Source organism: Giraffa tippelskirchi, chromosome 4 (genome assembly GCF_054371585.1).
Source record: "Giraffa tippelskirchi isolate mGirTip1 chromosome 4, T2T-mGirTip1v1.2.pri, whole genome shotgun sequence".
Classification (NCBI taxonomy): Eukaryota; Metazoa; Chordata; class Mammalia; order Artiodactyla; family Giraffidae; genus Giraffa; species Giraffa tippelskirchi.
The window spans coordinates 122,432,221-122,709,350 of record NC_137278.1 but is presented as its reverse complement, the minus strand read 5'-3'; the positions used below and the strand labels follow the sequence as shown (position 1 = coordinate 122,709,350).

The following is a 277,130-nucleotide window of genomic DNA, read 5'->3' as shown; positions in this document are numbered from 1 at the left end:
ACATCTAATCTCTTGAGAATGTTTTTTGCTTGAAAAAACTCTTGTGATTAGGTTGAGCACACTCAGATAATCCAAGACAATCTCCCGATTTTAAGGTCAAGGTCTATAACTATAATTGCAATCACAAAGTCCCCTTTGCAATTTAACATAACATATTTGCAGGCTCCAGGAATTAGGGTTTAGATATCTTTAGGGGTTCATTCTACCTTTCACATTTGTCTGGTTCCTATATATGAACCAGTTTTCAGACCCAATCTTATTGATCTTTCCCTGCAGGAAACATCTTGCAATACTTTGACAAATGGACATGGTAATGATTTTCCCCACTTATTCCTAGGGGTAACTATGGTCATTTACTCTGGTAACTGCACTGGCGAGAGGGTGATGCTTGTGCATTCGGAGGACTATAGAACTTACTAATCATGGCCCTCCTGTTAGAGTGTGGACATATGGGACCAGGTAATAAACAGAGTTCTGGCCAAGATCAAGCCCACATGGGATCCACTGAGTTTACAGACACAGATGGTGGTTATTTTATCACTGTATGAATGTATAATTGGAGCAGGCATACTTAGTAATTGAGATAACTCTCATATCAAGTCCTGCTCCTATGAGGTAAGAGCTCTTATAATAGGGAAAGCCAAGAAGAACCCTCTGAAATTCTCCCTTCTCCAAGATAGTAAAAAGGTAATATATTCCAGCAGATGGTGGCTACAGAGCTCATCAAACATTTGATAAGCCATGTCATTAAATCAGATGAGAATAATATACTTTACACTAAAGAAGAATCAGGAGTAGGCTTAGGACTATGGGAACCACTAGTTACAGTACAGACGAGACCACTCAGAAACTGCAACTTGACAGAGCCTTGGCAAACCAATGAAAGGTACAACTGAAGCTCCAGCTTCTCTCAGTGTAGAGCCCATGGGGTGGCCTAACGATCATGCATGTGTGCTAAGTGTTTGACACTTTGCGACCCCATGGACTGTAACTTGCCAGGCTCCTCTGTCCATGGAATTCTCCAGGCAAGAATACTGGAGTGGGTATCCCCTTCTTCAGGGGATCTTCCTGACCCAGGGATTGAACCTGTGGCTCCTGCATTGCAGGTAGATTCTTTACTGCTGAGCCACTGGGGCAACCAATATTCATCTTGCACCCTAAGTCTATCTTAGTGTCTGTCTCTCAGACAAATCAATCTGCTTCATGTATACTAGCTGCTCCACCAATGTTGGTTGAGATGCACATAACTAAAGTTTCTTCATAAGCTGATGCTCATATACTCTGCAGTAGACATTGTGCTCAAATCCTCAATATGCATTCCTTCCAGATCAGTTTAAACAATGAACGGTAGCCTACTCAGCTGGCTAGGGCCATTTGTTTCACTGGCTTCACAACATACACTCAGTCCAACCACTTCTAATCTTCACTGCTAGCATCCTTCTCCAAGCCACAAAGTTCTTTTCACCCATACCCCTGTTCTAGTCTCCTATGTCTGATTCTGCACTTGCCGCCCTACAGTAGATTCTCTGTAGGCAGAGTGATCCTTTTCAAAATGTAAAACAGATCACACTACTCTTTTCTTCAAAATCCTTTGATACCTGCCTATCTCCCTTAGGGGCTTCCCTGGTGGTTCAGATGGTAAAGCATCTGCCTGCAATGCAGGAGACCCAGGTTTGATCCCTGAGTCGGGAAGATCCCCTGAAGAAGGAAATGGCAGCCCACTCCAGTACTCTTGCCTGGAAAAGTCCATGGATGGAGCAGCCTTGTAGGCTACAGTCCATGGGTTCACAAAGAGTTGGACATGACTGAGCGACTTCACTTTCTTTTTCTTTATCCCCCTTAGAAAAAAATCCAGCATACTTCCCAAGGCCTAGAACACATCATGATCTTCCCCCATTGCTAACTTTCTGACCTCAGCTCCTTACATATTCTAGGTTTCTTACTCTCTTCTAGCCACTTTGCCTTCCATGGTGTTTCTTAGCTCAAGGCTCTGGACTTGCTATTCTCTCTGTATAGAAACAGCTTTTCTCAGATAGTCACATGGCTCCCTCCTTCAGTTCACTCAGGTCTCTTCTTAAAGTCACTTCCTCAGAGACTCTTTCTCTGCCCACGTGGCCCAAGATTCCTTCATTGTAATATATCTATTCTTTGTCTCTTGCACTACTGTGTTCTTGGTTCACAGAATTTATAATCTGAGATTCTTCCCTGTGATATATCTATTCTTTGTCTCTTGCATTACTGTATTTTTTGCTCACAGAATTTATAATCTGAGATTGTATGTTTTGTTAATTTGTATCATTTCAGCTTCTCCAACAAGATTATAAACTCCATGGAGGCAAGAATTCTTTTGTTTTAATTTCTAGAGTATTTAAAAATGCCTAGGACAGTGCTTGTTGACAGTTGATGGGCTCACTAAATATTTGTAAATTGAGGAAGCTACTCAGAAATAGATATGTGGTACCCCTCGGGTTCATGACATGTGAGGGAAAGTGTGTTAAGTGTCCTCTGATATAGGTTCATTATTTTTAAGCTAGACCCACAGTAAGAGACAAGAATCTCTCTTCTTCCTCTGGATGTGTTTATGTTGAAAATGTGAAGCCTGGAACTGAAGGGGTCATTTTGGAATCAACCTGAGGAGGAAACCTGTGCAATGATCGAAGGGAATGGAGAGATGGAAAGAACCCAGGTCCTTGATTTCACTGAACTACCGACTCATCTTAATCTGAGGTATCCCTATGAGGGGTTTACAGTTGTGAAAGGGAGTAAATGCCTAACTGATTATGCCAGTGTTCTTAAGGATATAATTTCATTCATGGTTTTGGTCCTCACAGCCAAGAACAATCTGGCTGATGCATGTAAATTTTCTAGCTCTTCTCACTACACAATTCCATACACCTGATTTTCTAAATACATCAAAACTCCAGATGTCCAGCTAACTGTTCATCTGTGGTTTTGCTTAATCTTTTGCTTCTACACACATAAAATTTTACTCGTTTCTAACACTTCCTCCTTTGTGGACCAGCTCAGAAGTTTCCTTCTCTGTTCTGTCTTCCCAACAATTCACTGCTGTATTATAATCACGTTTTTTCTGCTGTGGCCCCATCGCTTATAGCTTATCTTTTTTCTATTTGTTGTTTAGTTGCTAAGTCGTGTCCAACTCTTTTGTGACCTCATGGACTATAGCCGTCTAGGCTCGTCTGTCCATGAAATTTCCCAGGCAAGATACTGGAGTGGGTTGCCATTTGCTTCTCCAGCGGATCTTCCTGACTCAGGGATTGAATCTACATCTCCTGCTTTGCCAGGCAGATTCTTTACACTGAGCCACCAGGGAGGCCCATTCTTTTCCTGGTTCCTACTAATTCAGGTTTCATGTTACAGTGATCTCCCCCCATTCTCATCTTTATTCATTCACGTAATCCTTTATTCATTCACTCACCAGTATTCACTGAATATTTATTGCCAGGCTTTGCACACATATCAGTAAACAAAACATAAAAATTTCTGCTACAGTAGAGTTTATATTCTTGTTGATGGGGTGGAGGGTGTCCATTCAATATACTAATTAATTAAATAGTATATCAGGGGATAAATGGTACAAAGAAAAATATTGCAACAGAAGGATGAGTAAGGAATACCAGGGTATGTGTGAGAAGATTGCAGTTTTATAAAGGGGTGGTTCAGCGAGGCAGTTTACCTCATATAGAAGGTGACACACAAGCAAAGACTTGAATAACATGAAACAGCAAGCCATCTATCTGGAGCAGAGTGTTTCAGGTAAAGGCAATAGGCCCTAGGGCAGGAATGCCCTCATGACTTTGAGGAACAGCCAAAAACCTTTATGCCCAGAGCAGAATGAGTAGAGTAGAGAAGAAAGAACACATCTTCAACACCTTCCTCCATCCCAGGGACCAGCACAGTCATTCAACCACTGAACCTTTGCTAAGTGATTGTTTAAAGGTTTTGCCTTTTTTTTATCAAGTAGTTGTTTCTATTGGCTGAATTTATGATTATGTGCATCGTTCAAAATAGTCCTAATTAAATTTTTTAGTAGAATGTATTATGAACCAGATTTGTTTTCTACTATACAGGCAACTTTCCTAAGATAATTTCAAGTCCCAACATTCATACTCACATTTGAGTCTTAATTTCTCCCACTTCAAGATTAACTTCAGATTTCAGATTTATTGACCTGCATCAAGCAGATATCACGCTCATACCTAGAGGTAAAATAAGCCACAATTGCAAGATGGACTATCTAAAGCGTATTCCACTTGCTAACTCTTTGACCTGTTCTCTCTCTCTCTCTCTGTTTTTTTTTTTGGTGTGGACCATTTTTAAAGTCTTTATTGAATTTGTTACAATACTGCATCTGTGTTATGCTTTGGACATTTGGCCACAGGCATGTGGCATCTTAGCTCCCAGACCTGGGCTTGAACTCACACCCCCAGGATTGGAAGGTGAAGTCCCAACCACTGGACCACCAGGGAAGTCCCTGGAGGTGGCTTTTGAGAGACAGTTTTAAAGCTCTCGTTTCGGGGTGTGATGGAGTGTGTGAAGGCAGATTAATCCAGGAAGTGGGTCAGCCAGCTCCACCAGCCCTTTGCTTGGTTTTGGGTCTGCCCTGCTCCCAGATCTCAGCGAGGACATGTCTCACTTCCAGAAACAAGCAATGGCCAGGCTAAGGGAGCAGGCAGAGCCAGGGGTAGATGCCAAGGTTCCCTGGATAGCACCCAGGGGATGCTGGGTGACAGAGGGGCCCCTGGGGCTACAGGGGGGAATCACAGCTGAGAGGGGCACTGCAGTTTCAGAGACAGTGGAGAGAAAGATTCAGCAGGGACAAAGTTAGTGAGCACCACCCTCGCCAGACCACAAGTGGCTCCATGACCTCTTCTCTTGCCTGTGTGACACACTGCTGCTCCTATTAAAGATTCCATCTTGGCTCCACTGTTCCAGGCCATGGTAGCCTAGTCATCAGGTGTGGCCCTTGATGGAAGGCCATCTCAGCTTCTGTTGAGTCACCACACCCCAGTCATCACTCCTGCCACTCTGTTCCAGTAGCATCACTTCAGACATCTGGTCAAGAACTGGGTTATCTTCACTTTGGTCTTAAGGAGCACTATGTCATTCCCATGTCCTACTGGGAAGACTAGGGCAGAGCTGCCCATCAGGAAACTTTTCCAGGACTCTCCCACTCCATTCAAGATAATCCAGGCCTTGGTGATTAAGTCTGCATCATAAATCTAGTCATCTGTGCTCTCAGGAGAATTTTGGACATCCTTTCCTATAGGTCAGCGTCATTTCAGAATACCATTGTGCCACAGAGTGTTTGAATCTCATGGTGTGCCATGGTTCCCTATACACATGTACACAATTTTGTCAAGTATTCATTGCATTTTTCTTCAGGTAAAATAGCTGCCTAATTGCTTTACATCCTCATCACTAAGATATCAATAAAGAATTCTTCTCAAAACCAAGGTGTTGCTGTCACCAAGGTATATTGAGAAGTCAACCACCTTAAATCATTCTCAGGTTAAATCACATATACACACTAAAATGGTGCATGTGTGTGCTTTATTTTTTCTTTAAATTTTCTCATTATTATATATATATGTATTTCCTTTATTTTTCTCATTATCATATATATATATTTTAAATTATATATTTATTTATTTAATTATATATTTTAATTAGAAGCTTTTAAAAGCAAATTTATAGAAAGCATCTTTAGATTACTATAACTGGTAAGCTTGTCAAAAGGAAAATTGAAAAATGTAAGAAGTTGTATGAATGATTGCATTTATAAAAAGTTCTATACATTATTTTGAGGTTTATGCATCATAATCTAATTTAAAATTGTTATTTATATGAAATTAATTTCTGATATACTACTTGTGATTGCCAGGGCCCAGAGATAGGAGTAACCAATAAATTTTCATGTTAAAGTCACTCTATCTGCACAAATATACTGGTTTTATCACCAGATACATTATGCTGGCTAGAAGTTGTGGCAGGAGAGTTTATTACAATGAGATAGAAATTCTATAGTTTATTTTCATTAATATTTTAGCAAACCTTTCTAAATAAAGATGATCGGTAGACAAATCTGCATATAGATATTGATATAGATGATATGTGCAGATAATGTATGCACATATATATGTATATTTTCTATGAAAATTTATGGAGTACTTAGTAGATGTAGTACATACTTAGTACTATATAAGATGCTGCTCTAAGTATGGGGAACATGGTGATGAACAAGACAAAGGTCATTCTCTCATGGAGCTTCTATTCTACTCAGGAAGAAAGACGATAAATGTACGAACAAATTTAACATAGTGCCAAAAGAATGATGAATGGAAAAAATGTTACTGTATCTCATGCCATCAAAGCACTATAGTGAGTTAACTTTTGAATTCAGACTTAAATGTTGACAAGCGTTCAGTCATGTGGATGGTTCTAAGAAGAATGATTCCCAAAAAGGGAAGATGCACAATACAGACTGCAGTTACAGATATCATTGTGCTGAGGAAGTTTCAATTATCAAATGCTTTCAAGTTCTTTAGGCAAATATATAGAATCAAATTTAACTTTACTAATACCTTCCAAGAAAAACATATCCTCAAGTTATGATTATCAAATTCTTAGTAAGATCGATTGCTGTCATTTTCCACTGTGGTTGTGTAGCAGGCACTGTTTTGGATATTTGGGTGATCCAACTCCTACCTCCCATGGCCTCCTTCCTGGAGGTGACTATTTGACACAGCTCTGGCCAATAAAATATCAAAGGGAGCAAATTAAATCGGGTTCCCTAGGAGCTTTTCACCTTTCTGATGAAATAGCTTTTACTCATTTGTTCTGCACTCTTTTAGACAGATAACTAAAGCCTCTAGTTCTTTGAGATGAGCAGCACAGGGAAAAGCAAAGAAAATCATGGAGATTCTGGATATTGCTGAGCTGAGGAACCATTGTCAATAGTTGTCAACCTTCAGATTCCATATTAAGTGTAAACAAATAAATCTTTACTTAAAGTATTACTATTTAAATATTTTGTCACTAGCAGCTGAAATATTGCTAGCTGATATAAACATATGTATTCTTTTGGCCACTTTATTTTGCTTCTATTCATTTCTCCTTAGTTATACCCTAACTCCCATCAAACAATTTTATTTTTTTTTTCCTTCAGTGACAGGGAACTAAAGCTTAGGGGAAAATATTTAGTTCTATGCTTTTCATGCAGACTCAGAGTTTGTGATTAATACAGTTTCTTTATGAATAACTTTAACATTGTCCTTGTTAAAATGTTTCCTTCATGTCTGTAAAATGTTTCCTTCATGTCCGTTATTTCTATAAGGCCAAAAGATAAGATTCATGCTTATTTTAGATATTTCCCCATAACTGTAGTATTGATTAGCTCTTAGAACTGAAACATACAACTTTATCATCTTTCAAAATTTTATAGATTATAAAATTCCAGCTGAGAAACAAACTTTTGTAGAATTCATGAAATAACACTTCAGTTTGTGTTTCTCATCTTACTTGCGATGAATCTGCATTCACAGAAATTGTTCAAGAAGGATGACTGGGTGTAGAAAGGAACTAGGGAGGTGAGTCATTTTTTCTATTCCTACACAGAATATATAAGTCACTGAAATAAGTATCTCGATTCGATTTAAAGCATCAATTTTCTTAGATTTCTCATATTTAAATTTGAAAATAAAGCCAAAAAAACCAGTTATATTAAGAAATTTCTTCACTTTTTCTGGTACATTATTTTAAAATAATTCAAAAATTTCACTTTTTAAATACTTCTTCTATATGGAGATAATTGTTATCAGTTCAGTCGCTCAGTTGTGTCCGACTCTTTGCGACCCCAGGAATTGCAGCATGCCAGGCCTCTGTGTCCATCACCAGCTCCCAGAGTTTACCCAAACTCATGTCCATTGAGTCGGTGATGCCATCCAACCATCTCGTCCTCTGTTGTCCCCTTCTCCTCCTGCCCTCAATCTTTCCCAGCATCAGGGTCTTTTCCAATGAGTCAGCTCTTCGCATTAGGTGGCCAAAGTATTGGAGTTTCAGCTTCAACATCAGTCCTTCCAATGAACACCCAGGACTGATCTTTAGGATGGACTGGTTGGGTCTCCTTGCAGTCCAAGGGACTCTCAAGAGTCTTCTCCAACACCACAGCTCAAAAGCATCAATTCTGCGGTGCTCAGCTTTCTTTATAGTCCAACTCTTACATCCATACATGACTACTGGAAAAACCATAGCCTTGACTAGATGGACCTTTGTTGGCAAAGTAATGTCTCTGCTTTTTAATATGCTGTCGAGGCTGGTTATAAGTTTCCTTCCAAGGAGAAAGCGTCTTTTAATTTCATGGCTGCAATCACCATCTTCAGTGATTTTGGAGCCCAGAAAAATAAAGCCAGCCACTGTTTCCACTGTTTCTCCATCTATTTGCATCGAAGTGATGGGACTGGATGCCATGATCTCAGTTTTCTGAATGTTGAGCTTTAAGCCAACTTTTTCACTCTCCTCTTTCACCTTCATCAAGAGGCTCTTTAGTTCTTCTTCACTTTCTGCCATAAGGGTGGTGTCATCAGCATATCTGATGTTATTGATATATCTCCCAGAAATCTTGATTCCAGCTTGCGCTTCATCCAGTCCAGCGTTTCTTGTGATGTACTCTGCATATAAGTTAAATAAGCAGGGTGACAATATACAGCCTTGACATACTCCTTTTCCAATTTGGAACCAGTCTGTTGTTCCATGTCCAGTTCTAACTGTTGCTTCCTGACCTGCACACAGGTTTCTCAAGAGGCACCTCAGGTGGTCTGTTATTCCCATCTCTTGAAGAATTTTCCACAGTTTATTGTGATTCACACAGTCAAAGGCTTTGGCATAGTTAATAAAGCAGAGCTAGATGTTTTTCTGGAACTCTCTTACTTTTTTGATGATCCAGAGGATGTTGGCAATTTGATTTCTGGTTCCTCTGCCTTTTCTAAAACCAGCTTGAACATCTGGAAGTTCACGGTTCAGGTATTGCTGAAGCCTGGCTTGGAGAATTTTGAGCATTCCTTTACTAGCATGTTAGATGAGGGCAATTGTGCGGTAGTTTGAATATTCTTTGACATTGCCTTTCTTTGGGATTGGAATGAAAACTGACCTTTTCCAATCCTGTGGCCACTGCTGAGTTTTCCAAATTTGCTGACATATTGAGTGCAGCACTTTCATAGCATAATCTTTTAGGATTTGAAATAGCTGAACTGGAATTCCATCACCTCCTCTAGCTTTGTTTGTAGTGATGCTTTCTAAGGCCCACTTGACTTCACATTCTAGGACATCTGGCTCTAGGTGAGTAATCACACCATCGTGATTATCTGGTTTGTGAAGATATTTTTTGTACAGTTCCTCTGTGTATTCTTGCCACCTTTTCTTAATATCTTCTGCTTCTGTTGGGTCCATACCACTTCTGTCCTTTATAGAGCCCATCTTTTCATGAAATGTTCCCTTGGTATCTCTAATTTTCTTGAAGAGATCTCTAGTCTTTCCCATTCTATTGTTTTCCTCTATTTCTTTGCATTGATCACTGAGGAAGACTTTCTTATCTCTCCTTGCTATTCTTTGGAACTCTGCATTCAGATGGATACATGTTTCCTTTTCTCCTTTGCTTTTCGCTTCTCTTCTTTTCCCAGCTATTTGTAAGGCCTCCTCAGACAGCCATTTTACTTTTTTGCATTCCTTTTCCATGGGAATGGTGTTGCTCCCTGTCTCTTGTACAATGTCACAAACCTCTGTCATTAGTTCATCAGACATTCTGTCTATTAGATCTAGTCCCATAAATCTATTTTTCACTTTCACTGTATAATCATGAGGGATTTGACTTAGGTCATACCTGAATGGGCTAGTGGTTAATAAAGGTAACCAAATGTTTTGAACATATTTCTGTATTATCTATTTGTTGTATAAAGTAAGAGGAGACCCAGTGGTAAGAGAGAAATACTTTGGTGATTCAGAAATCTGAAGATTAGCCTCTTTCTGCTTTTGTTGTTGTTAAATATCCTCAGACAAATGGTTTCACCCTCTGTTATCTTGTTTTAAACATGGTCATTTGATTTGTCTTCTACCATATGTACTTATTCAATGACTTATTTATTTTGAACCTAGAAAAATGTCATGTCAGTCTTTGTAGAAGAAAATTATATATATATATATACATATATATATATATATATATATACATATATATATATATATATATACACACTGCTAAGTCGCTTCAGTCATGTCTGACTCTGTGCGACCCCATAGACAGCAGCCCACCAGGCTCCTCTGTCCCTGGGATTTCCAGGCAAGAACACTGGAGTTGGTTGCCATTTCCTTCTTCAATGCATGCATGCATGCTAAGTTGCCTCAGTCGTGTCCGACTCTGTACGACCCCATGGACAGCAGCCCACCAGGCTCCTCCATCCACAGGATTCTCTAGGCACGAATACTGGAATGGGTTGCCATTTCCTTCTCATATATATATATATATATGAATTGAGAAATATTTCATAGAGGGGATACATTTTGAGTTCTGACCTTAATATTTTTGGATTCATTAAGAGCATGGATTCTAGAGTAAGATTAAGTCTGTTAAACTTTAGTTGATCTGGAATGTGTGCCTAGTTATCTATTGACCTATTTTATAGACTGATGAAAGAGTTAAAGAATTTAATATATGGAAAATCTTGAAATTATGTCTCTTATATTTTGAGAGCTTAAAAATGCTCCCTATCATTTCAGTAGGTGGAAAGGTATGGTGAGCATCAGGGAAAACCACAGAAACAGACTTCTTCAAGAAGGCTTGTTTTAACACACTGAGTCGGATTTCTAGGACTGCCATAACTCAGTGCCACAAGCTTGGTATCTTAAAACAAGTGACATGCATTCTCTCCCAGCTCTAGAGGCCATGAGTCTGAAATCAAGGTGTCAGCAGGGCAGCATTCCCTGGGAAGGACTGAGGAGAGAATCCTTCCTTACTTCTTCCAGCCTCTGATGACTCCTGGTGTTTCTTGGCTTAGGTGACTTCAGTCTCTCCCTCCATCTTCACACGACCTTCTCCTCTGTGTCTTCTCTTGTAAGGAAGGACACATGCCGCTGAATTGAGGGCCCACCCTAATCTAGGATGACCTCATCTCAAGATCCGTGACTTAATTATATCTGCAAAGACTTTTGTTTCCAAATAAGATCACATTTACAGGTTTCAGATAAACATTCTTTTAGGGGGTTATCATTTTAGCTAATACAACTATTTATAGAAATTAAAAGTACATCAGTTCAGTTCAGTTCAGTGGCTCAGTCGTGTCTGACTCTTTGCGACCCCATGAATCGCAGCACGCCAGGCCTCTCTGTCCATCACCAACTCCCGGAGTCTACCCAAACCCATGTCCATCGAGTTGGGGATGCCATCCAACCATCTCATCCTCTGTCGTAAAGGGAACTTTATGTACTTTTCTTTTTTTTTTTAATGGACTTTTCTTTATAATAGAAAAATAAGTGGCTTTCAATACATGGGCACAAGGTTAATCATTTATTTTATACATATTGGTAAAACCTTGAAAATTTAAATCACAAGATGAGACCTATGATTTAGAAATACTAATCTGGTGGCAGAGGCCAGACTGGCTGAATAAGGAAGATAGTTGGGAAAAAATAAAATGACAAACAAGCAAACAAACTAGAAAAACCCAAAGTAGTTAGAAGTTATGTGTGAAAGCTCCAAGTGAAGTTAAAACTTGATCAAAGGCCATAATGCTGAAAATCAGAAAAATATTTTAAGGCGAAAGTTCAAAGAACTGGATGAAAGATTGGTTCTGAGATATGGAACAGGTTAAGGGCAACTCTCAGATTTTAAACATTAGTTATGTAGAGAATGCTAGTTGCATTTTAAAAAGTAGAATTAACTCTGCCAAGGGAGCTATTATGATGAGATGATAATTATTTTTTTTGTGGGACGTATTGAATTTGTATTGGGAATTCAAGACTATATCCTAAAAAAAATAAAGAACTGGAGATATAGATTTGAGAGACATTTTTATAATTGTGGTACATGAAAAAATTGAGATTAGGTAATGTTCCTGAGAGTTTATAGCCAAAGGCTTTGAGAGAGACTGTTCAGAGATTATCTTTAAATGCCTTATATGGTAATGTTGTTATTTGGGAACCTGGATAACAAAAGAGAGTAACTATAATTTAACTCTAATTCAATCCTTCTGCCAAAACTGATCCATATAAGATAAAAAAAATATAACAATTTGCCTCCCTTTCCACCTTGATTAGGCAAATTACTTAAATTCAATTGGCTTTCTTTCTCAGTTGTAATTACTTCAGCAACCGTGGTATCTGGTCATCTCAACATAAGCAGTCTGTCAACATTTTGGGTCATTTCAACCCATCATCTTGATAAAGGTCAAGCCTGACCTTCATCCCTCCCCTAAAATTGTTTTTCTCTTCTCTTGGCCAGCATACTTGCTTTCTGTTTATTTGCAGATCAAAAATATCGATTTGCCATCCTAATATGACATGTCATATCAACTTTAGAACCCCTCTCAGTATTAATAGCCTGGGTATACACTTTTCCAAAAGAGTAATACTTCTTTTAATAAAGAAAATCTACTCTCCTGTCTACTACATTGTTGTCAAGAGTTGTATCATCAGAGACAGAAAAAAAAAATGTCATCTATAGAGCAGAAAGACACAAATAACAATTTACAAATAAAAGACAAATTACTAACTAAACAATGTCAATGGGTTGGTGAGAGAGGGGAAAGGAAAGTGGGTGGAAATTTAGCAAAAAGATGGAGAGATGCAGAGGAATCTGCGTGGAACATACTTTTCAGGAGTTGCAATCAGAAAGGACCCTCTCCAAGTTAGTGTTTCTCAAAGTATAATTCTTGTTGTCATCACTACAAAAATGAACTTAAAGGATTGATAAAAAGGCAGGTATCTGGATTCTAACTTTAGGAATTTTTTTCCTTGGAGATTTCTATTTGCTCTGCAACTATAGAAATATGACTCTAGAGCCCTTTGGAAGAAGCCAGTGAATAAAGAACCCCAGCCAGCAGATAGCCAGCAGTGGCCCGAAGCCAGGCAGTTAGAGCAGTTGCCACCTCTCCTGCCCTCATGTCATCCTCCTCTGAAAAGCCAGTCAGTCTTGTGGGAAGCAGGATACCCCCCTCCCGCCTTTCAGTCTGCAGCACCCTCAAAAAAGTTTAAGCGAGGTCCATATAGTCAAAGCAATGGTTTTTCCAGAAGTCATGTATGGGTGTGAGAGTTGGACCATAAAGAAGGCTGAGCACTGAAGAACTGATGCTTTAGAACTGTGGAGCTGGAGAAGACTCTTGAGAGTCCCTTGGACAGCAAGGAGATCAAAGCAGTCGATCCTAAAGTAAATCAACCCTGAATATTCATTGGAAGGACTGATGCTGAATCTGAAACTCCAATACTTTGGCCACCTGATGCGCAGAACTGACTCATTTGAAAAGACCCTGATGCTGGGAAAGATTGAAGGCAGGAGGAGAAGGGGATGACGGAGGATGAGCTGGTTGGATGGCATTACCAACTCAATAGACATGAGTTTGAGCAAATTCCGGGAGATAGTGAAGGACAAGGAAACCTGGTGTGGCATGTTGCAATCCTTGGGGTCACAGAGTTGGACATGACTGAGTGAACAACAACCTTCAAAGCCAGTCAGCTTATCCTACTAGGGCTTTCCAACCCTCCATAGCTCATCTATAGTCTGAAGTTTGTTTTCAGTAAATTGGAATTTTTGAACTTTTTCAGATCATAAGATAGGACCTATTTAAAATAAATATGTCTTGTTTAAGGCAACCAACTGTTGTGAAGTCATTTTAGTCAAAGTATGAACCAGATTGTGTGAAATAAAAAGAAATAGGCTTATGTTTTAATGGCAGCAGGAGCCATAAAGAAACCTGGAAGGCAATAGATACTAACATGATGTAGGGGGAGAAAATGGACAAAAGGATGAGACATGGATTCAACTCTGGAATAATCTTACGATGTAGAAAAGATGTTGATTCTTTTGGACCCTCAGTTTCCCAACCTATGAAATGGAGATTGTTATCGCCAGCACAAACGTTGCCGCACGGATTAAAAGTGACAGTATTCTCCTGGTGCACTCTAGGTGCTCAATGAAAAAAATTTCTCTTTTCTTTCCTGGATTTGAGGAATGCCTTATCCTCAAGAGAAGACAAATGGCTCATAAAGTAGAGAAGAATAAGATGTAATCATTCCTTAAAGTCTTCACATTTTGCTCAAGATATGCCATGCAACAGCAATGTGGGAAATGGTAAGTGGAGATGATATGAAGGACACTTTAAATAGAACCTACTCCCAGGCATTAGAATCATGACCTGGTTCTCACGTGTTACCCAGAAGGAAACATCAGATAGCCAATTTTAGGACAAAGGTCCTGACTCAGGCATTTTTAAACTCTAGTCTTAACCTTTTTTTTTTACTCCTGTCCCACTTCCCTTTTGATTCCTTGACTTGCATGCTTCTTATCTAGAATATCAGCTAGATGACTTTTCCTGTACCCAAATCCACTGAAAATTTTGTCCCTTTCCCTTGGTTTTAATAACTATTCAGCTTTAGTCCACAGTCTCCTCCATAAGTAGGGGAGGTATATTGGTATTAAATAAAGTATGAATCAAATGTCCTACAATTCTATCAACAAACAGAATCTTGGCAATGAATAAGTTGGTTTTTCTTAGATTTTTAAAGCCTAAGATATATTTCTCAGATGCTTAATGATTTATTTTTAACAAGGCTGGTTTTATGGAGAGAAAATCTGGATCCAGAAATGTCTTTGTAAACTAACTGAAATGCCAGCTTTTCATCTTGGTCCTAGTCAAATGTAGGTGAAATAAAATGTTTTAACCAGTGGAACTCATTAAATCAAATAAAAGTTTTAAAAGCGTTTAGTTGATTGTGCATATAATACATAAAAATGTCCAAAATATATTTACGGGTGGCTTCTCATGCTGTTCTTGTATGTGGTTAGGCCATAATTTTAAAAGTATTTAATGGTCAATTACTGGAAATTTAGCTATGAAAGAAAAAGCACAGTGGTAAGAAAGTTTGTACTAGGGAATGCTGATTTACTTCTGGAAGTCACACAAACCTTCTCAAGGAATTGTTGATTGAATGGAAAAATGAAGTATGACTTAACTCAGATACAGAAATGGGGACATTCTGTAGAGAGAAAGTAGCATGTACATGGCCCCGACATGGGAAAGGGCATCAGTCACTTCAGTCGCTCAGTCGTGTCTGATTCTTTGCGACCCCACGGACTACAGCACGTCAAGCTTCCTTGTCCATCACCAACTCTTGGAGCTTGCTCAAACTCATGACCATTGAGTCAGTGATGCCATCCAACCAGCTCATCCTCTGTTGTCCCCTTCTCCTCCTGCCTTCAATCTTTCCCAGCATCATGGTCTTTTCCAGTGAGTCAGTTCTTTGCATCAGGTGGCCAAAGTATTGGAGTTTCAGCTTCAGCGTCAGTCCTTCCAATGAATATTCAGGACTGATTTCCTTTAGGATAGACTGGTTGGATCTTCTTGCAGCCCAAGGGATGCTCAAGAGTCTTCTCCAACACCACAGTTCAAACGTATCAATTCTTTGGTGCTCAATTTTCTTTATAATCCAACTCTCACATCCATACATGATTACTGGAAAAACCATAAGTTTGACTAGATGGACCTTTGTTGGCAAAGTAATGCCTCTGCTTTTTAATATGCTGTCTAGGTTGGTCATAACTTTTCTTCCAAGGAGCAAGTGTCTTTTAATTTCATGGCTGCAGTCACCATCTGCAGTGATTTTGGAGCCCCCAAAATAAAGTCTGTCACTGTTTCCATTGTTTCCCCATCTATTTGTCATGAAGTGATGGGACCAGGTGCCATGATCTTAACTTTCTGAATATTGAGTTTTAAGCCAACTTTTTCACTCTCCTCTTTCACTTTCATCAAGAGGTTCTTTAGTTCTTCTTTGATTTCTGCCATAAGGGTGGTGTCATGTGCGTATCTGAGGTTATTGATATTTCTCCTGGCAATCTTGATTCCAGCCTGTGCTTCCTCCAATCCAGCATTTCACATAATGTACTCTGCATTTAAGTTAAATAATCAGGGTGACAATATACAGCCTTGACATACTTCTTTCCCATGGTACACACCAAATGAAAGAAATTGGGCAGAAAAGTAATAACAGTATCAACATTGGAAAGATAGGCAAGAAGAAACAGCATATGCAACCTTGCAAGTCATATCATAGATCTTGGTTCTCCTCTTAAGAGCAAGAAAAGTTTACTGAAAAGTTTTGAGCAAGAAATTGACATGATCCAACTAGTATTTTAAAAAATACTACTCTAGGCTACTATGATTAGAAAGGCAAAAGTAGAGAAGGACACCAGGGATGGAATCCTTGCATGATGCATGAGTAAGAAGCTGGCATCAAGAGCAGAGATAAAGGTTGTCCTACAAGCATTTATAGGGGTAGTGGTAAGAATTGTGCCTCAAATGCAGAGAAGCAAGTGACTTTAGAAGCATTTATAATATAATATATGTGTGTGCTCATTCACTCAGTCAAGTCTAACTCTGCAACCACATGGACTGTAGCCAGTCTGGCTCCTCTGTTCATGGAATTTTCCAGGCAAGAATAACAAAGTGAGTTGCCGTTTCCTACTCCAGGGGATCTTCCCGACCCAAGGATTGAACCCACATCTCTTGTGCTCCTGTATTAGCAGGCAGATTTTTTACCATTGCATCACCTGGGGAGCTCCCATAATATAGTGACTCAATCATTAATTACTTTGGAAGAGTGAGAGAAAAATACAGATTTCAATAACACTCAAATTTTCTCTTCTAGCTTGCTCATCTGATGGATGGATGGATAAGGCTTTGTCTATGGTATACACACACAAGAATATACAGATAAGTGCTGGATAAGTAGATAGGTTTTACATTCTGTGCAGTGTTACTACAAACATGCTAACAGAAAAGGACATAGTATGAGCTTATTTAGGCAGACTTTGGTCACCCTAGGATCAGGAATCTTCCTTTCTGGTCATGGAAAGCTGATATTTCTTTCAACAATCCTAGAAACTATAAAAATTATAGCATTGTCAAATCACACGTTGCTGTCCATGGTGGTTCTTACCAAACGCATATGTATATGAGTAGTTGTGCTTTTTACCAATACATTTTGACCAAATACATTCATAGCTCAAAGCAACAGTGTGTCAATGAGGCAGTGTAAGAAAATAATTAGCATAGGGATTTTAGGACACATATCATTGATGCACAAATTCATGTTTAGATATTATGATCTTGAATAATTTACATACTCTTTGTATGTTACTTTTCTATAAAACCTGTTTAAAATGTGATAAAATTTATTTCATAGAGTTGTGAGAAGTAACTGAGTTAATACATGTAAAGTGCTCAGGAGAATACCTTATGTTAGAACTACTGATCCCTACTTATCTATTCAGTGTTATGGTGACTGTAGTAAGAGTCTTGTAGAAGCCACTAGATTTTGGAAAAGTCTGAATCAAAGATCTTCTTACAATACATTCCAACTAAACTGACTGTGGCTCAGATCATTAACTCCTTATTGCCAAATTACACTTAAACTGAAGAAAGTAGGGGAAATCACTAGACCATTCAGGTATGACCTAAATCAAATCCCTTATGATTATACAGTGGAAGTGAGAAATAGATTCAAGGGATTGGATCTGATAGACAAGAGTGCCTGAAGAACTATGAACAGTGCCTGACATTGTTCAAGAGGCAAGCAACAAGACCATCCCCAAGAAAAAGAAATGCAAAAAGACAAAATGGTTGTTTTAGGAGGCCTTACAAATAGCTGAGAAAAGAAGAGAAGCTGAAGGCAAAGAAGAAAAGAAAAGATATACCCATTTGAATGCAGAGTTCCAAAGAATAGCAAGGAGAGATAAGAAAGCCTGCCTCAGTGATCAGTGCAAAGAAATAGAGGAAAACAACAGAATTGGAAAGATGAGAGATCTCTTCAAGAAAATTAGAAATACCAAGGGAATATTTCATGCAAAGATGGGCAAAATAAAGGACAGATATGGTATGGACCTAACAGAAGCATAAGATATTAAGAAGGAGTGGCAAGAATACACAGAAGAATTATACAAAAAAGATCTTCATGACCCAGACAATCACGATGGTGTGATCACTCACATAGAGCCAGACATCCTGGAATGTAAAGTCAAGTGGGCCTTAGGAAGAATTACTATGAATAAAGCTAGTGGAGGTGATGGAATTCCAGTTGAGCTATTTCAAATCCTAAAATGTTCCTTTGATAGCTCTAATTTTCTTGAAGAGATCTCTCGTCTTTCCCATTCTATTGTTTTCGTCTATTTCTTTGCACTGATAACTGATGAAGGCTTTCTTATTTCTTCTTGCTATTCCTTGGAACTCTGCATTCAAATGGGTGCTGCACTCAATATGTCAGCAAACTTGAAAAACTCAGCAGTGGCCACAGGATTGGAAAAGGTCAGTTTTCATTCCAATCCCAAAGAAAGGCAATGCCAAAGAATGCTCAAACTACTGCACAATTTCACTCATCTCACACGTTAGCAAAGTAATGTTCAAAATTCTCCAAGCCAGGCTTTAACAGTATGTGAACCATGAACTTTCAGACGTTCAAGTCGGATTTAGAAAAGGCAGAGGAACCAAAGATCAAATCGCCAACATCTGCTGGATCATCGAAAAAGCAAGAGAGTTCCAGAAAAACATCTACTTCTGCTTTATTAACTATGCCAAAGTCTTTGATTGTGTAGATCACAACAAACTGTGGAAAATTCTTCAAGAGATGGGCATAAAGGACAACCTGATCTGCCTCCTGAGAAATCTGTATGCAGGTCAGGAAGCAACAGTCAGAACTGGCCATTGAACAACAGACTGGTTCCAAATAGGAAAACGAGTACATCAAGGCTGTATATTGTCACCCTGCTTTTTTAACTTATATGCAGAGTACATCATGAGAAATGCTGGGCTGGATGAAGCACAAGCTGGAATCAAGATTGCCAGGAGAAATATCAATAACATCAGATATGCAGATGACACCACCCTTATGGCAGAAAGCAAAGAAGAACTAAAGAGCCTCTTGATGAAAGTGAAAGAGGAGAGTGAAATAATTGGCTTAAAACTCAACATTCAGAAAGCTAAGATCATTTTATCCAGAGGTTCCATCACTTCATGGAAAATAGATGGAGAAACAGTGGAAATAGTGACAGACTTTTTTTGGGGGGCTCAAAAATCACTGCAGATGGTGACTGCAGCCATGAAATTAAAAGACACTTGCTCCTTGGAAGGAAAGTTATGACCAACCTAGACAGCTTATTAAAAAGCAGAGACATTACCTTGTCAACAAAGTTTGACATCTAGTCAAAGCTATGGTTTTTCCAGTAGTCATATATGGATGTGAGAGTTGCACCATAAAGAAAGCTGAGCGCTGAAGAATTGATGCTTTTGAACAGTAGTGTTGGAGAAGACTCTTGAAGAGTCCCTTGGACAGCAAGGAGATCCAATCAGTCCATCCTAAAGGAAATCAGTCCTGAATATTCATTGGAAGGACTAATGCTGAAGCTGAAACTCCAATACTTTGGCCACCTGATGGGATGAACTGACTCATTTGATAAAACCCTGATGCTGGGACAGATTGAAGGCAGGAGGAGAAGGGGACAACAGAGGATGAGATGGTTGGATGGCCTCACCGATGTGATGGACATGAATTTCAGTAAGCTCCGGGAGTTGGTGATGGACAGGGAAGCCTGTGCGGCAGTCCATGAGGTCTCAAATATTTGGACACGACTGAGCCACTGAACTGCACGAACTGATACTAAGAGGTAAAGGAGGATAAAATTTCAGCATGGAAATCATGACTTTCATTTTTGGGGTGCTTTTTTCTACCTGACTATGAGGTATTAAAGTGAACATTTTGAGACATCTATGAGATATATTGCCTAGCTTTTGGAGGACACCTGGGGTAGAGATAGAAATTATTGATTGTTACCATATAGTGGGGATAGGAACTATTGCTGTAGATGAAATCACCTATGGAGAGCGTATACAGTAATGTTTTACTTGAACTTCCCAAGAAACTAACTCTGTGATGTTAATAAGCATGTAGGCAGTTTATAGGGGAGCATACTTAAGGTAAAAAAATATTAGAAAGAAAAAAAAAGAGGATTGGGCAGTGGGAGAAGTTGCAGTATGATGAAATATAAAAGGCCTCATGGAAGCTGAAACCAAAACAGAATTTCAAATTTTCCAAAGTTAAGGGAAGGGTTCAGGCCTTTATAGTCCTATGTTGACCAGTCATTGAATGAAGCCTCTTACAACAGATAAGGGTTTTCTGCCAGCTCTTCCTAGAAAATGGGTCTTACCATGCTGGGTTTGAGAAGCAAGTGACAGCATCTACCATAAGTGAAAGAAAAGATGTTAAGACCAACCCTTGAAGAATTCCATCTCTTAAAGTTCCAGGATGTGAGGATAAGCCAGAAAAATTGAATTAGAAGGGGAGGAGAGGTCAGAGAAGTAAAAACATAAATGATACCTTGGGGAGGAGATATTAGGAAAGAGAGTATGCTATGAAGGATGGGATGTAACACAGTGTCAAATGTTGCTAAGTTTGGAATTTAAAATCAATTGTAGAAATCAAACTAAACCCCAAAGAAGAAAACAGAAGAAAGTATTAAAGGTTAAGTGTAGAGATAACGAAAATGCAGAAGAGAAAATCTACTAAATTAAATGTATTTCTTTGAAAAACAATCAATGGTGTTGACAAATTTTTAGTGATACTGATGAGTAAAAAAACAGAGAAGACTCAAATAAGTCAAACCAAGAAGGAAAAGGAGCCATTACTACTGATCTTATGGAAATAAAAAGGCTTATAAAGTAATACTGTGAACACTTGAGAAATTAGTTGATGCAGATGAATTGAGCAAATTTCTAGAAGGACACAAACTACCATAACTAGCTCAAGAATACACAGAATGTCTAAAGGGAACAATAATAAATAAATATGTTGAATTAGTAATTTAAAAATTTTCCCACAAAGAAAAGCTCAGGACCTGATAACAGTGAATTCTACCAAATGTTTAAAGAGAAATTAATATCAATCCTTCTCAAACTCTTTTAAAACATGGAAAAGAAGTTAGATCATTCTATTAATCTGACACTAAAACCAGAAAATTACATGATGAGAAAAGAAAATTATAATCAATATTCCTTATTAATATAGATACAAATATCCTCAACAAAATACTAGCAAACTAAATCATTAATATATAACAATGTTTTTATACAATGACCAAGTGGGATTTTTCTGAGGCATATAAAGTTGATTCAACATTCTAGAATCAATTAATGTTATAATATTAATATAATAAAGAAAACTTCATGATTATTTTAAAAGATTCAAAAAGGACATTTGATAAAATTGGTGATGAAAACACTCAACACATTAGGAACAAAAAGGATTTCCTTAGCCTGAGTTTTCTTAACCTGATGAAGAGCATTTATGAAAATGTGGTGAGATCTTAATTCATTTTGAGCATGTTGGTGTGTTGGGCAAGGGGGAGGGGTATAACTGGTGCATTTAATTAAAAGTATGCAGATTATAACTTGTTAAGTGAGTAGGCATAAATCACTCACACAGCATTGGCAGATAGTTCCCTCAACTTCTGAGTTCCATCTCTGGGGAAGTAAAAACCCTTGGGTCATTTTGATTGAAGGGGCAATTACATCCACACAAAGGAAGTAAAATCACCAGATTTCTTACTTATAGATTCTAGAAATGAGGGTGAGGGATCCAATCAGCTAGTGGAAGGGCAGTCTTCCATCCCAGGTCATGAGCAAGCAGGAGAGAGAGAGAGCAGGTTAGCAAGAACCTATTACTTTTAAGATCTGGGTAGAGATCACTAACTTCTTGTGGACACAACTTTTAAGAGATTATTTTAAATGGTACCTCAGGAAAAGCAAAAAGGAACTGGTGGTGGGAATCATAAGCTCAGGTCCTTATTTAAATGTCCAAATTCTGGGTGAAGTAGGGTTGTCATATTGTAAAATATCATACTTTAAAATGCCTAGGCAGCAACTCAAAACAGCTGTTTTCTCATCACATGTCTTGGACATTCAAATAGAGATATTTATTGCCAAGGCAGTTAGATTACTAGTTTGGAGTTCAGGAGAAACATGAGAGGTGGAAGTGTACATTTCCCAGTTATTAGCATACAGATGATATTTAAAGCCAGGGGGCTGGATGTAATGTAAATTGAACATTATAGAATTTACAGAAATGATATACTTGACAGATGCCTTACTGGATATGTTGTGATTTCAAAGATGGGCAAGGTTTGAAATATAAGTAGGTTGTGATTATAATAAAACTAAGAAGAAACACTGAATTATGTAGGAGGGCACATTTGAAGGATGATTGATGACTTTGGTTTTAGCTAGTTGAATTTTACAAGATATAAAATAAATCTTGTAGCAATGTCTGTGTAGGCATTTGGAGTAGAGAGCAGAATTTGGAAGAGAGAAAAGGGGAAAATATAAAGATGTTGGTGCTCTCAACCAAGAAATGATATCTGAAGTTAAGAGATGGATTATAATGTCATGATATCAACAAGACAGACTATGGAGGGAATTTCAGATTCATAACTGATTGTGACTGAATAATAGCATTCAAAATGTATTTGTGTCCTAAGCTCTGGGACCTGTGAATGTTACCTCATAAGGCAAAACAATTTCGTAGATATAATTAAGTTAAGCATTTCAAGATGGAGAAGTTATCCTGGCCTACATGTTGGACCACACATATCCTCAAAAGAAAAGAAAGTAACCTAAAATATGGATTCCTTGAACAGCAATTTTTATATTTAGATTCCTATTAAATATTCTTATTTTTATTTAAATGTATGTATGTGACAATTTATTTCAATCAGTTATCAATAGTGCCATGAACGTTTTGGGGAAAAAAGTTAAAATTTGATATACATGAGCATTATAGAGATGTTCCTGAAATGAATATCCACACAGGAAAAGAAAACAATAGGAAAACTATAACAGAAGCTGATCACAGGAAAGTAGTTCTATATTTTTATCTTAAACAGAGATGTAATTGAAATGTATTTACTAATGACAAATTAAATCAATGGTCAGCAGATATTATGTTTACTGGTTGCCTAATACATACTTGGCTTCCCAGGTGGCTCAGTGGTAAAGAAGCCACCTGCCAATAAAAAAGATGTAAGTTCAGCCCCTAGGTCGGCAAGATTCCCTGGAGAAGGAAATGGCAATCCGGTCCAGTATTCCTGCCTGGGAAATTCCATTGACAGAGTAACCTGGCAGACTATGATCCACAGGGTTGAAAAGAGTTAGATATGACTTAGCAACTAAATAACAGCTACAAAAATACATAATTACACCTGATGCCTAGAGCTACACCAATGAACAAGACTACTTCTACCATGAAAAAATATCACACACTAGAGCAGTCTTCCTCCAAATGTGGCTATGGACCAGAAAAATCAAAATCATCAGTAGTCTGCTTTAGCGCTCTTATATAAGAATCTTTTCAAGCAGGTCTCAGAAATCTACTTTTTTCCCCTAGAAATAGACTTTATCTTTTAATAATTGATTCAGGTGTACAGAATAGTAAGGAAAATAGTACAGAAAGTCCCTGTATATGCCTCACTTTTTCCCCCATTATGAACATCTTACATTAGTATGGTATGTTGTTACAACTAACAAACCAGTATTGATGCACTGTTAACTTAATTCCATACTTTATTTAGATTTCTTTTAGTTTTTTTTCTCATGTCCTACATCTGTTCCAGGATTCTATTAGCACTTAATAGTCACATCTTCTTAGGCTCCTCTTGTTTATGAATGTTCTTAGATTTTCTTTATTTTTGATGACCTTCATAATTTTGAGGCACACTGGTACAGTATTATGTACAGTGTATCAACAATGATAGTTTTGGAATTTATTTGATGTTATTCCATAAGTAGATTAAGGTTAAGGGTTTGGGGGGAATAAAATAGAAGAGAGAAATTTTCATTTACATCACAGATCAAGGGTACATGCTATCAATATGCTTTATGATTGTTGGTATTAACCTTGAGCACCTGGCTGGGGTAGTGTTTATCTGGTTTCTTCACTATTAAGTTATTCTTTTTCCCCTTTTCCATACTGCACTTTTTGGAAATAATTTTCTGTATTCACACAACACTTAAGCCCATAATTCCCTTTAGGGCAGAGTATCTACGTAAATTATTTGGAATTGTTATACATGGGGGATTTGTCCATTCTCTCCCATTTTAATACTTTGTGTGCATGTGTTTTGAGGGTTTCCCTGGAAGCTCTGAAAGTAAAGAATCTGCCTGTAATGTGTGTGCTTAGTTGCTAAGTCATGTCCAGCTCTTTGCAACCCCATAGATTGTAGCCTGCCAGACTCCTCTATCCCAGGGATTTTGCAAGTAAGAACACTGGAGTGGGTTGCCATTTCCTTCTCCAGGTTTTAATACTTCATTGAACCATTTATTTATATCAGTATGCATTCATGAATATTGGGCTATAATCTTATATGACATTATTCTGTTTGATCAAATTATTCCAGCTTTGGCCACTCGGGGCTCTTTCAGTTGTCCTCTATACCCCTTTGAATATTCTTTAGTAAGATGAATTTGGTTTTAGCACCTTTTTACTCTCTGTCACTGTGAGATGCTCTGGGCTCACCTTTCCTGCACTAAGGGTAGAATTAGCCATTTCTCTGAGGTGCCTTGTTTTCTATCGTTGTAGAATGGCTTCATACACCAAGGTCACTGTGCTAGGTGTGCCCATTACATCTGAGGTTCCATTTTTTTGTAAGTACTTTCAGCTGACAGAACAAGAAAATGTATATGTTTATGTTGATCTGTGTATATACACATATCTATAAGTAATTTAGTATGTAACCATCTGTGTTGAGGCTATTAAGCTAAATATATTAAGCTAAACATGAGCTTTTCCTGATGTATTCAACTCTATTCCATCACTACATGAGTCATTCTAGCCTTTCTCCTTGCTTTATCTGTAAATTCTCACTCTGACAGTAAGAAACCTGGATCCTACTATCCACCATCCATTTGTTTAATTGTTCATTCACAGTATTCATTTATAGCAGTATCAAGATTGTTAACTCGTACTCCCACTTTCTACATTTTCTCAGCAAGCTTCTAAGTACTTATACATATCAAAGTGATGATGGGTTAACCACATTGAATAAATAATTTCTGAATCTAATTATATATACGTTTTTCTTCCTTTATAAGATTAAAAAGTCTGTCTTCTTAAAAGTAACATAATTTTGCCTTTTATTTGTATTTTAAATATTTAATGCTAATAATAAAATTAAATAGAGTTTATATTAACTTTAATTTTGAAATTAATCAGTAATGAAAGGGAAGTAAAAAGTCATAGCAACAAACAATAATTTTTTGCTTGCTGCATTTCATCTGTTTGTTAATAACAGGTAATAGATGTCTCACTCTGAATGCAATTAGGTGATATTGTCTGCTTCTGCATACTCTACTTATTAGTAGAAGTAATGTAATTCACTAGGAAATGTAAAAATGTGAGCAGTTCACTGCCTACCAGAAGAAATACTTGAGTTAAGCTTTAGGATTTAGCTATCAGTGACCTATATATACCAGCTTATGGGAAGAAAAGGAAGAAGTGGTTTAGATTCGGGCTGCCTCATGGGAACTCGAGGGAGGAAGTCAGGCAAGCCTCAGAAACATGCTGAAACAAGGGACGGCCATGCTGTCTTGACTTTTGTTTTCACATCTCTTTTCTTCTCTGTGTAGCTTCTTTATTTTTCCGTCTTGGCCTCTCTAGTTCCTATGTCTGATAAAAGATGGTTATTCTACGCTTCAGTACTTGTGCTTTATTGTGTTAATTACCCATAAAGACCTCTTCTACGTACATATTCTCAGTCAGATTCTGAGGGGGGGGGGTGTCTCTGTTTTAATCAACAAGATTATAAACATATGGAATGTACTGATTTAAATGGCTGCCAATGTTGGTCATTGTGGAGGAAACAGGATGAAGAAATTGTGGTTGTAACTGAACACTATTTCCTAAAGTGTCTGCTATAAAGCTTAATAAGACATGGGACATGTTTACCAATAAGGTAGCATTTCTGCCTGAGTCAAAATGATGGGTTGATTTCTACCTTCTGAAGGTTAGTAGATATATTGCTTGAACTGTTTCTCTAGTGTATTATTTTTTTTTCAATATCTTTTTGTTTAATATCTGTAACATTCATTCTTGCTAATGAATGAATATTCATTCATTCTTGATTTGTCATATCCAGGGCCACCTTCTCCACATTCACAGATTCACTACTTCCAAAAATCCACCTGGTTATGAGAATTGTCCCTCTTAGAGTTCTCATAGACTAAAAAATTGCCCAGTGTGAGTCTTCATGATGCTCCTTATCTGAAAGGATAAACATCTCTGCCTTTCCATACTTCTCAAAACTCAGATGTTCTACTTCTGGATCATTAAATTGCTATTATTCTATTACCTTGGAGAGAGCTCAGTTAAACTCAATGAATATCTAAAATGAACAAATTAAAGGTCACCACAAACACAGCACAATACCTATGTAAATACACCTTTAGAATTCTTTGTCTCACCTGAGGCTATGTTTTGTGATTGAATCCCTCAGGTGAGAGCAGATTTAGCCTGCACAGTTTACAAGTTAAAGAACACATTTCAGGAGTTAATGAAATGTGAGAAACACATACTTTTCCACAGGGTGGGTAAAAAAAAACAACTACATTGTTCTGGCCCATCAAAAGATAATGGAAACTTACCTTCCTATCTCCCACTTGACTTAAAAATATAGAGGTTATGTACTGTGTTCTTAGATGCATAAAAAGGATCTCACTTTTCACATCTTTTCTTTAATTTCTAGAGTTTACCCAGTTAAATCAAGTAAGATGGTATACTTACTAGCAGACAACAGAGCTGCACTGTTAAATCACGCACATTTCTTGATATCAGACATAGAGTCACAGTAATACATTCATAAAGAGCACCTTGGCTTTAAAAGGTTTGGTCATTAAGACTTCCCAAGTTACTACCATTCCTTTTGAGCCCTTGGCTCGACGGCTCTGAAGGGTCATCAAGACTCATCCATTTAATGTCAAGCTAATTTATTAATTTTACAATTCATACTTAAGGACAGGACTCCCTAAGGATGATGCTCTTTTGAAATTAATATTAAACTACTAGATAAACATACGGTCATCAAAACTGAAGCAATTTCAAATCAACCAGGAACTTCCTGCAGAGAGAAAGAAAGGGAGAGAGGGAGAGAAGTGAAGTGAGGGGGACTAGATAGTTTCCTTTCTGAAATAACGGAGTTAAAAAATCTGTATCGATGCACATGGAATATATTGCTTACATCCATGTTTAAGTCTGAGTACAGTGACTCAAACGGATGGACAACTTTGCTGCTAGCAAATATAGAGAGGCCTTAAGTCAACAAGTATATGTTAAACATTAGGTCCTAGGGAAACACTGTAATAGTTACATATGGCCACCAGCCTTAAGAATGTTACAATGATGCCAAAAGCAATGTCAATTTTTAATATTAATACAAGTGAAATTGAATATAGTTTACAAAATATTTTTTTAATGTGAGAGCCAAAATATTATGTATTCATGATACTGACAACCATGACAAGAGAAAATTTTAAAAGAAGCATACTAACAAACAGAAATAAAGATGAAAATGTATTTCTAACTGTGTTTATAGGGTTCCTGAACATTAAAGAAAGGGAAGGTGATGAAAAGGGGGGAAATCTCTATTTTAGGCACATATGAGTACATTATGTAACTACTGCGTGTTGAAATTTTTAAAATTTGCATATAGTGTCACTTGCCAGAAGCAGATATTTTATGCATAACCACAGATGGAAGCTGTTAGCTGGGATTTTGTCTTTAGTTTATCATTGTCATCAGATATTAATTGGAATGGATTGATACCTACCTTCAGGCTTTCATAACAAAATGAAAAGGACAAAGTTGAACAGTTTGCACATCAGTTCAACTGGGTTTGAGAACATCAAACATTTTTGATGGGAAATATTTGGCATATATTTTTTCCATTTAAATTGGTCATACTACTTTATTGCTGTGTTAAAAAGAAAATCTGATACTCCAAGAAGCCAAGGTCAGAAATGTGGGAGAGATGAGAGTTCACCATGCTCTCCTACCAGTTCTGGGAAAATCCCCATGGAAATCACTTACCAAATGGAGGCAAAAGCAGAAACTTATTTCAAAAAAATAAGTTCCTTCCCTCTATATTTTGCCTGTCTCAGAAATGTTTGTATTAATGTAATTCACAAATATCCTTTATTAAGGTATTGTTCATATTACAATATACATGTCTATTAACATTTTTCGCATAATGGAAGACATAATGCTTTGCCTAAAAAAAGACAGCTCTATGCCTCAGCTTTTATCTTCACAGTGTTTATTGTCTTCTATTTATTACTTAAGGCTTCCCTGGTGGCTCAGTGGTAAAGCATCTGCCTGCAATGCAGGAGACATGGGTTCGATTCCTGGGTTGGGAAGATCCCCTGGAGGAGGGCACGGCAACCCACTCCAGTATGTATGTCTAGAGAATCCCATGGACATGACTGAAGTGACTGAGCATGCACGCAGACATTTATTACTTAATATTCAAATAACCTCAGTGTAGTACAAAGGAAATTTAAGGACAAACATGAAAAATGAAGAAAATTAGGAAACAGTAGGTAGAGAAGGAGGATATGTTATTATTATTTGCCTTCTGGTTTTATAGCTTGAAGGAATTTGCTTCAGAAAGTCTGGATTCTGACCCCAATTCCATCACTTTCATTCACCTCAGTGCTTAAGTTCTTCACTCTGCACCATTTAGATGCTTAATTCTATTCTCCACAGGATGAGATGGTTGGATGGCATCACTGACTTAATGGACATGAGTTTGAGCACGCTCTGGGAGTTGGTGATGGGCAGGGAAGCCTGGTGTGCTGCTGTCCGTAGGGTTGCAAAGAGTCAGACACAACTGAGCAACTGAACTGAAATGATTCTCCACAAGATTCTTAGATGGATCGAATGAGACTATAACTCTGAAGTGCCATTCAGACTGCACATGCAAAGTCATTTCTTGAGGCTTAAGCTCAAATAGAGGAGAGAGAGGAGAGAGAGACATATTCAGAACTAGGAGAACTGTTGCAGAGCAATTGGGTGGGGTGGGGGGTGGGGGCGGTGGCAGGAAGTGGTGTAAGAGAGATGACATAATGAAAACTCTTTCCATTTGTTATCAAAGTGCCATTTTCCCAACTGGTTTCTTCTTTCTTCTTGTGGCAAGGGTTGGCACTGATAGTTCAAACTTTGTTTAATCATTTGCAGGAATGTAGGTGTGGGTAAATGTAGTTCCTATAGATTGAGGGTACAGAAGCACGATGGGCATACGTAGGAAGTTTCTCTGGTCAAGTCTTGCCTGAGTCCTGTTCCAGCTGATCCAGGGGTACCCAAGGGATGAATGGCATCGGCGAAAAGAAAGAAAGGAAAGAAAGAAAGGAAGACACAGAGTCCCTTGAAGGTTCAGAGATGAATGATTCTTTATTGCTCTAAGTTTCTACTTATATAGCACATGTTTTAGGTCAGTAACCTTTGTAATGATTTTCTTGCAATATTTTCCTATTCAGATGATTTATCTCTTGATTCTAAGATGTAAAGTTTCTTTCCTGGTCTTTTGTTACATTTCGGTTACATTTTTACCCTGGAATCTATTCTTATTTTACTAAAAACATGATCCATGATGTCATAAATCATATTGTTCTATCTACTTCAGCGAACACAGAATCTTGCTTCAGGGAATAAGCAGTATAGCGGGATCTAAGGTCAAGAGTCTCTCACAGTACAGCCATTGTCTGTGGGGGTCTGTTTACCATCTACTCACATATCACAAGACTATTTGTGGCAAAAACAAATCTTTTACAGTCTACCCTGAAACCACCTGCAATATGACTCACATATTTCCTTTTGTCTGTGTTCAGGTTTTGGGGGGCACAAATATCTCTAGCATCCCAATCTTTATGAGAAAAGACAATTAGCTTAGTTTCTGTAATTTTTCTTAATACATGATCCAAGTTTTCAGTCATCAATAATAATCTCATCATGAGACCAGGTCACAATAGGCTTAGGGCTTGTTTTCCAAATGATCATGGCCTTATTCCCTGGCTGAGTGTTAGGGACTCACCAGCCAGGGGCCTCAGTAGGTTTAATCATTTTGGGAATATTTCTTTGGGACAGAGGATCATTTTTCTTTTCCCTAAATTCTCGTGAAATCACTACAGAAGCCCCTTTAAATCCTGCCAACAAACAAAGAAACACAGCTAGCCACAACAAAGGCATAGAAACAGGAAGGAGTGAAGGTTCCGATCCTGGAGAGAAACCGCTTTGCAGTTTCTTCTTGAGTTGTGCCGTGACTTTGTCATCCGGCAGTAGTTCCAGAAGGGCTCCCAACAAAGTCTGTCAGCCAGGTGAAAGCAATGGAATGTTCTGACAGTTCTATACATCTCTCAAATATCAGTTCTTTGCGGTCGAAACTTTTTCAATGAACTTCGTGATGAAAGCAGTAAAGCACTGGATTCCTTTCATACAATGATAGTAATAATCATCACCTAATTGTTTCCGAATCTTTAGTTTCTAAACATTGGCTTTATTAAAGGAATCAGACAGTATCAAGGGTATTCTTGGTATTACTAATTAGTAGCTGAGAGAGAGACTGAATGAGGTTAAGTACAGCCTCTCCTTGAAATATGCGCAATCTTTTTTTAGGAAATAAAAGCCAAATATACAAGCAATAAACAAAATGAAAGTGATACAAAGTTTATATATATATATATATAATAAAATAATAATATATATATTATTTCCCAAGCACCAAATTATATGATAGTGAGTCAAAATGGTGTAGGAAATCCGAAAAGAAAGGATAAGGTAAGGCAAAAGCTCTGTGGGCCACACGGTTTTTAAACCGGAAAGGAACTTAGAAGTCGTCTACATAAATCTTTGTGTTACACATAAAGAGAGTCCAAGCCCATAATATGGCCTTAAGTTAGAAGAGACCCAAATACTGCAATTTTTCAATATCCTAGCAGCTAAATGAAACTGACCATGGTAGTGAAGGATAGGCAGGATTTAGATAACAATGGGAACGAGTCTCTTAGGCAGGCAGTGGGGTCAACTGTCAACAGAAGAATCCCAGGGACCGTGCCTGCAAGTGCGTTCAGTTGCTCCGTCGCGTCTGATACTTTGTGACCCCACGGTTATGCCGTATTACATCAAAGGACTTACTATGCAAGTAGTTTTTACTAATATTAATAAATATTTGATGGCTTACAACATGAAGGTAATTTGACCATGCAAAGAAATCTATTTTGTGCTTTCATCTTTTACAAGCCTATAAGAGAAGACGGCAGAAACGTCAGTAGCCTTACCATCAATATTTTTGACTGAGAAAGAATGATTGTGAATTGTATGTTTCGAGACTAAATTTCCAACCCTCAGTCTACCACAAATGCAGCTGTACAGGCTTAATATTATCATCTGAAATGGAGGGGTAGGTAGTCTCAGATTTCCTTCCTGAGTCATCATTCAGACTTTATGAATGAAAATTTGTTTGGGTGATGGAGAAACATTATTTGTGAGGTAATACTTGAAGAAAGAAAATGCAGTAAAAATTCTAAATTCTTACTTTATACTCTTCAGATTGTATTTTCTTTGATTTCTAATTGTTTAAAATTCTGATTGTAATTTTGATCCTGCCTTCATTGATTTTCTATTATTTCAGGAAATCTTTAGCACATACTCTACATCAAACATTGTACTAGATACTGAAAATATGGAGCGGAAAGGCAGTTGCTTCCCTAAATAAAGAGATAATTAAGGTACAAAAAAATAAGGCAATTCTTAGGATCTATTATACCCAAGATACCTTAGGTGTTATTTAAATTCTCATAAAAATCTGTAAATTATTATCCGTTTATAGGAGAAGAACTGAAATAACACCTAGCATAGACTCAAACACATAAAATTAGAAAATAATCTTACCCCATACAGAAAAAATGATTTTATATTTTTTAAAAAGTCTTTGAAAAAGTAACCATAATTTTCTCATGTTTTGTTGAATTTAAACCTATAAAATTTACAAACGCAATTTAAACTTTTCAAAAATTCACTAAATGGTTCACACACTGAAACATTTACATTTAAATGAATTATCTGAACATAAGTGTCTTTTACTTCTTCCAATTGCTTTTGGAGAGACTTCTGCTTAGGGAAATGAGTAAGCATTTACAATAAGTGAATAAATGGAAACTATTCTTTAATATATTTAAAATATACACAAAGAAAAATAGAATAGTGACTGCAAGTTCAATTAGCACACAAGCTGTTTAACCTTTGGTTTTGTCAGCTACAAATTGGCACTTACCAAGAGCATTGCCAATGACTGAACAACAAAGGCGTTTGCCATCTGCCTCTACAGAGATCGAAGCCCATGCTGCTATAGCTGTTGACCTTCAACAACCCCTGAGGGAATTCAGGGTGGAGTGAGGGACTCTGTGCTCCAGGGAATCTGGTGGGACAGGTCTTTAGATAGTTGGATGTTTTTAGGAACAGATTTTATGATCTCAGTCCTTGCATCTCCTCATATCTAGAGAAGCACTAAATCCCTTCATGGTGACATCAGACCCTCAGTTCAGTTCAGTTCAGTCTCTCAGTCGTGTCCGACTCTTTGTGACCCCATGAACGGCAGCACGCCAGGCCTCCCTGTCCATCACCAACTCCCAGAGTCCACCCAAACCCATGTCCATCGAGTCGGTGATGCCATCCAACCATCTCATCCTCTGTCATCCCATTCTCCTCCTGTTCCCAATCTTTCCCAGCATCAGGGTCTTTTCCAGTGAGTCAGCTCTTCGCATGAGGTGGCCAAAGTATTGGAGTTTCAGCTTCAACATCAGTCCTTCCAATGAACACTCAGGACTGATCTCCTTTAGGATGGACTGGTTGGATCTCCTTGCAGTCCAAGGGACTCTCAAGAGTCTTCTCCAACACCACAGTTCAAAAGCATCAAATCTTCGGCGCTCAGCTTTCTTTATAGTGCAACTCTTACATCCATACATGACCACTGGAATAACCATAGCCTTGACTAGACGGGCCTTTGTTGGCAAAGTAATGTCTCTGCTTTTTAATATGCTGTCTAGTTTGGTCATAACTGTCCTTCCAAGGAGTAAGTGTCTTTTTATTTCATGACTGCAATCACCATCTGCAGTGATTTTGGAGCCCCAAAAAATAAAGTCTGACACTGTTTCCACTGTTTCCCCATCTATTTCCCATGAAGTGATGGGACCAGATGCCATGATCTTAGTTTTCTGAATGTTGAGCTTTAAGCCAACTTTTTCACTCTCCTCTTTCACTTTCATCAAGAGGCTCTTTAGTTCTTCTTCACTTTCTGCCAATCCATGCCATTTCTGTCCTTTATTGAGCCTATCTTTGCATGAAATGTTCCCTTGGTATCTCTAATTTTCTTGAAGATATCTCTAGTCTTTCCTATTCTATTGTTTTCCTCTATTTCTTTGCACTGATCACTGAGGAAGGCTTTCTTATCTCTCCTTGCTACTCTTTGGAACTCTGCATTCAAATGGGTATATATTTCCTTTCTTCCTTTTCTTTTTTCTTCTCTTCTTTTCACAGCTATTCGTAAGGCCTCCTCAGACAGTCATTTTGCTTTTTTGCGTTTCTTTTTCTTGGGAATGCTCTTGCTCCCTGTCTCCTGTACAATGTCACGAACTTCTGTTCATAGTTCATCAGGCAGTCTGTCTATCAGATCTAGTCCCTTAAATCTATTTCTCACTTCCACTGTATACTCATAAGGGATTTGATTTCGGTCATATCTGAATGGTCTAGTGGTTTTCCCCACTTTCTTCAATTTAAGTCTGAATTTGGCAATAAGGAGTTCATGATCTGAGCCACAGTCAGCTCCTGGTCTTGTTTTTGCTGACTGTATAGAGCTTCTCCATCTTCGGCTGCAAAGAATATAATCAATCTGATTTCGGTGTTGACCATCTGGTGATGTCCATGTGTAGTCTTCTCTTGTGTTGTTGGAAGAAGGTGTTTGCTATGACCAGTGCGTTCTCTTGGCAGAACTCTATTAGCCTTTGCCCTGCTTCATTCTGTACTCCAATGCCAAATTTACCTGTTACTCCAGGTATTTCTTGACTTTCTACCTTTGCATTCCAGCCGCTTATAATGAAAAGGACATCTTTTTTGGGTATTAATTCTAGAAGGTCTTGTAGATCTTCATAGAACCTTTCAATTTCAGCTTCTTCAGCGTTACTGGTTGGGGCATAGACTTGGATTACCATGATAGTGAATGGTTTGCCTTGGAGACCAACAGAGATCATTCTGTCGTTTTTGATACTGCATCCAAGTACTGCATTTTGGACTATTTTGTTGACTATGATGGCTACTCTATTTCTTCTAAGGGATTCTTGCCCACAGTAGTAGATATAATGTTCATCTGAGTTAAATTCACACATTCCAGTCCATTTTAGTTCACTGATTCCTAAAATGTCAACATTCACTCTTGCAATCTCCTCTTTGACACCAGACCCTCATGATTAACAAAAAATCTTTTGTAAATTGACTGCTGCATGGTATTGAACTCCCCCTTCACAAAACCTTATAAATTGACTTTCCCTGACTGTCACTTTGGAGCAGTCTCTCAGAACTATCTGAGATGCTGCCTCCTGGGCTGCAGTCCTCATTTTGCCCCAAATAAAACTTAACTCACAACTCTCAAGTTGTACATCTTTTTTTAGTCGACACTTACATTCTCTCACAAACTCTTAGTCAGCCTTAAAGGCCCATCTCAAATGCCCCTCCTATTCAACACATTTTATTTTGAGTCGTATTGCTGTGTTGGGGCTTCCCTGGTGGCTCAGTGGTAAAGAACCAGCCTGCCAGTGCAGGAGACACAGGAGACGAAGGTTTGATCTCTGTTTTGGGAAGATCCCCGAGAGGAGGAAATGGCAACCCATACCAGTATTCTTGCCTGGAAAATCCCACGGACAGAAGAGCCTAGTGGACTATAATCCATGGGGTTGGAAAAGAGTCAGACATGACAGTGACTAAACAACAACAACAATTGCTTTGTTAGATGTTGAAAAAAATAAGATGAAAAGGTAAGTTCCTTGACCTCAAGATGCTTTGTTCTATTAAAGAGACAGATATCAAGGAAATAATTAAAATATAATGCAAAAATTACTTGAGGTTTATGTGTCAGGGGAAGAAAACCACTTTTAGTTACCCAAATATGAGCATTTCATATAAGGCAATAGAAGCTTAAAAAGTTATTGGGAGGTGTGGCAGACATTGTCCTTCAAAGAAGTTCTGCAGATACTTGGGTGGACAAACAGCTTCAGGCTGTCAACTCTTTAAGGGCATTTTCAGTTTCAAGCCCTACCCCCACTCCCATCAGAGGTCATGCCATTCCTGGAACAATCACCTCTGGTGATCAACCAAGAGCGGTTATAAAGCTGAACTATTTTAACCCAATGTAGAACAATTCTAATATTCAACAATCCCTCCAGATATCACTATCAGATTGGTTAAAATTATTTCAGGTCTGAATTGCAATTTGACCTCTTTTATTTTTTGCTACATTGTTTCTTCCTACTTCCTTGCATAGTGGATCTGTGACACGCTTGTTATTTGTGGTTTGGTTGCTAGGTTGTATCTGACTTTCTTGTGACCCCATAGACTGTAGCCTGCCAGGCTCCTCTGTCCATGGGATTTCCCAGGCAAGAATACTGGAGTGGGTTGCCATTTCTTCCTTCAGGGGATCTTCCTAACCCAGGGATCGAACATGCATCTCCTGCATTGGCAAGCTGATTCTTTACCTCTGAGCCACCAGAGCAGCTCTGCAGCTCACTCTTAAATAAGGTCTCAGCTTGATTCTGAAAATTCCCTACCTGGATGGAAGGACTAGGGGATATGAAGTCAGGAAATTTACCACAGAGGATGTCAGTGGGCAACACCAAAACCTGCTTTTCTGTCCTCATCTCCTCATTGACACTGTTCTGATAAAAGTTATTGATGATGTCCATGTTCTAAAATCAATAAGATTCTTTCAGTCCTGTATTTAGCCTGCTGACCATTCTCTTTTCTCAAAACTGTCTTTTCCCTATCAGAGTGGCTGATTATAAACTCAGATCAAGTCCCATCTCTACTACTAATTAATTGTGAGACCTCAGGCACTTAACTGAGTCTGTGCGTCCGTTTCCAGCTTGTTAAATGGTGATAATTATTGAAAGCTACTGTGAAGATTAAATGTTTAGAATAGTGCCTGTCACATAATTTTCACTATGTAGCTGCCTTTTATTTATATACTGTTATACAAGTTTATCTGTTTCTCTTTCCTCTCTGACAGATCCTTCTAAATCTATTATCTTTTTCTTTGTGTCCCAATTATCTTAAGTCTTGACGTCATCTTTCTTCAACTTTCTTATCTTTTTCTAAACAATCTGACAAATGTTTATTTTAAATCCAGTCTTCTAAGTAGCAGATCCATATTTTCAACTCTGCTGAATAGCTACATCTTAATGTCTATAGGCATTTAGACTAAACATAACATTTTATGAATTAATTTCTCCTCTGCTTGCCCCTCAAAACAAAACAAAACAAAAAACCTCACAAAACAAAACACAGTGGCACCACTGAAGGTGTGTATACTCACATGCCCAAGTCAAAAGTGTAGAAATAATTTCTGACATTTTCTCACCCATATTTGTCTTTCCCACATAAAGATGTATATGTGTTATATATATATTTATCCTTAACATCTTTTGAATTTCTTCCCTCTTCTCTACATCCATTGCCATTACTATTTTTTGTTCATTTGTTTGTTTATGCAGTATTACCAACATCATCAGCTCCTAAGATCATCCTTAGTTTAATCAATCACTTTCTCTAATCCATTCCCCATACTTCAGTCTGCATGACTTTTTGAAATGAACATCTCATCTTGTTACTCTCTTGCTTAGAACTCTCTTTTTGTTCACCTATATCCTTGAGGATGGATACTTAAATCTGTTATGTGGCATACAATGCCCTTCCTAATCTACCCCATATTAAAGTTTCCATAATTTCAGTTAAGTTTCCAACTGTAGTTAAGCTCTAATTAATTTAAAGAACTTACAGTTCTCCAAGTGCCCCTCAGTCCTTTACACATGCTCTTTCATGCATCTGAAATGCCACCTCTAACACCAACCTTCTTGTATTAGCTTGCTTCGCTATTTATTGGACAATCAAAAAATCTGAGTGGTATTTATTTACACATCAGAGTTTCAGCTATGAGTTAGCTAATTTAAGCTTGGCTTTTCCCCCTGCGTCTCTCTTCCTCCTCCTGGGCATATGGGCTATCCTGCAGGCTTGTTTTTTTTTCCATAGTGATGGGAGAGGTATAAGAGGAAATATGGAAGCACATAAGACCCTTTATAGCACAGCCTCAAAACTAACAAAAATTCTGCCTCATAATTGATGAAAGCAAATTATATGTAGGTATCCAAAGTTAAGAAGAGTGCAAATACACTTTGTCTCTTTTGTGGGAGGAATGACAGTCATATTGCAAAAGGTGTGAGTATAGGGAGCAGTGCTGTGGCCAGTAATATGATCTACAGTACATTAATCCTTGCCTTGCTTGGTGGTTCTATAGGTTTTGTTTCAGCCATGGCATCTTCCAGATAGTCTCACCTGACTCTGAGTTGGCTTTTGGTGCTCCAAAGAGCTTCCCTAGTTGCTTATGCATACCTATATTTGCCATAAGGGGCAACTTTAGAATTGCAATTTCTAGTATAGACTTTGTTTTCTTTCCATCATAATGATGATTCCTTGAGAGTAACAATTGTGTTTTGATTTTCACTCACATACCTAGAACATATGATATATATTCAATAATGATCTGTGGTATTGATCGAATACCTGAATGAAAGAAGAGTAAATGAATGAATATTGCAAGGAAAAGGTGATAACGGCTTGAACCAGAGCAGTGTCAGTGAGAATAGAGAGGAGGTAATTAATATAAGCCTTGTTTAGGAGGTAGAATTGCCATGCCTTGGTGATTTTAGGGAGAAGGGTAGTAAAATTTAAGCAAGACATTTAGGATATCTCCTAGGTTTACGGTTAGCGCATTGGGATAATTAAGGGTCATTCATCTGTATTAAAAAAAAAACAAACAAGTAAAGCAAAGATAAATATTTAAATATAAGGCATGCCCTTTTATTTCAAAATATATGGACCTTGCAATTAAACAAGGAGGTACTCCAAATGCACATTAGAAGAAAAAGTTGACCACATAGTATAGTGTTGTATATGGGGATATACAGTTCAGAAGAGACTTATGCACAGAGAAAGAGGAAAGACAATTCAGCTTAGCATTCTAAGACTTCAAAACTAGCACCTATCCTGAGTGTCATGGGATGTTGGACAACTCTGAGTATCACTGCAACTACAGTTTCCAAATATGTGAAATATGTGAAATAGGTACAAAAATATCTCTGATCTGTTGCCAGTGGAAATAAGACGGTGAATTAGAAAATACATAGTCTAGTGTGTAACAAATGGCACATAAGAATTTTATAACATTCTATCACGGTTTCTCAACCTCAGTTAATATTATGAGCCAGATGATTGTTGGAGGTGGGAAGGGCTGTCTCCTGCATTTTTGCATATTTAATAGCATCTCTGACCTTTATCCACTAGATGGCAGTAGTTCTCCCGTGTGTTCCAATGGAAAATGTCTCCAGACATTAGCAGATGTCCCTCAGGGAGAGAGGGTATGCCCAGTCATCCCCAACTGAGAACCATCATTATATCTGAACATATACACAGGAGGTAGATGGCGGTGTAATCCATTTTAGGTGGAAAGGGAATATCGAAACATAGAGAGGAACATTTTTTTGTGGGTAGTCCACAGAGGTGAACTGAAAAAACTGATCTACATTTCAAAAGCATACAGTAGGTAGGCTTTCGTCTTCCCTCCTTGCTGTTTTTCATGTCATATCCTAACATGAATTCAGTAATTACCATCCACAAGTTCCATGTCTCTGGTGACTCTTTAAGGCTAAAATATTCATTTCAGGGCTTCCATGAGACATTTTACCCTCCATCCCCTCCCCAGAATCAGAAATAGCTCAGTTCTCAAACTAGTCAAGCCTAAAAGCTATTCTCCACTACCATCTTCCAAGAAATTAATCTGTTACATATTTCCTGCTATGCGTAAGTCTGTACAGTTGCTAGAGATTACCAATATCTCTAACTGGTTTGTGTGATTGATGACCTTTCTAATGTAACCACTGAAATGGCTTTCTTCTGTGGCTTTAAAGATTTAAGAAGTCAGGGGGCCTCTTTAAAATGGAGGGTAGAGGGAGGATTCTAAGAGATAAGGAATTAGAAGAATTTGACATTAATGAATTTTTCCAAATGAGAATGTGTTTCTTTTGGAAATTCAGAGACATGAAAAATGAAAAACATGCTTAAAGCACAGTGGGTCATGATAATATATATTCTTTAGATAGTTATTTTTGTCAAAATATTTTGTGGATTTCAGGTAAATAGCATGATCTTGTCACATAAATATATTTTTACTTTAAATTACCTTGTCACTCTAAGTGAAACAAAGTGATTGAGCCTTGGTTGTGTGCTGTGCTCAGTCATGTCAGACTCTTTGCAACCCCATGGACTGTAGCACATCAGGCTCCTATGTCCATGGGGATTCTCCAAGCAAGAATACTGGAGTGGGTTGCCATGCACTTCTCCAGGGGATTTTCCCAACCCAGGGATCAAACCCAGGTCTCCTGCATTGCAGGTGGATTCTTTACTGTCTGAGCCACCAGGGAAGCCTGATTGAGCCATTAGTATATTGATTTTCATCCCTTAGACTGGATCTTAGGTGCAAATAAGTCCATGAAAAATAAGCTTCTTCTTATTTGGAAAAATATCTTCCAAGCACAGGGTTTTCTTGAGAGACAAGTTTCCAAAAAAAAAAAAAAAGCCAGATGTATTCTGATGGACAGAAACTGGAGTCAGGCAGTGTGGGAGTATCCAAAAGAACACTGAGACCCAGACAGTGGGTAGGGAGGATACAGTGGATGGCTTTCTTCATTAGATCATGCTTTGAAATCAAATCTACTACTCAGCACTCCTTTTTTTCTATCAGAGCAAACCCAAAATAAAATTGGATCCCCAAACATCCAAGTCCTGGAATAAGAAAGTCATAGCCAGCCGTGTTTTGCCCAGACTGTCCACTGACTCAAGACTGAGTATTAATGCCCAGATAGGGAAAATCTTCCACTTGAAACCATGGATGGTAACTGTGGATATCTCAAGTGTTTGATGGCATACTATGAATATTTTCCAACTATTTTGTTACACCCAATGAATAAGCCCTCTCGTCTAGTGTAGAAAAACATTTTAATAATTTGAGTTTTGTCTGTGAGACACCTAGATGGAGATGTGAGTACATAGTTAAATATATGGATCTTGAATTCAGGAGAGTTTGATGAAAAAACAAATATTTGGAAGCACCGAATCAATAGGTAGTAGCTATAATACCAGTTTTACTACTTTTCTCTCCCCGATTTTTGTTTGCCCATATACAAATAATAAAACAAATAGAGCAAAATTTCTGTTTACAGATGACATAGTTTGTGCTTTTCTTATTCTGACATAGTCCTTCATTGTATCTGAGTAAAAAAAATATAGGATTAGATGAATTTAAATTATGGTTAGAGGAAAAGGTAATAAATAGACTTAGAAAACAACATTTTCACAGAAACTCAATAAATTAAAAGAAAAAGAAACTTACTAAACCCTTAAAAGCAACATTCATTTGCAAAATTTCATCTAGTATTTATAACACAAAACTTGTGAATAAGCCATCCATTAGTGCTATTACACTAATATATATACAATATATATTTGAAACAATATATTTGAATATAATTTAATCCTTAGAAAATCACTACCGGGTTAATCTCTGCATAATTATTTCAGTGAAAAGCAGTGTTTCAAACATTCACTTCATGTGACTTTTGATCTTTAAGTTGTGATTCAAACTTTGAAATTTCTTTCTTCCTCCCAAACTTGATGATCCTCCAAAACTTAAGGTTTTGCTTTCAATATGCAACACAGGGTAAAACATTCAGGGTAAAACATTATCAGCTTGAAACTCATTTTATGACTATTGAATATTTTATTTCTCAGCTTAGACTGGAGTCTTCCATTTAATTTTTGAATTTCAGTTGATTGTCAAAATGATGTAGAAGCAAGGAGAGGGAATTGTGGACAATCCTTGAGTTGTAGGATTTTAAGTTTCTGCTAGACTGCTTTCCTATGTTTAATGAAATCAGCTTGCAGTGCTGCTCATTTTTGGATGCTGCTGATCTATGAAGTGGAGAAATTCAAAGATATTTAGAAATCAATTCTACTTTGTGTACTGAAAAACAGCTGATAGTGCTAAAGGGATGCAGTAGCAGGCAGATAACTGAGCCTTTTCATCTTTTGTATCATTTTGGCTGAATCATTCTAGAACCAAATGTTTGCTTCACTCCAGAAGCTGATAATTATAATCTATTTTGCACGCATACACATAACACTTGAATTTACTAATGAATGTAGTACATTACATTTCAAGTCAGATTCCATATCTCTATTGTTGGAGTGCATAAGAATGCAAACAATTTTTGGATGTCCTATCGATCATTTTACCTACATTTATACCTATCTCACCATAAAATCTTTTAAGAATAAACAGTCCATGAACAAAACAAAAATCACAGAGGCTGTGATCAAAAATATTAAATGAAATAAAGAGCTGAGAATTTATTCAGTGAATTCATCCCCCCAAATATACCATTTCTTCACAAGAAAGATAGTCATACTTCACTCTTTTCCCATGATCTTCCATCTTTCTCCCCCTTCCTTGCACTAATTTATCTTATTGCCATACTCATTCTTCTCTTTTAATAATGATGATAATATATCACCATCTACCAAGCACTTATAATGTAAAATCCTCTGTGCAAAAGCACTTGGCACTTTGCAGCTGACAAGGAATTAATCTCCAAAACATACAAATAGCTCATACAGTTCAATATCAAAAAGAAGGAAAAAAAAAAAAACCCAATCAGAAAATGAGCAGAAGATCTAAGTAGAAGTTTCTCCAAAGAAGACACATAGATGGCCAGCAAGCACATGAAAATATTCTCAGCACTGCTGATGATTAGAGAAATGCAAATTAAAACTACAATGAGGTACCACCTCACACTGGTCAGAATGTCCATCATCTTAAAGTCTACAAATAATAAATGCTGGAGAGGGTGTGGAGAAAAGAGAACTCTCCTACACTGTTGGTGTAATGTAAATTGGTGCAGCCAGTATAAAGAACAGTAAAGAGGTTCCTAAAAAAACTAAAAAGAGAGCTACCATATGATCCAGCAATCCCACTCCTGGGCTTATATCTGGAAAAGATAAAAACACTAATTTGAAAGATACATACACCCAAATGTTCATAGCAGTACTATATACAAGAGAAAAGACAAGGAAGCGACCTATGTTTTCACTGACAGATGAATGAATAAAGAAGACATTTTATACATACATATATATGTATGTGCATACATATACACATGGAATGTTACTCAGCCATAAAAATGCCATTTGTAGAAACATGGATGAGCCTACAGGTTACCATACTAAGTGAAGTAAGAGAAAGACAAACATATGATATCACTTCTATGTGGAATCTAAAAAAAGATGACACAAATGAACTTATTTACAAAACAGAAATAGACTCACAGAAATAGAAAACAAACTTATGGTTACTGAAAGGGAAAAAGAGGGGAGGGATAAACTGGGAATTTAGAATTAACAATAAATACTATTATATATAAAATAAATAAATAGCAAGGGCACACTGGATGGCACAGGGTACTATATTCATATCTTATAATAACTTATAATGGAAAAGAATCTGAAAGAGTATGTATTTATTATATACATACAATATATGTATGTGTAACTGAATCACACTGCTATAAAACTGAAACACTGAAGTCAACTATCAGTTCAGTTCAGTTCAGTTCAGTCACTCAGTCGTGTCCGACTCTCTGCGACACCATGAATTGCAGCACGCCAGGCCTCTCTGTCCATCACCAACTCCCGGAGTCTACCCAACCCATGTTCATCGAGTCAGTGATGCCATCCAACCATCTCATCCTCTGTCGTCCCATTCTCCTCCCGCCCCCAATCCTACCAAGCATTAGGGTCTTTTCCAATGAGTCAACCCTTCGCATGAGGTGGCCAAAGTATTGGAGCTTCAGCTTCAACATCAGACCTTCCAATGAACACCCAGGATTGATCTCTTTTAGGAGGGATTGATTGGATCTCCTTGCAGTCCAAGGGACTCTCAAGAGTCTTCTCCAACACCACAGTTCAAAAGCATCAATTCTGCGGCGCTCAGCTTTCTTCACCGTCCAACTCTCACATCCATACATGACCACTGGAAAAACCATAGCCTTGACTAGACGGACTTTTGTTGGCAAAGTAATGTCTCTGCTTTTAAACATGCTATCTAGGTTGGCCATAACCTTCCTTCCAAGGAGTAATCGTCTTTTAATTTCATGGCTGCAGTCACCATCAGCAGTGATTCTGGAGCCCAAAAAAGTAAAGTCTGACATTGTTTCCACTGTTTCCCCATCTATTTCCCATGGAGTGATGGGACCAGATGCCATGATCTTAGTTTTCTGAACGTTGAGCTTTAAGCCAACTTTTTCACTCTCCTCCTTCACCTTCATCAAGAGGCTCCTTAGTTCTTCTTCACTTTCTGCCATAAGGGTGGTGTCATCTGCATATCTGAGGTTATTGATATTTCTCCCGGCAATCTTGAGTCCAGCTTGTGTTTCTTCCAGCCCAGGGTTTCTCATGATGTACTCTGCATATAAGTTAAATAAGCAGGGTGACAATATACAGACTTGACGTACTCCTTTTCCTATTCGGAACCAGTCTGTTGTTGCATGTCCAGTTCTAACTGTTGCTTCCTGACCTGCATACAGGTTTCTCAAGAGGCAGGTCAGGTGGTCTGGTATTCCCATCTCTTTCAGAATTTTCCACAGTTTATTGTGATCCACACAGTCAAAGGCTTTGGCATAGTCAATAAAGCAGAAATAGATGTTTTTCTGGAACTCTCTTGCTTTGTCGATGATCCAGCGGATATTGGCAATTTGATCTCTGGTTCCTCTGCCTTTTCTAAAACCAGCTTGAACGTCTGGAAGTTCACGGTTCACGTATTGCTGAAGCCTGGCTTGGAGAATTTTGAGCATTACTTTACTAGCATGTGAGATGAGTGCAATTGTGCAGTAGTTTGAGCATTCTTTGGCATTGCCTTTCTTTGGGATTGGAATGAGAACTGACCTTTTCCAGTCCTGTGGCCACTGCTGAGTTTTCCAAATTTGCTGGCATATCGAGTGCAGCACTTTCACAGCATCACCTTTGAGGATTTGAAATAGCTCAACTGGAATTCCATCACTTCCACTAGCTTTGATCGTAGTGATGCTTTCTAAGGCCCACTTGACTTCACATTCCAGGATGTCTGGCTCTAGGTGAGTGATCACACCATCGTGATTATCTGGGTCATGAAGATCTTTTTTGTACAGTTCTTCTGTGTATTCTTGCCACCTCTTCTTAATATCTTCTGCTTCTGTTAGGTCCATACCATTTCTGTCCTTTATCGAGCCTATCTTTGCATGAAATGTTCCTTTGGTATCTCTAATTTTCTTGAAGAGGTCTCTAGTCTTTCCCAATCTGTTGTTTTCCTCTATTTGTTTGCTCTGATCGCTGAGGAAGGCTTTCTTATCTCTCCTTGCTATTCTTTGGAACTCTGCATTCAGATGAGAATATCTTTCCTTTTCTCCTTTGCTTTTCGCTTCTCTTCTCTTCCCAGCTATCTGTAAGGCCTCCTCAGACAGCCATTTTGCTTTTTTGCATTTCTTTTCCATGGGCATTTTCTTGATCCCTGTCTCCTGTACAATGTCACGAACCTCTGTCCATAGTTCATCAGGCACTCTGTCTATGAGGTCTAGTCCCTTAAATCTATTTGCCACTTCCACTGTATACTCATAAGGGATTTGATCTAGGTCATACCTGAATGGTCTAGTGGTTTTCCCTACTTTCTTCAATTTAAGTCTGAATTTGGCAATAAGCAGTTCATGATCTGAGCCACAGTCTGCTCCTGGTCTTGTTTTTGCTGACTGTATAGAGCTTCTCCGTCTTTGGCTGCAAAGAATATAATCAATCTGATTTCGGTGTTGACCATCTGGTGATGTCCATATGTAGAGTCTTCTCTTGTGTTGTTGGAAGAGGGTGTTTGCTATGACCAGTGCGTTCTCTTGGCAAAACTCTATTAGCCTTTACCCTGCTTCATTCTGTACTCCAAGGCCAAACTTGCCTGTTACACCAGGTGTTTCTTGACTTCCTACTTTTGCATTCCAGTCCCCTATAATGAAAAGGACATCTTTTTTGGGTGTTAGTTCTAGAAGGTCTTGTAGGTCTTCATAGAACCGTTCAACTTCAGCTTCTTCGGCGTTACTGGTCGGGGCATAGACTTGGATTACCGTGATATTGAATGGTTTGCCTTGGAAACGAACAGAGATCATTCTGTCGTTTTTGAGATTGCATCCAAGTACTGCATTTTGGACTCTTTTGTTGACCATGATGGCTACTCCATTTCTTCTAAGGGATTCTTGCCCACAGTAGTAGATATAATGGTCATCTGAGTTAAATTCACCCATTCCAGTCCATCTTAGTTCACTGATTCCTAGAATGTCAACGTTCACTCTTGACATCTCCTGTTTGACCACTTCCAGTTTGCCTTGATTCATGGACCTAACATTCCAGGTTCCTATGCAATATTGCTCTTTACAGCATCGGACTTTGCATCTATCACCAGTCACATCCACAGTTTGGTATCGTTTTTGCTTTGGCTCCATCCCATCATTCTTTCTGGAGTTATTTCTCCACTGATCTCCATTAGCATATTGGGCACCTACTGACCTGGGGAGTTCATCTTTCAGTGTCCTATCCTTTTGCCTTTTCATACTGTTCATGGGGTTCTCAAGGCAAGAATACTGAAGTCAACTATACTGCAATTTAAAAAACAAAGCACTTGGCATATTTTTTCTCTTTTAATCTTTGAATAACCCTGAAGTTAGGCAGTATTTCACAATTAGGAGAACAGCTTCAGACACTGAAAATAACTGAATTAAAAGTACATGTAATAAATAGCAGAGCTAGAAATTCAGCTTAGGTGGGTCTGTCCGCTTCATCTTCCATGGGGTTAACCACCAATCTGTAAAGCGTCTCTGAAGACTCAGGACTCAAATGACCTAAAGAATTAGACAAAATATTCAAATTAAATTTCACAGTCTAAAAGAATGCATCAGTTCAGTTCAGTTCAGTTCAGTTCAGTTCAGTCTCTCAGTCTTGTCCAACTCTTTGCAACCCCATGAATCGCAGCACACCAGGCTTCCCTGTCCATCACCAACTCCCGGAGTCCAACCAAACCCATGCCCATCGAGTCGGTGATGCCATCCAGCTATCTCATGCTCTGTCGTCCCCTTCTCCTGCCCCCAAATCCTTCCCAGCATTAGGGTCTTTTCCAATGAGTCAAATCTTTGCATGAGGTGGTCAAAGTATTGGAGTTTCAGCTTCAACATCAGTCCTTCCAATGAACACTCAGGACTGATCTCCTTTAGGATGGACTGGTTGGATCTCCTTGCAGTCCAAGGGACTCTCAAGAGTCTTCTCCAACACCACAGTTCAAAAGCATCAATTCTTTGGCATTCAGCTTTCTTCACAGTCCAGCTCTCACATCCATACATGACTACTGGAAAAACCATAGCCTTGACTAGACGGACCTTTGTTGGCAAAGTACTGTCTCTGCTTTTAAATATGCTATCTAGGTTGATCATAACTTTCCTTCCAAGGAGTAAGCCTCTTTTAATTTCATGGCTGCAAGCACCATCAGCAGTGATTTTGGAGCCTCCAAAAGTAAAGTCTGACACTGTTTCCACTGTTTCCCCATCTATTTGCCATGAAGTGATGGGACTGGATGCCATGATCTTAGTTTTCTGAATGTTGAGCTTTAAGCCAACTTTTTCACTCTCCTCTTTCACTTTCATCGAGAGGCTCTTTAGTTCTTCTTCGCTTTCTGCCATAAGGGTGATGTCATCTGCATATCTGAGGTTATTGGTATTTCTCCCAGCAATCTTGACTCCAGCTTGTGCTTAGTTTTCTTTTATTCAAAGCATTTTTGTGTATTAATCTGAGTGTGGTTAAATGTAGCTCTATTCATATGCATGATATTGATCATTTTACCAAATATTTTTAAGTATGAAAATAATCTTATTGTACAATTATGTGAAAGACAGAAAGAAAAATTTTTATTAGTTAGCTTTGGGAGCAGTTTGGTTCAGTCGCTCAGACATGTCTAACTCTTTGTGACCCCATGGACTGCGGCATGCCAGGCTTCCCTGTCCTCCACCAACCCCCCTGGGCTTGTTCAAACTCATGTCTATCTAGTCGGTAATGCCATCTAACCATCTTATCCTCTGTCATCCCCTTCTCCCCCTGCCTTCAATCTTTTTCAGCATCCATCAGGGTCTTTTCCAATGAGTCATTTCTTCGCATCAGGTGGCCAAAGTATTGGAGTTTCAGCTTCAGCGTCAGTCCTTCCAATGAATATTCAGGACTGATTTCCTTTAGGATGGACTGGTTTGATCTCCTTGCAGTCCAAGGGACTCTCAAGAGTCTTCTCCAACACCACAGTTCAAAAGCATCAGTTATTTAGTGCTCAGTTTTCTTTATAGTCCAACTCTCACATCCATACATGACTACTGGAAAAACCATAGCTTTGACTAGATGGACCATTGTCTGCAAAGTAATGTCTCTGCTTTGTCATATACTGTCTAAGTTTGTCATAGCTTTTCTTCCAAGGGGCAAGCATTTTTTAATTTCATGGCTGCAGTCACCAGTGATTTTGGAGCCCCCCAAAATAAAGTCTGTCACTGTTTCCATTGTTTCCCATTTATTTGCCATGAAGTAATGGAACCGGATACCATGATCTTAGTTTTTTGAATGCTCAGTATTATTCCAACTTTTTCACTCTCCTCTTTCACTTTCATCAAGAGGCTCTTTAGTTCCTCTTCTCTTTCTGCCATAAATGTGGTGTCATCTGTGCATATGAGGTTATTGATATTTCTCCCGGCAATGTTGATTCCAGCTTGTGCTTCATCCAGCCCAGCATTTTGCATGATATTTGTGATAGTGTTCATTTTCTCCCTTTCAAGTTTCCCTCTTCAAACTTCATCACATTTCTAAGATATATAGCAAAGTTTATATTGAGAAAAATCTTAAATATCTCAGGTGTGGCCAAGATTCATGTTTGCATATGCATATGTGTATATATACTTTCAGATATACATATTGCAAGCTTATATTTAAATAATGTATATACACATTTACAAACCTATCTGTTGCCTATATGTGGTATCATATTTTCTTTAAGGAACATCTTTTAAATGAAAAATAAACATTATAAAAATTAAAAAATTAGAAAATTAAAATTCCTTGCACAGTCCTAGTTGTTAAAATAGAGTAAAATAAATTCTAAAATATGAAATTGAAAGACAGACTCTAGAACCATGAATTTGAAGTGAATATAATTTGTTTCTAATTGCTGATATCAAGTGATATTTGTTTTTACAGTAAAGCAGAGTAATTATCACAACTCTTTTAAGTACATACAGTAAAGGAAATTTTGGTTGTAAAAAAATCACCTGACTTTAGATTTGACTTTGCAGTCTCATGGCATTTTAATTTTGATTGTTGATCTGGATTTTCACTTTAAAAAAGAAAAGAAGGGAAAAGAAAACATCTTAGCATCTCAGAGTCAAGTACTGGAAAATCACTCGCTGCTTTTTATTGGCCTTGAAGAAGTACTGTGCTCTAAAAGGATTTTGTGTAAACCAGACCAATTGACTCTTTTCTCCCTCCATCCCTCTCTCTAGTTATCCTCTCATTCCCCCTTCCTTCCAATATTACTAACTTGTTTATTGTGAACCAACAATGTCTACACTAACTGCCATGGTTTGTGCAGTTGGAAGTTGTGACGTGAATAAGAACATATTATGTCCAACTTTCCACTCATCAATATTATTGATTTCAGAGCTCTGGGACCATCTTTTAGCTGGAAGCTAAGTTGATTTAAATATCGATCATAGATTTGTTCTGCTGCAGCAAAGATGTTTGCTTGTCTTTGTTTTTATTTCTTAAGACATATGAGAGTAAAACTTCTAAATGCTATGATTCGTGTTTGACATTTAGGCATTAACTTGTAAAACTAAGTTCATCAAACCTTTTCATTAGTGCCAAAGGAGCTGCAACATCTTTGCCCTTAAAGACCACAGCTTGTGATGGCGCAAGAACCAAATAGTGCTCTGTAGACAACATAAAATGTATTCGTTGTAATACAATCAGTGTTGGGAGGGCTTCCTCAGGAGCAATTCTGTCAAGAAAACTCCGGAAGATTTTTGCTAGGAGGAAGGCAGTGCAGGAGGTGACTGCACTTGCTTTTTGGTCTGAAACTTCAGAGTCACTTTTGTATATCTTAGAAATATTAAGACAATTGTCAGTACTTTTGAGAAAATGTGAGGGCTCCAGTAAGAGCAGCCTTGCTGAGAAGAATCGAGGTGCAATAGAGAGAGAGGCGGCGGCTCTTGCAGAACTTTGTGCTGTGACTCATGAGCAACCTTTCGCAAAATTTAATGTGGCAAAAGTACTGCATTATTATGATGTACCATGTGGTACCCTGATTTGTCATCTTCACTTGACATATCTTGTATGGAGGGGTACAAGAAGAAACCCCACACTGGCAGAGGAAAATTTTTCTACTTACATCCCACACAGAGATTTAAAAATATATTCCTAGAATTTGGCATTTACAGGAATATGTTTCACTTTAATAGTTCTGGAAGAGGAGAGGTTTTTACCCCTTGAGTGTAAGAATCTATAACCCTAATATATCACCACTAGAGGGCCTTTGCCGCGCACCTTAGCTTGGTAAATGGTGGTGGTCGAGGAACAGTGAACAAATACTTGAATTTACTTTGCATCTTCTTTATTTTTTTTTATTTTTAATAGATCACCAGCTTACTATTCAAGGATACAACTCAAGAGCAGCCAGATGGAAGAGAAGCAAAGGGTAAGGTGTGGGGATAGGGCACAGAGCTACTCTCTCTCTCTCTGTATCATTATCTTTTTACATTTGACTGGTTTATTATTTTAAATTACACTTTAAATGTTTTGCCTTGTCATTTCATTTATTGAATTGAACAATATGTTCATTTTTTTTCATGACTGAGTCAGGTCTAATTTAAAAAATTTTCTTCCACAGCAAAATTATTGCATTGGAAGAGTATTCCATCTCAAACCCCATAATTTTCCCATATAGTTATTTAAAGTATTATACAACATAGTTGTTACAGTGGCACTTGATGTCTGAAGTTAAAGAGAAAAAAATAGTAAAATCTACTTAGTCTAACAGTGATTGGAAAAATGCATCACATTCTTTGCATTGTAAGCAATGGAGTAATTTTCATGGTACAACTTTATGGATGAGAATGCCTTATAATAAAGCTCTTTTGACATATTCAGAAATTAAAATTTATAGAGACAAATATAACATATCTCAAACAAAATGCTATTTCAAGCACTCAGTAGAAGCTGTTCTCATACATTTATTACTATATTCTGTCTAATTCTAGCTATGAGTCAATTTAAAAACTTAAGAAAATGAAATTCTTGCTTTCATGGACTAATTCTTATTACTAATACTGTATAGAGATAAGATGAATAATGGTTCATTCTCTCATATAAACTTTGTAGTTAAAATCAGTGTTTTAACATTAAGGAATACTACTCATCTTTCTAGGTGTAATAAATATGTCAGAGATGACCTCAATATGAAAGACCCAGATTAATTTCTGGGTTGAATAAAATTTTACTTGGTTTGATTTCTAACTAAACACTTGAGTCAAATAAAGCAATTATTACATATATTTTGTAATATACATTATGTATGTATTGTAGGTACATAATATAAAATATTTATTACACAGATAATACATAATAGGTGGCACTAAGTGGTAAAGAACCTGGCTGCCAACGCAGGAGATGCAGGAAAAGTGGGTTCGATCTCTAGGTGGAGAAGATCCCCTGGAGGAGGAAATGGCGACCTGCTCCAGTATTCTTGTCTGGAAAATTCCCATGGACAGATGAACCTGGTAGGTTACAGTCCATGCGGCTGCAGAGAATTGGAGAAGACTCAGTGACTGAACACATACACACACACACACACACACAATAATTTTACTTGACAATGTGATGGCCTAACTTGCAAGCATGCTTAAAGTGAAAAAATAAACAAACAATGCACCTTTCACTATAATATTTTCCTTTCAGTTTTTCTTCTTTGATTTCTGGAAGAGTTAATGAATTAGGTACTGTCTCAGCATCCTTTATACCTACTTTAATGTAATTGTTACATTGCCTTAGGTTGTTTATATGATGGTTTCCCCTGTGGATCCATGAGCTTCTTGAGGGAGGAGTCAGTATATTCTTAATCTCTGAATCACCATAGTAATTTGTGGTGTGGCTCTGTTGATGGACATGACCCATAACAAATCTACAATTACAGTAGAAGAGAAATTCATTTTAGCCAAATTAATGAGGACTATGGCCTGGGAGACAGCCTCTCAGCTCTGAGGAATTGTACCAAAGAAACACAGTTTTTAGCACTGTTATATCTTGTCAGGACAAAGAACATCGGACATGACAGGCGTATATTCCTTTAAGGTTTACAAAAAGGCAGGTCAGTATGTATGAAGAGAGTTAGTTTGGCCACCCACTTGGGCATCTGGGAAGGGAGACTTATCTTCAAGGGAATAATAGCATTTATATCCCAGGAAGGGAGAAATTTATCTCTATCTTCAAAATGAACATTTTTTACTTCTGGAAAATACACCCTTTTCTTTAATGGTCAAAAGCAGGTGTACAATGTGTGCTTAATAGGCTACAAAACAGGCTGTTTTAATTAGCATAAAGTTTAAGTTAAATCATATGTAAGAGAGATTGACTTCTACATATCTCAATAAGTGAGAATGTCTTCCATTGGCCCTTAGTAAAGTTAATTAGACTGGTTTCAAAAATGGTAAATTTGAGACTAGTGGTATAGACTTAATTTTTTTTTCCCTCAGTCTCCTAATAGGATGCCTGTTTTCAGGTCACCTAGAAAGTCACACTCTCAGATGGAAAACAGGTCATTTAGCCATCATATGTTGGCAATGTGCTCCAGTAATGGCACATCAGGGCTGCTTTCCACTGAACAGCATGTCTTTCCTGACGTTTCTTCAGCCTACTTACTAAAGAAAGCTTAAAGGGCCTTACTTTATACTCAGGAGCTTCCACTTGCATATAGATGTTTATTGTTCTTATAAAAATTGTTATGCTTATAAACATTATTATCTTATTATTCTTCTATCTATGTTTTGATTTTTCTTCCCTACTTTGTAGTAACAGTGATGTTAGTAAGAGCTAACACTTCCTGGAGATATACTGCATTTAAGGAGCTCTTGGAAACACCTTCTTTATGCTTTAATTCATTTAATGCCTTGTTAAAATTGGCCAAAATGCCCATTCTTTACTTGTAAACTTGAGGTTTGTGAATGTCCCTTTCTGGTGTTAATGACATACTGAATATAAATATGTCACAATTAGATTTCCTACTGATAATAGTTTCCCTGCCCTCTTTCCATTGATAACTCTTCATGGATCCATCATCCATTGGTCTACCACTGCTTGGGAACTTGCACTGAGCCAGGAATTCCACTAGATGTTTGATGTAACTCATCTCATTTTTACAATAACTATAGGTGGTTGCTAGCATTTCCCCTACTTAATATTCTAGGAAAATGAGGCTGAGACAGATTATGTAACTTGCCTGTTAAAAATAATCATGTTGGGGACTTAGCTGGCAGTCCACTGGTTAAGACTCTGTGATTTCACTGCTTGGGGCATGGGTTTGATCCTGTCTAGGGAACTAAGATCTCATATGCCACATGGCCAAAAATAAATAATAATTTTAAAAAAGCAAATAATCATGTTGGGACTCAAGCAGAGTATAAGTGTCTGATTCTGAAGGTGGGTGTGTACCTAATCGCTATACTGTTTTCGAAATCCATAAATACACAGCTTATCACTGATTAAATCTTCTCATTTTTATAATATTTCAATAAATAACTTTCAACCAGCTTTATAGATTGATAAGTTTTTACTTAGAGTATACTATTATTTGTCATTGAATCATTATTTGTCACTGTTCTTTGGCAATACATAAGAATTACTACTTTCTTTCATATGAGATTGGTAGACTGAGAATCACTTGGGTTATTAATTAGAAGGGCATGGACAAATTAAATTTCCTCCCTCTGCCTCGGTTTCTCCATCTGTCATGTGTAGTTGATCATATTCTCTCTTCTCATAGAACTGTGAGAATAAAATAGGAAAAATTGAGAAGATAAGAAAATAACTTCAAATAATTATGATTATTTATATTAGATTAAAAATGAAGAGATTTAGAATATCTTTAAATCTTGGTTCACTGAAAAGTTCCACAGTCTTATACTGGGTTAGGTCACAATATTTCTAATGTAGGGTTGCTATCTTAATATGACAGCAACAAAAAAACCCTGTTAAAGGTCTAAGAGTTAAATAGATTTCATATGATGATACTTTTTTGTTGAGAAAGTTTACTTGGTTGAATTAGTAATACTTGTATGAACTTTGTTGCGTTTTAAGCAGTTCGTTTAAAAACATGGTCTTTTCCTGAATCATTCATACATGAGTAATCATTATAAGACATTGCACACAATTTAAATTAAAATAGCTACTTAGTTTATAAAACAATTTACTTTTGCATGCATGTTTGTTATGGTCATAATCATTATTTATGTAACTTTGAACATTGGTCTTTACTATGTTAGGTAAAATAATTTGTAGGGAAGTAGAGATAAGAACATTTACTTTGTGTTTTCAGTTTTCATTATCTTGGAATGTTACAAGATTATTTTGTGAAGTATAATTTGGGTAATGATAGGCACAAGCCTGCTTAGTTGTGGACCACATAAAGTCAGAAAAAAGTAAAAGCAATGAAGCTTCATGGTTCAGGGTTATTAAAAATAAAGCTGCTATAAACATTTGTAGACAGGTTTTTGTATGAATATAAGTTTTCATTTCTCTGGAATAAATGCCCAGAATTCAAAGAATTCAATATCTATATCGTATGGCACTTGCTTATTTAATTTTCAAAAAAGAAATTGTCAAACCATTTTCCAGACGGGCCATTACATTTCCATTAGCAATGTATAAGTGATTCACCTTTTTACTATCTTCACCAGCATTTAGTGTTTTCACTATTTTTTGTTGTTGTTTTGTTTTGTAATTCTGATATGTAAGTCAAAGTATCACATTCGATTTTAATTTACATTTCCCTGATGGTTAATAATGTTGAACATTATTTATTTTATTTGCCATCCATATTTGCCGACAAAGGTCCATCTAGTCAAAACTATGGTTTTTCCAGTAGTCGTGTATGGATGTGAAACTTGGGCCATAAAGAAAGCTGAACGCCAGAGAATTGATGCTTTTGAACTGTGGTGTTGTGTGAGAAGACTCTTGAGAGTCCCTTGGACTGCAAAGAGATCAAACCAGTCAATCGTAAAGGAAATCAGTCCTGAATATTCATTGGAAGGACTGATGCTGAAGCTGAAACTCCAATACTTTGGCTTCCTGATGCGAAAAACTGACTCATTAGAAAAGACCCTGATGCTGGGAAGAAGGGGATGACTGAGGATGAAATGGTTGGATGGCATCACTGACTCGATGGGCATGAGTTTGAGCAAGCTCCGGAAATTGGTGATGGGCAGGGAAGCCTGGTGTGCTGCAGTCCATGGGGTCGCAAAGAGTCAGACACAACTGAGCAACTGAACTGACTGACTGATATATTATTTGGTGAAATGTCTCTTAATATCTTTGCCTATTTTCTAATTGGATTGTTTGCTTTTTTACTGTTGAGTTTTGAGATTCTTTATATTTTTTAAAATACTAGTTCTTTGTCATATACATGGTTGGCAAATATGTTTTCCATCTTTTCATACTTTTAACAGGCTGTTTCACTTACCAAACCTTTTAATTGAGGTGAGGTCCAATTTATGAATTTTGCTAAGAGTCATGCTTTTTAGTGTCATGTCTAATAACTCTTTGTCTAGTCCCACATTGCAAAGATTTTTACTCATGTTTAAAAGTTTTATACTTTTACATTTTATACTTAAGTTCATAATCCATTTTGAGATCCATATTTTTTTTGTTCTTTCTTTTTTTAACTTCCCTTGAAATTTCCTCTTTAAAGATTATTTAGGAATGTGTTGCTTAGTTTCAAAGAATTTAGAGATTTAAAAATTTTCTTTTTGTTATTAATTTCAATTTGATTCCATGTGCTTAGAAGACACACTCTGTGAGACTTCAAAATTTTTATTTGTTGAAGACTATTCTATGTCCCAGATAATGGTCTATCTTGGTGTATCACACAAGCATTTGGAGATACTGGCTCCCAAGTTTCCTACTCTGTCTTTTGTATGTCCAACTCTGGACATAATGAATACAAACATAAATATTTTATCAAAATGTCTCAGTTTATTTCTTCTTGTTTTGGTGGTTTTATGGCAGGGAAAGAATTAATTAAAAATCCCAATGTTGTTGTTAGTTAAGATATTCAAGTCACAAACTCACTTTATTTACTCATTCAACAACTATTTGTAAAGTGTCTACTACAAAGCTTCGAGGATACCAGTGTGAGCCAAAATCTATCACTTTGGTAAATGGGACAGGCATAAATCAAAGGTCAGGGTGGGGAATATAAAAACCTGAGGCATCTCCTCAGATGGACAAGAACTTAGTTTCAAGAGAGCTTAGAACATAGAGGAAAGTTCTGCTGAGCAATGTCTGAAGAATAAGCAGGAGATATTAATACATTCTGGTATAAATAAATTTATGAGTAGAAATTTGCAGTGTTTCTCACTATGGGTGTAAGACGGTAAGTTATCATCTGGGATGATAAGGTGACTTTGATGGAATATGAAGAGACCATTTTGATAACACAGTATCAAATGTCTCATTGGGGTTTGTTTCAGCTGTTTCTGGCTAGATTTCCTCACACAAATCTCAGATAAGCACTTCCTGTTTCTCCCATTTGGCCAAGAGGTAGCTCACATCCTTATGAAGTGTTTGTTTGTTTGTTTGTTTCCTGTAGAAATCTCTTCAGAATGTTTATATTCTCATGAATATTTTCTCTATATTCCATCCTTTCATCAGTTCCTTCCTTCTCAAATAATAATAATAATAAAAAGGTAGAGTGTTTCTAAAGAATCTATCCAATTTTTTCCCCTGGTTTTCTGCATGTGTGTACAACAGAGTGATACTTACCATACAAGACAAAACAACCTTACTGCATGTGATAGGTCTATTGGAAGGGGATAGGAAATATGATGGGAAGTTATAATCAGAAGAGAAGAAAAAATAAGCACAAGTGCAGATCATTAAATTCAATCTCTTCTATTTCTTTTTTCACAATATGTTCTCACAATCTTTTCTTGCCAAGGATATATTAGATATATTCATAAGTCTTCCTCAAGCAGTGTTTTCCTGAAATGTTCTTCCTTTCAAAAACCAAAAAGATTTATTTTGGTTTAGGACCTTTGATGTCAAATTGCAGAAGCTTTCCTTTAAAGGTGAAAGGAATTTTCATTTCAGCTTCCATTTTTTTCTTGTTTGCAGCATACTAGCAAATTTCTTTGGGTTTGAAACTTTACAGCCTTAGTCTTGTGAGAGATGTTATTTTTTATTTCTTCCACTTTCTATCTCTATCATTTCTCCCCCAACACCCCCACTTTAGAAAGAGTAATTAAATTAGCTCAGTTATTTTTGAGCTATGAGATGGCAAAAAATATTTTGTTCTTCCTCTTAAAAATTGCTTGAAGCTTTTATTTGGAAATGGCAGCCCACTCCAGTACTCCTGCCTGGAAAATCCCATGGACGGAGAAGCCTGGTACGCTACTGTCCATGGGGTCGCGAAGAGTTGGACATGACTGAAAGACTTCCTTTTATTTGTACTAGTTTAACACAAAAGTAGATTTAAACTTCACATTTGGCAGTATTGTAAGAGGGAAAAAATGTAGCCAAATTTTTTAAAAGTTTATATAATATAAAGGTTGAAACATAAGTAGTTTATCCTCAATTTTTGTTTTCCAAATATATTATGCAAAAGTCTATAAGCACAAAGAAAATATCATAAGTTTGTTTACCTTAGTTAAATAAAGTAATCACTGACTACCTGCTCTACAGAAAGGGCCCAAAACCAGGAGCAAAAAAAAATAGAGATGAGTAAGATTTCCTCCCTGTGACCAAAAGAGTCTAAAATTGACGTACAGGATTATTATAGCACAAGGAAGGGGTATAAACAAAATTTTATGAGTTCAGAGAAGAAATAGATCTCAAGCAGCCTGAAATTCTACCACAACCATCCTATTCCAAGTAGCTATCATTTAGCGTTTGGACCAAAGCAATAGCCTCCTGACTCATCACTCTGATTTCACTCCTAATTTTCTTTAATCCATTCTTTCCAAGTGCTCAGACTGACATTTTTAAAATTTAAATCCGATTATATCATTATATCAATCTTTGCTTAAAACTCTCTCTTTGTTTCTCATTGCACTTAAAATGTGGTCCAAATTCCTCACTCTATCCCACAGGCTTCTACTTAAGTCAGCTCTACATCCTGACCTTCTCTTTCAGTTCCATAAACATGCTAAGTTCCTTTCTGCCTTTGACTATTTGCCGTTGCTGTTCCCTGAGTTTGTCTTTTCTCTAAAATCTTGCCCTAATTTGATCTTTCACATACTTCATGTCACAGACAAATTATGCATATAAAGTATTGAAAATAGTACCTGGTACGTAGTAAGCTTTGTAAAAGTGCTCGCTAATTTCACATAATATTTGCACCAATATTTTTAAATAGGACATTACTTCATGTTATTGTCCCAAAGCTTCACAATATATAACTCATGGGTTTTAAAAGTATTATTATTAATTTCTCTGCTGGTTTATTGGGCTTCCCTGGTAGCTCAGACAGTAAACACAGTAGATCCAGGTTTGATCCCTGGGTTGGGAAGATCCCCCAGAGAGGGAAGTTGCTCCTCACTCCAGTATTCTTTTCTGGAGAGTCCCTTGGACAGAGGAGCTGGTTTATTATCTATCTCTGCTTTGTTGCTGTTGTTCTTATCAAGAAACTTTGTAAGTTTACTTATATCTCTCCTGGGTTGCTGTCACTCAGTTGTGTCTGACTCTTTGCGACCCCATGAACTGCAGCACACCAGGCTTCCCTGTCCTTCACCATCTCCTGGAGCTTGCTCAAATGCATGTCCATTGAGTTGGTGATGCCATCCAACCATCCATCCATCCTCCATCATCCCCTTCTCCTGCCTTCAATCTTTCTCAGCATCAGGGTCTTTTCCAATGAGTCAGCTCTTCATATCAGGTGGTCAAAGTATTGGAGCTTCAACTTCAGCATCAGTCCTTCCAAAGAATATTCAGGACTGATTTGCTTTAGGATTGACTGGTTTGACCTCCTTGCAGTCTCAGGGACTCTCAAGAATCTTGTCCAACACTATTGCTCAAAAGCATCATTTCTTCAATGCTCAGCATTTTTTATAGTCTTAACTCTCACATCCATACATGACTACTGGAAAAACCATAGGTTTGACTATAGCGGCCTTTGTCAAATATGGACCTATCTCTCCTTACTAGTTTCTAAGCTACACCGGTCAACAATTTGGTCAGTTTTGCCTTCAGTTGGATTTCCAGGACCTAGAACAGTGTCTGGAGTACTCTGCTCACTTAATTAAAACATGCCACATTAAATTTTTCAATAAAATATGAATAAAAGTTTGATTATATCATCTTATTTTAAAATGAGAAGTCCTCTTTAGACAAAGAGCTGTGTACCTATTTACCTGTTTTGACTGAAAAACTGTGTATGTGTTAGGACCGAGAATGGATGGTAGAGATTTATTTTAGGATATAGATGATGCAATGATCACTGTGAAGATCTCCCCTGACATAATTTTCCATCATAATGCTCCATTCCCTCTCCCACAATTGATAGCTTCCGGTGAAGGATGTCAGATTTGTGATCTTCGAAGAAGATTTAGCTTCGGGACCAGGGACCAGGGACCAGGCTTAATCACTCAAGAGCTTTTGTGTAGGAGAGTTTTATTAAAGTGAAAAAAGGACAGAGAAAGCTTCTGACATAGACATCAGAAGGGAGATGGAGAGGGTCCCCCTTGCTAGTCTTTAGAAGGGAATTCTATACTTCTTTAATTAGTTATTACAATAAATCAAAAGAATGTCTCAAGGTTGTAAAAATTTTACCAGACCCACTCCCACAATATACATTCTAAGATATCAGGATTAGTCAGAAGGTTTTCAGGAAGGAGAAGCTGTCCTCAAGCAGGATACACTGTTGTTATATAATCTTTAGTACAGAGTTTAAACTGAGTTGTTTGTTGCATGATCATCAGTTTTGGGCTTAAAGAAAAAAAAAAAACACGTTTCATGTGACTAAGACTAAGGAATGTAGAGAAAAAATAAAGGTGTTTGTCCTTTCCTCCTCCTTGAGAGTTCCAGACCTCAACCTCCTCCTTGAGAGCCCCAGACCCCTTTCTACTCCTCGGGGACCCTGAACTTTTTATCAACCTGCCTAGGAATTGACTCTCTCAAAATCTACTAGTAGAATTGTCTCTGAGACCTGAGGTTTGGGGAGGGTTTAGATTTTAATTTTTCCGTCTCATCATCCCAGGTTTATTGAAGAATGAGAGATACATAAAAATTGTATATATTTAAGGTGTACAGTGTTTCAATATCAGTATACACTGTAATGATTACCACAACCAATCTAATTAACATATTCTAATACTTCATCTTTTTTTTTTAGCTGAGAACACTTATAATCGACTTTCTTAGCAAATTTCAAGTATACAATGCATTTTACTATAATTACACATCTATACATATGTACATTTGATCTCTAGGCTTATTCATCTTGTACCTGAGAGTTTAGGCCTTTTGACCACATCTTCCCAATTTTCTCACTCTCCAGCCCCTAGCAACTACTCTTCAACTTTTTACCTAAGTTCAACTTTTTTAGATTTTACATATAAGTGATATTATGCCATATTTGTCTTTCTGTGTCTGGCTTATTCACTCAGTACAATGTCCTCTAATGTCACAGATGTCAGAATTTCCTTCTTTTTTTTTTTAAGGCTATAAAATTCCATTGTATACCTATACATATATGGATATATCATCCTTTTTTATCTGTTCATCCACTGATGGACCCTGAGCTTGTTTCCATATATTGGCTATTGTGAAAAATGATATAGTGAACACAGGAATGCAGAGATCTCTTTGAGATAGATATCATTCTTTTGTATATATACTCAGAAATGACATTGCTGAGTCATATGGTAGTTATATTTTTAAGTTTTAGGAAACTTCTTCCTGTTTTCCCTGATGGCTGTGGTAATTTATATCCCATCCAGCAGTGCATGAGGGTTCCATTTTCTCCACATCTTCACCAACACTTGTTAATCTTTTGTCTTTTTAATAATAGTCATTCTAACAGGTGTGAGATAGATATCTCTTTGTGGTTTCTATTTGTATTTCTTTGATCATTAGTGATGACCTTTTCATATAACTTTTGACCATCTGTATGTCTTCTTTTGAAAGATGTTTATTTGCTTCTGTTCTCATTTTTAAATTGGATCATTTGCTTTTTTGCTATTGACTTATTTCAGCTCTTATATACTTTGGAAATTAATTATCAGATACATGGCTTGCAAATATTTTCTCTCATTCTCTAGAGTTTTCTAGAGAAATATTTTTCTAAATATTTCTCCCATTTTCTAGATTTTCTCCCATTTTATTGATTGTTTATTTTGCTCTGCAGAAGCTTTTATATAGTACCACTTGTTGATGATTTCTTTCATCACTTGTGTATTTTTGTGGCTTTTGGTCCAAAAAAATCTTTTCCAATACCAATATCAAAGAACTTATCCTCTATATGTTCCCCTAGAAGTTTTACAGTTTCAGGTCTAACACTTATATTTTTAACTCAGTTTAGTTGACTTTGGGGTGAAAGAGAAGGGGCCAACTTCTTTCTTTGGCATATGGATATCCAGTTTCCCCAACACCATTTGTTGAAAATACTACCCTTTCTCCAGTGTATATTCTTGGCACCATTGCCAGAGATTAATTGAACATGTATGAGGCGGTTGTTTCTGGGTTGCCTATTCTGTTCCATTGGTTTATTAGTCAATTTTTATGGCAGTACCATATTGTTTTGATTACATATCTTCTTGATATAGTTTAAAATCAAGAAGTTTGATGCCACCAGCTTTATTATTCTTTCTCAAGATTGCTTTGGCCACTCAAGGTCTTTTGTGTTTCCATATTTTTCTATTTCTGTAAAAAATGCCATTGGAATTTTGATAGAAATTGTATTGTCTTGCTGTGGTTGTATGCACATTTTAACAAAATTGGCTCTTCCAATCTATGAACATGGAATATCATTCCATTTATTTATTTCTTCTGTGATATTTTTCATCACTGTCTTACAGTTTTCAGGGTAAGGATCTTCCATCTCCTTGGTCTAACTTATTCCTAGGAATTTTATTATTTTTATGCTATTGTAAGTTGGATTGTTTTCTTAATTTCCCTTTCTAATACTTAGGGTAAAGGAACAACTGATTCCTGCATGTTCATTATGTATCCTGAAACTTTACTAAATTTGTTTATCAGCTGAAATCATTTTTTGATAGAGTTGTTAGGATTTTTCTGAATATAAGATTATGTAGTCTGCAAATAGAGACAATTTAAATTCTTGATAGCAGATATCTGTTGTGTGCTGACGAGGTGTGTCTTCTTTAGTTTCATATGTTGAAGTCCTAATCCCTAGTACTTCAGAATGGGACTGTACTTGGAGTTTAGTACTTTAAAGAGGTAATGAAGAAAAATGAAGTCATATAGATGAGACCTAATTCAACGTGACTGGTGCCTGTGTAAGAGGAGATTAGGACATAGCGCATAGACTGAGGAATGACTATGCTGTGAGGTCACAGTGAGAAGCAGCCATCTGCAAGCCAGGGAGAGGGACCTCAGAATTCTCCAAATCTGCCTATTCTCAATCTTGAACTTTAAGCCTGCAGAACTGTGAGATAACACATTTCTATTGTTTAAGCCACCAGCCACAATGGGTTTGTTATGGCAGCCCAAGCTGATTAGACAATACCATGAATTCTAAACCCAATCACAGGGTATATTCTAGTTTACTCTGTATCTACACTTGTAACTTTGTTCTCTGACCATAAGTAACATGACTGTCATTCTTAATATATCTATTTATTTGATCAATCTGTCTCTGCGGAATTTTCATTTCTGCTTGCACTCTCTCTCTCACATGGATGACTTCCTCTCTCAGGTTGAGCTCTGTCATCTTGCTCTGACCCACAATCCCAGGTGGACACAGTTACCACCTGTTCAGACCACGACTCTCCACTCCACATGGATACCTCCTCACTGTGCACAGACTCACCCTCCACGTCAAGTAGCCGTCCTACATGGAAGCATCCTCAAGTCACCTGGGCTCTGACACCCCACTCAAGAGTAGTATGACTGTCCCCACCACACTCCTTCCATCACCAGCTTGGACACCTTCTTTGCTATGCCCTACCTAATGTCTGCAGCCATGATTTTTTCCTGGATGAAAACAGAATAACAGTGTAGCAAAAGAAAAGAAGGAAATTGACACATTTTCTTTGAGATTATAGTCAACTGAACTGCTTTTCATTAGCATTTACAGAAAACTTTAATATTTACTACAGAAAAAAGTAGCCTGTAATTCTGTGATGAACAGAAAACGTAGTTTTAGTAAATCAAAATGAAACAACTTAAGGCAATCCAATAAAATATTACTAAGTAAATGGCAGTCAGGTTTTATAAAATAACATTCAGAGTTATACTTTTCAGATTATAGAAGGGGTTGTGTACAAATTTTCAGGTAGTATCTTGGAATAGTGATGCTTAGCTTTAATTCATTTTCTTATATAAAACTATTCCCTTATTCAGTCAGAAATATCTGCATTGCCTGGAATACTAGAATTATTATAGTAGAACTGAAAAGATAAAGAAACAGTCAATACTCTTTGGTGTCTATAATAGGCTTTTGAGACTCAAAAGAAATGGCTTGAGAAAAAAAGAGAATAAATTTTACTGGATAAATAAATTATAACTGGATGCACATGAGATAGAAGCTGTAAGTACCTCAGTTCTTACTCCTGGAAGATGGCGACCAGGGCTAGAGAGCTGGGGACTGGAGCGGGCAACAGGAATGAGACAGAATGTTGGACAAGGTCAGAGCAGGCGACCAGGGAGACAGGAGCCAAATTAACATCAGTGACTGCTCAGCATTGTGGGTGGCTTAGCCAGCAAACTCCAAAGAGCTAAGCCAGTGCCTGCAGATAATTTGTTACCAACTCAGGGGCAAGAAAAAGTCATCTGGGCTGTTGGGATCCTCATGTCTTTTCTCTAGACAAGGGTCTTCTACCGAAAGCTGTCTTGGGGACTGTTCTCCAGATGGATACCTCCCAGTGCCCTGAGACTTGTCAGACCTCTTCTAACTTCCCCGCTCCAGTATTCTTGCCTGGAGAATCCATAGAGGAGTATGGTGGGCTACAGTCCACAGGGCCACAGAGTCAGACATGACTGAAGTGACTGAGCATGCATGCACTACATTTTCAATGACTAAAGGCACTCAAAAGGCTCTAGAATCAATGGTGTTTGGGTTATTGATGCAGAGACCTGTTGGAGATATAGAAAGTAAAGCTTCTAGAATTTGCACTTACTTTGGTCCATAAAATGTTTAAAACTCACTTTTAATGCACCCTCATTATCTTATATCCAGAGAGAAGTCCAGGATCTGTTATTTTGAATAGCTCTATCTACCTTTAAATAAGCCACTTTAAGCTTCCTGAGTCAGTTTTCTTGTTTATAAAACAAAGGTAATAGTACCTACCTACCATGGTCATTGTTAGAAACAAGTGAGATGGCCCTTTGAGAAGGCCCCTGGCATATAGTAGAGCCTTAATAAATGTTACTGATTGAATTATGAACAACAAAAAGTAATTGCTTCATTCTGTCTCAAAAGTGACTGCTCAAATAATAATCAACAACTAGTAGAATACTTTTCACTACTATTGCTAAAATATTTACATTGAATTCATTCATTCATCAGAAATGTATTATTGCTATATGTCACATATCTTAATAAGTAGCCTGGGAAGTTCCTCTGTCCATGGGAATTCTCCAGGAGTGGGTTGCCATGCCCTCCTCCAGTGGATCTTCCCAACACAGGAATTGAATCCAGGTCTCCTACACTGCAGACTATGAACCACCAGGGAAGCCCATGAATACTGGAGTGGGTAATCAATCCCTTCTCCAGGGGATCTTCCCAACCCAGGAATTGAACTGGGGTCTCCTGCATTGCAGGCGGAGTCTTTACCAGTTGAGCTACAAGGGAAGTCCCAATTGTTAAAACATTTACATTGAATTCCTTCATTCATTTATTCAGTCATCAGAAATGTATTATTGCTCTATGCCACATATGGCAATAAGTACTTAGGACACAGAAGAATCAAGTCAAACATGATCCTTGTTCTATGGACTTTACAATACAGCAGGAGGACAAATATTAAATAATTAATCAGCAATCATTTAATTACAGTTGTTAGAAGTGTTGCCAATAGACAAGAATTTGAGCCTCCTACATAGGGCCCTTGGAATATTCATCTGGGAGCCTTTAACTTCCCCAGAAGATGTCTGACTCTCTGATTGGGGAATTCAAATGGAGAGATTCTGAGACCACATGGAAAGACAGAAGGACCCAACTGACCCAGCTTTCTGTTTGTCTCCAGCAGGATATCAGGCATTTCAGTAAAAGCATCATGCACCCTGCAGACCAGACCACACATTCACTGCATACATATCTTCGATCAATACCATGAGGCATCAAATCACCCAGTCAGGTCTAATCTAATTCTGCATCCAAGATAGTAATATCTGATATAATGGGGTTGTTGGTTGTTTTGCCACTAAAATCTGGACTAGCGTGTTATGCAAAAAAAAAAAAAAAAAAAATGTGACAGACTCTGAATTCTATTAAGGGTAAGAATTATGTTCAATTTATAAAAATTTTAAATTATAGGCCATAAATATAGACATGATAAGAAAAATAAATAAATACATACATGAAACAATTTATAGTAGTCAGAGCTTCGCTTTATTGGAAAGAGTTGAGGAAGTACTGTCGGTGTGGGACCGAGACCACTGTTGAAATTTTTTTGAGATGAGTCAAATGTTGTATTTCCCATCATTGAACAAGGCCTGTTGCATGTCTGGCAGAGGTCACTTTCAAGTAAATACCATCAAATGGAAAGTCTAGGGAACAGGCTTGTTGAGACAGGACAGATTTTCTCCCACTGGCTCTGTGCAGTGCTAAACTGCTGACTTCAGATAACATTCTTGCTGATAGGGGTGTCAAAGAACCCAAGGAACTGTATTATAAAACACAAGAACAGTCAATAGCCATACTATGCAACAGTTATGCAACCAAATTCTAATCTTTAAAACTTGGTTGTGGATTCTCTGTTGATCACAGGGCTCCACGTTCAGACAGTATATCTACATTGGTAGGTTTCATAGAAGGGGACTCAGCACAGTAAGCAAAGAAACAAGGACATTGGGATCAGAAGAACTAAATCTGTTATACAGCTCTGCTACTCACTAACTGTGTGGCTTTGGCAAAGTGACTGTAACTCAACTCTATCTATGGGTAATAGGCATTTTCTTTTTCAATATCCCAAAGCTTTTTCCCTTCAGTCTTATCTATGAGCTTTCAGAAAGTCAGTCTAAAATATAATTGTCTGTTTTAATAAATAGCAATTTTGTAATAATGTTTCTCTTTGCTTCTGAATGCTCATCTTGAGGGTTTCACTTGCTTTTTAATTGTATGAGTATCTGTTAAAGTGAAGGAAGATCATTTTGCTTTTAAAAATAAAGAGCCTCAGTATTTTTTTCCCTGAAAGCTATTCAACAGTTTAAAAAACCATTTAAATATTCACTAAGTAAAATAAGAAGAATCAAATGTTCATGGCACCTCATGAAGGTACAGTAGTCCCACATTATCTGTGGTTTAACTTCCCATGGCTTCAGTTACCAGCAGTCAACCATGGTCCAAAAATATTAAGTGGAAAATTCCAGAGACACGTGTAAGTTTAAAATTGCACATTGTTCTCAGCAGAATGATAACATCTCATGCTGTCTGGTTCCATCTTGCCTGGAATGCGAACCACCCTTTCGTCCAGCATATCCTATCTGATAGTCACTTAGGCATCTCAGTTATCCTATCTCCTGTAATGGTATGGCAGTCTTGTGTTCAAATGCCCTTATTTTATTTAATAACTTCCCCAACCACAAGAGAAGTGAGACTAACAACTTGCATATGCCAAAGAGAAGCTGTAAACATCTTCCTTTAAGTGAAAAGGTAAAAGTTCTGGACTTAATAATGAAAGAAAACAATCATATGCTGAGGATGCTAAGATTTATGGCAAGAACAAATCCTTTATCCATGAAATTGTGAAGAAACAAGAAGAAATCCATGCTGCTTTGGCCTTAGTACTTCAAACTGCAAAAGTTAAAACTATGGTGTATAAAAAGTGCTTATTTAAGATGGAAAAGACATTACTTTGTACAAGATATTTTGTGAGAGAAAGAAAAGACATTTATATAACTTATTATAGTATATTATTATAATTACAATGTATATACACACATATACACTATATAACAATTATTATAATTGTTTGATTTTATTAATGTTGTTAATCTCTCCCTATGCTTAATTCATAAATTAAACTTAAACATTATATATAAAATAATGTTTGTATATTAAGCAGTACTATCCATTGTTTTAGGTACCCACTGGGGGTCCTGGAACATATCTCCCACAGATGTGGGGGCAGGGAAAAATTACTATACTTTTTAATTACTACACTTTTCAAATTAAGCTCACAGAATCATAGATGGTTCATAGCCATTTTTGCACTGAAGCTTTAATAAGATTTTAGATTCTAAATGGCAGAAAAATTGACAGCTCAGGGAAGTATAATCATTTATTTCTAGCAGAAAATTTGGATTATTTATCTATAAAATGCAGAGCATGAACTACTTAGATTACTGCTACCTTAAAATGAAATCTTCAATGTGTAATAATTTCATAAGACTTTAAAAAGCTGAAATTATACAGCTCACTTTCTTAAACTATCATATTTATCAAGTAAAGTCTTGTGGTGAAACTTCACTATGATTTGAATTAAAGTCTCAATGATTTTACCAGTCCTGGGTTAAGGTAATTTTTTAAAAGATAGTAATTCAATTATTTGCAGATTATTTTTAATATAGTTTAAAAAATAAAGTGTCTGAATCTAGAATGGCTATCATCCAAAACTCCATAAACAATAAATGCTAAAGTGGGTGTGGAGAGAAGGGAACTCTGCTACATTGTTGGTGGAAATGTAAGTTAGTACAGCTGCTATGAAGAACAATATGGAAGTTCCTTAAAAAACTAAAAATGTAGCTACTATATGGCCCTGCAATAAGCTTCTCCAGTGGCTCAGTGATAAAGAATCTGCCTGCCAAGGCAGGAGACATAAGAGATGTGGGTTCAATCCCTGGGTCAGGAAGATCCCTTGGATGAGGGCATGGTAACCCACTCTAGTATTCTTGCCTGGAGAATCCCATGGACAAAGGAACCTGGTGAGTTACAGTCCATAGGGTCACACAGAGTCAGACATGCCTGAAGCAACTTAGCATGCATGCGTGCACATGGCCCTGCAATCCCACTCCTGAGCATATATCCAGAGAAAAACATGGTCAAAGAGGTTACATGCACCCCAACGTTCATTGCAGCACTGTTTACAATATCCAAGACATGGAAGCAACCTAAATGTCCATCAACAGAGTGGATTAAGAAGATGTGGCACATTTATACAATGGAATATTAATCATCCATTAAAAAGAATGAAATAAATGCCATTTGCAATAACATGGATGGACCTAGAGAGTGTCATACTGAGTGAAGTAAGTCAGACAGAAAAGGAGAAATACTGTATGACATCCCTTATGTGTGGAATCTAAAAAGAAATGACACAAATGAACTCACTTACAAAGCAGAAAGAGGCTCATAGACTTATAAAAATGAATTTATGGTTGCCGGGGGGGATGGTCATGTACACACTGCTATATTTAAAATGGATAACCAACAAGGACCTACTGTATAGTAGATGGAACTCTGCTCAATGTTATGTGGCAGCCTGAATGGGAGGGAAGTTTGCAGGAGAATGTACATATGTATCTGTATGATTGAGTCCCTTCGCTGTTCACCTGAAACTACCACAACATTGTTAATCAGCTATATCTCAACACAAAATAAAAAGTTCAAAAGAAAAAAAATTAAAGAAATAAGGTGTCTGGTAATTGATATTAATACTTATTTATTGTACTCTGCAAAAAGAAATATAACTGTTCCTTCAAATAATATATTTCATATCTCCAAAATGTAGTATTTAAGTAGCATTTATAAGCAATAAATAACAAAGTGTTCTTACAAATGCAGGAATAATAATGATCGCTTGATGTTATATTCAAGTTCTTTTGATCGTGGGAAAAATAAAATGTCAATAAGACTTTGATATATGCCATTTAAATGTTAAAGAAAAGAGAATAAAAACGCAAATGTCAAAATACTCCAGATGTTCAGATAAGATTTATAAAATGATCAAATCTGTTTGCAAAAGGCTCTTATTAATATTTGCCTTGTGCCATGATAAGGGAACAGGGCACTCTGACATACAATTGTTAAATCATTCTGGGAATATTTACATTAATAATTGTACACATTTTGTCCATTTATTGTGTGTGCTCATTGAATACTTATTATGTTCCTTGGGTAGGCGAGGTTAAGAGGGTAGAGTTCCAAAAGTTTTGAATTAGAAGTAATCCAGCGGCTAAAGTTGGGACAAAAAGTTTCTTGGGACATTAGGAAAAATCATTACGATAAATAAATTATCTCTGACTTGCATATCAAGTTCAATTCCTGTAATGAAACAAATGATTTTTCCAATTTGCTACATTCTTCTTCCCTCTTACTTCTTTTTGGCTCCAAGAATGTATTTGATTTGTGGAGAATCTAGTGGCAAAGATATCTATACGAAATTGCTTGTAGTATCTTAGTTGTTGAAAGGTCTGATAGGAATCATTTGGTTAGAGAAGAAAACAATCCCCAAATAATTTTGTTCTTGCTTCCATCTCCAACTTCTTTGGACTGTATAAAGTATTCAAAAAGAACATGAAAAAAAAAGACAACTCTACATGGCAGATACCACAATATACTTTATATTTCATTTCAACTTAAATCTATAGTCTAATATGTGGATTTTCTTATACCTCATATTCCCCCTTGAACATAAAATATTGTCATATCAAGATTAAGAATAGAGAATATTGGGCTCTTGTCGTAAAACTATTTACTTGCTTCTACACAGTTAAATATAAATTTTAATATGGCCTCTTTTATGGCTCAAATAATTAAAAAAAATCAATTTCTAAAAAATTATTGAGTACCTATGCTTTAAAAGACACAGTAATTTTGTTAACAAAGTATGATGACTTTAAAAGGAAAATGTATTTTCCCCAGGAAGCATGAATCTATTCAAGAAGACTAGACATGAATACAAACAGAACTTAAAATAATACAATAGACAAAACATATATAGCAATAAGTAGTGTGTGATTGAATTGGTAATTGCTCTGACTCCAATGAACAGCCCTGGACTTCTATGTATTTCCATCAAGTTTAAGTGTTTAACCCTGTCTACAGAACAAAACTAAGTGCCTCCATCACATTCCTATTTATTGTAGTCAAAACAAGAGATCCTCACCATCTTAACTCCGTACTCTGACATAGCTCTTCTGATCTGAACTCAACCTCTCAAAAAGAAAAGGAAAAGTCCTTCTCTTAAAACCCTAAAAACTCTACTACTTTGTCTTCTTGAACCCTAAATCCATAATCAGTGATTTTATTTAAATTCTTTGTCTCTTCTCTGATTGTTCCCTTCACATCTGTGTTTTTATTGAAACAGCTGTCCCCTAAAGAAACTGGTTCTCTTCAAATGGAATCAAAGCTGTTTTTCTTTTCTCTCTCGTATCACATTCCTCAGGGCCGAGAGGAGATGTGAACATCTTCCTTGCTCTGCAATGATGGTTTCCAAACATAACAACCTCTTCCTTCTGCCAACATCTTGTTCATCTGAAGCATGTGCTATCAAGTTATAACCTCCACTCCCTCACTTCATTGCTTTACCCACCAGTCTCTTGTTAAGACCTCCATTCTTTCAAAGTTTTAGTACTGCTTTATTTTGCTTGAGTCCTTAGAATGATTATTATTTGTTCTTACCAAAATCTCCAATCCACTACTTTCTTATCACTTACCATTTCTCACCTGTCTTCACTCTCTGCATTGTCTAGCAGAGATGCTATAATCCATGGTAAGTAATATGATGGTAACAAAAGTTAATGTTTATTGAGTATTTTCTGAGTGCCAGGCACATTATTCAGTGTTTTACACATTTTACATTTAACTCACCACAGCCTTATGAGACACAATCTATTATTATTCCCATTTCACAAATGAGGAAACTCAAAGTCAATTGTTTAAATCGCTTTTTATTTATTAATTTTTTGTAAGTGATCCTCAATTTCCTTACATGCTTCCTTCTGGCCATTGTTCTGACCTGCACAACCCTGACATTGGAGGAACCCAGCCACGTGTCCTCTCCCTCTGGCACGCAAACAGGAAAACATGGTAGGAATAAAAAATTCAACTATTCAGACCAATTTCACTTTAATTAGTTTATATTCTCAAGTGAGCACTCAGCACTGCGGACCAGGGCTGATTCCTCACTCTTCAAAGCAACTATTTCTTCACCCACACCTCTTTCTTCCCAGTTCTTTCTCACCGGATGACTTCACTTCAAACATCATTTAGAAGTAAGATGCCATCCAGAAAGGAACTCTGTATGAAACTCTCTTGTTTTCATACATGTAAATCTGTAGACATATCTGCCCCTGAAGCTTTCTGACCCACTCCCTTCCCCAGACAGTGATAGAGCCTTTGTTCTTCCAGTAAAAACCTGAGCCTTGTCAATCTGAGCTAAATTCTGGCTCCCCTCTCAGCCTCTCAAAGATTTTAGTCACTTCCCCCTTTGGAATTATTAACATTTCATCAAATCTAAAACATCATAAGTTGTAGGCTGTACCACTATTTTATATACTCTATATTGGGCTTCCCATGTGGCTCAGCTGGTAAAGAATCCACCTGCAATGTGGGAGATCTCGGTTTGGTTCCTGGGTATACATAAAACTTACCATTTTGATACTTATCATGTTTAAGTGTACAGTTCAGTAGCATTAAGTGCATCCACAATGTTGTGCCACCATTACCACCATTATCTCCAGAACCTTCTTCATCCTTCCAAATTGAAACAATAACTCCTCATTCTCTGCCTCCACCCCAGTCCTGGCCTTGGCAACCCCTCTTCTACTTTCTTTCTCGATATATCTGACTGTTCTAGGTACCTTCTATAAGTGAAATCATACAATATTTGCCCTTTTTTGACTAGATTATTTCACTTAGCATAATGTCTTCTAGGGTCATTCATATTGTAGCATGTGTCAGAATTTCCTTCCTTTTTAAAGACAATAATATTCCATGTATGAATGTACCATATACTGTTTATCTGTTCATCTGGTGGTGGACACTTGAGTTGATTACATCTTTTGGTTATTGTGAATAATGCTGCTAAAAACACGGGTACAGAAGTATCTATTCAAGTCTCTGCTCTCAATACTGTCAGTAACTTACTTGGACATGGAATTGCGTGATGATATTCTGTGTTTGATTTTTTGAGGAACTGCCATATCACTTATGAAATTTCACCTATTCATCAGCAATGCACAAGTCTTCTAATTTTTTTATATCCTTGTCAATACATTCTTTTCTTTTTTCTTTTGATAATAGCCTTTATGTACTTTTTTTTTTAAGTATATACTCCTAGACAGGAAATCTAATCAGAAAACTTCCAAATGCTGGGACAACAAGAGCTTGTGCTGTGTTCTGAGACAAGCACCTGCATCTTCAGTATAAGGATATGTTGCCGGAGTCCAGCTCCGGCAGCCAGGGAAATGCCCTGAAAGGATGAATGGGGTCGGCGAATTAAAATGATGCAGTCTCTCGCTCAAAGCACTGGGCTGCATGTTTATTTTAAGCATCAGGTTTTCTTTTATACTTTTACAAAAGCATTAGGTCAGAGGCATGACATCTTCAGTTTCCCCTTACCCATATTTACTGTCTCCATAAATCATTGTTGTCCTTCAGAGTTCCCTCTTAAGTGTCCTTGTGATAACATTGTAACTCAAGTTTGTCTCTGGGCTGTATATCACATTCCTCAGTTTATTTCTTATCTCTTCAAACCCTGCTATCCCCTACTAACTTAAGCTCATCATCTCCTAAAAAGGCTTTTAGCTATTAGTATCTCTAAAATAGTTTCCATAAGCTATAAAATATGCCAACACTACAACATACCTTAAACTTTTAGCTTCTAATTATTCTTAATTATTCCTAACCCCTAAACTCAGCAAACTTTTTTTGCCATAAACATTCCCCTTACAGGCAGGTTTCAGATAACAATGTTTCCCATGGTCTCAAGCTGCAGCCTATGTGCTCATCCTGGAGCATTCTTTGTAAAGATCAATAGTTAACTTTATGGATTATAACATTCTTTCCAGCCAACTCAACCGGAGGAAGGAAAGGGCAAGTCAGAATCACAAGACCTAACTCCTTCATCCCGGGACCGTGCCTGCGGGATGAGGAGAAGGGGTTGGGGCCGTGCCTCCATTTTGCCAGTAATGCCTATCACGGCTCCCGACAATATGTGAAGACAGAAGCTCATTGAGCAGAAAGAGACAGCAATAGAATGAGTCAATCTCTACCCTGACACAAAATGTAAAGAGGAGGAACAAAAAAGTAAGCCCCAAAATTGAACACAAGCTAGTCTTCAAACAGTTTGCCAGACTGAATTTATGCTACCAGTGATATTTAAAGACCTCAAGTAAAAAATTTAACCTAAAGAGGAGTTTGATGAATATGGACAAAGGTGACTTGTAGAAATGAATGAAAATATTCTATATTTCAAACAACAAATTATGAGACGCATTCACAAAATCATTAAAATATGATCTTAGAATTGAAGATATATAGTATTTCTATTTAGCAAGTCATTTCTGATGAACACATAAGCATTTTACACCCTTCATCTCAAAAAATACTAAATCTGAACCTGTATTTCCCTCAACTATAAACCAGTTTCATTGATCCTCTATCCCCTTTGTTAACACTTTTTTTTCCCCAAAAGTAACATCTACAAGGCTATATTTGCTTTCTCCATTACCATTCACTCGCTTTTTCTCTTTTGTTTTCTTTCTTTGTTTAATAACGTAAATAACATAAAAGCGCATCTTCATTTTAAAAGATGGAAACAATAGAGAAGCACACAGTGTTCGTGTGTCCCCAGCACCTCCTCTGCTGGGAGCTTCGCCTCCGTCCAGTTCCTTGTCTATACATTTACGAAGAATACATCTTTGTGGATACATTATATGACTGAAACATGCTATATATATTATTTCACATATTATTATTTTTTTCTCTTAAATGTGTTTACTTAAAAATACATTTTAGAAAACTCTCCATGTCATTGTATTACTATGTTCTTATTTACTGTCTGCTATTAAATAGCATAGATAAACACTTCCACTCCTGGCAGCAATATAAGTTATTCCTAATGTTCATGATTTCAACGCTGCAAAGAAAGATCCTGGAAATAGAATTACTGGTTCTAAAATGTCTGTGCATTTTACATTTAACAGACATCAGTAAATGGTTCTAACAAATATATATATATTATATAATATATACATGATTTACACTCTGAACAAAAGTTCAATAGACCACTGGTCTCACCACATCACTAATTCTGTTCTTGTTAGATCCCAATTCTACTAGTTGCCAAATTTACAAGCACTATTCTGTCCTTCTTTTATTTGACACTTTGCCATTTTTAATACAACTGACCACTTCCTTCTGTTGAAACAAGTGGAGGCTGTATTTCTAATAAAGCCTATGGAAAAAATACAGCCAAAGAATTCTCAGAATTCCCTCTAATCTCACTGGCCAGGACTGAATTTCATGGCCATTTTATATGCAAAGGAATCTGGAAAATTAGGTAACAAGATTTCTGTGTTGTTGTGGCTCAGATGGTCAAGAATCTGCAATGCAGAAGACCTGGGTTCAATCTGATCCCTAGGTTGGGAAGATATACTGGAGAAGGGCATGGCAACCCACTCCAGTATTCTTGCTTAGAGAATCCCACAGACAGAGGAGCCTGGCAGGCTACAGTCCATGGGGTCTCACAGAGTCAGACACAACTGAGTGACTAACACACTTAGTACATCAAAATTTATATATTTCTATATTTTTGCTTAAATGAGAGTTTAACAATTAAAGGTAACCAAAATCATTTTACCAACCAGGAGCTACTGATGAGGGGTCAATATTATAACCATAACAGAGAAAAATATACAAAGCTTCCACATGGTACAATATTATTCATGGTATCAGAAGGCCTGGGTTTGGCTTTGGTTGTATCAGTAGCTGTGTGACCTGGCATATGTCAGTAAGCTTCCGATATTCTCATTGAAGTGGGGCTGATGATAGAACCCACCTTGAATAGTTCTCAGAGATGTTGCAAGAATAAAAATTAGATAATGGATGTAGAAAGCAGTCTCAAACACTGAAGAATCACATGGACTGGTTTTTATTACATGTATATTAACTTTCATTTTGTTGATGGGAAATACAAACACTGTAAATAAGCCAAAACAAGTGCCTTCCTATCATACTTATTCCCTGAGACCCATCCCTGGTATGTCCCTTGAGCCTGGAATTCCTCTGAAATGAAGAAGTTACATTTTAGTTTATTCTTTGAAAACCCCATGTGGTCATTGTCATCTCTTACCCGTGCCTTTGTCTCCCTCTATGCAGTTTAAGAGAAAATTAAGAGTTTGGGTATAGTAACCAACAAGGATCTACTGTATGCATAGGGAACTATACTCAGTATTTTGTAATAACCTATAAGGGAAGAGAATCTGAGATTTGTATATATGAATCACTGTGCTTTGTACCTGAAACTAACACAATATTGTAAATCAACTATACTTCAATTAAGAAAAGAAATTAAAAAAAAAAAAGAAAGTTAGAAATTGTGCACACGTAGGGGCCATTAAATTCTCATTTATTTATCTTATTATAGTATAAAATCCCCTTAAATTTTCCAAAATGATCAATTTGGGGATTACAAAGTAGGAGGAAAGCACCAAGATTACTCTTGGCACCAGCAATAAGAAAGAGAAGGAAAGACACAGAATTGAAAAGAGAAATAATGCAGACTGCTTCCTGTGATGAATGAAGGTGATGATAGGGAATCATTCATGGCTTGGTAGAAGTCACATCATGAGGTCACATTGACAGGAAGACCAGACCTTCCGCACAACCACACTCCTAAATTCTTTTGAGCCTTTTGAACAAATAACTCTGCTTGAGTAGATGTCTACTTTTACTGTATTGTTTTTGTATGTGCAGAACATTTTTCTGTTATGAAAAATTTGCCAGAATACTTTAAAAGTCACTTTCATGGTGAAGGTTGAGAGGCAAAATTGGAAAGGATCTCAGTCATTGGCAGAAACTTAGATGAGTAGGCAGAGATAGCAGGTCAAGCAGAGGGCTTGATTGTTTACAGGGTTCAGATCCTTCTATGAGAATTTAGGGGGAGGTCTAACAGGAGACACTGAAGTGCATTCCGTTTATTGCAGGATGTTGAAACTGCTGATATAAAGAAAATGGGCTCCAGTGATGATGGTGCTTTCCACCAGATCACAAGAGAGACTAGATTCAGATGTTGAAGAAAATAAAGAAATGAAGTTTCACCTAAAGAAAGTATCATCCTTATCTTAGGTAATGACTATGCTTCAGACAAATTCAATTAGGTCCAAGAAAGTAAAAGGGTTAGCTGCTGAGTCATGTCTGATTTTTTGAAACTCCATGGACTGTAGCCCATCAGGCTCCTCTGTCCATGCAAGTCTCAGGCAAGAATACTGGAGTGGGTAGCCATTTCCTTCTCCAGAGGATCTTCCCAACCCAGGGATCAAACCTGCGGGTTTCCTGCATTGCAGGCAGATTCTTTATCATCTGAGCCATACTATGCTTCAGACAAATTCAACAGGTTCAAGACACATGGACAAAATGAGTTTCAGGGCCTAATCTGCCAACTCTTTAAGACAGGCATAGGAAGTGATTGATGTGCTAGAAGGTTACATTTCTCATTTAGACATAGATGATTATCTTTCAGGTAAATATCTCTCCCACTGATAATACTCTAACTGATTTACCTTTTGACAGTTTTTCCCAGGCTGTAGATACTAGCTGGTGGGCTTCCTAGGTAGCTAATTGGTAAAAGAATCTGCCTGCTGATGCAGGAGATGCAGGAGACATGGGTTTGATCCCTGGGTTTGGAAGATCCCCTGGAGGAGGAAATGGCAACTCACTCCAGTATTCTTGCCTGGAAAATTCCATGTCCAGAGGAGCCTGGTGGGCTACAGTCCATGGAGTCGCAAAGAGCTAGACATGGCTGAGCACATATGCATACAGATACTAGCTGGTATCCTGACCACTCAGATCCAAGTTGCTGACACCCATATTTGATATTTTATGTCATTGAATTGACTCCCCTTTTCCCTTTTGCATTTGCCCTACCCATAAGACTAGGTCCCGTGACTGTCATAACTGTGAGTACTATATATTGGAGAATCCATTTGCCTTCTTTGCATGTAGCTAGTATCTAAGCATCACCAGCCATTATTTTAAGAAGCTCCATTAAGACCGGAATGGGGCTGGTTTTGTTAGCCACAATATTCCCACCTGCAATGTATTAGATACTCAGTGAACAACTGAATGATCAAACAAATAAATGTATCAGATTGACAACAGGCATGATGCATTTCTGATTACCTTGTCAACAAACCTATTGATATAAGTGATGGATTCAATATTATTTGTATATTACTTATATCAGAAACACTCCTGGATAAATAGATCTATATAGTATCACCTGAGAACACAGCTAACAAGTAACACATCATTTCTACAGAGAATATGTTCCTAACAGTTGGTCTGCAAATGAGCTTCTAAGATACAAATTATCTGTCCATTGGGAATGCCTGTCTTTAAATGTATTTATTCAGTAATTTTTTCCCCATCTCAAAATTTTTGCCTCACAGGACGTGTCTCAACATGTTGCTTTGAGCTTTTTTCTTTCCTTTTGTTCTTTTTCCCTTTAAAAAATGAATTCTCTGAAGGTCTTGGCCACATGTCAATGCTGTATTCACAAGGATTAAGGATCAGCAGGGCTGCTGTGCAGCAATTCAGAACTTGAGTACATCCTGTGGATTGGCAGCACATAGCCTGCTATTGTGCAGGAGGCACCGGCATTCCAGTAAAGGCATGTTAAATTTAGCCGCTGTCTTGTATTTGTCACTGGGGATGGGGTGGAGGCGGTTGGCTGTAATCTAGATCCATTTGGGAGTTTTACTTGAAAGTTTACTTTAAAGTATTCATCTGAAAGGCAACATGTTTCATATATTCTTTTTTTCTATAAATTGTAACAACGTTTTGATGAAAACACACACACACACTCACACAACATGCCTATACTACACACTGGTACTCTTTATGGTTAACATTTCCTATGTTGTAAGGACTCTTATATTCCATATAAACATTCAGGCCCCTCAAAGGCAACCTATGGAGGCCATAACTCTGGTTATTTTTATTCATAACCTGAGTCTGTTTATAAAGCAGAAATAAATCATTTTGGAAGGAAGTAGGAGAGGTCAACAAAGGAATTAACAGTGAATCATTTGTTTTGATGACATGCCAGGGGGTGTTCTTATTCTAACAAACATTCATGCAGGTGGGCAATGACAGTTAAACTCATTAATTTTATATTCTCTCCTTACCCCATCTATAGTGTAATTATGCCAACTGTGATAGAATCAAGGAAACTTCATGATGGAAGGAGCCTTGGAAATCATCTATCTAGATCAAGCCCCTATTGTTCCAACAAAGAAAAACTAAGCTATAAAGAAAGGAGGAACAAATTAGAATAAAAGAGTGAAGGTATTATATAAATCAGAACAGGACATGCGACTTCCAATCTACTGCTTATTTTACTGCTTTACAATAATGTCTCATCACATTGGGTAATATAAAACCCTTCTCTACACACAGCTCTGAGACTGGGCTTTCTACACATTCTTGAAACCTGAAGATGCACAGGGAATATTCCAGAATTCATTCTTATAATCCCTTGCCAAGATTCCCAAAGAGATAAAGATATCAACTCATAACTGATGTGTTTGACCTTCTAGTGTTCAACCTGTTGGAATTCAACCCTATGTAGAGAGTGGGGAGAGACAAGTGCCAAGGTAAAGAGGGAAGTCAAACCCCTGACAGTAACAAAAACCCAAGTATTAAGTGTGTATTCTACTCTATGTATCACATGGTGAAAAGGTACTTATGAGACATAAATTTTGACACGTCTGCTTTACTCTGAAGCAGGTGTTTTCAATAAGGGTGAGCAGGCATTCTATAGGTGGAGGGTAATGAGAATGACTTTTGTCTTTTGGTGTGCAGAGGAATGGATGGATAAAGCTGCTGCTGGTGGAAACAGGCAATCCCTTCTGCACACTTAGACATTACACAGCTATTTTATCTACTAATTAAAATCATTAAGAATCATAAGCTTCTGTTTTAGAACACATCTATTGCTGTAGAACAATTTTCATAGATTGAGCATCTCACTCTTTGGGGTAAAGTTTTTTGTCACATAATCTACCTTAAATGAGACAAATATTCAGTATTCAAAGGAATTCAAAATGCCTGTACTGTGTACGAAGGCTGGAGGATCCAAAGATGAATAAGGCACATCTCTTCCCTTTATGACACATATGGTTTTCCTGTCCCATTGAAAGTGTCTTTAGTATTATTTACTTTGTTTTTTTCTTTAAATCCAATCCATTCAAACTTAGTTTTACCCTAAGTAGTAACCCTTGTATAGAAAGTAAAGGGTTTCAGGGGTATCTTTTGCTTTTCCTGTCCTACAGTAAAATGCACACACAACTATTAACATGAAATAGAATGCTTATAATACCTCATCTAGAAACACCTGTATACCATTACTGTTACAGAAATAATGTTTAGGTAAACATCAGTTCTGTTCATTTGCTCAGTCATGTCTGACTCTTTGCAACCCGATGAACCGCAGCATGCCAGTCCTCCCTGTCCATCACCAACTTCCGGAATCCACCCAAACCCATGTCCATCGAGTCGATGATGCCATCCAACCATCTCATCCTCTGTCGTCCCATTCTCCTCCTGCCCTCAATCTTTCCCAGCAACAGGGTTTTTTCAAATGAGTCATCTCTTCACATCAGGTGGCCAAAGTATTGGAGTTTCAGCTTCAACATCAGTCCTTCCAATGAACACCCAGGACTGATCTCCTTTAGGATGGACTGGTTGGATCTCCTTGCAGTCCAAGGGACTCTCAAGAGTCTTCTCCAACACCACAGTTCAAAAGTATCAGTTCTTCAGTGCTCAGCTCTTTTTATAGTCCAACTCTCACATTCATACATGACCACTGGAAAAACCATAGCCTTGACTAGACGGACCTTTGTTGGCAAAGTAATGTCTCTGCTTTTCAATATGCTATCTAGGTTGGTCATAACTTTCCTTCCAAGGAGTAAGCCTCTTTTAATTTCATTGCTGTAATTACCATCTGCAGTGATTTTGGAGCCCCAAAAAATAAAGTCTGACACTGTTTCCAATTTTTCCCCATCTATCTGACATGAAGTGATGGGACCGGATGCCACGATCTTAGTTTTCTGAATGTTAAGATTTAAGTCAACTTTTTCACTCTCCACTTTCAATTTCATCAAGAGACTCTTTAGTTCTTCTTCACTTCCTGCCGTAACGGTGGTGTCATCTGCATATCTGAAGTTATTGATATTTCTCCCAGCAATCTTGATTCCAGCTTGTGTTTCATCCAGCCCAGAATTTCTCATGATGTACTCGGCATATAAGTTAAATAAGAAAGGTGACAATATACAGCCTTGACGTACTCCTTTTCCTATTTGGAACCAGTCTGTTGTTCCATGTCCAGTTCTAACTGTTGTTTCCTGACCTACTTCCTGACCTGCATACAGATTTCTCAAGAGGCAGGTCAGGTGGTCTGGTATTCCCATCTCTTTCAGAATTTTCCACAGTTTATTGTGATCCACACAGTCAAAGGCTTTGGCATAGTCAATAAAGCAGAAATAGATGTTTTTCTGGAACTCCTTTGCTTCTTCAATGATCCAGCAGATGTTGGCAATTTGATCTCTGGTTCCTCTGCCTTCTCTAAAACCAGCTCGAACATCTGGAAGTTCATGGTTCACGTATTGCTGAAGCCTGGCTTGGAGAATTTTGAGCATTACTTTACTAGCATGTGAGATGAGTGCAATTGTGCGGTAGTTTGAGCATTCTTTGGCATTGCCTTTCTTGGGGATTGGAATGAAAACTGACCTTTTCCAGTCCTGTGGCTACTGTTGAGTTTTCCAAATTCCCCGGCATATTGAGTGCAGCACCTTCACAGCATCATCTTTCAGGATTTGAAACAGCTCAACTTGAATTCCATCATCTCCACTAGCTTTCTTCGTAGTGATGCTTCCTAAGGCCCATTTGACTTTACATTCCAGGATGTCTGGCTTTAGGTGAGTGATCACACCATCGTGATTATCTGGGTCTTGAAGATCATTTTTTACCGTTCTTCTGTGTATTCTTGCCACCTCTTCTTAATATCTTCTGCTTCTGTTAGGTCCATACCATTTCTGTCTTTTATTGAGCCCATCTTTGCATTAAATGTTCCCTTGGTATCTCTAATTTTCCTGAAGAGATCTCTAGTCTTTCCCCTTCTATTGTTTCCCTCTATTTCTTTGCATTGATCACTGAGGAAGGCTTTCTTATCTCTCTTGCTATTCTTTGGAACACTGCATTCAAATGGGTATATCTTTCCTTTTCTCCTTTGCTTTTCGCTTCCCATCTTTTCACAGCTATTTTTCCTTTATTCAATATTACTATTGAAAGAAACACAATTGACACAGTAAATATCATAAGGGAAGCAAACCAAAACATTACTATGTCAATTATTCACATTAAATGTTGAATGTAAATTCAGAAATTTTAAATGAAAAAGAATAGCATTTTTAGAATCAATGAGATACACTGATTTTAAAAAATGCATAGACCATGTATAGCAATACCACAAAAGAGGGAATGAGTTATTTTTAGAAACTGCATTTCAATTTTAATGAGAAATAGAAAGAAGAAACATTAATGGGAAATATGTAGTACAAAGAAATCCTAGCTGATACTGTATCCTGGGGACTTTGAAAAACAAAGAGAGCAGACAGAGAGTTCTGGGTTCAGATAAGAATGTTCTAGAATGTTGGCAAGGTGAAAAGGAAGCTTTATCCAAGAACTTTAAGCCTGAATTCAAGAGGCAGAGGTGAAGGTTATTTTCTTTTTCCCTTCTGACACTAGTGTTATAGAATTGCTGAAGTTTGTCCTTATTTTTTAAGCGAGGGATTTTGTGGGTTCCAGATACATTTTCAGCAAAGAAAGAATTTTCTTTTCTTGCTCTTAAAATTGCTTTTATTTTTACAGCTGATTTCAGTCTTTTTAATTGGTTAAAATATTTGTGTCAATGGTATGAAAGCTAGATAGGGCAGTTAGGCCTGGATATGTTCCAAGACTATGAAACATCCAGGAAAAGTAGTCTAGAAATCATTGATCAACCATAAGATTCATTCAAACCCCTTCTAAATTGCCATATCACCCATCTAATAGTAAGTCTTTTTTCATTGCTGCTTTCTTTTGCTTTTGCTCTTCCATTTTAAGGTTTTCCAGTTAAAAAAAAAAATATAGATGGTCAAAAACTAAAATCCAGTGTGTTATCCTCAGCTGAAAATGCTAGTAGTCTTTAAGCTGGAAGACATTAGAAAACCAGCACATTTAAATTTACTTTTGGTATGAAAACTGAATATATCTAAATAAAAACAGAAATCCAAAGATCATAACTGAAAGGACAGATTCTTATTTTTGTTGTAAACTTAAATCAACCCATCATTGTAAGTTCCACAATACAATTTATTTAAAGCTCTAATTCATTTTACAGAATTTCAATTTGGAATCATCATTACTTCCATTTAGGAAAATATTTAGAAATCATTTTGAAAGGAAAATGGGATATGATGAAATTCAGTAACCATATGGGTCATGATGAAAGTCATTATGACTTTCAAAGTCTGAACGGCCTACCTAAGTTTCATGTTGCTCTGTCCAGTAATGTGCATGTGATTCTAGTAGTATGTGATTATTGAAGACATTTGAAAATATTTGCTTATTTGATACTTTCCATGGATGGCACCAATAGGTTGTTGTTTATTAACCTGAGCTACCTTTCCATCACTATAATGCATTCTAAACCAGCTAGGATAAGACTTGGCTGCAAGATATATGTATATCTTTGATTATCTTTGATTAGACTCTTAAAGCACAAATATTAAATACTAAGTAAAATGTAATCAATTTGAAACCTGATAAAAATAATTTTGAATAATCTTAAAGTCAATGTAACAAACTATAGGAAAGAAATCAATTAAGAGGTTAATAATGATAATACTTTTTGAAATAAAAATTTATAAAAAATTATACTGACTTATAAGGATAAATACAAAGATAAAGTCCTTGAATTATAAAAGAACTTATTAAAAGAAAATTTGGCTTTCAACTACCTAGATGTGAAATATTAAAGATCAAGACCAGTACGAAATGAAGCAGGGCAAAAGCTAACAGAGTTTTGCCAAGAGAATGCACTGGTCATAGCAAACACCCACTTCCAATAATACAAGAGGCGACTCTACACATGGACATCACCAGATGGTCAATACCAAAATCAGATTGATTATATTCTTTGCAGCTGAAGATGGAGAAGCTCTATACCATCAGTAAAAACAAGACTGGGAGCTGGCTCAGAGAATCAGTTCCTTATCGCAAAATTCATACCAAATTGAAGAAACTAGGGAAAACCACTAGGCCATTCAAGTATGACCTAAATCAAATCCCTTATGATTCTACAGTGGAAGTGACAAATAGATTCAAGGGATTAGATCTGGTAGAGTGCCAGAGGAACTATGGACGGAGGTTCATGACATTGTACAGGAGGCGGTGACCAAAATCATCCCTAATAAAAAGAAATGGAAGAAGTTAAAGTGATTGTCTGAGTAGGCCTTACAAATAGCTGAGAAAAGAAGAGAAGGAAAAAGCAAGGGAGAAAGGGAAAGATAAACCCAACCAAATGAAGAGTTCCACAGAATAGCAAGGAGAGATACAAAAGCCTTCTTAAGTGAACAGTTAAAGAAACAGTGGAAAATAATGGAATGGGAAAGACTAGAGATCTCTTCAAGAAAATAGAGATACCAATGGAACAGTCATGAATATTCATTGGAAGGACTGATGCTGAAGCTGAAACTACAATATATTGGCCACCTGATGTGAAGAACTAGTTCATTAGAAAAGACCCTGATGCTGCGAGAGATTGAAGGCAGGAGGAGAAGGGGATGACAGAGGATGAGATGATTGGATGGCACCACTGACTCAATAGACATGAATTTGGGCAAGCTTCGGGACTTGGTGATGGAGAGGGAAGGCTGGCATGTTGCAGTCCATGAGGTCACAAAGAGTTGGACACGACTGAGTGACTGAACTGAACTGAAAAGGAACATTTCATTCAAAGATGGGCACAGTAAAGGACAGAAATGGCAAGGACCTAACAGAAGCAGAAGAAAGTAAGAAGAGGTGGCGAGAATACACAGAATTGTACAAAAAAGATCTTAATGACTCTGATAACCACAATGGTGTGGTCACTAACCTAGAATAAGACATTCTGGAGTGTGAAGTCAGGTGGGCCTTAGGAAGCATTACTATCAACAAAGCTAGTGGAGGTAATGGAATTCTAGCTGAACTATTAAAAATCCTAAAAGATGATGCTATTAAAGTGTTGCACTCAATATGCCAGCAAATTAGAAAAACTCAGCAGTGGCCACAGGATTCGAAATAGCCAGTTTTCATTCTAATACAAAAGAAAGTTAATGCCACAGAATGTTCAAACTACCACACAACTGCACTCATTTCACATGCTAGTGAGGTAATGCTCAAAATCCTTCAAGCTAGGCTTCAGCAGTACATGAACTGAGAACTTCCTGGTGTACAAGGTGGATTTAGTAAAGGCAGAGGAACCAGAGATCAAATTGTCAACATTGTTGTATGATAGAAAAAGCAAGAGAGTTCCAGAAAAACATCTACTTATGCTTCATTGACTACACTAAAGCCTTTGACTGTGTGGATCACAACAAACTCTGGAAAACTCTTCAAGAGGTGTGACTACCAGACCACCTTACCTGCCTCTCGAGAAGCTTGTATACAGGACAAGAACAACAGTTAGAACCGGACATGAAAAACAGACTGGTCCCAAATTGGGGAAGGAGTACAGCAAGGCTATATATTGTCACCCTGCTTATTTAACTTATATGCAGAGTACATCATGCAAAATACCAGGCTTGATGAAGCACAAGCTGGAATCAAGGTTCCTGGAGAAATACCAACAACTTCAGATATGCAGATGACACCATTCTAATGGCAGAAAGTGAATAAGAACTAAACAGCCTCTTGGTGTAGGTGAAAGAGAAGACTGAAAAAGCAGCTTAAAACTCAACATTCAAAAAACAAAGATCACGGTATCAGGTCCCATCACTTCATGGCAAATAGATGAGGAAAAAGTGGAAACAGTGACAGATTTTATTTTCTAGGACTCCAAAGTCCCTGTGGATGATACTGTAGCCACAAAATTAAAAGATGTTTGCTCCTTGGAAGAAAAACTATGACATACCTAGACAGCAAACTGAAAAGCAGAGACATCACTTTGCCGACAAAAGTCTGTATACTCAAAGCTATGGTTTTTCCTAGTAGTTATATACAGATGTGAGAGTTGGATCATAAAGAAGGCTGAGTGCTGAAGAATTGATGCCTTTGAATTGTGGTACTGGAGAACACTCTTGTGAGTCCCTTGACAGCAAGGAGGTCAAACCAGTCAATCTTTAAGAAAATCAATCTTGAATATTTATTGGAAGGACTGATGCTGATTTAACTTATATGCAGAGTACATCATGAGAAACGCTGGGCTGGAAGAAACACAAGCTGGATCAAGACTGCCAGGAGAAATATCAACAGTCTCAGATATGCAGATGACACCATGCTTATGGCAGAAAGTGAAGAAGAACTAAAGAGCCTATTGATGAAAGTGAAAGTGGAGAGTGAAAATGTTGGCTTAAAGCTCAATATTCAGAAAACTAAGATCATGGTACTGGTCCCATCACTTCATGGCAGATAGATGGGGAAACAGTGGAAACAGTGGCTGACTTTATTGTTCTGGGCTCCAAAATCACTGCAGACGGTGATTGCAGCCATGAAATTAAAAGATGCTTACTCCTTGGAAGGAAAGTTATGACCAATATAGATGGCATAGTAAAAAGCAGAGACATTACTTTGCCAACAAAGGTCCGTCTAGTCAAGGGTATGGTTTTTCCAGTAGTCGTGTATGGATGTGAGAGTTGGACGGTGAAGAAAGCTGAGCGCCGAAGAATTGATGCTTTTGAGCTGTGGTGTTGGAGAAGACTCTTGAGAGTCCCTTGGACTGCAAGGAGATCCAACCAGTCCATCCTAAAGGAGATCAGCCCTGGGTGTTCATTGGAAGGACTGATGTTGAAGCTGAAACTCCAATACTTTGGCTACCTGATGTGAAGAGCTGACTCATTGGAAAATACCCTGATGATGGGAAAGATTGAGGGCAGGAGGAGAAGGGGATGATAGAGGATGAGATGGCTGGATGGCATCACCGACTCGATGGACATGGGTTTGGGTGGACTTAGGGAGTTAGTGATGGACAGGGAGGCCTGGCATGCTGCAGTTCATGGGGTCACAAAGAGTCAGACACCACTGAGCGACTGAACTGAACTGATGCTGAGGCTCCAATACATTGACCCATCTGATGCAAAGAGCTGACTCATTTGAAAAGACCTTGATGCTGGGAAAGATTGTGGGCAAGAGGAGAAGGGGTAGACAGAGGAGGAGATGGTTGTGTGGCATTACTGACTCAATGGGCATGAGTTTGAGCAAACTCAGGAAGATAGTGAAGGACAGGACAGCCTGGCAAGTTGCAGTTCATGGGGTCCCAGAGTCAGAACCGACTTAGCGAATGAACAACAACATATAGTTCTTACTTAGATTTTAGTTTGGTTAGTGGCAAAGGTGTTTTTTGGTCAGATTTTCATCTACTTCGACTTCATCTTTTTCATGCATCAGAATTAAGTCATTTTGACTCCACGTCTTGACAAAATGGCACTGATTTTGTACATTCCCGCCCCCTACTGTCCTGATACATTCATGTCCACCGATGCATTTTTTAGCTTGTAATATATTTTCTTTTTCATCACTTGTGGCATGGAATAATGGATTATATCTCTAACATGTATTCATAATATTGTGGCTGATTTTCACTCATATGCCAAAGGCAGTATAAATGGAGCTAAATAGGGCTGGAAAGTGATATGATGTTGAAAGCTAGTAGTCAAAAGAATTTGTATGCGAGGCTGTTTCATTTATCCCCATCAATTTTCAGTGCAAATAAGAATATGCAATCCAGTTAACTATATCATGAATATTCATGCTGGATTATCTGTATTTAGAATCCAAGGAACTATGAGCATATTTTCACATAATGCTGCGTTAACATATATTTGTTTATATAATTTTGGCTTTTTTTGAATAAAAATAAATAAGTGAATACATTACAAGATTGGAAAGATGTGAAGAGTGATGAAGCCTGAGCAGAGGGTCTGTTTCTCAAACCTTGGTGATGGTCAGAATCATCTTCAAAGCCATTAAGAAGCCCCACTTGTACTGTTGGGGAATAACTACAAGATCATAGTGATTTCTCTTTTCTTCTCTAGTCATCACCTCTTCCCAGGATGTGTAAGATAGATCCCAAATCCTGATAAAGTACATAAGACTCCCTTTTCTCTATTAGTAAAACTGATTTCAGGTTGTCAGAAACTCTATCTTTGTTGCATTTATCTTGACTGTTAAGTCACAGTGTCAGAGTTGCATTGTCCCAACATGCCATACACAGATAGCAGGTAAATAGAACATGCAGTAATGAAGAATACTTAGAGATTTATAGGACTTCCCTGGTGAATCAGATGGTAAAAGCATCAGATGGTAAAAGCATCTGCCTACAATGTGGGAGACCCGGGTTCAATCCATGGGTCAGGAAGATCCCCTGGAGAAGGAAATGGCAACTCACTCCAGCACTCTTGCCTGGAAAATCCCATGGGTAGAGGAGCCTGGTAAGCTACAGTCCATGGGGTTGCAAAGAGTTGGACACGACTGAGTGACTTCACTTTCACTTTCTTTCACCTTTTTAGAGATTTATAATGTTAATGCATGAACACTCTATATATTTTATATTTGAAGAAAAAAGTATACTTTCGCTTTATATATATACTTTTTATTCTATCTAAGAAGTTCTTTGGGCTTCCCAGGTGGTGCTAGTGATAAAGAACCTGCCTGCCGATTCAGGAGATATTAGAGAAGTGGATTCGATCCCTGGTTCGGGAAGATCCCCTGGAAGAGGCCATAGCAACCCATTCCAGTATTCTTGCCTAGAGAATCCCATGGACAGAGGAGCCTAGCAGGCTATAGTCCACAAACCTGCAAAGAGTCAGATACGACTGAAGCGACTTAGCACACAGTCAAGAAACGCCTTAACTTAGCTTTATAAAGATGTTTCAAGTTACAAAGATAAAATGACTGTCCAGAGGAACTTGTCAGAAGATAATACAGATTAAATATCAAGACACTTGGGCATCAGGGGTGATCAGCTGACACATTGTATGATTCAATTGAATGGGAAGATGTATTTCTTCTCTTACAATTTTTCCTTTTTCCTTTTTCCTTTTATTTTTGCATTGCATTTTCTATGCTTTCTCTTTCACCACCTTCAATTTATTCATATGAACTACTAGAAATAGTCAAAATATGAAAGGACTCATACAAACTGATTTTAAGATATACTGTGAAGCTATAGTAATCAAGATAGTGGGATAATGGTGAGAGGGCATACATGTAGGTCAATAAAACTAAAGAGAGCATCCAGAAATAAGCACTATCCCCCCAAAACAATGATCAATTGAATTTTAACAAAGATGCCATGGTAATGGAGAGAGAATAGTCTTTTCAAAAATGATGCTGGAAAAATTGGCTATCTATATGCAAAAGAGGTAATTTGAAATATATCATAAAGCTACTCTAACACAATAAAACTTTTAAAAGAAAACACAATATCTTAGAGAACAAAAATCATGAAGTGCCTCAACTTTTTTTGATAAATTTAAAGTGAAAGTGAAGTTGCTTGGTCGTGTCCGACTCTTTGCGATCCCATGGATGGTAGCCTACAAGGCTCCTTCATCTATGGGATTTTCCAGGCAAGAATACCAGAGTGGGTTGCCATTTCCTTCTCCAGAATATCTTCCTAACCCAGAGATTGAACCCGGGTCTCCCACATTGTAAGCAGACGCTTTATCTTCTGAGCCACCAGGGAAGTCAAAATTAAAAAATTCTCCTTGAAAGATACTATAAAGAAAATAAAAAGCTGCACCATATACTGAGATGAAATATTTGCCATACATATTTGATAAAATATTTGTATTTAGTATACATAAAAACTTTTGAAACTCTAAACTTAGAAAAAAAATGACAATTAAAGAAGGGACAAAAGTTTTGAAAAGTCACTTCACCAAAGATAGATGTCACACAAGCTCATGAGGATATGTCCAGCATCAATAAGCACTGGGGAAATGCCAATTATAAACCAAAATTTGCTACATATCTACTGGACTGGTGGGAATTAAAAACAGAAAAACAAACAATACAAGTGCTGGTGAAGGTGAAGAGTGACTGGAACTCTTGTCCATCACTGGTAGGAATGCAAAGTGATACAGATACTTTGGGAAAACAATTAGGCTTTTTACAAAGTTAAACATACACTTCCCAGATAATCCTGCAGTACCACTCACAGCTGTTTTTGAACGAGAAGAAAACATACAACTCCACAAACATCTACACACGAACGTTTGTTGTATCTTTATTCATAACATCTAAAACTGGAAATAACCCAAGTGTCCATCAACTAAGGAAAAGCTGAACAAATTATTACATATCCGTGTAAAGGAATATTACTCAAAAATTTAAAAAGAACAAACTGTCACTAAACCCAATAATACTAACAAACCTCCAAAGCATTATGGTAGGTCAAAGAAATTAGAATCAAAAATATTCATATTTTATTTGTGTAACATCTGAAAAAAGTAAAAGTAAGAGGCTAAAATCAGATCACTAGTTTCTTGGAAGTGGGGGTAAAGCAGAGGTGACAACTAAGCTTTGCGGGAGGACTTTGGAGGGATAATGGAAATATAATACATTTGATTGTTGTGGCCGTTAGACTATTATACACATTTGTCAAAACTAATAGAAAGGCGAATTTTAGTAAAATTTAAGGTATGGAGTGGTGAGCGGTGGCTGTGCGGTGCTGGAGTGAAAAGCAGCCAAGAAGAGATACTCCATGTCCAAGGTCAGGAGAGGCGACCGAGAGGAGGTATCACACCTTCAAGGTCAGGAGAGGCAAACCTGAGGAGATACCCCGTGTCCAAGGTCAGGAGCAGCGGCTGCGCTTTGCTGGGGCAAACATGAAGAGATACTCCACGTTCAAGTAAGAGAAACCTCAGTAAGACAGTAGGCGCTGAGAGAGGGCATCAGAGGGCAGACAGACTGAAACCACAATCACAGAAAACTAGCCAATCTGATCCCATGGACCACAGCCTTGTCTAAATCAGTGAAACTAGGCCATGCCTTGTAGAGCTACCCAAGACGGCTGGGTCATGGTGGAGAGGTGTGACAGAATGTGGTCCACTGGAGAAGGGAATGGCAAACCACTTCAGTATTCTTGCCTTGAGAACCCCATGAACAGTATGAAAAGGCAAAAAGATAGGACACTGAAAGATGAACTCCTCAGGTCGGTAGGTGCCCAACATACTGCCAGAGATAAGTGGAGAAATAACTCCAGAAAGAATAAAGGGATGGAATCAAAGCAAAAACAACATCCAGCTGTGGATGTGACTGGTGATACAAGCAAAGACCGATGCTGAAAAGAGCAATATTGTATAGGAACCTGGAATGTTAGGTCCATGAATCAGAGCAAATTGGAAGTGGTCAAACAGGAGACAACAAGAGTGAACATCGACATTCTAGGAACCAGTGAACTAAAATGGACTGGAATGGGTGAATTTAACTCAGATGACTGTTATATCTACTACTGTGGGCGAGAACCCCTTAGAACAAATGGAGTAGCCATCATAGTCAAAACAAGAGTACAAAATGCAGTACCTGGATGCAATCTCAAAAATGACAGAATGATCTCTGTTCATTTCCAAGGCAAACCATTCAATATCACAGTAATCCAAGTCTATGCCCCCACCAGTAATGCTGAAGAAGCTGAAGTTGAACGGCTCTATGAAGACCTACAAGAACTTTTAGAACTAACATCCAACAAAGATGTCCTTTTCATTATAGGGGAGTGGAATGCAAAAGTAGGAAGTCAGGAAACACCTGGCATAACAGGCAAATTTGGCCTTGGAGTACAGAATGAAGCAGGGCAAAGGCTAATAGAGTTCTGCCAAGAGAACGCACTGGTCATAGCAAACACCCTCTTCCAACAACACAAGAGAAGACTCTACATATGGACATCACCAGATGGTCAACACCGAAATCAGATTGATTACATTCTTTGTAGCCAAAGGTGGAGAAGCTCTATACAGTCAGCAAAAACAAGACCAGGAGCGGACTGCAGCTCAGATCATGACTTCTTATTGCCAAATTCAGGCTTAAATTGAAGAAAGTGGGGAAAACCACTAGACCATTCAGGTATGACCTAAATCAAATCGCTTATGATTATACAGTGAAAGTGAGAAATAGATTTAAGGGTCAAGATCTGATAGACAGACTGCCTGATGAACTATGGATAGAAGTTCATGACATTGTATAGGAGACAAGGAGCAAGACCATCCCCAAGAAAAAGAAATGAAAAAAACCAAAATGGCTGTATGAGAAGCCTTACAAATAGCTGTGAAAAGAAGAGAAGCAAAAAGCAAAGGAGAAAAGGGAAGATATACTCATTGGAACGCAGAGATCCAAAGAATAGCAAGAAGAGAAAAGAAAACCTCCCTCAGTGATCACTGCCAAGAAATGGAGGAAAATAATAGAATGGGAAAGACTAGAGAACTCTTCAAGAAAACTAGAGATACCAAGGTAACATTTCATGCAAAGATGGGCTCAATAAAGGAGAGAAATGGTATAGACTTAACAGAAATAGAAGATATTAAGAAGAGGTGGCAAGAATACACAGAAGAACTGTACAAAAAAGATCTTCATGACCCAGATAATCACAATGGTGTGATCACTCACCTAGAGCCAGATATCCTGGAATGTGAAGTCAAGTGGGCCTTAGAAAGCATCACTACAAACAAAGCTAGTGGAGGTGATGGAGTTCCAGTTGAGCTATTTCAAGTCCTAAAAGATGCTGTGAAAATGCTGCACTCAATATGCCAGCAAATTTGGAAAACTCAGCAGTGGCCACAGGACTGGAAAAGGTCAGTTTTCATTCCAATCCCAAAGTAAGGCAATGCCAAAGAATGCTCAAACTACCACACAATTGCACTCATCTCACATACTAGTAAAGTAATGCTCAAAATTCTCCAAGCCAGGCTTCAACAGTATGTGAACCATGAACTTCCTTAGAAAAGGCAGAGGAACCAGAGATCAAATTACCAACATCCACTGGATCATCAAAAAAGCAAGAGAGTTCCAGAAAAACATCTATTTCTGCTTTATTGACTATGCCAAAGTCTTTGACTGTGTGTATCACAATAAACTGTTGAAAATTCTGAAAGAGATGGGAATACCAGACCACCTGACCTGCCTCTTGAGAAATCTGTATGCAAATCAGGGAGCAACAGTTAGAACTGGACATGGAACAACAGGCTTGACCAAAATAGGAAAAGGATTACCTCAAGGCTGTATGTTGTCACCCTGCTTATTTAACTTATATGCAGAGTACATCATGAGAAATGCTGGGCTGGATGAAACAGAAGCTGGAATCAAGATTGCCGGGAGAAATATCAATAACTTCAGATATGCAGATGACACCACCCTTATATCAGAAAGTGAAGAAGAACTAAAGAGCTTCTTGATAAAAGTGAAAGTGGAGAGTGAGAAAGTTGGCTTAAAACTCAACATTCAAAAAACTAAGATCATCACATCCGGTCCCATCACTTCATGACAAATAGATGGGGAAACAGTGGAAACAGTGAGAGACTTTATTTTTTGGGGGGAGGGGTGCTCCAAAATCATTGCAGATGGTGACTGCAGCCATGAAATTAAAAGACACTTGCTCCTTGGAAGGAAAGTTATGACCAACCTAGACAGCTTATTGAAAAGCAGAGACATTGTTTTGCCAACAAAGTTCCGTCTAGTCAAGGCTATGTTTTTTCCAATAGTCATGCATGGATGTTAGAGTTGGAGTATAAAGAAAGCTGAGCACCAAAGAATGATGTTTTTGAACTGTAGTGTTGGAGAAGACTCTTGAGAATCCCTTGGACTGCAAGGAGATCCAAGCAGTCCATTCTAAAGGGGATCAGTCCTGGGTGTTCACTGGAAGGACTGATCTTGAAGCTGAAACTCCAATACTTTCGCTACCTGATGTGAAGAGCTGACTCATTTGAAAAGACCCTGATTCTGGGAAAGATTAAAGGCAGAAGGAGAAGGGGTCGACAGAGGTTGACTTTGTTGGATGGCATCCCCCTCAATGGACATGAGTTTGAGTAAACTCCAGGAGTTGGTGATGGACAGGGAAGCCTGGCATGCTGCAGTCCATGGGGTTGCAAAGGGTCAGACATGATTGAGCCACTGAACTGAATTGAACTGAATGTATGTAAATTCTCTCTTGGTAAACCTCACTGGAAAAAAAGCAACAAGATGACTCAGAGAAGTGCAAAATATGCATCACTGTGGAACTAAATTCATCACAGACACAATTTTAAACTTCTCTGTAACCCAATGAAGAATTGACCATCAAGAATATAAACCTGCAGCCTGGTTAGGAACTGTAGGTGATTCCAGTGCAGAGGTAAAGCACAAGATCTAGTCTTGAATGAAACTTCCTCTGGATGACTGGTGAGACTAGACTTGCTGGCTTGCACTCTAGAATAATTTTTGGATAGGTAGATACTCCTGTTCCTGATGCTCACCCTGTCAGATCTGCCATTTCACTGATCTCCTGGCTATCCTATATTAAAATAAAATAGAAAGGAATAGTAATGAGTGCAGGGAATTCGAGTCAACATCTTGGGTGTTACATATTTTTTGTATAAATTGAAACTGAGTCCTTTACCATTTGTAAAACTAGAGATTTTTCATCTATAGAATTAAGGTACTAAAATCCACTTCATAGAGTTATCTAATAAGTAAAATAATGTACCTTGGAAACATTTCATAAACTACACATGCTTGCCTATTCAGTCATGTCCAACTCTTTGCAGTTGTAGCCTGCTACACTCCTCTGTCTGTGGGGTTATCCTGGCAAGAATACTGGAGTGGACTGCCATTTCCTCCTCCAGGGGATCTTTCCAACTCAGGAATTGAACCTGCATCTCCTGTGCTCCTGCACTGGCAGGCAGATTCTTTGCGGCTTGAGTCACCTGGGAAGCCATAAACCATGCAGCCTTATTTAAATATCGTTAGTAGTAGTAGTAAGAAGTTTACCCTCACTGAGTCCTGGAATCATTCTGCTATATTATTCATTAGTAACAATCAGATTATTGTACAAGTTTTCAATAGTTTTAAGATGATGAAAAGAACCTGATGGAAAACAAAAATGAGTCAAGGGATGGGGAAGAAACACTGAGAAGAAAGGTCAAAGTGGTGGGAGAGAGTTAAACTGAAAGATTATGATTGGAATTGATTCCATCATTGTTTTCTTGTGGAGGATGGAGGTCAGTTGTTAGTCATCACTGAGTCATGAACAAAACAGAACAGGCACACACTGACAAATCATAGAAAATACAATAGAGTTAAGTAAGCATGAAAACTTCCTGAATATAATGACAATTACATACTGAAACAGCCTTCAAGAGGAAGCTTTACTTTCCTGGAACTCATCAGTAAAATCATCTAGAATTCATATACACATTGAATAGGGGGGTCAGGTCAATTGGTGAGGTGGCATCTACCTGTCTATTTTGACAGTGAGCACAGATATGTTCCTTCACAAAGGGGAATTATGCAGAGAGCTGCATTATGTCTGAGAGCTCAATTGTGGCTCCACTGTCAAGGTTATTTCTCCTGGTTGGTCCATGGACTGCTTCAATCAGAATTATTATCTTCTTGTTAACAACGTATTTCTTGCTGCCACCACACCAGCAACACCTAGATTCTCTGAGAGTTCGACATAAAGTTTACATTTAATAAGTACCTAAAGTGATTCAGATGCACAACAAAGATAGAGAACTGCTGTTTTAAACATATACCCTAATAATCTGAGTCACTGCAAAATTATGTTAAATTTGCATAATATTTCCTAGATGTCACCTGAATTCTCTAGCTTCTACCTGGTTTAGTAAATCTTCATGATGCTTTAATTGGTAGTTAATACTTCCATACATTTATGAGAAATTAATGCTTTGCTTATTTATCATTTGGCTCTTTAATGATCCAGCTGTGAGGGAGCAAACAAACAAATGACCTCTCCCCACCCTCCACCAGCGGACACATGCTCTCTTTTCTATACATATCACATCTGGTTGATTCTTCTAAAGGCAGTTGGGAGAATAGTATTGGTAAAAATAAATATTTAATAACTACCTGAAAACTTGTTAAAAGTACATGCAGTTCTTTTTCCTTAGGTAATAATAGAGGAGGAGATACAGGTTTTTATGGCAGTGAAATATAATAGTGGATATAAAACATCATACATTTGTCAAAATCCATAGAATGTACTACACAAAGTGTGAATGCTAATTAAAACTATGAACACTAGTTGATAACAATGTATCAGTGTTTGTTTACTAATTGTTAAGTAAGATGATAGAACTAAGAAAAACTAGATGAGGGGAGAGGAAATATATATATATATATATATATATATATATATATATGTTTGCGTTCTCCCCTCTCTTACAGATCCAAGAAGAGTTGTTGATTTTTCAGCCTGTTCAGTTTTGTCCTTGCTATTAGGATGAAGAGGCCACTTTTAAGTTCCTTACACATGAAGCTGGAAACCAGAAGTTTGAGTTGCATAGTTTTGCTAATGTAATTTTAAGAATCTAAGCTGCAAAACTACTGAAATTAAAAATTAGCAGATCTATGAGTTTATGACAAATAAGACTCTTATTTTTAAATTAACTATAATGCTTAAAATTTTTCTCTGCATTAATAAATATTTTTTCTTTCATATTGAAAAGCCAAAAAGCAAAATAAAATTGGGTTGAAATGAATATCTCAGGCTAAAATGAATTTGTATTCCTAGAAAAGGTAAAGCATAAGTCAAAACAAATGTGGTCATTCTCTGAGTCTTATGAGAAAATAAAACTTGGTAAGCTTTTGCTCCCAATTGAATATATTTGGGAAAAGGAGACCAATGGAAATGCTTGTTGTTGGAAGGCATGATAGAAACATTGAGCTCTGGTGACAGACCAGTGCTGCTGTTACACTCTGTCCATTGGATTGATGCTCTAAAATGCATTCTTTAGTACTCAGGCTCAGGTTGTTTCTGAGTTTCCCCCGGTTCTTTGGGCCATGTTAGTTGTTTTCATATTCTAGCCTTACAGTAACTCAGTGTCTGCTTCTGAATCAGTCTCCTCCAATTCCCTGCCCTCATGGAGCTTAATTTCTGGTGAGGGTAGATTGACATAATATAAAATCAAAGTGGAGAGGAAATACAGACTATATAACATAGTCAGACGATGGTAAAGGCAATGGAATAAAAGCTAAGAAAAAGGGATAGACAGTGTGCATGAGGTGGGCATTCAACTTTGAAATGAGACAAAGAATTCCTCATTTACATGTCATATTTGAGAAATGACTGGAAGAATATGAGGAAACAAGCCTTGTGGATCTATGTGGGGAGAGAATTCCAGACGGAGCAAAGCTCAGATGCAAACACCTGGAGACCATGGTACAATGGGTGTGTTCCAGAAAGAGCCAGAGTGCAGCCAGCCTAGGGCAGAGTGGTAGGTGAGGTGAGAAAGATGGTAGGGGAGGTTTAGTGAGAAAGCAGGCAGTTTGCAGCAGAGTTTATCAACAGGTAAGGATTATAACCAAAACTGGAAACATTATAACTAGAGAAGGAAAACATATAGTATTTATTGCACACTTCCAGATAAAAGAAATATTTGTGGGCACATCTTTTCCTACTGGATCTTGAGTATGGGTACTTAGTCCGACACATCTTTAATTCCTATAACAATTGGGATACTTACTTACAAAGAATAAGCACTCAGTGGATATTCTGTCGAATACATGAATACACTGATTGAATGAAATTTAAGTAAATAAATACTCAAAGAAACTGTCTTAAGTGGAGTGAAACTTTGTTGGCTTTCTTGGTTGAGAATCCCAAAATCTGAGTTGGTTTCTGACACTGCAGGAGCATCAGGGCCTGATTTCTCTTCCTCTCCTTGCAGCTCTGCTTGGTAGGAGCTGTGTTAACTTCATTCTCAGGCTTCATGTGTGAAATGACACTAGGGGTAGCATCAGTGTATGTACTTTTGGATTCAAGACAACAGGAAAAAATTGATAAGAGAGAAAGGTTGAGACAGAGAGAAGAAGTTGAGTCTATTCTTCAATTAGGAGAGTCTTGGGACTGGTTCCTATCAGCCCAAATTTGATGAACTAGTAGTGCCAAGGAGAAGGAATATGATAATCAATTAAGTGGGCAGAGCCCACTTCTAGAGCTAGTTGCCCGAGAAAATTCAATTCATATTTTATGACAAGAAAGAATAGATACAGACCAATAACATGGCTGCAGATGTTCACTTGAAAGAGGAATTTGTACTACCTTAAATCAGTAGATCATAATTTTATGTTTTCTGGGCAAAGCCAGATTCTGAGATCACAAAAGACATACTATCCTTCCAAGCTAATTCTAACATGAACTCTGTTCGTATACCAACATGTTCTAGTGGTTAACAAAAAGTGATTGCCATTAATATCACAGTAATATGCATAATGATAAGTTTAAAATAATACATAAAATCCTTTACTTTAATTTCAGGAACAAGTAAATAATCCATTAAAGAATTTAGTTGCTAAGGCTTGGCTGTATTCTTATCTCCTTTGCACTCATCCACTTATTTTAAGTTATAAGCTTTTGAGCCTCTGCATAGTGCTTAATTAAAATCTTAATTTATTATTAAGATCTTGTGAGGATGGACTATGCCCTATGTATTAGTTTTCTATGGTTGCATAAAAGTTACCCCAAATCAGTTGATTGAATAACATTTATTATCTTACAGTATCTGTCTGCCAAGTATCTGAATTTGGCTTTGTTGTGAGCCTCTGGGTCAGCTCAGGTTTTCTCATGGCTCAGAGTTTCTCATGAGGCTGCAGTTTCCAAAGTACCAGCTGGGGCTAGAGTCACTGGTTACATCAAACCTCAGTTGTGGGAAGATTTGCATCCAAACTTACTCCCAGGGCTGTTGCCAGACTGCATGTAACCACTGACTGACCACACACATCAGTTTCTCGCCAAGTGGGCCTTCCTATGAGGCAGCTGGCAACATGGCAGCAGGCTTCCCCACAGTGAGGGCTCTGAGAAAAAGGGAGCAAGACATGACGCCCAAGATGGAAGCTAGAGTCTCTGTAACTTAATCTTGGTAGTGACAACCCATGGTTTCTTCACTATTTTGTGAGAAGAAAGCTACCAGGTACACCTTATATTTGAAAGAAAGGGATACAGACACCAGGAAGCAGGAATCACTTGGGACTGACTTAAGGTTGCCTACCATATTCTGGACATCTCATCTATTTAAAAAGTAGTGAACCGAAGGAGGTATCAATAAATACTTATAAATCGACAGGGACAGACATTATGTCTCCTTTAAAATTAACTATATTTCTGTGATGAACACAATGTTTTATCAGAGTTTAACCTAATAATCTAATTTTAGAAAAGTCATATTTATCTTCAGAAAGCTTTTATATTATTTAGTATATAAGTGACATTAACATACTTTGACAAGCCTTCAACGAGTTAAATATAATTTGAACGTATGATAAGCAAAATTAGGTGATACTTCGTTTGAACAAGATTATGCTCATAGGTTTTTGTTTTTCCTAACTGAAGACTCTAATTTGAAATGCTTTAGTACATTTGTTCTTCTCTTAGGTTTATTTTATCCTTAAATTTTTTTACATTTGTAAAGCGCATACAAATATTATTTGCATTTACTTTGAGTCTCTAGAATTTCTGTAAAATAGACTCTGAATTTTTATTTAAAATTAGAAGTATGATCTGTAGAGAAAAATGGCCCAATGTTTACAAAATTAGATCTAGCCTATGAGTTTATTTTCAAACCATACATTTCTCATTTTGCTGGATAATAAAAAAGGTCATAAAACAGAAATATTTCTGTCTTTTTCTGATTTGTTTTCCTGCCTCAACATTCACTTTCTAAGCAGAATGGTTGAAAAGAAAGGATTGAGAAGTTGATAAATTCTGATTTTAATACCTACTAAATGTGCTGCTGCACGGTAACTCTGAAGCCCTATATGTAAATCAGAAATAGGCATGCTCACATAATAGTAAAGCCTGAACGAGATGAGACATATGAGGTGCTTTGTAAATTGCAAAGTAATATAGAAATAGAGTTTATGACCACTAGGTAACTGAAAAGTCACAAAAACATAGATGAACAATGTTCTCTGATGCCTTGATAGTTGTTTCATAAATTAGGATTTCTGGATTGTAATAATACCTATTTTCATCATTTATTAAATGCTTTCTCTGGATCAACTTTTGTGAAAAACGGAATATAAAGATGATAAACACACAAACCTTTCCTGCAAAGCTTATGGATGAAAATTGCAACACAACATGACGTTTAATAAAATTGAGGAAAGTTTCAAAGATCTAACATCAGATCATCTCATTAAGTCTTTAGTTAATAGTTATAACTAAATCTTGTCAGAGGTAAATATCGCTTCTCCAGCCAATTCTGAAGGTAATGATTAGAGAAAGAATATCTTTAGATTGTATCACTCCACAGGTTTCATTTCAGAATGTAATAGTGTTTTTCAGATGCAGCAGTAATTTTACTTGGAAGTCTTGGGAATTTTTTATAAATATACTATTTATGGTAATAAATATAGATATTTAGGAGGTTGACATTTTAAGACTCAATAATTAATAAAGAAAATTATTTCTTCCTAATTGTGATAATAAATGATAGTGTTCTGTCATTCATTAAACACCAAACTTTTGCAGTTGTCTGAATGGATGCTTCCTTCAGGAGAAAATAAGTTAACCACCTACTTAAACAATAATAATATATCCATTGTAACAGTTGATATTTATATCAATCTATATCAGTTAGCTTTGGCTGGGTAACAAACAACCCAGTAAATCAAAGTGGTTAATGTTAACAAATATCTATTTATTTCTCATGTTGCATGGAGCTTGTAGTTTGTCTATTGTCTCTGTTATAGGTCTATGGTTTTAACTGAAGGTCTAATCCACTTGATATTTTATTCTGTGATCCAGGCTGAAGGAACAGGTTCTATCTGAGATACTCTATTCTTGGGGCACAGGACAAAAGCACAAGACTGACCAAGCTGAACTAGTCCATTTGCATTAAAGCTTTTGCTAATTTGTGGCATCCATGCAAAAACTAATCAAGGTAAATCACAAGATAAACCTTCCACCATTGGGGTGGGAAAGGAAGGAAACATTTTCACAAAATTAAAATCTACAGCAAAAGTCTATGAGTAGATACAGTAGAAATTATGTCCTCATTTTAAAGATGTGCAAACTGAAGTATATAACCTAAGGGTCATTATGGCTTAGTAGTTGAGAAAACTACTGAATGTTGAGTCAGACAGATCTGAAGCTGATTCCCGACTCTGCCACTTGCTAGCTTTGTGATCTTTGGAGTGTGTGCATCCTAACTTGCTCCAGTCTTGTCTGATTCTGTGCGACCCTATGAAGCACATCTGGTTCCTCTGTTCATGGGATTCTCCAGGCAAGAATACTGGAGTGGGTGGCCATGTCCTGCTTAAAGGGATCTTCCTGACCAAGGGATTGAACCAGCATTTCTTAAGTCTCTTGAACCAGCATTTCTTAAGTCTCTTGCATTGGCAGGTGGGTTCTTTACCACTAGTGTCACCTGGAAAACCCTGTGGTCTTTGGCAGTGACCTCTTTTCTGTCTCCTCAGTGGATTAGACAGTAAAGAATCTGCCTGCAATGCAGGAGACTTGGGTTCGATCCTTGGGTCAGGAAGATCCCCTGGAGAAGGAAATGCAACCACTCCAGTATTCTTGCCTGGAGAATTCCATGGACAGAGGAGCCTGGTGCACTACAGTCCATGGGGTTGCAAAGAGTCAGAATTGAATGAGCAACTTTCACTTTCACTTCTTTCTTTATCTGTAAAATGGTGGGAATAATCCATATTACAGGATATTTACTAATATTTAATCAAATAAAAAACATGAAGAAACTAGCACAGTGTCTAAAAGATACCAATCACTCCTTAAATGTCACCATTATTTTCACTGAAATAAACTTCCTAAGTCACTCCGTGAGTGAGAAGGGCTGTAATGAAACTCAGAATTGGTGCTCCAGTCTTGTGTTCTTTCAGAATACTTATTTGTCTCCATATTAAATAGTCCTTCCCAGATAATAGTTAACTAATAAGTCAGTCCAATTGGTACTACATGGAGATTTCAAAACATTATACAGAATGGTTCCAAGGAAGTATGAAAAACTTGAACTGGGGTATATCTGTAATACTATTTCATAAAATATGAATAAATAAGAGAATTGTGTTAATAGATTTTTAATAACGTAATTGTGTACAATATCATATGCATCAAGGCTGTATATTGTTACCCTGCTTATTTAACTTATATGCAGAGTACATCATGAGCTGGGCTGGATGAAGCACAAGCTGGAGTCAAGATTGCTGGGAGAAATATCAAAAACCTCAGATATACAGATGACACCACCATTATGGCAGAAAGTAAAGAAGAACTAATGAGCTTCTCGATGAAAGTGAAAGTGGAGAGTGAAAAAGTTGGCTTAAAGCTCAACATTCAGAAAACTAAGATCACGGCATCCGGTCCCATCACTTCATGGCAAATAGATGGGGAAACAGTGGAAACAGTGACAGACTTTATTTTTTTGGGTTCCAAACTCACGGCAGATGGTGACTTCAGCCATGAAATTAAAAGACACTTACTCCTTGGAAGAAAAATTATGGCCAGCCTAGACAGCACATTAAAAAGCAAAGACATTACTTTGCCAACAAATGTCCATCTAGTCAAAGCTATGGTTTTCCTAGTAGTCGTGTATGGATGTAAGAGTTGGACTGTAAAGAAAGCTGAGCACTGAAGAATTGATGCTTTTGAACTGTGGTGTTAAAGAAGACTCTTGAGAGTCCCTTGGACTGCAAGGAGATCCAACTCATCCATCCTAAAGGAAATTAGTCCTGAATATTCATTGGAATGACTGGTTATGAAGCCGAAACTCCGATGCTTTGGCTACCTGATGCGAAGTGACTCATTTGAAAAGACCCTAATGCTGGAAAAGATTGAAGGCAGGAGGAGAAGGGGACGACAGATGATGCGATGGTTGGATGGCTTCACCAATTTAATGGACATGAGTTTGAGTAAACTCTGGGAGTTGGTGATAGACAGGGAGGCCTGGCATGCAGCAGTCCATTGGGTTGCAAAGAGTTGGACATGACTGAGTGACTGAACTGAACTTAACTGCAATATCATGAAGCACATGGTAAATTGCCATATTCATTTTTTAATAAATTATTTTAAAATAAATATCATTTGATAGTGTTTCTCTCTTACAAACCAGTAGGTCTTTTATCAACATTTTAGTCAACTCTTTTGAGACTTGCAGTTAGCATATGAGATATTTTTAAAATTTAAATACCAAATACATTGGTTCTTTACCTTGACTTTCATTAAATAAATGTGATTTTTTTAAAGATGTTTTCAAATAACCTTGTCATGTTCCTCAGGACAATAATTTTACAATATGAATTATATAAATCAATTACCCTGTGTCAAATTGTCCTTTTTATATGGAACTGTAGATAAACACATTGCTACAGGCAAATCCAGTAGAACAAGGCCTAAACAAGGACATAATTAATACAAACTCAACAAATTGTTAGAAAATCTCGTATGGATAGTGTTTACTAAGATCAAAGAACGTTACCATGTTATAAACTTATTTTGAAAACTAACTTTCTTTCTGATATATGATGAATACTTAGAATGCCAAAGGAATCAAGTAAAGAATAACATAATATAGAAACTTTTATTTTTCAGTTAAATGGAACTAATTCACTAATGTGATAATAGCTCATCAGCTTTTTTCCCAGCACTCTCAACATCAAAATGCAAGTACTCGGGTGAATAATTAAAGTTGAGACACACTTTGGACAAGCTGCTGTAGAAAACTAAAAGAAAATGAAAGCATCACTTGGCTTCGCTTCATGTGACACAATCAATGACCAAACAAGCCATTTAAAAACAGAAAGCAAAACAATCAAACAACAACAAAAGACAATATAAAAAGGATAAATCTATTGTTTATTATAAAAAAGAGTTCATACTACAGTCAGAATGAACTAAAAGATATGTATTTTAGGCCACTTGCTTAGCTCACTGGCTCCTTATATAAGGATATTCTGTGCAACATGAATATTTTAAAAAAATAATTTCTTATAACACCATGGAATTCAGTGGCAGAACAACCAGATGCTGAAATTAGGAATTCTAAAGCAACTCTACAAAGAATCTTTCTCAGCATCATTTCAGTTTTATGAGAAGCAGAAATACTTGGCAAATGGAATTTAATGACAAAAAATTATATAAACCACACTTTAAGAGAATTGGGAACCAAATTGGTTGAGCTGAATCTTCTCTGAGGTCCCTTTAAGTATAAAATACAGTGAGTCTATGATAGAATTGACTCAGTTGCATATAGGTAGTATTGCTATACATTCTGGATTATGGAAAATAATATTTATCAGACAAGCTGAGAACAGAAGCACCTGTGCTGCTAGAATCATAGAGAATTGATAACTGGTTACTCTTGCATCATATAGCTAAACTTGATAACGAGAAGATGTCATAGAAAATGCTATGAAAGAAGAAAACTAAAGACTTGAAGTCTTAACCCATCTTCTGATTGGAGTCTGAGAACTAGGCCTGTGCCATCCCTTAAAACCCAAGATACCTCATGAAAATATGAAGTCAAACATCAAAGTAGGTTGGCATTCAGGTGGTAAATCGTGCAACTCAATTAAGGTACTCAATAATTTTTACAAAATATATGTAATTCCAAGCAAAACTGAGCATAAATACCATGAGTTTCATTTTCAGGAAACTTAGAAGAATAAATAAGAAAATGGCCCATGTAGATAAAATTTAATTTGTGAGATTGTATCTTTGAGACTCATCTACAACACTATTTTTCATAGTCTATTCTGAAAATGAAAATACTTTCATTATTTTGGTAAGATTATGGATTAAATAATATTTCTCTACAATTATAATGTTGCACTTCACAAATTAGAAATCTATTGGTTTCCAGATGGATAGTCTTCCTTAGTAAGACCTGAAGCCTGCTTATCTTCTTTAGTTCTTAAGACACTATTTCATAACAGTTCACATCTTTTCAAACTTCTTACTTGAAAGTTTTTCTCTTGTAGAAAAAGACTTGTCCTTCCATGTCATAAAAGAAGTAGAACCAATCAGATTAATAGTCTCAATTGACCACCTTTGTAATTTTACCTCTTTCTGTACAGCTTCAAGTGAAGTGGATTCCCGTTTTCCCTAAACCAGCCCATGTGTTTGCGTTTTGAACCCATTTCTTCTCCTATTTTGCAAATTTCAATTCTGTCTCCATTTACTTGACCAATATTCCTTCATACTCTCTTAAATCTCTTTATTCACTTTCTTCCTACCACCTCCTGCCCCTCAAATTATAAGTATAAACTAAGTAACAAACAAGCAAATCAAAACCAAACTCAGCCAAACAAATGGAAACTTTTCTAATGACCTCCAAAAATTGCAAACCCAATAGATTTTTTTTTCCTTTTTCCTTTAACTTATTGCACTTCGTGGCTATTAGTCTCTTTTGACATTTTCTAAAGCCTTGTCATTTTCATACAACTTTCTTTTGGTTCTTTTCACAACTTCTGGCCACTGCTATTTATTTCTTCTTCTAAGATTTTTTTTTCTCTATCTATAATGAAAATTAAAGTTTCCTTCCATTTTGTCCTAAGTCTACCATAATTCTCATCTACATGTCACTGTGAGTGAACCTCTACTTGCATATCATTTTATCCATACATTTATGTTCTGTCACAACTTCCCAAAACATAGAGCTTAAGATCATGAATTTGGGAGTCAGATTATGAATTAAGTTCTACCTCTTTTTACATATAGACTTCTGAATTCTACCTCTCTGCCTGGTTCAGATGGATGTTCCAGCTCTGGGTCTGCCTTTATCCTCTGCCTTCTGATTAGTATTGGGGTTATGTTTATGTTTTCTGCCAATCCTATTGGACTATGAGAGTATGCATGGTGGTGAGAACTTCATCAGTGTATCTCTTATAAATGGCACAGTAACTAGAACATCTGTGGAGTTGACAGTTGTAGTAACCTGCCGTCAATTGAGTCTCTATGTTTGAACTGAGTAATACCAATACTTCTTCTCTGACTCTAACCCCACTGTAGTGGTTATCAGAAGCTTTTAAAAGATGCTTCATTCTAACATTATGTTATAATACTGATAAAACTAGAACTGGATTCTACTTTCCTTTCAGCAGCAGCACCACCATTCATAAATGGCTTTTTGATAAATTAACCTTTAAATTCACCTCTAAAATGATGTGCTCAAGGAAAATTGTTAAGGCACTGGAGGAAAAAAAAAAGAGATTCTATTTATATTCAGATATATTACTTAAGGGAGAAGGCAACGGCACCCCACTCCAGTACTCTTGCCTGGAAAATCCCATGGACGGAGGAGCCTGATAGGCTACAGTCCATGGGGTCGCTAAGAGTTGGACACAACTGAGCGACTTCACTTTCACTTTTCCCTTTCAGGCACTGGAGAGGGAAACGGCAACCCACTCCAGTACTCTTGCCTGGAGAATCCCAGGGGCGGCGGAGCCTGGTGGGCTGCCTTCTATGGGGTCGCACAGAGTCGGACACGACTGAAGCGACTTAGCAGCAGCAGCAGCATATTACTTAAGATAAAACGGAAGAAATTAACATTACTAATGTTTCACATTCATATTAATAGTAGTATTAGTATATAATTTGTAACTGAATATGCATAGATTAAGTTGTGGGTTGTTCACTATGCTATGTTGACTGCTAGTCAACATAGTCTTTTGTATGAATTAGATATTAACTCCTCTCTCTGCAGGCAGTTATAATCTCACAAGGCACATGGCTTGGAGAAAGACATTGTGTTTCTACCTCAGTCTCCCTCCAGAATACATTCTATGTCACAGGATACGACATCTACACATTTATGGAAGTGTCCATGAAAGTTGAAAAGTATTTTGTTGATGAAGTGACAAATCATTTTCTAGCTTTGAGGAAATTTTAACAACTTTCAAAATCATACTAAATTATAATTGGAAACTTAAAAATATGAGATGATAATTATTTCTAGATTCTTTACCATTTGAGCGACCCTGGAAGCCTACTTCTAGATAGGCAGGACATTACTTAATGATAGATACTTAAAGGGTAATTTGATTCATCTTTATGTGACTAAGAAGTTGGTTTATGGGATGTAACCCCTTGGAGCTATGCTACCACAAATACAGATGCAGCTCATCATCCATTCATTCATTCATTTATTAAATTTGAATTACATTTCCTGGGACATCCCTGGTGGTCCAGTGGCTAAGACTCCACACTACCAATGCAGGAGACCCAGGTCAGATTCCTGGTCAGGGAACTAGATCTCTCATGCTGCAACTAAAGAGCCCACGTACCACAACTTAGACCCTCAGATGCTTATTGAGCACCTACTATGTGTCAGTCACTGCTCTAGGTACTGAGGATACAACTATGGAGAAGACACTTTGAATTCCTAAACCTCATGGAGCTTAGCTGGGGAAGGGTGTCTTAAGAAAAATATTCTTTTCAAAAATACATAAAATAGAATAAAGTTTTTTCTCTCTAAAATATAGGTTAGCATTTTTCATATTTGATGTTCTCTATGTCGTTATTTATGTGCCTGGAAGGGTTTTCATGTTTTTTTAGATCATTTAACTTTCTACAAAAGGCTGCAGGGTTAGAAAATGTGAAACTAATGTTATTTTCATACTGATGCACTTGGCTTTTACCATTTTATCCACTCACCTTGTATTGTGTCTGATCCTGTGGAGTCTTTCAAGTCTAGACTTAGAAGTTTACTTTATATGCTACTGTGCTTGGTTAAAACCAACACACCACAACACTAAGCAAAATAGATACTGAGCACAAAAGAGAAATGTTTTGAAATAACAATTTAAATTCCTGTGATGCAATTCAGTTTCCCAGAGTTTTACCTTCTGAATGAATGCAAAGACTGATGAGACAAAATAGCAAGTGATTATTTTTGGTGGCAGAATCCTGACAGCTTCAAACATCTAGAATAAGTATACAAAATGGGAAATGAACAATAGTAAAAGGTATTTAATCAGCATCTTAAACAGTGTTCTTATTAGAAAAAGCCCATTAATTTTATTTCATAAATGAAGAATATAGCCAATGCCAACCTAACAAGTTTTTAAAGTTTCTTAAAAGTTACCATTTCTTGGGACATCCCTGATGGTCCAGTGGCTAAGACTGCACTACCAATGCAGAGGGCCCAGGTTAGGTCCCTGCCAGGAAACTGGATCCCACATGCTGCAATTAAAGAGCCCACATACCAAACTGAGATCCGCATGGCCAAATAAATAAATAGATAATTTTTTTTAAATAAAGTTAATATTTTCTGCCAACCTAATTCCTGAGTAGAATTGTAAAAGAACATTAGAAGCAATGAGAAACAGGATGAAGTTTCACTAAGACAGTTGTACTGAGAAGTGAAAGAAGTGAAAAGAAGAGATGAGAGTAACAGCAAAATCATGATGATCTGGAAGATGGCCTGGAATCATTAAGTATAGGAGAAAATAACCTTTCACAGCTCAGTAACTTTGGAGGGCATTATTGTTCTACATTACAAGATCATAAGTTCAAATGACCCAATATTGTGCACTCTGTCTAGATATTCAAGAAAATGAGTAATGTAGACTTCTAATATTAGCACCGATGTAATCAATGCTCTGTGACATTAATTTAGCATTATATAATATAGATCATAAAGTGAAGGTCAGACTTTTTAAAATGAAGTACAGGTCTGCAAGTTTTATATGACTATCTCATGCCCTGGTAGTAATTTAACATGTATTTCGAAATGTATGACACTGCCAAGACTTAACGTGCCCTTGGACAGCAGCCATCCATGCTAATGTAAATTCATTTATACTTTGGCAAATCAGTAATGTAATTCCTGACAGGAAAAAAGAAAATATCACTAGGTAACAGAGTATGGTATGGTCTTTCAAACAACCAGAAAACGTGTGTGTGTATAGACCTTTTTGATTTGCATAAGTGGATAATCAAAGGTGAGACCACTGCATGTCATTAAACCAATGAAAATTCAGTATAAGATATTAACTTTCAGAAAGAGAACTTTCTTATGAGATGAGTAGACAGGCTTCTCAACAAAAATTGTTGGCTTATATCAGAGTCCACGAACATCTATTAAATGTAAATGTGAGTTATAGATGTCCGGAATATAGGTTTACCCTATTATCCCAAAGTAGAGCATTTCTATGAAAACTTTTATAAGCTGAAATGGCTGTAAAGCAAAGAAGCAATTACATTAAGACACATCTTGCTAATGGATGCACAAAACAAATTGAGATAAAGCACAGATGTTCACAGACACATTTCAAAGCTATGTCAGCTGGATACTGAGATGCTGAGTCTAGTTCTCAAGGAAGGAGCTTGGTACTGCTTCCATAAAGGATTACTGCAAGCTATTTTAATTTTTTTTGTAAAAATCCCCTTTGGATTTATTTCAGCTAACAAAAACAGGTATTAATGTATGTCTTTCATAAAAGCAAAGTGTTGTAAAGTGAACTTATCAAAACAAACGTTTGCTTATATATTTTACATAGACAAATGTCAAATCATTCTATATTTTATCCTACAATATATTTTCTTAGGAACAAGAGCGTTTATTAGTGAATTTTAATTTTTTTACACTCAGAGTCTCTTTACTCATCAATAAACAAGTTGATGAAAATATTGCACATTCAAATCATTAGTATATAACTTCTAAACATTTATTTTACAATGAATTACTACTCTATCTTGTCTGTAACTTTAATACTTGATATGGCTAATTATAACCACCACCAACATCCCTCCTTCCACTAGCATAATACACTTCTGGCCCTGCTAGTTTATTCCATTATTAAAATATGTTATTTTGGTACAATTAGTTGGATATCTGAATAAAGGTAGAAAATGAGTATTTGATCCCACTGGCAACATTGGCACAGTATATTGCTAAGAAACAAAGGAATTATAATTACCCACAAGATTCTTGAGTGTACAAAAATAACATTTTCATAATTCTATTATTAAAACAATGACCATTTTTGCAAAAGTAGAACTTTGGGTACTTCCTCTTTCTTTCGTGAATTATCACTGCTAGAAAAAGAAGATGAAAATTCAAGGATGTTTTAATCAACAGTTATGATAACTGAAATGTTCAAGACATATCTATTTAGTAATAAATTTTGCTTGTAGAATCAACATACTTCCATTTTCTAAAATTATTTTGGGGATTTGCCAATATATATAATAGTATATAGAGGCCATATAAACTTGGTAGGCAGGTGCTCCATGATAGAACAGGTAGTCTCTTTATTACAATTCTGCTGGAACAAACCTACAAACATGCTACTTTGTTGAAAATTAGCATTTCTTAACAAGCTTCTTTAATTGATTATAAATAAGTCAGATTTGTACTCTACCTTAACCTTTACACAAAAGCTGGCTCTATTATTAGCTACAGTTAATGAAAAGTCCACATAATTCCCACATGTTTCTCGTATATCTCTAACAGGGTGGTCACGCATGCTCTCTAATTAGGTAGTTCCTTGAATTTTTATCACTAAAGGCAATTCTTTGGATTGAGGCATTTTTTGAACTCTTCTATAAAGCAACAAAAGTTCAATCAAATTTCAGACAACTTTTAGATACTTGCAAACTAATGCAAAAATATATATGCCAAGCAAAATGTTAGAACAGATAATATAATATTTTTAGAAGGTAAATGAAGTTGGAGGTTTATCTTATGTCAAGACTTAATCTGAGGCTACAGATATCAAGATGGTGTGTGTTGGTATAAGAATAATCAAACAGATCAATGTAGCAAAAGATAGAGTACAGAATTTATATGTTCAACAGAAAGTTAGTCACAATTTGATAGCTGATCAATTCTCCTGGAAATTCATATACAAAAATGTAAAACCTTAAAATTTATAACATATAAAATAAAACTCAATATATATCATAGTTTTAAACCTAGGAGATAAGATTTTTATAAAACTTTAAGAAGGAAAGAGTGAAAAAACATTTGGGACATTGGGTAGGCAAAGATTTCTTAAATAAGAAACAAAAGGGAGAACAAGATAAATGTGATTTTATTAAAATTAAATCTTCCACTCTTGGAGCACATTGCTAAGAGAATGAAAAGGCAAGTGACAGACTAGAAGAAAATTTGGCAAAATTCTTCTATATGTGATAAAAAAAAAGAATCTATAATACAGAAGGAATTTTCAATTTTAACAAGAAGAAGACAAAAAATACAAACTTAAAAATGAGTAGAAATATCTTAACAGGAAATTCCCAGAGAAAATATATGGATAATAACTTATAAGAAAAAATGCTCAACATTATTAGTCATTAGTAAAATAAATATTAAAACAACACATAGGTACTCCTGTATAAACACTAGAAAGTCTGAAACAAACAAACAAGCAAACAAACTGATAATAACAAGTGTTGATAAGGATGTAGTACAACTCAGTTCAGTTCAGTTCAGTTTAGTCGCTCAGTTGTGTCCGACTCTTTGCCACCCCGTGAATCACAACATGCCAGGCCTCCCTGTCCATCACCAACTCCCGGAGTTTACCCAAACCCATGACCATCGAGTCGGTGATGCCATCCAACCATCTCATACTCTGTCTTCCCCTTCTCCTCCTGCCCTCAATTCTTCCCAACATTAGGGTCTTTTCCAATGAATCAACCCTTCGCATGAGGTGGCCAAAGAGTTGGAGTATCAGCTTCAACATCAGTCCTTCCAATGAACACCCAGGACTGATCTCCTTTAGGATGGACTGGTTGGATCTCCTTGCAGTCCAAGGGACTCTCAAGAGTCTTCTCCAACACCACAGTTCAAAAGCATCAATTCTGTGGTGCTCAGCTTTTTTCACCGTCCAACTCTCACATCTATACATGACCACTAGAAAAACCATAGCCTTGACTAGATGGACCTTTGTTGGCAAAGTAATGTCTCTGCTTTTTAATATGCTATCTAGGTTGGTCATAACCTTCCTTCCAAGGAGTAAGCGTCTTTTAATTTCATGGCTGCAATCACCATCAGCAGTGATTTTGGAGCCCCAAAAAATAAAGTCTGACACTGTTTCCACTGTTTCCCCATCTATGTCCCATGAAGTGATGGGATCAGATGCCATGATCTTAGTTTTCTGAATGTTGACCTTTAAGCCAACTTTTTCACTCTCCTCTTTCACTTTCATCAAGAGGCTCTTTAGTTCTTCTTCGCTTTCTGCCATAAAGGTTGTGACATCTGCATATCTGAGGTTATTGATATTTCTCCCGGCAATCTGGATTCCAGCTTGTGTTTCTTCCAGCCCAGTGTTTCTCATGATGTATTCTGCATATAAGTTAAATAAGCAGGGTGACAGTATACAGCCTTGATGTACTCCCTTTCCTATTTGGAACCAGTCTGTTGTTCCATGTCCAGTTCTAACTGTTGCTTCCTGACCTGCATACAGGTTTCTCAAGAGACAGATCAGATGGTCTGGTATTTCCATCTCTTTCAGAATTTTCCACAGTTTATTGTGATCCACACAGTCAAAGGCTTTGGCATAGTCAATAAAGCAGAAATAGATGTTTTTCTGGTACTCTTGCTTTTTCAATGATCCAGTGGATGTTGACAATTTGATCTCTGGTTCCTCTGCCTTTTCTAAAACCAGCTTGAACATCTGGAAGGTCATGGTTCACGTATTGCTGAAGCCTGGCTTGGAGAATTTTGAGCATTACTTTACTAGCGTGTGAGATGAGTGCAATTGTGCGGTAGTTTGAGCATTCTTTGGCATTGCCTTTCTTTGGGATTGGAGTGAAAACTGACTTTTTCCAGTCCTGTGGCCACTGCTGAGTTTTCCAGATTTGCTGACATATTGAGTGCAGCTCTTTCACAGCATCATCTTTCAGGATTTGAAAGAGCTCAACTGGAATTCCATCACCTCCACTAGTTTTGTTCGTAGTGAATCTTTCTAAGGCCCACTTGACTTCACATTCCAGGATGTCTGGCTCTAGGTGAGTGATCACACCATCGTGATTATCTGGATCATGAAGATCTTTTTTGTACAGTTCTGTGTATTCTTGCCGCCTCTTCTTAATATCTTCTGCTTCTGTTAGGTCCATACCATTTCTGTCCTTTGTCGAGCCCATCTTTGCATGAAATGTTCCCTTGGTATCTCTAATTTTCTTGAATAGATCTCTAGTCTTTCCCATTCTGTTGTTTTCTTCTATTTCTTTGCATCAATCGCTGAGGAAGGCTTTCTTACCTCACCTTGCTATTCTTTGGAACTCTGCATTCCGATGGGAATATCTTTCCTTTTCTCCTTTGCTTTTTGATTCTCTTCTTTCTCAGCTATTTGTAAGGCTTCCTCAGCCATTTTTCTTTTTTGCATTTCTTTTCCATGGGGATGGTCTTGCTCCCTGTCTCCTGTAAAATGTCACGAACCTCTGTCCACAGTTCATCAGGTACTCTGTCTATCAGATCTAGTCCATTAAATCTATTTGTCACTTCTACTGTGTAATCATAAAGGATTTGATTTAGGTCATACCTGAATGGTAAGACACACATTGTTGGAGGAAATATAAAATGATAAAGCCACTTTGGAGAGCAGTTTGATGGTTTCTTATAAAGTTATCAATACACTTACAATATAACCCAAATGAGGTATTTATCCAAGATGAATTACATGTCCACACAAATTAATTATGCTAATGTTGACAGCAAGTTTGTTTTTATAATAGCCAAACACAAGAAGATATACCAAATTCCATCAACTAAAGAGTGGAGAAACTGTGGAAAATATATACAATGGTATCACACTCAGCAATGAAAAGCAACGAGTACTGAGATATTCAACAAAATGGATATGTCAAAAGCATTATGCTAAGTGAAACAAGTCAAACACAAAATTTTATATACTATATGATTCCATGTATATGATATTTGAGAAAGGCCGAAAGTACAAGGATAAAAACCATATTAATAACTGCCAGAGGCTAAAGTAGGGAGAGGAGAGCAACTGCAAAGGGACTCATGGAAGTTTTTCAGGGCCATGGGTTATTTTAGATTTTGATTTTGGTAGTGGTTGCACAGCTGTATACAATTGTTAAAATTCATCTACCTGTGCCCTTTAAAAAAGTGAAAGTGAAAGTTGCTCAGTCGTGTCCGACTCTTTGTGATCTCATGGGCTGGGAACTGCCAGGCTCCTCTGTCCATGGAATTCATCAGACCAGAATACTGGAGTGGGGAGCTGTTCCCTTTTCCAGGGGATCTTCCCAAACTAGGGCTTGAACCCAGGTCTCCCGCATTGCAGGAGGTTTCCTTACTGACAGCCACTGGGGAAGCCCACACTTTAAAAGGATGACCTTTATCATATGTATAATATGCCTTAATAAATGTGATTTAAAAAAGAGAAAATAGAAATCTTCCTATTTGATTTAATTTCACCCCAAAATATTACTTCCTGAAGTACACATTGGGGCTTACCTGGATTGCTGTTTCTTAGAGCACTAGAAGCAGACCCAATCTGGAGCACAGCGTAGAATACAACTGAAAAGGAAAATGATGTGTTCAATGTAGTAAAATAATCTTTAATATTAATAGTAGATAAAAAACCTTAAGTAAATATTATTCTTAAAATGAGATAAGAGGTCAGGGGCCACTAATCTTAAGATAAGAAAATGTTCAGTGTCAGGTGGGAAACAAAAATAAAGGTAGGGTACTAGGCAATCAAGGGTTTCCCTAGTAGCTCAAGCAGTAAAGAATCCACCTACCAATGCAGGAGATGTGGGTTCAATCTTTGAGTCAGGAAGATCCCCTCGAGAAGTAAATGGAAACCCATTCTAATATTTGTGTCTTGAGAACCCCATGGACAGAGGAGTATGGTGGGCTATAATCCATGGGGTCACGAAAGAGTTGCATAAGAGTTAGTGAGTAAATAACAACAACAAGAACTAGGCAATCGTTACTGAGGACTGACTGAATGATAAAATTGAAGGTGTGCTGGCAAAGCTTAAACAGGTAATTTAAAAAAACAAAAACAACTGTATAATTGTATTAAGTAGTAGATACAAACATGCAATCATGATTTGTTGTTCGTCTTTGTTGTCTTACTTGCTAGCTATTACCAAGTTGAGATCAAGGACTAGAAGAGAGTAAATCATACAGTAAACATAATTTGATGTAAAGAGTCAAGAAATACCTAGAGCAAGGGACTTAACCATGGGAGCCACCATGGCTTAAAGGAGGTCCACGAGAGACAAGAAGTCAATTAAGATGCTTCCACTAGGGAAGGAGCACAAATATATGTAGACAAATGTGGGGAAAGGGACTCATCAACTTCACTTTATGGTTTCATGCCTTATGTTTTCATTATTAAAAACATCAAAATTTTAAAATAATAATTGTAGAATACACTAATTTAGATGCACTATACTTATTTCTAATCTATAGCTAGCTATCTAATTGGAGAGAGGTGTATATGTCACATTTTTAATATAAAGCCTTATATTTTTAAAGTTATTTTTATTCTGAAATGTAAAAAGTTTGACTCATTAAAAACAGAACAGAAGAAGAAAGAACTACAATCTCACAGCCTCCAGAACAAAAACTATAATCAAAGGAAACAAATCAAAATGAAAAGGCATGAGATTATTAGAGATGAAGGAACAAGATAAATCCCCAGAAAAAATAACTAAATGAAGAGGTAGACAACCTTTCAGAAATAGAATTCAGAATACTGATAGTGATGATGATCTAGGATCTCAGAAAAAGAATGGAGAAGACGCAAGATATATTTACCAAAGACCAAGAAGAATAAAGAACAAACAAATACAGATGAACAATACACTAGAAGGAATCAATAGCAGAATAACTGAGGCAGAAGAATGGATAAGTGACCTGCAAGACAGAATGGTGGAAATCGCTGCCACAAAACAGAATATAAAAAACAACCAGCTGGCCCTATAGCTCAGGGGTTAGAGCACTGGTCTTGTAAAAACAACCAGCAACAAAGAAAAACCTATAATAATTATTGCTACCTTATGATATATTATTATCTGTTCCTGCATTTTCTTGAATATTGTTTAAAATATTTGTATATTATATTATAATAATTCAAAATATCTTGTATGAGATTGAGAAACCCCAAATTTTAAAGTTAATTAATATGGTAGTAAAATTTCACAGTCAATATTAAATTCAAGACAACTTAAAATAGAATTGTATTTTTCTCTACAAAAATCCTTTTGAGACATCTTACTAGTTTAGCTGACAGATATCTGCAATGAACTAAGACTTATATCACAATAATCATTTCGAATAATCTCTTTAGTACCTTAGGCCTTAAAATAAGAACATTACCTACTTGTTTCAATGAAAATCTCTATCTGCAGTATAGTTAATTTCTTAAAAATAAATAAACTAATTGAATAGTTAGTTTTTTAATTAAATAATATTACACCAGGGCAAGAGTCTGATTCTTTATACTAAGAAGTTTTACTTGTATTTCTAAAACTGCTAATAAGGAGTTGGGTTGTAGATAAAGTAAATCCCATGAGCTCAGGCTTTTAGTACTAAAATAAATCAACAATGTCAGAACCAAAATCAGTCTAGTATGCCAAGGTCAGAAATACTAAAATAAAGCTGGGGAGGGGAATAGCAAAGTAGGAACAAGTCCCAATGGTCTGATAATGAAGCAGGTAAAATACAGCACAGGAATAAGAAGTATACTTCAAACCTGAACTTGGATGTAATCTGACCCTGACTGTAGAGTTAATTCCTGTGTTTTCTGCCTGCTTGCCTCCTAACTCGATTTCAACATATTTGATCTTTTTTTCTATTGCTGTCTTCCCTTCCTTCCTTCCTCCTACTTTTCTTCCTCCCTCCCTTCTTTCCTTTTTTCTTTTACTTTGTTTTCCTTAGTCAACAGATATTTAATAAGTAATTACTAATCCCAAAAAAGGGCAATGACAAAAAAATGTTCAAACTATTGTACGATGGCACTCCTTTCACATGCTAGCAAGGTTATGCTCACATTCCTTCAAGCTAGGCTTTAGCAGCCTGTGACCCAAGAATTTCCAGATGTACAAGCTGGGTTTAGAAAAGGCAGAGGAACCAGATATCAAATTGCCAACATTTATTGGATCATGGAGAACACAAGGAAATTCCAGAAAAACATCTACTTCTGTTTCATTGACTACACTAAAGCCTTAGACTGTGTGGGTCACAATAAACTGTGGAAAATTCTTTAAGAGATGGGAGTACCAGACCACCTTACCTGTCTCCTGAGAAACATGTATGTGGGTCAAGAAGCAACAGTTAGAACCTTACATGGAACAATTGACTGGTTCTAAACTGAGAAAGGAGTACGACAAGGCTGTACATTGTCACCCTGCTTATTTAACTTATATGCATAGTACATCATGCAAAATGCTGGGCTGGATGACTTACAAGCTGAAATCAAGATTCCCAGGAGAAATATCAATAGCCTCAGACATGCACATGATACCATTCTAAAGGCAGAAAGTGAAGAGGAAGTAAAGAGCTTCTTGATGAGGGTGAAAGAGGAGAGTGAAAAAGCTGGTTTAAAACACAACATTCAAAAAATGAAGATAGCATCTGGTCCCATCACTTCATGGCACATAGAAGGGGAAAAAGTGGAAGCCATGACAGATTTTATTTTCTTCGTCTCCAAAATTGCTGTGGATGGTGACTGCAGCCATGAAATTAAAAGACACTTGCTTCTTGGAAGAAAAGTTATGACACACATAGTGTATTAAAAAGCAGAGACATCACTTTGCTGACAAAGATCAGTATAGTCAAAGCTATGGTTTTTTCTAGTAATCATGTATGAATGTGAGTGTTAAACCATAAAGAAGGCTGAGTGCCGAAGAATTGATGCTTTTGAATTGTGGTGCTGGAAAAGACTCTTGAGAGTCCCTTGTACAGAAAGGAGATCAAACCAGTCAATCTTAAGGGAAATCAACTCTGAATATTCATTGGAAGGACTGATGCTGAAGCTGAAGCTCCAATATTTTGGCCACGTGAGGCAAAGAGCCAACTCATTGGAAAAAACTGTTGCTGGGAAAGATTGAAGGCAAGAGGAGAAGGAGACAGCAGAAGACAAGACGGTTAGATAGCATTACTGACTCAATAGACATGAATTTGAGCTAACTCCAGGAGATAGTGGAGGACAGAGAAGCCTGGCCTGCTGCAGTCCACGGGATCGCAAAGAATCAGATACTTCCTGATACTCTGAAACAATGAAATACTAGAGAGAATACATTCTACAACATGCGGCATTTTTCAATCCTTCTCTCTTCTGTTTTGCTTACTTGGGCATTATCTCCTAAGATGCAACATGACCCAGTTTTTCCTCCTAGTTCCTAAGGTATTCATTCTTTGCACTAGTTGTTGCAGTATAAGAATAATAAAGTAAAAAAACAATGCGATAATGTGAGAGTAAAGATAAAAAATTAGAGGATGTATTACTCTTGCTTCGTAAATTAAAATCAATACGATGCATAGAAAGCTGCTCAATTTTCTCGATCATAAAGGCAGAGACTCTCCAAGTCAGGGAAGAGGAAATGGATAAGAAAACATATTATAGCTAGCTATCTTTTAGAACAATGGTCTGTTTACTTTCAAATAATAAATTATTTTCAGCTTCAAACCTCAAAATGATTCACATTTTAACACAGTAGGCATTATAATTAGTAACAATTCCTCGGAAATAAGATTGCTGGCACTCTCTGTTTTATGTGTTGTTACAATTATATGTTGACATATGTAACACTTCATCTATGAAGACTTCATGTATTAGATCTTATTTGGGATTTTGGAGAGAATGAACTATCTTAAATAGGAAGAATGGCTATTAGCAAATACAGTATCAAAATAATTTTTAGCTATTGAAGTAGAAAATCTTAACCAATTTTTTAAAAGTTAAAAACAAAGCTTAGGAGTTATATATCATTAGCTATTGTACTTGTAGTACTTCATTAAAATAGGCTGGCAGCATAAGCTAAACATTATATGTGGTTAGTTACTATTATTCTTGTTATGGGCCAACATACATCTTTGCCACATTTTTTGTTGTTTGCCTCTGGGGGCAGTAGACATGGGGACAGAAAAGCTGCAGACTTGCTTGATACAATTCTAATTCACAACCTGGCCCATCTGAAATTATTTTATGTTGGTTACCTATGAGATTTTTTTAAGAACAAATGCAAGCAAGCGAATATGTAAATACATCTTTTTGAGCTTACATGCACTAACTACAGATAGATTTTTTTCTCTATTCTTTAATAAATCTAGAAACCTTAGGTGATTGATAGTATCTGGGATATCATACGAGTTTTAAAACAGACTGACTATTTCATGAACAGCAATTTAATGGCTGCTGCTAAGTCGCTTCAGTCATGTCCGACTCTGCGTGATCTCATAGACGGCAGCCCAACAGGCTCCCCAGTCCCTGGGATTCTCCAGGCAAGAACACTGGAGTGAGTTGCCATTTCCTTCTCCAATGCATGAAAGTGAAAAGTAAAAGTGAAGTCGCTCAGTCGTCTCTGACTCCTAGCGACCTCATGGACTGCAGCCTACCAGGCTCCTCCATCCATGCGGTTTTCCAGGCAAGAGTACTGGAGTGGGGTGCCATTGCCTTCTCCAAATTTAATGGCAACATAAAACAAAATAAGGGACACTGCAATCCATTTAAGTTGTAGTGTTTATATGATTCTTTTTTATTATTATATAAAATTTTAGGGCTATAATTGGAGAAGGAAATGGCAACCCGCTCCAGTATTCTTGCCTGGAAAAATCCCATGGACAGAGGAGCCTGGTGGGCTACAGTCCATAGGATCGCACAGTTAGATATGACTAAAGCTTGCATGTAGGGTTATAAAAGACTCAAAAGGACAAAAATGGCAATTTCTGCACACCTTTCGCAACACTGAAGTCAGCAGAGGCTTTGAAGATCTATGTTATTAAGAGCTTGACTCATGTTTTCTGGATCTTCAAAGCTAATTTTGAGAGCCTTCTTTAAACAAAAGAATACAAAATTATGAATTCAAAATGAAATATGAAAATAAGAATTTACTTAGAATAAGAAATATTTATAACAAGTTACAAATTTTAAAGAACTGAAATAAAATCACAAAATGCAGGGAAAAATGCATAATTTGTTGCCTAACCCATCTCTGTAATACTTATTGTCCCTTTACCTTTTGATTGTTTACTCTTTCATGATCTTTTTCATATAAAAATGATTTTGTGATAGCATTATGTGCAGATAGAATAAGAGTAATTGACTCATTCCTCAGGAAGATTGGTCAAATTTAATTTTTTTTTATTATTGACAATTTAGAAAAGTTTCAGCTTCTCAATTTTGCTACTGCTTGGCTTGTGAAATCATGTTAGCAACAATATAACTGTATACAGATACGCTGTAAACCACATAACTGTACCCTGCTCTGCCAAGCCTAACTTGCCTTTACCAGATCTCCAGAATACTCTTCCTCCGATGCCTCTCTTCCCATCCCCCTTAAGCCCCCACTCCCCACACTTGAAGAGAGCCTGCCTAGAAGTCACAACAGAAAGAGATGATCATTTAACCACCTGTGGTTAAATTTCTTCATTTTTTTGTAAATTCTGTAAAAATATGAGTTCCAGGTGGATAAATTGTTAGAGTCTTCTCAGGGGGCTGAAAGTACCTTTGCAAAAGTGGAATTCTGAAGCTTAAACATCTTTCTCTTCATAATATACTGCCTTTGATGCATTACCAATCTCTCCTATATCACCCAAATTGAAGTCCTTCAGTAGTGTCCAACTCTTTGTGACCCCATGACTGTAGCCTACTAGGTTCCTTCATCCACAGCATTTTTCAGGCAAAAGTACTGGAGTGGGTTGCCATTTCCTTCTCCGGGGAACTTCCCAACCCAGGGATTGAACCTGGGTCTCCTACATTGCAGGCAGATGCTTTACCATCTGAGCCACAAAAGAAGACCCTAATACACTTGTAAACACAGATATATTCTGGGATTAACCAGCGTGTTATGAAGACAATATCCTCAAAGTTCTTTGCTTATAATTTGCTTTGTTTTTTCCTATCAAGAAATGGAGCTGAAGATGTCCCACATAAGCAGTAGGGAGATGAATTAATGATGGTGACTCTATGCAGAAAAGCCCTATGGGGATGGTATTCTCCAGATGCTAAGAGAACCATCACTGCTGTGAGTTGCTGCAACCAGAGGAACTGGTTTGTTTTCATATTTAATTTTGAATTCATCATTTTGTATTCTTTTGTTAAAAGAGAGCTCTAAAAATTAAATTTCAAGATCCACAAAACATGATTCAAGCCCTTAATAACCTAGATCTTCAAAGCCTCTGTTGTCTAGAGAGCTGTGGCACTTCTTACATGGTGGTGACTAAAAGTAAGCCTAGCATGCTAGACTTTAGATGCTGGACACTTAGAAGCCTTGGCAGAGAAACTGTGGCATGGCATAGAGAAACTGAAGATAGGGTCTCTGAGTAGACCATGTGGGCATGAGCAAGGAACAATGGGACAAGTAGTCATGATAGAATGATGATAAAACAAGAGTAAGTGATGGTTAGAATGACACAGGCTGACTTTCCCAACTACCTGGCAGCCAGAAGCTATTCCACAATTAATTTGATTAAGAAAACCAAGGAAGTGACATTTTTCTACCTCAAGAGCTATGCTATGGATTTATATTTGTTGCATATGCATTGCATATTCTTAATTACCAGTGTCATTTAAAAATATATCTGAGGTCTCACATATATCTGAGGTCTCACAGCGAAGCCGGCGGCCCCGGCCCAGCCCTGCGCTCGGCACCGCGTGAACACTAAGGAGGCCGTGGTTCGGAGTCACCCCGCACGGGGGCCAAGCTCCCACCCACCAAGAGCCCACAGCTGCGGCCGCACCTGCTTCCTGTCATGACCTCAGGAAATAAATCTCCTTGACTTGATAAAAAAAAAAAATATATATATATATATATCTGCAATTACAATGAACCTATTCAATCCTTAACTTGTAAATATCAAATTATTAAGGAAAATACTATGAAAACTTGGAAATAGGTAAAGAGATCACTGTTTATTCTCTCAGTGTCATACAGTGACCCTTCAGGCAGCTAGGAGCACGCACCCTCCTTTGACTTCCCATTTACTATTCACTAGTATATTTGACAGCTTTGAAGTTCAATTCAGTTCAGTTCAGTGGCTCAGTCGTGTTTGATTCTTTGCGACCCCATGCACTGCAGCACACCAGGCCTCCATGTCCATCACCAACTCCCGGAGTTTACCCAAACTCATGTCCATTGAGTCAATTGATGCCATCCAACCAGCTCATCCTCTGCCATCCCCTTCTCCTTCTGCCTTCAATCTTTCCCAGCATCAGGGTCTTTTCCAGTGAGTCAACTCTTCGCATGAGGTGGCCAAAGTATTGGAATTTCAGCTTCAATATCAGTCCTTCCAATGAATATTCAGGACTGATTTCCTTTCAGATTGACTAGTTGGAACTCCTTGCAGTCCAAGGGACTCTCAAGAGTCTTCTCCAACACCACAGTTCAAAAGCATCAATTCTTCAGTGCTCAGCTTTCTTTATAGTCCAACTCTCACACCCATACATGACCACTGGAAAAACCATAGCTTTGACTAGATGGATCTTTGTTGGCAAAGTAACATTTCTGTTTTTTAATATGCTGTCTAGGTTGGTCATAACTTTTCTTCCAAGGAGCAAGCATCTTTTAATTTCATGGCTACAGTCACCATCTGCAGTGATTTTGGAGCCCAAAAAATAATGAATTCTGTCACTGTTTCCATTGTTTCCCCATCTGTTTGCCATGAAGTGATGGGACCAGATGCCATGATCTTAGTTTTCTGAATGTTGAGCTTTAAGCCAACTTTCTCACTCTCCTCTCTCACTTTCATCAAGAGGCTCTTTAGTTCTTCTTCACTTTCTGCCATAGGATGGTGTCTTTTGCATATCTGAGGTTATTGATATTTCTCCCGGCAATCTTGATTCCAGCTTGTGCTTCTTCCAGCCCAGTGTTGCTCATGATGTATTACTCATATAAGTTAAATAAGCAGGGTGACAATATACAGCCTTGACATACTCCTTTCCCTATTTGGAACCAGTCTGTTGTTCCATGTCCAATTCTAACTGTTGCTTCCTGACCTGCATATAGATTTCTCAGGTGGCAGGTCAGGTGGTCTGGTATACCCATCTCTTTAAGTATTTTCCACAGTTTGTTGTGATCCATACAGTCAAAGGCTTTGAAATAAAGGTGTTAATTTGTAGAAAACCAACAGTGGTGCAAATAATTATTGTTCTATAAAAACGAGCTGTCTCTTGCCTCATAGCTTTGCAAATGAACTTTATTTGATAGATAATCAAGTTATATAAACAGAATTACATTTCTAATGACCTATAGGACATTACTCAGTTTTGTATCTAAATCAACAATCTAACTGAAGTATCATTTCTGCTGTAATAAGTATTTGTGCTCTCTCTGATTCACTTTGGACCTGCCTCACCAAATTGTGGCTTCCCTCATTAATGAATTAAATAAATCTTTGACACATGCTCACTTAATATCCACGGGACAGTCAGGCTTTAAAAATTTGGATATCAAACACATTATGAGGAGAACTTCTTAGGACCTTTCATGGTACTTTGATCATGAGATGGGAATGAGAATTCTGTTTCCTGACACATTGACTGATAGAGTTTATTACTCCTCCAGGAATATTGCCACATAGTTCTCCTTGTCAATTTTTGCAAAAAAATTTTTGTAAAAAAAAAAAAATCTACTAATGAGAAGAGAATTTTGGAGCTGATATGAATAAAAAATTTCATGATGAACCTTGTTATTAATATTTTTGGCTAAAGATATCTAGAGAAATAAACAAGGCAAGGGAAACCAGAGAGTGACCTCTTATTTATAAAACAACAATTACTGGGTTAGAATACATAACTATGAAAGATATGTGACAGTATATCTGAATGCTCGTATTTTTTAAACTAAAATACATTAAAATTTACTTTTTTTTTCTTTTGGCATGAAACAATGAGTTTTAACACATGCATAGCTTCATGTAACTACTGTCACAATCAGGGTATACAATTGTTTTACTACTCCATGTTGTATATTAGATGCCCTGAACTTATTCCTCTTATAACTGAAGTTTGTACCCTTTGACCAAAAATCTCATCACCAACCTTCACCTTAGCCTCTGACCATAATCAGTCTACTCCATTTCTATGAGTTCAGCTGTTTTAGATTGCACATATTGGTGAGATACTATAGTATTTGTCTTCCTCTGCTGCTTTGTCCTCCTCTATAATGTCCTCAAATTTTATCCACATCTTTGCAAATGATATATTTGGATACACCTTATCAGCTGTTAAGGAGGTTTCTTTTTGTTCCTAGAGGACTGCTTTTCATTTTATGAATGGATATTGAATTTTGTCAAGCGCTTTCCTTATATTAGTTGATATAATCCTGTTTTTTTTTTTCAGTCTGCAAATATGGTGGATTACATTGAATAACTTTCAAATATTTAACCAATCTTGAATTACAAGGATAAATTTTATGTGGCTGTGTTGCATTATTCCTTTTACATGTTTCTGAATTTGATGTGCACTAGAATTAGATTGAAAATTCTTTGAATCTATGTTCTCAAAGAACGTCTGTCTGTAGTTCTCTTTTCTTGTGTAATCTTTGTGGTAGTTTAACAGCAGGATAATTCTGACCTCATATAACGAACTGTATTCTCTCCTATTGTTTGGAAGAGGTTGTATAGCCTTGGTGTTATTTCTCACTTACATTTTTTATGAAATTTACCAATAAAAATATTTGGGCATATAAACCATCTTGTTAAGAAGGCTTTAAACTATGAATTAAAATTTCCTCAATTAATACTATTCAGTTTACATATTTCTTCATTTGTGAATTTTCATACAATTCTTTCAGTTTCAAAGAATTGCTTTATTTTGTCTAAGTTGTTGGATTTATTTCCTTAAGTTCTTCATATTATTCCCCTATTTTTCATTATCAGTAGGGTCTGTGGTGCAACCCCTCTTTAATTTCTGATATTGGTAGCTTTTTTCTTTTTTGTCAGTCTAATTAAAGTTTTATCAATTTGATCAATATTTGAAAAAGCATAGAATATACATTGCAAAGAATATTACAAAAGAGTTTTGAGAGTTAGTATATATGTTCATGATATATATGTTTAGATAGATAGACATGGAGATAGACTGATAGATATGATTGTGGCAAAACACAAACAGTTGATGAATAATAATAATTTCTACTACTTTCTAGTATCCTTTATAAGTATTTTTTAAATAACTAAGGGACTACACTATATTTACTAAATTCCATTAAAACATCTAATTTTTAAAGATTCATTAAAGTGATTCCTTCATAACAACCCAATGTATTTAATGCTCAGTCTTTGGGGGAACCCAGAAATGGCCTTAAGTACTGTTTTATATTATCAGTCTATATACTGGTATGCATAAAATTAAATGAATAGTGATTGATTTTAATTACTAAATATTAAAGTTCAAGTTAGACAATATGGAGAGGTACATAGTTATTCACTAAGATACAAAAACAGATTAAAAGTAGTAACAATAACATGGGCACTGTCTTTGTTTATAAGTGTGTCTGGAGATTTACTCTTGAATATCATTAAGGTTGCCAGGATATAGAAAGTACAGGAAGTATTCTAAATAACTGATTGTAAAAAATCTCATTTGAAGCTTTTATTCAGAATAAATGCATATGCGTCTTTTTAAAAAGCAAACTAATTACTTCTGAAATACTGCTTTAAGAAGACCAGGCATTCTTTCAAGGACAAGTAAAGTAATAGTGAAATTTTGTTTCACTTATAAAATTTCCGTTATAAAGCAAATAAATATAATGGATAGAATATATGACTTCTCATCAATGAAGTTTAAAAAATTAACCATTTCTATCAGGAAAGGAATAAAAGGGAATATTTTGGTAAGATACTCTGTATCTTACATATGAAAGTCCTTTATTTGTAAAACAAGTAATCCCTTCCAGTAATTCATTTATATGTTTAGGAAGCATTGAAATCTGCCATTTAAAATACTACTTGCTTCAGGTCTATCTGGAGAAGGAAATGGCAACCCACTCCAGTACTCTTGCCTGGAGAATTCCACGGGCAGAGGAGTGGGACAGGCTATAGTCCATGGAATTGCAAAGAGTCGGACATGACTGTGCAGCTAATTTTCTTTCACTTTCAAGTCTATCAAGCTTAATGACAGTGACACTTACTGAAGAATAAACAAAATATCTCAGCAGGTTTTTTTCCCTCCTAATACTGCATAGTTTTTTCTTTTTTCACTTGTTAAAATTGTTTTGGTCTCCTGAAGTTTACTTGTCAAAAATGATAGAAAATGAAAAAGGATTTTACACTTTAAATTATGTTAGCCTTAGATAAGATAGCTTTTAAAGCCCAATGATTTCTTGTTTTCTAGTATTAAAGGTTACTGATAATGTGGAGATACATTAAAAAATCACTTTTTTAATATTGTATAAATGGGAGTAAAAGATGCATAAACCAGTAATATGTATATTGAATAGAATTTATCAATCCAGGGAGATTTTATTTATTTTTTAGTGTAATATCAAAAATATAGGACATGCAAGCCAAAAATAAAATAATTTTATCTAGGCTATCAAGAGAATATTGACGTAATTTTCTTCATCAGTATTAAGTTTAAACAGAAATTATATGAAAAATAAATTACCAATCAGAAGTATAATAATACTGAAAAAAAGTTTCCATCTGGAATTATTATAGTGAGCTTTATTATCAAGTCCAATCTTCTTAAAGGCTATTTGTGAGTAATTTATCAGAATTGTAATAATGAGTTACAGGAAATGGTCAGGGCTTCCCTGGTGGCTCAGCAGTAAAGGATCCGCCTGCCAATGTAGGAGAAATGGGTTCTATCTCTGATCCGGGAAGATCCCACATGCCACTGGGCAACTAAGCCTGTGCGGCCCAATTATTGAGCCTGTGCTCTAGAGCCCGGAATCGCAACTTCTGAGCCTATGTGTCGCAACGATCGAAGCCCACACGTCCTAGAGCCTGTGCTCTGCAATAAGAAAGCCACTGCAATGAGATGCCTGCACACCACAACTAGAGAGTAGCCTCTGCTCACCAAAACGAGAGAAAAGCTCCTCACAACAACAAAGACCCAGAACAGCCAAAAATAAAAAGTCAAAAATAAAAATAAACAAATACATAAAATTATTAAAAAGAAATAGTCATTATTGGAAAGTATGATACCATTTGTGGGCATATAATATATTAGCAACATTGAAAATATAATACATATGAAAAAAGATCCATATTTGGTGGTAATTTAAATAGGTTACTGTATTTATAAGAACATTTTAAAAATAATAACATTTTAATTTTTCTTCTCATTAGCTTAATTTGTAATTGCACACTAATAATTTCTCTTAGTATAAATGACACAATTTTTCTTAGTATAATTAAAATGAAATATTTTTCTTATGATAACATTTTTTTCTAAAGCTATCTTTACATTTGACTATCTTATACATTTCTTCTATAAGTACATGCTTTCCTATAGTTTTACAGGCTTTATTAATATTGTCTAGAACTTAAAATCTGAACACGCTAATGAATCATGATCATGTTTGGTTTTATAATCCTATAATTTGACAATAAATTGACAGGTCTCAACAAACTGACAATTTGCTGGACATACCAGAGGAAAGACAGTGGGCACTCTGAGCACTCATTCAGCTGGGGAAAACTGAGTCACTTAGCTCCGGGGAAAAAGCTGTGTGCTTACATAGAGCAGTAGTAGAGAGGCAGCAGTGCAAAGAATGAGAGGTAATACTGGATGGACCATAGCAACTGTGAATAAAGGAAAGATCCTTAAGATGATACTTAAAATGTACTCAGATTGTGATCTTTTAGGTTTCTGTACAATGAAAGAAGTTAATGCACAGTTGAAAATTCTTACTGACCTCCAAGTAGTTTTGACAGCTTAGCTATGATTATCTCATTTTCTGTTCCCGTTAGAACTGGAAGTAAGGTAGGATGAATGAGGTAACCTCAGTACATATAAATGAAGCCAGTGTAGAAGATATGTCCTACCTAGACATACTCTTTGGCATCAAGAGAGTACATGATATCAAGAGTGAAGTTGGGTAGAGAATGAACGTATACTATTGATAGGAAAAAAAAAAAAAAATCCAAGAAAATTGCAAGAAAAGAAAAGTGTCTTACACAGATATAAGGATCTATGGATGGAGACATATAAAAATGCAAAGCCGAAGTACTGACTAAATCAAGCAGATAAACAGGAGGACAGTTTCAGATATGTAAGGGTTTCAACTCCATGAATCATAATGCTTGGGCTTGTTGACACTGATAAAAGAGCCAGGAAAGATGTGCCTAAAACCAAACTTCTTTAAACTCCTCAGGCCTGAGACCTTCATGTGTATTAAGATGTTTTGAAGTAGGAACCTTCTCCAGACTTACTCCTTTTCCAGTGATCGAAGCACCAAAGTAACTATCATGTCACTATGAATCCTGAGGCACTTTATGGATGTTCTCAATCTCCTCATGCTTAATTATGGAGGTTGAATGCTGTCTTTATGGATGGAGTATGTCATTGTATGTCATTGTATGTATGACAAGTATGACAACATTGTATAATGACAAGTATGTCATTGTACACTGGCATAGTATTTGTTCTGATTATCCTCTCAAGGGACTGACTGTCGACTGAAAGTTTTGGAAATATAATGAAAAATGATCCCAAGGCTGATAAATAAGTATTCTGGATGGAAGACCTCAGGGAGTTTTCCCTCTTCAATGCAAATTTAGCCTTAATTTTGTAGACAGATAACTATGGAAGGCACAGGAAATGAGGTACACATGAACAAACATGTGGACTGTAGCCCACCAGGCTCCTCTGTCCATGGGATTTCTCAGGCAGGAATAATGGTAGAGTCTATAAAAGTAAGCTGTAAGAGTTCTTAGTTATTCACATATTCTTGTAATTAGATGAAGCATTCATTTTGGCCATTGATCTAAAAGTGTCCAGTTGTATATTTAGATATAAAAAATTCTCAGTATTATCTTCCAAATCAAATACAAATTGAGAATATTGGTTGTGTTTTAAATGCCTGGCTTGGCAAAGGAAACATTCTTTTATAAAGAGGAACATCTTTACAGGAGCAAATGGGAGGTTAATGGCAAGAGAAATTGCATCACTTCACTGAAAATATGTTTTACTAAAAGTATGGCAGAGCAGTAAGAAGATGTTCTAATGAAATATATACTGGTTTATTCTAAGATATGTGGCATTATTAAGTATAGCAGCATTTCAGTCTACTGGATATCTTTTCTCTGGGAGTGTATATCACAGGTTTATGTATTATCAGCCAATTAATATTATTAATATCTGGGCTAAATAGTATTCCAAGAATTGTGTATATAGCCGAGAATAGTCAATGTTCATTCTCTTCAGAAAGTTGAAACTCACAAGTCTGATATGGGGCCATTAGTAGTCAATGTGGTGGTGGTGGTTTGGTCGCTAAGTTGTGTCCGACTCTTGTGACCCCATGGACTGTAGCCTGTCAGGCTCCTCTGTCCATGGGCTTCTTCAGGCAAGAAAACTGGAGTGGGTTGGCATTTCCTTCTCCAAGTAGTCAATGTAGACTATGTTTAAAATTGGAATATAGACTAATGCCCTGTGAGGGTGGCATAACTACAAGCCAAACTCTCTCTTTGCTTTCTTCCCATCATGGGATTAACACCGAATGACTCTGGATCTTGCTCAGTTGTTGTGCCACAGAGGACTCTTCTTACTCCTGGTTTTAGATCATGATAGTTAATTGTAAATGTGGCTATTTGGTCATAAAGTTCTCAGACTTGAGAATTCTGTAGAGTGGGTCAGCCTCTTTTAGTCCAAAATTAGATTTTGGACAACCTATCTACTCTTTGATTTCACTCTTAATGTATGTGTTATGAATCTGAATTATTGAGTTTCTTAAAGAAAGTAGACTAAATTCTTTGGCAAAAATTACATGCCTGTCTCTGCTTTAGGTGCTTAGGACATACACTATCGGATGTCCTAAGGGCCACCCAAAATAGCACTTGATGTTTCAAACTCAGTCTTAACTGGAAATAACACTCAATATCATATGTGTTGATTTACATTTGCTGTTGTTGTTTAGTCGCTAAGTTCTGTCTGACTTTCTTGTGACCCCATGGGCTTTAGCTCGCCAAGCTCCTCTGTTGATGGGATTTTCCAGGCAGTAATACTGGAGTGATACTGGATTCCAGCAATACCAGATATCTTCCCCAGGGGATCTTCCTGACTCAGGGATCAAACCCACATCTCTTGCATTGGCAGGAGGATTCTTTACCACTGAGCCACCAGGGAAGCCCTAATTTACCTTAACTGGAACAAATTACCTGCAAAATCAGGTATAGGGATTTAGGAAGCGGATGCGTGGATCATACTGTGGAAAAGAGCCTGTTTGGGGAAATCTGTTTTGATGATTTAAAGTCAGGGGTTAGGGAAAGCCATAATTGGGGTAGAAGTGAAAAGGTTGTGCTGGATATAAGACCAGGAATTTACAAAAAGGACTGAAATTTTAATTACCATTTCTGATACAGTTACTGAGGAGTACAGGACAGATAAATGGAACATGAGAGGAATTGACAATACCTATGGAACCCCAGGAATCTCTGAATATTCTTGAATGTGTAGGACTTTCCAGATGGGACTAACAATATCACGTTGATGCTTTGGTGAAGTAGGAATTTCTCCTATTGACTTTCAGTACTCACTAAGACACATTTCCTGGGTCTGAGCTGAAGATGGTGCTGTAGCAATAACACCTACCCAGATCAAGGATTAATAGAGATCTATGAAGAACATACAGATGAAGCTTCCTTTCAGGAGATCACATGTGAATCCAATCACTAACTACTTCTATCTGAGTTTTGAAAAAAAGTTTCTATAAGGAGACACCCATAAGTTCTCAAAGGATGCCTCAGGGAATGCTTGTACAATGTCAATAATTGAGTTTTAATCAGAAACAAAGTGGCTATTGATATAACTGATATATTTTTAATCTTTGAGGACACTTCATTGGAATAAGTAACATGAGGAAATAATATTATATCCCTTTTAAAATCTTTTAATGTATTCCTTTTAATTAAGTTGGAGAAGGCAATGGCACCCTACTCCAGTACTCTTGCTTGGAAAATCCCGAGGACGGCGCAGCCTGGTAGGCTACAGTCCATGGGGTCGCTAAGAGTCAGACACGACTGAGCGACTTCACTTTTGCTTTTCCCTTTCATGCATTGGAGAAGGAAATGGCAACCCACTCCAGTATTCTTGCCTGGAGAATCTCAGGGACGGCGGAGCCTGGTGGGCTGCCGTCTATGGGGTCGCACAGAGTCGGACAGGACTGAAGCGACTTAGCAGTAGCAGCCGCAGCAGTAGCAGTTTAATTAAGTTTAAAGTTACAGTCCAGTGTGTTCGAAATTTGTAGTTAAAGTAGCCACGTGTGTGGTATTTTGAGATGTTAGATTTTAGATGCTATAAACACAGTATACTGGTGTTTATAGGATATCGTTGTTCAGTCGCTAAGTCGTGTCCAACTCTTTGTGTTTATGGAATAGCATAGTATATAAAAAGCCTTCATTAGTGCACTACCTTCATTGTCCTTTAATTAATTATTTGTCCTCTAATAATTAATTGTCCTCTATTTAAATGTTTACACATTCCCTACTTTTCAACAACTTGCAGTGAGGGCATAAATTTTAATACCTTAATCATTTTATGGACTAATATCAGCTTGGATCTATCCTATTCACTTTTATAAGTGGAAAATCCATACATTTTATTAAGTGCTTCAGAGTGTGACTCAGCCAAAGTTACTGATATACTATCTAGTGAAACACCACATGGTGGCACCTCACTCAAAATGTAGACAAAATACTCAGGTGAAAATAAATAGGCTCTTCACTCTTAAAGATAAACCTGTAAAATAAAGGCAAATTTTATATGTAGTTATGTCTTTAAATGTTTAATAAGTGACACAGATGAAAAGGAATTACAGGAGCAACATGTTGCAAGTTAAATGAGGTGCAGAGGTGTTAAGGTCAAACTTGACTAGAACATGCTGAAATGTACATAATTTATGGGAATTTGGTTAGATATATAAATAAGGTAATGAGATGTATAAAAAGAAGCAATTGGAGAACCATATATAAGACTTATAATGAGATGCCTAAACCTTAGAAAAGTTAAATTTTAAGAAAGAAGAACTGCAGCCTGGCATAAGGAAGAACATTTTGATCCTTGTTATTTTATATAACCACTAGGAAAGGCTTTTCTCCCTTTACAGTCCCAGCACGCTCCTTGCTTTGCCCCCAGTAAATCACTTTATGATCTTGCTTTGAGAAATAGTTTATATTTCTGTAATAGCACGATCCAGGAGGGTAAGGTGATTTGGTTAAGAAGTGGCTCATAAAATGGAATGAATTAAAATTGCAGTTTAAAGTAATTCTGTGTGAATTTTCTTTTTGCATTTAAGTAGCAAATGAATCCAAATGTCACAGCAATAATGGAAAACAAAACAAACAAAAAAACACAAGCTGTTTCTATTGGGTCAAATAAAGAAGAAAAATTTAACCTTAACAAAAAATATTTTAAAAGATTCCAATAGCAAAACTTACAATGATGAGATACAAATTAGGTCAATGGAGTAGTTAAATCTAATGTAGCCACTCTGAAACTGTTTATAACTTATTTTAAATTTGGGAAATAATGAAATTTGTAGAAAAGCATCCGTTCCAATTCTCTTCTTCAGCTAACGTAAGTAAAGAAAGATAACCTCGCTTTACATGTGTCATATATGCTTATTACTACATACAAGAGGCAAAACTCTGCCTCTACCATCTTAGGCTTTCAGCTTGAAGTCTTATATGAAAAGATTAACAAGAGAAAAATGAGTAATGTTTTAATGCAGGCAGAACACATCACAGAATAATCACTAAGTGATTAAAAAAGCATCTAAAAAGCAGAATATTTTGTGACACGTGAAAGTTAGAGGAAATTCAGCATTCATTAAAAAAAGTTTTATTGTAACACAGTCATACTCATTTGTTTACTTATTGTCTATGGGTTGGGAGAAACCTAAACAAAAGTGATTAAAAATGATGACTTCGAATTCCAGCTTCTGCGGCATCTCAACAAAGAACAATGTTTGCAGAGAAACAACAGGACAAAGGAAAGAAGTTTTAAGCTCCCAAGTGCAGCAAACTATGGGAAGGTAAAATGTGGGAGGAAACTAAGGAAATAAAGTTTGTTTTCAGATTCCTACAGTGCCATTTCTGGGTTGACAAGAGTTTGTCTCTAGTTAAAGGAGAATTTTATTCTGTTTTTAAGCTAAAAAAAGAAAAGGGAGAGCTTTTGCTGAGTTGGCTGTTTCTTAAATGTCTTCAGCTTGAAACGATTTTTATGTCAAAGAGGCGTATTAGTGTAACATATTCTGGTTTCTTCCCACTAGAAAAAGAAAAGAATATACAGATAACTAAAAAGAGGAAAATAACGATCTTTGAAATCTAGATACAACTTTATCTCCTGAATATATATAAGTTAACTGTTGTACTGCTCTATTGGACTGTAAAGAGATCAAACCAGTCAATCCTAAAGGAAATCAACCCTGAATATTCATTGGAAGGACTGACGCTGAAGCTGAAGCTCCAATGTTTGGCCACCTGATGGAAAGAGTAAATTCATTGGAAAAGACCCCGATGCGGGGAAAGATTGAAGGCAAAAGGAGAAAAGAGCAGCGGAGGATATGATGGTTAAAAGCATCACCAACTCAATGGACATGAATTTTAGCAAACTTCGGAAGAGAGTGAAGGACAGGAAAGCCTGGTGTGCTGCATTCATGGGGTCACAAAAAGTCAAACATGACTTAGCAACTGAACAACAATTGCTCTATTAAATAAATCACACTCTTCAAAATGCTGGTAGCAAGGACTTTGGTGTCAGAAGGAAGTTCAAATCTTGAAGTAGGTATGTAATTTTAGACTATTACTTTGTTTTGTGGTTGTTTTCATTTATTTATTTATTGCATCTTGTTTTTAATGGCATATCATTAAAGTCCTTGTCTGATAATTTCAAAATTTCAACATCTGTATCAACTTTGTGTTGTCTCCATTTATTATCTTGTTTACAGAGTGGGTTACACTTTCCTGGTTGTTTATATATTGAGTAACCGTACATTGATCACTAGACATTTTGAATGTTATACTGTGGAGGTTCTGGATCCTGTTACACTACTTTGAAGAATACTGACATATTTTTTTCCAGCAGACAATTAATTTGACTGAATTTAAGTTGTGAACTCTAACCATTTGATGGCAGCTTAAATAGACCTTCAGTTCCTTCCTCCAGTCATTAGCTAGGCTTTTTTTTCAATCTGCCTCACGCTTATGTGGTTCAGGGTTCAATCAAAGTGTTGGAAAGAATTTACAAACAGAATCTGGAGCATTTCCTCTCTGGATTTCTTTTTCCCCTCACTTTTAACAGTTATTACTGTTCTGAAATCTTTTTGTTCTTCAAGCCAGAAAAACTGACTTCTCAGGTTTAGATACATCTGAGGCTCCATGAATTTCTTCCCTCATGCTAAAATTAGAAAAAAAGGAAAAAGAAATTAACACCTGTGATCTTTGTATTTCCTTCTTCCAAGTTTTGGCTCTTGCCTAGAATCTGCCCCCCTCCTTTTTTTTTTACTCTCCAGAACCTTTAATTATTGTTTTTGTTTTTTAGAGTTAATGTGTTATCTGTGGTATTATCAGTTGGTGAAGGGCATGTCTGAGCGTATTATGGGAAGAGAGACACAGAGGGAGAGAGAGTGGTATTATCTTCTTCTGCATATCTGAGGTTGTTGATATTTCTCCCAGCAATCTTGATTCCAGCTTGTGATTCATTCAGTCTGTCATTCTGCATGATGGACTCTGCATAGAAGCTAAATGAGCAAGGTGACAATATACATCCTTGACGTACTCCTTTCCCAATTTTGAGCCAGTCTGTTTTTCCATGTTTGATTATAACTGTTGCTTCTTGACCTGCATACAGGTTTCTCAGGAGAGAGGTTAGGTGGTCTAGTACTCCTATATCTTTAAGAATTTTCCACGGTTTGCTGTGATCCACACAGTCAAAGGCTGTACCATAGTCAGTGAAGCAGATGTTTCCCTGGAATTCCCTTGCTTTCTCCATGATCCAAAGGATGTTAGCAATTTGATCTCTGGTTCCTCTGCCTCTCTGAAACCCAGTCCTGTACATCTGTAATTTCTTGATTCATGTACTGCTGAAGGCTAGCTTGAAGGATTCTGAGCGTTACCTTGCTAGTATATAAAATGAACACAATTTTACAATAGTTTGAACATTCTTTGGCATTGCCCATCTTTGGGATTGGAATGAAAACTGACCTTTTCCAGTCCTGTAGCCACTGCTGACTTTTCCAAATTTGCTGACATGGAGTGCAACAATTTCATAGCATCATCTTTTAGGATTATAAATAGCTCAGCTGGAATTCTGTCACCTCTACTAGCTTTGTTCTTTGTAATGCTTCTTAAGGCCCACCTGACTTCACACTACAGGATGTCTGGCTGTAGGTGAGTGACCACACTGTGGTTATCTGGGTCATTAAGATCTTTTTTGTGTAGTTCTTCTGTACATTCTTGCCACCTCCTCTTAATCTTTTCTGCTTCTGTTAGGTCCTTGCCATTTCTGTTCTTTATTATGCCAATCCTGGCATGAGATATTCCCTTGATAGCTCCAATTTTCTTAAAGAGATCTCTTTTCTTTCCCATTCTATTGTTTTCCTCTATTTCTTTGCATTGTTCATTCAGGAAAGCCTTCTTGTCTCTCCTAGCTATTATATAGAACTCTACATTCACTTTGGTATATCTTTCCCTTTCTCCCTTGCCTTTTGCTTCTCTTCTTTCCTCAGCTATCTGTAAAGCCTTCTCAGACAACCACTTTGCTGTCTTGCATTTATTTTTCTTAGGGATAGTTTTAATCATTGCCTCCTGTACAGTGTTACAGACCTCCATCCATAGTTCATTAGGCACTCTGTCTACCAGATCTAATCCCTTGAATCTATTCATCACCTTCACTGTATAAACAAGGTGCTTGATTTAGGTCACACCTGAATGGCCTAGTGGTTTTTTTTCCTATTTTCTTCGATTTAAGCCTAAATTTTGCAATAAGGAGCTCATAATCTGAGCCATAGTTCTTGTTTTTACTGACTGTATAGTTTCTCCATCTTTGGCTGCTAAAAACATACTGAATCTGATTTCAGTATTGAGCATCCGGTGATGTCCATGTCTAGATTCATCTCTTGTGTTGTTGGAAAAGGGTGTTTACTATGAACAGTGTGTTCTCTTGACAAAACTCTGTTGGCCTTTGCCCTGCTTCATTTTGTGCTTCAAGGCCAATTTGCTTTTATTCCAGGTATCTCTTGACTTCTTATTTTTGCATTCCAATCTCCTACAATGAAATGACTTTTTTTTTTTTTGGTGTTAGTTCTAGAAAATGTTGTAGGTCTTCATAGAACTGGCCAACATTATCTTCTTCAGCATCAGAGGTTTGGGCATGGACTTGAATTACTGTGACGCCAATTGGTGTGCCTCCAAAATGAACTGAGATCATTTTGTTGCTTTTAATCTTGCATGCAAGTACTGCATTTTGGATCCTTTTGTTGATTATGAAGGCTACTCTATTTCTTCTAAGGAATTTTTGCCCATAATAGTAGATATAATGGTCATCTGAGCTAATTTGCCCATTCCCAACAATTTTAGGTCACTGATTCCTCATCTCCTGCTTGACCACATCCATTTTACCTTGATTCACAGATCTAGCATTCCAGGTTCCTATGCAGTATTGTTCTTTAGAGCATAGGACTTTACTTTCACCACCAAATACATCCACAGGTGAACATCGTTTCTGCTTTGGTCCAGCCATCTCATTCTTACTGGAGCTATTAGTAACTACCCTCTGCTCTTCCACAGTAGCATATTGGACACCTTCCGACCTGAGGGGCTCTTCTTCCAGCATACCTTTTTGCCTTTTCATACTGTCTATGGGGTTCTCCAGGCAAGAATACTGGCGTGGGGCTGCCATTTCCTTCTTCAGTGAACTGTGTTTTGTCAGAACTCTTTACTATTACCCGACCATCTTGGGTGTCCCTGCACAGCATGGCTCATAGCTTTACTGAGTTACATAAACCCCTTTGCCAGGCCAAGTCTGTGATACAGGACAGAGATACCACTGATACCTTCCCCAAAATGGACCATGTTACAAACTGCACCTAGCAGTCATGATAGATACCTGGGAAGTCAAGAGTCTCCTTAACTGCTTTTAGCCTTTATGGTGGAAAAGTAAGTTCCGTGTGGTTTCACCATGCTCCCAAATTTGATAGACTATGGAGTAGGCCGTCAGACCCCACTCTAGTCTAAGTCCCATTGAAGGAGTACCTAATGTCACTTGCTTCTCTCAGAGCCAACAGTCAGCAAGGCAACACTTGCTGACCCAGACCTAGTCTAGCTAATCTAATAAGGAAGGGAATTAATGGAGCTTTGCTCTGGCTACTCTAAATTTTGAATATCTTAGAGAACAGCCCTAGTCTCTTTTCCCTTCTCTTTTCCTGTTTCTTCTTAGATGATCTCACCCATTCCCAGAATCCTAATTACCATCTATATGCTAATGACTACCAAATTTATATCAGCAACCCGCTTCTCTCCATTGAATTCCACATTGCAACACCCGACTGCCTAATTTACATTTATTTTGAATGTCTCAGAGATAGCTCAAATTTAATATGTCAAAAATCAGACTCTTAATTTCTACCTCCCTTTGCCCCAAACCTTCATCTTCCCTAAACTTTCTCTACTGAGTTGTTTAAGTCAAAGATCTGGATTAATCTCACTCTGATTTTAAAAACTCCTAGAAATCTCTGAGGAAAAACACAAAAATAAACCATTTCAAATTTAGGCAATGAATATGATAAGTCATTGGGCAAATGCATGAAAAGATCAAAATTTACCTATGTGAAGAGGAATGCACTTATTCTAAAATATCAGTGGACAAATTATCCAAAGATTTGAAAATCACTATATCTGTGAGGCCAGCACACAAACAGTGGAATAGCTCCTCTGAAGGAAGTAAATATGTGGTGTGCTCTGTGTGCTAAAGAGCTCTGGTCGGTCGGTCGTGCCTGACTATTTGCAACTCCATGTAGTGCTCCAGGCTCCTCTGCCCATGGGATTCTCTAGGCAAGAATACTGGGGTGGATTGCCATGCCCTCCTCCAACAAATATCTGGTAACATCTACCAAAATTATTCACATTTACCCTTTGATCTAGAAATCCCACTTTATGTAAACTAAGTAACAATTGGGACACTCTAATATACATACAATGTTAAGTGTGGCAGTGTTTAGAATAAGAAATTGGAAACAATTTATGTAGCCAACAATAAGTATCTCTTCAAAGAAACTCTCTTTTATCACAAAGAAATACAGGTTAAAAATTAATCAGAGAATCTCTAAGTATGGATAGGGAGAGATTTTGAGAATATTTATGTAAAGAAAAAAAATTAAGATGCATAACTCTGTATTTTAGGTCACCATTTGTAAGATAAGAAGGTGGTAAGTGTAAAGAAGATTTTACTTACATAAAAAATGAATAAGAAACTAATAAAATTGGTGAAAAGAGGTGGTTGGACAAAGATGGGAGTGAGGTTTCTTGATACATATTTTTTAAAGTTTTGTCTTTGAATCAAATATACTAAGTAATCATAAACTTTACATACATTAAATTAACAAGATTCAACAGAATAATAGATAAGAGTAACAACAGATTGTAGTCAAGAAAAGCTTACCTAGGAATCGTTTAACTAGAAAATACACTAATGTAATTTACAATAGTAACATTTTGAAGTAGAAAATTTGTATCATTATTGTCAACATTTCAAAAATAAAGAAGGGTATATTAAATATGATATTCAACGCACTCCAGTATTCTTGCCTGAAGAATTCCAGGGACAGAGGAGGGGGATAGGCTGAAGTCCATGGAATCACAAAGAGTTGGACACGACTGTGCAACTAACTTGCACTTGCTTATTTTCTTTCTCATCTGCTACCTCAAGGATTCACACAGTATAGTTTTTCAACCCTAGCAAATTAATAGTTAACCATCCATTACTTGAGTGAAAGCTACATATTAATTTAGTAAAGTTAATACTGGAGAATAACAGGTAATTCATCGCTACAACAAGAATTTCTGAATATTCTCTGAGTGTGAACTTCCTAAATGGTTTAATTATTTTAAAGACATAAAAATTGCTGACCATGTGCAAGAAATCTTGGAAATCATAGAACAAACACTAGAGAAATAGAAGATATGCCTTAAAGAATACTGACCTAAAACAAAGACTGACAGTTATTTCTCTGCAAAATAAGTGTGTTTATTTGGATGAACAAAAAATTGTAATTTGGGTGAGTCTTGTGCAAGTACCTATGCAACAAGGAAATCAGGACTCTTTTATAATAATATGGGGAGGGCTATAGTAAACAAGGAGTCCGTTGGAAGGACTGAGATTTTAAAGTATAGTAACTTTTCATTGGCTCAATTGTGATAGTCTCTCACTGATTGAGTTTTTGCAGGCAAGAAGAAGTCTTTCTTCTTCCTGTTGGGCTCAATTATCTAGGAGGTTAATTCTCCTCCAGCTGCTTTTCGAACTCTTTTTAACTGATTTTTTGTTTTTTTTTTACAAAAACCATGACCATGCATAAGAGTAAATAAGAGGGCTGTAAAAACAAATATTCTTGACCTCACTCTAAAAAATTCTAATTAAGAAGGTCTGTAGTATGAGGAGAGATTTGTTTTTCTGTCTACCAAGTAGTGCTGATAATTCCTGTCAAGAGAACAATATTTTGAGTTGGACTGAACTAGACCATGGCACTAAGATAAAACTCTATAAAGATGAAGAAAGACAACTTATGAAAGAGAATATGAATAGCAAACAACAATGATAGAGAAATTTATTAATTTGATAAATATACATCAGAGCTCAAGGCCTATATTAGAGTAATACAAATGTAGTTGGAGAGCTCTGAAATTATCATACTTTTTAAAACTTTCTACTTCTTTGCACATCACACACTTTTTTCTTTATCCTTCTGTCTTCCTCTATCTGCCAAAATTCTAAAAAGTATCAAAGCATGTAAATATGACTTAAATTTATTCCATGGTGAGTGGGGAACCACAGAAGATTGAGAGTAGGAAAATGACATATATAGGGGAGAAAACTCTTCCCAATGCCTTCCTAGGTCTCAAACTAAGAATTAAATTAACATAATATAGATTAATAGGAAAAAACAAATTTTATTTAATATTTTTAAGTGTACATGGGAGTCTTCAATAGGAAAATGAAGAAAAATGAAGACCCAAAGAAGCTGTTATGCCCCAAAACTTATATACTCTTTTAAACAAAGAAGGACAAATTGTAAGGCTCTTAAAAGACAAAGGGCTTGGGGAAGTAAGTTATGAGACAGAGACTAGGAAATATGTGGAGAACAGGGAGTGTGACTAATGGATAATAAGAATATTCTAGTGAGTTCATTTGCACAGCTCCATTCTGGTTTCAATTCCCAGTCTCTGTTGGTGCAAATGTTCTCCCATTCTTGGTACAGGAAAGACACCTTTTTCAAGGGAAATTTTATAACCTGCTTTTAGGTAGAAAAGGAAAATCAGAGAGCCCTTCCTGCATCTGCTGTTACTCAAGTACCTTCAGTTCAAAATTATCAACATGCCAAAACAAAATATTTTGAGTGTCATTTCTGAAATCCTTCACATATTAATGCTATATTTTATGTGGATCAGTGTAACAGAATGATCATTAAAGTCAAGTCAGAAAAGGTACTTAAAAATTACAAACCATACTTTAGCTATCAATTAATTTTTGACAAAAGTGCCAAGATTATTTATTAGAAAAAAGACTGTCATTTCAACTATTGGGGCTAGAACAATTGGCTATGTTTATATAAAATTAAATGAGCTTAGACCGTTACTTAACACCACACAGAGAAACTAACATAAAATACATCATAGACCTAATATAAGACGCCAAATTATTACATGTCTGAAAGAAAATATGGTAGAAAATATTTCTGCTATTGAGTGAAGCACAAATTTATTAAACAGGACATTAAAAAACACAAACTATGAGAGAAAACATTTGATAAAATGGTCTTCATTAAAATTGAAAACATATGCTCTTCAAAAGATATCAGTAAAGAAAAGGAAAATGCATGCTAGATATTATAAGAAAATAAATAATGCAAAATACATATTTGACAGATAATCTGCATCCAGAATATATTTACGAGAACCAAAAAAACAAAAACAAAAAGTTTAAACCACTCAATAATAAATCAAACAACCCATTTCGAAAAGAGAAAAATATTTCAACAGGCACTTTATGAAAGAAGATACTTGAAATCCAATAAACTGATGAAAATATAGCCAACATCAATAATCACCAAGGAAATGCAAATAGAAATCTTAATAAGATCCCATTTTTCATCCACAAGAATTGCTGAAGTTGAAACAAAACCCAAACAAAACAACTGACAATGGCATGTACTGGAGAAAATGTAGAGCATTTAAAACTTGCATTCTTGGTGAAATCTTTAGCATACAGCCACTTTGGGTAACAATTTGGTCGTTTCTCTTAAAGTTGAACATACACCCTGCCTATGACTCAGGCACACTCTGTTTTTCCCACTAGAAGGGGAAACATATGCTCACATAAAGACTTGTACATAAATGTTAACAGCAGGATTGTGAATAATAGCCAAAACTAGAAACAACTCAAGTGGTCATCAACTGGTGACAGACTAAAATGTAATAATTATCTATAATATGGGATACTACTTTATAAATTGTGTGCTCTTTTAAAATTCTGCATGTGAGAATTCCTTTCCAACTTGAGACTGTCCTGAGGCATACAATGATGGGTTTAGCGTTTAGAAGGGGAGGAGGGCAAGGAACTGCCAGGGGATAAGGGCATCCGAGAGAGGGCTCTTTCATCTAGGAGATGTCTCTCCACAGCATAGTGAGGAGTCTCTGGATCAGTGACCAGTGACCTCTGAATGGCAATAGAGTCTTGGGTTCTTATAGCCATAGGGTCTATCTTATTAATGGTCAGCAGGTGCTGGGTGCAGTTTCTCAGAGTACATAATATAAGCAGACTCTCTAAATGACTAAAAACATGCTAGCTTGGTTATTTTAAAAACAATTGAATGTGTAAAAATTTGAGCTTACTGCCAGTAGGCTTTTGAGCTAATGGATATCAGCATGCTGTGAAGAAACAAACAAGTTAGGAGTCAACACACAGGGTCTGTCCTTGGCTCATTTATGTAACAGTAATGAAAAGGGGAAAAAATATTGACACATTCAACAACATGCACAAATTTTAAAATCATTATTATAAGTAAATTAAATATAAAGGCCTCCTCAGATAGCCATTTTGCTTTTTTGCATTTCTTTTCCATGGGGATGGTCTTGATCCCTGTCTCCCGTACAATGTCACGAACCTCTGTCCATAGTTCATTAGGCACTCTGTTTATCAGATCTAGCCCCTTAAATCTATTTCTCCCTTCCACTGTATAATCATAAGGGATTTGATTTAGGTCATAGCTGAAGGGTCTAGTGGTTTTCCCTACTTTCTTCAATTTAAGTCTGAATTTGGCAATAAGGAGTTCATGATCTGAGCCACAGTCCACTCCCAGTCTTGTTTTTGCTGTCTGTATAGAGCTTCTCCATCTTTGGCTGCAAAGAATATAATCAATCTGATTTCGGTGTTGACCACCCGGTGATGTCCATGTGTAGAGTCTTCTTTTGTGTTGTTGGAAGAGGGTGTTTGTTATGACCAGTGAGTTCTCTTGGCAAAACTCTATTAGCCTTTGCCCTGCTTCATTCTGTACTCCAAGGCCAAATTTGCCTGTTACACCAGGTGTTTCTTAACTTCCTACTTTTGCATTCCAGCCCCCTATAATGAAAAGGACATCTTTGTTGGGTATTAATTCTAGAAGGTCTTATAGATCTTCATAGAACCGTTCAACTTCAGCTTTTTCAGCATTACTGGTCTGGGCATAGACTTGGATTACTGTGATATTGAATGGTTTGCCTTGGAAAATGAACGGAGATTATTCTGTCTTTTTTGAGATTGCATCCAAGTAATGCATTTTGGACTCTTTTGTTGACCATGATGGCTACTCCACTTCTTCTAAAGGATTCCTGCCCACAGTAGCATATATAATGGTCATCTGAGTTAAATTCACCCACTCCAGTCCATTTTAGTTCACTGATTCCTAGATTGTCGACGTTCACTCTTGCCATCTCCTGTTTGACCACTTCCAATTTGCCTTGATTCATGGACCTAACATTCCAGGTTCCTATGCAATATTGCTCTTTACAGCATTGGACTTTGCTTCTATCACCAGTCACATCCACAGCTGGGTATTGTTTTTATTTTGGCTCCATCCCATCATTCTTTCTGGAGTTATTTCTCCAGTGATCTCCAGTAGCATATTGGGCACCTACTGACCTGGGTAGTTCATCTTTCAGTGTCCTATCTTTTTGCCTTTTCATACTGTTCATAGGGTTCTCAAGGCAAGAATACTGTAGTGGTTGCCATGCCCTTCTCCAGTGGACCACATTTTGTATGAGGAGGCCTTACAAATAGCTGTGAAAGAAGAGAAGTGAAAAGAAAAGGAGAAAAGATATTCCCATCTGAATGCAGAGTTCCAAAGAATAGCAAGGAGAGATAAGAGAGCCTTCCTCAGCGATCAATGCAAAGAAATAGAGGAAAACCACAGAATGAGAAAGACTAGAGATCTCTTCAAGAAAATTAGAGATACCAAGGGAACATTTCATGCAAAGATGGGCTCGATAAAAGACAGAAATGGTAGAGACCTAACAGAAGCAGAAGATATTAAGGAGAGGTGGCAAGAATACACAGAAGAACTATGCAAAAAAGATCTATTTTCATGACCCAGATAACCACAATGGTGTGATCACTCACCTAGAGCTAGACATCGTGGATTGTGAAGTCAGTGGGCCTTAGGAAGCATCATTACGAACAAAGCTAGTGGAGATGATGGAATTCCAGTTGAGCTCTTTCAAATCCTTAAAAACGTTGCTGTGAAAGTGCTGCACTCAATATGCCAGCAAAGTTGGAAAATTCAGCAGTGGCCACAGGACTGGAAAAGATTCGTTTTCATTCCAATCCCAAAAAGGGCAATGTCGAAGAATGTTCAAACTATCGCACAATTGTACTCATTTCACACACTAGCAAAGTAATGCTCAAAATTCTCCAAGCCAGGCTTCAACAGTACACGAACCGTGAACTTCTAGATGTTCAAGCTGGATTGAGAAAACGCAGAGGAACCAGAGATCAAATTGCCAACATCCGTTGGATCATAGAAAAAGCAAGAGAGTTCCAGAAAAATATCTACCTCTCCTTTATTGATTACACCAAAGCCTTTGACTGTGTGGATCACAAAAAACTGTGGAAAATTCTTGAAGAGATGGGAATACTAGACCACTTGACCTGCTCTTGAGAAATCTGTATGCAGGTCAAGAAACAACACTTAGAACTGGATATGGAAAAACAAACTGGTTCCAAATCAGGAAAGGAATATGTCAAGCATATATATTGTCACCCTGGTTATGCAGAGTACATCATGCGAAATGCCAGGCTGAATGAAGCACAGGCTGGAATCAAGATTACCTCGAGAAATGTCAATAACCTCAGATATGCAGATGATATCACTGTTATGGCAGAAAGAAAAGAGGAACCAAAGAGCCTCTTGATGAAAGTGAAAGAAGAGAATGAAAAAGGTGGCTTAAAACTCAACATTCAAAAAACTAAAATTATGACATCTGGTCCCATCACTTCATGGCAAATAGATGGGGAAACAATGGAAACAGTGAGAGACTTTATTTTGGGGGGCTCCACAATCACTGCAGATGGTGACTGCAGCCATGAAATTAAAAGACGCTTGCTCCTTGGAAGAAAAACTATGACCAACCTAGACAGCATATTAAAAAGTAGAGACATTACTTTGCCAGCAAAGGTCCATCTAGTCAAAGCTATGTTTTTTCCAGTAGTCATATATGGATGTGAGAGTTGGACTATAAAGAAAGCTTAGCACTGAAAAATTGATGCTTCTCAACAGTGGTGTTGCGGAAATCTCTTGAGAGTCCCTTTGACTGCAAGGAGATCAAACTATTCGACCGTAAAAGAAATCAGTCCTGAATATTCATTGGAAGGACTGAAGCTCCAATACTATGGCTCCCTGATTGAAGAACTGATTCGTTGGAAAAGACCCTGGTGCTGGGAGAGATTGAAGGCAGGAGGAGAAGGGGATGACAGAGGATGAGATGTTTGGATGGTGTTACCAACTCAATAGTCTGAGCAAGACATGAGTCTGAGCAAGCTCCAGGAGTTGTGTTAGACAGGGGAAACCTGGTGTGCTGCAGTCCCTGGGGTCACAAAGAGTCAGACACAACTGAGACACTGAGCTAAACTGAAACTGATTTCCTGAAGATATGCTGCTGATAGATAATGTGTTCACAAGAGTTTAAAACTTATTATTTTGAACATTCTCTGTAATATTTACAAATTGAGTCTTATCTGCAGGGATATAGTCCATATTATTTGATTCTTATTCCTTCTCTACTTTTAATTCAAGATTGATAGGTCACCTTATTTCATAGTAGACATCTCAATTTCTCCTTGCCCATATGTGGTAGATAATATAAACTATAACTTCACTTTATATTTTGCTATTCATGAAGTCAGGAGACCTGAGTTCTGGTCTAGTTTTATATTAGAGAGGTTAATCGCTTTTGCTCTGAAAGCGAATGCTCTCATCTCTAAAATAAGACAAATGATATCAGCTCTGTCTGCTTCATAGTGAAGTAATGAATACCAAGTGCTTTTGAAAGAGCTTTAAACAGTGGAAAGCCATCTATAAACAGAAGGTGTGCTCATCTGCAAAGTGGAATAATAGTAAATATACCATTAGTTCAGTCCAGTTCAGATCGGTTGCTCAGTCATGTCTGACTCTGCAACTCCATGAACTACAGCATGCCAGGCCTCCCTGTCCATCACCAACTCCCAGAGCCTACTCAAACTCATGCCCATTGAGTCGGTGATGCCATCCAACCATCTCTTCCTCTGTTGTCCCCTTCTCCTCCCGCCCTTAATCTTTCCCAGCATCAGGGTCTTTCCCAATGAGTCAGATCTTCGCATCAGGTGGCCAAAGTATTGGAGTTTCAGCTTCAACATCAGTCCTTCCAATGAACATCCAGGACTGATCTCCTCTAGGATGGACTGGTTGGATCTCCTTGCAGTCCAAGGGACTCTCAAGAGTCTTCTCTAACACCGCAGTTCAAAACCAGCAGCCATTTTGGCAAATGACTCAGTTTTTCCTGGGTCTCTCCCATGTATACATGTTATTAAACTTTGTTTGATTTTCTCCTGCTATTCTCTCACATGTTAATTCTCAGATCAGCAAGAATAATATAGAAGGGCACAGGAAGTTTTCTTCCTCCCTAACAATACACATAGTTTTGGTGATTTTTTGGATATCTGGATGATTAGGAGGCAGCGACTGAAAAAGGGAGGAAGCTGGTCAGGCCTTAATATCCATTTTGTCCCAATTCTTAGCTATTCTCTGTGTCATTCTAACAGACCTCAAAAGTGCTACTTAATAAATTACCAGCACATGATAGAATGGGGAAACATCAGCTAAATTTCCTCCCGTTATTCTTGCAACAAATGGGCAAACTAATAAACAGATTAGTTAATTTAAGCGCAAGTTCCCATTTCAGGGACAGGCTTTTGGAACTCTCAAGTTTATCTGGCAATTAACAAGCTGGGCAGAATTTGACTTTTAGCTCAAATTCATAGGCATTGAAGTACATTTTTCAAAAATGCAAAAGGCATTGGAACTAGTTTTTACCCTGTAGAAGAAACCTGAAGCTCCAAATGGGATGTGCTCAAGTATCACTGAATTGAATATTGTCATAATTTGGTCCCCAAGTAGAATCTCTTTGAGCTTCCACATGAGTGGTTTCTCGACAAAAATGTCAACAATAATCAAAACCTTAAACACAATCATAACAAAAACATTTTTGGGTAAAATCTATGAAATTGTTATTCTGTTTGGGCCCATTTATACTCATTGTCTACTAGAGACTGAACTGGTGGAATTACACTTAATATCTGGAATGATCATGGACTTCATTTAGAAATAAGACTTTTATCACATTGTAAAACATTAATGAAAGGTGAAATGACATATAAGTCCTATAAAAGGCCTTTTTCTGAGAAGTTTCTGTGATCTGCAGCATTTGTGTGAATACTAATACTTCTTAACAACCACTGACTCTTAGTCTTTTACCCTAAGCAACAAATAACAACAACTTCACACTCTCGTTTCTTGGACAACAAATGTAGATTTCTTCATGTATGTTTCTAAGACTGGAATGGTTAGAGGACATTTTTCTTGTTTGTGAGGATAACATGGAGAAGAAGGTATATTAAAAGTGACATTGATATAAGCACTATTTTTGTATGGACTACTTTGGAAAAAAAAAGATTGATGATTTTGTTTCAACACTCATTTTACAAAAGAGAAAAAAAATTATTCCATTTAATGATATTGTTATATAAGCTTAATTATCCAAGTCCCCAAACTCCAAATACAAGCCCAACATTACAGTATTACAGTAAGTAGTTAAAATGTCTCTTTTCATATTTTACATCCAGTAATCAGAACAGCATATATTCAGAGACTATCACAGTAAATGAACCCCTTATGGACCTATAATGAATTTCTTTTTAAAGAGTGTAGATCTTATTTCTAGTTTTGACTGCTTGCATGGGCCTGATCATTATTTTTATTGATAGAAGACTCTTACTGATAAAATTTTTAAATCAGCCTTTATTTGCATGCAGTTTTATTTGCTTGATAAAACCAGTATTGCCATCACTTAGCAACGCTTTGAACAGTTTTCACATGAAAAAGTGAGTTTACTACATTACATCTATGTGCTTATCATTTAGAGAAATAATCTCAGCAATTTCTCTTGAGATTTTATTCACTGAAAAGAGGGCCTTTTAAAAAACTCTGGACTTTCGAGGCAAAACAATTGGCATTGTCTTTTATGCCTGAATAAATGTTTGTACTTTATAGCAGTTTCCTAGCATTCTCCTTTTAAACAATGCCTGTCTCAAAATCAACATTGCACTCAATGATGTTTCTATTTTGGTTTTCCTTGATCAGTAACAGGGGAAGGAGAATATAATGGGCTCTTCAGAAAGCCTGTTCAGGGTAGCATGGAACTTAAGGGAAAGCTAGTCATCTAATGATTTCAAGGCAGTTTACATTCTCACTACCCAGTTCACTTCTGTAAACAATTGGTGCTTGATGAACGCCCAAAGGGCTAAAACACTGACTGCATATTTCTGCTACATTTACAGGAATAAAGCAGTACACATGTACAAAGCATGTGAGGCAAGAACTACCCCATGCTTTTGCCAGAGTTCATCTCAGAAAACAAGACCAAATGAAACAGAATGCAAAACATGTTAAAATTATGAGTGTATGTGCTAGTTTGAGTTTTCTAATGTGAGATGTCCAAAAGAAAAACATGCAATTGGGTTGAATAAGAATATATTTTGAAATTAAAATGTATATAGAAAACAGAATGGGAATATGAAATTGTTAAATATTTAATTTGAAGGAAATCTACATTTAAATAACTCAATTTTTACAAAACCAAGTTTATACAGGGACAATCCCAAAGACTGAATGCAAAAACATCGGAAATGAAATACATTTTTACCTAAAAACATGATAACTTGGAGGCTGAAAACTCTTCAATTAAAAGCGTTATCTATGCAATAAGTTTTCTTAACTAACCATTTTTTTTTAATGTTTAAAACCTGCATTTGTTGGATTTTAAATGATAACAGGATGTTTCAAAAGAGAATGGCTAGTTTCATAGTTTCCTTTTCCTTGAACCAAAATGAAATACTTTAACAAAACATCATTTTAATCACTTAACTGAATCACTAGCAGTGAATAGCTCAAGGTCTTATGTAAAGAACCTCAATAATACCAAAAAGCAGAAGAGAATATGAAAAGAAAGAAAATCTGGACTAAGTATGATCTGAAAAATTAATTTAAGACATTCTTTTTTCCTTTTGCTTCTTCCAACAAAGTAATAACAGTTGGGAATCTTTCACATACAATTGGCCTCAAGCAGTCCATGAAATACAGAGAATATAGAGACAGCGAACTGAAGCTAAAATTGTTTCAAAGACTTCAATCTACTCTACCCTTCAGTATGCAAATAAAATATATTAAAGGTATAATAAGGAAAGCCTGGTTGTAGGGGGAGAAAAATGGAATCCCATGTAAATAGTCAGACTCATGACTGAAAACACTATAGATTATATGATCTAAAATAGTCACCTTATATTTTAAATGAAATGTATCACTGTGGCAAAAATCAGGTATTATTAATGCAATCTCTATTAAAATAACCAGGAATAGTGCATTCATTTTTTAAAATTGTAATTTCAAGTTTACCATTTATCTATACAGAAGAATTACATTAAAAGATTGCACTATATATAATACTGAAAGCTAATTGCTTTATATATAAATACATATAGATTATAAATAAATATAAACATATAATATATTCATATTCAAAATCATATTTTCCCATACCACACTCACAATTTTTTATACATACACACACACACACACACATACTATGCATTAGCATATATGTGCATAAATATAAACATGTATAATATATTATATATTGTTACATATGTACATATATGTTACACAAGCCTATAAATTATACATATTATATTATATATATATATTATTAGCAGATGCCAAATTCTTTCATATAATGTCAATTCCTTCATATAATGGCATGAAATATAAAGCAGCAAGAACTAAGCCAGTTATGAAAATTCATTAACCTGAGCAGTCAAAAATTAAGATCAAAATAAGACATAAAGAGTTCCAAGTTAGGATACATATATAAATATTTTTTTGTAAAGTGAGTTCAGCATCTATTATATCCAATAATCTGTTTTGAGGATCTAATTATTTTACTTGTTTATAAAAAAATAAGAAAAGGAAGTAAAAGTTTAAGATGAGGCTAGGATTATATTATTAAATAATTAAGTGTAAAATAATATTTGAAGTCCTTTAAATATTCAATTATCTCTAAAATTCTCAGTAATAATAATAGCAAACATATATGTCATGTGGTCAGGCTATGTTCTAAAATCTTCCATGAAGTTACTACTTTGTCTGTGAAGTTTTACAGTTGACATCAATAATAGTTTCTTCTCTTTCCAAATTGGATTGGTGCCTGTTTAGAGATAGTATAGTATGGTTCAGAGTTCATCAATATTGAGCAATGTTCTCCTGTTTTTCTCACAGAAAATAGCTCTCAGATACTCATTTAATAAAGTCATTATTGACTTAATTTTCTTTCATTATAATTTTAAATAAATATGGCCAAACATACTAGGTATAAACTCTTTATGTTTACAGATGTAAAAAATTGTAAAACTGTGTTTTCAAATTAAAAAAGGGCAAATCTATAAAATTATCAAGGCTGTATTGTTCTTTTTGGACATGAATAATTTTATATCTAATAATTGCTATTTTGATAAGTCTGTCAATCTAATAGTGTGCCCCAAAATGTTTTCCAGGAATACTTTAAAGTTTTTACCTAATTAAAATTTCTTCCTTTAAGTAAATAAAAATTCAACTACAAAATGTCTATGATAACAAATCACACTTTTATTTTATTAAATAAATTAAGAAATGAATATGTTAGCCTATATAAAGTTCTTTCTATCAAGCTTGGAGGCCTCCACTCAACTGAAATTGCTTGTTGAATTTAGCAGTGACCCCCAAATTGTGAATCTAGTGGTCATTTGTAAACTTAATCGTATTTAGTAACCAGCAGCATCTACCATGGTTGATGACTGCCTTTCTCAAAACATACATGTTACTTGGCTTTCCATATGCCATACTCTTTTTGCTTTTCATGCCAATTCTCTTGTGTCATCTTCTCACTTTCCTTTATTGATTTACCTAATTTCCCTGACCTCTAAAATTAGAGCTCTAGGCATCAGTCTTCTCTATACTCTTTCCTACCTACACCCACTATTCAGAATTTCAATCTTTTCTTCCACAGCCATGCCATTATATATGGCCACCAGTCTATTTCTTACTTAGATTGTTGCAGTAGCCTCCTAACTGACTCATGGTTCTTATTTTGGACCTTAACTATCTGTTTTTGACAGTGCAACTAGTGATTTTTTTCCCCTGATAACTTACATCACTTTAATCCTCTACTCAGAGCCCATGTTCAGTTCAGTCACTCAGTCGTGTCCAACTCTTTGTGGCCCCATGAATCGCAGCATGCCAGGCCTCCCTGTCCATCAACAACTCCTGGAGTTTACCCAAACCCATGACCATCGAGTCGGTGATGCCATCCAACCATCTAATCCTCTGTCGTTCCCTTCTCCTGCCCCCAAACCTTCCCAACATCAGAGTCTTTTCCAGTGAGTCAACTCTTCTCATGAGGTGGCCAAAGTATTGGAGTTTCAGCTTCAATAGCAGTCCTTCCAATGAATACCCAGGACTGATCTCTTTTAGGATGGACTGGTTGGATCTCCTTGCAGTCCAAGGGACTCTCAAGAGTCTTCTCCAACACCACAGTTCAAAAGCATCAATTCTTCACGCTCAGCTTTCTTCACTGTCCAGCTCTCACATCCATACACGACCACTGGAAAAACCATAGCCTTGACCAGATGGACCTTTGTTGGCAAAGTAATGTCTTTGCTTTTAAATATGCTATCTAGGTTGTCATAACCTTCCTTCCAAGGAGTAAGTGTCTTTTAATTTCATGGCTGCAATCACCATCAGCAGTGATATTGGAGCCCCCAAAAATAAAGTCTGACACTGTTTCCACTGTTTCCCCATCTATTTGCCGTGAAGTGATGGGGCCGGATGCCGTGATCTTAGTTTTCTGAATGTTGACCTTTAAGCCAACTTTTTCACTCTCCTCTTTCACTTTCATCAAGAGGCTTTTTAGTTCCTCTTCACTTTCTGCCATAATGGTGGTGTCATCTGCATATCTGAGGTTATTGATATTTCTCCCGGCAATCTTGATTCCAGCTTGTGCTTCCTCCAGTCCAGCGTTTCTCATGATGTACTCTGCATAGAAGTTAAATAAGCAGGGTGACAATATACAGCCTTGACAGACTCCTTTTCCTGTTTGGAACCAGTCTGTTGTTCCATGTCCAGTTCTAACTGTTGCTTCCTGACCTGCATACAGGTTTCTCAAGAGACAGGTTGGGTGGTCTGGTATTCCCATCTCTTGAAGAAATTTTCCACAGTTTTTTGTGATCCACACAGTCAAAGGCTTTGGCATAGTCAATAAAGCAGAAATAGATGCTTTTCTGGACCTCTCTTGCTTTTTCTATGATCCAGCGGATGTTGGCAATTTGATCTCCGGTTCCTCTGCCTTTTCTAAAACCAGCTTGAACATCTGGAAGTTCATGGTTCACGTATTGTTGAAGCCTGGCTTGGAGAATTTTGAGCATTACTTTACTAGCGTGTGAGATGAGTGCAACTGTGCGGTAGTTTGAGCATTCTTTGGCATTGTCTTTCTTTGGGATTGGAATGAAAACTGACCTTTACCAGTCCTGTGGCCGCTGCTGAGTTTTCCAGATTTGCTGGCATATTGAGTGCAGCACTTTCACAGCATCATCTTCGAGGATTTGAAATAGCTCAACTGGAATTCCATCACCTCCACTAGCTTTGTTCGTAGTGATGCTTTCTAAGGCCCACTTGACTTCACATTCCAGGGTGTCTGGCTCTATGTGAGTGATCACACCATCATGATTATCTGGGTTGTGAAGATCTTTTTTGTACAGTTCTTCTGTGTATTCTTGTCACCTCTTTTTAATATCTTCTGCTTCTGTTAGGTCCATACGATTTCTGTCCTTTATCGAGCCCATCTTTGCATGAAATATTCCCTTGGTATCTCTAATTTTCTTGAAGAGGTCTCTAGTCTTTCCCAATCTGTTGTTTTCCTCTATTTCTTTGCATTGATCGCTGAGGAAGGCTTTCTTATCTCTCCTATGTAGCTCCCACCATCAGAATAAATCTAAATCTATATGGTGGCCTCCATATTTCTACCTAGTCTGGTTCTATGCCTTTTCTGCCCTAACACCTTAACCTTGCTCAGTCTGCCCCAGTACACTGACCTCTCTGATGGTCCCTGAACACAGCAGGTACCCTGCAGCTCATGCTCGCTACTTAGACTGCCTCTTCCTGGATTGCTCTTTTCCCAGATAACTTCAAGACTTGCTTTGTTTACCTGATTACCCTCAATCAGTTCTGGGATTAACTCTGATCTTCTCAATGAAGGTTTCACTGACCACCCACTTTTAAATCATAATCCCATAACCTCATAGGTCACCTCATCTCTTCCCTATGCCCTGCTTCATTGTGTTCACTATCATTTGACACCATTTTACAATTCTATGCATTTTATTTTATTATCTGTTTTTCCTCACCAAAATGCACACAGGTGCAGGCATTTTTGTGTGCTTAGTTTCTCTATCCTCTGTTCCGACAGAATGACTAGCATGTTCTGGTCAATCAATATCTTGATAAATAGTAAAAAGCAAAATAATTCCTCTTTACTACAATGTCAGATGGGGCCCAGTTGTTGTTTTTTCACTAGGAAATACTGAACTAATAGCATCCATACAAGTTTACGCAAAGAGAATTCTCAAACTAATGAGAGTATATCTGCAAACTTTTAAGTAACAGAAACACTTGTCTACAGCTTAATTTCATGGCCTTTGGATGCTGAAGGTTTGGTTTAATCCTGGTTCTGATACTTTCTAGCCCTGTAACATCTAAAAGTTTACTTGATTTCTCTAAGTTTCAATTTCCACATCTACAAAGTGAATATGAAATTTTCAAACAATTACTAAGAGGGTTCAGTGAAGCAAATGATTTGACTGTCATGATTATTTGTTGTTTAATTACATTATAATTTTACTTTTAATTTTAATGTTATTATTATAAGACCTCTATGCCAGAGATCTTGAGTTTCTAGGTAAGGAGGGAGACTGTGATACAAAGCCAATGTGGCTGACTCAAGAGAAACTCAAAACTGTAATGGTGTCCTCAATGTCATCCCACTTCTAACCATTTAAACAATCATCCTTCATTGGAAAAATAAAGATTTTACACACATATTTTAATTCCATTCCTGCTAAGAGACTACAAGACAAAAGGAGGCTTTTAGAAACAGAGAATCATTTCAGTTTCACAATTAAATGTTCATTCAGTTCAGTGACTATGTACATAAATATTTCTGAAAATATGGTGTACTCTAATGAGAGCCCTGTGTATCCAGAGTCTTTATTCATGTTAATGTATACCGTATAAAAACTGTAAAAGTCTCAAGTGGACATTTGTTTGCTCTTCCTTTGTAATTGCTTTGTTTGTACTGTTGAGTGACATATTTCTGAGGTTTATGAAGTAGATCTTGGAATTCTGTGTTTTGTTTTTCGTAAAGCTTTCTTAAGATATAACTGACAGATAAACTGTAAGATATTAAAAATATACAATATAATTATTTTATATATATATATATACACACACACTGTGAAAGGATACCTCTCATGAATTTAATTAACACTTACATCACCTCCATATATTTACTTTGTGTGTGTGTGAGAACATTTAATTATACTGTCTTAGCAAATTTCAATGATCCAATACAGTGGTATCAACTATAGTAACCATGGTATAAATTAGATTTTCACTGTACTCATCTTATGACAAAATTTGTACCCCTTGGCTGGAAGAGGTCATTGAAAGGACAGGACCTGTCTGCTGGTAGCCCTGAGAGCTGGGCCCAGGCAATCAGAGGCTCCTCACTCCTGCCCTGTCCTTGGAATGTGTGTTCTACTTCCCACAGTCATGGCTAACTTCAAGGACTTAGCCTTGAGAGTACAATGTGTTGCTGAGGCCATCTGGATAGTATACTTGACTGAATCCAGTTCAGGGTTCCATATAAACTTTTAAGATTCTGGTGGGTAGCTGCAGACATCTATTCATCTTGTAGCCACCCAAGATAAGTCTCGTATGTAAGTTCTCTTGCTTATTAAACCTTCCACCTACCAATCTGGAGTGGTCTGCTTCTCTCTTTAGTCTCTCCTTGCTCTCTATGCGTTGGAGCCTGTTTTAGATTTCCAGGGAACTCCTGAGGTTATAGGATAACATTTTTTTCCCCAGGCTCTCCCTATTTTCCCTACTCCCCAGTCCCTGGAAACCATTTTCCTACTCTATTTCTGTGAGTTCAACTATTTTTTTTTTGGTGGGGTGGGGGAGGAGTTCCACATCTAAGTGACACCATGCATAATATGTCTTTGTCTGGCTTATTTCACTTAACATAATGTCCTTCAGTCACATCCATGTTATTGCATATGGCAGGATTTCCTTCTTTTTTAAGGTTAAAAATATTCCATTGTGTGTATGTTTGCGTGTATATACACATATATAATCACATTTCCTCATTCATTCATCTGTTCATAAACACTGATGTTATGTCCAAACTCTGGCTATTATGAAGAATGCTGCACTAAATGTAGGATGCAGATATTTCTTTGACCAATGGTTTCATCTGGGGTTCTTTTAAACTAGACTTCCCTACCTTCTTTGTCTATACCTCAAAATATCAATCTGAAACTAAGTAGGACAAAACTTATCAATGTATTTAATCACTAATGTTTGGAAAGAATCGAATATTTCTCTAGTTTATACACTAGACTCAAGTGTAGAAAGGCAACATATTTTCAGTTTATTTTCTTCTGAAAATATCAATAATAGAAAAGTTGAACATAAAAAAGTATACAGTGAAATCTTATATTAACTTGAAAACTTCCCTGAGCTCCTTGTAGAGCCTGTGTCATGGTTCCATTAAAGCTGGAAGACCTCCTTTCCCTCTAACTTGATTTCTTGAGTGAATCATACCCAATACAGTCAGCATTTCTGACTCAGAATTAAACTGTTATGAATAAACAATACATCATCATCCACCATATGGGAGAACTCAAGGTCAAAAATTTTACCAGAATCTTTTACACTACAGCAATTCTTAACTAATTTATTCCTTTAGAATACATAAATTAATTCCCTTGCTTGTATCTTCAAAATAAAATGGGCTTTTTAATTTCAAATTTCCTTTGCTCCTGAAGCAAGATATGACTATCTTAATACATTATTTCCCTCATCTCAGTTCAAAATGAGATGGTCACACTAATGAAATTATTCTTGTTTTGTTGTTTTTTAGTTGCTAAGTCGTGTGTGACTCTATTGTGACCCCATGGACTGTAGCCCACTAGGGTCCTCTGTCCATGGGATTTCCCAGGCAAGAATACTGGAGTGGATTGCCATTTCCTTCTCTAAAGGAGATTTTCCCAACCCAGGGATTGAACCCACCTCTCCTGCTTGGCAGGTGGATTCTTTTCTGCTAAGCCACCTGGAAAGACTGAAGTTACTCTTAGCTATCTTTTTAACCACTGGAGTATATTTTAATGCAAGAGTTTATGGACTGTGGCCCTAATTTACTTATTGTAGTCTATGAACAGGTATTTCCAATACTTAACAACCTTTCTATTCCTGAATTAGTTCATTTCTACTATAAGCCATTTGTTGAGCACTTATGTGCTAGTCACTGTACTACATACAGTGTCAGTAAAATGAAAATGTATAACTTCTATATAGAAGTTATATAGCATCTTCATTGCTCATAGGCTCTGAGATGTTACAAAATTCATAATAATACAAAAGGACAAAGTAATCTTTTTAATTCTTTTGAAGTAACCTAAATACAAAAATTATGTTAAAACTGGGATAAAATAAAAGGAGAAAAAAGATACAGTTAAAGATTATAGTGCCCTTAGTATCTTAAAGGATTACAGCTTTTCTAGATATTGGAGCCAAAACCATGAAGAAAATTCCTCTAGTTATTTGTTTTGATCAAAAAAAATTAACATACACGTGTTTTCACATTTGGAATATTCATATGTACTAGACAATTGAGAGTTATGGCTTATTATTAGGGTGTGTACCTGGAAGGTTACTATTGTGTATTTCTAATTAAAGACATATCCATGATCTCTAGCATATGATTACACATTGTGTGCATGCATGCTAAGTTTCTTCTGTCGTGTCTGACATTTTGCGACCCTTTGGACTCTAGCCCACCAAGCTCCTCTGTCCATGGAATTGTCTGGGCAAGAATACTGGATTGGGTTGCCATGCCCTCCCCCAGGGGATCTTACCGACCCAGAGACTGAACCTGTGTCTCTTGTGTCTCTTGTAGGTTCTTTACCACTAGCACTACCTGTGGAGCCCATAAATATGCATTAGGTTAGATGTTTTATGAAATTAGGTAGTGTTTTATGAAATGAGACCACAACTGGTGGCCTCACTCATAACTCTATGGATGTGGGGCTGCAAAGATAAATAGGCTGATAGTGAAATGAGAGAATAAAGTAATTCAATATAATAGTACTTCAATACCAATATATCTGAAAGGATACTTCCAAACTGGATTTATTTATTGAATAACCATTATTAGAACCTCCTATGTACCATGCACAGAGGATTCAAAGATGAAATAAAACAGTCCCTGCCTCCAACAAATGCAGTGTTATGCTCCCTTTTGACAGCGCCTGCTCCCAACAGCTGTCTCAGGAATAACAGATCAGAGAAATATGATTCATGATACTCCCACAAGAGGCGATCTTTCTCCTGCATCTTTTACAAATAAAGCAAAATCAAGGATCACCTGGACTGCTTTACTCTCATTTAATTAAAAAAAAAAAAACTTTCATAAACCATTTTTTAAAATTATTACTGCTTATCTGCAATAATATTTACATTATATAAATAGATCTCCTCATCATTAAAGTACATTGCTTGCTCATGAAATCTGATATTAGAGTGAACAAATAAAGATTTGGAATGTGACACCCAAAGTTCACTGACTGTTGATTCAATGGTTAAATGTTAAATGTAGTATATACTTTTATGGAAAAAAAAAAAAAGATAAGCATCTTGAGCAAATGCTTTGACAAATGAAGCTTTTCTTTATCCTTATGAACAATGACTGTTTTCCTCTGTAAGGAAAAATCTCATTAGTATTTCAAAGATAATAAACCAGTAAGTTGATCAAACTGTCCCTGGAAGATGAAGTGTCAAATATATAAATGCTATTCATCTGTGAACACCTTTTTCTCCCTTTGAAAAAATAAAGATTCTCATAATTTTCTTTGACAGGGGATAAAAATAGAACTCGGAGAAAAGCACCATTCTTTTAATGAAGGTTTTTCTCGTTGAAAACCCCAATGTCTCAGCTTTCTGCTGACGTTTGTGCCTTTTGATTTTTATAGCGCAGCTTTGTCTTTGGGCAGCTTGCTCTGACTCAGAACCAATTTATATTTGCCTAATTAGAATTCAGAAGGCAATGAAAGGTTGGGGATCTTTTAAACTGTTTGCCAAAATCTCTTTCATGGCTATGATTCAAATTCTTTAATTCAATGAAATTTTATTTAAAATTATCCAAATTAGATAAATCATGACAAGGCAACTAAGAGCACAACACTTTGAAACTCGAACTAGAGCCAACTATGTATGTGCTGTGCTTAGTCGTTCAGTTGTGTCTGACTGTTTGTGACCCCACGGACTCTAGCCCGCCGGACTCTTCTGTCTGTGGGGATTCTCCAGGGGAGAATATTGGAGTGGGTTTCCATGTCCTCCTCCAGGGGATCTTCCCAACCCGGGGATCGAACTCAGGTCTCCCTCATTGCAGGTGGATTCCTTACCATCTGAGCCATCAGGGAAGCCAAAGAATACTGGAGTGGGTAGCCTATCCCTTCTCCAGGGGAACCTCCTGACCCAGGAATCCAACCAGGGTCTCCTGCACTGCAGGTGGATTCTTTACCAGCTAGCAACCAGGAAAGCCCATATATATGTGTTCTCCAGGCAAGAATACTGGAGTGGGTTGCACCACTCCAGTATTCTTGCCTGGAGAATTCCATAGACAGAGGAGCCTGGTGGGTTACAGTCCATGGGGTCACAAAGAGTCAGACATGAATGAGCAACTAACACACACATACATATAACACATATACACATATATATACACTCTTTGTATTATGTATATATAATATTTTACAATGTAAAATTGACTTGAGGATAAAAATTTCAAGTAGATGTTCATCTGAACCTCTTGCAGCGGATCAACTGAAGAATCATTAAAAGGAAAAATTGCCTTTTCTTTTAAAATGATTTGTAAAACAGGTACATCTAAATCAGTATATTCAGGGTCCCTGTTGGAGGCCACTTTGACTAAAACTGTCATTTTTCTCACTCTCTCCCCCATTGGTGTTGTTCCTGGATTACACCCAAGACATCTGCTCAGCTGTGCTCTAGCCTTTAAATACGATCATGCTGTGATTAGTGGCATAGAATGCTTGGTGCTGGGACTGGGTTGTATAATACAGTCCACTGTTACTTACCCTGCTCCTCCTGCACGTTTGCTAAGCAGATGGTCAGGGTTAGGGGCACATCTGCGACCGTGAAAGAAATGTGTTTTCAGTGCAACCCCCACTGGCCTAAACAGAGAATGAACTCTTGGTCTTTGCCTTGTTAAGCCCTTACTCTAACAAAACAAGATAATCAGTTCAGGTGCTAAGTCAATAAACTAAGGAAACACTAATTTATGCCCAAGAAGAAAATAATCAGGCTCATGGTGATATTTTGTCATGGCAATATTTGTTTGGGCCAATATCCCAGAAGAAAAATACTGAAGATTCCAAAAGAAGAGGACAAAGACAGGCCTGGTTCTACAAAAAATACTTAATGAAGAATAGCTAAAATGCTGTGGGCAGTTTATATGAAATGAGAGAGAGGAGGGACACAGCTTGGAAGTCTACAAGAAGCGCCACATTGAAATCTAAAAACCAGGTAGTTATCACAGCCATAATGTTGATGCTCCATAATGTTAAGCTCCTTAAACATATTAACTTAATTCTCAAGATATTCCCACAAAGTAGATGTATCTATTCATATTTTACAGCCTGAGGAATCTAGGATTCAGAGAAGTTAACTGACTTTCTCAAGATAAATATCTTCTAAGGTCAACATTCTTAAGAATTGAAAAGAGGATAAAATAAAGTCATCAATTTAAAAATAATATTGTTATTCAAGTGCCTACATGTTAAACAAATTAAAGAAAAAAAGGTGGAATGTATTTGAGTATATTATAAAAGAAGTGGCAGAGGATATAACGTGGGATTGGGACCCACCAGAACAGGCGGGCCTGTTCTGCCAAACTTTTACATTTATTAATGAATCCACACACATCTTGATATTTATGTCTGTGGGTGAAAATGTACAGGGCATCTTCTCAATAGGCAATATTTGCTAAAGCTGCTGGTTCTAAAATATGTGACAATAGAGCAGCAAGTTAGCTGGGTAATAATGATATAAGGAACAGGAGGCAATGCCTTGAGAACTAGGATAAGAAAAATTTGATTAAGATTCAGGCTAATGTTGAGGTTTGTGTATTAAATATTGCAATTTGAGTAAAAGGTTGAAATGGATATTCACATTGGAAGTATTTATACACAGATAAAGCTAAAGACACTAATAAATTTCGCAGTTTAGATTAAATTAATGTTTTGCATGTCTATGTAAATAATGCATAATCACCTACAGAAGATAACATAATTTTTCTCTATTATGTCATAGATATAATACATATATAGCTATATGTACCATTACCCATCTTATAAATATAATAAATGTGCATATGCTATTAATTTATCTATCATACATCATTTATATTTAATTATTAACTGTATAATAGCTATTTATGCATATAAATCACTTTAGATCTTAAATATAATATGTGCTATTTATGATATGATTACCCATTGTAGTTTATAGTTCATATGTTCTTTTTATCATCTTTTCAGAACAAAAAAAAATTTGATATTCCTCCCTTCAATTATTCAATGTAAATAGGACTATATTATGAAGCCATTAACATCCATCTCTACTACAAGACAGGCCCATGAGGTTTGGAACCTTATGTATTTTTATTACTATTAATCTCCTAAACCTAGAACTAAGGCATAAATATTATAAAATCTATTTTTTAAAAGAAAGCCAAACCATAAAATACCCAGAACTAAAAAACTGGAAAAGCAAGGTAACAAAATAATACCGATTTTTACTTAACAATATACCAAAAATTTATTGTAAGAACACCAATGTTAATGAAGAAAAAAAAATTAAGAGTTGTGAAAGTTGAAAGTTTGAAATAAAATTTAAAATAGAAGTCCCTTTGATTAAAATTATATCACTTTATCAATGTAGAACTTCTATGTAAGACAGATTTCATAGTAAGCTTTCTTTTTTGAAATAAGTATCTGTATCTTATAGCTTTGTCCTATGGATGACTGGAAAATTTTATCATTTTCTTCTTTTTTAAAAGTTGATTTGTTCACAAGTCCCCTACCTAGCACATTTTTTCTTCCACTAAATCCAAATTTTGTTTTTGTCTTTTTTTTCCTCTGAACTCTATTTCCTGAGAAGCATACCATTTTTCTGTTTTTATCCCTAAATCTCTAAAAGTCTTATCTATTGCTGTATAAAAACTGGCTTCGGTACAGAAGAAAGAGTATAAAGAATTCACCAGATGGAGAAAATTAGAATACCACTTTGGGGGGGATCCCCATATGTGTCCAGATTCTTGCTGGGACCTTTGGTCTTTACATCATCATTAACCTCAATCTCTGACATTCCTTGTGCGACAATACTCTGATCTATCAACACTTGGCTCAGAATTCCAGGTCTATGTCAGCTATGACTCCTGACCTTTCTATGGCCTTTACCCATTCTGTTATCTATTTTTTCCTGAATTCCTAACCTTTAACCAGTTTCTTCATCTTGAACTCATAGTCAAATATCATTCATTTAAGCAGATGCTTTTGGTTTTTTTCTGCTAAATGACAGGGACTGGGATAGGCCCTTAGAACACAGACCTGAAAAATAATCCACTTTTCTCCAAGGATTGATGCCTTTGTTTCCTCTCTGCCTTTCTACGGTCATAAACTTATGCCAGTTGGCTTCCACCATCACTGCTCTACTGGAATCGTTCTCTCAAAGGTTGCCAGTGGTCTCCTTGTTCCAAAATTAAATAGCTCTTTTTAAAAATGTAATATTCCCTTTCTCCTTGACTTTCCTCTTATTTTTGGTTTTTGCACATCCACTTGCAACTCTGCCACCTTGTCTTGTTTATTCCAATATATTGATTGTACTACAGCCTCCACAACAGTTTCATTTTATTTTCTTTGGTATTATTTGACTGACCCGCCTAAGTTTGCCAAATATTAGATCTAGATCTTCTATCCTCATTTTGCACTGTCTTCCAAAATCAAAACAAACAACAACAACAACAAAAATTTCTAACTTCCAAACAAATTCAGGCAGAACTATATTTTATTCATCTTGTTTTATTTGTTCACTAAGCTTCTTTTATTTATCTCTAAGTCTGATCTTTTACTTAAGCTTTGAACCTATGAAGTGAGAAGGTAGATTAAATATTTAAGAAATCACGACTTTTAACAATTCTATGGCAGGGGAATAGAAATCCAACTTGTCTTAGCAGTTCCACATTTAAATTCATAGTTGCTTGCTTGCTGCATGATTTTTATCTCTACTAAAAAGTTCTAGCAGAAAATATTCTTAATGTTAACACATTCATAGTTTAATAAATTGCTTTTCTCCTCTAATCCATCCTCTCTTTTATATATCCACATTTTTATTAGAAATACCTTGAACATAAACCTGAATTCAATAGCAAGCAAAGTCTATTTGGAAAATAAATGATAAGCTCATTCTTTCTTTGAAAGATTGCCATTGTTCCAATCTGGAAAACTGGAATAATTTGAGGATTTCTTCTTTTTCACTTTCCAGATAAAAGAAGTTTCTAAATTCTCCAGATTTAGCATCAGCAATTAAAGTAATAGTAACTAACACCTGATTTTGGAATATAGCTTGGAAATTTACAGTGCTTCCTTTTACACATTTTCTCATTAAATGGAGAGAAGATGGGTATGTAAGAAAGTTGCAGTATTACATCATCATAATCCTGTGAGTTTGGTCCCATTTAACAGGTATATATGCCAAGGCTGAGTTAAGAGATTTATAATTCATAATTTATGCTTTTTATTCCATATGACACTACTTCATGATATTGACTTTATGATAGTGACTCTCAAACTTGCTTTTGTCTTCCTATGTCTATTATTATATAGTTTAAGATTTATTACTTCCAATTTAGATTAGTAGAATGCTTTATTTTTTATCATTACATCACATCTTTGTTATTTATTGATACTATTCATATCGCACATTGTCATCATTCTCTGTTGCATTATATTTCATTTAAAATGTTTTTTTCAGATTATAAAATAGATAAAGAGATTCTCAGATGCCTGAAGATGTTTTATTTGTTTTATTTTGGTATTTATTATTTTGGAAGAAAAATCTGAGGCCCTTTTAAATTTTGGTCTTTTTGTTTTCTTAATTGGGTATTCTTAGAAATTCATCTACTTCTGCATACATACATCTATGTCTAATTATTGAACTATTTTAGAATACTATGTTTTAATTTTCTTGTGATTGTTAAACATTTTTCTCTCCTTCCAAATTTCATGTAACAAGTAAATTTTATCTTCCATCTTTCTTTCTATTTTGCTAAAAGTATTCTCACATATTAATTTGCAAAAAGAGAGAAAAAAGAATGAGGCAAACTAGTCTGAAAACAAGGTAAAATTTCACTTTAAGAATTTAGAAAAATCACAATATACATAAAATGAAAGAAATGACATAATAAAGTTTTCAACAGACTTCATGATGTAGAAAGCAAATAGAATCGAGAATCTCAACAAAATAAAAAGTTGGCTCACTAAAAAGACAAATAAGATCAACAAACATTTAGCAAGAATAATAAAGACTTAAAATCACTCTAAATTTTAAGAAATAGATACACCTTTGGGGAGTAATTTAAATACTGCACTTGTCTTTACAAGCTAATGTCAATATTCTTTCAGTTCGTAATATGGAAACCTTTAGCAACTGTTTCTGTTCAATAAAGTGTAAATATACCATGGAGTCTAGATGTATTCTGCATTTAAAACTATAATTGAGACTGACAATATGGAAGCTAAATATTATAGAATAAAATTTGTTTCCCAAAAAGAAAAATTATCTTTCGATTCTGCTCCTGAGACCTCTTACGTTGAAACTATCTAAAAGAAACGGCATTAGTTTGATTTATTTGGGAGATAAAAAATTTCAGCTCAATAAACCTTTGTTGAGTGTGCCAGATATACTGAAATGCTTGAAAACTCTCTCTCTCAAGTTCCTAAAGAGAGGTCCCTTGTCAAGCTTCAAGAAAGATGTGAAGCCATCTGATTTGTTTTCATGTGAGAATTCTTTGAGTCAAAAAATGCAAGAACTACAGCAAGAAAAAGATGAAGATATTGCTCTTGTGTGTGTGTGAGTATATTTATATATGTGTATAGAGTATCAAGATAAAACAAAGACTATGCCATGCCGTATATTAGCACACACAAAGGATAATACTGACATTTGGGAATTCTTAAGTTTGAGGTTTTTTAAAAAGAAATCCATGTGTGCATGTGTGGGTATGCATGCACGTGTGCTAAGTTGCTTCAGTCGTGTCTGACTCTCTGCGACCCTATGGATCGTAGTCCTCCAGGCTCCTCTGTCCATGAAATTCTCCAGGCAAGAATACTGGAGGAGGTTGCCACACCCTCCTCCGGGGAATCTTCCTGATTGAGGGATCAAACCCATATCTCTTCCGTCTCCTGCCCTGGCAGGAGGGTTCTTTACCACACACTCCATCTGGGAAGCCCACATGAGATTACACATACAGTTATTTCTTCACCTCACCAAGTATATGGATATATGTATCACTAGTTGCTCCTTTCTTCTGTAATGTCTCTAGCATACTTTCTAATGGATTTCATTTAATTAAATTTGGAACTTTCATGGGGAAAGCTTTCTAATGAATCTCTTAATTCTACCTTTGATGGTGGCAGTCATTCGCATGCTTACTATTCATCATGACACATGAAATTTAGCATCTGTCTGCACCATTAAAGACGGGAGGTGAAAAATGTCTCATATTTAATGAGCACAAAAGTCACAAATTTCAATTGTCCTTCCACTAATGAAATCTGTGGCCCTTAGTAGTACACTCATCTGTACTGGGGGCAGAAAATCACTTATTTGAAGACTCTTGCCTTACAAAAACCACACAACATGTTTATTTTACTGAGATTTTAGCTTTTCTTCTGTACTATCAAAAAATTGAGAACATATTAAACAGTAAGTAAGTGAAAGTGAAGTGAAAGTCTCTCAGTCACGTCCAACTCTTTATGACCCCACGGACTATATGGTCCATGGAATTCTCCAGGCCAGAATACTGGAGTGGGTAGCCTTTCCCTTCTCCAGGGGATCTTCCCAAAACAGGGATCGAACCCAGGTCTTCCAAATTGCAGGTTGATTCTTTACCAGCCGAGCCACAAGGGAAGCCCAAGAAAACTGGAGTGGGTAGCCTATCACTTCTCCAGCAGATCTTCCTGACCTAGGAATCAGACCAGAGACTCCTGCATTGCAGGCAGATTCTTAACCAACTGATGTGTTAGGGAAGCCCAGTAACTAGACTGGCTTTTGTTAAAGCTGATAGCCGCATTGTGGATGTTTGTGTGTGTGTCTGTATGTGTGTGTAAGATAGAGAGAGAGAGACAGAGAGAGATTCAAAGAGAAAGGCCTGCAAAATATGTGACCCTTAGCTCATTTACATTTTAAAGCATGGATAATGAATTCAAAATGATATTTCAATGCTATTGAAGCATCATCTCCTTTATTGCTAACATTTTTAAGTTAACTTTTTCACACTGAGTCAGAAATAATCAGATTCTATGAAGAGGAAACAAGGAAAAATAAAATAAGTTTTGAGATGGCATATTCAAGGAACCCTAAAAATATGATAATCCATTATTCCCTTTGGTTCTTTTGAAACATATGTTCAACTTTCCTGTCTAGGGGAGAATTAGCACAGATAACATTTAGAAGGTTTTCCTACCCTTAATTTTTAAAAAATTCTTGACTTTAATAAAGCTGACATATTACAAATGATATTAAGAAGAGGTGGCAAGAATACACAGAAGAAATGTACAAAAAAGATCTTCACGACCTAGATAATCACGATGGTGTGATCACTCACTTAGAGCCAGACATCCTGGAATGTGAAGCCAAGTGGGCCTTAGAAAGCATCACTATGAACAAAGCTAGTGGAGGTGATGGAATTCCAGTTGAGCTCTTTCAAATCCTGAAAGATGATGCTGTGAAAGTGCTGAACTCAATATGCCAGCAAATCTGGAAAACTCAGCAGTGGCCACAGGACTGGAAAAGGTCAGTTTTCATTCCAATCCCAAAGAAAGGCAATGCCAAAGAATGCTCGAACTACCGCACAATTGTACTCATCTCACATGCTAGTAAAGTAATGCTCAAAATTCTCCAAGCCAGGCTTCAACAGTACGTGAACTGTGAACTTCCAGATGTTCAAGCTGGTTTTAGAAAAGGCAGAGGAACCAGAGATCAAATTGCCAACATCCACTGGATCATTGAAAAAGGAAGAGAGTTCCAGAAAAACAACTATTTCTGCTTTATTGACTATGCCAAAGCCTTTGACTGTGTGGATCACAATAAACTATGGAAAATTCTGAAAGAGATGGGAATACCAGACCACCTGACCTGCCTCTTGAGAAACCTGTATGCAGGTCAGGAAGAAACAGTTAGAACTGGACATGGAACAACAGACTGGTTCCAAATAGGAAAAGGAGTCTGTCAAGGCTGTATATTGTCACCCTGCTTATTTAACTTATATGCAGAGTACATCATGAGAAACGCTGGACTAGAGGAAGCACAAGCTGGAATCAAGATTGCCGGGAGAAATATCAATAACCTCAGATATGCAGATGACACCACCCTTATGGCAGAAAGTGAAGAGGAACTAAAAAGCCTCTTGATGAAAGTGAAAGAGGGGAGTGAAAAAGTTGGCTGGAAGCTCAACATTCAGAAAACTAAGATCATGGCAACCGGCCCCATCACATCATGGCAAATAGATGGGGAAACAGTGAAAACAGTGTCAGACTTTATTTTTGGGGGCTCCAAAATCACTGCTGATGGTGATTGCAGCCATGAAATTAATAGACGCTTACTCTTTGGAAGGAAAGTAGGATCAACCTAGAAAGCAGAGACATTACTTTGCCAACAAAGGTCCACCTAGTCAAGGTTATGGTTTTTCCAGTAGTCATGTATGGATGTGAGAGTTGGACGGTGAAGAAAGCTGAGCACCGAAGAATTGATGCTTTTGAACTGTGGTGTTGGAGAGGACTCTTGAGAGTCCCTTGGACTGCAAGGAGATCCAACCAGTCCATCCTAAAGGAGATCAGTCCTGGGTGTTCATTAGAAGGACCGACGTTGAATCTGAAACTCCAATATGTTGGCCACCTGATGTGAAGAGCTGACTCACTGGAAAAGACCCTGATGCTGGGAAGGATTGGGGGCCAGAGGAGAAGGGGACGACAGAGGATGAGGTGGCTGGACTGCATCACCAACTTGATGGACATGAGTTTGGGTAAACTCTGGGAGGTGGTGATGGACAGGGAGGCCTGGCCTGCTGCCGTTCATGGGGTCGCAAAGTGTCAGACACGACTGAGCGACTGAACTGGCTGATTGATAAATGTATAAGCATGTTGTGTGGCTAGTAGCAGTACGATAATTTTGGTATAAAGGACATTGGTTTTATATTTGATATCCAACTTATTCAGCATAAATGAGGTTTGGAGTCAGTAATGTATTACAGAGAACTCAATTAAATAAGCTGACAAAAATATACATTCATTTCTTAAATCAAGTCATCTCTCATTTGTGAAAAACAAAATAAGGTGAATGCTCATTTTAATCCTCCACATCAGAAGTGAAATATGACATAAATTCAGAAACAAAAACGTGTATGATAGCTAAATTTGGCATAAATTTCACTTACTGGTTTGAAGAACACAGTTGTTTCAATCAGAAAGTGCACTAGATATCATGATATAACCATGACCCAGATATGTGAGGCTGACTTTAAAATACTGCCAGCTGTTTCTAATTAATACATTGTAAAATCTGTAAATAAATATAACATTAGAGCACGTCATCAGTGTTAAGAAGTTTAAACATAGCGTCATAAATTGTATCTGAGGAAAATCTAGTCCAAGGGGCATAAAAAAGTTTATGCCACCTTAAAAAGTTAGAAAAATCAAGTAATTCTATATGCTTCATTTCATCAAGAGATATGCTATGTATGAGAAAAGTTACAGAAGTTGCTCTAATGTCAATTTTAAAATTAAAGTCAAGTTGAAGAAAACTTAGAGTCTAAATTTGCTTTAAATACTGTGCTGGAACTTTTTCCCCCACAAACTTTAAAGATAATATACAGTTTCATACCAAATGAGTCTTTAGTAAACAGTGGGTTCTGCATAAGTGCATATAGCATATTCCACAGCTTCAGAAAAGAGCTGTACTAATTCTATAGCCACTACCTCATATGGATATTTAAATTTCAATTAATTGAAACTGCATACAATTTTAAAACTCAGTCCATCAGTTCCTCACATTCCATGTACTCATTACACACATATGGCTAGTGGTTATTACACTGGACAGCACAGATTTAGAACACTTCCATGTGGCAGAAGGCGATTAGACAAGGCTGCAAATTGAGAGTCCTGGAAAGGATTTCAGGGATATGCATTCAGAATTTTAGGAAGTGTTAAAAATGGCAGAATTATTTAGCCTGGAAAGAAGAAAGAGGCCTGGTCTCCTGATGTTCTTTGAATGACAGAAGGGTACAAAGAGAGGCAACCAGCTGTTTTCCATCACATACTGGGGAGAAACAGGAGGAACTGATTTAAAATACAATGGAGGGATTTAGGTTAAACAGAAAAAGTGGGAATTATTTAAAACAAGTGAATAACTTATAGGAAGCATCCTCTTCATAGTTTACCATGAGGAAGCCACATATCTAATGAAATCTGTGAATACATATCATTGATAATTAAGCCAAACACTTAGGTCTCTTTTCTAAACTCAGAGATGCAGCTATTCCCTCAGTCAATTAATCAATTCTTACTGAGTGGGTACTATGTATCAGGCACCGTCTGAAAAAGATGATATACATGGCAGATGTATATGGCAGATGATATACATGGCAGATGATATACATGTTAATATACATAGCAATGAACTCGATTTACCTAATTTCTTTCTTACAATATCATATTCCAGGAATGAGGAAAATAATAAATATACAAACAAATAAATAGTTTCAGGTAACAAAAGGGGAAATGAAGAAGATAAAATAATACAACATTGAGGAAGTGATGGTGGATCGTAGTGATGGTGGGAAGACAAGGAAGGCCCATTTGAGGAGGTGATATTCATGTTGAGATTTCTGTAGAGAGGAAGAGGCAAGCTTGAAAGAATCAGATAAACTGGGGAAAGGTCGCTTTAAGTAGAAGACAGAGGAAGTGATAAACCCTGAAACTTCACATGTGAAGGGGGAAACAAAAACCACTGTGCCTAGAAATTAATGAAAAAGGAGAAGAGTGGCTTGAGATAAGTTTGAGACACATGCAGGGGTTAGTGGCATTATGTTATATTTTGATTGCAAGAGAGTCAACAGAGGATTTAGTAAGATCTTTCTGTCTCTTGACAACTGAGACATGAAGTTATGAGGGTAGGAGGGGACGGAGAGGGCAGTCAGTGAAAGATATCATGGTTGGACCACAGATGTTTCAGTAGAAATGGCAATAAGTTGTCAGATTTAATACATTTGTAGGTAGAAGAGGAGTCATTGATGGGCTGGAAGTAGTAAGATAAAAAAGAGGTAAAGGAGCTTATTGTTAGTGTTTGAACAAACACCTTGATCTAAATGACATTATTACAATACAACCTCGGTAAGTACAAACTATGTAAAATTTACATGTACTTATGGAAGATTCCCCAAGATAAACTGTTAGGGGAAGCACACTGACTGAAACCACTCACCCTGGCCAGGCACCATAGTAACCATTTGCATGAGTTGTTTTACGACAGGAGGTCCTGGTAAGGAACATAGAACCAATAAACCATCACCAACTGGAAGAGTTCAGGAAAGGTCGAAAGGAGACACCACATGTCCAACCACCTCCCAGAATCCTTCTCTCTGGCATCCATCTTGGCTGAACAAGGTGTGTACCACCAGAAAGGACTCTGAGTCAGAATGATTGGCTAAAGACAACCAAGAAACTAATCCCATCACCATAAAACCTGAGAGCCACGTGGCAGAGCTGTTCTCCTGAGTTCCCTTACCCTACTGCTCTCCACCTGGGTGCCCTTTCCCAGTAAAATCTCTTGCCTTGTCAGCACATTTGTCTCCTCAGGCAATTCATTTCCTAGTGTTAGACAACAGCCCAGTTTCAGGCCCTGGAAGGGATCCCCCTTCCTGCAACAAAACCATCTGCTCAGCTGTAAAATAAATTTAATTCAAAGATTAAAGTATTATAGATTCTGCTCTGAAAACTAACATAGGACTAAGTAAAAATTCAATAACAACAAAATATCTAGGAAATACAGAAATATTTGGAAATTAAAGTAAACCATGGGTTGAAAAAACACCCTAAAGTAATATTATTTTCACTAAATAATGATGAAAACACAAAACATTATTATGATGTAGCAAAACCATGTCTTAGAAATTTATACTTTTAAATGATTGTGTTGAAGACAAGAAAGGATTAAAACAAAGATGTAAGTGTTTTTAGTTTAAGGAGAAGGAAAAGAAGAAGAAATTAATCCCAGAGTAACTATGAAAGACAATATATAATAATAAAAATCCATGAAACAGAAAACACAAAAACAGTAGACAAAGTTCCAAAATTTGGTTCTTTTAAAAAAATCAATAAGTTTTCCATAGTTACTTACAAAAAAGGAGAAAAGATACAAATTACCTTACTAGGATACAGATTGAAATGAATGAATGAAAACAGTTTTTGTTCATAATTGATACTAAGTGTTTCAAAAGAAACTCCTAGGAAATCTATAAAAATAATAATAGAACTAATAAGAAAACTTAGAAAGTTCACTGCATATAAGAGAAACACACAAAGATTAGTTGTATTTCTATATGCTAATTTCAAACAATTGAATAACAAAATTAAAATATAAATATTCATTTACAGTAACATAAAAAAACTTAAAATACTTGTGAGTAAATTAAGCAAATGTCATGCAACACTTTTGCATTGAAAACTAACATATTGCAAAGTTAACTTAAGAAAAGTCCAATCAATGGAGAGATATACTATGTTCATAAATTTGAAGATTCAATACTGGTAAAATTTCACTTATCCCCTAACTGATGGGTAATCTCAATGTACTCCTGATGCAAATTCCATCAATATTTGTTGTATACATTGACAAGCTGATCCTAAAATTTATATGGAAATTTGGAGAATTTTCAATTGCCAAAACAAACAAAGTAATAAATTTGGAGGAATTATACTTCCTGAATTTAAAACTTACTTTAGTAATATGGTATTCAAAATAGTATGGCTAAATCTAGAGCTTTACATAAATGGACCAGAGTGGACAGTTCTAAGATATACTGATACTTATATGGTCAACTGATTTTCAACCAAAGCAATTACACATGAAATAAATCTTTACAATGAATGGTGCACAAACCGGCTTTCTATATGGAATAGAGTGTATTTAAAAGCATACCTCTTACCATAATCTAACATTAATTTTTATGGTTCATAACTCTATACGTACAAGTACACTACAAGAAATTATAAGATAATATCTTGATAAACTTGGGAGTAGGCAAACATTTATTTGGAAGGAATCATAAAGCACTATTCACAAAAGAAAAGAAAATGAAAATTTGTACCAAATAAAAATTTAAAATGTTTTCTCATGGAAAGATTACATTAAAGACATGAGGAGGCAACTTACATGTAAGGAGGTAGAATATAAAAATGTCTTAATATAAATTTTAATATACCTATATACTCTCTATATAGGGGTAGTACATATAGTATATATATGTATATAGTATACAGTTTATATATATTTCTATATATTATATATAATATCTGTACACATGTTATCTGATAAAAGCCTTCTGATAGAAAGTACAAAATAAATGTTGTATACCAATATTGAAAAGACAAATTAAATATGTGGGAAAAAATCAGAAGAGGAATTTGTTAGACTAACAAAAAACATATGTCCACAAAAAGACTTACTAAAAAATATTAATAGTATCTTTAGTCATAATAGCCAGACATTGGAAACAATCCAAATGTCTAACAACAGGAAAATGTATATATGATTGGAATATGTTAAAAATATGGAATATGTCTCAACATAAAATTAATATGTTATTGATACACACAACAGACTAGATAAATTTCAAACCTCTTTTGTTTGGCAAAGAAAAAGACACAAATAAGTAAATACTATATGCTTCCATTTACACAAAATTCAATCATAAGTACAACTAATCTGTTATAACAGAGGAAATGCTGCCAGTGGAGGTTTAGAATTGACTACAAGGGAGCATTGGTGTGAGTTTCCATTGGTGACTGAGGCTAGTAGGGCTATAAGACATGATAAGACTCCTAGAAGTCTTTTCATTTGGTTATTTTTTTAAATTGAGATATAGATGATTTATAATATTGTTGTTAGCTTGAGATGTACAGCAAAGTAATTCATTCAAACACATATAGCATATTAATATAACATATATTTTAGGATTATTATTTTAATATTATTTTCCATTATAAGTTATTTTAAGATATTGAATATAATTTCCTATGTTATACAGGAAATCCTTGCTGCTTATTTATTTTACATTTAGTAATTTACATTTGCTAATTCTATACTCCTAATTAGTCCCTGCCTCTTTCCCTGTCTCTCCTCTTTGGTAACTTTGTGAGTCTGTTTTATTTTGCATATAGATTCCTTCGTATTATGTTTTAGATTCTACATATAACTGATATTGTATAATATTTGTCTTTCTCTCACTTACTTGACTAAGTATAATATTCTCTATGTCCATTCATATTGCTACAAATAGCAGAATTTCATTCTTTTTATGGCTGAGTAATATTCCATGATATATATGTATATATTACATATATACACATATATGTTATATATGTATATAATATATGTATATATTATATATAGGCAGATTTAATTTCACTTATAGTGTTTGGCTTGTTTAAATTATGTTTCTTTGGGACTCCATTTTGGAAGCCCTGGTTTTTTCAGAAACGCCTATTTCTTCCAGGTCATCCAATTTGTTGGCATATAACTGATCATAGTTTTTTCTTACGATTTTTTTTTTTTTTTATTCCTGTGGCCTCAGTTACTATTTTTCTTCTTTAATTTTTTGTTTTGTTTATTCAGATCCTCTGTCTTTTCTTCCTGGGTAGCCTGAGTACTCATTTGATTACAACATACCTAGGAAAATCTATTCTGTCCTGTGATGGAGATGCTGATACCTGAGAAAGCAGCAATTGAAGGGCTCAGTGGGCAGATCCTGAAGAGTCAGGCATCGGTTCTGTAGTTGCAACAGTTGTGGTAGCCAGGAGCAAGCAGAGATTGAAGACTGCAGATAGAACTCTTGGGAAAGAATATGCAAATCCATATTTCATTACTTACTCGCATGGAAAATTCATTTCTCTAGCAAGCACTTTGTGTTGAATTCAAAGTTCTTACATCCAGTTAATCTAATTCTGTCATTTTTAAAAAAATGATAACTTGGATAACTTTGAGCAAATTATTTCTTTTTTAATATTGTTAGCACATACTTCTTCTATCACTCTTCTAACTTAGAACAAAACAAAAGAAGTTGGTTATAAATTTAAGCAGATGTGGTCTAGATTTAAATGATGACTTTGGAAAGATTTACAACTTTGATTCTCTTTGAAAGTTTTACATAGAACCCCACAATGGCTCTTAATAATTATGTCTTACTCATCTTTGCACTGAGTCATTTAATTATTTTTCACAAATATATTGGAAAATATCATTAGAAACAATTTTCATTCATTCATCATGTATCCATCTCACAAACATTTTCTGAGTTTGTGAAAAGACACTGTGCAAAATAGTGAAACGATCAGACGCTAGTAGAGCCTAGTAGATATTTTGTTACTCAAGAATGCTATCAGTTCAGTTCAGTTCAGTCGATCAGTAGTGTCCGACTCCCTGTGACCCCATGGACTGCAGCACGCCAGATCTCCATGTCTATTACCAACTCCCTGAGCTTACTCAAACTCATGTCCATCGAGTCAGTGATGCCATCCAATCACCTCATCCTCTATCATCCCCTTCTCCTCCCGTCTTCAATCTTTCCCAGCATCACGGTCTTTTCCAATGAGTTGGTTCTTCACATCAGGTGGCCAAAGTATTGGAGTTTCAGATTCAGCATCAGTCTTTCCAATGAATATTCAGAACTGATTTCCTTTATGATTGATTGGTTTGATGTCCTTCCAGTCCAAGGGACTGTCAAGAGTCTTCTCCAACACTACAGTTCAAACGCATCAATTCTTCGGCACTCAGTTTTCTTTATAGTCCAACTCTCACATCCATACATGACTACTGGAAAAACCATAGTTTTGACTAAATGGACATTTAAAGTCATGTCTCTGCTTTTTAACATGCTGTCTAGGTTGGTCATAGTTTTTCTTCCAAGGAACAAGCGTCTTTTCATTTCATGGCTGCAGTCACCATCTGCACTGATTTTGGAGCCCAGTGAATTTGCCCTTCAAGAATGCTATACTATGTTCAAAAAAATTTAGGATAGTGAAAATTCAAATAAATATAATGAGTCACTGTGTAGCAGTAATAACAAGGAAAGCTTTCTTGGTTACTTATGATCTGTTTACTTCATCTTCAGAACTGTTAATACTTTCCATAGTCAATGTAGAAATAATTAAAGTATTATCTCCAAATGAATCAAGAAATTCTGTCAAGGAATGTTGTAACCATTTGTCAATTGGTGATTTCATTCCTGTGTTTTGTAGGAAAGCCAGGAAATAGAACTGTTATAAGTAAGTTCCTTATCTGTTCTAACAATTGACCTAGATAATTTAACATAGTTATGTAATAGAATCCTTCACAACAATTCCAGATACATTATCCTTATTTTCATGGGAAACTGAGATTCAAGAATATTGAAGTTTGTCAAGTTTTTTCGAGCTACTGCAAAGCCTTGTCTATTTCCTCTAGGAGAACATGTGCTTTTCATTTTTTCACATTCAGAATCATTCTGAATACAGTGTTAGGATGATTCAAACAGAAAAGGTTACAATATCTTAATGTATATTTTGTTTTAGAGTTTGTAAATTGTTTTCATCTATATTATGTAATCCTTAAAATGACTCTTGTTCTTGATAGTCACAATGGTAAAAGTATTTTGGAAAGAATGGCGCACTAGAAGTATCCTTTAGATATCTTTTCAGTGGAAGTTAGTTTAATGTAATTAGGTTTATTTCCAGCAGAAAAATAAAACTAGGCCTAGAAGCTTAAAGAAGCATCATTGTGCTATACTCCTCGAATATTTTAGTGAAATATTCTGGACTATTTGGTTTTTTTCTAGAACTAAAGACAATAAAATATTACTCACTTGGTTTTCCAAGTATTTCATTTTATTAATACCCACTTCCAGCTCATTAACTAGAGTATTGATGAGGGAGTGGAGATGGCTCTAACAAGTGACCTACATGTTGAAAATCATGACATGACCTTATTTCTGGACATGTTGACTAAGTCAGCCTGGGGGTAAAATATTCTAATTTCAGGTGTACTACCCCTTATTAACATTGAATACAAAACCTTTTTATTCTGAGATAATTTTAAACTCTTCATGGAAGTTGAAAAACGATATAGGGTTCCAGGTTCACCCTCATCTGTCTTCCTCAGGTAACACCTTACATGATCACAATACAATAATCAAAATCAAGAGATTGGTATAATACTACTAACTAAATGACAGACTATAATCATATTTCAACTGTTTGCCTTTAATCTTATTTAAATCAATTTATTCTTCTATTAAATTATTTATTGATTCTTCCTTAGGAGAAGTTTTAATGCATGTTTCTGTAGAATTGTTAATGGATGTCAATCTTTATAGTAACAAATTGGGAGTGTAATAGAAGACTAATTTTCTGGGGAGTAAAAGAAAGTTCTATGAGTTATTGCTTGGGCAAAAAAAGAGACATCTTGCCTTTCTTTTTGTGAACATAGCTAATACAGAAACTTCCATCTCTAGGCTGGCTCACTCTAGTCAAAAGAACAGAAATAAGAATTTAAAAAAATCCACACTGATTAGAATCTGCTTTACAAAACAATAAAATACATTAAAATATAAAATATATCATCATTAAAAATCATTAGAAGACAAGCAAGAATTTCTTATAGAAATTGAAATATGTAAAAACTGATGACAGAGGCATTATGTGGATTAGGTGATTAGGCCAAGTTATTCATTTACTTTAGGAGAACTTCATGACATGCTTTTGGGAAGGCCAGCTTCTCTTGGCTCTTCTCCAGTTGGAACACCTGGGCAGAAAAATCTTAACTGGTGCCAGGAGCTTGCTTGTATCACTGCAATTTAAATGTCCAGGATTAACTGCAAAATCACCATAAGATCATAATTTGCTTTTAAAATCCTCATTCCTGAATTTTAAACTTCCATTTGATTTTATTTTAGATCATTTCTCTTTTGTATTTTTCAACATAAAAAACTACTTAACCTGAAATCTTGAAAGCACTATTACAAAACAATCATTCAAATTGAAGCTATTCAGTTCCCATGAGTATAATCAATAAAAGATAGAACTTTCCATATATTGAAACATTTCCTGATTCTGGTACATAGTCAAATAATGGTTTAATTCTGAAAAGAGGAGGTCTATATAATTAATATTTTGACATCACAGACCTTGAGCCAAGCAATGATAATTTTCAGTAGGAAACCATTTAAACATATTAGAAGTATTAAGATGGACTCTATACAACTGGCCTGTTCACTAGAGAAAAGAAATTGAAATTTTATTTACTCAGCATTACTTAAAATTTTATCCCAACTTGGAGAAGGATATTTATATTTCTAAATGACCGACAAATAATCCTTTAAAGTGCATAACAGAAATAATTCTAAGCATTTTATAAGAACTTCATTCTAAAACCATCTAAGTAGATATTAATATATTTCATTTTTTTCAGATGATAAACTAAGGCAAAAAGAGTTAAGAGATGATTTCTCATATTACTTGGAAGATTGCACTGGGTGAATCTGTAATCTCCTTCAGCTCAGAGATTCTTCAATGCTACTAAAAGTTACGTCTCAAGCACAATGAAGAAAGAAGGATGCGAGGAATTCTAAGTGTCATTACACACTTACTCTGTTAGAAACAGACCATCAGTTACACTTGCCAATTTACTCAAAAGAATTTGAAATTATCTCTGTTCTCATTTTTGGAAATTGAGATAGTTAGTAAAGTAATATCTATAATAACAATTACAATTAAGGCATAGAAATCTGGCCTCAAATTATTTCTCATATCATAAATAATAATTCCAAAAATATTATATCATAGAAAGTGAATTCAGAGTGTCCATACTTCCCAAAGTTATCTATAGAACCAACACAATCCCTATCAAAATCTCAATGGCATTTTTCACAGAAATGAAAAAAATCCTAAAATTCATATGAATCACAAGCAATCTTAAGCGGCCAAAGCAATCCTGAGAAAGAACAAAGCTGCACGTGTCACATTTCCTTATTGCAAACTACATTACAAAGCTAAAGTAATCAAAACAGTATTGTATTGGCATAAAAATAGATGCATAGATCAACAAAATAGAATCAGGAGTGAAGAAAGAAACCCCCATATATATATAGTTAACTAATATTTCACAAGATAGCCAAGAATATGCCATGGGGAAAAGACAGGATTTTCAGTAAATGGTGGTGGGAAAATTGGATAACCACAGGTAGGAAAGTGAAATTGGACTCCTATCTTATATTGCTCACAAAACTATATTCAAAATAAATTAAAGACTTAAACATAAGACTTAAAACTCCTTCAAGAAAACACAGGAAAAACTCAGCATTGGTTTTGAAAACAATTTTTTGGATATAACATCAAAAAAAAAGCAGAAATCAGTAAGTGAAACTATATCAAACTAAAAAGCTTCTGCCCAGCAAAACAAGCAAACAGCAATGTGAAAAATGACCTATGGGATGTTAGAAAATATATCTGATAAGGGATTCATATACAAAATATATAAAGAACTTAACTCAATAGCAAATAAACAAATGATCTGATTAAAAGTTGGACGGTTGAATTGGACATTTTTTCAAAGAAGACATACAAAATGTAAACAGGGTACATAACAAAGGTGCTCAGGTGCTCAACATTACTATCATTAGTTCAGTTCAGTTCAGTCGCTCAGTCGTGTCCGACTCTCTGCGACCCCAGAATTGCAGCACGCCAGGCCTCTCTGTCCATCACCAACTCCCGGAGTCTACCCAAACCCATGTTCATCGAGTCGGTGATGCCATCTAACCATCTCATTCTCTGTCGTCCCCTTCACCTCCCGCCCCCAATCCTACCCAGCATTAGGGTCTTTTCCAAAGAGTCAACCCTTCGCATGAGGTGGCCAAAGTATTGGAGTTTCAGCTTCAACATCAGACCTTCCAATGAACACCCAGGATTGATCTCTTTTAGGATGGATTGATTGGATCTCCTTGCAGTCCAAGGGACTCTCAAGAGTCTTCTCCAACACCACAGTTCAAAAGCATCAATTCCGCGGCGCTCAGCTTTCTTCGCTCAGCTTTCTTCACCGTCCAACTCTCACATCCATACATGACCACTGGAAAAACCATAGCCTTGACTAGACGGACTTTTGTTGGCAAAGTAATGTCTCTGCTTTTAAACATGCTATCTAGGTTGGCCATAACCTTCCTTCCAAGGAGTAAGCGTCTTTTAATTTCATGGCTGCAGTCACCATCAGCAGTGATTCTGGAGCCCAAAAAACTAAAGTCTGGCACTGTTTCCACTGTTTCCCCATCTATTTCCCATGGAGTGATGGGACCAGATGCCATAATCTTAGTTTTCTGAACGTTGAGCTTTAAGCCAACTTTTTCACTCTCCTCCTTCACCTTCATCAAGAGGCTCTTTAGTTCTTCTTCACTTTCTGCCATAAGGGTGGTGTCATCTGCATATCTGAGGTTATTGATATTTCTCCCGGCAATCTTGATTCCAGCTTGTGTTTCTTCCAGCCCAGCGTTTCTCATGATGTACTCTGCATATAAGTTAAATAAGCAGGGTGACAATATACAGCCTTGACCGACTCCTTTTCCTATTTGGAACCAGTCTGTTGTTCCATGTCCAGTTCTAACTGTTGCTTCCTGACCTGCATACAGGTTTCTCAAGAGACAGGTCAGATGGTCTGGTATTCCCATCTCTTTCAGAATTTTCCACAGTTTATTGTGATCCACACAGTCAAAGGCTTTGGCATAGTCAATAAAGCAGAAATAGATGTTTTTCTGGAACTCTCTTGCTTTTTCGATGATCCTGCGGATATTGGCAATTTGATCTCTGGTTCCTCTGCCTTTTCTAAATCCAGCTTGAACATCTGGAAGTTCACGGTTCACGTATTGCTGAAGCCTGGCTTGGAGAATTTTATGCATTACTTTACTAGCATGTGAGATGAGTGCAATTGTGCGGTAGTTTGAGCATTCTTTGGCATTGCCTTTCTTTGGGATTGAAATGAAAACTGACCTTTTCCAGTCCTGTGGCCACTGTTGAGTTTTCCAGATTTGCTGGCATATTGAATGCAGCACTTTCACAGCATCACCTTTGAGGATTTGAAATAGCTCAACTGGAATTCCATCACCTCCACTAGCTTTGATCGTAGTGATGCTTTCTAAGGCCCACTTGACTTCACATTCCAGGATGTCTGGCTCTAGGTGAGTGATCACACCATCGTGATTATCTGGGTCATGAAGATCTTTTTTGTACAGTTCTTCTGTGTATTCTCGCCACCTCTTCTTAATATCTTCTGCTTCTGTTAGGTCCATACCATTTCTGTCCTTTATCGAGCCTATCTTTGCATGAAATGTTCCTTTGGTATCTCTAATTTTCTTGAAGAGGTCTCTAGTCTTTCCCAATCTGTTGTTTTCCTCTATTTGTTTGCACTGATCGCTGAGGAAGGCTTTCTTATCTCTCCTGCTATTCTTTGGAACTCTGCATTCAGATGAGAATATCTTTCCTTTTCTCCTTTGCTTTTCGCTTCTCTTCTCTTCCCAGCTATCTGTAAGGCCTCCTCAGACAGCCATTTTGCTTTTCTGCATTTCTTTTCCGTGGGGATTTTCTTGATCCCTGTCTCTTGTACAATGTCATGAACCTCTGTCCATAGTCATCAGGCACTCTGTCTGTCAGGTCTAGTCCCTTAAATCTATTTGTCACTTCCACTGTATACTCATAATGGATTTGATCTAGGTCATACCTGAATGGTCTAGTGGTTTTCCCTACTTTCTTCAATTTAAGTCTGAATTTGCCCCATGCCGTGTGGGGCCACCCGAGACGGATGGGTCATGGTGGAGAGGTCTGACAGATTGTGGTCCACTGGAGAAGGGCATGGCAAACCACTTCAGTATTCTTGCCTTGAGAACCCCATGAACAGTATGAAAAGGCAAAAGGATAGGGCACTGAAAGATGAACTCCCTAGGTCAGTAGGTGCCCAGTATGCTAATGGAGATCAGTGGAGAAATAACTCCAGAAAGAATGATGGGATGGAGCCAAAGCAAAAACGATACCCAACTGTGGATGCGACTGGTGATAGATGCAAAGTCCGATGCTGTAAAGAGCAATATAGCATAGGAACCTGGAATGTTAGGTCCATGAATCAAGGCAAACTGGAAGAGGTCAAACAGGAGATGGCAAGAGTGAACGTTGACATTCTAGGAATCAGCGAACTAAGATGGACTGGAATGGGTGAATTTAATTCAGATGACCATTATATCTACTACTGTGGGCAAGAATCCCTTAGAAGAAATGGAGTAGCCATCATGGTCAACAAAAGAGTCCAAAATGCAGTACTTGGATGCAATCTCAAAAACGACAGAATGATCTCTGTTCGTTTCCAAGGCAAACCATTCAATATCACGGTAATCCAAGTCTACGCCCCGACCGGTAACGCCGAAGAAGCTGAAGTTGAACGGTTCTATGAAGACCTACAAGACCTTCTAGAACTAACACCCAAAAAAGATGTCCTTTTCATTATAGGGGACTGGAATGCAAAAGTAGGAAGTCAAGAAACACCTGGCGTAACAGGCAAGTTTGGCCTTGGAGTACAGAATGAAGCAGGGCAAAGGCTAATAGAGTTTTGCCACGAGAATGCACTGGTAATAGCAAACACCCTATTCCAACAACACAAGAGAAGACTCTACACGTGGACATCACCAGATGGTCAACACCGAAATCAGATTGATTATATTCTTTGCAGCCAAAGATGGAGAAGCTCTATACAGTCAGCAAAAACAAGACCAGGAGCAGACTGTGGCTCAGATCATGAACTGCTTACTATCATTAGGGAAATACAAATCACACAGTCAAAGGCTTTGGCATAGTCAATAAAGCAGAAGTAGAAGTTTTTCTGCAACTCTCTTTTTTTTCGATGATTCAGCAGGTATTGGCAATTTGATCTCTGTTCCTCTGCCTTTGCTAAAACAAGCTTGACATCTGGAAGCTCACGGGTCATGTATTGCTGAAGCCTGGCTTGGAGAATTTTGAGCATTACCTTACTAGTGTGTGAGATGAGTGAAATTCTGTGGTAGTTCAAGCATTCTTTGGCATTGCCTTTCTTTGGGATTGGAAAGAAAACTGACTTTTTCCAGTCCTGTGGCCACTCTTTAAGATATCTCTTTAAGATTCTGTTTTCATTTCATTTGGATATATAGCCAGAAATAGGGTTGTTAGAAAATATGGTAGTTCTATTTTCTAGTTTTTGAAGTACCTCCATACTGTTCTTCATTGTGGCTGTACTAATTCACATTCCAACTAACAGTACACAAGGGTTCACTTTTCTTCACATCCTCACCGACACTTGTTACCTCTTGTCATCTTGAAGATGCCAAAGCCTTTGACTGTGTGGATCATGATAAACTGTGGAAAATTCTGAAAGAGATGGGAACACCAGACCACCTGATCTTCCTCTTAAGAGGTCAGGAAGCAACAGTTACAACTGGACAAGGAACAAATGATTGGTTCCAAATAGGAAAAGGAGTAGGTCAAGGTTGTATATTGTCACCCTGCTTATTTAACTTACATGCAGAGTACATCATGCAAAATGCCAGGCTAGATGAAGAACAAGCTGGAATCAAGATTGGCAGGAGAAATATCAATAACATCAGATATGCAGATGACACCACCCTTATGGCAGAAAGCAAGGAAGAACTAAAGAGCCTCTTGATGAAAGTGAAAGTGGAGAGTGAAAAAGTTGGCTTACAGCTCAACATTCAGAAAACTAAGATCATGGCATCTGGTCCCATCACTTCATGGCAAATAGATGGAAAAACAGTGGAAACAGTGACAGACTTTATTTTGGGGGGGCTCCAAAATCACTGCAGATGGTGATTGCAGCCATGAAATTAGAAGACCCTTGTTCCTTGGAAGGAAAGTTATGACCAACCTAGACAGCATATTAAAAAGCAGAGACATTACTTTGCCAACAAAAGTCCGTCTAGTCAAAGCTATGGTTTTTCCAGTAGTCATATATGGATTTGAGAGTTGGACTATAGAGAAAGCTGAGAGCCGAAGAATTGATGCTTTTGAACTGTGGTGTTGGAGAAGACACTTGAGAGACCCTTGGATGGCAAGGAGATCCAACCAATCCATCCTAAAGGAGATCAGTCCTGAGTGTTCATTGGAAGGACTGATATTGAAGCTGAAACTCCAATACTTTGGCTACATGATGCGAAGAACTGACTCATTGGAAAAGACCCTGATGCTGGGAGATTGAGGGCAGGAGGAGATGGGAATGACAGAGAATAGATGGTTGGATAGCATCACCAACTCAATGAGCATGAGTTTGAGTAGGCTCTGGGAGTTGGTGATGGACAGGGAGGCCTGGCTTGCTGCGATTCATGGGGTCGCAAAGAGTTAGACACGACTGAGCGACTGAACTGAACTGAAAGAGATACCTGAACTCCCATGTTCACTGCAGTATTACTTATAATAGTCAACATAAGTAAACAATCTAAGATCCTGTCAATAGATGAATGGATAAAGAAGGCATGGTGTGCATATAAAACAGAACATTATTTGGCCACAAGGAAAAAGAAAATTCTGTCATTTGAGATAACCTGGATGAACACTGAGCATATTTTGTCATGTGAAATAGGTTAAAGAAAGACAAATATTGTATGATCTCACTTACATATAGAATCCAAAAAAGCTAAACCCATAGAAAAAGAGTGGTGGTAACCAGGACTAGAGATGGGAAAAATGCAGAAATGATGTGGTTAAAGCATACTTCCAATTAGAATATGAGCAAGTTCTGGGGATTCAGTACACAGCATTGGGAATATAGTTAGTAACACAATAAAATATTCTTGAAAATTGCTAAGAGAGCAGATCTTAAATGTTCTCACCACAAAAGAGATCGAATTATATGCAACTTTGTAGAGGTGTTTGCTAAAGCTATAATGGTAATCACATTGGACTATATAAATGAGTCAGATCAACAGGTTGTACACCTTAAACTTACATACTGTTATATGTCAATTATATCTCAATTAAGTGAGGGGGGAAAGAAAATACATGTTATAGATACTAGATTGTTCTTCAACTATATCTAAAATAATTAAATGAATTTTTGTAAACTAATATATCCATTAAATTATAACATAAATAACACATACAGCAAATAATCAAATCAACAGACCAAGCTATCATCCCAACTCTGTTCTGCAAATAATTCACTTAAAATTCAGCTTTGATTTCCTCCTTTATAAACTACAAATAATGATACAAATCTCATAGGACTGTTTTGAGAATGAGAATTAAGTAAATGTAAAAAAAAACATGGTGACAATTAGTAGAGAATCCATTTCCTAACCGTTATCACTTGTTAAAGCATGTCACTATAATGGAAACATGTTAATATTGGATTAAGAAGACTTAAAAATGACATGCATAGAGAGAGGAACCACTTGTCCATACTTACATGAAAACTGAATAAATCTTGTCCTCCTGAGTTTCAATATAATTTCAGCTGATAGAACCCAAATTTTTTGTATTTCTGCTGTGTTATAAGGTGCTTTATTGTATTTATTCCCATTTCTCAACAAGCCTTAAGGCTTGTCTGGAATGGAATACACATATTTCTAACCATGCTAGCAGATTAAATTTGTCATTTAATTGCTATAAAAACTGTGTATATTTTGAATTTAGCTTTAAATTCAGAAACTTAAAGAAGTGGAGTGCATTCTCTGTTTCATAATATGCTCTTTAAACATTCTTCACTCTTATGATTGACTCTATTTTATTCTTTTTAGATCTTAAATGTTTAACAGTTCATGATTTATTCTTTTATGGAAATGTGGAGAGAGCTACATTTCAAGAAAATAACGTCTTGTTTATGGATGGGAATTCTATGTAGGAAAAACTGAGGCAATCTTGTGCAAAGAAATATCCCATGGAAACTTCCATGTGTGTTATAACTAACAGAATTTTTCTAAAATATCTTTTTTTTTTTAATTTAGGGAAAGGTTTCATCTAGTAGACTCCATAAATCAGTTTGAAGAGAATTTATCTCCAAGTGGGATGAAACATAAAAAGACTGCCTTCTCTGTCCTCCTACATAATATTCAATATTCTAATAAGTAGTTATAAAGCAGTATTTCAAAAGTAGATTTTAGGCAACTTTATGTCAGGGTGCTGTCAATTGCCTTTAGAATTTTAAGAAAAAGTTCATAGGTTGGTTACATAATATTTCCTATTTTACTTTTTCTGTATCATCCAAAAGAATTTCCCTCATGTGTCCTTTTATAGTTCATTGACATTTCTAATTTCAATTTTGAAGTTCATTTATTCTTTTTTGCATCATTTTTCAGCCATTACCATGCTGTAGACACATGCAATGTATATCTCTAGAATGCAAATCTTTATGAATTCTTATAAAGTCAACGTTTGTATTTCTATGTTAGAGAAGAAGAAATGGCCATAAATAATTTTGACTGAACTTGATTTCTGGGTAAACCAATGGAGGGATGAAAATAAAATTCAAACAGAGTTTTCAAGACAGTGTTGCTGGATAGACTAATTGCTTAAGTAGGAAGCTGTATGCAGAAATTTTACAAAGACAGTAGAAACTCAAGAGAAAGTGCAACTGGGAAATACATGGGACTAAGTTTAGTGAAAAAAAAATTATTTTTGGTTGTACTACTTGTGACCTTAGCTAAATTAACTAACTATCCTGTGGTTGTATTATGTCACATATGAAAGGATGGAGATAGATTCATGGAAATTTAAAAATATTTACAACACTAAAATTTATAATACCCTGTGGTTTAATGCCTCAGTAATTGAAATTTAAATCATATATTGCTTTTGTACATGAAAAGAAAGAAAGGACACTGAATGAAGACTTGCTACATGTTACTTCATTTGTTTTATCCTCATGTTCAGATAGATAATATTTAGAAAAAAAACAACTTAATAATTTGTTCAGAATCACACAGCTAGCCAATTGACGGACTGCCATGCAAAGTCAGGAACTGCTTCCCAATACCAACCTCCTTTCATTTCAGTTCAGTCGCTCAGTTGTATCCGACTCTTTGCAACTCCATGAATTGCAGCACGCCAGGCCTCCCTGTCCATCACCACCGCCTGGTGTTTACCCAAACCCATGTCCATCGCGTTGGTGAGGCCATCCACCCATCTCATCCACTGTCGTCCCCTTCTCCTCCTGCCCCCAGTCCTTCCCAGCATCAGGGTCTTTCCAATGAGTCAACTCTTCGCCTGAGGTGGCCAAAGTATTGGAGTTTTAGCTTCAACATCAGTCCTTCCAATGAACACCCAGGGCTGATCTCCTTTAGGATGGACTGGTTGGACCTCCTTGCAGTCCAAGGGATTCTCAAGAGTCTTCTCCAACACCACAGTTCAAAAGCATCAATTCTTCAGTGCTCAGCTTTCTTCACAGTCCAACTCTCACATCCATACATGACCACTGGAAAAACCATAGCATCGACTAGATGGACCTTTGTTGGCAAAGCAATGTCTCCGCTTTTTAATATGCTGTCTAGGTTGGTCATAACTTTCCTTCCAAGGAGTAAGCGTCTTTTAATTTCATGGTTGCAATCACCATCTGCAGTGATGTTGGAACTCCAAAATATAAAGTCTGACACTGTTTCCACTGCTTCCGCATCCATTTCCCATGAAGATATGGGACCAGATGCCATGATCTTAGTTTTCTGAATGTTGAGCTTTAAGCCAACTTTTTGACTCTCGTCTCTCACTTTCATCAAGAGGCTTTTTAGTTCCTCTTCACTTTATGCCAAAAGGGTGGTATCATGTACGTATCAGAGGTTATTGATATTTCTCCCAGCAATCTTGATTCCAGCTTGTGCTTCTTCCAGCCCAGCATTTCTCATGATGTACTCTGCATATAAGTTAAATAAGCAGGGTGACAATATACAGCGAAGTACTCCTTTTCCTATTTGGAACCAGTCTATTGTTCCATGTCCAGTTCAAACTGTTGCTTGCTGACCTGCATACAGGTTTCTCAAGAGGCAGGTCAGGTGGTCTCGTATTCCCATCTCTTTCAGAATTTTCCAGTTTATTGTGATCCACACTGTCAAAGGCTTTGGCATAGTCAATAAAGCAGAAATAGATGTTTTTCTGGAACTCTCTTGCTTTTTTGATGATCCAGCGGATGTTGACAATTTGATCTCTGGTTCCTCTGCCTTTTCTAAAATCAGCTTGAACATTTGGAAGTTCACGGTTCACATATTGCTGAAGCCTGGCTTGGAGAATTTTGAGCATTACTTTACTAGCGTGTGAGATGAGTGCAATTGTGTGGTAGTTAGAGCATTCTTTGGCATTGCCTTTCTTTGGGATTGGAATGAAAACTGACCTTTTCCAGTCCTGTGGCCACTGCTGAGTTTTCCAGATTTGCTGGCATATTGAGTGCAGCACTTTTACAGCATTATCTTTCAGGATTTGAAAGAGCTCAACTGGAATTCCATCACCTCCACTAGCTTTGTTCACAGTGATGCCTTCTAAGGCCCACTTGACTTCACATTCAAGGATGTCTGGCTCTAGGTGAGTGATCACACTATCGTGATTATCTGGGTCATGAAGATCTTTTTTGTACAGTTTTTCTGTGTATTCTTGCCACCTCCTCTTAATATCTTCTGCTTCGTTTAGGTCCCTACCATTTCTGTCCTTTATTGAGCCCATCTTTGCATGAAATGTTCCCTTGGTATCTCTAATTTTCTTGAAGAGATCTCTAGTCTTTCTCATTCTGTTGTTTTCCTCTATTTCTTTGCATTTACACTGAGGAAGGCTTTCTTATCTCTCCTTGCTATTCTTTGGAACTCTGCATTCAAATGGGAATATCTTTCCTTTTCTTCTTTTCTTTTTGCTTCTCTTCTTTTCACAGCTATTTGTAAGGCCTCCTCAGACAGCCATTTTGCTTTTTTGCATTTCTTTTTCATGGGGATGGTGTTGATCGCTGTCTCCTGTACAATGTCACAAACCTCCGCCCATAGTTCATCAGGCATTCTGTCTATCAGGTCTAGTCCCTTAACCTCCTTTCACTAGACAGCAATTACCCTCTAAAGTCAGTAACTATGCTTGTTTCCAACAGAAATTCAATTTTGCTTCAGTTTTTTCACTTATGTTACATAAGTGTTTGGATAGTTAGGAGTTAAGTCTTTAGTTCCTCTTTGCATATTACATATCTTAAAGATTCAGAAAGTATTGATATATGTGTGTTAGTCGATCAGTTCAATTCAGTTCAGTCCCTCAGTCATGTCCAACTCATTGTGACCCCAAGGACTGCAGCATGCCAGGTCTCCCTGTCCATCACCAACTTTAGGGGTTTACCCAAACTCATGTCCATTGAGTCATTGATGCCATCCAACCAGCTCATCTTCTGTCATCCCCTTCTCCTGCCTTCAATCTTTACCAGCGTCAAGGTCTTTTCAAATGAGTCAGTTCTTCGCATCAGGTGGCCAAATTATTGGAGTTGCAGATTCAGCATCAGTCCTTCCTATGAATATTCAGGACTGATTTCCCTTAGGATGGACTGGAGGATACCCTTGCACTCCAAGGGAAACTCAAGAGTCTTCTCCAATACCACAGTTCAAAAGCATCAATTCTTTGGCACTCAGTGTTCTTCATAGTCCAATGCTCACATCCATACCTGACTACTGGAAAAACCATTGCTTTGACTAGATGGACCTTTGTTGGCAAAGTAATGTCTCTGCTTTTTAATATGCTATCTAGGTTGGTCATAACTTATCTTCCAAGGAGCAAGCGTCTTTTCATTTCGTGGATGCAGTCACTATCTGCAGTGATTTTAGTGCCCCCAAAATAGTCTGTCACTGTCTCCGTTGTTTCCCTACCTATTTGCCATGAAGTGATGGGACCGGATGCTATGATCTTAGTTTCCCGAATGTTGAGCTTTAAGCCAACTTTTTCACTCTCCTCTTTCACTTTCATCATGAGGCTCTTTAGCTCTTCACTTTCTGAAATAAGGGTGGTGTCATCTGCATGGCTGAGGTTATTGATATTTCTCTCAGTAGTCTTGATTCCAGCTTGTGCTTCATCCAGCCCAGCATGTCTCATGATATACTCTGCATATAAGTTAAATAAGCAGGGTGACAATATACAGCCTTGATGTACTCCTTTCTCGATTTGGAATCAGTCTGTTATTCCATGTCCATTTCTAACTGTTGCTTCCTGACCTGCATACAGATTTCTCAAGGGGCAAGTCAGGTGGTCTGGTATTCCCATCTCTTTCAGAATTTTCTACAGTCTTTGATCCAGACAGTCAACACAGTCAAATGCTTTGGCGTAGTCAATAAAGTAAAAGTAGATGTTTTTCGGGAGCTCTCTTGCTTTTTCGATGATCCAGCGGATGTTGGCAATTTGATCTCTGGTTCCTCTGCCTTTTCTAAAACCAACTTGAACATCTGGAAGTTCACGGTTCACGTATTGTTGAAGCCTCGCTTGGAGAATTTTGAGCATTACTTTACTAGCGTGTGAGATGAGTGCAATTGTGCGGTAGTTCGAGCATTCTTTGGCGTTGCCTTTCTTTGGGATTGGAATGAAAACTGAACTTTTCAAGTCCTGTGGCCACTGCTGCGTTTTCCAAATTTGCTGGCATATTGAGTGCAGCACTTTCACAGCGTCATCTTTCAGGATTTGAAATAGCTCAACTGGAATTCCATCACCTCTACTAGCTTTGTTCATAGTGATGCTTCCTAAGGCCCACTTGACTTCGCATTCCAGGATGTCTGGCTCTAGGTGAATGATCACAATATCATGATTATCTGGATCATGAAGATCCTTTTTGTACAGTTCTTCTGTGTATTCTTGCCACCTCTTCTTTATATCTTTTGCTTCTGTTAGGTCCATACCATTTATGCCCTTTATCGAGCCCATCTTTGCATGAAATGTTCCCTTGGTATCTCTAATTTTCTTGAAGAGATCTGTAGTCTTTCTCATTCTATTGTTTTCCTCTATTTCTTTGCATTGATCACTGAGGAATTCTTCCTTATCCCTCCTTGCTATTCTTCGGAACTCTGCCTTCAAATGGGTATATCTTTCCTTTTCTCCTTTGACTTTAGCTTCTATTCTTTTTACAGGTATTTGTAAGGCCTCCTCAGACAACCATTTTGCCTTTTTGCATTTCTTTTTCTTGGGGACGGTCTTGATCCTTGTCTCCTCTATAATGTCATGAACCTCTGTCAATAGTTCTTCAGGCACTCTATCAGATCTAGTCTCTTGAATCTATTTGTCACTTCCACTGTATAGTCATAAGGTCTTTGATTTAGGTCATACATGAATGGTCTAGTGGTTTTACCTACTTTCTTCAATTAAAGTCTGAATTTGGCAATAAGGAGTTCATGATCTGAGCCACAGTCAGCTCCCAGTCTTGTTTTTGCTGACTGTATAGAGCTTCTCTACCTTTGTCCGCAAAGAATATAATCAATCTGATTTCAGTATTGACCATCTAGTGATGTCCATGTGTAGAGTCTTCTCTTGTGTTGCTGTTAGTTACTCAATCGTGTCCAACTGTTTATGACCGTGTGAACTGTAGCCCATCAGGCTTCTCTGTCTATGGGATTCTCCAGGCAAGAACACTAGATTGAGTTGCCTTGTCCTTTTCCAGTGGATCTTCCTGTTTCAGGGATAAACCCAGGTGTCCTAAATTGCATGCAGATTCTTACCATCTAAGCCATCAGGGTTATACACGGATAGATTTAAATTGTCTAAAATGGCTTAACATAGGTTGACATTAAGACTTTACTACACATTTCACTTAGAATAACAATTCTTGTATTTTAAAGACAGTTTAACAATAGAAAATTGCTTACAAGTCTTGTTATAGTAGAGTTGCACTACAGAATTTCCGGGTATTATTTGATAGCAAGTTCAGATAAAATGGAAAACCCAATTACTAGGTCTATTTTATAGTAGTACAAACTTTTTCAAATTTTAGTAAATTATATATTTGATTTGAGCCTGGAAAGGGGATAGATTTAGATTAAATACAGCTTCTAAGAAGACTATTATTTTGTTATATTTTGTTCACAGGAAAAATGGAATTTATTATTACTCTAAATGTGAAGTTTTTATATCATACAAGGGAAGACTCCTTCAGGAATGTTTCTGATTAATGTTACTTTATTTGCATCGTGCCTTTCTTTGTTTCTGTACTCCAAATCTTGTTAGGAAATTCCTTTTGGGCATGCCTCATGTCCTGAAGCATTTAACATTCGTAACCTATTTTCATAGAACTTGCTTTTCATTTCCTGTGCTGAGCAAGCCAGTGAGTTTGACCTTTGATATAAAAAGAATTTACTTCAAGAAAAATTGAGCAAGGAGAATTATGGTGCCTTGTCATCTTTTATACATTGAAAAAAGAAGTTTTTAGAAACATTGTGAGCATGCACACAATTGAACAAAATACATATTTAGGTTCATAGCACATCTTCCCAGCAGATTTATTAATGGATTATATTACAGTCAATGTCTTATGTACTTTTTAGATTATTACAAAGATAAATAGCATTATTTTGCATTGTTACTATTTTTATATATTCTTTTAGTCATCTTAATTATTATTCAGAAGACAGAAACAATTAAAAGAGTAACTTTGTTGCTACATACTTCTAATATATTTAGGTTAGTCTCCTGGCTAAATATATAAGCATTGCATGTATGCATTTAACTCTCACAAAAATAACATCAAGTCATTTTTAATAATAAATGCTTTTTTTTGTTTGAAATATCATAAGAAAGCATTCACTTGATATACTAAAATGTAACAAAATTTCTGGTCACTTACCTTTGCCACATTTATTCGATATAAACAACAAAAAATTGAAGGAAAGCACACTTAAGTGGCTCACCTCATAGCTCAATTGGTAAAGAATCTGCCTGCAATGCAGGAGACCCGTGTTCAATTCCTGGATCAGGGAGATCCTCTGGAGAAGGAAATGGCAACCCATTGCAGTATTCTTGCCTGGAGAATCCCATGGACAGAGGAGCCTGGCAGGCTACAGTCCATGGAGTTGCAAGAGTCTGACACGACTTACCAACTAAACCACAACTATCATACTTAAGTGGCAACATTTACTAGTCTCATTTTACTGAACGATAGTAACATTCAAATTCTTGCATTTGGTACAAAATTATTCACTTTATTTGGATTGTACTCGGTACTTATTCTAAAGTAGCACTTGTAAAAACTGCTTTAACAAATATATATGTTAATATTTCATTCATTCAACACATTTATTGTGCAATTATTAATGCTGAACATTATGCTAGATTTTGGCGACACAATATGAATAAGATGTGGTCCTATCCTCAAGACAATATATAAGTAAAAATTGTAATGGATGGTTGAGACCAATGGTTCCTGTGGTGGGAGTAAGTACAGGTTTTAGGAGTGCATAGGAGGCACACCAGTCTCAGTTGGAAGTAATGGAGGAGGCAAAGGAGAGGATACAGAATTTTAGCTAAGACCTGGAGGTTCAGAAAGAATTAGCTAGTTAAGTGGAATCATCCTTATCCTTATAATTGAAAGTCTCTGTCAGTTGTGTCTGACTCTTTGCCACCCGATGGACTATACAGTCCACGGAATTCTTCAGGCTGGAATACTGGAGTGGGTAGCCTTTCCCTTCTCCAGGGGATCTTTCCAACCCAGTGATCGAATCGAGGTCTCCTGCATTGCAGGTGGATTCTTTACCAGCTGAGCCACAAGAGAAGCCCAAGTGGAATTATACAGGGTAGAAAAAGCACCGTAATATATTAAGAGTTTCTTCAGATATACAGCAATTTTCTCGTTCCGATCTCAGTTGATAAATGTCAATCTAGAATGTACCTTTGGAGAAGGATATGGCAACCCACTCCAGTATTCTGGCCTGGAGAATCCCAGGGACAGAGGAGCCTGGTGGGCTGCTGTCTATGGGGTCGCACAGAGTCGGACACGACTGAAGCGACTAAGCAGCAGCAGCAGAATGTACCTTGGAGAGTGTCAACCCCTCATTTTATGGTTGAGACTCAGTCTTGACATGATATGCCTCGAGTGATAGAATAAATCAGTGGTATAATCAGAACATTGACCCAAGACTGTTATGAACATCTATTCCCCTGAAGTTTCCCAGTAAATTTCTACTGCATGACTCCATCAGCAAGTCCTATGGAAACCTAATTTAGCAGTTTAGATGTTGAATAATGTCCTAAAATTTTGTTTAAAATATGATATTTAAGTGGTAATTAAAAAAAACCCCTGCATATAGTCACTTTTCTAGATTGCTGGAAAAAATAGTAATTAACTGATTTTGTGAATTATTTTCCCCATCTTAATAGCTAGACTTCATTGAGAAAACCCAAATGATTATATGATGATCAGCCAAAATTACTGCCATTTTAACAATACAAAATGCTCATTTATTCACAGCTTAACTTGGACATGTCATAATGAAAGCCATGAAATGAAAATCATTTTGAAAAATTAAAGAAGACAGAAGATAATGCATTGGTTTAATTGCTTAAATTAAATTTCAGTAGGGAATATACATGAAGGGAACCAGGATGAGGGAATGAGAATAATAAGCAATGACTGTCTGAAAATATGAAAACTGTCTTAATATATTTTGAAGAGTTGTCTACTTTGGGAATCAAATTTGTTCCTTTTACAGAAGACAATATAAAGTATGATTTTGTTAATTTGTAATATTTTATAATACTGTAAGACCAATTTTTATTAGTCTCAAAACATAATAATTCATTATCGTTGTAAAGAAAATGGCTTTTTTTACTAATAAGATTGTTCAGTGCACAGGAAAAGAATCATAACTGATAGTTGAGCCATTCAATTAGAAAACAATTATTTTTTGCCACACATATATTTTACTATACACACTGTAAGATTAAGTAAGATGTCAACAGGTGGTTGGTTATACTGACCTGATCCCACAAAGCAAATGTACATAGTCAGGGTGTTATACTGTATAACTTTCCCAAGGAACGTATATCTGTAAAATTGAACACGAAGTACTAAATCAGTGGAAAAGCTACCAGAATGAAGTAGAGACCAAAAGTGATTGAATTATCCATGAAAGCAGTCTGGTGAACCATGTACCAAATGGTAAAGGATATTAATTTCTGTGAATTTTAATAGAATAAAGCAAGATGGCATCTATCATCCAATAAAAAATATATATATTCATTAGACTTCTAATTATCCTACCAAACATCTAGAATTTTTATCTGAATTGAAGATCAATTTGCTTATGTGTCTTCATGGACTGCTATTGGTCTTTTCAAGTATCTTTCATTTTCTTTCACTCTGATATTGAGCAGAACTGTGAAAGAGTAAAAAATTTGCTGCAATAGCTAAAAATAAGATTGATAGGGACCATTGGGATATATTTTATGTGTAAAAGTTCTTATCAAGAAAATTTTGTGCTTTAAGAAATGATTACATGTATTCCAACATAAAAACTTTAAAGAGATCTTAACTTGACATTTAGTGTCCCAGGATCTCATGCACTTTAACATCTATTCCAGAGTTTTTATTTTTTAATGTCAGATATTATATTAAGATAAGAAAAGATGTGTTGTATAGATCAATAATATGTATCTATAGCTTTGGCTATAGTCTGATTTAGTGGCATGAAACACATGTATGGTGAGCAGAGTTTTTGTTGCAACTAGATAAATCTGAGAGATGACCAAAGAAAAATTTCTAAGTTAGGAAGAAGTGAAGCAGTTAATATCTCACATGTAAGAACAGTGTTCAGAGTGTGAGCAGATAAAAGAAGTACCCTCAAAATTAAGCAGCCGGATAAAACTAATTCCTTTAATCTAGGTAGGATTAGGAATTCTTGGCTCTTTTGCCCCTGCCATGTACCGACCAGTTTAGCCATGGCTTCTGTTGTATCCTATGAGATTCACTAAGTCACTTGGTCACGGTCAGTGAAGCCAATGGGAAACAGGGGAAAATTATACTTTTGAAACATATACCAAATGTATCTGGAGATTAGACATTGTACAGTCCTGTCCTACAGTCTATAGAGTAAAAGCTTGATGCCTTTACTTCAGTGATTTTCTCATTTTTTCTTAATTTATAAATACTTATTTTTTTGGTTTAGGAATACCTATTTATTTTACAGTAAACTCTTTTGGCAACAATGAATGTGAAGTAACCAAAAGTCAATGTCTAATGAAAAGTCTACTACTTTTAATTTCTCTAGAAATTTTCTAATAAATATGCAATTTTCATGTTTGCTGATGTTTACCATTTATTAGGGGACCCACAGTGATATTGCTGAACATATGAAGACCAGAAACTGCTGCAAAGCCTCAGCATTCTACTTCAAAAGTTGGGAGTTATTTTAAGAACCCAGAAAACTTCAGCAAGTATGTTTACAATTTATTTTGTAAAGATTGATTTTGAATTGAAATCAAATTGCTTGCTTTCAATTCCAAATTTTCTTGTGCACATATGGAAAGTCAAACAATAGCTGTTATTATGCTAGTTTCATAACAGAAGAGTTTCACAAATACTGAAATAATATGAATTTTATATGTTGTCAGATACTTCAAATAGAATATCAAAAAAAATAATTCAGATAAAAGTGATAGTGCTTCATCCAATTCCTGTAATCTAAGTAAAGATTTGGGGTATTCATTAGATCAAATGTGAAACATGACATTATTTTGAATGCTAATATAAACTCAATTATTGCTTGGAATAGAAAAAAATTTTTTGAGGTGACAGTGTGGATAAAGTTTTGGGTGAAGCATATTGTGAAGTAAAATCAGGTTTTTATTAAATAAGGAAATTTTTAAAAATAAAAGTGTATTTAAAATTAATGGTGATAAGCATTTACTTTACAATTGTGTAAAGTTCAGTTCGGTTCAGTTGCTCAATTGTGTTCAACTCTTTCCGACCCCATGGACTGAAGTACGCTAGGCTTTTCTGCCCATCACCAACTCCCGGAGCTTATTCAAACTCATATCCATCGAGTCAGTGATGCTTTCCAACCAACTCACCCTCTGTCGTCCCCTTCTCCTCCTACATTCAATCTTCCCTAGCATGAGGGTCTTTTCTAATGAGTCAGTTCTTCGCATCAGGTAGTCAAAGTATTGGAACTTCAGCTTCAGCATCAGCCCTTCCAATGAATTCAGGACTGATTTCCCTTAGGATTGATAGCTTTGATCTTCTTGCAGTCTGAGGGACTCTCAAGAGTCTTCTCCAACACCATGGTTCAAAAGCATCAATTCCTTGGCACTCAGCTTTCTTTATGGTCCAACTCACTCACATCCATACATGACTACTGGAAATCCCAGAGCTTTGACTAGACAGATGTTTGTTGGCAAAATAATGTCTCTGCTTTTTAATATGCTGTCTAGGTTGGTCATAACTTTCCTTCCAAGGAGCAGGTGTCTTTTAATTTCATGGATGCAGTCACCATCTGCAATGATTTTGAAACCCCCAAAATAAAGTCTGTCACTGCTTCCACTGTTTCCCCATCTATTTGCCATGAAGTGATGGGACCAGATGCCATGATTTTAGGTTTCTGAATGTTGAGTTTTAAGTCAGCTTTTTCACTCTCCTCTTTCACTTTCATAAGAAGCTCTTTAGTTCTTCTTCACTTTCTGAAATAAGGGTGGTGTTATCTGCATATCTGAGCTTATTAATATTTCTCCTGGCAATCTTGATTCCAGCTTGTGCTTCATCCAGTCTGACATTTAACATGATGTACTCTGCATATAAGTTAAATAAGCAGGGTGATAATACAGCCTTGACGTACTCCTTTCCCAATTTGTAATCAGTCTATTGTTCCATGTCTGGTTCTAACTGTTTCTTCTTGACCTGCATACAGATTTCTCAGGAGGCAGGTAAGATGGTCTGGTATTTCCATCTCTTTAAAAATTTTCCACAGTTTGTAATGATCCACACAGTCAGAGGCTTTCACATAGTCAATGAAACAGAAGTAGATGTTCTTCTGGAATTCTCTTGCTTTTTCGATGATCCAGTGGATGTTGGCAATTTGATTTCTAGTTCCTCTGCCTTTTCTAAATCCAGCTGGAACATCTGGAAGTTCACGGTTCACATACTCTTGAAGCCTAACTTGGAGAATTTTGAGCATTAGTTGCAAGTATATGAGATGAGTGCAATTGTGCGATAGTTTGAACATTCTTTGGCATTGCCTTTCTTTGGGACTGGAGTGAAAACTGACCTTTTCCAGTTCTGTGGCCACTGCTGAGTTTTCCAACTCTGCTGGCATATTGAGTGCAGCACTTTTACAGCATCATCTTTCAGGATTTGAAATAGCTCAGCTGGAATTCCATGACCTCCACTAGCTGTGTTCATAGTGATGCTTCTTAAGGCCCACTTGACTTTTCATTCTAGGATGTCTGGCTCAAGGTGAATGATCACACCATCATGTTTATCTGGGTCATTAAGATCTTTTTTGTATAGTTCTTGTGTGTCTTCTTGCCACCTCTTAATATCTTCTGCTTCTCTTAGGTCCATACCATTTCTGTCCTTTATTGTGCCCACCTTTGCATGAAATGTTCCCTTGGTATCTCTAGTTTTCTTGAAGAGATCTCTACTCTTTCACATTCTATTGTTTTCCTCTATTTCTTTGCATAAGTGATCAATTGTGTACAAACTAGCTGTACATACCAATCCAAAAAGAAGTTGTAGTGTCAAAATATACAACTATTTATATATATACATAGTGAAAGTAATGAACACAAGTGGATAATTCAGCTTCATGGTGTATACTTTCTGACTTAAGTTCCTTTTATCCTTTCATCAGTTTGCTTCTAAATATATATGAGCTTTTGAAATCAATCTACAGATACTACAATAAGTTTTAATTTTTTGGTATATTAGGCCTCTACATTGTGTTTAAAATTTCTTTGAAATCTTTAATCAAAGTACTTAACAAATAGAGTGCCAAAGAACTTTGGCTTTAAAAGTTTTTATTAAATCAAAGCTTTATTTAAAATAAAATAGGCAACCATTAAAATTTATCTCCTCAAAATCATGGGAAGAACTGAACAAATTAGATGCTGAGAGTGTACATGGTTTTTAAGATTTAATTTCATAATTATACTTTAGAAGAGTTACATTTGTACAACTCTCTTTTGATTACATTCCTATTTTTAATTTGATAAATTTGTATGTGGTAAAAGGAGGAGCTGAAATTAAGGAACCTTACAATTTCACAGCACCTAAGTTTGGCAAACCAATTAAAATAAACATAGAGATATTATCTGATGAATTTTATCTTGCTAAAATATTTGTCTAAGAAAGGCATTCAGTGAGTCAAAAATACAGTACCTATGAAAACTCATGGGCTAAAATGTTTACTCATTCAATTGAAAAGAAAATGACTAAGAACTTAAAATCACTTTTATTTCACAGTTTGCTCTGACCTTGTTAGATATCTGAACACCTACAGAGGAAGTGATTTTGTCAATTAAAACATTATAATCTTCGGAAAGGAGTCAACTGAAGATGTCAATTTTGTTTAATATGTCAACCAGTCCTACTTTAGATGATCTGGTCATCCTACACTCAACAGGCTAGACACATAAAAGTCTAGAATCCTTTAGCTTTTCCACAGGCAATAATGCATGTTACACTGGTGGGTGTTTCAGTGGGAGGCATTAATAATCCTACACTTCCTTTTTTATGTTGAAGTACTTTTTATCACGCAACAGAGAAAAATGCTCAATTTAAAAGTGTAACTATGTGCATGTTTACAAAGTAGATACATCCATGTGACCCAGATCATAAATAAAACATAAGCAACATTCTGGAAGCCCTGCCTGTCCCCTTGTCAGTTACTACACTTTCACTCTCAGAGCAACCTATAGTGTAACTTTTAACAGTACAGATTTTCAAAATGCATACTTTTGTGTGCAGGTTTTTGAGCTTTATTTAAATCACACATTATGCTTTTTGCATCCTATTTTCTTAAATCTTATTTTCATGAAATTGGTTCACATTATTTTGAATATTAGTAGTTTTTTATATTCTCAGTTCTGTATGGTATTCCATTGTAAACATCCTTGTTTGATCTTGGGGGAGAAAAGAAGCTGCTTTTCAAAGGACTTAATTTATTTAAATAAATTTTTAAAGTGAAATAAGATTTTGAAAGTCTACATTAGGAAAATGCATAAATTCTTAAAAGACAGATAAAAATATTTTCATAGTCTTATATACAATGACCCCAAACTAAAATAGCCTAATGTTATCAAGAGTAGTATTTTAAATCTAAACAATTAAAAACAGAGTTGATAAGTGAATTGTAGTATATTTTTATAATTGAATACCATGCAGAATAATCTATAATTCACCTACCTATACTACTGTTTTTTAAATTGTTGTAGATTTCAAAATCCCATTTCTTAACAGTACTACTCTTGATGACATTAGGCTGTTTCTACTTTGGGGTCATTGTATAAAAGATTTTGAAAATATTTGTACATGTGTTTTAGGAATTTATGCATTTTCCTAATGTGGACTTTCAAAACCTCATTTCACTTTAAAATTTTATTTAAATAAATTAAGTCCTTTGAAAGGAAACTTCTTTTTCTCCCCCAGATTAAACAGTGAAGTTTAATGCCCTGAGTATACAAATAAACATTTTATATTTTTTATTGTACTGTCTTCTGCCATGAATTTTTACCCCCACATCCATGTATTCACTTACTTTATTTTCTGGCCATATGTACACGGTATCCAGAGGCAGTCACCTTATAGTCAAGAGGCCATTTCAGGAGCATTCTCAATCTTCAATTGATAATCAATCTTTTACTTTATTGCTTTCATAATTTTGCAGAAAAATATTCATGTATCAGTATAAATCTCAATGTAGTATTTTGGTTGCTCCTGATTATAGACTTTGCTCTTTTGCAACAGGGTGAGTTATAAATAAATAAAAACAGGCTGCCTGAAAAATATTGATTATACTTTTTTTTCTGTAAATGTCAAGAACAGTTCAGGTGGAACAACTAAATTGTAGTTTCTAACCCTTTATAGGGCATCTTCAGGAAAAAAAATGTAGTTACTTTTACATAAAAATATAGAACAATATAGAGTGGATATTGAACATCTGGGATTAATTCATGATTCAGAGTTTTTTCTTTTATCTTCTGAGAAGCAGGGAGTTTTAAATGGAATGGGATCAGCTGTTTTGATATTATACTTTACCATTATTTTAGCATACTTAAAATGAGAAATTACTTGTTTGAAATTACACAAACTTTTTGGAAAATAAAGTCCTAGAAATGAAGTCTGTTTCCTGAAGAAACAGTGTATTTAAGAGTCATGTTAAAATATAATGGAGATTAGGAAGAAACTACAAGTAATTGATTAAGTATAGGGAAAGTTCAACCAATTTAATATTGTTTAACTACCATTTTACAGGGGCTTCCCTTGTGGCTCAGCTGGTAAAGAATCCGCCTGCAATGCAGGAGACCTGGGTTCGATCCCTGGGTTGGGAAGATCCCCTGGAGAAGGAAAAGCCTACCCACTCCAGTATTCCGGCCCGAAGAATTTCATGGACTGTATAGTCCATGGGGTTGCAAAGAGTTGGACACAACTGAGCGGCTTTCACTTTCATCATTTTACATATTGGTAGAATCACTGTAATATTCACTGTAATATTCTGTTTCTACATTTTTAACAAATTATAGACAATTTCAACCTTTGTATTATTGAATTTCAGGTGAACAGAAACATATTTAGCCATTCTGATGTAAATGCAAGTTATGAAGTAAAATAGCATTATATAAAATATTAGCTTCCTGATATTTGAACAAAAAATGATGGAGTTTCTACAAATAATTTTAGAATAAAATGGAAAAACTCTACCAAATCAAATCAAATAGATTTTGATCTGACACACAATAATAATAACAGTGACAACAACAATAAAAATAATAATAATTCCCAATGTTTATTTGGGGATTATTATCTATGTGCTGAGCCTGATCCTAACCCTGCTTGCTTTTTACTTCAGTGGCTCAGATGGTAAAGAATCTGCATGGAATGCAGGAGACCAGGGTTCTATCTATCCCTGGGTTAGGAATATCCCCTGGAGAAGGGAATGGCAACACTCTCCTGTATTCTTTCCTGGAGAATCTCATGGACAGAGGAGCCTGGCAGGCTATAGTACATGGGGTTGCAAAGAGTCGGGTATGACTGAGCAACTAACACAAACAAACATTTTATCCCAGCAAAACCTGAGATTCAGGGAAGCTAAGTATTGATACTTGCATGATGGTACATAGCTGGTAAATAGGACACCTAGAACTGGAGCCACTATTATCTAATTTCAGTCTTTTTTTTTAAATTTAATTTTATATTGAAGTATAGTTGATTTACAATGTTGTTTTAGTTTCAGGTATACAGAAAAGTGATTCAGTTCTACAAATACATATATCCATCCTTTTCAGATTATTTTCCCATATAGGTGAAGGTCTATTCTTTTAACCACTCTAATCATCCTTATTAGAATCAAGAGCAATCTTTAATAAGAAACAATAAAAGATAGCTTTTCTATAGCACTGATATTTTGGCCAGCTGATGTGAAGAGCTGACTCTTCAGAAAAGACCCTGATACTGGGAAAGATTGAGGTCAGGAGAAGGGGGAAATGGAGGATAAGATGGTGGATGGCATCATCAACTGAATAAAATGGACATGAGTCTGAGCAAACTCTGGGAGATAGTGAAGGGCAGGGAAGCCTGGCATGCTGCAGTCCATGGGGTCACAAAAAGTTGGACACAACTTAGCAATCGAACAACAACAATGGTTTTTTAGTCTTCATCAAATAATTCTACATTTCATAAAGTGTCCATCATGGAAGGAGAGGTCCATGAACTCACTGCTCTAAATTACAGTGGCAGACAAATTCTTCATGCCTGCTCTGAGGTGAACAGGTGTGCAGCACCTCTCATAGAGCTGGGAGCAAGGTCTAGTGCTGTTTCCATGTACATTTGACATTTCTGGGTCTTTTAGAACTCAGTTTTCTTCCAAGTACCTCTTATTTTTAATTCCCGTAACACATCTTACTGCCTACTCCTCACCACCCACATCAAGGTAGAATATCTCTCTCCTACTGATGTGCTTTTGCTCTTGCCTGCATCATTTCACTCATTCCTCCTACCTGCTTTTCTAATGTCTTCCTTCATTTTAAATAAGTACATCTTCCACCTACCTGAATGAAGATTGAAAGATTCCCTTAGAAAATTCTAACAACTAGTACATAAATAGATATATTTTTCCCAGGCCAACTTACTCTGAAAAATGGTAAGTTTCCTTTTCCAGTCAAGTATAAGTCCAACATTCCATATATATTCTTCTAAATGCCAGTAATAAATGAACATGCTTCCCATCAATCCTGACTATTCATTGGAAGGACTGATGCTGAAGCTGAAACCCCAATACTTTGGCTACCTGATGAAAGAGCTGACTCATTAGAAAAGACCCTAATGCTAGGAAAGACTGAAGGCAAGAGGAGAAGGGGATGACAGAGGATGAGATTGTTGGATGGCATCACCGACTCAATGAGTTGAAGCAAACTCCAGGAGATGGTGAAGGACAGGGAGGCCTGGTATACTGCAGGCCATGAGGTCACAAAGAGTTGGACATGACTGAACGACTGAACAACAGCAATAATAAATTGAGTCTTAACAATAAATTATGAAACTTCTTACCATTTCATGTAATCATTATTTGTAAGTTTGTTCTACATCCTTTATCATTAAAAATTCTACGACCATATTTTTGAATTGGTAGTTTTATGATAGTTCACGATTTTTGTATCACCCCCTTATAAACTAGCAATGACAAAACCTTGAATTTTACTTATTGATATTTCATTATATATTATTTCTGAATTTCTAAGAAAGCTTTAATGCAAATAAAGGACATTTTTTTATAAAATGGATTTCACACTCTGATCAGTTCAGTCATTAATGTATTCAACAAGTAGCTTTTGGCACCTACTAAATGCTAGGCAACATTGTCTGTGCAAGAAATACATTGGTAAGGGTGACTGGAAGTCCTTGCTTTTATGAAGCCTATAGTCTAGGAGGGTAGACAGTAAAAACAGTTAATGAAAACATGAAGTAAGATATTTAGTATATTAGAGATAATAATATCTATGGAAGTTAGGATAAGTGGCCCTAGGAGATTAGTGGTGGGATCAGGTAAGAGTACTTTGATGATTAATTTAATAGGTAATATTTGCAAATTCTAGCACTGGTGTATACTGTTGTCCAACAGTATTTTAATATACAGCCCCTTATGTACCTACTGTGTGACTTTCTTCACAGATTGTTTTTTGACCTTTGAGCACTGGCATAAGGCCGGGGGTGAGGGTGAGTAAGCTCCCTTTTCACTTAATATACATAGACAAATCCATAGGATGTAAAGTGTTTCTATCCCCAAAATGAGGGATTTGGACTAGTCAGGGTTTATAACCAGGGCACCATGGAATCCTACAGTCTTCAGGTAAAATTCATGCAAACCATGAAATTAAATGAGAAAAATTATTTTCATTTTCAAAAACCTCTAACTAAATTCTAGCATTTCCTTCTTGTGAATAAACTGATAATAATATTAGCACTATCTCTGAGTTTTTCACTAAAGAAATCACAGGTATTTTTGTATTATATAGGAGTTGTTATGGATATTTCAAGCTGGCATTTACCCCATTACTGTTAATAAATTATGATAATTATTAGATCCATTCCACTAAACACACTAATAAAGAATCACATATATAACTCCATCAGCATTTCTTTTAAATACTGTAATAAAAGCATTTTGATATATTGTTTCCTTTATAATCCCATGTATTTCATTTTTGTGAAATGAAAGAACAAGATGAGAAAGAATGATTATATGAAATCAAATACATCAATATAAAATAGAATATATATATGTATATTACTTTAAAGTGTCAGTCAGAGAGGGGCTGAGAGGAAAGTAGATATTTGAACTGAGTGGTATAGAATGAGGAGCAGTGAGTAGTAAAACAGGAAAAGATATGATGAAAGTTATGTGTGGCAGGGAAAGACACTGAGTGTGGCAAGGGCAGCCATTGTGTGTTTGTCTTTGGCCATGCTCATCTGCATGGGTGCACCAGCAGAATTGTGAATACGTGAATTTTAACCAAGGTTGTGACTTAGCCAACAGTTTGGCAAATCAAGAGAAGAGATATGCTTTGAGGTGACAACAGTGATCACCATGGGAATTAAGCAAACTAAGAACTATGAATATTGAGACTGTTGAAGGGAATATGTAGGAAGCCTACTTCAGTACTATCAGTGAGAGATGACAACTGCTATTGTCTTTATCAGCTTGGGCTGCTATAACAAATATTATAGACTGGGTGACTCAACAAATGTATTTTCCACTGTTCTGGCGCCTCGAAGCCCAACATCAGGGTGCCAACAAGCTTGACTTTTGGTAAGAGCCCTTTTCCTGAGCTTCCTGGTCACTCAGAGAGTAAAGAATATGCCCACAATGCGGGAGACCCAGGTTTGATCCCTGGGTAAGGAAGATCCCCTGGAAAAGGGAATGGCAACCCACTCCAGTATTCTTGCCTGGAGACGTCCATGGACAGAGCAGCCTCACAGGCTACGTACAGTCTAGGGGGTCACAAAGAGTCAGTCACGACTGAGCCACTAATACTACTACTTACTACCATGATGACTTTTCCTGGTTGGTAGATGGACCGCTTTTTTGCTTTTTCTTCATGAGGCAATAAGAGATCATGTCTGTCTGTCTCTTTATAAGAAGAATAAAGACTTTTAAAAAAAATTCCCATATGAATTTGGGAGGGAGAGGCACAAACATTAAGCCTGTGGCAGCTATAGAGATGTCGAGAAGTACATAACTCAAGATCCTTTCGTGTTATTATTGATAGGATACTGGAAGGTAAGCTCAAGTGATGTAAGGAGCTTTTCCTTTACCACTTTGTTCCCAGCTCTTGGATTGTTCCTGACACACAGAAAGTGCTTAATCACTGTTAACAAATCAAATGAACTAACATATGAGTCAGCAAGATGTAGGATGATCACTAGGTTTCTGAGGGGATGCAAATTTAAAAATAGGGAGGAGTGGATGGGGAAAAGGTTTGTGGTTATTTCTTAAAACCTGATAAAAAAATCATAAATATTATTATCATCTTTTTATCAATAACAGTTCTTTTGGAGCACCTATTCCAACACAAATAGGCAACATAAGAAAAAAAATGTATGAGCTATATTTTAGGCAGGAATGGGAGAAAAGGTCAACAGATCTCTCCCCAACAAAACTGACCACTTAAAGAAAATGCAGAATACCTTTAGTATCTTAACTGGAACTGCTCTGAATCTTGAATTCCATTCCCAGCTAAATTATCAATCAAGTTTGAGTAAAATAGTAAGAGTTTTAGAATTTGAAGACAAAGAAAGTCTTCACACCTCTAAAAATCATTTGCAGAAACACATTAGCAAAATCAGAAATAACTCAAGTGACAAATAAATTTTGGAAAGGTCCAAAAGTGCAATAAAAGAAAATTCTGGATTATAGACTTACTGAAGCCTAGAAGTCTTCCTAATATTGTCCTTTTTAACAAATATATTAAAAAGCAATGGGTCAACTTAGTGATTTGTTGAGGATAATTACTTCTCATTCTAAAAACAATCAGGAAACAAAAGAAAACCAAGGGGAATAAAAAATTCCAGAAAAAAATACAACTATTTTAATCCAAATAAGAAATAAAAATTGTACTATATTTTTAGCAAATTGATTAAATATAGGAAATATATTTGGTTTTAATGGCAAAAGTGCCTCATTTAAGTGAGACAGATATACCAAGGCAGATTTTTTTTTTAATCTTTAAATCCACTCCCACTACTTATACAAAATTTCAACGTTATATATACTTGATATTGTGAAAACTATTTAGTTTCACATTTAATAATTAACCTATCCTCAAGTGAGGAAGACTTTAAATTGGAGGTTCTTGGAGAATGGAGATTCTTGCTCACTACAGTCTCAGTATCACCAAGAGCAATGTCTGCCCTGGCTGACAATTGGCACTCAATAAATATTTCTTGATCTAATGTAGGACAGAATGTCTGTTTTATTATTTGCTTTGACAGAAGTTCAAGGCACAGTAGATATAGAAAAATGTAGGGAAATAATTTGTTGCAAGTATTCCTTGGTAAAATGATAACAATTATAACAAGAATATCTATTTTAAAAATTAAACAGGACATAGCCCCTATCCTTAGGGAACTCACAGCCCAACATGAGATCATATATTAACAGCCGACAAAATAAAACATGACAAGTTCTATGATACTGGCATTAACAAATTATAACAGCAAAAAAAGGAAAGATTAGTTTACTTGAGAGAGGCTGAGCTGGCTAAGGAAAAGTAGAGATCCTCAAGGAGGTTGAGGATGGAATGTGGGAAAAATTTTCTTTTTTAAAAAAACAAGCATATCAAGAGGAACATTTGATGTAGAGGAGGGGCTGGATACAAGATTGGGGAGGTAAATGAGGACTAGGCCAACATATAGAAGGAGCTTAAATTTTATGTATTATCCCTCTGTGCAAATGTGTTTATTTCTTTCTAAAAACTTGTGAACTTACTCATTAAAAAAGATAAATGAAGAGGATATTCCCAAAGAAAGGCAACTTGGCAAGTGAAATTAAAGCTCTCATTGAAAAAAGAGTAAGAATGGAAGAAAGACTCTTAGACAAAAAATCATGGTAAGAGGGATCACCTTCCTCAATACAGTGATTCTAAATGATCCTTCATAGAGTCATGGTCACATAGAAAGAACTGCTTTTCTCCTTCCAACAAAACACAAGCAAATCACCACACACATATAACAAGTACAAATTCTTTGAGAAAGTTACTCCTGGGCCCAATCGTTCTTGAAACTCAATTTATTATATGTGTTTTTCTTAAATTCTCTGTGAGTGTATGATTGTAGTGCATCCATGTCTAATATCTATCCCCTTTAACTGCCCTTGTCTTACAAAGGAATAAGTTATCACTAAAGCAAAGAAGCAAACAAGGAAGAAAGAGAGAAAAAAATTAGAAAAAATAAAAGACACAACAAAAGAAGGAAGACGAAAAATCAAATTGATGAATGTACCAGGAATTCCCGTACATTGCTATACTTAAGCATTTATTGGCAGAAAGGCAAATATGAATCTTGCTTGCTTTCATTTTCCCAAAGCACAACTCAATTAATGCTGTCATATAGCTCCTGGTAACAGACTCATACCGTTAACAGTCCTCCCATGCCACAAGATCAATGGAACCCTGGAAGCTACAACAGAAAGAAATTAGAATGTGCGTCAAATTTGTGAAGCTCATAAAGAAAACACATTTGCCCTTCATGTCTTTTTAAAGAGATTCTTGCTTCATTATATCTTGTAAATGGTTTATCTGTTCAGTACAGCAGACAGAATTGAACTTGGTGGTATCCTATTTTTCAGAAGAACAGAATGCCATTCAATTTTAATAAAGATTTTAGTGGTGATGTTATTATGTTTAGGTGCCCAGTTATTCTATAGGGGCTTTGTAATGTCTGAGAAAGAACTTGGCATATGAGCTTATTATTGTGCCTCATTTTCTTCTTTCCTTACTCTTTAGGACTCAAGAATCAAGTCATTTCTAACTTTAAGATTAACTCTGTGATCAGCTATACTTCATGCTTTGTTTTCAGTAGCATATTGATTTGCATAAAGGAAAAATAAGACTGATAATTTAGAACAGTAATTAGGAATATGCATTCACTTAAATCAATTTGCCTTTAGATTGCATAACTTTTAGATGAAAATACTAATTTTGAAGCAGTGAAGTTTAAGTAATTAGTTTAACCCAAGGACCAAATTCTTAGTACTAATGTACTATATTGTAAGTTAAAATACTGCTTCAGGCAAACAAACAAAAACATTACATCTTTCTCATTCCATATGTCGGAGAAGGCAATGGCAACGCACTCCAGTACTCTTGCCTGGAAAATCCCATGGACAGAGGAGCCTGGTAGGCTGCAGTCCATGGGGTCGTGAAGAGTCGGACACGACTGAGAGACTTCTCTTTCACTTTTCACTTTCATGCGTTGGAGAAGGAAATGGCAACCCACTCCAGTGTTCTTGCCTGGAGAATCCCAGGCAAGGGAGAGCCTGGTGGGCTGCCGTCTGTGGGGTTGCACAGAGTTGGACACGACTGAAGCAACTTAGCAGCAGCAGCAGCAGAGCAGCATTCCGTATGTAGCTTATTTTTTGCACTGACACATTCCCTTTTCCACATGAGGTACTTAACATCTGCTTTTGCTACTGTCTTTCCAAATCATTAGTTGAAAACCAAATAATTAGTTGTAAAATTCCATTTTTAATTAGATTATTTAATATTTTATGTTATTGTCAGGAAATATTATGTGAGAAAAACATTTAATTTATGTTTATATTTTCAAACTTGTTAAAAAATCAATATTCTTAGATTTATTTTAAAAGTTTTTCTTATTTAAATATTTAAAAGTTTATACTTTGTGATATTAAAACTTTTTATAGTGGCAACAACTATTCTAAAGAGATACGATATGCCTACTACATCAGAATTGATTGGATGATCTAGCATCCACACATATTTTAGTTATTTTGGGGTAATAATAACAATTGCATTATATGCTCATCTTTGTTGTTGTTGACCACTGCCAGATTTGTAAATTCCTTGTTTCCTTGAATGAATAATTTTAGTGAGACATAGGATTTTTATTAATAGACTTGATGATTTGTATTTCCGTATTCTTACAGACTATTAAACTAATTTCAATTCAAGTTATCAGTATAATTTAGAAAAGAGGTCCATTAACTTTCTCACTACCAATTTAAAATTAGGCTTCCTTATTTCCCTTCTGTTCTACAAAATAATGCACAGCTTTAAGAAATGTAGTTTGCTAAACTATTTCAGTTATTTCAGAGCAACAAGTAAAGAATTTTAAAAATCATTCATTTATAATAGCTCTTAAATCTCTACAACATTGTTGGAAATATTGACTTTATTTCTGTAGTTACAAGATTCACCATTAAAAATGTTCAGAAAATGCATGTGTTCTTGATTAATATCAGCTACTGCTAATGTCTGAGGAGGCCTTACAAACAGCTGTGAAAAGAAGAGAAGCGAAAAGCAAAGGAGAAAAGGAAAGATATTCCCATTTGAATGAAGAGTTCCAAAGAATAGCAAGGAGAGATAAGAAAGCCTTCCTCAGCGATCAATGCAAAGAAATAGAGGAAAACAACAGAATGGGAAAGACTAGAGACCTCTTTAAGAAAATTAAAGATACCAAAGGAACATTTCATGCAAAGATAGGCTCGAAAAAGGACAGAAATGGTATGGACCTAACAGAAGCAGAAGATATTAAGAAGAGGTGGTGAGAATACACAGAAGAACTGTGCAAAAAAGATCTTCACAACCCAGATAATCACGATGGTGTGATCACTCACCACAGCCAGACATCCTGGAATGTTGAGTCAAGTGGGACTTAGAAAGCATCACTATGAACAAAGCTAGTGGAGGTGATGGAATTCCAGTTGAGCTATTTCAAATCCTGAAAGATGATGCTGTGAAAGTGCTGCACTCAATATGCCAGCAGAGTTGGAAAACTCAGCAGTGGCCACAGGACTGGAAAAGGTCAGTTTTCATTCCAATCCCAAAGAAAGGAAATGACAAAGAATGCTCAAACTACTGCACAATTGCACTCATCTCACATGCTAGTAAAGTAATGCTCAAAATTCTCCAAGCCAGGCTTCAGCAATACGTGAACCATGAACTTCCAGATGTTCAAGCTGGTTTTAGAAAAGGCAGAGGAACCAGAGATCAAATTGCCATCATCTGCTGGATCATCGAAAAAGCAAGAGAGTTCCAGAAAAACATCTATTTCTGCTTTATTGACTATGCCAAAGCCTTTGACTGTGTGGATCACAATAAACTGTGGAAAATTCTCCAAGAGATGGGAATACCAGATCACCTGACCTGCCTCTTGAGAAACCTGTATGCAGGTCAGGAAGCAACAGTTAGAACTGGACATGGAACAATAGACTGGTTCTAAATAGGAAAAGGAGTATGTCAAGGCTGTATATTGTCACCCTGCTTATTTAACTTGTATGCAGAGTACATCATGAGAAATGCTGGGCTGGAAGAAGCACAAGCTGGAATCAAGATTGCTGGGAGAAATAACAATAACCTCAGATATGCAGATGATACCACCCTTACGGCAGTGAAGTGAAGAAGAAGAACTAAAGAGCCTCTTGATGAAAGTGAAAGAGGAGGGTGAAAAGGTTGGCTTAAAGCTCAACATTCAGAAAACTAAGATCATGGCTTCCGGCCCCCTCACTTCATGGCAAATAGATGGGGAAACAGTGGCTGACTTTATTTTTGGGGGCTCCAAAATCACTGCAGATGGTGATTGCAGACATGAAATTGAAAGACGCTTACCCTTGGAAGGAAAGTTTTGACCAACGTAGATAGCATATTAAAAAGCAGAGCCATTACTTTGTCAACAAAGATCCATCTAGTCAAGGCTATGGTTTTTCCAATAGTTATGTATGGATGTGAGATTTGGACTGTGAAGAAAGCTGAGGCCTGAAGAATTGATGCTTTTGAACTGTGGTGTTGGAGAAGACTCTTGAGAGTTCCTTGGACTGCAAGGATATCCAACCAGTCCATCCTAAAGGATATTAGTCCTGGGTGTTCATTGGAAGGACTGATGTTGAAGCTGAAACTCCAATACTTTAGCCACCTCATGCAAAGAGTTGACTCATTGGTAAAGACCCTGTTGCTGGGAAGGATTGGGGGCAGGATGAGAAGGGGACGACAGAGGATGAGATGGTTGGATGGCATTACTGACTGCATGGACACGAATTTGGGTAAACTCCGGGAGTTGATGATGGACAGGGAGGCCTGGCGTGCTGCGATTCATGGGGTCACAAAGAGTCGGACACGACTGAGTGAACTGAACTGAACTGAACTGAATAGCTAATATAATATCTGAAATCAATTTTTTTTTTAGAGCAATGAAATTCAAGTTTTTAGAGTCCAGTGCAACTAGGAAGAATGATACCAAATATATAATGAAAAATTACATTGAGTTAAGACATAGCACACTTGCATTATTGTATTACTTCATTACTGTATGCAATTAAAAATTAATGCTCAAATATCCTAATGGCTGTATTCCTCTCTTTTCTGAAACTGTGTGAATACAACAGATAAAATTTTCATTGTTTCTGAGAAAATAATAAGGCACATGAAAAAGATAGTTTTTTTCAGCTATGTCTTTTCACAATCTTTGTGTACAGATATTATATGCATAATATATACATAAATTTATTAAAAAATGTATATAATTTTACACATAGAGAAAACAGTTCTTAATCTCTGAAATTAGTTAATAGTTATACTTAAGAGTTATATAATGTCAAAAAATTAACAAATTGCCCATTTTATATTTTCCTATTTTTTTCACCAATTTTTTCATTATTCTCCTAACATTTGACTAAGAAATGAGCCAGTTTTAGGGATAGCCTTGAAGAACTAGATATATGGCACATAGCTGAATTTGTATAGTGAGGATTGGATTGTATGGGGGGGATATTGGTAGGCTACCCAAAATCTTAGCTCTAGGTTAAAATTTTAGCAGGCAAACTTTTTACCTGCTTAGCCAGTATAATTTAGGTGTAGTACACTTACAGTATTGGTATAATTTTCATTGCACCTGAGCCCTCTGCTGTTATTTTCTGTCAATTTAATTTATTTTCATTAAAACTGTTTCCCAAGCAAGTAGTTGCATGCGTGTACATGTAGGTGATTTACCTGTACATGTCAAGGATTTAGGTTAGGTTTTAGATATTCCCAAGTATTTCATGTACTCCAAAATAGGTTGCCATAACTTAGACTTTCCATGGCAGATACGGTTAAAAAGGAAGCTCCATAAAATAGAGGAGAGTGTTTTACAATATCACATAAAATGACATTTATAACTGATTCATGTCTGGTCTTAACTGGATATTCAGAAAAAGTTTTTCCTATGAAGGTTCAAATAAACATGAAAAGAAAGCTAAAGATGGTATGGAAACAAATTGGGAAGTGTTGAACCTGATGGTCTTTGTTTATTTTACTAACAGAGGCAGCACTTGCTAATACCACTTAATAAGTTAACACAACTACATACCAGATATTTTAATAAATTCTTTACAAGTAGGCTGTAGTTTCATATTGCATATTCAATATTATGTTCTCATAGTTCCAAAGACAAAGTATGTGAATTAAAACTTGACTACCCTCTATACCAGTTTCAACAGGAAAATCTATTCCAGTAATTATCAATAAAAAACAACAAACATCCCATGGAAGAATCCCATCAGACTCTGTGAGAGGAATCACATTTTCAAATTTATCAAAAGAAGATATAGTTTATAGTACACTGAATCATTGTTTTAATTGATTTTTAAGGAACTTTTAAAGTTCCATATTTTTGTTATTGATGATCAGGATCAACATCAAAATGCAGTTGGTGATGGAGTTGGAAAATTCTTGATTTCAAGCTCAAAGTTCTTTTCTCTGCCTACTATATTTATGCATTTATTTATAATAATATAAGCCATTTTTACAGTTGTATTCAGAACATAATGTGAAAATCCGGAAAACATTCCTTGAAAATTTAGATAAGGAATTTGCCTAATTCTCATTGCCTTTTGACTTTTATAGAGATGGAGTGGTATATTTTTGCTTCAGAACCTAGAACTAGATGAGTATAAAATTTGAGACCTGGGTTCTTTACAGCTATGACTTTGCATTTCTCTATGAAAGTACTTCTTTATGTGTTTTTCAATGTACTCTCAAATTTTTACAGCCCAATCTAACAAATGTCACAGAAAGCCTAGAGGAGATATGGACATATCTAACGAGGAATCTGGAAGAGTGGCTTTGACTTCAGATGAGCTTCAAAAGCTCTTCTGTTCACATGTTAACATTATGTGATACATGATGTACCTTCTCTCAACTTCACAGTAAATAGCCATGAAATTATACAAAGGGAATAAAATGTCAAGAATGAAAACAAAAGAGTAAACTAAGTACAAAAGAAAACAATTTGGTAAAGTCTAGAAATCTATTCCTATTTAGTGCATATCAATGGTTATGTGTTGAGCAATATATCCTTGGAATAATCACCATATCTTCACTCTATAAATTAAAACAAAGCAGAGAAACAAAGCAGAGAACCACCTCTCTTCTCATCTCATTGACATCCCCAAACTTAAAAGAGAGATTGCAAAATATATTGATTTCTCAGCACAATTTGCAGATATTTGATGTTGACCTCTCTAGTTCCATGGCACACAAAATTGTCACTCATACTCCCAAACAGGAGTGGACAAAATGTCAACCTAAAGAAAAATACACTACCTAAGAGTTGTGAGTTTATTTTATTCAAGGTCTTACTGAGGACTACAGTCAGGGAGACAGCTCCCTGTATATATATATATATATATTGCCTCTTCAGTGCAGTTCCTCAGAGCCTGAAGAACTATGGACAGAGGTCCATGACATTGTACAGGAGGCACTGATCAGGACCATCACCAAGAAAAAGAAATGCAAAAAGGCAAAATAGTTGTCTGAGGAGGCCTTACAAATAGCTGTGAAAAGAAGAGAAGCTAAAGGCAAAGCAGAAAAGGAAAGATACACCCAATTGAATGCAGAGTTCCAAAGAATAGCAAGGAGAGATAAGAAAGCCTTCCTCAGTGATCAGTGCAAAGAAATAGAGGAAAATAATATAATGGGAAAGAGTAGAGATCTCTTCAAGAAAATTAGAGATACCAAGGGAAATTTTCATGCAACGATGGGCTCAATAAAGGACAGAAATGGAATGGACCCAACAGAAGCAGAAGAAATTAAGAAGAAGTGGCAAGAATACACAGAAGAACTATACAAAAAAGATCTTCACAACCCACGTAATCATGATGGTGTGTTCACCAACCTAGAGCCAGACATCCTGAAATGTGAAGTCAAGTGGGCATTTGGAAGTATCACTATGAACAAAGCTAGTGGAGGTGATGGAATTCCAGTTGAGTTATTTCAAACCCTAAAAGATGATGCTGTGAAAATGCTGCAGTCATTTGGAAAACTTACCAGTGGCCACAGGACTGGAAAAGGTCAGTTTTCATTCCAATCCCAAAGAAAGGAAATGCCAAAGAGTGCTCAAACTACTGCTCAATTGCACTCATCTCACATGCTAGCAAAGTAATGCTCAAAATTCTCCAAGCCAGCCTTCAACAGTACGTGAACCATGAACTTCCAGATGTTCAAGCTGGATTTAGAAAAGGCGGAGGAACCAGAGATCAAATTGCCAACATCTGTTGAATCATCGAAAAAGCAAGAGAGTTCAAAAAAAAAAATCTGCTTCTGCTTTACTGACTATGCCAAAGCCTTCGACTGTGTGGATCACAGTCCACAGTGACTGTGGAAAATTATTCAAGAGATGGGAATACCAGATCACCTGACCTGCCTCCTGAGAAATCTATACGCAGGTCAAAAAGCAACAGTTGGAACTGGACATGGAACAACAGACTGGTTCCAAATAAGAAAAGAAGTATGTCAAGGCTGTATATTGTCACTCTGCTTATTTAACTTATATGCAGAATACATCATGAGAAATGCTGGGCTGGATGAAGCACAAGCTGGAATCAAGATTGCCGGGAGAAATATCAATAACCTCAGACATGCAGAAGACACCATCGAAAGCGAAGAACTAAAGAGCCTCTTGATGAAAGTGAAAGAGGAGAGTGAAAAAAATGGCTTAAAACTCAACATTCAGAAAACTAAGATCATCGCATCTGGTCCCATCACTTCATGGCAAATAGATGGGGAAACAGTGACAGATTTTATTTTGGGGGGCTCCAAAATCAGTGCAGATGGTAACTGCAGCCATGAAATTAAAAGACCCTTGCTCCTTGGAAGGAAAGTTATGACCAACCTAGACAGCTTATTAAAAATCAGAGACGTTACTTTGCCAAAAAACGTCCGTCTAGTCAAGGCATTTTTTTTCCCAGTAGTCATGTATGGATGTGAGAGTTGGATTATAAAGAAAGCTGAGCACTGAAGAATTGATGCTTTTGAACTGTGGTGTTGGAGAAGACTCTTGAGAGTCCCTTGGACTGCAAGTAGATCCAACCCGTCTATCCTAAAGGAAATCAGTTCTGAATATTCATTGGAAGGACTGATGCTGAAGCTGAAACTCCAATACTTTGGCCACCTGATGCGAAGAAGTGACTTATTTGAAAAGACCCCGATACTGGGAAAGATTGAAGGCAGGAGGATAAGTGGAAGACAGAGGATGAGATGGTTGGATGACATCGTAGAGTCAATGGACATGAGTTTGAGAAAACTCCAGGAGTTGGCAATGGACAGGGAGGCCTGGAGTGCTGCAATCATGTGGTTGCAAAGAGTCAGGCCCAGCTGAGGAACTGAATAGACTGAACTGAATGAATAGACTGAACAAATGAATCTGGGGGGTTAGGAAATATATGTATTCAAGTATACATTTTGTTAAAGAATTATGGCTAAACACAGAGAACAGATACTTCAAGATAATGACTTTAGTGCTTTTCTTTGGACATGAAGATATAAGAATCTGCGGTTACCAAAATTCTTCCTGAGAAATGCATCTAACTATCTAAGAAGGCTTTATCCAAAGCATGAGTACCTTATTTTGTTTTTTGCCTTCTGAATTCTCCTTTAGGTACATTGTCATTGGCAACCGCAGTGGGTTGCAACTTAACCCTTGTAGAAATAAATGATGAGCAACCCTCTTTGTTTCTTTTGTTCACATATCTTTGCAGACAGAGCCAGTCACCTTCATTCACTTTGCTCATCTGTTTTCTGCCTGGATTTTTTCAATGATATAATACCTAGTAAGTGACATGGCAAGAACTAGGATATAAGACAGAGACACATTGTAACATGTGATGCTAAACTGCCAAAGAAGAAACTGCTGTCATGAAAGAAAGATAGGAAGAGCATCAGAAGCACTGCATGGTTTGAGGTGTAGTGTTTCATATCTTTATTCTTGTAGTGTAAGCCCTAAGAATTGTTTTTCTTTTATTTTTATAAAAGTGCCTGACAAATTTTGATTGCTGCGGTATCCACTTCCAAGAGGCATCTTGGAAATGTCAGTCTTCAATAAATACATTACTAGTTGCATATCTAGATAGAGTCAGCCACAAATCCACCACCACCCCCTGCAGGCTCCTCTATTTCAGAGATATTTGTTGATTTAAATAGCTGACCATTTGGACCACTTGTTTTTTTCTCTTCTTGCGCTTTAAATTCCCAGTTTCATGTTTTAAATTCATCAATAAAGAGTATGCCTGTGAAAGTCTAGGCCCTCATCCTTGACCTTAATAACAGCAGAACTCCAGGCCCATAGACACACTTTCTCTTGCCCTGCAATCTCACTATGTGATCGCGGGTGTACCATGTAATTTTCAGGATGTGTAAGTAATAAAACTTGACTCTCAACGTTTTCTGATGGTTACTTCTGAGAGTATGTTACTGTCAGAACTACAAGGGCTGGCTCAGGTACAACACTAGCCTATTAAACTGAGACCAGCATAGAATAATTCAGTAGAAAAGAACAGGAAATCTTCCAGGTCAAAAACCAGCATACAATTAAACCTCAGCCCACTGTGGATAAATCTCTACTGGATGTTACCAAGTGAGTTAGGATTCTTGTGCACCAACCTGGCCTCCTAGTCTAGGCCTAAGTAGGGACAATTATAGTAATCTAGAGCAGAATAAGGGACTTCTTTGGTGGCTCAGATGGTAAGGTGTCTGCCTACAATGTGGCAGACCCGGGTTCGATCCCTGGGTTGGGAAGATTCTCTGGTGAAGGAAATGGCAACCCACTCCAGTACTCTTGCCTAGAAAATCCTGTGGATGGAGGAGCCTGGTAGGCTACAGTCCATGGGGTCACAATGAGTCAGACACGACTGAGTGACTAAACTTTCTAAACTTTCAGAGCAGAATAAATACACAGTGAAGGGGCTGAAAGTCTCAGCTCCACCAAATTTTAGTTCCAGACTCATCACAACCCATCCAAAGTAACTGAATATTCAATTAATAAGCAAAGCAAACAAGTGAACCAATGAAATAAGGCCCTAGAAAAGCTAAGAACTTTCATGAAGAATCAGAGTGAGAGCTTAATTTTGAAAATTTTTTTCTGAAGGAAAAAGGACATTAAGAATGATGATTTAGAACCTCAAACTGCATGTTCTCCTCAAGGTTCAGTAAAGAGCAGCATTTACAGGGAAGAAACACAAATCAGCAAGTAGAGACGGGGCTGAAAGTTGGTTATTCACCAAATATTTGTTGCATGTAGGAGTTACACACACAAACACACAATTTAACTCCAAAATTTCAGACTTATTTTCAAAAATAATATATAAATTAAGATTTGCAATTATTGCTAAAGAGCACAATTGATGCTTGTTGTTCAGTCTCTAAGTCATGTTCAACTCTTTGCAACCTCGTGGACTGCAGCACACCAGGCGTCGCTGTCCTTCACAATTGATGCTAAAGAAAGTCAATTCTGAGGAAGTCAAAGGGAAAGGACAAAAGTATAAAAGCAAGGAAAGAGAATGGAAGCTAAAAGCAATTTCAATATAAATATATGCAAAGTATAGTCAGAAAATAAACAAAAATCCTCAGATGAAACAGAAAAACATTGAAAGAAAAATTTTTCTGTATGAAAAGAGTCTACACAGAGTACCTATAATTTCTAAAAACAGAAACAAGACTCATATACTCTGATAACTTTCTCTTGTAATTTTAAAGGTATCAAAAAATATTCTGCTTTAACCAAAAAAGGATTCTCCAATTGAACTGGCTTTTAATCTAGAAGTTGCATCTCAGCATCCCATTGCCTTGTTCTCATGACTGACAGCACAGCCATGGTTTGCTTTTTTTATTTTACAGAGAGGAGAACAGAGGGCATACTTAAATGGCAGATTTAAACAGTCAGTTAGAAGCAGAGCCAAGATTACAGTCCTATCCGAATGAATGCTCGTTCATAAGATTTTCCACAATACGCAATCCTTTCTTACTTGTTTACTACAAATCTGTTGAACAAACAATTTTGGACATAAAATATACTTCTACCCAGCTGCTTTTTCCAAAATGAAAATAGAAATGAAGAAGTAGAATGGAATTCAATAGGCAGCTGATGGACATGAGCTTGAACAAACTCCTGGAAACAGTGATAGACAGAGAAGCCTGGCATCCTACAATCCATGGGGTTGCAAAGAGTTGGACATGACTTAGCAACTGAACAAAAACCAAACAAAGAACAAAAAGACTAATGTTTCCCACTCGTATTATTTTTATTCAGTTATAATTTTCCATACATTAAACAAATTTAATGTGGTTTTACAGTATTTATTACAATTGCCTACTATTACAATATGTCTATTTAGAGTAGGCATACTGTAAATACTGAGAAATTTGTAAATAACCTAATTTATTATAACATTTGAATCATAAGGATCATTCATTGAAAAACTGTATTGGCTAGTGGACTTACTTCCAACTAATAAAGTCAAAGTATGAACTATAAGATTTCTGTTATTCTCTTTGAGATAATTACTTTAAAATGAATATTATAGAAATATTATATATACAATTAAATATTGTATATTATATATACAATTGTATATTATATATACAGTTAAATATTATCTATACAATATTAAATATTGTATAGACACTGACTCTGAAAAACATGAATGATCTGAAACATTATACAGGATATGAAGTGCTCATAATAGTTTCTGGTATGTAGTCAACTTTCAATAAATCTTTAATTCTCACTTGTGACTTAGAAGATGAAATATCTTGTGACATAACTAATTCACTGTTGAAAACTGCCCTGATTTGGGAGAAATCTGGGAGGTATTGAGAAGAGTCTTTGTGGGAAACTATTCATATCTTCCAATAGAACAACTTCAACTCATTCATTGTTTTCCAGATGGAGTGAGATAATGCATGATATTATTTCTGTCTTAAATGTGCAAATAGTAACACATTGTAACTACTATTAATTTATTTATTTTTCATCTCTACTATCTAATGAAAATCATAACTCTCCCACATAGGTGAGAGTTGCCACAGAGTTTGTCTTTGTAAAACCAACAGATGTTTGAATCTTAAAAAAAAAAAAAAAAAAAAACTTTTATCTCTGGTAGAATGACTAGAAACTGTCAGCTGTTTCACACTTTCTTTTTTCATAAAAATTTCTGCTCTATTCAAAATGTACTTCCTCATTCTAAGAGAATCAGCATGCACTGATATGAACTAGCAGAAACCATAAGAAATAAGAACAATTTTATATTTTTCCTATTTGATTCCTACTTCCTTTATCCTTAGCTTATTTATTTATTTATTTATTTTTTCTTTTAGTTCATTGGTTTCTTAATTTTATAAAGGGAATTTTTACTAAACAAATAGAAAAGAACAAGTGTTACTTTAAAATTCGCAGCCAATATAATATTGTCTGGAGAAGGAAATGGCAACCCACTCCAGTACTCTTGCCTGGAGAATCCCATGGACAGAGGAGACTGGTGGGCTACAGTCCATTGGGTCGCAAGAGTTGGACATGACTGAGTGACTAACAAACACACACATAATATTGTTACTATATGAGTATGTGTGTGGTTTTAAAGTTCATCATGACACTTAAAGTTCATCATGACATCATGATACTGATAGGTCAAGGGCTTCCCTGAGAGCTCAGTTAGTAAAGAATCTGCCTACAATGTAGGAGACCCCAGTTCAATTCCTGGGTTGGGAAGATCCACTGGAGAAGGGATAGGCTACCCACTCCAGTATTCTTGGGCTTCCCTTGTGGCTCAGCTGGTAAAGAATCCACCTGCAGTGTGGGACACCTGGGTTTGATCCCTGGGTTGGGAAGATCCCCTGGAGGAGGGAAAGGCTACCCACTCCAGCATTCTGGACTGGAGAATTCTATGGACTGTATAGTCCATGGAGTTGCAAACAGTCAGACACGAAAGAGTGACTTTCACTTCACTTCATGACACCATGTTTTAATAATGATGGAAAGTCAAAAATTTGAAAATAAAACATCTTTACTCTTAAGAGGTAGAAAAAAATCTTTCCATAATAAAGTAATTTTTTAAAAAGTAGATTTTAGATGATTAGATATAGTATGATCTCATTTTATGAAATAAAAACTGACTCCTATATAAACACATACATATGTATATATGAAACTATATCTATCTATCTATCTATATATATATATATTTGACTACACATATATAATATATATAATTAACTCCTGAAATCACTTTTTGAAGAGATCTCGTCTTTCCAATTTTATTGTTTTCCTCTACTTCTTTGCATTGTTCACTTTAAAAAGGTTTCTTATCTCTCCCTGCTATATAAAGGGATTAACTCATGCAAACATGGGCATGATAAAGGACAGAAACTGTAAGGACCTAACAGAAGCAGAAGAGATTAAAAAGAGTTGGAAATAACACACCGAAGAACTATACAAAAAAGGTCTTAATGACCCAGGTAACCACGCTGGTGTGATCACTAACCTAGAGCCAGACATCCCAGAGTGTGAAGTCAAATGGACCATAGGAAGCATTATTACAAACAAAGCTAGTGGAGGTGATGGAATTCCAGCTGAGCTATTTAAAATCCTAAAAGATGATGCTGTGAAAGTGCTGCACTCAATATGCCAGCAAATCTGGAAAACTCAATAGTGGCTACAGGACTAGAAAAGGTCAGTCTTCCTTGCAACCCAAAGAAGGGCAGTGCCAAAGAATGTTCAAACTACCAGACAATTGCACTCATTTCACATGCTAGGAAGGTTATGCTCAAAATCCTTCAAGTGAGGCTTCAACAATACATGAACTGAGAACTTCCAGATGTTCAAGCTGGATTTAGAAAAGGCAGAGGTACCAGAGATCAAAATTTTAACATTAATTGGATCATAGGGAAAGCAAGAGAATTACAGAAAAAAACATATACTTCTGCTTCATTGACTATGCCAAAGCCTTTGACTATGTGGATCTCAACAAACTGGATATTTTTAAAGACATGAGAATACCAGACCACCTTATCTGCCTCCTGAGAAACTTGCATGCAGGTCAAGAAACAACAGTTAGAAATGAACATGGAACAACAGACTGTTTCCAAATCAGGAAAGGAGTACATCTAGACTGCATATTCTCACCCTGCTTATTTAACTTATATGCAGAGTACATCATGCAAAATGCTGGACTAGATGACACACAAGCTGGAATCAAGATTGCTGGAAAGCTATCAATAACCTCAGATACGCAGATGACATCACCCTTATGGCAGAAAGTGAAGAAGAACTAAAGAACCTCTCGATGAAAGTGAAAGAGGAGAGTGAAAAAGTTGGCTTAAAACTCAGCATTCAGAAAGCTAATATCATGGCATCCAGTCCCATCACTTCATAGCAAATAGATGGGGAAACAATGGAAACAGTGACAGACTTTATTTTGGGGGGCTCCAAAACCACCATTGATGGTGACTGCAGCCATGAAATTAAAAGATGCTTACTCCTTGGAAGAAAAGCTATGACTAACCTAGACAACATATTAAAAAGCAGAGACGTTACTTTGACAACAAAGGTCCATCTAGTCAAAGCTATGGTTTTTCCAGTAGTCATGTATGGATGTGAGAATTGGACCATAAAGAAAGCTGATCGCCAAAGAATTGATGCTTTTGAACTGTGGTGTTGGAGAAGACTCTTGAGAGTCCCTTGGGCTGCAAGGAGTTCCAAGCAGATCATCCTAAAGGAAATTAGTCCTGAATATTCATTGGAGGGACTGATGCTGAAGCTGAGACTCCAATACTTTGTCCACCTGATGCAAAGAAATGACTCATTTGAAAAGACCTTGATGCTGGGAAAGATTGAAGGTGGGAGGAGAAGGGGACGACAGAGGATGAGATGGTTGGATGGTATCACCAACTTGATGGACATGAGTTTGAGTAAGCTCTGAGAGATGGTAATGGATAGGGAAGCCTGACATGCTGCAGTCCATGGGATTGTGAAGAGTTGGACATGAGTGAGTTACTGAACTGAACTGATGGTTTTTCCAGTAGTCATGTACAGATGTGAGATAAGGACCATAAAGAAGGCTGAGCACTGAAGGATTGAGGCTTTTCAATTGTGGTGCTACAGAAGCCTCTTGAGAGTCCCTTGGACTGCAAGGATATCAAACCAGTGAATCCTAAAGGAAATCAAGTCTGAATATTCATTGGAAGGACTGATGCTGGTGCTGAAGCTCTAATACTTTGGCCACCTCGTGAGAAGAACTAGCTTCTTGGAAAAGACACTGATGTGGGGAAAGATGAGAGCAGGAGGAGAAAGGGGTGGCAGAGGTTGAGATGGTTAGATATCATCACCAACTCAATGGCCATGAATCTGAGCAAACTCCAAATGAGAGTGAAGGACAGGGAAGCCTGGCATGCTGCAGTCCATGGGGTTGCAGAGAGTCAGACATAACTTAGTGACTGAACAACAACAACAATAACAACAAAAAATCACGTTTTACTCTTAAACACTACTACATTCACCTCAAATTCCTCTTAAATCTTTGGTTCCTTATTATTATTTTTTTCTTTGCAGTGGTCTGAACTTCAGTGTTTGCCAAAGATCTGCTTTTAAATCTTCTCATGTCATACACAGTCACTTCCTTGGTGATTGTATTGACTCTTTATCTTTCAGTTCAGTTCAATTCAGTTTACACAGTATCTAAATGCTTATGACCCCCAGAATTGTTGCTTCATTCTGAATCTCTTCTTCCCTGGCTCAAAACTCTTATTCAACTGCTTAATTACATTTCCACTTGAACAAAGCAGAAGTATCTCAAAGTTCATGTGTCTAAAATTGAACTTCTGATTCTTAAATCAACTCAAACTTGCTCTAACAGCCTTCTCTCAAACTTGCTCTAACTGACTTCCCAGTTCTTTAGACTCAAAATTTTGGGGAATTCTTGAATCCCCTATTAGTTTCTTACCTACATCTAAACCATTAGCAAATCCTGCTTTACCTTCAAATTATACTCAAAATTCAACTACTGGGATTCTTAGGACCACACTAGTCCAGACTCATTTCTGGGCTGAATTACTGAAAATATTTGTTGTCTTTCTGATTCACCCTTTGCCCTCTTTAGTCTTTTTTTCAAGACAACCATCATGATCCTTTAAAACTAGACTGAAATTATTTTACTCTTTCTCAAAGTCTTCCAAAATATCTTTCATATACCTAAACTAAAAGTCAAAGTATACTTTGACATATATCCCTGACCCTCCTCCACTTCACCCCACTGCCAATGGCTAATAAAATCACTTCTTCTTTTATCCTTACCATCCACTCCATCCACAGAGGTCTTCTTGCTGTCCTCAATAATTCAAGTCACATGCTCAGCTCAAATATTTTGTTCCTGCTATTTCATTTGTCTTAAATGTTCTTTTCTGGAAATTTGTATGGTTTGACATATCAATTCCTCTGTCAAATTTTCCCAGCAACACAATCTAAAATTTCAATATGGACTCCTCTAACAATTCCTATTCTCCATCCTAATGTTATTTTTCTTTTTATTGCTGGAGTCCAGCTCCAGCAGCCAGGGAATCAGCCTGAAGGGATGAGCGGTGTCGGCAGAGAATGATGCAGCCTCTGACTCAAAGTGCAGGACTGCATGTTTATTTTAAGCATCAGGTTTTCTTTAATACTTTGACAGAAGCATTAGGTCAGAGGTTTGACATCTTCAGTTTCCCCTTACCCATATTTACTGTCTCCATAAATCATTGTTGTCCTTGAGAGTTCCCTTTTAAGTGTCCTTGTGATTACATTGTAACTCATGTTTGTCTCTGGGCTGCATACCACATACCTCAGTTTATTTCTTATCTTTCTAAATCCTGCTAACCCCTAGTATCCTAAGCTCATTATCTCCTAAAAAGGCTTCTAGCTATTAGTATCTCTTAAATTCCTAGTCTCTATAAGTTATAGTAAAATATGCCAACACTACAACATTCCTTAAACTTTTAGCTTCTAACTATTCTTAATTATTCCTAAACCCTAAACTCAGCAAACTTCTTTTGCCATAAACATTTCCCTCACAAGCAGGTCTCAGATAACAATGTTTCCCATGGCCTCAAGCTGTAGCCTATGTGCTCATCCTGGAACATTCTTTGTAAAGATCCTTGAACAAATGTCAATAGTTAACTTAATGGATTATTTCCTGAGCATAACTGCAGAAGGCTTTGTGCTTTCTCATGCTCCTCACAAGAACAATAAGCACCTTAACATTCTTTCCAGCCAACTCAACCGAAGGAAGGAAAGGACAAGTCAGAATCACAAGACCTAACTCCTTCATCCCAGGACCGTGCCTGCAGGATGAGGAGAGGGGGTTGGGGCCGTGCCTCCATTTTATCAGTAATGCCTAATGTGGCTCCTGACATTTAACCACTTACTATTTTTTTTCACTTTCCTTTTTATGGTTTCCCAATCAAAATATATTTCATAAAGGCAGTTTTTGTTGTTGTGTTTACCTCTATATTCTTAGGGCTTATAACAGTTACTAGCACGTGATTCTTTACCATCTGAGCCACCAGGGAAGCCCCTAGCTCATGACAGGTATTTGATAAATACTAAAAATCATTTTATAAGAATAAGATCATGAAAGAAATTTATTTTCCTTTCTTGTTTCAAAAATAGTATGTTGCAAAACTTCTTTGTGGTAAATCTGGAAGCTCTAACATTTTTCTCACTGGTTGATAATTTCAAAATTTAGGGTCTAAATACTTATTACTCTTGTCAGATCATGTTCTCATAAATCCAAAAATGGAAAGCATTGTTAATTGCTTCCATAGATGAAACCAATGTTATAATTCAGGACAACTTGGCACATGTAGTGATTTATTTATACCAAGCTAGGGAAGTTTTGTGCCGGCTTTCATGTCAGGCCCGTCTATAAGTAGAGACTCCATCACAAGAGCAAGGCAGCAGGAAGGCTATATATGAAGGAACCCCAAAAAGAGCCACAGGACAGAAAAGACAGGTGTGCAGTATTCAGAATTCTTGGTAGATAAGATAAACATTAGAAGGAAGAAACTGATGGCCACAGACAACAGGGCCTTGCTTTGAATTGGAATTTAGGTGAAGGGCTTCTATACACAGGTAGAGGCTCTGAAAAAGCTACTCCCATCCCCAACTAAAACTGGGGCATGGTGGACGCTGGCAACTTACTGAAATCAAGATGTATAGCTGTGACCAGGGCAGAAACCTGAATCTGAGTGGTGCTCACAGCAATGGGGAAATAGGAGACTCGAGCTCTAAAATAAGGCATTAGAGGGTATTATCAGCAAAAGAGGACAAGCTTTAGTTAATGTAGAAACCTAGCAGTCCGTACAGGGATTAAATACCCTCACTCAATGACTGGGGATCCAATGTAGGAATGCAGTGGTCCCTGGTCCCTCAGGGACACAGTGCCTTGGGCTGTTGAGATTTTGAGATAGAGGCTGCATTGGTACATCCACTCTGCCTCATGTCTGCACTAGTTTGCACCCTCACAGATTATAGATGACATGAAAGAAGTTAGGGAAGTATTTTGTATACATATACATATATATATATATACGTATATATATATATATGTTACGAACACTTATTTCACTGTATCTTCATTCATTCAACAAATAATTATTTGATTGCTTCTTATATGTTCCTCTGAGCCAGGCACTAGAAAGACAGCAGTAAATAAGATAGACTTAGTTCTTGCCCTCATTAAATTTTGTTTTAGTTGCAACATTTGTCTGTAACAGGTTTCCCTATATGGAATAAAATTTTAAAATATTCCTTGTAGTTTGATGCTTGTTCTATTTGAAACAGTTTTGTATTTCAACCTGACATGAAATGTCTTTAGAGGGATTACACAACAGACTGCTTAATGGTCAAAGGGCTCTTTACTTCTGTTAATAAATAGTCTCTGGTCATTTCCAACTCTAAATGGTCACAGACTCATATGTGGAAGGGACATTAAATATATTCTAGATGAATCTCCTAATAATCAAAACTATGGCTTTTCCAGTAGTCATGTAGGGATGTGAGAGTTGGACCATAAAGAAGTCTGAGTGCTAAAGAATTAATGCTTTCAAACTGTGGCATTGGAGAAGACTCTTGAGAGTCCTTTGGGCTGCGAGGAAATCAGACAAGTCAATCCTAAAGGAAATCAGTCCTGAATACTCATGGGAAAGATTGATGCTAAAGCTGAAGCTCCAATACTTTGGCCACCTGATGAGAAGAGCCAACTCATTGGAAAAGACCCTGATGCTGGGAAAGACTGAAGGCAGGAAGAGAAGAGGACAACAGAGGACAAGATGGCTGGATGGCATCACTGACTCAATGGACATGAGTTTGAGTAAGCCCTGGGAGATGGTGAAGGACAGGGAGGCCTGGCGTGCTGTAGTCCATGAGGTTGCAAAGAGTTGATCATGACTGAGCAACTGAACTGAACTGAGATGAACCTCCTCATTTTATATGTTTAAGGCCCAGAAAAGATATAATACATGCCAAAATTTATGTAAAAGATAGTCAGCTCAGCTAGGATTAGAATGGAAATCTCCTGACATTATAGATGAATGCATTTTCCTCCATGATGATGCCTAATAGACTTTATACTAAAAGTCACATCTTAGAGTAGATTCTGTGTTTGTCAATTACATTAGTACACACCCTGCCATTCCCTTTAAATTAGAGCCTTCCTGTTATTCCTCTGGGGGAAAAATTGCCTTTTATTTATCTAGCTGTATATCTATGTAACACATAAAAGAGATTGCTGAGAAAAATGAGATCACTGAAAGCTATTATAAATAAAGAAAAAAGTTACACTATACATTTTAACCTGAGACATCAAAGTTTGTAGTTCGTCTTTATATATTAAAAAAAAGTTGGCACTGTTAAACAGATTTTTTTTTTTTTAATCAAAAGACTGTGGATGGAAAAGTTATTTGAGTAAAAGATCAATTGTGTTCACAGGTGCATCCCTCATCATCTTTCCTCTTTGTTTTCACTAGTTAGAAATATTTCTATGTGACAACAGAGGAATCTGAGGAAAATCAGTGTAGGGAAAGGGGAGGGGAGAGGCAGGCATCTCTTTGCTTAACTGGTCATTGGTATAGTTCTTTGTTATTCTTGGTGCTACTGCTGGTAACCAACCAGTGATTGGCCATGGGTAGCTCTATACAGCAGATGAATCATGACTGGCTACAGTAAGCACTCCTGGTGGAGTAGGATCCATTCCATTCCTACTACTCCATCCAGTCCTACTCCACTGAGGTGACCCTCAGTCTTTATCACTACTTCATCTGCCTGCCTTTGTCTTCTGTTCCCTCGTATTCCCACACTGGAGAAATAAGTTCACGCTGCAGCTCAACGGCACTATGGAAGGTAAAGGAGGCACCAAAATGATAATATACACATATTACTGCCTCACATCTTGTTTGGGAGTTATGTTTCTGGGTGGTCCTTTCTCAATACTTCACCATTAGTCACTCTGAGCAGGGAGCTCCTTGGTACTGCAGAACTCTCCCTGTAACTACCTGAGCAGAGGTGTCTTCAAGGCTCATTCGTTCCTAACCGCAATTAAGTTTTAGCACTGAAGTTCCGAGGCCTCCAAACCAATAGAGGTCTCTGCAGATTTCACTGGACAGAACCATTTCAAGGATATTCGATTATTCAAGTATTTATGCTAAGAACTCTTGGCCAGGAGAACTTCTCTGAAAACCTCTGTTGGGACTTTGACTGGGGTGCTCTATAATCATACCCGGTGTCTGAGTACTTGAGTTTCGATCTGAATATGCCTATTACATCATGTGTGTGTGTTAGTCTCTCAGTCATGTCCGACTCTTTGCAACCCCATGGACTGCAGCCCACCAGGCTCCTCTGTCCATGGGATTCTCCAGACCAGAATACTGGAGTGGGTTGCCATTTCTTCTCCAGGGGATCTTCCCAACCAAACCCAGGTCTCCCGCATTGCAGGCAGATTCCTTACCATTTGAACCACCAGGGAAGCCCTTATTACATCATAGCTAGCTTCTTTCTCTATTTTTTTCATTTCATTATTCTCAATCAACATTCAAAATGCAACATGCAGACACAGTTCTAAGCATGTGGATACCTATGGTATAAAAATATACATTTTATACATTTTTTCTCTTATCTGTTTTCTGTTGAACTCATTTTTTGTATGTTAATCCTTTCTTGGGAAGATTTCATATTTCTCTGGTAAAATATTGTTTGTTAAATGTTAGCTTTTTCCATTTTAAAACTCCAGCCCCATATCTGATCCATAGCCTTACAGCTCTCCTTTCTTTCTGTAGGTAACAGCTTAAATTCTTGGGAGCAGTAAAGAGTGAGGGGCAAAGAGACAAGTGTCTCTTTTTCCAACTTGTATTTGTTTATTGTCACTTTTTTGACAAGTATTGCTTGGCAGTTAGTGCCTTTTGTATGATAGCTATCCAAATTCTGCCTTTTAGGCTATGTTATAAGATTTTCACATGACATCCTGAGGTCTCTGACCACAGAACCCAGTAATTTGGGAAAATATAATTCTAATACTAGCACTTTCATTGCTTCAGCTCCCAGCACCAGCTACATTATGGGGCATCTGCTCATGGGAAATATCCACCTAGCTGCCTCACCCATCAGTATGATTGCAGATGGGTCCAATGCTGTCTCTCCTTCCCTTTTGCCAAGTCATTTTCCCATCTTTAGGTAGGGGCATTGTCATTACAGCCTGAGTAGACATAAGAATGGGATACTGACAACCCCTTCTTGAAGACACCCTCAATTTCTACATTTTATCATATTTGGCTTTGCGGAAGGGATGAGGAAAAGACATCCCTATCTGTTGCCTAGTTATCTTTATAGATTTTTATGGGATGATTTTGCATTGTGGTTTTGAGTATAGCGCCAGTTTTGTTGCCTCTGAATAAATCCTAAAGAGAACTGTCTGCCTCTAGTTACAGACTTTTTAAAAATGTACTTTAACAAAAATAATATAGGGAGATTTAATATTTCTTATTTTCAACCACAAGATCAAGTTGCCAGTTCTAGAATAGTGGTAAATGCCAATCAACCTTCTATACCAACCAAATAATACATGCACAAATATTAGATAACACTAGATATGAAGAAAAAAATCAAGGCTTTGTGACAGAGCAATTAGGTTCAGAGATTATCAGTGTTCTCATTGAGAAGACATTTAGCTGAGACCCAAATGACCAGAAAGGTCAGTGGTAAAGAGAACTAGAGGGAAGAGGGCAAAGATGATTGTAGGCAGAAGAAATAATTAGTGAGCAAGTGAAAACTTGAAAGTGAATCTAGTATTCATGAATCTAGTATATATGGGTAGCAGAGGATGAGGTGGTCAGATAGCATCAATGACTCAATGGACATGAATTTGAGCAAACTCCAGGAGATAGTGGAGGACAGAGGAGCCTGGCGTGCTACAGTCCATGGGGTCATAAAGAGTTGAGCACAACTTAGCAACTGAACAGCAACACATATACGAAGAAGGAGGAAAGTCAGTGTGGCAGTAGCAAGGTTCCAAAGTAGATTGAAATCACAGTGGTTGAAAGGTGGACAGAGACAGATGACAGTATCTTAAAACAGAATGTAGAGTCCACTTAATTGAAGTGGGATATATTTCAAAGTATGTTTAAGAGAGTTTGCTGATCTATTAGAGGCAGACAAAAGCAGCAAGAGTAAAGGGAAATTATTTTTTTAAATGCTTGTTTGTTTTTTACTTCGACAGCTGTAAAGATGATCATACCACTTACTGAAATGACAAAGACTAAGGGAGGAACAGATTGGTTTTACTGCTTGTATTAGTTCACTAGGGCTTTCTTAACGAAGATTGGATGGCTTAAACAACAGAAATTCATTTCTCACAGTTTTTTCAGAGGCTTCAAATCTGAGGCTTAGGTGTCAGCAGGGTTAGTTTCCTCTGAGACCTTCCCCCTTGGCTTGTAGATGATTGTCTTTTCCCTATGTTTTCACATAGTCTTCCTACTATACCTATGTCCAAATTTCTTTTTCATATAAGAACTTCAGTCGTACTGGATTAGAGCCAACCTTAATGGTAATTTTAACTTAATCATCTCTTTAAAGACTCTACCTCCTAATATCATTCCATTGTGAGGGAACTAGAGGTTAGAATTTCAATACATGAATTTTTAGGGGATACAGTTTGGCCCATAACATTGTTGCTGTTAATTTGCATATATTTTGGTGGAAAGAAATGGAGGAAATCAAGAGCTGTGTCTTGAAATTTACTTTAGGAAATTTGAAAAGAGATAAAGATTAAGATGACTTCTTAAAAGGACACTGCAGACATCATATAAGGACTGTCGGCATTCCTCTATTCCCCAAGTATCACCAGACAATGTAACTTTGTCTTCATGGAAAACGACAGCTTGTGCCAGCAGTCTAAGCTAGTCTACATGTCAGTGTTTTCTTACATTTTGGCTCATACTTCTTTCTCTCTTGAGAACTTTGACACCTGATTCACAACTCCCCTCTCTACTTTAAATACTGCCATCATTATGAGTGTGATTTCAACACTGAAGGGGACAAACCTACTAACATCATAGTCTCACTACTCCTAAGTAATTTGAACTCTTATAATGTCAAGCTCTATTTCACTTTACCTTTTCTCTCTAATGACTACAACTTGCATTCATTCAACAAATGGTTATTGTGTGCATGCAATATATCATCCTCCTGGAAAATGATGGGAGTGTACAAAGATGAATAATAACTGCTTTCTGCCCTCCAGGAGTTTCTATCTTGAAGCAGAAAGAGACAAGTTAAAAAAAAAATACTTTACAATAAGTTTATTATTTTTATTTATTTACTTACTGAAGGAATATTATTAAACAATAATAGCGAATACTGTTGAGTGTTACCATTGCTCTATATGTTCGATATATGTTAACTCTTTTTAATCCTCACAAACACACTATGAGGTAGGACTTATCACCATCCCTGTTTTATGGTTGAAAAAAACTGAGCTATTAAGAGGTCAAATAAGTTGTCCAAAGTTCTCCAAGTTTGCAAACAGCTTACATGTGTTACAACTGGAACTTGAACTTATGCAGTGTGGCTCCAGAGTCATTCAATCACTACACAATACTGCCTTTTCTGCAAGTACAATCATGTAACAAATCTAAATTATTATCCTTGAAATGATACCTATATGTCAGATGCTGCCTAGCATATAATAAGGGCAACTGTGCCTCCTGGTCAGGCCAGCCTAGGGTCCACAGCAACCCCTCTTCCTGCCAATAGCCTGACAATTTAGCAGTCATCCATGCCCTGCCAAATAAATACACCAGAGAGAAAAAAAAGAGCTTTTGGCATCATGAGGTTAGGATTTTGGTAAAGATGTCACATAACAAACAATAAAAATGGCTAGAGCTGTAGTGAATTCACCACATTCTCAAGAGCTCTGCTTTGTTATCATGGGCAAGCCAGGACTTGCCCCAAGAGTGTGAGTGGACCTGAGTTAAGGGTAAAGAGCTCAGGATCACTAGGTGAAAATCCAGAAGAGGGATGGAGCTGACCATTCCTGATAACAAGTGCAAACTCAAATAGTTCCTTCATTTGCCTCTAAATTAAAATGGATCCCATTTCTCTGCAAGAAATATTCCTTATCCTGCTCTGCATTTCTTGTATTCAGCAGGAGCATTTGAAGTTAAAATTAATTTTGGAAACTAAAAAAAAAAAAAAAAATGGACACAGGCCAAGGGCAGTCAGAAAGTGAATGAAAATCTTTTTTGAAAATTTTGTTGGTGACTGAGAATCTGGACAGGAAATATGCCTGGCAGCAAATCTTTTATAACAAGGAATCAAATGTGCGTGGCAACATTCTTTGTCTTATGATGGATTATTTATGTCTTTGCTATTAATGCTTTCAGAAAATGTATTTATTGAGAGATAATCACCTTTGTATCTCTATACTAGGCACGATGGGAATACGAATGAATCTGAGATCTGGGGTATGCACTTGGGGTGGAAGAGCTGTGGAGGAGGAGGCATGTGACTCATGCCTTGAAAGAGGAGAGATATTTGGCTAAATGACAAAGTACACACTTTAAGAGAGGAAACAGCATGAACTAAGGCACTGAAAAAAGAATAAGTCAATACTAAGTACTTGGAAAAGCCTGGTCTGATTCATTTAGAGCCAGTACAGAGGAGGTTTTGAGGAGTGTTGGAATATTGTGATGTTTGTAGCATGGTGGAAGATTAAGAACAGTGCTTCTGAATCACATAATCTCGAATTTGACTCAGCTTTGCAACACAGAAGCAATAAGTCTCAAGCCAAGTTTAGGTTACTTCTCACAGGCTGAGTTTCTTAATATATATTGTTTTTAACCTCTGTGAATTAAATGAGATAATGTGGCACATTTTTAATACAATACCTAGGGGAAAATATTAACTTTTTTTTTTTTTCACCATCATCCTTACTATCCTGAAAGTAGCATGGCTAGTACCTGAAGGCCTTGAGAAATGTTTGAGGTTGGATTTGATATTGTGAACAGTGCTAAATTCCTTAGCAGAATAAAGTGATAAATTCTGAGTACAGTGATAAAATTTCATCTTGATAGCACACTGAAGCTAAGTTAAAAGAAAAAAAAAAAAGTCAGAATATATTACTGTGATCTCTTGCCAGGGAGAGGAATCATTATAAAAACAGACTCCATAAATAGAAGTGGGAAAAATCAATCTCTTGGTTTTTCAGAAATACACTATTTAAAATTTCCACTTAAAACTGCTCCCCCTTTTCTTTTTCTGTTTTGGGGCTATTTTATTAAATATACACATCTTCAAAGGCACAGAGTAGAGGCTTGGAAAGGAGGTAGAAGGCAAATTAGATTTTTCTACTTGCCTGAAGAAGTATAACACTTTTGACCAACTGAAGACTTCTTTGTGGTTCTTTTTATTTCTGAATATTCCCTTTTTTGAATGTAATTTATGGATTACTCTCACATGCTTTGGAGGAAGGGACAGTGAAGGAAATGACCACACAATGGACAATTATGCAATTTTAGAGCATAACATTCTGGTACATATTAAGTTTTTCAAAATTTAATTAGTATCTTAATAGATCAAATTGCATATTATTCCAATTATGCAAAGCTGTGTTGAAAATAAATGATGCATGTATCTCATTCTTTTTATAAGAACACTGCTAATTACTGTATAATGGTTTAATGATTTGCAACTGGGTTAACCACACATGGCATATTGTAATATACCAGTTTTATATAAACCTAGGCAGTAAACAATCAAATCTGTTCTTCAAATGCATACATTTAATACAGATTATAATTATAATACTATTATCTTCACATTTAGTTAAAAAAATCCTATTACTAACAGAATAACTAAATTTTCCTTTAGCCAATTCAAATTTTCTTTGTATATTTCAGAATTTTCTTTTTTTTTTTGCCTTAAATGTTGACTCCCTATCTGTAAAATTTGAGGGAAAAAATCATGTCATGAAATGATTTGAGAATACAAACTTATGTGCTTCTGATGATAGTTGTGAAAAAAGTCAAGCCTCTAGCCTAACTTAAATGAATTTATTTATCTTTTCATCGCTATCATGGCATATCAATCAGGTGAGATAACATCTTAATTACTAGTTCATTTATTTGTACAAAATTTATATTCAAATCCATGCTGTTGGAGTCAGAGTCATTGACAGACTTATGGAAGACTTCCTTAAATACTCCTTGCAATCTTATTGGGTCACACTTTGTGTCCACATTCCTGTTTCATCGTTCAAAAATTTAACTGCATTTTGATTTGCACAGATGTAACAAAAATAAGTAACTAAGATATTGGTTGAAAAACAAAACATTTCTGCTTCTTCAAAAATTTTTAAAAGATTAGAAGATATAAAGACCTGTAATGATTTTTCTTACCTTTCTCTGCAGAGTGACATTAGGCATTTACTCTCCTAGATGACATCAGTATAGAATGTGAGCATCTCTTTGAAATCAGGCATTTCAGTGGTTTGTCAGAATCTAGGAAGGGTGAAAAAAAGAGCTGTCTGGGTAGAATGAATGTACTGAAGAATTATGGGAAATGTAGTAGGAAACAGTAACTCAATACCAGAGATAAAAGAAAATAGGAAGGGGCAGTAACATGTCAAATGTAGAGATCCTAGTATCTAAATTGACGTGGCTGTGCCATTGTGCCCATTCAGCAGAGCCAAATATAGGAAAGAGAGCAGAAGATTATAAAATTATTTTATATAAGCTATTGGCACTATGCTCCTGAATTCAACACCTTGGGAGCTGGATTTGAATATGCTTGCATGTTAGCCTGGACTGTTGAGACAGCCTGGTATGAAATTAAACTTAATAAAATACTGAGTATTGTCAGTCCTGCAAAGAACACTTAGAGGACATTAAAACTCTGGTGATCTGTGTTTCAAATTCACAGAGTGTATTTGGTTTGGCTCACACTACGTCTTTTTTTAATAAAGCCAACATGTTAATACTGTGATATATGATATAATAATAAAGATAAATACTTAATTTCTGGCTTTCTTATAAATTGGCATATCTAGCAATACTGAACCCAGATTTCCTTATTGCCACACTAGGCTGGAAATGAGAGAGACATATTCTTGAGCCAGGGAATACATTGCCATAGTATACATTAGTCCCTCTTTTGTCCCTGATACTGGGACCAACTACTCATTGGGGTTTACAGTTTATAGTTTATTTTGTAGTTTATAGTTTATCTTGTAGTTTATAGTTTATCTTGTAGTTTATAGTTTATCTTGTAGTTTATAGTTTACTTTGTAGCATTTTTTAATACTAGAAAAGATTTCTTTCCTTTTTTAAAAAATTTGATACATTTTTGTCACCTTCTTGGGAACCCAATAAGAATTCAAATTTGTGACAGCTGCTGTTTTTGGCTTCCCACTATTCACATTCTATGATTAAACTACTCAACCTGACGTATGTTTACTGTTGCCTGTCCTGGTGCTACACACTGGAGTAGTGGTGATGGCACCAGTGAAGGCAATACAAGGGTAAAAAAGGTATAGTTCCTGCTCTCAAGGATCCCAGAGTCTATAAAGATAGATTTCATAGAATTTTAAATCAGTGAAGTGATAAGTGTTCTAAAGGCACATGTTCATAACATATTGTTGTTACAGAAATACACGGGAGATCAATGTCAAATCACACTCAGGCTGGGACATTCAGGACACTTTGACAGAGAAGATGACACCTGGACTATATACTCTGAATAACTTTATGAAGCCTTGTAGGTAAGCATTTAATGTCTGTAAAAATAATAATAATATTCACAATTTTTTGATACTTCCTTTTTTGGAAACTACTCCTTTCCTTTTTATAGAAGCAACCAGACACTCTGGAATCTCCCCATCTTCTTTCCCTCCACTTGAGCATAACATCTCTAGAAGTTTAGCACCACTTCCACCTTCCTTCCATTTCCTAAGAACTCACAGAACTTAAAGCGGCTCTATGCCTCTCAATTAATTCTTATTTAGCGATTGTATGGATAAAATGATCTTGTGTTGGGTAGTCTAGAAAAATTTGCATGAGGATATGTTTTCTGAGTGTTGATCAACTGCCTTGAATTATTTTGGGTGTATTTTGTGTGCGTGTGTGTCTAGAGGGTACAAAAACAGACATGACGGAACACTTTCTGAACTCCTAGGGGAATCTGAGATTTAAATATACTGACATTGACAAATTATTTCCTAACACCCAGAGTTATTATTAAATAAGATATTTTTCTATAGAATCAAACTGCATGCTTTTTCTTATATTCTACTTTCTGAGTTAATTCAAGAATGATTATTTATCTTTAGTAGTTTATAATGTACAACACAGAATTAATGAATCTTGGGTTATTTTGGTTTTAAATGATCTGTTTATAAATCCTGGAAGAGATGGTATTTATAAAAGCAATTCAATGTTAGAATTGTAGCTAATGTTAGAATGTGTAGCAGGACTGATCAAAGTATGATGCATAGCCTTGGAAACAGATTTGTTAGCCTTTGTTATGAAAGACATACTATCTGTTTGCCCAATTGTAGATTTATTTATCTTAATAAATAATTATCAAATTCACAATTTGAAAAAGAAAAGTTAGTATTTATATCGATATATATTCTTAAATAATCAAATAGGATTAAAAAATATATTTTTCAAGTCTCCAAAGACATATGATGCAATATATATATCAAATATCTATGTAATATTATATATATGTGTGTATATACATATATACACATTCTTCTGTTTTGCTGTCTTTTAGGAAAAACACCTTAAATGAACGGTCTAAACATTCTTTTAAAAGTGAATAACAAACATAATAGTTTCCTAAAATATTCCTAAATTTAGATATTTTAATAATTTCTATCCACCCATTACATATAAGGAAAGGTATCAAATTTACTTCAAATTCAAGAATCTAGATACTTAACCTCTAAACAGTATTTATTTAAACATCTGGACTTTTTAAGTCATTCACTCGTATTCCTTTCTTCCCAATAATTCAACTTAATTCAATGGCATTAATTAATGAAAATTGATGTACTTCCCTGATAGTTCAGTTGGTAAAGAATCCACCTGCAATGCAGGAGACGCTGGTTCAATTCCTGGGTTGGGAAGATCCACTGCAGAAGGGATAGGCTACCCACTCCAGTTTTCATGGGGTTCCCTGTGGCTCAGCTGGTAAAGAATAAGCCTGCAATGAGGGAAACCTGGGTTCGATCCCTGGGTTGGGAAGATCCCTTGGAGAAGGGAAAGGCTACCCACTCCAGTATTCTGGCCTGGAGAATTCCATGGACTTTATAGTCCATGGGTTCAAAGAGTCAGACACCACTGAGTGACTTGCACTTTTCACTTTCACTTGTGAGGCACAAGTACTACTAACGTACTTGGTCCTGAATCATAATTTGAAAGCTGTCAATCAAAGTATTGGAAGAAGCAGCCCTGGCTCTACCATTTTGAAATGGGGCCAAAACTTAATGGAGGAAGGTTGAATGGAGAGCACTTTCCACACAGTTTTGGCTACTTTGTAAAATATAATATACAATTGGTGCCAATGATTTTAGAATTCAGAGAATAAAAGGAAATTTCACTTAGATTGCTTCCCACATTCTTCTGTTGCTCCAATTAAATTGCTTTGCATTGTTTTGTATTATTATCATGGTTCCACTCTTGATCCCACTGTGTGGTAGAAATGCACATCTTTTAAATGTCTATTGTTACAACATGAAACAGCCTTGGTTGTAAGACATTACTGGTTACTTGAATGAGCATAGCGTGGTAGCTGGGGTTACAAGCAAGAATCTATTGTACAAGATAATTATGGGCTAAAGGAAATGGATTTGTTTTGAGGGACCAATTCCAGAATGCTTAGATGGGCTTCTCTGGGCTTATTACATATTGCTCGTGTCATATGCTTACATAATGTCAGAACATCTAATCATATAAGTAGAGTATAAGAGTGGGGAATTTAATAGAGCAATAGTAATTATTTTGTATTTTCTGGTCATACAAAACCACACTCCAGTCAGTAGACTAGGGAGGATCTGGAACTAGTCTTTTGCAAATAAATGGGAAGAAATAAGCAGGGTTCAAGGGATACAGGAAACGCAACTGAGTTTCAAGGTAAATCTTTTTTTTTTTTTTTTTAATAAATTTATTTATTTTAGTTGGGGGCTAATTACTTTATCGGTAAATCTCTTTTACTTCAAGATAAGCAATTTACAGATTTGAGACATATTTATAGAGGATTACTATTAGCCAAGTATCTGCTAGAATGAAAAGTGAGACACAGTCCCTCCTGTTTTCAAGGATCTTACAGTTTAATGAATTATTTAGGTACTTGCACAGATGGTTGTATATAATTAAGTAAATTATTGATTGATAAAGGAACCAGGATTGTGCATATTTTGATGAGAGGCAGCTACTCCATCTTGAGGGGTTATGGAGTAGTGAGGTGAAAGGTGTTCTAGATTAGGAAACAGAATGAACAAAGAACTGAATGGAGTGTTCAGGGTACCAGAAATGTATCAGTCTTGGCCAAGCACAAGTAAAAGTCAATGAGTATCCAGAACTGAAGCTGGTAAAATAGGCAGATTCCAAGGCAGGAGGGCTTTATTTTTCTATTCTATGATATTTCTATCCTGTATATAGTGGGTTTTATTGGTAAAATTTTATTTTATTTTATTATTCCCACAGCTGTGTATAGATGATAGAAGGAGTTAAACCAGAAAGCAGTTCAAAGGCTATTGCAGTGGTTCTGAGAAACGATGAGGTCAGACCCATTAGAATGGATCTAGTTGGGTTAAAAGTAGAAGTGGTAGCACATTTGAAATTTATTCAAGAAGTAAAGGAGAAAAAAACAATTTGGCAGGCAGCCATTACAGCACAGAAGATGCTGTGTGTTCAGCATCCCCCTTTACTTTTCTTCCTAGGCTTATGGACACACTACACTTTCCAGCCTTCATCACAGTTAAAGTGGCCTTATGACTTGGTTCTGGCCAGTGGACTATAGTTAGAATTGCTGTTTGCTACTTCTGATCTCAACTTATCCAAACCTTTTGAAATCTTATTGTTATTTTTCTCATTATTTTGGATGCATAGGTTTTTGAAAAAGTATTACATGACCCCAGCACTTGACAGAGGAGACTACATCCCTGAGTGACTCTAAGAAGCAAAGCTTCATAACTGACCCTGTATTGAACATTATTGTGTTTAATTAGATGTTTGTTTCTTATAAAAATAATTTACCTTACATAACTTACATAAGTAAAAAAATGAACATACTTAGATGGAAAAGAATCATTTCAGTTTTGACATGGTAAATTTTAGGTAATTATGAAGTTATTACCAAAAAGATAAAAACTCCAAGAGTAGATAAGGTCATTCAGGAGAGTGGTTGACTGAGGAAAATAGTAAATAAAGGATGAAAGCACCTAAAGTTAGGAGTCAAAAATATAAGAAAACAAGATGCTGAAGCTGGAGAGGGCATTGAGGTCAAATCCAGAGGGACATGATTTTTACCTTTTCAGGTATTCAGATTTTACTCTTTAGGTCATGGGAAGTCTCTGATTGATTTAATCAGGGAAATGATTTGGTTAAGCTCTGCATTTCAGTTAGATTAGTCCTGTACCTCAGGAGATGACACATGTGGGCCTTAAAAATTACAGAAGAGTTGAGAGGCTACTACAGTAGCCTTTATGGTTCATGTTTTATGGTAATGGTTTATGGTTTATGTGAAGTTGTCTTGGAAACAAAGTAAATAAAGTTTCAAGGACAAAAACTACAATTAATGGTGAGAATGATCAAAGATGCCAAATTTAAAAGAAAGTTTCATTTTTATGATATTGAGTTTGGCAGTATGACAATCAACAGGGACTTTAGCCATACTGTAGTGGGGTAAGCCATTACCAGAAGTGAGGAAACAGACACTGCAAAAGTGGACAAGCTTTCTGATGAAGTAATAGGGGGAAAAAAAACCACAACAACCACTGGATCTTAGCCAGAGGCATGTCTCTAGGGTTAAGTGATTTTTATTGTATTTTTGTTAGGATGAAAAAGATGGTTCATATGCTAAAGGGAAAAAGTCAGAAGAAAAAAAAAAGATAACTTAAGGATTTTGCAAGAAAAAGAGATAACTGACATGGTAAAGTCCCAGGAGTAGGAGAGGAAGAGGAATCAACGTCCAACCTGGGGTGGGTTAACTTGAATAGGACATGAAGGAACCATTATCAGCAGAGACTGGAAGAAAGGAACTCCAGCATTAATGTCTGTATGTGTGGACAGGAGAAACGTGAGATGGTTCACACTCAATTTCCTCTACTGTCTCTTAAAGAAATGAGCAAATATATTGAACAAGGTGCTGGAAAATGAACATATGAAATGATCACTGAGGGCAACATAACACTAGAACCAAGGACAAATCTATGTGTGGTACTGAAAATTATTTATTTTCATCTAGAATTCATGGACAATAATGGGTATGAACTTTCCAAATGATTATAATGATTAATTCAAGTGTTAGATTTCAGTTTCTAAAAATCAATTATTTGCCAGTGCTTTGGATGATTTAAGTAGGATGGTATTTTATGATAATTACTGTCATTACTGAGCTACTTTTTCCACTGACCATGTGTATAAATATATTTACCTTAAAATTTAAAAGAAGACTTGAACTGTACAGTCACTTACAAGGGGCTCTCCCTTGCCTTGCCCTGGAAACACAGGAGGTAGATAGGAGTTCATTCTGTTAGTAATTCTACCTCTCAATTCTTGTTTCTCGCATATCATCCTAAAGCATGAATATAGGACAAGAAAAAAAAATCTTTCTGAAATAGAATTCAAAGGCTATCAGCTCTTTGTTTATAGAAGAATTTCATGAAATGAGATTGCCTATAAAATAAGCCTCAGGTGGTGTTGATGTCAAAATCAATACCATTATAGAATTGTCAGACACCACTTCTGAGGGACTTTTCTTAAAACACTCAGGTTAAGTTGGAAAAGTCTCAGTGCCTCTAATCAAACCAAATATGTCTCTGACATGGCACTCTATGTGACAGAATTAGATCCCTTTATCTGCCACCCATAATAAACTTGGTCTCCTGAAAATTGGGACTGTAAATTGTTCATTTACATTTCTAGCACTTTGAAGGCTGCTTGGTACTTGCAGGCAATCACTAACTGGTGCCTTAATGAAACACTGAAAATAAGTGAATTATTGAATAAATAAGTAGGTGAATATTCTCATATTCAGAGAAGATACAGATTTATTTGATTTCATGCCAGACCACACAGATAAAGCTACAGTTTGGCTCCTCAAAAACAAAAATAAAATAAAAAAAGAAACTAAATAAACAAACTTTTCCATTGTTGACATCAAGGATATGCAGAACATATATGCATAACCTTTATGCATACAGTACCTGCTATGATAATCGTCCTTCTTTGTTCATAAATTCTAAAACAAAAGGACTAGGAGAATACTAAGGAGTGAGTCGTGTGCTACCGCAGTCAAGAGCAGCTCTGCGTTACATGATACAATTGTCAAAAGACATCTTTCTGGTCTAGTATAATATAGCTCAGGGAGAGAAACCTCAATTAACAGTTAAAGTCACTGCATTGCAGCATGCATGTAAATCACCAAGTAGAGCGTGCTCTTCTACTGGTTTTCTGGGATTGCTCAGCAAAGAAGAGACAAGTTTTCTGCAGATTCTTAAGGGTTACCAAATCTTAATGTTCATTTTTTAAGTCTGTATCTTTAATGTAACTCATTTTGTGAGAAAAGACAAAAAAATGTAAGTGAATACTTCGTTGGTTTACAGCAAAGACATTAGGCCTAGGACAAATTAATTTTGTAAAATATATTGCTTTGTAATATGAAGAAAATACTACTACTAATTGTCATGATTAGACACACTTGAACTCTTATTAAAATCAGTTCACATTGAATAATTTCTGACAGGATCAAACATTCAGAAGCTATGTTAATATTTGAAAGCTACAGATTTTCCAAAAAATGGTAGTCTTAGTCCTATTTTTAAAATAATTTGTAATTTTAAAACATTAGTCAAGGCACTGGTGCTAATTTCAAATTGTTTTAGAATTATTTTGTCTCTTCTCAAATAAGCCCATAGTGTTATAAGGCTAAATTTAACCTGTCACAAAAAGATGTTATAAGTGCTAAGAACATTAGGCATGTAGCTATCATAGAAGCTACACAATTCTGTAATCTGAGGTAAAATTACTGAGTTTCTTTTCTTCCATCTATGAAATTATCACCCTGTGAACAGTCCTGAATGTTTTTGAAAGTTTTCATATTAATAATAATCAAAGGATAGACTTATAATACTACAGGGAAATTACTTTTATTTTTATTTTTTTAAAATAAATTTATTTATTTTAGTTGGGGGCTAATTACTTTACAATATTGTAGTAGTTTTTGCCATACATTGACATGAGTCAGCCGTGGGTTTACATGTGTTCCCCTTCCTGGACCCCCCCCACCTCCCTCCCCATCCCATCCCTCTGGGTCATCCCATTGCCCCAGCCCTGAGCATTTGTCTCATGCATTGAACATGGAATGGTGTTCTGTTTCACATATGATAATATACATGTTTCAATGCTATTCTCCCAGAACGTCCCACGCTCACCTTCTCCCTCAGAGTCCATAAGACTGTTCTATGCATCTGTGTCTCTTATTCTGTCTCGCATATAGGGTTATCGTTACCATCTTTCAAATTCCATATATATGCATTAGTATACTGTATTGGTGTTTTTCTTTCTGGCTTACTTCACTCTGTATTATGGGCTCCAGTTTCATCCATCTCAATAGAACCGATTCAAATGTATTTTTTTTAATGGCTGAGTAATATTCCATTGTGTATATGTACCACAGCTTCCTTATCCATTCGTCTGCTGATGGACATCTAGGTTGCTTCCATGTCCTGGCTATTGTAAACAGTGCTGCGGTGAACATTGGGGTACACGCGTCTCTTTCAATTCTGGTTTCCTCGGTGTATATGCCCAGCAGTGGGATTGCTGGGTCATATGGCAGTTCTATTCCCAGTTTTTTAAGGAATCTCCACACTGATCTCCATAGTGGCTGTACTTGTTTGCATTCCCACCAACAGTGTAAGAGGGTTCCCTTTTCTCCACACTCTCTCCAGCATTTATTGCCTGTAGACTTTTGGATAGCAGCCGTTCTGACTGGTGTGAAATGGTACCTCATTGTGGTTTTGATTTGCATTTCTCTAATAATGAGTGATGTTGAGCATCTTTTCATGTGTTTGTTAGCCATCTGTATTTCTTCTTTGGAGAAATGTCTGTGTAGTTCTTTGGCCCACTTTTTGATTGGGTCGTTTATTTTTCTGAAATTCAGCTGCAGGAGTTGCTTGTATATTTTTGAGATTACTTGTTTGTCTGTTGCTTCGTTTGCTATAATTTTCTCCCATTTTGAAGGCTGTCTTTTCACCTTGCTTATAGTTTCCTTTGTTGTGCAAAAGCTTTTAATTTTAATTAGGTCCCATTTGTTTATTTTTGCTTTTATTTCCAATATTCTGGGAGGTGGGTCATGGAGGATCCTGCTGTGATTTATGTCGGAGAGGGTTTTGCCTGTTTTCCTCAAGGAGTTTTATAGTTTCTGGTCTTACTTTTAGATCTTTAATCCATTTTGAGTTTATTTTTGTGTATGGTGTTAGGAAGTGTTCTAGTTTCATTCTTTTACAAGTGGTTGACCAGTTTTCCCAGCACCACTTGTTAAAGAGATTGTCTTTTCTCCATTGTATATTCTTGCCTCCTTTGTCGAAGATAAGGTGTCCATAGGTGCATGGGTTTATCTCTGGGCTTTCTATTTTGTTCCATTGATCTATATTTCTATCTTTGTGCCAGTACCATACTGTCTTGATGACTGTGGCTTTGTAGTAGAGCCTGAAGTCAGGCAGGTTGATTCCTCCAGTTCCATTCTTCTTTCTCAAGATTGCTTTGGCTATTCGAGGTTTCTTATATTTCCATACAAACTGTGAAATGATTTGTTCTAGTTCTGTGAAAAATACCATTGGTAGCTTGATAGGGATTGCATTGAATCTATAGATTGCTTTGGGTAGTATACTCATTTTCACTATATTAATTCTTCTAATCCATGAACACGGTGTATTTCTCCATCTGTTTGCGTCCTCTGATTTCTTTCATCAGTGTTTTATAGTTTTCTATATATAAGTCTTTTGTTTCTTTAGGTAGATATATTCCTAAGTATTTTATTCTTTTTGTTGCAATGGTGAATGGTATTGTTTCTTTAATTTCTCTTTCTGTTTTCTCATTATTGGAGTATAGGAATGCAAGGGATTTGTGTGTGTTAATATTATATCCTGCAACATTACTATATTCATTGATTAGCTCTAGTAATTTTCTGGTAGAATCTTTAGGGTTTTCTATGTACAGGATCATGTCATCTGAAAACAGTGAGAGTTTTACTTCTTCTTTTCCTATCTGTATTCCTTTTATTTCTTTTTCTGCTCTGATTGCTGCGGCCAAAACTTCCAGAACTATGCTGAATAGTAATGGTGAAAGTGGGCATCCTTGTCTTGTTCCTGACTTTAGGGGAAATGCTTTCAATTTTTCACCATTGAGGATAATGTTTGCTGTGGGTTTGTCATATATAGCTTTTATTATGTTGAGGTATGTTCTTTCTATTCCTGCTTTCTGGGGTTTTTTTTATCATAAATGGATGTTGAATTTTGTCAAAGGCTTTTTCTGCATCTATTGAGATAATCATATGGTTTTTATCTTTCAATTTGTTAGTGTGGTGTATTACATTGATTGATTTGCGGATGTTGAAGAAACCTTGCATTCCTGGGATAAAGCCCACTTGGTCATGATGTATGATCTTTTTAATATGATATTAGATTCTGTTTGCTAGAATTTTATTAAGGATTTTTGCATCTATGTTCATCAGTGATATTGGCCTGTAGTTTTCTTTTTTTGTGGCATCTTTGTCTGGTTTTGGAATTAGGGTGATGGTGGCCTCATAGAATGAGTTTGGAAGTTTACCATCTTCTGCAATTTTCTGGAAGAGTTTGAGTAGGATAGGTGTTAGCTCTTCTCTAAATTTTTGGTGTAATTCTGCTGTGAAGCCGTCTGGTCCCGGGCTTTTGTTTGCTGGAAGATTTCTGATTACAGTTTCGATTTCCGTGCTTGAGATGGGTCTGTTAAGATCTTCTATTTCTTCCTGGTTCAGTTTTGGAAAGTTATACTTTTCTAAGAAATTGTCCATCTCTTCCAAGTTGTCCATTTTATTGGCATATAGCTGTTGGTAGTAGTCTCTTATGATCCTTTGTATTTCTGTGGAGTCTGTTGTGATCTCTCCATTTTCATTTCTAATTTTGTTGATCTGATTCTTCTCCCTTTGTTTCTTGATGAGTCTGGCTAATGGCTTATCAATTTTGTTTATCTTCTCGAAAAACCAGCTTTTAGTTTTGTTGATTTTTGCTATGGTCTCTTTTGTTTCTTTTGCATTTATTTCTGCCCTAATTTTGAAGATTTCTTTCCTTCTACTGACCCTGGGGTTCTTCATTTCTTCCTTCTCTAGTTGCTTTAGGTGTAGAGTTAGTTGATTTATTTGATTTTTTTCTTGTTTCTTGAGGTACGCCTGTATTGCTATGAACCTTCCCCTTAGTATTGCTTTTACAGTGTCCCACAGGTTTTGGGTTGTTGTGTTTTCATTTTCATTCATTTCTATGCATAATTTGATTTCTTTTTTGATATTTTCTGTGATTTGTTGGTTATTCAGAAGCGTGTTGTTTAGCCTCCATATGTTGGAATTTTTAATAGTTTTTTTCCTGTAATTGAGGTCTAATCTTACTGCATTGTGGTCAGAGAAGATGGCTGGGATGATTTCAATTTTTTGGAATTTACCAAGGCTAGATTTATGGCCCAGGATGTGATCTATCCTGGAGAAAGTTCTGTGTGCACTTGAGAAAAAGGTGAAATTGATTGTTTTGGGGTGGAAAGTCCTGTAAATATCAATTAAATCTAATTTGTCTATTGTATCATTTAAAGTTTGTGTTTCCTTGTTAATTTTCTGTTTAGTGGATCTATCCATATGCGTGAGTGGAGTATTAAAGTCTCCCACTATTATTGCGTTATTGTTAATTTCCCCTTTCATACTTGTTAGTATTTGCCTTATATATTGTGGTGCTCCTATGTTGGGTGCATATATATTTATAATTGTTACATCTTCTTCTTGGATTGATCCTTTGATCATTATGTAGTGTCCTTCTTTGTCCCTTTTCACAGCCTTTATTTTAAAGTCTATTTTATCTGAAATGAGTATTGCGACTCCTGCTTTCTTTTGGTCTCCGTTTGCATGAAATATGTTTTTCCATCCCTTCACTTTCAGTCTGTATGTGTCCCTAGTTTTGAGGTGGGTCTCTTGTAGACAGAATATATAGGGGTCTTGTTTTTGTATCCATTCAGCCAGCCTTTGTCTTTTGGTTGGGGCATTCAACCTATTTACATTTAAGATAATTATTGATAAGTATGATCCCGTTGCCAATTACTTTGTTGTTTTGAGTTCGTGTTTAAACATCCTTCCTGTGTTTCCTGTTTAGAGAAGATCCTTTAGCATTTGTTGGAGAGCTGGTTTGGTGGTGCTGAATTCCCTCAGCTCTTGCTTGTCTGGAAAGCTTTTGAATTCTCCTTCATATCTGAATGAGATCCTTGCTGGGTACAGTAATCTGGGTTGTAGATTATTCTCTTTCATTACTTTAAGTATGTCTTGCCATTCCCTTCTAGCCTGAAGAGTTTCTATTGAAAGATCAGCTGTTATCCTTATGGAGATCCCCTTGTGTGTTATTTGTTGTTTTTCCCTTGCTGCTTTTAATATTTGTTCTTTGTGTTTGATCTTTGTTAATTTGATTACTATGTGTCTTGGGGTGTTTCGCCTTGGGTTTATCCTGTTTGGGACTCTCTGGGTTTCTTGGACTTCTGTGGCTATTTCCTTCCTCATTTTAGGGAAATTTTCAACTATTATCTCCTCGAGTATTTTTTCATGGCCTTTCCTTTTATCTTCTTCTTCTGGGACTCCTATGATTCGAATGTTGGGGCGTTTTATATTGTCCCAGAGGTCCCGGAGGTTTTCCTTATTTCTTTTGATTCTTTTTTCTTTTTTCCTCTCTGCTTCGTTTATTTCCACCATTCTATCTTCTACCTCACTTATCCTATCTTCTGCCTCCGTTATTCTACTGTTGGTTCCCTCCAGAGTGTCTTTTATCTCCTTTATTTCATTATTCATTATATATTGACTCCTTTTTATTTCTTCTAGGTCCTTGATAAACATTTCTTGCATCTTCTCAATCCTTGTCTCCAGACTATTTATCTGTAACTCCATTTTTCTTTCAAGATTTTGGATCATTTTTATTATCATTATTCTAAATTCTTTTTCAGATAGACTCCCTATCTCCTCCTCTTTTGTTTGGTTTGGTGGGCATTTCTCATTTTCCTTTACTTGCTGAGTATTTCTCTGCCTTTTCATCTTGTTTAGATTGCTGTGTTAGGCGTGGCCTTTCTGTATTCTGGTAGTTTGAAGTTCCTCTTTATTGTTGAGGTTCCTCACTGTGGGTGGGGTTGGACGGGTGGCTTGTCAAGGTTTCCTGGTTGAGGGAGCTTGTGTCGGTGTTCTGGTGGGTGGAGCTGGATTTCTTCTCTCTAGAGTGCAATGGAGTGTCCAGTATTGAGTTTTGAGATGTCTATGGATTTGGTGTGCCTCTGGGCAGCCTGTATATTGATGCTCAGGGCTATGTTCCTGCGTTGCTGGAGAATTTGTGTGGTATGTCTTGCTCTGGAACTTATTGGCTCTTGGGTGGAGCTTGGTTTCAGTGTATATGTGGAGGCTATTGGATGATGTCTTATTAATTAATGTTTCCCCTGGCTTTCAGTCTTATTCTTGCAGTAGCCTCAAGACTTCTCCATCCATACAGCATCAATAATAAAACTTTTAGGTTAATGGTGAAAAGATTCTCCACAGTGAGGGATACCCAGAAAGGTTCACTGAGTTACATGGAGAGGTGAAGTGGGGGAGGGGGGGTTGAGGTGACCAGGAGGAGAAGAGGGGGACTCAAACGTGGAGAGAGCAGTCTAGCCAGTAAGCACTTCCCTCTGTGCTCTCCACAGTCTGGAACCCTCAGAGCAGTTCACAGAGATACATAGAAAGGGGGGAGGAAGGTAATAGAGGTGAGCATGAGTAGAAAGGGAGGAATCAGGAGGGGAGAGAGAGATCTGGGCAGTATTCTGTTCCCAAAGTGTTCTCCGGTACCCAGAACACCCTCCGAGATTCACAGAATTGGGTTGAGAAGAGAAGGAGGAGGGTGGGAGATAGAGGTTCCCTGGGGGAGAAGAAAGAGCGTCAATAGGGGGAGAGAGTAATCAAGCCAGTAATCACACTCCTGAGTAAAAATGGGTACTAAAGATTGGATTCTTAAATGTACAAAATTGATATCAAATATGTAAAACAAAGATTAAAAATCTAGAGTAGAGGTTAGACTCTTATAAAACATACAATATAAAAAAAACAGTGTAAAAAGAAAAAAAACAGTAAAACAGTAAAAAAAGAAACAGTAGAAAAAAGTGAAACAGGAAAAAAACAGGAAAAAAAAAGAAAACACAAAAGGTATAAGATATATGTATGCAGTTTGCTTTAAAAATAGGGGTTTTTTTTTTTTGCAAGGTAATAGTGGGTTATGAAAATGAAAATTAAAGGTGTAATAGAGGACTTAAAGAAAAAAGAAAGGAAAAAAATTAAAAAGAAAAACGATAATAGTAAAAATATATATCCTGGACTTTCTCTGGAGCTGTTGTGAGCAGTGTGGGGTCTGTTTAGTTTCAGATAGACCCTTGTTCCTGCTTATACTTTTCAAGATCTATAGGCCCCTTTCAATGCAGTCGGTGTTAACTACAGGGATTTTAATCTGTTGGCCTGTCACTTCCAACGCGCTTCCCTCTGTTTATTTGGCTTCTGTTTGGAGGTCTCTTCAGTATCTAATTTCCGCCCTGCCACAAAGGGGCGGAGGTGGTCTCTTTAGGTTCGCTTGTTCAGTCGTGCTGTGGGGAGGGAGGAACACTGCAAACCAATATCACTGGCGTGTGTGTGGAGAGCTCGCAGTGTCTCGGCCGCACTGGGTTCGCCCCCGCTCACGGTGTGTGTGCTTTCCCCGTCTACCCTGCTCAGGCTTCAGGTTACTCGGCTGGGGAGTGGGCCCTGAGATGCGTGCACTTCCCAGGTCTAAGCCGCTCAGGTTCAGGTTCCCGGGTACTCCACAAAGGCGCAGACTCCGTTGCGCCCGTGGTTTGTGCCGTTCCGGTCGGAGCAGCTCAGGCAGCCAGGAGTTTGGCAAGTGCACTCTCCCCTGTTGGGGCGGTGCGGCTTATCACCTCCCTGGTCCCCGCCTCGGTTTACAGGTGCACCCCGCTCCAGCATGCTTTGTGTCAGTTCTGGGGAGCTGGTCTCTGGCTGTGACCCTCCCGGCGGCTGTCGACCCTCCGGGATCTCAGGCAGTCTTTGCTTAGAAACTGGGAGCCTGTTTGCAGATTGGTAGGGGGTGCCCTCTCTGGGGCCGAGTTTGCCCCTTCCCGGCTCTGGCTGTCCCCGCCTGCCTGCTGTGTCCGGCGGGAGATGGGGCGGTCCGCAGCCGGCTAGCTCTCCTCTGGTATCGCTCAGTCCTTTGTTCTGTGAGCGGGCCGGCAGTGCCTTAGATTTGGGCTTTTCGCAGGATAGTTCTCTCTCTCTGGCTGTCCCACAGTTTAGGTTACTATCTCACGTTAGCTCCCTCAGATTGCCCTCAGGGCGTTCGGGCCCAGTCCTTACCCTAAGCAGTGCCGCCCGCTCCTCTCGGTTCAGCCCCCACTTGCTGGTGGCGGATGCGAGCGTCTGGGGTTCTTTGCTGGGAGTTGCCTTTAGGCACGTAATCTGTGGGTTTTATATATTTTTTCTCCCAGTTTTGTTGCCCTCTGAGATTTGAAATCTTCCCCCACACCCGCCGGTGAGAGGGTTTCCTGGTGCTTGGAAATTTCTCCTCTTTTACGACTCCCTCCCCGGGACGGGTCTCCGTCCCTAACTCTTTAGTCTCTCTTTTTATCTTTTATAATTTCTCCTACCTGCTTTCGAAGATAATGCGCTGTCTTTCTGGATGCCTGACGTCCTCTGCCAGCGTTCAGAAGTAGTTTTGTGAAGTCTGCTCAGCGTTCAGATGTTCTTTTGATAAATTGTGGAGGAGAGAGTGGTCTCCCCGTCCTATTCCTCCGCCATCTTAGCCCCGCTCCCGGGAAATTACTTTTAAACACTAGCTGATTATATTTGACCATATATGTAAAGTAATTTGGAACTACTGATCAGTTGCTTGTATGTTAACTACAATGTTTTCTTTCATTATGTTTTTGGTATTTTCTTCACAACTGAAAACATTAATAAACAGAAATTATATATATTATATATACATACATATAAATACGTACACACGCATATGTGTATACACACACACACATGACTCTGCTTTCCTCAAATTTGTTCATTCTATTTTCCTTAAGTACTAATTATATTATGAGAAAATTAAAGAAAAAATGCAGTTAGATAATCTTAACAGTGGTTCCAGGCTGTTCTCAAACTAGACTAGAATATTCCAAATTTCTTATTGGTTCTAAGAGCAGGAACTAAACTTTGTCTTTGAAATACTCTTATTTCATTCTGGTGGAGGCTGATTTATTAAGCCTAAAAATATATACCACCTCATTACTCATTTACTTGAAGAATACCTGGGTCAATAAAATAATCCAAGTATGGCTTTTTCAGATTAGTAAAAAAGTCATTGTTCTCCATGATGTTGATAGTTCACTTCACTGGTCTGGCTGCAGGACTCAGGGGGCCCAAAGCTGATATTTGACTTTTGGTGAGGGGAACTGGGACCCAGCCAGTCCTAGGGCTGGTGCTGGTCTGCTGGTGGGCGAACTAGGTTCTGCCATGGCAGGCTGCAGGGGTACAGTTGTCCTGGGTCTGGTGTCTGCCTGCTAGTGGGTGACGCTGGTCTCAAGGCTACAGCAGGCTTGCTGATGAGTAGGGTTGTGTCACAGGGTCTCTGGCTGCAGGGCCTTGGGTCAGGTTTAGGGCATGTGCACTGGTGTTTGGGGCCAAGTGTTGGACCCTCTGGTAGACCAGACTATGTCCAAGGGGCAGCTGTGGGCTCAGTCTTAAGGCAGCCTGTCTGCTGGTGGGCAGAGCTATATCCCAGCCTAGTTAGTGGTCTGGCCTGAGGTATTCCAGTACTGGTGCTTATAGACTGGTGGGTGGGGGCAAAGCTGGGTCCTGAGACTAATAATGTAGAAGAAAGATTCCAAAATGGGATTTTCTAGCACGAGTGTTCATGCAGTAGACTGAGCTTCTCAAAATGGCTTCTGCCAGTGTTATGTCCCCAGGCCAAGCTCCAGCTGCCTCCTGCCTCTCTGGGAGACTCTCTAAGATGAGCCAATAGGTCTGATCCAGGCTCCTTTCAAATTATGATTTCTGTTCAGGGTCCCAGAATATGTGAGATTTTTCTGTGTGCCCCTTAAGACAGGAGTCTCTTTTTCTCTTAACCCTCTGCAACTCCAAAGGTAAGTTCCACTGGCCTTCAAAGCCAGGTGTTCTAGGGGTTCATCCTTCAGGTGAAGAACCCCCAGGTGGGGAGCCCTTTGTGGAGTTCAGACCCCTCGCTTCTTGGGGGAGCCTCTGAAATTGCAATTATTCTCCCATTTGTGGGCCATCCACCTGGGAGGAAGGATCTTGAATATACAGCATGTCTACACCATCTCATTGTGGCTCCTTCTTTATACCTTTAGTTGTAGATCTTTTCTGGTTGTTTTCAGTCTTTTTCATCAACAGTTGTTCTGTAATTAATTCTAATTTTGCTGTAGCTTTGAGAGGAGATGAACTCAGAGTCTTTCTACTCTGCCATCTTGGGAATTCCTATCTAACACTTGCTTTAATTCTATTGTCTAAAATGTACCCAGGTTGTTACTTGATCTTACTGGAACACTTTGTAAACACTAAAGCTTGTATTGTTTACCCACTAAGAATCTCATCACCTTGTCCAGTCCTAGTTTTTGATACTATGGAATAAAAGCCTTATGTATCCAATAGGGACATCATGTCCTTTCTTTCTCATCATGTCAGTTTCTTCCTCTAATTTTTGTTTCTGAACAATATATTGATCCTAGAGGTTGTCATTCATTAATTTATTGAGCTGAAGGTATATAGGCAATACTATAGAGAATCTGATATATACAAGGCATTTTACCATATTCTGGAGTTTACCATTAGAAAAAGTATGGTTCTTCCCAGTATCTTTTTGGAAGATATTAGGCTCATAAATAAACCACTGAAATTCAATTTTATTGCTCTATTTATAATATATAGAGAATTGCTATGGGAGCTCAAAGGAAGAACTTATTTGGCTAGGGTTAGTTTGTCTATTTAGTCATCTAGTCCAAATTAGAAATAATAGGTAAAGTCCTTCTTACATCTTGCTTCATTTTTTATCTTCGTGTGAGCATAGAACAATGGACATGCATTCCATGGTTATTCTATGATACAAGTGGGGTTTATAGCCTATCCAGCATGCTTTATGTCATGAAAGAAAGGACCTATATTCAATTTTATCTTCTATAAAATTGATAGAAATGTGCAGTTGGCAGAGTTGTGAGCATTAAATAACAGAACTGAAATATGGAGTACAGTCTCGAACCAGAAAATGTTTCTTGCAAAACCTATATAGCGCTGTGAGTAACCTTCCAGGCTCTGGAATCAGGTACCCCCAGTTCAAATTCATGTTCTACCGCTTACTGTCTAGGTGATCTTCAACAAGTGGTTTAATCTCTGATTCTAAATTTCTTTTTGTGTGAAATTAGTATAATAATAGCACCCAGTGCATAGGGATTTTTGAACTTTAAGTGTGGTGAAAAGTGAAAGCCGCTCAGTTCTGTCTGACTCTTTGCAACCCAATGGACTATACAGTCCATGGAATTCTCTAGGCCAGAATACTGGAGTAGATAGCTTTTTCCTTCTCCAGGGGATCTTCCTAATCCAGGGATCAAACCCAGGTCTCCCGCATTGCAGGTGGATTCTTTACCAGCTGAGCCACAAGAGATGCCAAGAAAATCACTAAGAAAAGTGTTTGACACATAATAACTAAGATAATGTCACCTTTTATTATTCATCTCTTTCTTTACTTATTTTAATGAGTATTATGAAAATAATGATCAAAGACAATGCCACCTAACAACACAGTGTGACCAGGCCACTACTATATACAAGTATTCTGTTCTTATTCTGCTTTTTGCTTATAAACACCTTTACTCTGATTAATGCTTAATCTTCCCACCTCATCCATATGTGTTTGCCTTTTTATTTTCATTTCATCTCCTGCCATGTAATTTAACTCAGCATTAAACTCATTCTTCTGTAATCTATGCTTTCCTGTCTACTTATTGCATTGTTTGTTAATAAATATCAATTAGCACTTCCTAATAAAACTTTATAAATGTAAATATTGAAATTGTTTAAAAGCTGAAAACTGCCCTAAATAAAGAGCATAATACTGTAATACATTGTCATTAAGACAAATACACTTTACTTGAAAATTTATTTACAGCATTGAAAGTGAAAGTGAAGTCGCTCAGTCATGTCGGACTCTTCACGACCCCATGGACTGCAGCCTACCAGGCTCCTCCGTCCATGGGATTTTCCAGGCAAGAGTACTGGAGTGGGGTGCCATTGCCTTCTCTGATTTACAGCATTAGATCACTATTATTTTGTACATTGCTCTATTTCTATTACCTTCTCAACAACTACATAAGCATAATGCATTTCTGACATCACCTAATACAGACTCCTTAGTATTACTGACTTAGCTTAACAGGAACACAGGAAACAAACCAATGGCATCCTAACCAACACCTCTTAGATAAATGAAAGATGGCCTTTGGGATGTTTAAACAATCTCACAGTTTTATTGAGGCATAAAATAAAAATGGAAATAGTTTTATGGGCCAGGGCTAAATGTTCAAGCTGGCTAGAAAAAGTCCATCTCGAAGTTGCTCAGAATTATCTTACAGGAAAATCCTTGAATTCCCAAAGCATATGCTAAGTGCCTTATATTAATTTTATTTTCTTGTTATCCCTGGCTATCAGGAATCTCAAAAGCAAACATACCAGAAAGAGAGAAAGAAAAAGAAAGTGAAGCTGCTCAGTCGTGTCTAACTCTTTGTGACCCCTTGGACTGTAGCCTACCATGCTCCTCCACCCATGGGATTTTCCAGGCAAGAGTACTGGAGTGGGTTGCCATTTCCTTCTCCAGGGGATCTTCCCGACCCAGAGATCGAACCCAGGTCTCCCGCATTGTAGGCAGATGCTTTACCATCTGCACCACCAGGGAAGTCTGGTGGAAACATACCAGAGAGTGTGCTAACTATAACAAAATGTATTTACATCTCTCTACCTCTGATTTTTAGCATAATTTCTATTTAAATTAACCTTATAGTTATACTTTATTATAAACTGACTCAATCCTTTGGAGAGGTTAAAAGATTAATATGTTCAGTAAATTAATAAAAATTTCAAGATCTGAAGAACTTAGTAAGTATCAACTACAAATTGGCACTTTCCAAGGGCATTGCCAATGACTGAACAACAAAGGCATTTGCCATCTGCCTCTACAGAGACTCAACCCCATGCTGCTGCAGCTGCTGACCTTCATCAACCCCTGGGAGAGTTCAGGGTGGAGTAAGCCACTCTGTGCTCCAGGGAATCTGGTGGGACATGTCTTTAGATAGTTGGATGGCTTTTAGGAACAGATTTTATTATCTCAATCCTTTTATCTCCTCAGGTCTAGAGAAGCACTAAATCCCTTTATGGTGACATCAGACCCTCACAACTAACAAAAAACCTTTTGTAAAATGAGTATTTCATGGTATTGAACTCCCCCTTCACCAAAACCTTATATATTGATCTTCCCCCACTGCTGCTTTGGAGCAGACTCTCAGAACTATCTGAGATGCTGCCTCCTGGGCTGCAGTCCTCATTTTGCCCAAAATTAAATGTAACTCACAACTCTCAAGTTGTACATCTTTTTTAAGTTGACATGAGTGAAAACATTTAAATCTCTCTCCACATCAATAAACTAATAGCTCCTGTTGACATCAGTGAAAATTACAGGTAAGACAATGAAACAAGAGACACAACACAAATGATACAAAATTTCTTCACAGTCCCATATTATGCTGTTAATTGCATTTTGAAAGAATTAGTCTGGAGTCTTACTCACAGAATACTCTAGCATTCATGCTCTCAGAGTGAAAAAAGATATATTAACAATGCTTTCCTCCTGACATATATGAAAACTGTGTTTCTTTTTCACTTCAGTTATTCATTTTAAGAAAAGCCCAACATTATTTTCCTAGACATAAGACTACACCACTAATGAAGCTGGAATTGGTGTCATTCACTAATATTACAAAGTTTTATTGTGCTCAATAACATAGGCCAGAATTGGACTAAACCACTGAACACTGAGCTTCCCTGGTAGCTCAGACGTTAAAGCTTCTGCTGCAATGCAGGAGACCGGGGTTTGATCCCTGGGTTGGGAAGATCCCCTGGAAAAGGAAATGGCAACTCACTCCAGTATTCTTGCCTGGAGAATTCCAGAGGATTCCAGAGGATCCTGGTGGCTACATTCCATGGAGTTGCAAAGAGTCGGACATGACTGTGCAACTAACACACTGAAAGATATACACAACTGGAATATAAGTGATAAAATAAAATCACCTAAAATATTCATAGTAAATATTCTTGCATTGCTCTACCATACAGTCATCTTCATAAATAAAGGAAAACAATAAACTAAGAGATAACATTTGCAATTCTTAAGGCAATCAAACTGTGTTGCTATCAGTAATATACTTTCACATCCAAGTAAAAATGAAAAAAATCCAGTGTAAAAATGAAAACAGTATCTAGGCAGAATCTTTACAGAAGAAAAACGTACATACAGAAGAAGAAATGTGAATAGCCAATAAACTTAGGTCAATATCATGTATAGATTTTTTAAATAAATGCCTATAGTCTTTATTCAGATTAGAAAAATTTGAAATATCACTAATATATAGAACATTCTCATACATTGCTTATGGAAATATAAATTCCTACATTTGGGGTAAGAAACTTGGCATTACATCTTTAAAAACAGAGAGAAAGAATGTATTTTGACCCCATAATTCTAAATTTGGAGATCAATCATGCAATATAAGAGTACCAATACGTTGTATTAATCAACAAGAATGCATATGGCACTGTTGTTTGTATTATGAAGAATAAAAATAAAAGGCTTATAGTCATTGTGCCATTTGAATACCAGCTCCTTTCGCCATTTTTTTAATTTGCTCTGTGACCTGGGAGTGTACAAATTGCATCAGGGATTCTCTTGCATTCTGAACCAAATTTCTAGTTGGGTTTAGATAGTGAGGGAAGGAAAAGGATCATAAACCCAGAATATTTATTTGCAGATTCATTCCCTACTAAATTGCCATGGATTGGTTAGCTTCCTTGCTTCTGTCAAGAGCCATCTTCCTTCTGTTATTTCTCTGAATTCTAATCTCAGCTCCCTTCTCTTGGCCATTCAGGCTTCCTGGTGTTAGTGATTCCCTTCTGTCTCTAGCCCCTTGTTGCTACTAGCACCTTATTTTTTCCCTCTTTTTTTTTTAACTAACACCTTTAAAAATATTCCCTTTATTAAATTATCTTCACAGAGAGTATGTGCCATCTACTTCCAGCTGACATCTTGACTGATATATCTATCAATTAGAAAATTGTTCAATGAATTCTAACATAGCTATATTCATAAAGTGCACTAGAATTGATGTTCTGGCTTAAATGAGTGTATGTAATATAATGCAGAATGAAAGACTGAATTTAACAGAAAATATGCCATTAACAAAGAGAAAAGATAGCACACTAAGAAAAGATATGTGCATGCATGCTAAGTCACTTCAGTTGTGTCCAACTCTTTGCAACCCTATGGACAGTAGTCCACCAGGCTCCTCTGTCCAGGAATTCTCCAGGCAAGAACACCGGAGTGGGTCGCCATGCCCTCCTCCAGGGGATCTTCCCAACCCAGGGATTGAACCTGTGTCTCTTATGTCCCCTGCATTGGCAGGCAGGTTCTTCACCACCACCATCACCTGGGAAGCCCAAGGCTAGGGTGAGCCCCAAGAATTTCCATTTCTAAAAAGTTCCCAGGTGATATTGATGCTACTGGTCCAGGGCCCACACTTGAGAAGCACTGTTTGGAGAAACTCTTACCTATGTATACAATAAGCTATGCGAAAAACTGTTCACTGCACCAATATTACAATAGTGAAAAATTGGAGACAGACTTAAAGTTCATTTCTAGAATAGATATACAACTTACAGTATACTTATACAGATAAATACTATAGACTGATTAAAATAAGTGAACAAAATCCACCTGTATAAATGTCAGTAAAACTTGTAAACATAATGGTGAATTAAAAATTTATTTTCAAAAGGATAAATTATATTATTCATATATGTTTTGTAAAAGGTAAAAACAACACAAATAGCTATTTGTGGAGAAACATTTATCCGTGTAATTATTTTTAAAAATGTGGGAAGGTCATGCTCTAAAATAACGATAAACTGAGGCAGGATCAAATGGGAAGAGTATACCATGAAGTTCAGCTGAATCTGAAATATCTTATATCTTGAGCTGAATTGAAGTGTTACACGGGTGTTTATCACTTTAGACTCCATGTTTATAAGTAAAAAGAAGTTACAGTCGTATGCATCTTGTCATATTTATGCTACTACTATAAGAAGGCATATGTGTGTGCTTAATTGCTCAGTCATGTTCAACTCTTTGTGACCCCATGGACCCCATAGCCCACCAGGCTCCTCTGTCCATGGGGATTCTCCATGTAAGAATACTGGAGTGGGTTGCCATGCCCTCCTCCAGGGGATCTTCCCAACCAAGGGATCGAACCCAGATCTCCCTCATTGCAGGTGGATTCTTTACCATCTGAGCCACCAGGGAAGCCCAAGAATACTGGAGTGGGTAGCCTATCCCTTCTCCAGGGGAAGAAGGCATAGGTGTATAGGAATATCATTGACTTTTACATATTGAACTTGTATCCTGTAGCTTTGCTACATCTACATATTGATTTTGGGAGTTTTTTTATAAATTCTTGGGATTTTCTACATAGACATACTTGCTGTCTGTGAACAGAAATAGTTTTATTTCTTAATATCGAAAGCAGGAAAAAAAACTTATCCTTATGATGATGTTTTATTCATGTCCATAAGGGAGAAAGATTGATGAGAAATGTAAAAATGAGTTGAGTGCTTGTTCATTCAAGCAGTTCTTTTCATGAAGATCTAAAATGTTACCAGGTTAGCAAGTGTGGTAGTTTGCATATTACAATCTTTCTATACCTTTTTTGTGTATTTGTTTAAATTAATGAGTCTTGACTCAAAGAGGTCGTTCAGAACAATAACAATGCAAGCTGTTGGAATGCAAAAACAATGCGATGAGGTAATTCGTAAACATAAAAATGTGCTTGTTACTTGTTAAATGTATAAACAATTTACTAGTATTTTAATGAAAACTAGGAAAGACTTATTCTGAAATTTTCTAATTAAAGAAGGGATAATGATATTTCTTGGCTATATACGTGAATAGACTGAATCTGAAATGTGAGATTAGAACAAGAAGCTAGGAAAAATTTCCTAGTCTCATCAGTAATTTTGTATTTGTTATGGTAGGATCTGAGTGTTTAGGGAGATGAACAGTCCTTAGTCAGGATGAAAACTTAGTATGAATCTAAAAACAATAATACATTTTCAATATAAGTTCATTATTTTTTCAGTCATGTTGGCTGAATTGATAAAGTTAAGCACATGAAAGGACTTGGTTCAATGTAACCTGCTATAAAAATACATGAACTTGGGCAAACTTCGGGAGATGGTGAGCCACTGGTGTGCTGCAGCACATGGAGCTGCAAAGAGTCAGAGATGACTGAGCAACTGAACAACAGCATAAAAATAAAAGAGACTGTTTCTTTTTTGTTCAGTCTATTGTACTAAATAGCTACTCACACACACTACTGGAATGAAAAGATGTGCACACAGCAAGATTCATGACATAAATGAAAGGAGGTCCTCAATAATCTACAAATGAGAAACATTTTTCTAAAATGACTGCCTACTAATGAACTGTTTTTCTTTTATTTAATTGTTCCTGATGCTTTTCTTCCATATAGTTTTAGGTCTTTTCCCCGCACTTCTGTTGCTTACTTCCTTCATTGTTTTCTGTTGAATTTATTTCAATTAGCAACTTTTCCATTTCAGGGTATTACATATGTGTTTTGAATCCTACTGCTAAGACAGAGAAAACTAATTCTCTGTCTCAAATCAACTTTTAATTTTGTTTAATGAATAGTTCTTACCAACATGTCTCCATGAAATGTAAAACATTCAGAAAAACAAAAACTCTTAATGGGTTTACTGGTGTCTTGTGTTTTATCTTTTGATGCAATATACCATCATAGACAATCTAGCAATATACCTTCAAGAACTGCTTTATGATTTAATGATGCCTATCTGGTTTTACAGAGAACTTCGACTTAAGTAAAATACAGATACTAAAATAGAAAGGAGAGCTGGCTCTTTAAGTATTAAGATGCAGGAGGATTTGGGTTTTTCATTAGTGAAATATTGAAGCACTTTACATTATTTTTTCAGATACACAAGACATCTAGAATACAGTGAGTACAAAAAACAATGTCTCTTTGGAGAATACCTGGTTCTAAATTTAATGTTGTGAAGAAAATTTACCTAGAATGGATAGTAGTAATTTCCCAAAGTACGAAGGTCTTCCTACTGAGTTTTATCTCATCTCAGTTAAGAAGGTGACAAGGTGGTCACCTTGTCCATGTGTGTGGATGTACTCAGTTGCTTCAGTTGTGTCTGACCCTCTGTGATTCCCTGGACTATCATCCACCAGGCTCCTCTGTCCATGGAATTCTCCAGGCAAGAATACTGGGGTGGGTTGCCATGCCCTCTTCCAGGGGATCTGTCAATCCTTCATCTACTGGATTGCAGGCAGATTCTTTACCCACTAAGTCACCTATAGATGTCTGAAAAGAAAATATAGAATTTCTTTGCAAACACTTCCCTGGAGCACTGTTTCCTCAAGTTGGCCTTAGAAAACATATACAGATTTTGTTTTTTTCTATCTCAAAGCAAGTCATGCTTAAAGGAAGGTCTTTAGCCTTTAATCTCTTAACACTCTTGTTCTAATTTTGTCTTTGACAATTATCAAACACATGGCAGGTTCAAATTCCATGATCAAAATGTTTGTCATCAGTAGTGAGGAGTAGAGATATTTCAGGAGATTTTTAATAATTACATTGGGTATTTAGTGCAGCTAGTTCTACATAAATGTGGTTTTAATTAATGTAATTATATAAATCATAACAGAACATATTAAACTCCTTGGATTAACAAGCTAATTGTAATTTATTACTTCTCAAGTATTACTTCCTGGCAACCAAGCCAAACAATACACCTTATGATGAACATGCAATAGTTCTTTGTAAATATAGTTCAATTGTTCGTTTTTATTTTAAATGTTCTGAACTCTATGGCAATGGCCTTTCCCCTTCTGCTTTAAATAAAAGATTAATGATAATTACTTTTAAGTGAAAGGTAGTGTGTCTCACTACACTTAGCACATAATAATAAGACAGTATATCCTGAGTCACTGATTGAAAGTGATTAGTACATCATCATGCAAAATGAGACTAAATTCACCAGGTTTTATGAAATGACCATTAACTATATGAATAATGTGTTCTACCAAAAGCTCCAGGAGGAGGGTAATTATTGAACCAAATATAATTTGAATCTGACACTTAATTATCCATGATAATATAATCAGCCCTGTACAGAGCTTTCTGACTCAATGACAGGTGAAAGCCTTTTATAAAAAAAGAAAGCATACTTATAATATCTATAGCATTTTGAGATAGTCAAGTAAAAAGTAACAATGTCCAGGAGGGAATATATTAATTTGTACACTTCCAACAAATATTGGTATTTACCTTTGTAAATACTTTGATGGAATGTCTATCTCACTTTCCATAGCATAAATTGGTCTTTGTATCCTGAGAAATATACCTGGGTTTTAGTCCAAAATATGTTTTAGCAAAAGATAAAGAAGAGAGTTGCACTGTTCCCTAGTTGACTACTTCTTATCAAGTAGTTTTTAAGTAGTTAATAAGTAGTTTTTGGTTTATATCATCAGACACCCTTGCAATGCCAATCAGTGTTAAAAATGGAAACAGCCTGCTACTCAAAATCCTGTGAAAGCAGACACCATTATATCTCCTTAGCAATAGCAGGAACATTGCATCATCTGTCTGGATTGACCAATATATAATAACTAAGAGGAGCTTTCCATTTATACAGAAATGACTTTCAAAATAAGAAAATTATGAAATGAAAAAAATACAGCTGAATCACTAAGACCCCTAGGTTGCCCTACATGTTATGTCAACTAATCTTCAGAGATTTAGCCTTTTTTTTTCCTTTTACTCATTTATACACCAGATGGGTGCTCCTCATCTGTAATCATACTGTGATATCAAGAAGGGACACTGTTGACAGACAATAAGAGATTAGCCATGTTAACCAAAGGCTGAACACTTTTGATCACTAATACATTCCTGTTGTTACTAATGTTTTTGTTATAAGTAATGTATCACCTGTTGTCACAATTGAAGATAAGTAAATGTGCTCCTGATTAGAGCGAGGTCTCCTTTATATTATTCAGAAATTCAGGTACTTTCCATAATGTGGCTCTCTCTTCCTTTAGGCTTCCATACTCCTCTGCATTTGGCCAACAAGTAGCACCATGATTCTCAAGCTAGTATTTATCAGTATCACTCAGAGGGTACATTAGAATAAAATCATTCAGTCTACCCTGGGAGTTGCTGACTCAACAGATCCAGGCTGAAGCCCAAGAATTTGCATTTCCAGCAATATCCTGGTGAAACTGCAGCTCATTTGGGGACCAGATTTGAGTGGAGATTAGCACAGTGATCACACTTAAAAGGATTTTGTGGACCAGTCCTGGAAATAGTACATAATCCTTCTACTCATCTCATTAAATACCACTCAGGCAAGAGATCTCATATACCTGCACTAGGGGCTGGGAAATATGGTATAATTTTATGTCCTGTGAGAAAAGAAATGGGTTTTTATAAGCAGCTGATGATCTCTTCTGCATGTGGCAATGAGTTCGTACTGTTATTTTAGCCTTCCACAGGCTCTTGAGTGGAATAAAGCATCTATCTATTCATCTAGCTATCATCTATCTATCTATCTATCTATCTATCATCAATTTACTGATTTGGATTCAATTCCATTTTTATCCAGGACATGAAGGAAAAAGAAGTACAACCCTTAAGAGGAAATTTTAAAACAAACAAAAACAAGCTATCTTAAAAACTTTTGAAATGCATACTCAACTTCTAATAAAACCCAGCAAATTGCAGAAATTTGAAGGAATGGCATACTAAAGATATCTTGGAAAAATACAGTGTGTGTTCAAGGTAAATCAATACAGCACTATATATATGTAGAAGCAGAAGTCTGAAAACAAACCAAAGCCTATCAGTAAGGGAACTGATTGTACATCCTACAGTCAATAAAGAAATATAGATAAAAATTTTATTCTGATATTCTCTATTAGAGTAGAAGTTTCAATTAAAGATGCTCCATAGAAGTTGAGAAGGAGGCAGTGAGGAGTAACTGGCTGGTCACATAAAAGCATAATTGTGACACATGTACCATAGCTACTTGAAGTTTCCTGAGCAGATACATAAATGGTGTTTAACTAATTTCCATGTTAGATTTGAGTTGGAAAGGCTGACTTAAAATTGAACTATGTAACCAAACTCCCATTAAGCATTTTACAACAATGCATTTTTTTTTTAAGGAGACCAGATGTTTGCATCAGCTCAACTATGACATTCTCTTGAGAGCCACAGAATACTGGAATTCTTCTGAATTCAAATGTATGAAAGCAGTGGTTTATAGCATAATTTATTTTTGCTTATTTGTGTAATGGACTTATTTCCAGCATTACAATTTTTCTGTTCAGTTCTTATATTTACACTAATTATGGTTTATCCGATTTAAAACCTTGTTATTTACACAGGAAAAGTCTCTGGTAATTATTTCTCTGTTGGGATTTTTACCCTTCATTATTACAAAATATTAATCAAATCATCTTTATTTTTGCCTTGACTACATTTTGCCTAGTGTAAGTATTATAATCATTTTCTGATTCCAATTTGCTTACATTTGCCTTAAATCATTTTGCATAATGCTTTACATTTATAATTTGTGTTCTTCCTAACTATGATATTGTTTAGTTATGCTTTATAATTGGAACTAAGAGGCTCTATTTTTATTAGAAAAACTTACTATGTCGGTGCATGCATGCTGGGTTCCTCAGTCAAGTCTGACTCTTTGCTATCCTATGGACTGTAGCCCTCCAGGCTCCTCTGTCCATAGGATTTTCCAGGCAAGAGTACTAGACTGGGTTGCCATTTTCTTCTCCAGGGGAAACTTCCTGACCCAGAGACTGAATCTGCACCTCCTGCATTGGCAAGAGAATTCTTTACCACTGAATCACCTGGGAAGCCCTATTTTGTTGGTATTTTTCCTATAATCAGTATAAAGTGTTTAAGTTAATGGCCATCATCTATATCAAAATATGAACTTTACCATTGTAAAATGACCTTTGTAACAACATTTACATCATACAGATATTGTGAGATTTAAATGAATTATTTTATACAAAGCATTTAAATCAGAAAATATAACTTTTAATAGTTAAGATTTTTGTTACTTATTGTATTCTTATTTATAGTGTTTATACTTTTTTCTATATTGTTTGCTTTATCTGATTTTATATTACTTGGTATTTAATATGTATATGTCTTATTTTCAGTTAACCAGTGAATACTTATAAGATTTTCAATATTACATTTATTTCCTGAAATCTTATTCTCAAAATTACAGAAGGGAGAATTTTTACTGAGTTTTACCTAACTGAGATAAGGAATTCAGCACATTCTGTCCTCCCCCATCACCATCCTTACCACAATTAACGCTGTTGATAATTCTGGAACCTCATTTACAGAACTAGTATTACATTATCGCTTCATGGTATTGCTCTGCTTTTGTAAGGAATTTGTGTTTCATTGAGTTTCACAACCGTATTATTCTAAAACATTTACATTGCTTAATCTTAGTGCTCAATGCCACTAATAATCCTAAAAGGATTATATAGCTTTTATTATACAACTAGGATGTTGACATTTGTCGAGTTATGATACAGAAATTCCCGTCACCACAAGGATCACTCATATTTCCCTTTTATGGCCCCACCCACTTACCTTCCACCTCTTCCTCCTGATCCCAAGCAGCTACTAATCTCTCTTCCATTTCTATATTTGTCATGTCAATATGTCATATAAATATAATAAACTATGTACTTCCTTGGGGATTGAGTTTTTCCACTCAGCATAATTCTCCCCAGGTTAATCCAGGTTGTCACATGGCTATGGGGGTTTTTATTTGGTGAAGGACATCCAGTTTGTATTGTTTGTGGCTATTATGTATAAAGCTGCTATGAACATTTAAGTATAGGTTTTCATGGGAACGTAAGTTTTCAGTTCTCTGGGATAAATGCCCAGGAGTGCAACTGCTGGGTCATATAGTGGTTGTGCTTTTAACTTTTTAAGAAGTTGCCAAAGTGCCTTCCAGAGTAGATCCAGAATTTACATTCCATCAGCAATGTCTGAGTGATCTGGTTCTATCTATTCTGGCTAACATTTGTTGTTGTCGTTATGTTCCTTTCCTTTTAGTTATTGCAATAAGTGTATAGTGATATTTTACTGCAAATTTAATTTGTATTTTTGTAATGGATAACAATGCTGAATATATTTTTATGTGTGTACATTCTCTTATCTGTATAATGAAATCTGTATATTCTCTTTGGTAAAATGCTTCTTCATGTCTTTTGTACATTTTTTAATAGGATTAAAAAAAACTGATGAATTCTGAGATACTTTATATTTTCTAGATACTAGTTGTTGTTGGATAAGCGGCTTGCAAATATTTACTTTCACTTTGTAGTTTGTCTTTTTTAATACTGCTAACTGGAGATAGCAGTATTGGAGTACTGGAGTGGGTTGCCATTTCCTTCTCCAGGGGATCTTCTCGACCTAGGGATTTAACCAGGTCTCCCTCATTGGGGGCACACTCTTTATCATCTGAGTCACCAGGGAATCCTAACACTGCTAACAGGATCTTTCATAGAAAAAAATTTTTAATTTTTATCATTTAAATTATCAATTTTTCTTGTTGTGGTTGTACTGCTGGTGTCGAGTCTCAGAGCCAAGCATGCTTTCCTAGCCCTAGATCCCAAAGATTTTCTCTTCTGTTTTTTTTCTAAAAGCTTTATATAAAGTTTTACATTTTATATTTAAGAGTGTGATCCATTTTGAAGTAATCTTTTAATAAAGTGTAAGACCTAAGTTGTGGCCCATTTTTGCCTATGGATGTGTAACTGCTTCATATTTGTGGAAAGACTATCCTTCCCTCACTGTATTTCTTTAGCATCTTTGCCTTTAATAATCAGTTAGGTTCATTTGTGTGGGGATGTGTCTGCTTCTATATCATTTTCTATTGATTTATGCATCTATCCCCATGCTAATAACATTGATACTATAACAGATTTTGAAATCAGTAGGCTGATTCCTTGAACCTTATTCTTCTTTTTAAAATTGCTTTTTAGCTACACTTATTCCTCTGCCTTTCTATATAAATATACAAATTTGGTAATAATCTTTTTCATGTCTACCCCAAAAAAATCTTCCTAGAATTTGTTATGAATCATGTTAAACCTGTATATTAATTGAGGATAACTGACATCTTTACTGTTAAATCTTCTATGAACACAACATGACTATTTAGGTCTTATTTGACTTTTCCATCTATTCTACGGTTTTCTGCATCAATGCACTATATATACTTTGTTAGACATATCTAAGTCCTTTTCCCTCTCTTCCATCATTTCTTCTTCATTCTGTCCCTCTCTCTCACTCTTTTTCATCTTCTGGGTGGTGGTTTATTCACTAAGTTGTGTCCGACTCTCTTGCGACCCCCATGGATGATAGCCCACCAGGTTCCTCTGACCGTGGGATTTCCCAGGCAAGAATATTGGAGTAGGTTGCCACTCCTTCATCCAGGGCGTCTTCCTGACGCAGGGATCAAACTTGTATCTCCTGCTTGGCAGGCAGATTCATTATCACTGAGGCACCTGGGAAGCCTGTCTCAACTTCTAATGATTGTAAATAGTACTACATTGTAAATTTGGATTCCCTTGTTTATGGTTAGTATATAATTGATTTTTGTATGCTTACTTCTTATCCTGTGACCCTATTGAATTCATTAAATAATTATAAGTACATTTTTATATATGCCTTGGTATATTCTATGTATATTATGTCTCCTACAGATAAGGGAGAATTTTGTTTCTTCTATCTTCATAATTTTTATTTCCTTTTCTTGCCTGATTGCACTGGCCAAAATTTCCAGAGCTATGTTGAATAAGAATGGTGAGAATGGGCATCCTTGTCTTGTTTGTGATCTAAAATGGAAAGTATTTAGGTCTTTTACCGCTAATATAATGTTATCAAAGTTTTTCGGTAAATGTTCTTTATTGAGAATGGATATTATCTTCTATTTCTATTTTTTTCTGAGGATTTTTATCATGAATTAGTGTCAAATTTTATCAAACACTTTTTCTGCATTGTGTTGTAAATGTATAATTTTCTTCTTTGATCTGTTAATATAGTAGGTTATACTGATTAATTTTCAAATATTGAGCCACCAGTGTTTGTATCACCAGAGTAAACTCAATTTGGTCATGATGTATAAGTTCTTTTACATATTGCTAAATTCTATTTGCTATTTACTTAAAGATTTTTGTGTCTATGTTTGTGAGAAATATTGGTCTGTATCTTATTTGTTTGTTTTGGTGCTAGTTTTGGTATGAGGGCAATATCATGAACTGGGAAGGGTTTCTTCCAATTAACTTTCTACAAGAGTTTATGCAAAGCTAGTGTTAATTATTTTTTGAAACTTTGGTGGTTTCTCCACTGAAATCATCTGGACCTGGATATTTTCCTTTTATTATTATTATTTTTTTGAGTTCATAAATTATAAATTCAGTGACCTTAATTATCATGGTACTATTCAAATCATCCATTACAGTTCAATGAGTTGTACTTAGTGATTTTTACATTGTTTATCTCTTTTCAGTTTCATTGGTTTCAACTATTACATTTATTATTTTCTTCCTTTTCTTAGGAGGGAGTGATTATTTTGAGTTGTTTTTCTAGGTTTGTGCAATGAGAGTTCGGATTATTGATTTTAGACTTTCTCTTTTTTTCCAATGTATGCATTAAGTTCTATAAATTTCCTTCTAAGTAGCTTTAACTATGCCACACAAACTTTGTTATGATGTATTTAAAGTATTGTTTTTTAATTATCCTTGAGACTTTCTCATTGACCCACAGATTATTCAAAAGTGAACTGTTCAGACTCCAAGTATTTATTTATTTAATAAAGTAATGCTGGCTTTTTCTGCTTTTCTTGAGATGATCATTTATACTTTCTGCTCTTTTCAAAGAAGTAATTCTTTTAAATTTATCAGTCGACTTCATTTTGTCTTATGGAATTAATTTCTGATTTCAACTTTATGTTTTTCACTGATAATCTCACACGTGCTAACATTTTTATTGTACTGTTCCAGTTATTTACATTAAAATACTTTTTTTTCAAGTTTTCAATTATTTTAACAATTATAGTTAGAATTCTGTATTTCCAGCTTTTTGACTACTATCTTCAGACTTTTAAACAAATATTTCTTTCATTATAATTCAGTTATTAAGACAGCAATTTTTCAGTAGCCAAAGAATTACCTAGTTTTTTTAAAAAAAATGTCAATTACATATAATAATTCTAACTTTTTGAAGCTAGTTTCCAATTTTACGATATTTTGATCGATAAATGTCACATTTTTGAAGATCATTTATGAGAATTACTTACACATTCTTGACATTTGATTTTTGTTAGTTCCTTTTGATAAAAACTTCTTAGAGTTAATGATGGTAAATATCTTTTCCTGTGTTTGGACAGCAAATATCAAGCTATAAAGTAGGACATTAGTAAATCTTATAACTTATGACATTAGCATAGTCAGGATAATTGCTTGTTGTACCACCTCACAAGCAAGTATACAACTGCAAATGATAATGTTTGAGTGCCTTAAATTCTAGGAGATAAATCTCTGCCTATAAGCCAGGTAAGGTAAAAGCTCTGTACTTCATCTTATCTAGATATCTACCAGAGTCTACCTGACATGGTCAAGAGTACTTGATGATATGTCTTATACACAGTGTATACTGCAGGATAGGAGACACTATAAACCCAAGAAAGAATCAAGCTATGACAGTTCAGTGTGGGTACCTTCCTAAATTCTCCAGGTGTCTCCAGAATTGCTGCTAACAAGACCTTTGACCAGATAAAGTATTTACCCTAAACATGTTCACCATGTGTAGAGTTGTACTGGGAAGCATAGTCAAAGAAAGCTTTTTCATCATAGTAATGTTTTAATTTTTTAAAGGAAAATATATAGTGTGTTATAATTTAAAGTGCATAATACAAAGGTAAAATAATACCTCTATTATTTAGCAGCTCTCTTGCAGTTTGATAACTTATTTAATAATTTTATCATTGTATCACCCTCTAAAAAAGTTACTATAAAATTCTGTATATCTTCACAAGGCTGATCAATATAATGAATAATTAAGAGTTTGAATTCTGGAAACAGACTGCCTCCTTTGAATCAAGACTTCTCTATGTAATAATTGTGTAATGTTATGTGAAAATTAAACTATAGATGGCCATCATAATAGTATCTATTTCACTAGGTGATTTTGTATATCAAGTAAAATCTTGTACACTAAGTCCTTAGTATATATACTGGCACAAAGGAAACACTCAATAAAGCTTAGGATTATCGGATAATAAATAAAGGAAGAGAAATCAGGCAAAAATTAAAAATAAAATTTTAATGTTCTAATTATTCATGTCCATCAAGGGCAAATTTATTTTTATGTCTAATGCTGTTTTATCCATTTGGCAACTCTTCATTCATGTGTCAGAATTATGTTTTTATTTTAAATTGCTAATAGTCATAAAGATTATAATAGCTTGGTGCTCTGTGATGACATAGATTGGTGAGATGGGGGGTGGTGGGTGGATTGGGGGTGGGTGGGAGGGAGATTCAAGAGGGAGGGGATATATGTATACATATAGTTGAATGACTTCATTGTACAGCAGAAACTAACACAGCATTACAAGGCATATATATATATGTATATACATATAATTGTGAATATATATATACATAAAAAGAAAAGTGAAGTCGCTCAGTTGTGTCCGATTCTTTGCAACCGCATGGACTGTAGCCTACCAGGCTCCTCCATCCAAGGGATTTTCCAGGCAAGAATACTGGAAAGGATTGCCATTTCCTTCTCCAGCAGATCTTCCCGACCCAGGGATTGAACTCAGGTCTCCCACATTGTAGGCAGATGCTTTACCCTCTGAACCACCAGGGAAGTTCATATATATACCTATACACACACATATATACAACTGAATCACTTTGCTGTACAGCAGAAATTAAGACAACATTGTATATCAATTATACTTCAATAAATAAATAAAGTGAAAGAAAAGATTGTAATTGACCAAGACTTTACTTAATTTGGTAGCTTAAGAAAAACTGAATGTCTCTTAGCAACCGGGGCTGATGATATCTCTGAGAAGAAACATTTCATCTGTTCTGTTCTCAAATCTCTTTCTCATTACTGAAACAATATAGATATAATTAAGGCCGTTGCCTGGGATTCAAAATGATATAAGAAAATAGAATGACTGCAAATTGTCCTTGGATGAGGTGATTTGCTCTTGGTGAGCACACTGTCTATACATCTGAGCAGTGACATGATAGTCTAATTTTTTTCCCTGTAATCTGGTATATCAAAGACTGAAAATTTGTACTGTGCTTGGTTCTTAATCAAAAAAGGAAAATGACTCTGAAGTTTTCTTGGAGGAGACTTAGTTAGGTACGTAAAGCAAAACTTTTTTCTGAGAATACCTGATCTTTGAAAAAAAAGGTTGGGGGACTTGGAATATAAGAATGCAATTTTCTGGGACTACAAAATCACATGTTAAATAAATCAAGGAAATTGAATTGAAGTGCTCCTTTTTAATTCAGTGTGAAAACTCATCATGAGAAAGGAAAGCTAATATTCCAAAAACAATAATGACTCAGTTTTGCAATAAAAAGAGTTATGTTCAACCATCTCATTCTCTGTATGTTTTTTAAAATAGTTGATGAGGAAATGAAAACTAGGATGTTTTTTGTTCTTTTCATTTGAAAATTCCAAACAGGCACTCATCAAATAAACCTATATTTATTTTACTTCCAGTACCCATTAAAATATGTGAGGAGCCTGACATCACAATGCAAACTAAAGGAAGCAGTTACTACGGTAGGCTTCTGAATAAGAGCCAGCTGAGCACTCTGCATTTTCTAAGTGAAACCACTTTGAATTAAATTATTTCCATAGTAATTTAGCAGCATGAGCAGTTAGAAAAACTGGTCCCTAAAATAACTGTTATTATGTACATCCATAGAAATGGTGAGTCAAGAGAAGGCAACAAGGCTTTACTGAAGTTTGAGGTTTGAAGTATTGATTAAGGTTTAGAAGAATCATAGAGGAAATAACAATTAAAGAGTACAAAAAGGCCTTTATTTTTCTGGCTGATTTCCTATTGGTAATACCAAACAATCTTGAGCCTGTGGAATTCCACTAATTTCTAGAAATATTTTTGACAGCAATATTCCCAAACTTGGGAAAAATATCAGTGGGATTCTTACTGTTTTCTTCTCAGCGTCTGTCTATAATGAAAATTGTAACTGATTCTTTCTACTCACATCCTTTCTTCTTTAAATATTTGTTGAGAGCACACTTTAGTTTCCTGATTCTTGGTAAAATATTGTCACTTGGATATTATACTAGATATCATGGTTTAGATGTTCTTCACTGCTATCTTTCTCATCTTTAAAAACTCAGATCTAAGATAAAAATAAATATTTTAGGAAGTTCATGGAGCTGTGACAAAAGCTATTAAATAGGCTTCAGATGATTTTAAATATCACTAAGTTTTGGGAAATTGATGACAGGAGGTCCCTGAAGTATTCAAATATTCCTATCTGCATCACTTGTCACTCTGATTTTCAACAAATAGATCAAACACAAAGATTTTAACTGGAAAAACTGGTATAACATTAAAAAATTAACAAATATATGTATATATAAATATATATAGAGATGGATGATGGATAAGCTGTTGATAATATGATTTTAAAATATTACCTCTTTTCCATTTGTAATTATTTTTCTGGATTTCACTATCTCTTTCAATGGAACTACCATTCTTTCACATGTCAAGTCTCTACAAATTTCCATTTTCATTAAGCTTATATTTTAATGGAAATACAAAAAAATAAAAATATTTAAAAATATGAAATAAGCCCAGTATGCAGAATATCAGTGATGAGGCTAATGGAGCATGAGAGAAAATGTTGGAATAAGTTTGAACCCTTAATTAAAATGATCAAGAAAGGAGAAAATGACTCTTGAGAAAGTGATTCTTAAGTAAAAACTGGAAAAAAAGGAAAGTTAATGATACTAAAGGCTAGTAAAGCAAGTGAAAAGGCCCTGAGGCAGAAGCGTACTTAATGTTCTTGGAACAGTAAAAAGGCCAGTGTGGGTGGCTACTGTACAGAAATGAGGGGAAAGATTTTTTAAATAACTCCTTAGCCTGGCATTTAAAGGTATCCCGAGTCTAATCTCCCTCTACTAATATTCTGTCAATTTATACTCTGCTCATGCCCAAAGACTGCATAGCACTCTCATCTTCAAGATTTTATTCTTTCCATTCTCCTTGTCTATTTTATACTCCTTTCTTTACACCTAGGTAACCAATCTGTACTTTGTCAAGTAAAATATCATCCCTGAGGAACCATGCACAATTTTCCCAACCTCGAGGAATTCTCTTTTCTCTAAATCTCTTAGAGTGCAATTTCTCTCTCTCTCTTTCATACACACATATACGCACATACATGCCTTTATATGAGCATAATGTATTTATATTTTTCTATCTCCAGATCTAAAATTATAAGCTGAGAAATGGGGAACTCTTAATAGCTTTTTGTATCCTATAGCAACCAGAGTGCCTTGCAGTAAGTCAATTTTTTAAAAGGATTTGTTCATATTTGTCTGTAGGATTGAAAGCTCAGTAAAGGGAGTGACTTAGCCTTTCATTTGACAAACACATATTGAATCCTTACTAAATATTGCACTGAGGATTGAGAAAAAGAAGGCTCAATCTCCAGTGACAAGAAGATGACAATCTAGTGTAGAAGACCAACTGGTAAATGTGCAAATGCAATACAGCCTAACTGTCGCCTAGTTAGAGATATACACAGGGGTATGTATGTGTTACTCTGGGTCCTCCAAGAAGCAGATGCTAAGACAAGATTGAATGTGCAAAGCTTTTCCCGAGGGAAATGCTTGTGAGTGAATACAGGGAGGAAATGGAGAAATTTGAGAAGCAGTTGGATCATGATGCAAGTCTGACAAAGAGAAGGAAGAACAAGTGGGTGCAAGTTTCCTGGACTTCTGTGCAGTCTAAGGAAGGTTGATCCAAACCCAAGAGTCAGTGAGGCAAAACCAGACTTTGCAGGGTCCTGAGTCTGCCAGGATGGATCTGCCTTTGTCTTCCACACTCAGTCATTGACTAGACATGGCCTGTGAGAAGTGTGACCTTGGCACGGATGCAGCCATGAATTACAGAACACAGCAGCTGGATTTCAGGTCAAGGAGGATCCCTGCTGTGGGAGGTCAGCCAGACACAGACTCAGGGCTGCCATCTGCAGGAGCACACTGGATCCGGAGCTGAACTGAACCAAGGGAGGACTCTCCAGAGTAGCCGACCCTTGAGTTGTGCTATGAATCCATATCAAGTTAGTCCCATGAAGAAGAAAAGGGGAGAACTAAACTGGGAAGGCACTGAGGCATGAGGTGCACTGTAGGTTCAGGGCATCACCTAGAGAATAGGTGGCTCGAGGATAGCATATAAAGAGAATATGGAGAGTAAGGGAAGTGAGAATGAATAGAAATGTAGCAAACAGAGGGCACGTCCTTAAGAGCCCCATGAATGGCATGTGGGTTTGATCTTCAAGGAGAAGAATTGCCAGAGAAGAATTCTCAGCCAGAGTAATTGCATGACTGACTGCTCAGTTCAGTTCAGTTCAGTCGCTCAGTCTTGTCCAACTCTCTGTGACCCCATGAATCGCAGCACATCAGGCCTCCCTGTCCATCACCAACTCCCGGAGTTTACCCAAACTCATGTCCATCCAGTCGGTGATGCGATCCAACCATCTCATCCTCTGTTGTCCCCTTCTCCTCCTGCCCCCAATCCTTCCCAGCATTAGGGTCTTTTCCAATGAGTCAACTCTTCACATCAGGTAGCCAAGTATTGGAGTTTCAGCTTCAACATCAGTCCTTCCAATGAACACCCAAGACTGATCTCCCTTAGGATGGACTACTTGGATCTCCTTGCGGTCCAAGGGACTCTCAAGAGTCTTCTCCAATACCACACTTCAAAAGTATCAATTCTTCAGTGCTCAGCTTTCTTCACAGTCCAACTCTCACATCCATACGTGACTACTGGAAAAACCATAGCCTTGACTAGACAGAAATTTGTCGGCAAAGTAATGTCTCTGCTTTTTAATATGCGTTGGTTTAATATACGTTGGTCAAAACTTTCCTTCCAAGGAATAAGCGTCTTTTAATTTCATGGCTGCAATCACCATCAGCAGTGATTTTGGAGCCTCCCAAAAATAAAGTCAGCCACTGTTTCCACTGTTTCCCCATTTATCTGCCATGAAGCGATGGGACCAGATGCCATGATCTTAGTTTTCTGAATGTTGAGCTTTAAGCCAACTTTTAACTCTCCTCTCTCACTTTCATCAAGAGGCTCTTTAGTTCTTCTTCACTTTCTGCCATAAGGGTGGTGTCATCTGCATATGTGAGATTACTGATATTTCTCCTGGCAATCTTGATTCCAGCTTGTGCTTCCTCCAGTCCAGCGTTTCTCATGATGTACTCTGCATATAAGTTAAATAAGCAGGGTGACAACATACAGCCTTGATGTACTCCTTTTCCTATTTGGAACCAGTCTGTTGTTCCATGTCCAGTTTTAACTGTTGCTTGCTGACCTGCATACAGGTTTCTCAAGAGACAGGTCAGGTGGCCTGGTATTCCCACCCCTTTAAGAATTTTCCACAGTTTATTGTGATCCACACCATAAAAGGCTTTGGCATAGTCAATAAAGCAGAAATAGATGTTTTTCTGGAACTCTCTTGCTTTTTCGATGATCCAGCGGATGTTGGCAATTTGATCTCTGGTTTCCAAACACTACTAAAAAAACAGAAGGTAACCCTGCTACCATTATAGTGCTCTCCTGGTTTTCAATGTATATTAAACATTAGGTTTTGAAGAAGGTAAGTTGATTTTTTAAAATTATCTTCTCTTTAGCTTTTGGTGGGTTTTAACTAATTTTGAAAGAATTAATATCTAATGTCTGTAGGAATCTAGACTTTAAAATTCAGGGCTTTAAAGGCAGCCACTTAAAATTAGGAAGTGAGATTCCCTGTGGTTGATGTTATTTTGTTAAAAAATATTTATAAAAATCTCTCAAGAATTTTTGGAGAGTATAGAGAAGCTGATAGGCTTGGACAAGGGCTAATCCAGGAAGGATATGAGCTGAGTATTTTGAACCTGTTGAGTATCATTTGCAATTTTGTTAAAGGACTTGAACACTTTCAATCTTTCTGTTGCAGAAATATCACAGAGTGTAATACTCAACATCATTAAACACATTAGGATATGTTTGGTCTTACCATAGTCCAGAATTCCCTAAAAAAAAATGTTTCCTCTGATTCTGGCAACAACCATTAGATGGTAATACAAATGATTCAGGAAATGATACTCAAGGATTATTTAGTGAGTATAGTTATTGGAAACACAAGAGATTTCCACACAATTGAAATTCTTAATTGTTTTTTCTAATGGAATATTTTACTAAAATAAAGATGGTACCACGATCCCCATCACTAGCTACGGACTGATACTCTTAGTAACTAGCCAGACCTGTCAATGAGGAAGACAAAGAGTATTTTGAATAAATCAAAGGCAAAATGCTTTCTACTGGCAATATACATATATACATACAAACATCCATAAAATGAAACCACACAAAAGATAGTTTGGGACTGCATTTGAGTGGTGGTCGTTGTTCAGTCATTAAGTTGTGTCTGATTCTTTGTGACCCCATGGACTGGAACCCACCAGGCTCCTCTGTCCATGAGATTTCCCAGGCAAGAATACTGGAGTGGGTTGCCATTTCCTTCTCCAAGGAATTTTCCTGACCCATGGATTGAACTTGCGTCTCCTGTGTCGGCAGACGGATTCTTCACAGCTGAGCCACCAGGGAAGTCCATTTGAGTGGACTGGGCAGTGGTTCTGAACTGAGAGAGAGGAGAGATTTTATACTTACCCCAGGAACTTCCCTGGTGGCTCAGATGGTAAAGCATCAGCTTGCAATGCAGGAGATCTGGGTTTGATCCCTGGGTTGGGAAGATCCCCTGTAGAAGGGAATGCCTACCCATTCCAGTATTCTTGCCTGGAGAATCCCATGGACAGAGGAGCCTGGTGGGTGACAGCCTGTGTGGTCGCAGAGTCAGAAAACAGTTGAGCGCACACACACACACACATACACACACACAGGGGATATTTGGCCATGTCTGGAGACATTTTAGATTGTCACATTAAAGGGGATTGTTACTTACATCTTGTTAGTAGAGGCAGATATCCTGCTAAATAATATACAGAATGGTCTCCCCACCACCCAAAAAGAATTATGCAATACAAAATGTCAACAGTTTCCAAAATGAGAAATCCTGTGAGATGTTCATTCAGTGTGATCCTAACTATACATTATCAAGCCCTGATCTGAGAAACACACATGTACCAGCCCAGGTTGGTATGTAGAAAACTGATACAAGCATAGTAGTCTGGATGAGAGAAGATACTACCTTCACTCCACATGTGTTTTGCTTAGTCACTCAGTTGTGTCCTACTGTTTGTGACCCCATGGAGTGTAGCCCACCAGTCTCTTCTGTCCATGGGGATTCTCCAGGCAAGAATAGTGGAGTGGGTTACCATGCCCTCCTCCAGGGGATCTTCCCAACCCAAGGATTGAATCCAGTTCTCCTGCACTGCAGGTGGATTTCTTACCATCTGAGCCACTAGGGAAGCCCAAGAATACTAGAATGGGTATCCTAGCCCTTCTCCAGGAGATTTTCCCAAGCCAGGAGTCAAACTAGGGTCTCCTGTTTTGCAGGCGATTCTTTACCAGCTGAGCTACCAGGGAAGCCCTCACTCCACATAATACACAGATACTCTTCACCTGATATATATCTCGAAGACTAGTGAAACAGTTGGCAGTTGTTTTTAGCTTCAGTGACAGAGAGAACAGGGACAGTGTGAAGAAAGTTCATTTGTATCTCTGGGGAGAAAATTATTGCATAGGAAATTCCATTCTTCCGAAAGGCCAATACAAGGTAGTCCCACTATATATCAAACGATCGATGGATCCTATTTTATAAAA

The 277,130-nt window shown here is 36.7% G+C and overlaps 1 long non-coding RNA gene across 1 annotated transcript; it reads right to left on the bottom strand.

Moving 5' to 3' along the window:
• Window positions 1-112,790: 112,790 nt before the first annotated feature.
• On the bottom strand, window positions 112,791-250,408 carry LOC145503871 (uncharacterized). Its single transcript, XR_014051864.1, has 3 exons — window positions 250,235-250,408; window positions 234,479-234,580; window positions 112,791-114,540 (listed from the first exon to the last, which is right to left on the bottom strand). It is a non-coding gene; the product is annotated as an uncharacterized LOC145503871 (long non-coding RNA).
• Between the last annotated feature and the right edge of the window lie 26,722 nt (window positions 250,409-277,130).